This window comes from Ictidomys tridecemlineatus, chromosome 13 (assembly GCF_052094955.1).
Source record: "Ictidomys tridecemlineatus isolate mIctTri1 chromosome 13, mIctTri1.hap1, whole genome shotgun sequence".
Lineage (NCBI taxonomy): Eukaryota > Metazoa > Chordata > Mammalia > Rodentia > Sciuridae > Ictidomys > Ictidomys tridecemlineatus.
The window spans coordinates 56,848,171-57,136,528 of NC_135489.1; the positions used below are offsets into that span (position 1 = coordinate 56,848,171).

General features: G+C 40.6%; 1 protein-coding gene, 1 long non-coding RNA gene and 1 pseudogene across 13 annotated transcripts; 1 reads left to right on the top strand and 2 right to left on the bottom strand.

Annotated features, from left to right (window-relative positions):
* The first annotated feature begins 4,262 nt into the window (after positions 1-4,262).
* On the top strand, positions 4,263-130,694 carry LOC101965481 (microtubule cross-linking factor 1). Of its 12 annotated transcripts, XR_013429708.1 has the most exons (18): positions 4,263-5,434; positions 15,010-15,234; positions 16,883-17,041; positions 76,378-76,437; positions 77,572-77,646; positions 81,184-82,494; positions 83,694-83,849; positions 91,670-91,792; positions 95,059-95,289; positions 96,937-97,134; positions 105,468-105,635; positions 111,526-111,780; positions 116,628-116,924; positions 118,880-118,911; positions 122,003-123,542; positions 126,064-126,120; positions 127,745-127,855; positions 128,727-128,843. XR_013429708.1 is itself a non-coding variant. In XM_078030393.1 (17 exons), exons 1-16 carry the CDS (start codon positions 4,382-4,384, stop codon positions 126,100-126,102), a joined length of 5,922 nt encoding a protein of 1,973 aa, XP_077886519.1. In that variant the 5' UTR covers positions 4,263-4,381; the 3' UTR covers positions 126,103-126,120; positions 128,727-128,860. The 12 variants fall into 12 exon arrangements, 11 of the variants coding, with proteins under 11 accessions (XP_077886519.1, XP_077886514.1, XP_077886515.1 ...); XM_078030393.1 differs by lacking the exon at positions 127,745-127,855 and having other exon boundaries at positions 128,727-128,860; XM_078030388.1 differs by lacking the exons at positions 126,064-126,120; positions 127,745-127,855 and having other exon boundaries at positions 128,727-130,694.
* Positions 69,813-70,256, bottom strand: LOC120886373 (NHP2-like protein 1 pseudogene; annotated as a pseudogene).
* Positions 130,695-243,230: 112,536 nt separating the features above from the next.
* Positions 243,231-260,306, bottom strand: LOC144370133 (uncharacterized). Its single transcript, XR_013430073.1, has 2 exons — positions 260,023-260,306; positions 243,231-243,403 (listed from the first exon to the last, which is right to left on the bottom strand). It is a non-coding gene; the product is annotated as an uncharacterized LOC144370133 (long non-coding RNA).
* Between the last annotated feature and the right edge of the window lie 28,052 nt (positions 260,307-288,358).

The following is a 288,358-nucleotide window of genomic DNA, read 5'->3' on the forward strand; positions in this document are numbered from 1 at the left end:
GCCAAAGTTACCAGAAGGAGCAAGGACAGCCTCAGAGAGCCATTCCACAAAGGAGACTGGACCCTGCCAGAGAAGACACATGAGGCAGAGAGAGAGGGTGATACCCTGGTCTTTCCCTTCCTGTCCATTCTAATCTCCTGACAGCCCACCCTCAGTTAAACTGAGCAAAGCAAGAAGCCTGGAAACCCACCCATGGTGGGTTTTATCCTCTTCCAGTCAGAGCAGAGAGAGGAGAGGCAGGGACCAAGATCTGGGGGTAGAGGAACCACACAGGTATAGTCACACTGAGTCTTGCTGTTGTTTTACAGAATAAGCACCTCAATATTCTTTTAAATAGTAAACCTATTCATGCCTTGAGACTACTTTGATTTAACAACAACAAAAACCTTTTTTAAAAAAATCACAATTGACTTTAAAAACATCTCTTCTACAAGAAGATCTCTTTATACCTGTAACTCCTTGAATATTGGAAAATAAAGAGGCATTAGTGAATTCTCCTTCCCCAGGGCCAGTAGTCATGTTTGCCAGACTAATAATAAGAAGAATGAATTTTGTTCGACTCAGTACCTGAAGGAAAGGGAAGCTAGCTATAAGTTGGTCACCTGACTGATGTTTTTGGAAGACTAACTTACCTTTGGGGTGGCCATTTGTATGACTGTTTGTGGTCTGAGGACCTGGCAAGATTGTGCTACCAGTCCTGGGCATAATTCTTCAGGAATTTGAGGGTGGTGGAGTCTTCTGGGTCTCTGGAGGGAGTTCTACTGCCTTGGACTGTTAGCATTAATTGAAGGGGAGAGTTAGAGCTCCCTCTATGGGAGCTGGCTAGCTCATGGTGTGATAACCTTTTCTGTCTGTGCTCTGTGGTCACTTAGGCCCACAGCAAAGCTAACCAATGTCCTTTTTCTCCAAACACTCCATGAGATATGGCTAAGGTCGTACTAGACATCACATCAAAGAGTATTTCTTGTGTGTCATCTCACATTTGGAAGAATTCTCAGAAAAGCAACTCACAAACATTCAGCAGTTCTTTATATGCAGCAACAGAGCTGGACAGGTTTCAGTGCCCTCAGAGGTCAACTCCTGACAAGGCACTATGTCTTCTGGGAGATCTGACTCTCTGATTTATATAAGTTTTAAAAAATTAGTTTATCCTGCACTTTTTGAAGGTTGTGATTAAGATCACAAACTTTGGAGTCTATTTTTTTTTCTATTAGTTTTACAAGTCTGTCCTCTTTTCTGTATCCCTACTACTACTGTCCTCTCAACCAGAGCTTTTTTTTTTAATTGATTTTATTTTAGTTTTTAAATACACAACAATGGAATGCATTACAATTCTTATTACACATATAAAGCACAATTTTTGTATCTCTGTACATAAAGTATGTTCACCCCAATTTATGCTTTTATACATGTATTTTGTTTTTATGCATTACAATTCTTAATACACATATATATCACGATTTTTCATGTCTCTGTATATAATGTATGTTGACACCCAATTCAAGTCTTCATACATGTACCTTGTATAATGATATCCTTACATTCCACCATCCTTGCTAATCCCTTGCCCCCTCCCTTTCCCTCCCACCCCTCTTCCCTATCTAGAATTAATCTAATCCTCCTGCTCTCCCCCCCACCCCACTATGAATCAGCCTCCTTATATCAGAGAAAACATTCGGCATTTGTTTTTTGGGTATTGGCTAACTTCACTTAGCATTATCTTCTCCAATGCCATCTGCAAATGCCATGATTTTGTTTTTTTTTAATGCTGAGTAAAATTCCATTGTGTATATATGCCACATTTTTTTTTACCCATTCATCCACTGAAGGACATCTAGGTTGGCTTCACAGTTTAGCTATTGATGTGGCTGTGTCCCTGTAGTATGTTGTTTTTAAGTCCTTTGGGTATAGTCTGAGGACAGGAATAGCTGGGTCAAATGGTGGTTCCATTCCCAGATTGCCAAGGAATCTCCATACTGCTTTCCAAATTGGCTGCACCAATTTGCAGTCCCACCAGCAACATATAAGAGTACCTTTCCCTCCACTTTTGTTGTTAATAATAGCTGCCATTCTGACTGGAGTGAGATGATATCTTAGAGTAGTTTTAATTTGCATTTCTCTGATTGCTAGAGATGATGAGCATTTTTTCAAATATTTGTTGATTGATTGTATATCCTCTTTTGAGAAGTATCTGTTCAGGTCCTTGACCCTTTTATTGATTGGGTTATTTGTTTTTTCAGTGTTTAGCTTTTTGAGTTCTTTATATACCTAGAGATTAGTGCTCTATCTGATGTGTGAAGGGCAAAAATTTGCTCCCAGGATATAGGCTTTCTGTTCACCTCACAAATTGTTTCTTTTGCTGATAAAAAACTTTTTAGTTTGAGTTCATCCCATTTATTGATTCTTGATTTTAATTCTTATGCTATAGGATTCTTATTAAGAAGTTGGGCCTAATCCCACAGGATGAAGATTAGGGCCTACTTTTTCTTCTATTAGACACAGAGTCTCTGTCAACCAGAGCTTTTTGCCACCGCCACCAACTGCCCTTTCCTGACCAGCCTCCCTCTGCTCCCCCATGCTGTTGATGGGCTCTTTTCTTTGCAAATATGATCAGTCATGCTCAGAATCCTTCAATGGCTCCTAGCCTCTAGGATAATATCCAAATACCTCTGCCACCCACCTTAGCCCATCTCTAAACCCTTCCTTACTTGTCTTCCCACCTGCTGTCTTAGACCCTAGTCTCTCACCTACAAGACCCCCAATAAAATGCAAACCTCCTCAAGCTCATTGAGGCGCCCATCCTAGCACCTTGTAATTATTGCCTGCCCTCTGCCTCCTTAAAATGCCAAGGCTGGATGACAGGTTGGGCTTTTACCTTGGGTTTTGCCCAACATCCAATGTCTGAGACATAAGTGCATTTAATGATTTGTGAAAAACACTATAGTTCATATGGTGTGTTTTCATATTTGCTCATTTAATCCTCATTCACACTCAGGTGGCAAGTCTTTTCTAAATATATAGGTGAAGGAGGAAACTGAGGCTCAAAAATGTCAAGTGCCTTGCCCTTAGAGCAGAATTCATACTCCAGTAAGAGGGAAGGTGCAGGTCTGAGAGGAAAGTATGGGACTGAGAGTCCTGCTGAACCTAGCTAAATTCCAGCTCAGCCATGGTTAAGACACCTCAACAAGCGACTGCACCACCCTGTGCCCATGTCCTCATCCTTAATCAAGACAGGAATTTCGATTCGGGATTGTTAGGAAAATTAAATAAAACAATGCCTATGAAAGTGTCTAACAGTGCTTGGCTCTCAGCCGGAACTATAAATGTGAGTTCCCTTTTTGACCCCAAGCTTGGCGATCTGCTTCTCCTATTTCTACAGCAGCTCCTCCCTCTCGGAGCTCCCGGAGCCACTGGGGGTGCCAACTGTGGAGCGCTGTGCCCGTCTTTACGCGATAGCTGTTTCGGGTACCAGCGATCCTTAAAGGAGCGCGGGGACTCTGAGCACAGCTTGGAAAGCACAGTGCATGTGGGAGGGGACTGAGGGGCCCAGGGGTTGGGGTTGACTGAAGGGGTCGGGGTGTGGGGGGCGTTGGTCAGCTAATAGAAAATGGACGACCCAAGGCACACACCACAGTGGGGCCCACCGACACCTCCTGGACTTCAATCTTCGTCAAAGTGGCGAGTGCCCGACCCCTTCCCCCTACATCACTCGGCTTTTTCTCTATCTCCCCAGCTGCTGGCAGTGTCTCTATGGTCTCAAAAGACAAGGAGGGTCCCAGGGCTGCTAGAGCGCGTGGACGCTGCCGACTCCGCGCCCCTTGGGAGCTGAGGCCCCGCCCCTCGCGGGCGCCGGCTGGCGGGAGGCGGGGCATGCGCACCCTGCGGCGGGCGCTGGGCGAGGGGCGGCGGGGAGCGCGCGTGCAGTTTCTCTCCGCCCGGAGCTGCGCGGGCGGGCGCGGGCCGGAGCGGGTGGGTGCCGTGGGGCGCGGGCGGGCAGTGGGCGGGGAGCAGGACGCGGGAGCCGGGTGCGCGCCACCGCCAGACGAGTGCGGGTGAGCAAGGCCGCGGCGGCGTACCCACGAGCCCCGAGCGCAGGTTCCAGGGGGATGCGAGGGATCCTGAGCCACCTTGCGGCTGTTCGCAGAGAACTCAAGCGGCATTGACCTCAGCGAGGGGAAAGCGAAGCGGCAGCGGTTGCGAGTCCCGCAGGGACTCACGGGTCGGGTGTGTGTAGTGGGCGGAGGGGGGGACGGCGGGAGCGCGGGGCGCAGACCGGGCGGGGCAGGGGGACAGTGATGAGCGAGCGCGCGGGGAGGCTGCACGCCGCCGCCGCTGCCGCTCGGAGCATCTGCTGCCCAAGCTGCTGCTCACGGCACGGGTTATGGAGACGCTGAATGGCCCCGCGGGCGGCGGCGCCCAGGACGCGAAGCCACAGCCGCCTGGCCAGCACCACCGCCACCACCACCTCCACCCGTTGGCCGAGAGGAGGCGACTGCACCGCGCGCCCTCGCCCGCCAGACCCTTCCTCAAAGATCTGCACACCCGGACCACCATGCCGGGCCCGGCTCCGGCTGCCCCCTCGTCTGGCCGAGCCCCGACACCCGCTGCTCCACGTTCACCTAGCCTAGCGGGCAGGGCACCGCCCTCGCCCGGATCCCTGGCCGCGCCCGGCCGCCTCTCCAGGCGAAGCGGCGGCGTCCCCGGCGCGAAGGACAAGCCGCCGCCGGGCGCTGGGGCCAGAGCGGCAGGCGGCGCCAAGGCCGCCCCAGGAACCAGGAGGGCGGCGCGCACGGTGCCTGCTGAGCCTCTGCCCCGGGCGGGGAAGCCTCCTGTGGCCGAACCCTCATCCGCTGCTGCCAAGGGCCGCAAATCCAAGCGCGGCTTGGGAGCAGCTCCTGGCCGCGCCATCGGCTCCATGCCCCTGACTGCCCCGGTTCCCGCCGTGACCCTTTCTGTGACCTCGGCTGTCGGCGCAGTGCCCCCCGGCTCGCGCATCAGCCACACGGACAGCAGCTCAGATCTCTCCGACTGCCCCTCTGAACCTCTCTCGGATGAGCAGCGTCTGCTCCCCGCAGCCAGCAGCGACGCTGAGTCGGGTACCGGCTCCAGTGACCGTGAACCCCTGCGAGGAGCCCCCACGCCGAGCCCGGCAGCCCGGGGAGCACCGCCTGGCAGCCCCGAGCCTCCAGCGCTCCTCGCCGCGGTCTCCTGTCTCGGTGGCCGAAGCAGTCCAGGCGGGATCCCCCCGGGGTCCCCGGGTCTCGGTGCGGTAGAGGATGCTGGGGCGCGCGTGCTGCCTGAGCGACCTGTCCCTGCGATTCTCAAGGAGCCCAGCCAGCTTGAGCAGCCCCGGCTCCTGTCTGTCCCAGTGGCGGAGGAGGAGGAGCTGCTGCGGGAGATGGAAGAGCTGCGCTCGGAGAACGACTACCTGAAGGTGAGCAGGGGACTGGGCAGCAGGTGTGGAGGCGCTCCTCGGACGGTCCAGCTTTGGGTGGCGCTTCTAGAGCCCTTACTCCCTGAGCTTCACAAGCTCTCTACCCCCTTTGCTCTCCATTTTCCTGACCCAGCATTCATTAGGTCTTGAGAACTTGGGAAAACTTCTGAAAGGAGCGGCAAGACCTGTGGGTCCTTCTCTTCCACTTAGCTTTTCTTGTTTCTACAAGTCTTGCTTGTCTTCACTGATGCCTTTTTAGGGGAGAGCAATCACTGCAAACCCCCCCACCCCCAATCACGTGCTCAGTCTCACCTGCAGGAAAGGGGTGTTCCACTGACACCCAACTCTGCCAGACACATGCAGGTGTGTGTCCATTCCAGAAAATGCATTTGTCCAGGCTGTGAACTTACTGCTCTTCTTGCAATTACAGAAAGAGCTAGGAACACTCATTGCCTCTTTGAGGCTCCAGAGAGCAAGGTATGTGGGGGTGGGGGAGTGGAAGGGGAGTTCCAAAGGTGACCATTTTTAGCAGTAAACTTTAAGTTCAGAGTTGCCTGGGTTCAGCAGCCCTTTATAAGCATCCACCAGTAAGTTCTTATGTGTCAGGAGAGGACACACCAGCTCTTTCCAAGGAATCACAGCCTCTGCTACACTGCCAGCAGGGCTGCAGGCAGTGGCCTCTTCATCCTGTTAGCCTTGGAGTGCTTAATCCCACTTCATCTTTTCTCCGTGGAGGAGGACTGGTTGTGGAAGCCAGGGTTTAGACCATGTTGGGGTCAATACAATTTAGGTGACTAGAGAGAAATGAAGGGGGGCTATGCTGAGGGCAACTTTTAATTTTTCATAATCCTCAGGTTAGCAAATAGCTTCAGGGGTATAAATTTGTTTGTGTATCTGTTAAGGTTTTAGTGAACATCTTCCCAAGATGCAGGAGGGCTCTGCTTTATCAGTGGGTTATGTGATTTGTTTTTTCAACAAATGCTGAACCTGCCTGATTGAGGTCCAGGTTTTGGTGGGTGGGACTGAGACTTGAGTGTTTAAGGTGATGATGGTACAGTGTACAATTCAAGCTGGAATCAGCATCTTAGCCACTGGGTCCTCCTAAACCTCATCAGAAGCTGCTCTAACTAGCTAGGTGCAGTAGTTCTCTTATGCAAAGAATGAGGCGGGTAAGAGGTGAGAAGAGAGCAGATTGGGACTTGGAGCAAGACTTTTCAAATAGTGTCACCTACTCTTATGTAATAGACTACATAGTGAAATTCAAAGATGCTGAAGAGAAAAGGCAACTATATTGTGTGTAGCTGTCTCATGCAAGTGGTACTTTTTCAAATACCCAACAATGTAAGCTCCTGAGAATGGGAATATTGTCTGTCGTTGTAGCCCCAGCTGTTAGTGTAACCCCTGAATACAGTGTTTATGATTGAAAGATGTGATTGCAAATCTATATCATGACTATTAAGCACCAGAAACCCCTGTTGTTATATTTATTACAACCCCAATTCCACAGACAAGAATGCTTAGAACTAGAAACTAATGGGACTTGTCCAAGGTGACCCAGTCATTAAGTGGTGCTGCTTCCATTTTGCTGCTCCCTGAGCCTCTGCTTTTTTCACAGTACGAGGCTGCATCCCTGTTTCCAGCAAGGCTGCTTTTCTCAGTGTTGCTGCTTCAGAGCTGTTTTATTAGCTTACCATGTTGAGCTTTCCTGTGGGACCTCTGTTTTCTTTTCAGGAGAAAGGGCCATAATGAACACCTCTCTGCTAGCCTGTGTACCAAGGGCCATACAAAATCCCATAGGCAGCGTTTGATTTGCTGGAAATGTTCAGTTGCAATTTCCTGGGGAGAAAGTGTTATGACCATCTGTTTACTAAGCCTGAGTCTTTCCCAAAGATTTTACTCTGACAGGAGAGAGAATTGGGTGGAGGGGATCTGAAGGAGGCTGGGAAACCAGAATGATTGCATGTATATGAGTCTTATGTCCATGCTTGGTCATTCAAAAGCTTAAGTAAAAATAGTTCAATTGGAGAAAGATATACCAGAATCCTGGTGGACTTTTCTATGGGTCAGTGACCTTGTCCACTTGTGGAAAAATTGGGCTCCAAGCATTAATGAGCACATGGGGCAGACAGTAGTCATTCCTTTTTTTGCACATGGTGGTTAGAGTATACATATTATATACCGAAAATTCTCTTTTTCTTGTTTATGTTGCTCAGGGGTCCTTTTTTTTTTTTTTTTTTTTTTTTTTTTTTTTAATAGAAAGTAGATAGAAGTGCTGCCTTGACCAAATACTTTCTTAGGGAAGGTTGCACCAAATGTTTGAGATTAGATGTAGCATCCGCCTGTTCAAATAATATCTAACAAGAAGAAACTTGGTTTAGAGATTTGATTTCCATGTATTTTGGAGGGTTGGGACCATATGGAACATTACATTCTTTTCTGAATCAGTGCTGTCCCCAATGCTTTTGGCAATAATATCTGTGGCAATATTGTCACAGTTTCAGAGCTTGATTGACCAAAGTATAATCAAACAGAAAAATAAGGCCATCACTCCTCCTAATGGGAGGATGTCTCAATGATCAGGAAATTCAAATGGAAATCTTCTGGCGTTTAGCCTGCCTTCCCTTGTGCTGGGTGGGATGTGTAGAGTCCCCATTCCTAGTTTCTGTCTCTTCATCAAGAGGGTGACTAAATGAAAAGGGCAAAATTAATCAATCCCAGGGTCTGGCTTTGGCATGAAAATAGGGAGAAACAGGCTTGGATTGTTGTTCAGCTTCTGATGAACTTAAGAGATACCTGGAAGTATTCAGAAATTAATGTTAAGTGGCCCAGTTCAGTTATTCCCAGGCCTTTGCTTCTTCTAAAACAAAATCCGGCACACTTCTTGATGCTGAGGACTGTCTTCCACAGATGCTGGCGTGTTTCCTCCCTGTCAGGCTGCCATGACTGTGTTTTGCTCGAGTGCTCTGGGACATTCAGACAAGCCGTAGTGCTCACTGTCAACATATTAATTATGTCCTCTGTTTCCACAGGCTTTTCAGGAGCATGTAATCACTTCGAGTTTACTGGCCTATTTTGAAAATGCTTTTAGTGACCTTACTGGTGATGTGTTCATAACCCACCCCCAGATAGTGGACCCTAGCTGTGTTGATGTCCTTCAGGGTGAGACAGGATTGGCTATTTGTTTTTGCTCTGCGTTCTTAATTATTTCATAAGAATTATCTTTGGTTAAAAGAAAAGTCAGTGCCAGATCTAAGAGCAGATTACTTTGATTTCTTGGGAGGAATAATTTCCTAAGAGAGATCAGTGTTGGTTTTCCCTCCCTCCCTCCCTCCCTCCCTTCCTTCCTTCCTTCCTTCCTTCCTTCCTTCCTTCCTTCCTTCCTTCCTTCCTTTTTCTTTCTTTCTCTCTCTCTCCCTCCCTCCCTCCCTCCTTCCCTTCCCTTCCCTTTCCCTCCCTCCTTCCCTCTCTCCCTTCCTTCCTTCCTTCCTTCCTTCCTTCCTTCCTTCCTTCCTTCCTTTCTTTCTTTCTTTCTTTCTTTCTTTCTTTCTTTCTTTCTTTCTCTCTTTTTTTCTCTCTCTCCCTCCCTCCCTCCCTCCCTCCTTCCCTTCCCCTCCCTCCCTCCCTCCCTCCCTTCCTTCCTTCCTTCCTTCCTTCCTTCCTTCCTTCCTTCCTTCCTTCCTTGTGGGAGGATCAAACCCAGGGCCTTGTGCATGCCAGGCAAGGACTCTACTGAACTACACCCCTAATCCCTGAGGTTTTGATTTATAGGTTGGGGTGTCCCCCCACTGATTAAGCCTTACCATCCTGTTTCTCACTTGGGGTAATAGATTTTTGAGTTTCAGGTTCTAACAGGGTTTGTTATATTTGGCTGTCTGGATGCCAGGTGCTCAGGGAGTCCTGGAAGGGGGGACATTTGGAGTGGGGAAGCTTCAGGGCAAAAATAAGCAGCTCTGAACAGCTCAAGTAAACACCTTCCTTCCCCTTCCCTATCTTTTGGAAGGGTTAATGTGGATTGCGTTCCCTATATCCTGATATTCCACTTTCTACACCCCTTTCTTATTCAGCCTATGGAAGCATGGCTATAATAATCTTAGGTGGCAAGATAATGTTGACTTAGGGCAACTAGCCTGTCAGCTTCTGGCCAGACTGTCACTTGGTAAACAATGGCAGTGGGTCCCGTGCCTCTTTAGCTGTTGCTTGACTCTGCAGAGAACATTTCCATTATCCAGGGGGAAATGAGGTGGATTGTTTGCATATTACAATAGACAAGATTTTCTGTCTGCAACTCCTAGAAGATGGGAGTTATTGCAACAGTATACACAGGGCTTCTGCTACTGTCTAAATTAGGTCTATTTAAAGAGGAGTTATTAAAATAGAAATAGTTATAGATTTGGGGTTGTTTAAAAGACGTTGAGATACAAATATAATCAGTATGATCAAAAGGTTTTCTTATCACTTACACTAAGAAATCATGAATTTAGTCTTTATATTTGTGGATAAAACTAGCCTAGAGGTTTTCATTAAAATAGTTATTTTTAATCTTGGTTTATTCATTTGTAAACACGGTACCTCATTAGTTCTCTACCATGACAGATGTGTATATATACATGTGTGTATAATAAAGCTTGACTTGTTCTCTGTATGTAAAAAGGGAATAGTTGGACAGCTTTCCGCTTCTTCGAGAATCCATTATATATAAAATATTTGAAAAATACAATTAAATTAGATTAGATTAGCTTTTTCAGTGGGATAATAATACAACATATAAATATCCAATAGATCTGTTGTTGATTCAGCATAAAACTATTGTTTAAGAACAATTTTATCCTTATTAATTTCTACATATAAAAAGACAACAGCAGTTTCCCACTTTTATTTACTGTCTCTAAATTATTATCTGCCAAAACACTATATGACTATATGTTCTGTTTGATTTGATTTTCTTGAACATGTAAGTGGCTGGCCTCATCAAGGTTCTGGGGTATAACATTTTCTAAATTAGAGCATGCCCTCAGAAAATTAATGTAATGTTAGTTTGAAAATCACTATTCATCATGACCCTAATCCAAATAATCACACTTTTTGCTTTTCAAGTGACTGCTGCCAGCTTACATGGTTTATAATTTCTATCTCTCATAACTTCCTTTCACCGAACCTGAAAATTGCTTTTTTCCAGATGCCACAGAAAGAATTGAAATAGTGGCTTCAGTTCTATCTCTGTAATGGACATGTGTTGGAGGGGAAGCATTTAAACTTTGTGATTCTCAATTTCCTCATGTTTGAAATGAGTGTATTAGTATTTTTGCTGCACATTGCAGTGATTTCCTGAAGACCAATTGCTCTAATGGATGTACTTATACATCGATCATTTTCAAGCTCTAAGTGCTAGGCTGCTTTTAGTAGTTTACACTGATGGTGGGGTTTTAAAAGTACAATCGAAAGTCTGTTATTGTTTCATCTGTCCCAGTTGTAGCAAATAATTTGTAGTATTTAGTGGAAAGTGCATGCTCATGTTTGGAAGCAGATAGCCATGGATGCAGTCTGGCTTCCATACACATTAACCAACCTCAGCTTGGTTTCCTTATCTCTAAAATGGGGGTAGTGTGTTCCTGGCAGGGTTATGGTAGGGTTGATAATGAAGTTAAAGTGCTTAATAAAGGATGTCTTCGGTTTTAAAAATTTAGATAAAATGTAAGTTATAAAAGTAGTGGTTCAAATATGTGCAATTATGGTCCCTCCCTAATTTTCTTTTCTGGGCAACTAATGTTGGTGGTTATTTATGCCAAAAAAATATTAGCTGTTTATGTTGAGCATAGCCTGCTCAATGATTTGAAGGCATGGGTGTGTCTAGCCCTTAAACTTTTTTTTTTTTTTTTAAAGCCTAGGATGGTTGTTTATACATCTATAGACCAGTCTAGCATTTAACATTAGGGCGGATGGGGGTCCACCCTAATTGCAAAGTCTGAAGGCTGCAGAACATTTTTATATCTGGAAGCTGTATTTTGCATCTTCTTTTGGTTATTTCAAATTTTAAAAACTTTTGCTTGAGTAACAGGTAATTTCAGGTTTTAATGATTTTGATTTTTTAAAACATGTTTATTTTAGGAGGAATAGCAATCACAAACAATTCCTTCCATTAACAGAGGAGCTGAATCACTATGTATTTATATGTCTATATACATGTTGATTTATTGGTATAAGTTCAGGTATTATTGCTTGTATTGATCTATTTCCTATTAGCTACTTCTAATATTCAGAAACAAGCATTGCAGTTAGGCTCTTTCTCAAAATCTAATCTGTCCGATCGATAGGGCAGCAATGAAACTTGGCCTTGATTTTTGAAGATTCAGGAATAACTCTCTCTTTATGAAAGAACAACAACCATAAACCCATTTTAAAGCCTTTGGTCTGTGGTTAGCCTCCTCTAGCGTGGGGTAGGCTGGGGATACAGTTTCCATCATCACAGCCTCAGTGTAGGGATCAGGCATCTGTGACAGCCTCCTCTTGGTGAGGCGTGGCAAGCACTTTCCTGAAAGAGCACTTTCCTAAGGAGCCCGGCCATTTGACCACTGGGGAGTTGACAAAGCAATCTTCTTTAACTTGGGTTCTCCTTGATAGTCCACTGAAACAGCTTTCATTTTGAGTTATGGTCACTTGTGTAGGACATTCTCTTATTCAGGAAGTGTGACCAGAGTGGAGAGAAGCTGCAAGCTGGGGTCAGGGGAATGAGCTGCCATATTTGTGCTCTTTTGGAGACCATTGCATACACTTGAGGATGACTGGAGAATCATCTTCCCCCCATTTTGTTCCAACTCATATTTTCCCATAGGATTCCAAGTTTATTTGTTGTGTTTCCTTAACTTAATATTATCCAGGATAAACTCATCTTTAAGAGATTTCTTTTGCCAGGCATGGTGGCACCCAACTGTAATCCCAGAAGCTGGGGAGGCTGAGACAGGAGGATTCTGAGTTTGAAGCCAGCCTCAGCAATGGCAAGAGCCTCTAAGCAACTCAGTGAGGCTCTGTCTCTAAATAAAATACAAAACAGGGCTGGTGATGTGGCTCAGTGGTTGAGTACCCCTGAGTTCAATCCCCAGGACCAAAAAAAAAAAAAAAAAAGAAAAAAAAAAGAGAGATTTCTTTCTGTTCAGTATCTTGTCTACCTGAGCCTTTGATGTTGGGAAAGAACTTGTGTTCTTTACATAAATTTCTAGGTTTAGAACAAATGTAGGACTAGCAAGAATAGTAAGAATCAGGGGTGAATAGTAGGGCAAGAGTTGACAATTTGGGGTGTCTGAGAGAGTTTTTTTCTGGAGCCTCGATATTAATTAAATAAATAAATAGAAACTGAAAGCATCTTATTCTGGAGGCATTCAAATAATTAATTATTGAACAAATTAAGAAAATTTCTAAAATGCTTTTCTTTTTGTTTTTAAAAAAATATTTTTTAGTTGGAGATGGACACAATATCTTTCTTTATTTTTATGTGGTGCTGAGGATAGACCCCAGTGCCTCACACATGCAAGGCAAGCACTCTACCACTGAGCTATAGCCCCAGCCCTAAAATGCTTTTCTTCATCTCTTCCAAATTGCCCCTCATTAAATCATAAAAGGTTACTTCAGTAGAATGTATATCCTGTATACTGCTGCTTTATTTATGGGTTGGGGAAGTTTTCACAATTAGGCTGCAAGACCAAAATAAAGCAAAGGTGTAGGAAGTCCAATTTAGTCATTTTGTTGATATGGTCTGTGTGTGTGTTGACTGTTAGTGTGTATTCATTTCACAAATACTTTTTGAGAGGCAGATGTGTCCCTTATGTTGCTCTGGGTGCAAAGAAGATGCTAGAGGCAAGGTTTTGATCCTTGGAAGCTTTTAGTGTAGATAACAAAACAGTAAATAGGAAAAAAAGCACAAATAATGTTAGATGATGATCATAAGTGGGAAGAAAACCGATTAAAGCCGGAGGTTAAAGACAGTGGGGTTCCAGGCCTGGGGTCAGGGGAAGTATGGACTACGTGACTTCCCACATTATATGACAGAATGAGCTCCCGGAGACCTGCAAGGGGACAGCAGGTGAGACCTTGTGTCCTCTGCAGGCAGTCTTCAACTGGAGAGGCCCAGTGCCTTAGGGAGGGAGTTGGGGGTAGACTTGAAAGAAAGAAGCCCTGGCCGGTTAGGGCAGGGGGCGGGGTGGTCTGATTTACATATTAAAGGATGACTGCTGGATGGAGCTGGGAGGATTAGAGGGCCTGAGGGGAAGCTGGAGCCACAGCGTGTCTGTATGGCTGAGGGGCTGGAAGCCTGGGTCAGGATCCCAGAACTGGGGCCTTGGTGTTTAAGCTGGGGGAAGAGTGCAGGCCCTTTGGGAAGAAAACAGCACTCGCTAATGGTGTGGCTCTAGAGGGCAGAGGGCTTTAGGGGGGTTCTCCTTGTCAACAGTTTATAAAGATTTTAATTGGCTTTATTTGCACTTTTTCAATTAGGCAGCACTTAGTTCCATAAAATCCAATGAGTGTTCCCATGTGCTAGGCAGAGATTTGTTTTATAGAGGGAGAAGGGCAGAAGAAAGCAGAAACAAAAGAACAAAGAGCAGATGGTGGTTTCAATGTTACTTTCCTTGTAAGGCAGGGACAGGGAGTCAGAACCATAGACAAATAGCTGATTAGTTAACATCAGGTTACTTTAGGCTACTTTCCCACCCCTAAGGATTAAAGCCCAGGGAACTTCATTATTATTGAAACTGACCTGTTGATGGGGGGCATTCTGTTATTATCTCTCTCCTGATTGCTTAGAAGGTCACAGAATAACTTAGTTTTTATTTGGTGACATGGAATTTAATATGAATGATATCATTTTAATTTTTAGCCTGGTCTGTTGGGGCCTAGTGTGGGAACTTAGTCCAAAACAACATTTATAATTTTTTTTCATCATCCGGTGTTCAGATTGTTTTCGTGTTGGTGACAAAGAATAGAGATATGGGAAATAAAAGAGAGAAGAATGGGAAAAATATAAACTCCATGTATATTTGAAGGATATGAACTCAATGTGTATTTGAAATAATGAAAAAATAATGAAAATGTTTCATTGTTCAATAGAGTCATGTAATCAAAGCTGAGATTTGTATTGTGGAAAGAGTTTTAGAGACATTTGCAAGTATGCTATATTTCCAGGGTAGTTAAGATATTATCTTATTAAAGTTTATGTTCTTTGAAGGTAGAGTTTGTCTGAGTCATCTTAGTACCTAACTTGTGCCTTAGAGATACAGGTTTAGGTCAGTGTTGAGTTTCACTCTAAAGATTTAGTTATCTGCAAAGTTGATTTCATTTTTGATGGTGTCAAGAACAAACTGGGAGTGGAATAGGTTCCAAAAGGCTACAAAGAATAATACAGGCTGGATTTTAGTTTCTTTGTCTATGAGATTTGAGCAGACATTTGGTAATATTATTTCATGTGAGAAGTATTATATCACACAGACATTTCATGAGCTGATGGGATAGGATGGTGGATGAAGGAGAGAGGTGCCATCCTTTCTAGATGGGCGTCACTCATAAATATGCTCTGTCTGGTTTCTTAGGATGAGTTGGATGAACTCCGTGCTGAGATGGAAGAGATGAGAGATAGTTATTTAGAGGAAGATGTTTACCAGGTGCAGGAACTTCGGCGAGAACTGGACCGTGCTAACAAAAACTGCCGAATCCTGCAGTACCGTCTCAGGAAAGCAGAGCAGAAAAGCCTGAAAGTGGCAGAGACTGGGCAGGTGGATGGTGAGCTTATCCGAAGCCTGGAGCAGGACTTGAAGGTGAGTAGGAGGGGTTGATGGAGTGGGCATTCCCAAGGGGCTGCTGTGTGCTGCATCATTTGTCTGAAAATGTAACTTCCAAGACCTCTCATGTAAGGGCTCTACCACTAGTTTGCTAGGGATGGGGTTGGTTACCCCGCAACCCCATCCCTAGCAAACTAGTACACATGTTCCTGATGTTCTTTTCCTGCTTATATCTTTCTCAATAGATGTCAGCGTACTTGATTTACTTTATGCTTTAAAAGGTATGTGTAGTTGTATGACTTTGAATGGACCAAGATTTATATCTGTCATAAAAGGGACTGAACTAAACCTTAAAAAACATCATAATAATGAATCTACAATGAAAAATAATTAATACCCGTCATTTGGCCTGACAGTTGGATAGAAATTGTACAGAGAGCTGGGCACGGTTGGCACATGCCTGTATTCCTAGTGGTTTGGGAGGCTGAGACAGGAGAATCAGCCTCAGAAACCTCGAGGCGCTAAGCAACTCAGTGAGACCCTGTCTCTAAATAGGGATGGGGATGTGGCTGAGTTCAATCCCCCGTACCAAAAAATTAATAAATAAATAAATAAAAATAAAATAAAGAAAATAAATTGTACAGAGATTTCCTAAAGATCAGAAATATTTTTTTAAAAAAATCTATTGATCATCAAGACAGTCAAGAGCCATTCTTCAAAGCTGACCATCTCCCTTAATTATTTTTATGGTTATTTAGGTTTCTGGGATTCAGAAAGCCTGAGATTGTCATATTAAAGTGAGACTTTTACAGTGGTGATTTAACTGAAGGAGTAATAGGATAGTAACTAATTGTTCAAGTGTCTATGAAAATCAATGACAGGAATGGGAATGAGGTGAAGAAACCCCAGACTTTGTACCCTCTGCTCACCGTACAGACAGCAAAGCTTCTGCCATGACCTGGTTATCAAATCATTTATCTAGATTGAATTATGCATAACGTCCTCCTCCTAATGGAAGTACTTGTGAAATCTCATCTAGCCTTTTATTACAACAGGAAAAGAATCTTTATAATTCCTTTGCTTTTAGAAAATAGAAATGTGTACTTGCTTTGAACATTCCAATGTTTCAGCCAAGCTAGAGCCATAGTAGAAAATTTGAAACTTCACTACATTGAACATTTACTGTAACAGAATTACTTGATTTGTTTCTTTCAGCAGACAGGCTTAGGAGTACTTTAGGGAAAAGAAGTATTGATTTGTTTATTAATATTTTTAATTTATCATTTAAAAGCATTGAGCCTGGGTGGGATTAGCATTCTTGGTGCTTTTCTATGAGGAAATGGTGCTATTCAAAGTGGCCTTTCAGTCCACATAAAAGTCTTATTCTTCCTCATGATATTAACTTCATATTTTAAATTATAGACTAAATATCCCTATGTGAAGTGCTTGGACCAGAAGTGGTTCAGATTTTGGAGCATTTCAGATGTTGGAATTTTGGATTAGAGATGTTCAACCTGTAATACCTTCTTTGGTTGAACTTATGTCTGTTAAATATTGCCAGGGCCTTTGCTATTTGGTAGGATATCACTGGACTTAATGATTCTGTCTCTGAAGTTGTCTGAGTATACCCTTAGCACATAAAAAGCTTCACATTGTGATGATGATCTCTGTGTGGTTGATGCAGGTAGCCAAAGATGTATCTGTTAGATTGCACCATGAACTTGAGACTGTAGAGGAAAAGCGTTCGAAAGCTGAAGATGAAAATGAAACTCTCCGACAGCAGATGATTGAAGTGGAAATATCCAAACAGGCCCTCCAGAATGAGCTGGAGAGATTGAAAGAGGTAATACAGAAATACGTGGGCATTCCCCCTAGGGTTTAATCGTTAGGAACTTGGGACTCTGTATCTCTGTTGTGCTAGAAAGCAGGAGTACATAAGCTGCAGAGGCCTGTTTGTCTGGCTCAGGGGCTAAGAATGGATTTTACATTTTTTCTAGCATTGTAAACCAATAAACAAAAACCCACACAAAATAAACCTGCCAAGAGCAAGGAATGGAATAAAGATATGGTGGTTTTTGGTGCTTGCAAAGCCTAAAATATTTATTTATTTATTTTTAATAATTTTTGTTTAGATGAGCTGATCATTAAACCCTTCAATGTGTCGGTAGGGTCTCTTTTTACTGGAATACAGAATTAAGCAGTAGCTTTTTACTTGAGTATTTTCTTTCAATGAGCTGAAAAGTTGTTTTGGCTGCCTGTTAAAGTTCTATAAACAGATAATAAATTGCTACCTACATATATAACTATTATTCAGTCAATATGATTTACTTATTGGCATTTTTTAATTTTAGGGAATGATTATTTTAGCAATGTGGTCTAGAAAATAGTATATGTGTATTTTTCATTTGTATACAATAATGTAAATCCTAATTTGTTGATGATTTCTGTTATACAATTGAAGCTGAGTGTTTTCTTGGAAAACATCCTGCATATTGATGAAGCTAAATATTATTGATGAAGGCTTGAAGATGCTGGTTCAAGCTGGCATGTTACCTGCTGACAGCTTCACTTGGCAGTTTTATTTTTTTGGTGTGGGGGAATATGTTTCCTGATTTACCCAGTCATTCCCCATCCATCCAAATGTCCTCTACAACACTTTGTTCAGGCCTGACACTGCGCTCTGCAGAAGAATATGTGCACGTGCGGTACAGGTCTTGCTCTTGGGGTGTCTATGCTTTAATCCGGCACAAAGAGCAAAATACAAATAATAGCAGATAAGTGAGTGCTGCTGCCTCTTGGATTCTCCCTCACTGCCTCTGCTCTCAGCAATGCACAGCCATCTCAACATGCTTTTTCAGGTATCCCATCTGCCCCTAATGCCCTCTGGAATGCAAGCTCTGTGGGACAGGGATGCAGCTTTGTCTGTCTGATTCACTGGGGGTTCCTTGTGCCTAGAAGGTGCTGAAGAGATGAATAAAGGGGGAAGATCACAGCTTCCTGGGGCACCTGGCAAGCTTCTGAGAGCTGGCTTTCATCATGGGTGACCCTTGCTCTCAACTTACACATGAATTTGCTCCCTGATGAGAGGGACTTTGTTCTTTAATTGTGGATCTTTTTCTTCCGAACTTATAGTTCCTGGTACTTTTACTCTCTCCTTTTTTTTTGGTCTAAATTTTCTTGATGGTATGCTGTAAACTGTTTTCCTTCTTTTTTTTTTTAATTTTAATTTTTTATTTTTTTTCCTTGTTCATTATATATCAAAAGCACAAAGAATTCCTTACTTATCATTTCCAATTTGAGTCTGATGTTGCAGGTATAGAAAACAATTTAGAAGTATATTTTATAAGTTGATTTGTTTGCGCATGTTTTTTGTGTTAATATATAAATATACATATGAAAATGTATATACAAACATATATAAAATATATAGTCATCCTTTAGTATCTGTAGATTTATTCCAGGACCTCTATAGATAGCAAAATTTGTAATGCTCAAGGCTCGTTTATCAAATGGCATATTTGCATGTAACTTATGCATAATCTACCTTTATACGTAAAATTATCTCTAGGTCACTTATAATACCTAATACAATATAAATGTCCTGCAAATAGTTGTTATGTTGTATTGTTCATGGAATAATGACAAAGAGTCTGTAATATTCAGTACAGATGCAGTATATTTTTCTAGAATAGTTTCAACCCATGGTTTAGTTGCCTCTAGGTATGGAACGCCCTGGACACAGAGGGCTGACTGCTTGTATTTTTCAAGCAAGCAAAGATTCTTTTTCATACATTTAAATCAATATGTGTAGGATTTGACATTACTTTGAAGAAAACATTGAAAGCAAGGCCAAAGTGAGGCAAGGATCTTTCAATAGCCTGATGTTGGCTCAGGGTGGATATGAGAAGTGGAGAGATCAGCCCCTCCCTGTATGGGTTAAAATTACTCAGAGGGATTGCTCAATTGGATGAAATAAGTATTTTATCTCCAGATTTGCAGTCAGACCAGTGGGACTGCATATTTATATCAAACTTCTAAATGAGTTGTAAAACTGACAGGAGTTTCAGGAGGGTTAGAATGCTGATAGATTTTGCTGGAAGCAGAGAGTGATGACACCTACTGATACCAGATTCAGAGGTTTTGTGGGAGATATTTATTGCCAATTGTTTGTCTCTGTGGATGGGATATTTTCAGACAAACTAGAACAAATGTACTATGAGTTTTTCTGTAGCATAAGCATAAGATTTTTCTGATCCCAAACTTTGCTGCTACTCATTCACCTCAGAAGTTTTGTAAATGAATGTGGGACATCCTTAAATAGGCAAGGACAGTTCATGTTTTGTCTGTGTCTGAGTAACAGAAGTTATTGCAGATGTACAGATCCTAATTTGTTGATGATTTCTGTTATACAGTTAAAGCTGAGGTCAGTGAAACAAAGCAGCTCCATGCAACTTCATCTCTGCAGCTGTCCCTGGGCCTTCTCCCTAAAGCTCCAGACAATTTTCAGTGGCCTGGTGGATATCTCTAATATGAACTTTTCCTAGCACTTCTGACTCGGCATGTCCAGATCAAATTTACCGCCCCTCGTGCTAACCTGTGCCACCTCCTGCCTCTCGTGTATGTGTGATGGTGCCACTATCCTTTTAGTCACTGAGGCATATGATGGCAGTGATCACCAACTTTCTGGTTCTCTATCTTCATTTGCTTGCTAAGTGCTTTAGGTTCTGCTCTTCTGCTTTTGTAGTTTTAGGAATTTTCTTTCTCACTGACATATGATATAATGTGGATGGACTTTGAAAATTTGCTAAGTCAAAGAAGCCAGACATAGTGTATGATTCAATTATAGTAAGCACCCAGAATAGATAAATTCACATGGATGGGAAACATTAGTAGTTTCGGGGCTGAGGTTGTGGTTCAGTGGTAAAGTGCTTGCCTAGCTTGTGTGAGGCATTGGGTTCGATTCTCAGCCTTCATATGAATAAAGTCATTAAATAAAGGTCCATTGACAACTAAAAAAGTATAAAAAAAATACAACAACAAAAAACATTAGTAGTTTCTAGGGGTCAAGGAGAGGGAAGAAGGGTGACTAACTGTGTAATGGGTTTGGGTTTTGTTGGGGGGGGTCATGAAAATGTTTTAGAATTAGATAAGGTGGTGGCTGCATTACATTGTGAATGTACTAAATGCAATTGAATTGTTCACTTGAAAATAGTTAATTTTATATTATGTGAATTTTTAAAAAAATATTTATTTTTTAGTTGTAGTTATCAATACCTTTATTTTATTTATTTATTTTTATGTGGTGCTGAAGATTGAACCCAGGGCCTCGCCTGTGCTAGGCAAGCATTCTACCACTGAGCCACAACCCCAGCCCCATATTATGTGAATTTTAACTTCAAAAATTTTTGTCTCTATTGTAGCCATATTTTCATCTGTCTCACCTCAGACAAATTTGAAGGCTGACAGTGTACATTAATGCTACACAGTATTTCTAGTTTTTCTCTTCTACATCCCAGAAGTGTTCCTCTGTGCTTAAACAAACTTGCCTTGGACCCAAGTTGTTAACTCTTAAGAATGACATAGGGGACCATTACTACTTGACCCATCTTCTTTCCCTATTGGGTTTCTTATTACTTGGCTATAAATCCTGGAGTAAAAGAAAAGAGCATTTCAGAAGGATGACAAGGGACTGTATCCTCTGGTCCTCATGGAACTAATAGAAGTATATTATGGAAAAGTTACCTTCTCCATTGATGGATAAGGAGACAAGAGGGCTGACCTTTCTAGAATTATCCCTTCTGGCTAGCCAGATTGCCTGCTTGCACTCTGTTGCCTGTTCACGTAGGTGCCTACACATCATTCCACTTGTGCAAAGCTCAAATAATTGCTTCCTTCCCCTGATACATTTATTATTGCACTCAACTCTGGGGGAATATCTCAAAAATTGAAAGTGGTTAACCTTATCTTAATTTCCACATCTTAAAGATTGATGATATGCTTTCTTTCAATACCATTTCATTCTGTCTTCAGTTTATTGAGTGCCTATTATAAAGTAGACCCAAATAATAAGTAGCTATGTTAGTTAGTTGGCACTTGCAAGGGAGAGAGACATGTGATAGATCATGCCAGTGAAGCAGGATTGTTGAAAAGGAGTGTCAAAAGGCAAATTTAGTGATGTATCTCATTGACTTGTATTTACCATTCATAAATTGTGACAGCTTCCATTCTGCAAGATAGAATGAGAGCTCTTGCTGGTAGAACAGTGGATTTTGTAAAGTGGCCACTGAGAAAGAGAATTCTAGGAAAAGAACCTGATGGGTCAACTTCAGGTTGCTTCTCTGTTTTTTCTATAAGCAGAGGGGCTTTCATATCATGTTGGCTAAAACTGGCTTTTTGGAGGTTTGAGTTTCGTTGGGTGCTATTGCCTCTCTCCTGTTTTCTAGTAAGATCAGATAGACATTTTAGTTTTGATGTGGTGGTGTGGAGCTTCATCATGAGTATTCCATTTTGTTCTGGTCTGGTGTGGTCAGTTAGCTTAATACAGGAACTCAGTCCAAACCCATGATCCTTTGGATTTTTTAACTGTAACCCATACAAGAAATGCATTTTATATCATTATTCAATATACAAACACAAACAAAGATTTTACAGAGAGATGCTTATCTTTGTCATGGAGTGGAGTCTGATACTTTAAGTTATACTCAGTTTAATTCATTTTTTAAGGGTGGTTATAACATTGACTTAGTTCATCAGTGGATTGTTGCAGTTTGGAAAAGTTTGAAAAAAATCGTTTGTTAATTGAGTTGTTCACATTTTCTGTATCCATAATCCTCCATTTTAATTGTGAGCTTTAATTTTCTTCTCATAATTTGTCGAATTTTGCTTTATTTATTTTGAGACCATATTTTTATTAAAACATTTTAGTTGTATATGGACAATAATGTCTTTGTTTATTTCATGTGGTGATGAGAATTGAACCCAGTGCCTCATACGTGCTAGGCAGGTGCTCTACCACTGAGCTACAACTCCAGCCCCGAGACCATATTTTTAAATGTAAACAGTTGAGACTATTCTTTGTGATAAATTATTGTCTTTTAATTTGGTAATGACCTCTTTGTTTCAATTTTGCTGAATAGCTACTTTTTCTGCTTTAATCGTCTACACCAAATTTCTTTTGATTATATTTGCCTAGGGTAGCTTTTCTGTGATGCCTTTGGTTTCTGTTTTTCTGGCACTATCTTTTAGGTGTATTTAAAAAATTTTTTTTCGGTAGGGGCTGGGGATATAGCTCAGTTGGTAGAGTGCTTGGGTTCAATTCCTAACACCTCAAAAAAAATTGTATGTATGGATAGAATGCCTTTATTTTATTTGTTTATGTAGTGCTGAGGATCGAACTTAGTGCCTCACACATGCTAGGCAAGCGCTCTGCCACTGAGCTATAGCCCCAGCTGTGTTTTAGGTATATTTTTCATGAATAGAATATAGCTATGTTTTGAAAAAATGGAATCTGAGAATCTCTAAACTGATGGATTTGATCCATTTATATTTATTGTGATTATTGATATAGGCAAATTTGTCCCTATCATTGTATTTTCTCTTCTTTATTTTCCATGATTTTTTCTTCCTTTCTTTCTTTCTTTCTTTTTTTTAAGCGTTGATTTCCTTTTTAATTAACTTTGTAATCCTTATGTTTTCTCTCTCTGGGTTGGGAAGTTACACATTCTATCTAAGAAAGCTTCAACTCCAATCAACTCCTGTCTTTCATATTATTATTATTTGGTAACATTTTCTTTAGAATTATCAGTTAGTCTTAGGTGGGGCCTTCTTATGTCAGCTGTTCTTATTTATTTAATCCTCCATGTCACTTAAATGTTCTCAGTGTTTTTAAAAAAATCTTTTTATCTCCCTTTGCTACATTCTGGTTGACTTCTGCAGGTCTTATCCACACTACTAATTCTTTTTTGTAAAAAAGACAATTACTGTTTTATTCTCCATGAAGTTTTTCCTTTCAGTGAATTTACCTTGCATTTAAGAATTTAAAAATAATTTTGCTTGTTCTTTTTCACAGAATTTTCTCTTTTCCTCATTGTTGCTGTTTGTTATTTTAAGACTTCAGCAGCTTTAAGTCTTAGTCTTTCAGTCTGTTCTGTTATTTCAGGAGTTCTTGGTGTTATTAATCCTTCTGTTTGTCAGAGATCCGACATTCCCTCACTCACAGTGGGTTTTATTGCAAGCTCATCATAGTGGGAATCCTGTGGGGTCTGCTGATTGTTCTAGTGAGATTTTTCCATTGGTCTTTCCTAGAGGCCTCAGTTTGTTTGATTGGTTCAGACACAACTTTTAATTTCTGGCTTGAGGAGTTTTGTATCAAATGGGTGATGCCAGTGTGGCCATCACACCTGTGTGTGGCATAGGCCTAGGGCATTTTTACACTTCAAAAGAGATTGTTTCTATTCATTGGGTTCCTGAGGGGGGTGGGGCTTATCCTCTGCCTCCCTTAGTGATTTTTAGTTCTTCCTCATTGGGTGCACCTCTCAGCCAGTTGTCTGGGTGCATTACCTAAAGCCTCTTCCTATGCCTCTGGCTGGTGACTTGTACCGTTTCCACACACATCCCCTGATACTCTTGTGTGCTAACTGCTCCGTTTTTCAATCTCTATTCAATGGTGAGGAATTTCCCCCCAAGTTAAGCTGTGTATACGTTTTTGTTATTTACATTTATCTAGCATTTCTAACTATACATTGGGAGGAGGGCTTAGGATAACTTAATGTGCTCTATTACCCAAACTGGATTTGATCTTAGGGTTCAGCAGAAACCTCCCAATAGCAGCTCTGGAGCCTCGGGGGTAAGCATGCTAACTTCTAATCACAGCTTGGCCCTGTCTCTTCCTCCTGCTTTACTCTCTGCCTCAATTTCCTCAACCCCCACTGAACTCCAAGCTGCTTTGTACACATGGGTTTTGCTGTGTCATGGCTTCTACGCACTTCTCTTCTCTCTGGACATCTTTCTTCTGTTTTCTCAAGCAGTGGGCAAGGACTTTCTGTGTGTGTCATTATATAGAAACTGTCAGAGCCAGAAAGTTTGGACATTTAGTTGCACAGACATAATGGTTTGCTGCTCTTTTGCTTCAGTGCAGTAAAATAATGTCTGTGCTTCCAGATTTATGGTTTCCCTCTTAAGCAGAGATTAGCTTGGGTGAGCCAGCAGAAGCCTCTTTGGGCAAAGTCTTGTCAGGGCACCTCCTAGGACACTGACCATGCTGTAGGGTCAGTAGGTCATGAGGTTTTTCCTGGGCAGGTGTTTTGTGTGTTAGCTCAGGAAGGAATAGAGCAGCACCTGGTTTCATTTGCTAGTCACTGAGTGTGTGTGTGTGTGTGTGTGTGTGTGTGTGTGTGTGTGTGTGTGAGAGAGGGGTGGGGTGGGGTGGGGAAATTCTAGCAGGAGATCAGGAAGGAGGGAAAATTTGGTGTCTTAAATGATATCCCAGTTATGCGGCCTGCTAGGTTAATAATGAGTTACAATGAATTGCAGAGTGGAAGAAGAATTGGGAGCGTCTGGTTAAGCCTTTTCCCAAACACTGAAACTTGAGAAGAGTCTGGTGTGTGATATATATGTATGTGTGTGTGTGTGTGTGTTTGCATGTGTCCCCACAGGTGTATCTTTGTATTTGTGTGTAAGTATCCCAGTGTCTCGGTGTGCATACATTGCTGTGTCTGTTTCTGTGTGTGTGTGTGTGTGTGTGTGTGTGTGTGTGTGAGTGTGTGTCTGTGTGTATGTGTGTATCTGTACGTTTGGGTGTTCAGTGTCTGAACCACTTTTGCCACTGCTCCTGTGAGCCTTTTGTGTCTTTTCTTGCAGAACAGGAGGGCAGGGGTGACCAGCCTGGAAATGCAGAGTGCAGAGGCCCATGGAGTGTTAGGAACAGGGCAGCAAATGCAGAAAGACTTGGCATAAATATTTTCAAATGCTTAAGCTGTAATGGAACAGTTTTGGCGGCTGGAAAGAAAGGGTGTGTGTGTTCGTTAAACAACCATAAATAGTACTAATGGCTGATTCATGCTGCTGCTGGGAGGATGAGACAGAGCATATCACAGTTAGTTCTGGTCAGTAGGAATCCATGTCCTGGGAGCCAGTTCTTGTCAAAAATCAAGACAAAATCCTACTGAGGTCTTCTGTTACTCTAGGAAAAGTCCCAAAGCTCTCTTCTTAGTGCTCACCTCAGGCATCTCATCCATCTGGCTTCACAGTGACCTTGTGAGATGAGCAGGGTTTTCCTCATGAGGAGCTGTGGTTGAGACCTCAGGAGGAAAGGCAATTGTCTGGTTCAAGTGTGTTCTAGTTTATTGGGTTATGCTAGTTAATTGAGTTCAAGGGTCAAAGAACTATCCTACCAATTTGTGTGACTTCTGTTATGCTGGAAAAAAGAGAAAATGGTGGCGATGGGAAAGGAGTAGGGAAAGGCAGGAGTGAGTGTGTGTTTGTCAGATGGAGTAAGTGGGTGTATTAGTCCTATCTATACCAGGACCTCAGGTAGTCAGCTTTCCATCACTGTGTCAAAATGCCTGAGATAACCAGTTTATAAAGAGGAAAGGTTTATTTTGGCTTAAGGTTTCAGAGATTATAGTCCATAGTCACTTGGCCCTGCTGCCTTTGAGGTAGTACATCGTGGTGAGGCAGAGAGTGTGTAGTGGAGCAAAGCTCCATGGTAGCGGGGAGGCAAAGTGAGAGAGAAGAAATGGAACATCCCAATATTCCCTTCAAAGGCATGTTCTCAGTCACCTAATGCCCTTCCAGTAGGCCCCACCTCTTGAAGGTTCCACCACCTCCCACTAGCACAACAGGCTGGGGACCAAATCACATGGGCCTTTGGGGAATGTTTAAGATCCAAACCATCACATCAGGTTGACTGGGTGTTGGAGCCTGGAGGGTGGTGAGGTGCTTGCCCCACCCTCTCAGGGCCTGGTGAGGACGTTGAGGTCTGGGAAGGCTGAGTGAGTTGTAGTTAGGCAGCTGCCCGGGATACAGCAGGGTTCTCACCCAGGCCTCTCCACTCCCAGCAACCCTCCTCTTTTTGCTCTTTCCTCCAGATCTTCCCTCTGGAGTCACCTCCTACATTTTGTTTGTAGATTTAGAAAGAGGCTAATTATTAGACCAGAACTGGAGGGGAGCCCTGTGGAGTCTGCTTGGAGCAGGGTCTTTCACAGGGTGCTCCTGTGTCTGATGTGGGGACAAAGAGCAATGGGCAGCTCAGGTTCAGTCCTCAAGGGTAGGCAGGGAAGGATGCCTGCATCCTTCTTTGACCCATGAATGTTTCTATATAAAATTAATTTCTACTTGTCGTAGTATTTATTATGCCTTTGCTTTCATCTCGACATTATAGGAGGAAGAAGGAAGGTCAGGTTGACAGGAGGGAGCGTAGCCCCCTCAGCCTCCCACGCCACCCTGCTCTCCCTGACAGGTTTCATCCAGCGTCATGGTCTGTACCTCTATTCCCCAGGATTCCTCCCTGATTCCCACCTCTGCCAACGATGTCTTGCTCATTCTTTAGCATTCTCTTGGAGATGCCACCTCCTCATGGAAGGGTTCCATAACTCTTTTCCAAACTCTGAATAGGCCTTTCCATGTGATGAACTGCTGCATGGTTATTGTGGAAAACCTGAAAGATAAAACTAGTGGGAAAAAGTGCTGGTAATTTGAATAATCCCACGATATATCTTTTTTGCTTTTTTTCATATGAAACTGGAAACTATAGGGCAGAAATAAGAAAATGATCAAAGTATGATTTCACAAATCACAGCATTCACTGTGGTAGAAGAGATTTTCTTTCTTCCTTTTGGTTCACAGTAGAAGGGGGGTAGAATAACAAGAACAAGCTTACAGAGAGACGACATTTGACAGACAAGGTACCTTAACCACAATAGTGAGAGGGTTCCAGTATAGTTGTATAGTAATCCCACCTTATCTGCTGTTTTACTTTCCCAGGTTTCTGTTACATGAGTCCATCTGTAGCAGATAATATAAAATGTAAATTTCTAGAAATAATGCACAAGTTTTAAATAATTTTTATTATAATATGTTTCTATGTTTGGTGCCTTTTATTATTTGTTATTGCTGTTAATCTCTTACTATGCCTAATGTATAAATTAAACTTTATCATAGGTGTGTATTATATAAGAAGAAACATAGTGTATTTGTGTATTATTAAAATAGAATTTCTGAGAAATGAATCCTTAGGTGATTTTGTTGTTGTGCAGACACAACATAAACTAGATGGCTACAAGGTCACTGTGTGATTACAGTTTTAAGGGACCACCATCATATGTGTTGTATATGCAGTATTCTGAGACCCAAATGAGCACAAATAAATATGTTTTCTCCATCTTTATCCCTTTTTCTGTCTCAAACCTCACCTAGCCTAAAACCCTTGGAATCTCTAAAGTGATAAGTGTCTTGTGTGCTAATGAGACGGCTGGTGGCTGGGGCTCTGGGATAGCCTCAGGATGGTTGGACAGAAGAACTTTTAGCTCAGTCCCCTACCTCCAGGATGAGAGAGGAGGAGAGAGGGGAGAGGCTAAAGGTTGAGCTAATCATCAGTGGCCAATCATGTGATACCCCACATCTTTTTCTTTTTCAGGGTACTGGAGAGTGAACTCGGGCAGTTTACCACTGAGCTACTTTCCAAACCCTTCTTATTTTTTATTTGAGACAGGATCTCCCCATATTGCTCAGGCTGGCCTCAAACTTGCACCCCTCCTGCCCCAGCCTCCTGAGTACCCGGGCTTACAGGTGTCTGCCACATTGTTCCATGCATGTCCTCCGTAGTAGTATCCTTTTATAATAAATGGCTAAATATAAGCAAAGTTATTGAGTTCTGTGGGCCATTCTAGCAAATGATTGAACCCTAGGGTAGGGTTATGGGGCTTCTGATTTTAGCCAAGTTGAACAGAAGTTATGGGTAACCTGGGACCCACCACTTACAATTGGCATCTGAAGTACATATAGTTTTTGTAGATCTGAGTTGCTCATCTCTAGGGTCTGATGCTGACTTTGGGTAGATAGTGTCCAAATTGGATTTTACTGTAGGTCACCCAGCCAGTGTGTAGGAAAGTTGTTTGGTAGGAGAAACCTTCACATGTTTGCTCATAAAAGGGTACAGATTGAGAAAGCAGAGGAAAAAGGAAAGCATCCCCACCCCCATCTCACAGGCTATTACAAATAAAATTGCTGTGAAAATTCACATGAGTGTTTTTGTGGGAAAACAAGTTTTCATTTCTTTGGGATAATTCCTGGGTCATATAACAATTGCATGTTGAGTTTTTAAAAGAAAGTTTCAAACTGTCTTCTGGAGTGACTGTAGCATTTCATGTTCTGCTGGTAAGGAATGAGCACTCATTTCTCTGCATCCTCACAAGTATTTGGTGTCATCACTGATTTTTACTTAAACCATTCTGATAAAGGATATCTCAGTGTGGCTTTAAATTGCATTTCTCTAATGGCTAATGATGTTGGAGATATTTTCATAAGCTGTTTGCCATCTGGACCTCCTTTTTTGGTAAAATGTCTCTTCATGTCTTTTTTGAACATTTTATAATTGAACGGCTTGTTTATTTAACTTTTTTTAAAAAAACTACTGAGTTTTGAGAATTCTTTGTACATTCTATATACTAGTCCATTGTCATATAAATGAATTTGCAAATATTTTTTCCCCCTTCTGTAGCTTGTCCTTTAAACAAGGTTTTCACTTAGGGCAAAAGTTCTTTATTTTGAAGAAGGTCCAATTTATGGATATTTCTCTTAGGGCATTGATTTTAAGAGTTCTCTGCCTTATGCCTTAGACTATGAATGTTTTCTCTTATTTTTTTTTCTTAAAGTTTTATATACTTTACAGTTAAGTCCGCAATACATTTTGAATTCATTTTTGTGTTAAGATGTGAGACTAAATTGAGGTTCTGTTTTCTTCTTCCCCCTCCCCCCCCTTTTTTTTTTTTTTGCTCCAGCATTATTTGTGGACCAGGCTATCTTTCTTTCATTGTGTTGTTTTTGTACCCTTATTAAAAATCAGTTGGGCACATTTGCATGGTTTTTTTTTTTTTTGAGTTCTCTCTCAAACCACACAGTCTTGATTACTTAGCTATACAAAGAGTGGAAAGAGCTTTCTTAGGAGTTGTCTGTGTCAGACAGCAATTTGAACAGCTCCGTGGTCTTTTGGAGCACTCACATCTTTGCCTGTTGGTATATAAGAGTCTGTACATCCCTGCCCTTATTAAACACTCCCTATATGTTTTTTTGAATGAGTAAAGGTTTTGTCATTTTTATTTTCCCTTGAGAAAGAGCAGTACCATTATCTAAAAATCTCTTGGTAAGGAATTTTTGATTCTGTAAATGATTACCCCAGGGCAGTTAATACAAATCAGTGATTCTACTGTAGGTCAAGTTTTGTTGTTTTTTTTTTTTTTTTTTTTTTTGACAATGAGTCATAAAATCTCCCTGTTTGGTTAGTGATAAGCAAAGCCACTTCTGCTGTCAACTTCCTGAACATTCAGCCAGGTTCATCACTAGGGTCATGCAGCACCAGGTGGTTTCCTGTGAGCTGAATGACCTCTTGTTTCTGGAGGAGTCTCACCACAGCACTGTGGTGCCCAAGTGGCCTCTCTGGGCAGAAGAGGGTGCCTTTGGGATGCCCACATTAGAGGTAGTGATGAGGCTTAAAGACTTTTCCAAGGGATTTAAGACCCTGCCATTTCTCTCCTTCTACTAACAAAACATTTTAGGAATATGGGACACTCTGGAAGGTAATATTTCAACATTTTATCTACTGATATTTGAGCACTAGGATAGAACTTGTGAATTTGAGTGAAATGAACAGTGTTCAAGCTTTTTTCCCTAAAAATAGTTAAAAATATAGACAAAGCAGATATATTTCTGAATAATTTAGACTTTCCCTAGATGACTAACTGCAGCAAGTTTGTACACTGTTGGTGCTATGGGAATAAATAGAAAATCTTCTATTTTCACAATTTACATTTGATTCTTGGAGGTCTATTGTATTTATGTCTTACATGTCATGTTATGGTGTAATGTCATTTGGGTAACTTTTATTCCCAAGTTCAGAATCAAAAATCAAAGAAACAGAAATTTTGGAGAATGGTCCATGATGTTCTCTCTTTTCTGAGAGTGCTTGTTCGGAGTTTCTCTGACTCAAGTGAGCCATCATACACTGGGTGGTATGGTTATGAGCCAAATAAGCAATTTTTTTTTTTCTACCTTGTCATCAAAATTTATTCAGCGTTGAAAAAACACCAAGTTCCATGTATAGTTATACAACCAAATAGAACATCTTACTGTTAAGCAGTTAGTCAGGCAGCATTTGAATTTCTACTGACCTAAAGATGAACCTCAGAGAAAAGAGAGACCCTAAGCTCTCCCAGGGCCCCTTTCCTTGTGGTTTATTTGTACAGGTTTTACTGAAAGAATGTCGGTGTGGCATGGTTGGGTTCTCAATTGTTCCATCATATCATAGAGGTACTTTTTTTGTGACCCAGAACAGTTCTACTGGGACAAAGGACTGTAGAAAGCATGGGTCACGTTCATCAGACAGTTGGCATTAGAATATAGACACTATTCATCTTTGGGTGCTAATGTGAGTTGGTTACCCAGGCAAGGCAATGTGTATTTATCAGACCCATGTTTGTGTTTATTACTTAATTCGAACAGTATGGGTAGATCCTTGCCAGTTGTTTCCCCATCCCACTTGGCTTCCTCTCTTCTGGTGGGAGGAGTGGGAATGAGTGGACTGGGAGAGCCTTGAGAAGGATCGGTTGTAGGGAGCCAGTGCAGGGGTGCAGGGTATCCAGCATTCCTCTTGGGTTACGGGGATGTGACCAGGCTTGTGAAGGCTCAGTCCTCTGCATTTATTCACAAGGCAAGCAACAGTTTTTTTTTTTTTTTTCATTCATGAGAGAAGCAAATATCATTATATCATTGCTGAAAAATCCTCCCTGTATTAGTTATTTTAAATAGAGAAAACAAGAAAATTTAAAGATTGTGTAATCTTACGCTACACTTGCTGGTTTTGAACCAATACGTGTGTTTAATACAATCTGAATGATAAATGGCTTCACATGTTCCTACTTCAGAATTGCGGGGACTGTCTGTCTAGTGACTACTGAGTCAGCAAGGGGCTTGGTCAGGCTCTTCTTCTACTTTTGAATTTTGTAGTAATGTCAGGAGTTTCTTGTCCATTTTCAAGAGTTCTCATGTGTAGGAATTTTGGCTGGTGGTTGGATTTATTGGTAAACAAAGGTTACTCATGGGGTCACTGAAGTATTGAGGCCAAGATGTCGTCTAATCCTCATGGAAAAAAAAAACAACAACACTGGATTGCTGGAGCAATCAGTTTTGAGTAATCTGCTTAAGCAGGTTTCTTAGCCTCTGCATTACTGATATTTTGGCTAGATAATTCTTTGTGGTGGGGGCTGTCCTGGGCATCATAGTTTGCTGAACAGCACTCCTGTATTTTCTTGGGGGTGGGCTGGCCTGATTTTCTGACTCTGCATTGATGAGTAGCAGGTGGTATTATATGTTCACCTTTGCTCTCAACCTGTTACAAAACACCTAGGATGCCCTTTAAAATGATTTTGTAGTTGTTTGGATCTTTCTCTGCAGGAGGATTAGAGAACAGTAGTGCAAGAGGCATTCTTGGACGAGTTGCCTCTTGTAACACTGGTTTACTGACAGGAGGAAAAGGGGTGTGTAAATGCCTGCCAAGGATCAAACCCTTTAGCCCAGGGGCTGCTCAACCCTGGCTTCACATCCGAATCCCTGGGGAGCTTTGAAGACACCTGACGTTCATACCACACCCAGGCCATTACCTCAGGACTTCCTGGGTGGGACCCTGGCTTCTGTGGCTTTCACAGCTCCCAGGGTTGAGTTGAGTTCAACAGGAGATGATCCCTTCTGCCAGTTTCCCTCACGGTAGATAAATGTGTCCCACCCAGGAGAGGTGCTGAGGGTTGGGTTAGACTCACGAAGGGTAAACCAAGAGTTTTCCAAACTGTTGTTTTATGAAGATGAGGCTTTGGAGTGACTTGTTTGGACAAGTGATCTTTTTCCATCAAAGTGGAGGCCCCGGACAACTCAGTTACAATATGTAATTATTCTAGTGAGTTAGTGCAATCTTAAGTTTTATATTTTTGTGACTCCAGAAGTTGAAAAGGAACAATAACTATAACTGGCTTCCTACCCAGTAATTACAGTTTTTACAGAACAAATCAGAAGCCAGATATTAGAAAATGCATAGAGGTGGCCTTTGTCCACATCATTTGAACCTAAAACTCATTAAATTCAGCCACCTCAGTTCCTCCTCCTGCTTCTGCTCATTTCCCTTTGGCTTGTCTGAAGAGCTCAATCTTGTAGCTGTTGTGAGTTTGTGCTGATTACACGTGGCCTGTTATTCCAGGTCACTGGCAGATGGAATCTGATGGGACAGGAACCCTTGTTAGAGTGTGGTCAGTCTCGGACCCATTGCCCTGCCTTCCTCTTTCAAGTTGTCCAGCCAGGTGGTAGAACACATTTTCAGTAAAAGACAGAGGTAAAGGGTAGTTTTCTAGCTTGGGGGATCTTCCTCTGCAGTGATTTCTGGGAATTCCTCCTGTGAGGGCTGGTGCAGGGGTTGGGTAGTAATGACTAGAAGTAGCAGGTAAGACTAGGTAACTAGAAGGAAGGGCCCACTCAAAGCCTCCTCCTGTGTGGTACCAGGGGTGGTTCCTGTAAATATCTTTTCCTTTGTTATCCTCCAAGAAACCTAGTGAGCTGGGGGAGAGGGGCATTTCCAGTCGAGAAGGTGAACCTCAGGGAGAGTATATAATGTGCCCCAGGCCACACAACTTGTCAGCCTCAGACAGGATTTCACACCACTGGGAAACAGAGACTGCAGGGGAAAGGGCAAGCACAATTTTTAAATTCAAATACCTTTCCCCTTCCCAAAGAAAAACTCGGGGGAAATGAAGGGGTGTATGTGTGAAATGTGTAACTATTCCTACTAGGAAGGCTAGTAGGAGCAAGGCTGTGTGTGTGCATAATAAAAAAAAAAAATAAGGAAGGTGAAGACTCCTAGAATCTTTTGGCATATATATATATATATATTTTTTAATATTTATTTTTTAGTTCTCAGTGAACACAACATCTTTGTTTGTATGTGGTGCTGAGGATCGAACCCGGGCCGTAGGCATGCCAGGCGAGCGCGCTACCGCTTGAACCACATCCCCAGCCCCTTTTGGCATATTTTTAAGTCCTGTGTCATATAAGCAGTCCAGGAGTTGTTGTTTATGTGGACAAACCATTTTCATGGGCTGTGCCATTGATTAAAAGATCTACCATTGAGAAAATAAAACAAGCTGTCAGTGATCATGACGTGCAGTAGGTATGACCTGCAATCTGAGTTCAGAGATGTTAAAATATGATGGTGTATCTTTAAAGAAAAATGGCATGCATACATGTTTAAAGTCCCCTTAGTTAAACCATATTATATCTTTTACCCAAAATACTCTCTGCCTGAATTAGAAATCTGAGGAAGCATCGGGAGCTTTCCCAGAACTGTTTGTTGCCATGGAAGATTAAAGAAGACAGCATTAGTTCCAAGACTGACCATACTCTAATAAGGATTCCTGTCCTGTTAGATTCCATCTGCCAGTGATGTGGAATAATAGGCCACATGTAATCAGCATAAACTCCCACAACAGCTGCAAGCCGAAGCATCTTGGTGGAGTATTCCTAGGAATGCACTTTGTATGCTCTTCATTGAGGTATGGAAGTCCTGGAGGGCAGACTGTCCTATACTTTTATCTTACAAATTAAACATAGAGTGGCTGATACTCATTATGAATATTTCTGCACTGCTCTTGGCACTAGGGCCTATTTGAGCATCTAGTAAAGAGCTTAAACAGAGACAAGAAAGGTTAAAATTGTGAGAATTTTATGGATGAGGTTAGAGAAAGCGGTAAGAAGTGTCCCATGATAATGCCATTTCATGTTGATGTTTGAAGTTTGGAGGAGCTAGGTGTATAGCTCAGTGGTAGTGCATGTGCTTAGCATGTGTGAGGTCCTGGATTTGATCCCCAGCACCGTCTGCTCCCAAAGAAAAAGTGATTGGGGCTGATATAAATGGCTTCTAGAATGTTAATGAACACCTGCCTGGCAAATGAGCGGAATGTCTGGCCATGCGCCTGGGCTGCCTGTAGGGAAGGGGGCAGGAGTACTTGAAGCTCTCTTTGGAATGTGATGGGCAGCAGGTGACATGAACAGAAACCATTAAAGATGACAAGCAGGGGACTAATGTGAGGAGAGTTGGGTTTCTGGGGTATTTCTCCCAGTTTCTTCAGAGCTGAGAAGATGACCGTGGGGATTCAAGTGCTAAATGATGCAGGTCATGTGTTCAGCCCTAAATCTGAGTCTCAGGACACACACAGAGGGGAAAGTCAAGAATGGGACCTTGCAGGCTCTATAACCCATGGCAAGAGAGAAACCGCTACTAAATCGAGGTCACATCCATCTGACCCATGATTCCTGTTGACCAATAGGCTGGCTTTCTTATGAGTGTTATTTTTTGAGGCCGTTTGGCACTATAGAGAAAAAATGGTTTGAGAGCCATCATGTAAATCTTACTGGAGTAAGTTGACATAAATGCTGATCCCTGGTGTTGGAAAAAATAAAAGAATAAACATTTTTAATTTTTCTTATTTATCCTTCAGGTACTATTCAAGAAACAACAGCTTAATCACTAATTGTATAGCCAACATTATTTCCCTACAGAAATGTGTGGGTCTCTTTCTACACTAGCTAGCCTTTCCCTTCTCTAGGTTTACTATAGTGGCTTGGGTGGGCATCTCACTGAAAAGCTGAGGAACCCAGTTTCCTACCAGGCTCTGAGCTCACTAGTGCAGTTTTTGAGCAAAATTTTATGCATTAACCATCTCCCATGAGATAATATCATTGTCCTAGTTAAGTTATTCTGTATGCTAGTAGCAGTTCTTTGGATTCATGGGTGTTATAGATGTGTTTTAATTCTGAGAGGTGATTTCCATCTTCTCTTGAAAAATCATTTTTTATAAGTGCTTTTAATGTACCTATCAACTTGTGAGTTTATTGCATGATTTTTGAGGTGGTGTCTTTTGATATATTGAGAGTTGCCAATAAACAAATAATTTAAAAACCACCTTAGGGGAGAGGTAGAGATCTAGTTGACTTCATGATTAGCAGAGAAAAAAGGCATGTCATTGCTTTTACATTCAGAAATGAAAATAGAGGTGCCACTATTGAGAATCCCCTGTTTTTCCTTCACATAACACACAGTTTTACCCAAGAACTTCCATTTATTTATTTACTTATTTATGTATTTTTGTGCTGGGGATTGAACCCAGGGCCGGCTTGGCAAGTGCTGTACCACTGAGCTTCATCCCCCAGCCTTAAGAGAACTGCCTTTTAAAGTCAGATAAGACTTCCCTGGAGCATTTATAATAAGGTCAAAATGCACTGCTTTGAGGTTGGAAGGGAGGCTTACAGAGACCTTGGCTAACTTCCACCCTGCAGCATCCATCACATATCTGCAAACCAGGCTCAACAGAGTGAACACCACAAAATAAAACTTGGAGCAGCAAATACTATATTGAAGTGAATCCACTTTATCCATAGAAGTTGGCATAGAGGCCTGGAGCTAAGATATTTTGGTACATATACATATTCATCTCAAAATGCATCTGAGCCAGGTAAGGTGGTGCACACCTGTAATCCCTGTGGCTTGGGAGGGTGAGACAGGAGGATTGGGAGTTCAAAGCCAGCTTCAGCAATGGCAAGGCGGCTAAGCAACTCAGTGAGACTCTGTCTCTAAATAAAATAGAGCTGCAAATGTGGCTCATGGTTAAATGGCCCCAAGTTCAATCCCCAGTACGTCCCCCCATAAAATGCATCTGAGATACGGGGAGCCTAAGAGTGAGGACATGAGAGGGGAAAAGTGAGGGAGCTGCTCCGCCAGGAGGCACATCCTTCAAGCATGATTGAGATGTGTGTGCATGTGTGTGCCTGCACATGTGTGGTTGGAGAGAGGCAGTACAGAAGGTATTCTGCTATAAATGCAAATGTGCGTACCCCTAACATTGCCTAGGATAACCTGTGGTGTTTACGTTTTCCCTCATCTTATTAAGAATGTGTGTTTTAGAGATAGACATCAATATTCTGCCTTGTGTTTGTTCAGAGAAGTCAGAGTAGAGGAGTAACTGCAGTTGCAGTTACCTCTGGTCAACTGTGGCCTGAAAATATTAAATAAAAAAATCTTGATAATTTACAAGTTTTAAATAGCTTATTATATTGATACAATTGTCCTATTTTGTTGTTGTTCTTGTTAATCTCTTGCTATGTCTAATGGATAAGCTAAACTTGATCATAGGTGTGTGTATATATAGTAAAAACATGACATATGTAGGGTTTGGAATTCTCTCTGATTTCAGGCATCTGTGGGATGTTTTGGGACATCTGGGGGCATTATCCCCATAGGTAAGGGTAGACTACTATAGTTCAACAACTGACAAGTTCAGGGAGAACTTGCATTTTGTGAAAGGGCACCAACTGTTCATCAGCCCTGGGCTCAGGGTGGGGGGTCTGTATCTGTGGGTGCCAGAACATCAAGGGTTGCCGTGAAGATCCAGCTGCAGAGTCTGTGAAGAGGAAAGGAGAGCTACATTTCTTTTCTCATAGCAATTAAAACAATTGCTATCTCCTTATAAAACATGTGAATGTCTCCTCCAGTTCCTTCTGGGAGTGAGTTTGGAGGCGAATGTCTTATTAATTGGTTAGTAAAGAAATAGTTGTATATTATTCTTTTTACTCACTTGGTTGTTCTGGGTTGTTCTTCCAGTAACCAAAATACAGCCCCCCTTTTCCCCCAAACAAAACAGTATTTATTTTTTAAACTTTGAAATCTCTCGACACTCCTTGTCCTGTATTCCTTTTTAAAAATTGACGTAGGTAATATTTGTACATATTTATTGGGTACAGTGTTATAATTTGATACATGTCTATAGTGCAGTAATAAGCATTTCTATTTCTTAAATGTTGTCACTTCTTTGTGCTGGAAATCTTCAAACTCTTCTCTAGTTATAGCCTTCTTTTGGCAGGGGGTGGGTACGGGAATTTAACTCACGGACATTGAACCACTGAGCCACATCTCCAGACCTATTTTGTATTTTATTTAGAGACAGGGTCTCACTGAGTTGCTTAGTGCCTTGCTTTTGCTGAGACTGGCTTTGAACTCCTTATCCTCTTATTTCAGCCTCTTGAGCTGCTGGCATTACAGGCGTGTGCCGCTGTACCCAGAATTCCTAATATGGTTAGGGAAGCAAGAACCCCCCAACTTAAGCATCCAGAAATCTTTGAGAAACAAGACAGTGGATAAGCATTGGTTTTATTTGCACTTAATAGCCCTGTGAGACAAGCTGATTGATTATTTTACCATCCTGATCAGTAAGGTACCCTGAGGCCCAAGGAGATTAAGGAACTTAATCTTAGATAATTCATTTAGGAAATGATGTTTCTGAAAGAAGTAGGCTTTCTTTCTTTCTTTCTTTCTTTTTCTTTTTTTTCTTTTTTGGTGCTGAGGATTGAACCCATGGCCTTGTGCATGCGAAGCAAGCAACCTACCAACTGAGCTATAAGTTAATACCAAACCGAATTTTCGCCTATTATATCTTCTCACCGCAGATTCAATATTCTTTCCATAAAACTATCCTGAATGAAATCCTTTTACAAAGGACACTACAGGAGGTAGTCAGGTGGCCAGTGCCAGTTAAACATTGTTACTGTGCAGCTTCCTGCATGCAGATGCTTGATGAGGGTGACCAGTTTGAAGTGGCATGAGTGGGGTATGTTTGAGGTCTGTCTGTGTGGAGTCAAAGGTGTGGACCTCAGGACCCTGGTTAATTACAGTGGTGTTAATTACCCGGGAATAATTGTGTCTGGCTGTCCCATTCCCTGCTCTCCATGTAGAATTAATGAGGACACTCTGGTTTTAGTCATTCATCAATGTCCTTTGTTGGGGCTTCTGCTTTCCTAACTGCAGATAAGTTGCTTAGAATAGCAAGTACCTTTTATTCCATTGTTAACATTGGAGAATATTTAAAGGATGGGTTTCAATTGGATTCATTAATAAAAGGAACTGGCTGCTTTTCCAGGACAAAAATTATATGGCTGGCAACAGCAAACTGTGCAACTATGTAAAAGACTATGGATGGGGGGAAAATAAGTGGAATAGCAGCTAAAGAGAAAACTGCAACTAAGCACCAATGAATGCAGCATGAACCAGGAAGGATGTGAGGGAAAAGAAGAAAAAAAAATGATTTACATTGGTGCTAAACAGTACAGACTCACATACGGGTTAATGGATATGGTTAAATCGTGATGTGCTTGCTGTTTGGGAGTTTATTTCTCAGTGCGCTTGGTGGCCATCCAGGAACTCATCAAATCAAGTTAATGGAGAGTTAAATGGCTTTTGAAACAAGCTGGCTTGGGGCAGCTGGAAGCCAGGGCTGTGTTCTCTTGGCTTGGCTTGGCTTGGGCCATGAGGTGGGCATTCTCTGGCAGGCGAGCTCATTTTGCAGGGAAGATGAGGTCTCAAGGGAAGCTGTTGAAAAGTAGTTATCAATGACTTCAGCAAGACTCCTACTTTCTTTGACCCTGTTCAGAACTGTCTCAGGAGTTTTAACACTGTGCAGAAAACTCCCATCTGTTACTGAACTGAGTCTGATCCTGATCTTCAGAGAGGCAAAAGCCACTTGTAACAGGACCAACAATCCCAGTGTGGTGGGAATATTTAGGCAGGTGGGAAACATACCTAATTTCTTTTTTAAATGGAGAATTTCAAACATATATAGAATTTTTTGGGGGGTGTACTAGAGATTGAACTTGGGGGCACTCAACCACTGAGCCACATTTGCAGCCATATTTTGTATTTTATTTAGAGATAGGGTCTCACTGAATTGCTTAGTGCCTCACTGTTGCTGAGGCTGACTTTGAACTCAGAGCATTAGAGGTATGCACCACTGTGCACAGCTTTATATATAGCATTTGAGAGAATAGTATAATGAATCTGCAAATACCCATCACCCGGCTCAGCCAATATCAACACTTTGCTAGTCTTTTTAAAATCTGTTCCCTCTCTCATTCACTCTCCCTTCCTCTCTCCTTTCCTGTATGTTATCTTTTGTAAACATCAAATATATACACATATGATATTTAGTACTTTTGCATTTCTTATTTTTCAAACAAAATGTTGAAGCTTATAAAAACAAACCAAAGGAGTCTGTAATTTATGAAATTTTCCCTTAATGAAGTACCCAAAACCTCAACTTTACAGGGAAGTGTGACAACAATAAAACCATGAATTTTCAAAATGCGTATGCTTCTCACCTTCATGTCTCCTACTTTTACGCTGCGACTGACAAGAGGTTATTAGCATTATTTTCTGCTTATCACAATTAAAACTATACTGACTTATTAAGTTTTCCTTTAGGACATTTGAATGAGTTTCTTCAATGATTTGAGAAAATTGAGTTACTTTAAGGTGGAGGAGCTGGAGGAGGTACTCTAGATGCATTGATAGTTTCCTGTTCTTTACTTCAGAAGATTATTCCAGCTATTTAGTAAAGGTTAAACAACTTTTAAAATTATTTATCCATATGCAACTCTATAAGTTACATAAATGCAGTGATAAATGTAATTGTATGCTTTAGAGTACTCTCTCCTTTTTGGTGGTGGTGATAGTGGTGCATAGTTTTCTCTTCTTCAGTGCATTCTATAAGTTCAGCCCTAAACATAGTAGGTCTTAGTACTATAGGAAGGTATATTAGTTTTCTATGGATGCTATAATAAATTACCACAAACTTAACTAGCTTAAAAAAAAAAACAAATTAATTGTCTCAGAGCTCAGTAGTTCAAAGTCTGAAATGGGTCTTATTGACTAAGTGAGGTTTCTGCAGGACTGCACTCCTCCCAGGAGGCCACAATGAAGGATCCTTTTCCTTGTCCTTTCCAGTTTCTGCAGGTGCCCACATTCTTTGGCTAAAGCCCTCTTCCACCATCTTCTTCCATCTTAAAAGGCAGCACAGTTGACTGAGATATTTGCCATTTCTCTGTTTCTCCCTTCTGATACTCTCCTGTTTTGTTTTCAAAGAACCCTGTTGTCAGTTTTTTAGCCCCCTGTTCCCTCCTGACCTGCAGGAGAGATTGGGGGAGCACGCCCCGACCAGGACAAACCAACTGGCCGCCCGCACCCTGCCCTCCATTGCAGGAGGACAATCAGACGCGCCAGGGAGAACAGTCAAAGCAGGATCTCGTTTAATGAGAAAACATACACAGCCAATATAATGTACAGGAACCACTCAGGGTAAAGGTCAGCAGGGTGGGGAGAAGTTACCTCTACACCCATCCTACAGGCAGTAATGGGAGACAGAAGGGTTCTGAGTCTATCCTAGAGGTGGTCTGATTCTTCATCACAACCCAGAGCAATGCCTTCTGGCTAATCGCTAGGTGCCCTCTTAGCCACATGTGTCCCCAGGACTGGGAAGCAGGTAGCAGCTAGCAAGTTAAGTTTCCTCTTTTCTGATGCATCATGCCCTACACCCTGTGATAACATTGGGTCCATGTTGGTAACACATCATAACCTCCTTGTCTTAAGGTGGATTAGCCTCTGATTCCCTCTGCCATATAGCATATTATAGTCACATGTCATGTGGATTAAGAGTGTGGACATTTGGGGTTGGGGGTATTATTCTACTTATTGCAGTAGGGAAACAAAGTTTTAGAACTAGTGAAGTTAGACTTCATGTATTTCTTCTTCTATATGCATAGTTGAGAAATGGGCATAGAATTTGTTGTGCTCCACAGGGTGCTTCCAGTTCTTTATCTAGTCTTCCTGAAAGCACTTGGAGTTGGGCATTTTAATATTTATTCTATCAAGAAAACTGAGGTTTGGCGTGCCTAACAAACCTTCCCTAGGTCTCCTAGCTAGTTATGTGGCAGACAGAGCCTGTTTCATGTGCAGGATTGGCAGAGGCCCAAGCTTGCTTTCCACCGCTTGCTGGGTGTGTGTTGTTAGCTCTCGGGTCTCTGGTTTCTTGTCTGGTATTCTTTTTTCTGTTCTACCATTCTGCCAGCTCACATTTTCCTCCATTGGTGTAATAATGCATTTTCCAGAAGTTCCCTTTTGAAAGAGGATTTATGTATTGATTTTTTTTTAACCTTTGAAATTTTTGTAGCTGCCGATTTCCTCCTTTAAAGGACACTGTTTTTTCATTCCCTTGGAATATGATTTTTATTGCCAGTTCCTCAGTTCAAACACATTAGGAGATGGATGTGGAAATTCTTAAATGACTTCACCTGGTTTTCATCTCTTGCCCTGCCTCCTGCCACTTAATACTGAATCCCAGATTTCTTTCCCTTTTCATCTTCATTCCTTCTTAGTTTTTTCCTTTAACAAGTTCGGATACTTTTTTAAGAGTGTATGCACCTGATTTGTAACTGTTCCATTTGAAATCTGGTGTGGTAAATGATAGGTTTTGTGAGTAGACCTGACACCCCGTTTCTTAAAGATAAGAGCATTTACCTATTGTTTTCTTCTGTTCCTTGCATTTCTTGCAAGGATCTGGGCCACACTGGACTTCTGTAAAAGAATCCTAATGTCTCCAGTACTCCATGAGAGACCTGTGCAGGGAATGTTGAGCTGGGCGGTCCAGAGCAGGACAGCCACTCCACCCCCCAGGTTGCTCAGTTGTGGCCTCCAGATCTATAAGATCCACAAAGAGATAATAGGTAGGGGATGACGTAGGCTGCTGTTGAGACAGCCGCAAACAGGGAACCAGAAGAATAAGCTCACCTGTTTCCTCCTAATGTTTGAGAGTTTTGAGATTTGAGGACTCTCAGTTGTAAACAAAGTGTGAGACCTTAATACATATTATTACTTTTAAATAAATTATGAACTAAATTATATTTATATATGTGTGTATATTTGTATATATATATATATATATGCATATATATGTGCATACACACACACACACACACACACACACACACACACACACTTGTTTGTTTATTTATGGTGCTAAGGATTGAACCCAGTGCCTCACACATGCTGGGCAAGAGTTCTACCATTGAGCCACAATCTCAGTTCTACATATATAATTTAAATGAGAGTAGTAAGAAGAATATATATCTTAGAAACAGAACTGAGAAAACCCATGTATGACTTCATGTCATTGTTAACCTGAAAGGTTTTGATTTTTTCATGCTTTTGGCAGTTTGCCAATTAGGTATGTACCTGTAAAGCGGATATTGTTTACTTTTTTTTTTTTTTGAATAAACAAAGAAATGGAGTTATACTGAAGATATTCTGTGGTGGACCTCTATCATTTAATAACATTCTCTGCCCCCTGACGTTTTGTAGTACTGGAAATTGAACCCAGGGCCTTGTACATGCTAAGTAAGAGCTCTGCTCCTGAATTTATTGGCTTATTTTATTTATCATAATGTCCTAATCAACACTCAATCCATGCGGTAGCATATACTAGTATTTATATACTTTTTAAAGCTGAATGACATTCTGTAGTATGTATGCCACATTTTGTTTATCCATTCATCCGTTGATGGGTACTTGAATTGCATCTACCTTTTGACTACTGGGAATAATGCTGCTATGAACATAGATGTACAAACAAATCCCACTTTTAGTTCTTTTGGGCGTATGCCCAGAAGTGGGCTTGCTGGATCTCATGGTAGCTTTGCTTTTAATTTTTGAGAAACTGCCATATTGTTTTCCATAGTGGCTGTACCATTTTTTTTCATTTCCACCAGCAATGCACAAGGGTTCCAATTCTATATCCTTGCCAAAACTCATTTTCTGTCATTTCGGATAGTAGCCATTTTAGCGAGTGTGAAGTGGTATCTCCTAGGGATTTTTGACTTGCAGTTCCCTTGTGACTGCTGATTTTGAGCATCTTTTCCTATGCTTATTGGCCATTTGTGTATCTTTGAAGAAATATTTATTCAAGTTGTTTATATGTGTTTAGTTTTATTAGGTAATATCAAACCCGTTTTCACAGTGGTTGTAACAGCTTATATGGAATCAGTATTTTATGAGAATTTTGTTTATTTCATATCCATGTCAATCCTGATATGGTCAGATTTTTAAATTGTTATCATTTGGCTGAATGGAATGATATACCCTTATGGTTTTAGTTTGCTTTTCCCTGCTGGCTTGTGAAGTTGGGAGCATCTTTTCATTTATTTATGTATAATTATGTTTCTCTTGTGAAGTGCCTGTTGGTATATTTTGCCTACTTCCTTAAAAAAAAAATGGGATACTTACCTTGTTCGTGTGAACAAGTTCAGCATACTTATCCTGTGCCCTATTACATATGTTACAAAATCTCCTTCCATGTTGTAGCTTATCTTTTTCACATTTTCGTGATAATCTTTGATGAACAGAGATTTAAATGTTTTTAAAAAATATTTTTTAGTTGTTGATAGACCTTTTTATTTATTTATTTATATGTGGTGCTGAGAATCGAATCCTGTGCCTCACACATCTAGGCAAGTACTCTCCCACTGAGCTACAACCCCAGCCCGAGATTTAAATTTTAATGTGCTTAAATCCATGTCTTTTCCTTTATGAAATATGCCTCAAGCTTAAGACCATATTCTCATATAAATCGAGTATATTCATTCATCTCTCAGGATTACATTTCTGAACCAATGAGGATTTGTCTTTATGATCAGTGTGAGTAGAGAGCCTTTTCTGTTCTTTTCCCCATGTGGATGACCAGTTGTTCTAGTGCCTTTCATTGATCAAGTCTCAGAGAAACCACTCTGAGCTGGGAGTCGGATGTGCCTAGGAAGACTTACACGCAGACCACTGCAGCAAAGGATGTTTTATGTATTTTTAGTGTGCAAAGGACTGTCATAGCATATTGTTCTATTAGTCAGAACTCTTCCTAGTGCTGCTCAGAGCCAGCGGCCACCTCTTTCAAGGTTAGATCTGGCCACCTAATCTTGTATTATGTACTTCTTACCTATTTCTGCTCTGAAGAAACAAGGAGAAGTAGTTAGTGAGTGTGTTATAGGTGATATGAGTTGGATGTAATGAAGCAGTCTGCCTGTGTACCTAAGTGGGGCACGTTGTTTTCCCCACCTGCCTAGTGTTTTCTTGACTTGTTCAACCCACCCCCTGCCACCATTCTGATCAGAGATGCTCTTTGCCAGGAGCCCTGCATTTTTTTTTTTAATTTATTTTTTGCTAATTGGGGTCATCAATGCCTCCCTGGCTAGGTTGTCCTGAGGACTTTAAGTGAAATATCTGAAGTATGTTATATGTAAACTGGGTTGTTACTGCTCTTACCTAGGTGTTTCTTCTTTGGGGGTGGGGACCCCATATAATTTCCACCCAGAAGACCCTGGTTATGTTAAAGAGGGTACTCTCCTTGTCATATTTGGGGATAAAAATAAAGGTCGGGGATAAATTGGTAGTTTGCTTTCTTGTGGGGAGAGCTTTCCTCTTGAGGTCTGTTTTTGGGTCTGCAGAGATGGAAAGGGTCACATCTTCCAGCTTTACCTCTTCCTGTGTTGATGCAGGGGAGTGGCAGTGTCCACCGTGTGAGAAAGCCCTGGGTGCTTGCTGTGATGGGTGTGGGTTATTGATGTGGGATTAGTAAACAGATAATTACCCCACTATATCGAATAGTAATGAGTCAATACTTGAGGATTGGGTGTAACTATAATGAGATTTTCTTTTTTAATTGGGCTGATTTCCTCTAGGCTTCTCATTGGAAAACTCTGTCCTTAGGTGACTTAAAATGCTGAGTTCTGTGTAAAAGTGGTGGTGCTGATGGAGATTCTGTTCTCAGGGAAGGAGACAAAAGCTAAGTGGAACAGAGGAGCCTGTTTTAAGAGTCAGCTTGAGAATCCGGATTTGCCAGTTCCCTTCTCTCTGCTCACACTGGGCACTGTCGCCAGGGGCCCGTCTCTAATCACAGTGGGCATTCTTCCCCGGAGTCCTATATTGGCCTGGCCCTACCAGATGGAAATCTGAGAAGATGGTCGGCCTTTTGGAGTAGCAGGTTGACACCTTCCGTGGTGTGGTCTATGGATGCTGCTGGCCTACGCAGGTACTAGAATTATTATTTTCCTAGGGCTGCTATAACAAAGTGCCACAAACTTGAATGGCTTCAGCATCAAAAACTCAACTCTTCCACAATTCTGAGGACTAGGGTTCCGACATCAAGGTGGCATTAGGGCTGCACTGCCCCGAAAGGCTCTAGGGGAGGATCTGTTCCAGGCCATTTTCCTGGCTTCTGGCATTGCCAGCAGTCCTGGGTGTTCCCAGGCTGGCAGTGGTATCTCTCCAATGGCCACCTCTGTCGCTACACGGCTTTCTTCCCTCTGAGTCCACGTCTTCCTGTGGACTTCTCTTTGTGTGTCTTCTTTGTTAATAAGACACCCCAGTCATATTGGATTAGGCCCATCCTACTCAGTGTGACTGACCTCCTCTTGACTTGATTGTATCTGTAAAGACCCTGTTTTCTAATAAGGTCACATACTGTAGTTTGGACCTGACCATATTTTTGGGATAGGACACAGTTTAACTCATAATACTGAGGTAAGCCCCTAGGGATTCTTAGAGGACTTTGACAGTGCTGTGGCATTCAAGCACAGATCAGTGGGCTGGTGTTTCCTGATTTTTTTTTTTTTTATTCATTTGTTTTGAGTTTTTCTCATATGGCTCCCAACAGTATCCCTGGGGCCCCTTTCTCTCTCCCTCTCCATGTGTATCCTGTGCCCCAGCCCTACTGGTGGGTGGTGATGAGCTGGTTGGACCTCACCAAAACCAACTCCCCCTCCCCACTTCTGAGTTGTGCTGGTGGTACCCTGGTTTCTGGCACCCCAGACCAGACCCCTTCACTCCTGCTATTGGATGTTTCTCCCTGGGTTCTGCCCACGCTTCAGCTGCTCCATTGCAGAGTTCCTTGGTTCTCCCTTGTCTGTCCATTCTGTCTGTCTCAATGGAGCTGAGGCTCCCAGAACCTCACACCCAGCCTATGGCACATCCCTGCCTCAGTCCCTCCTTTTCAGTCAGTTCTACAGAGAGCTGCTGGGTGAGTCTTCTGAAAGGCCCCATGACAGTCTTTCCCAGGCTCAGTGTTCCTCAGAACTCACATTCTGGTGAATGAAACTAAATGTCACCGGGTGTTAGGCCCCTGCCACCTTGGCCTCAGCTCTCTTTTCACCCTGTCTTATGTCTTTTTTTTTTTTTCCCTAAGCAAGACCCTAGTGATTACCCTTGGCCCTCGGGCAAGCATGCTGTGCCCACACTGGGCTCAGGGCTGCAGCCCATGTGGTAGGCCTCATGGGTAATACTATTTCCCTTTCACTCCCTACCTGCTGAGGCTCCCAGGTCTCTGGAAGAGCACAGCCAAAAGTGAGTACTCTCTTCTGGAAGCTCAGGTTTCTCATCTCTTTCTATCTTGCTTCATTCTTATATAGCAGATGGCTTTAACTTCTCTGCTGAACCCTGGGCTCAGTGAAGACAGGTGCTGTTTTATTTATTTTGATCTCTGTTACACTGGAGTGTTATTTAACACTGAGTAGAACTCTAATGAACGTTTATTGGATGCATGAATGGATGAGTGGCAAGCCACATGCAGACTAGAGCTAGACAGCGGAGACCAGTGACAAAGAAGGTGAGATCTTGGCATACACATCCCCATGGGACAGGCCAGCTGAGCCCCCGCCTCCTCAACAGATAACCCTGGAATTTCATGGCATCACAAGTAGATTGGCCATTGGCCCAATCACATGAGGTTGATTAAGAATTCTTTAGAGAACTATAAACATTTCTACTGTAGATCTCTTTAAGGTTTTGCCATGGTTTCTGATCACTTTTTATTGACAGTGAAATATTGTATGACTCTGTACAATGTATGTGATAAGCAAGGTGAACTCCCATTTGGAGAAAATATTAAAGAAAAAATCCCAACAGACTTTATAAAAGTCAGACATTCATAATTAAGAGAGAGAAAACTGAAATAGGTGACGAAAATGTATTTTATAATTGAGGAAGAATGAAAATTCAGAGCTGTAGAAAAAGTACACTTGGTTCATGTTTTCAGAAGCTCAGGTACAGGTTGTAGTGACCTATTTCTGTGAGAGGTAGGGGAATTTATTGGGGCATTAGTAGGTTCTTTGGGATTATTATTTTATGGTAGTTCTGGAGGTCAGCTAATCTTTTGGGGTAGAGGCACTGGATTGAGGAAAGACTTCATGGAGGGAAGCCACATGGCTTGTACAATGGGACTGACTAGGTGACCCTACTTGCATACTGTAGCCAGGTGGTCATGCTCCTTTTCAGGGGTCCTCACAGTCACCCAATGCTTAATGCTTTCACAGCCTTTCCTCATGTGCAAGGACAAATGGGGTATCCTCTGTGGGTGCTGCTAGCATGATGCCTCCTTCTAAATGGGTTGCATCATCTCTACTTTTAGGACTGTTATAAATGGAGACCCTGGACTTGCCTCAGATGACCTCATGCGATATTTGGCCACTTACTGTATCTGTTTGGCAGCTGTGAAAGGTGGAGCTTTCCGTCAACTGGCAGCATTTCAGTTCCTAGGACATTCTTCTTTATGTAGTATGTCTAAGCTTGTTTCATGAACACTTAGGAGAGCAATTAGAAAATAGCAGATGTACCACAGTGTGCCTACATGCACTTGCCCACACTGCTCAGGTCTCATCAGGAATTACGTTATATCAGGATTGGGGAGGGTTGTGGTCAGATAGTGTCACAGAGCAAGGAACCTGGGCTGTGGAGTGGTCAGAGGGAAAACTGGAGAGACCAAGCTGGACAGGCACAGGCCACATGAATCTAGTGTCTGGGCTCAGGTGTTGGATGCATTCTGAAGGCAGTGGGTGCCCCAGCAGAATTTTAAAAGGGGAATGACACAGTCCAAATTGTGTTTTGGAAGATAACTGGCACTAGAGTGGAGTGAGGGAAGAGGACTATTTGTAGGCTCTGGCAGTAATCTACCTGGGAAGAAAACAATTTGAGTGAAGGCAGATACAGCAGCAATAGGCCTGTAGTGGGTCAAGAGAGAACATCAAGGGTTTTGCTGCTTGTTCAATACCTGGAAGGACAGCATTTTTCCCTCATAGTAGCCCTGGGATGTAGTGAATAGTACCCAAAGTGGGAGCCACGAGCTTCACATTGCTCAGATGTGGGTCCTGTTTGTCATTTAGTAACATTGTGACTTTGGCTAAGTTATTTAATGACTTGAACTTCAGCACCTTCAGCTAGAGAAAGGTAATGAACCTGAGCTTGTTACAGTGTCTCAATGAGTTAAAGCTTTGCTCTATGAGTAACATAGCTATTCTAAGATGAACATAAAATTATACTTGGAAATTGCTTCTGTGACTCCATAGGGAATAGTAAATTTGTTAGCTTAATGACAATGTCATTTTATATCTCCCTGTCTGGCTATCAGAGCCAAAGGGTTCTGGAGAGATCCCAGACCTGGAGTGCATTGTCTAGGGCACCCCACTGCTGCTCTTTATGTCCCCAGCATCCTACAGAAGTCTAGGCATCTATTACCAGGGCATTGTGTTCACTGCCTTCTTAGCTAGATGTGCAAAGAAAGGAAGGAAGGAAGGGAAGTTTCTATCTTGTCATCAGGTAGAAGGCAGGGAGGAACTATTGAATGCTACCTGCTGTTCCCTAGGGTCATACACTCAAACCCCAAATACTGACATCTAAAGAACATAGAGGGCTTGAGAACATTTTTTCTAGTCACAGGAGGAGTTGTAACAAAATTATTAATATAGGCTACAGTGATACTCAAGATGATCCATCAGACTTAAGAAGGTCTTGGCTTATGAGAATACTTTGTCTTCGTGACTGGCTGGTAAAACTGAACTTTTTTCAAGGATCATGAGATAGTCCCCTTTGGCTTTGCTGGATTGGGGTTTACAGAGTTCCTTTCTGTTTACATGTTGATAAAGTTGCCAGTGAGCCAAGGTAGTGCTGGAGTGGGGCAGATGTCTGTATAATTACAGAGTGTCTATCATGACCAGGTCACTGTACCAGGGCCCCTCTGCTTTCATGTACTCTGAGGAAGAAGAAGGCTAACCATCAGAGCCTCTATGCACAGGCCTGCAGTAGGACAAGGGGGTATGCACATATGACTGCATGTGTTTATGATCTGTGTGCGTGTCTTTCTGTCAACACAGGGACTGTATGTTTCTGCTTTCTATGAGTAACATAGAATAACATTCTATGAAGAAGAAAATATTTATGCAGAAAAGAGATTTGTAAGGCTTGGGTTGCTGCTGACTCTATACTTTCACTTGAATGTTTATACAGATTTTTGACGTGTTTGGACATAGCTTGTGTGTACTCAGTCAAAAGAATTTTTTAGAAGGGTATTATTGCACCAGGCGCTTGCTTCTTTGTTTTAAGTTTTGTATGCATAGACATTAAACATGTCTCTTCCAGTGACCACCTGGGGTGTAACATGATATTTTATCTATGCTGTTACTACTGCTCTGGGCTGTGCTCAACGGTTGGCCATGTAAATCCTTTCAGAATGGATTGGTGCTGTTTAGGAAACTTAAATTCTGTGCTATGATTTCTCCCTGGGATGTTCTCATTTACCATATATTAACACCCTGAAAACAATTGCTTTTTTGTATAGAGGGTTTTGGCCCCGTGCCCTTCTACAGTCAAGGAAATAGAGGGTGAACTCTCACATTCTGAATCCCACTGTACCAGTGCAGAAGCCCATAGATAGAGTGAGGACAGGGGAGGTGCAGTTGAAGTAGGATTGGTGCTGTTGTGGAAGAGGAGGGTGTTGCAGTAAAAAGTAATTCTTTTCATTGTCATTACAAAGACTAGATTGTTAGAAATGTTCTGAATTGGGGCAGATAGAGTCCATGTGATTCTCCTTTGAAAGATTTGTTAACCTGGGCATGAAGTGTTGAAAAGTCACCAGTCTGAAGAGGGGGAGGCAGGAGGGTGGAGTCAGAGGATGGAGAGGACCTTGATGTTCTGGGACATCCTGGGTCCCAGAGGGCAGATGTGCAGAGGGATGATTTAGGGAGAAGGGGATGCGGTCAGGGTTGTCTTGCTAACTGTGAGGTAAAATTAAGTGAGAACATTGAATAGTTTATTTTGAATAAAATATATAAATATTGTGGGACTGTTTGTAAAGGTCATCTGCATATAGAAGTCCTGAATTATAGTTTTGAAAAATCTGCTTTAAATTTTTTTTTAATATTTAAATGTCCACAGACTATCTGCTCAAGAACACTGACAGATAACTGATAGTTATCAACATAACTTTTAATTCAATTTTTCTTGTTTTATGGCTTTTTAAAACAATTTTATTTTTTAGCAACTCTGACTTGATTTGGAGAAAGGCCTGGCCTGGCTCTTTGTCTCAGAGGAAAGCATATGGAACGGCAAGTTAACAAAGAGTGAAAGCATTTTCAGTCCTAACCTATAATAGTTTTTATTCCACAGATACATGGAGTACTTCCAAGGGTCTTGGGGGATAACTTTTCAGAAATTTTATTCCAGATGTTAATTCCAAAAGAATAATACTGAAAAACGTTATCACAAATAAGGTCTAGAAGTGATGATGAATGAAGTGTCCATGTATGGGGTATTATGGAGATGCTGCTGGTGGGTGTGTAGGTACCCTATTGCTGGAACCAAGTTTTATTCTAAAACATGGCCCCTCCCCTCCAGAAGGGGTGGGTTGAAGGGGCTCCGGAATTTTGTGCAGTTCACAGGAAGCCATAGGTGGGGCCTCAGTACGGTGCCATAGAGAACTGAACGTGAGAAAGGTCAGCGAATGTTGTAGGCCAACTTCCAAATGTGTGTACAGGTCACCATTTCTAATGATGTTCTTCTGACCTGCTACTGTAAAGAGAAAGGATGGAACTGAGCCAAAGACAGGTGTTTTATTGTCTTGTTTTGTTTTTTAACTACTGATGTCAACTTTCATGGTTGGCTTCGGCAGAGCTACAGAAACCCCCCAAAAGGGATGAGAGTAGAACAAATAAGCCAAATTCTTGGATATTAGGGTTGCCTGGCAGGGTGTATATGTGGCACAAATAAAATTCTTCATACACAGGCACAACTGGGCATAGAAGAGTCCAACATGGGCAAGAAAGCTTTCATGAAATTTAAGATCATTTTAAAAAGTATCGTGTGGTAAATGCTATCATTAGAAGCATGGTTTTCTAATATAGGTTTTTTAAAATTCAACTATAAAGCCATTTCTTTCTATTTTTTGGATTAGAGATAATCATTATTTAAAATAAAAATATTGCTAGATCTGGGATTTGATTTTATGCTACTTACAAACTAACAAGCTAGCTTTCTGCTACTTCCTGGAAGTGGACAGAAGGCATGAGGCTCCTAGATCAGAGACAAGGAGTCTCATGACTCAGGACGGCAGGCAAGATCAGCACAGTCAATTCCTCAAGTCCAGCAAGTATGACCTATGGTCCTAGAGGAATGCACACAGTGGGCTGGTGTCACAGCTTAGGAGCCCTGATCTTGGGGAATCCCCTATCAATAGCCATCTTTTTTTTTTTTTTTTTTTTTTTTTTTTTAGAGAGAGAATTTTTTAATATTTATTTTTTTAGTTTTCGTTGGACACAACATTTTTGTTTGTATGTGGTGCTGAGGATCGAACCCGGGCCGCACGCATGCCAGGCGAGCGCACTACCACTTGAGCCACACCCCCAGCCCTCAATAGCCATCTTATACCATTTTCTGTTAAGTAAATCCTCAGCCCTTTGTTGCAGAGGACATCATCCCTCAGGGACTACTACAAGTAGTCCTGAGAAATGTGTTCATGCCCTGCCCAGCAGGATGTAGGAGTGTGGGATCCATGGAGGTTGTCTCCTAATTACACAAAAATATGAAAAACACAATATTATAAATAGGTAAAAATCTGAGAGGATTCTTATTATTTGTGACTATTTTAATATAGAGCCATTTCACCACATATACTTTGGGTATATAATTTACGTTTCAAATATGTGTTAGTTCTTTTATTTTTTGTATTGGGACTTGAACCCAGGGGGACTTAACCACTAAGCCACATCCTATCTCTTTTTATTTTTTATTTTGAGCCCTTGTTCAGGGCCTTTCTAAATTGCTGAGGCTAGCTTTGAACATGTGATCCTCCTGCCTTGGCTTCCCAAGCCTCGAAGATTACAGTATGTTAGTTTTCTTATTTCAAACTATTTTAAAATCCTGTTGCTGGGCTGGGGATTTGGCTCAAGCGGTAGCACGCTCGCCTGGCATGCGTGCAGCCCGGGTTCGATCCTCAGCACCACATACAAACAAAGATGTTGTGTCTGCCGAAAACTAAAAAATAAACATTCCTACAGACTTGTGTGATAAGCAACTATTAACATTTTTTTCTCCCCTACTTCCTTGGTCTCTCTCTTATTTTTGAACAAGCATCTATAAAATAACACCTATGTGTGTAATATTATACCAGGCACAAGTAAATAATGTAGTCGTCCTTGATTTTGGCTTTTTTTAGAGAGAGGAGAGAGAGAGAGAATTTTTTAATATCAATTTTTCAGTTTTCGGTGGACTCAACATCTTTATTTTATTTTTTATGTGGTGCTGAGGATTGAACCCAGCGCCCCGTGCATGCCAGACGAGCACGTTACTGCTTGAGCCACATCCCCAGCCCAACTTTGGCTTTTTAATATACAAATGATGAGATACCCAATGTGAAACAACAAAAATTAGCCAGCAAGTGCTCAATAATGATATACTGGTGTTAGAGAAAAATGTGAACCAAGTCACCTCATAATATTTCTATCAAGAACAATGGCATATGATTTGATTTGTCTGTATTTTGATAACCATAACTTCCTGGTTCCTAAGAGCTATAGCATAGAATGGGTATAGTTGTTCCTGATACCCATGTTATCTCTTTCTCCTTTCCCTGTCTTGTGTTCTTCCTTGCTCTCCATCTCTTGGCCTCTGTCTCTGTGAGGTGTGAAGTGTAGGAGTATTCATGGAAAGAAGGCTTAACTCTTCAGGCTTTTTGTTGGGAAGGAAATAGCTTGAAAGTGGAATCCATGGGAAACTCTGCCCCAACTCTTTGATCCATTCTACTTGACAGCATCAAAGAGCTCCCTTGGCTGTAAGCAGTCTGGCCCTTCACCAGCTCAGATGTGCTCTTGTGGGAGTGTGGAGTGGAACTTAACCGAAATCACAAAAACATCACTTTGGAGTTCCTGGGCAACTTTTTTGTGAAGATGGCTGCATTGATGATATAACACACTTGAGTGATGCCCTGTGTTCCCCGGATATTTCCATGCCATGGTGACTGCAAACCTCTTCTCCAAGTCAGTTGTCCACTTTTCCATGAAGGGGGCTGTTGTGCCTCAGGGTCACCAAAGGACTTGTATGAGATCATGCAAGTGGCAGGGCGGGGTTCAAGACACATGCCTTCTGATGCTAAGGTTGCAAGTACCCTTTTGGATTTTGTTTGCTTGTTGTTACATTTGAAATGAAAATGACCACATCAGTATAGAACACTAGTGTTGAGTCCTTAGTTCTCTCTCCTCAACCATAGGAAGGGATGGGGGTGTGGGGAGGTTGTTCTCTAGCCCTGGCCCCCCAGCGAACACTTGTTACTCTTCATGAAGGAGTGATAAGCCAGGCCAGCCTGCCTTTCTGCCAGGAACACTTCAAGGACAATTGAACCCTGTTTTGCTTGTTTTCCCTGGAACCAACTCTGCCCCAGAAAACCTTCGTGAGCCAGTACAGCTTTTGAGAGTTCCAGGACATCTCTTGGGGCCCCCAGGATAACCTGACCTATTTTGTGATAGTTCATGACTATTTTTACTGCATAAACCACCTAAAGACTAAGCTTCATCCTCTTTGAGGCAATACAGTCCTGCTTGCAACAGGATTTGCTTATGGATATTGTGCCGTAATAGAACACACAGCACTCATATATTTTCATCTACGTTGTTAGGTTTGTTTTCAGTAGGAAAATTACCGTGCATGAGGTAAGGCAGGTTAACACCCCTGTCTTGGGTGTCAGGTGCCTGAGCTTTTGGCATATGCATGTTGAGGTCTCTTTCATATGATACTGGGCCTTCCTCAGGTCTCTGGTGACTTGCCCTTGTCATGTCTGCTACAGAACCTTGTGAGATTTCAGCCTTAGCCATAAAACAAAGAATCATTTATATCAAGACAAGAGATGAAATTCTCATGTAGGTGGAGTTTCAGGAATATTGAAGGTTAGAGGCAAAGTTTTGGGAAAAAGGAGAAATTTAGAGACTTTTTATAGGGAAAGGAGAAAGGACAAGTGTGAAAGATGAGAGTGTGTCTTTGTCTCTTTATGTGGTGGAGTCCCACTTATTCAGAATTCGTGTCTTATCACCTTGAAGCATTTGGAATATGGTCACAAATCCCAGAGCAATTAAAAAAAAGAAAGCAGTCCCTGAATCCCCAAAGGAGCTGTATGTAGTGAATCCCAAGGGATGTGCGTGGTGGGTGAGATATCCTTGCAAAAAGCCTTTACACATGAAACCTCGCTGGATTTTTATCTACTACTGCTACTTCCTTTTTTTTTTTTAAAAAATAACTTTATTTTATTTTTTTAATGTAATTCTGAGGATCAAACCAGTGCCTCACATGTGCTAGGCAAGTGCTCTACCACTGAGCCACCACCCCAGCCCTTTTTATCTACTTCTAATGGTTATGGTTTCCTAGTATCCCAACCCCTGATCATTTTGACAGTAGCAGGGCTAAGAGGAAGCACCACTGACCCCTAAAGATGAGTGAGGGGGAACAGCATTAGCACCATGGAATAGTCATCCAGAGAGCCCCATGGTAAAGTCTCCAAGGGCTGATAAACAGAGCCCTAGACATGAGGAAGAGGTCGACCTATATCCTATAAACTCCACATAAGAATGCAGGAAACAGCACAATGGTTTTTCTAAAAGAGTAATTGTGAGTTAAAAATACAGGTTGAGCATCCATAATCCAAATATCCAAACTCTGAAGTGCTCCAAAATTCAAAGCTTTTTGAGCACTGATATGACACTACAAGTGGAGAATTCCACACCATGAAAATTTGTTTCGTGCACAAAACTATTAAAAAACATGTATGGAATTATCTTCAGACCTACATATAATATATATATGAAAATATTAATAAATTTTTTGTTCTGATTTGGATCCTACCCCCCAAATTTCATTACCTATATGCAGATATTCTAGAATTAGAAAAATATCTGAAATAACAATATACTTTTTACTTTTCTGGTCCTAGACACTTCAGATAAAGAATACTATTATGGTTTGGATATGAGGTATTCCCTGAAAAGCTCATGTTAGGCAATTGTTATGGTTTATATATTAAGTGTTCCCCAAAAGCTCATATGTGGGACCATGCAAGAATATTTAGAGGTGAAATGATTAGGTTATGAAAACCTGAATCCAATCAGTAATAAATACCCTGATGGAACTGAGTGGTAACTCAAGGCAGGTAGCTGTGCCTGGAGAAGGTGGGTCACTGGTGGTGTGCCTTTGGGTATATATTTTGTATCTTGTGAGTGGAGTCTCTCTCTCTTGTGCTTGCTCTTGCTCTCTCTGCTTCCTGATCAAAATGTGAACCGCTTCCCTTTGCTGCACTCTTCCACCATGATGTTCTGCCTTACCTTGAGCCCTAAGGAATGGAGCCAGCTGTCTATGGACAGCTGAAATAAACTAAATAAACTTTTCCTCCTCTAAAATTGTTCTTGTCAGGTGTTTTAATCACAGCAATTGAAGAGTTGACTAAAACAACAATTGTTCAGAAGTAAAATGATTTGATTATGAGAGCTGTAACACTGGGCAGATTAATAATTTGAATGGATTACTGTGTGGTAACTATAGATAGATCATTTTGACTTAAGTAGGTCACTGAGGGTGTGTTCCTAGAGATTATATTTTGTCCTTGGCTTCTCCCTCTCTGCTTTCTGGCTGTGATGAGCTGAGCAGCTTTCTTTTACCATGCCCTTTCACCATGATGTTCTGCCTTACCTCAGGCCCAGAGTAACGCAGTCAGCTGACCGTGAATGGAACCGAAATAAACTTTCCTTCCTCTAAGTAGTTCTTGTCACGTATTTGGTCACAGTGATGAAATGTTGTCTAACATAAATACCCAACCTGTACTGGTTCTTCCAATGTTGTGCCTGGGTTCACAATTTTCAGGAGTCTAGAATATGATAACTCTCTATGGTAGTTGACTCTTTTGTTTGTATTGTTTCAAGTTATATTTTCTACAGAGTAAAGGTTTATTACCCTGTGAATTTGGTGTGGAATTCAGCTTTCCTTGGGGATGCTGGATCAGTATGCATTCCCTGTATGAACTAAAGATGTGTGTTCTGGCAATCAAGAAGCTTCCAGCAAACTTTGTAATGAAGATTCACCTACAGAAGGGGTCTTTTAAGAAAATTCCCATAATACGTTTTATAGAAAATGCAGGTTAAACACAAAAGTAGGAAAGGCTGTAGAGCCCATTGACCATCATTCAGAAGCTACAAGCTAGCTCTTGCAGCTCCTGTAGGAATCTAGATTAGGAATGAGGTGTGTTTACCCCTCTGACCCTTGTCATCTTTTAAAAGCATATCTAAAGCAAGTGCAAAGATCCATTTGGAGATGCACATAAAAGAAGATCACTTACATTTTCAAAATTTTAAAGGAATGTTGCCTTCTAATAAAAGCAGTCTGATAAAGGTTCATAGTTCTTTAAGAGCAATAGGGTTTTTAAAAAACTCTGTATGTTAAATGCTATCATTGTCTTTTATTGTTGTTGTTATTCAGCAACAATATATATGTATTCTTTTGACATAGATACATTTTTCTTCCTTTAACTGGTTTTAGGACTATGGATTTGGCTAAAAAAAAGTTTTGAAAGGCTGGTTGTTTGCTTTTTATCCATGAAAGATAAAACAATATTGGGCAAGCTGCTCTTTTGAGAAGTGTTGTTGGTAATGACTCATACAGTTGATGGATAGCATCCACTTCCAAGCCCTCAGGAATTATGCCAGACATACCACTGTGAAGCTTTTCTACTTTTTGAACTATGGCTCACTGCACATTTCCTAGGTGTACATAAATTTATGGGACACTTTCTTCTATATATTAGTGCTGTTCGTCACCTAGGGCTTCCTTTATCCATAGGATTTGGGGTAACTGAAGACAGCAGATACATTTTCCAGGTTGATTAATCTCATCTGGGATAAACATGATGCTTCTGTTTGAGGATTCCAGCTCTTAGGACTTGATACATCTATAAGAGCCTGGACTTGCATAAGTTAGTACTGTGGTGCTTTGAGCAGTTGAAGTTTTCCTGAAATTGTTCATGCTTATGACATATTTGTACACTCTTATCTCTTACGGGACAGGGGACCTAATTCAATTGGGAATTCTTGGCTACCAGGTATTTGTGCTTAGACATTAGTCAGACAATAACAGATAACACAAGGGAACAAAATTATTTTGTTGCACACCATGGTATACCTGGGAAAACGTGACAAGGTTTTCAGAAACCAGATGAGGAGGACTGAATAAACCAATCTTGTGTATTTTTCTCAAAAATGCCTCCCGTTTTCCTACATTCATTGCAGTTAGTAAAATTCAGTTGAAGTACCTCCTCTAAGATTAGCCCATTCTGGTCTACAGTTAAGGAACAGAAAATAAAAGGATGACAAGGGGTAAGGAGTGGGTTGCAGGAATCATCATTGTTTTAAATTCATATTTGGGATTGTATTTGAGGAAAATTGCCTTTGAGTGGAAAAACTTAAGTAAAAGTAGATCATACACACAGATGCTTCTGGATGCTTTTGAACTCACCGCTAATGTTCTGACAGGCCACCACACAAGCCCCTCTGCAAAGTGCAGCTGGGTGGCTTAGTGTCCACAAGTAAATGCTTATTCTTCTCAAAGTAGAAAAAAAATTGTGAAGTCATTTCAAGATCTTTCTTGGAGCTCAGCCTTGTATTTGTTTTTAAACCTTACCTGGTGTTGAGTCATATGGCCAAACCAAGTTTGGGAGGAATTCAGAAAGCTACTGATTTCAAAGATTGGGCTGGAACACTGGCTCTTTGAGGTTGAAGAGTTGCTTATTTCTTCCACACAGCTAGGAATACCACTTCCCCCTAAGAGCACTCAAGGGGTTGTCAGTTGTCACAAACAACAGGAAAATAATCTCGTGGGAAGAAAACACATTTAAAAAAGCAGAGTACCCCATAATGAGGCCCTTATTAAGAGGGAGTTGACCTCCCAAGCTCAGGATTTTGGAGAAGCATGTAATTGGCATAAGTTTCTGTTGAAAAGTACAATGGCCCCTGAATGGCCAACTATTGCTATAACAGGTTTTTCTGTTTCTACTTGTAACCAGAAAACACTAGACGTGGATTTACAGGGCTCCCAGAGCTTGAAGAAGGTAGAGCACAAGACTGGTACATATGAGTGACTGAGGAAGGTCAATATGGTTTGGGATTCTGAGTTGCTACTGAATAGACCTTAGTGTCCTGGGCTATCCACCCCAATACTGTAGCCTGGGTTCCATCCTTGAGGCATGGAATCCTTTCTTTTACTATAAGAAACAGGTAAATGTGAAATGCCTCTGGTTGTGTGAGAAGTATTTATAGTCCTATTTTTCTACTTTAGAGGCCCCCAAATACCAATGCCATAGTATTCTTCCTTGTCACATACTTTTCTGGAATGTGTGCTGACCTCACACGTCATCTGACTCATGAGAGCCGTCAGCATGGAGGTGAATGGCCCTGTTGTGTCTCTGACCTGCTTTCCTCTCAGGCTCCCTCCTCTGAGAGGCAGGACCAAGCTGTGGAGAAACTGGAGCTGAAAGAGACCAGGTCCAGATTCCGGCTTTGGGATGGGAGAATTACTTTCTTAGAGGCTGTTCCCTGATATGTGAGGAGAAAGTAACAACTTATACCTCCTGAGGTGCTGTTGGGAGGAGAGATCTTGAATACAAGTGTTTGGCTAGTTATTAGACACACAAGGAAAACAAAATGTTTGTTAATGTACCGGAGATACAGAGGCTGAGGGAGATTGTTAGCTAGAACTGTACCCAGGAATCAAATGTAATATTTGAAGTTGGTCTTGTCTTCCTTCCCTTTTTACCTCCATTCTTTACAACTTCCTTTACTTCATTTTTTCTTTCTGTATTTCCATGAGAAACAGTAGTGTGTGTGTGCGCGCGCGCATGTGCGCGCACGCAAAGTGTGCACATATAAAGTATTGTAAAAGGTATTCTTGCAAGTGCACAACTTGTACTTACAAGAAGTCTTAAGATTTTATAATTCTATCAACAATCAAAATTTCTCTCACTAGTATTTTTTGGTAAATTTTGGGAACATTTTTTATAGAAATAAATCAGGGGATGAGAAATTTAGTTTTTATGAAGAAACCGTACATGGAATAGTTGACCAAAGTTTTATGGCCTTGAAATGTCAATGGAGGAGAAACTACCTTGAGAGAGGTGTAAGAAAGTAAATTTTTAAAATGTGTATTATCATTAAAAAAAAATAACAGTAAGATTGAAAATAAAACTTGCTAAGTTTTGGTCTCTGTTTAAAAGTTGCTAGTTCAAAATATTTTATAAACAGTTACGAGTCCGTCTGAGTGTGTATTTTACAGATTAAAAACAGTACTAGCTAATCTTAGCTTCTTTGGCCATAAAAGGAGGGAAAGAAGAACGTATAGTACTATATGCATGGAAAGTGCAGTAAATCATGGGATTGCCAGTGACACTTAAAATGTAAGCTGTAGCAATCCATATGTAGAGTTTTTGTGGAAAGTGTTCTTTACAATTCTTAAAATAGACTATTATGGATGTAATTAGTGTTTTTTTTTACTGTGCTAAGTATGCATAAAAGTTTTAACCCTTTTAAGCATTTAGTTGGGTGGCATTAAATATACTCAACAGTTTGGCAACCACCACTACTATTTCAAGGATATTTTCATCATCCCCCAAAGCCATTTGAAGCACCCAATAAACAATAACTATCCCCACTGCCCACTGCCAGCCCATTGTAACTTTGATTCTGTCTTCTGTTTTAATGAACTTGTTAAGGTATATCATATAAATATCTGTATGGGTGTAGTAATACAGCATTTGTCCTTGTTTTGTCTGTTTTTTTAACCTAACACAGTATTCTCAAAGTTAATCCACATTACAGAATTTTATTATTTTTTATGACTGAATATAATTCCATTTTGTTTATCCATTCATCTGGTGATAGACACTTGGATTGCTGTCATCTTTTGGCTATTGTAAATAATGCATTTGTGGATATTGCTGTACCAGTATCTATTTGAGTTTCTGATGGTTAGTGTTTTAAAGGGGTATCTTTCTGTGGGTTGAGATTTTTTTAGAGGGCAGATGAATGGTATCCACATGTCACTGAAAATGAGTACCTTGCATTGCATTATGACCTCCATATGTAACACTGACCACGGACCTACAAATCCTGTACAGCACAGAACATGTATGTCAGCCAGAGAAGCAGCCACAGTGCAAGTACAGGGTGACATTTAAACTAGATGGAGTTGTCTCTGTGGCTTCCTCCACTCTCCCCAACATCATTAAATAGTTGAGGATTGATTGAGAAGAGTCACCCTCTGGTGGCACCGCCACTTGGGAGGTTCAATAGAAGGATCAAGATGATAAGGTCTTCCTTTGACTGTGGGAGGAGAAGGAAGATCTAAAAGATGATGTTCAATGGTGGCAGGTTATGAATGTGGAATGAGGAGAGGGGGGAGTTGATGATGACCTTGTGGCTTTGTCCTTGAGAGCAGAGAGTGAGCTCCTGGGAACTCCCACAGGGATGGAACAATAGTGATAGTGGCCAAAGGAACAAGGAGGAACAAGGAGACATTGGCATGTGAAGTACAAGGTATAGCAGGAAGGATAGTCTGTGGGTGACAGAGAAAAAGCATGAGACTTGAGGTTCTACAGGAGACAGGTGAGAAGAAATTGGTTGAAAGAGTTGATTAGGAAGGATGGGGAAATCGGCCTCTTCTCCCTTGGGCCCCTTTGCAGAGGATGAGAGATATGTCTCTGTCCACTTGTCATCATAGTAGCTCCTTCTGTGCTGGTCCCATGATCAGCTCCCTCCCCTCACTCCATATTGTTTTTCGGTTTTTGTATATTCTTTCTCTTCCTATCAATTTCTTTATTGATTCTTTTTTGGTACCTAGAAAGTCTGCTATACATCTGATAGAATAAAGTTACCTGCCAAGTGCGCAAAGAAAGTCTCCACCCTGGAATGCTGACTCACAGCCAAGTCCATTCAAAATGCCCTCTTTTAGAACAAAACGCCCAGTGTCTGTCCCCGGTGAAGGAGGCCTTGTGACAGTGTGTGCTGAGTTGTTCTGCCTGGTTTTCAGTTGTGTGGAAGAAAACAGAACTGAAACCCAGAAATGATGGGAGGATTAGAAATAGAGGAAGAGAAAAAATGCCTAAGAAAGGAGCAGGCTATTGAGGGGACATCCTGGGCCAGATGAGAGGCAGGTTGATCGGGGGCTCCTGCCGTGGCACCAACCTGGAACATGAAGATTTAACTTGTCGTGAAACCCCGCAGGATGTTATCTAAGACTTTCCTCATTTTTCTGACTGGAAGTTGGTTCATGTCAAGGGAAGATTTTGTGTATTTGAGTAGCTGGCTGATGTCACAGACCATAAAGGAGACTGTCCATGTCACACTGTGTGTCTCAATGTCCACCTAAAGCCAGAGGCAGGAGCTGTTCTATGGAAGAGGTTTCCTCATCTCTTTGTTTTTCCCTTTCTTCCCCTTAGTGCTTTTATGTGTCCTGCAGTTCAACCAATCTCTCTCAGCCTTATTGTTCATTTTATTTTAATATGCTGAAGGAAAAAACCTAAACCTCTCAGTCATCAAGAAGAGACTCTCTTCTTTAACAATTAGGACCTAATAGTGAGGGGAGAATGTACATCATCATTTTTCTCCTAGTGGTTTGACTCATCCCATAAATCCAGAGTGAAACCATTTCTGTGATTGACTTTTGATATACTTAATTGTATTGTGGAAAACATTTCTCAGATAGAAATAATACCTGTTTTACTATGAATTATTAACAGATAAGGGTAAGGCATTTTTTAAAATTTATTTTTTAGTTGTAGTTGGACACAATACCTTTATTTTTATTTATTTATTTTTTTGTGGTGCTGAGGATTGAACTCAGGGCCTCATACATGTGAGGTGAGCAGCACCCAACCGCTGAACCATAACCCCAGCCCCAATGGTAAGGCATTTTTACAGTAGAAATTATATGACCTGTGATGTGAAGTTAGGGTTCTAGATTATATAAATTCTGTTCCAAATACAAAAAAAAAAAAAACATGCAGAAACCACACAGTTGAAAAAATTTATACTCCAAATACTCATTTTCCACGTAGACTAAAAAAAGCTTTCCTCCCAAACATTTAGAAAACGTTGGTTTTCTAAAGAGAAAAGAAAGCTAGAATGATTAATAATGGATTTTTTTCTATATTTTTCCAAAATAAAAAAGGATAGGATGATTAACATTAATTTGTTGGTTTTTCTTTTTTTTTTTTTTTGGGCAGGGGATAGTGCCAGGGGTGCTTAACCACTGAGCCACATCTCCAATCCTTTTTATTTTTTATTTTGAGAGAGGGCCTCACAAACTTGTTGATTCTCCTGCTTCAGTCTCCTGAGTCACTGGGATAATAGGTGTGCACCATAGTGCCCAGCTAAGTTGTTATTATTTTTAAGATACAGGGTCTTGCTATGTTGCCCTATCCTGGTCCTGAACTCCTGGGCTCAAGTGACCTCCTGCTTCAGCCTGCTGAGTAGCTGGGACTGTCACCCCTGTGTTCTTTTTTTTTTTTTAATTGCTTTTATTTTTTAAATATATGACAGCAGAATGCATCACAATTCTTATTACTCATATAGAACACAATTTTTCGTATTTTTGTTTGTATATAAAGTATGTTTATATCAATTCATGTCTTCATTCATGTACTTTGGATACTGTACTCAGCTAGCACTTGAAAATATTAACCAAGAAAAGAATCATAATTGCTTGACAGGCTAATATTTGTTTTTTATGATTATGACTTATTGAGTGTCATATTTCATTTAATCCTTGTAAGAACACTTTATATTTGGCAGTTTGTACTATTATTTCCACTCATAAATAAGGACATTGAAACATCAGGAGCTCAGAAAGTAGCCCCAAGATACAGAAAGAGTGATCTGCCTAGATCTGGACAGGAAGCCCCTGGATTGGTTTTTGTTTTTGAAGTGCTGAGGTTCGAACCTAGGATCCTGTGCTTGCCTACGCAGGCATTCTACCACTGAGCTGCACCCCCAGCCTAAATCCTGTGTTCTTGTGCACTTTTCCCTTTTACCCACATAGCTTACATGCTTTCACAGGATTGCTGGAAAAGTGAAAATTTCTTGAAGATATTGGGCCAATTTCAGAATGAAGTTGATCATCTAATACAAAACAAACTATAATTTCAATTTTCAAAGTTTTTCTGAAGGCATACTGTGGAGGCTTCAGCAACCAGTTGAAATTACACTTTCAACTCATAAGAAATCAGAGGTACTATTATACTCTAGGTAATAAAAAGAGAACACATAAAATACCCAAGAGAATAGTTAAAAGTCAGATAATGGGATCCAGAGGTATGTGACCAAAAAATGCTATATTGCTGACTCAAAACTTAAGCAGCATGGCTGGCCCAAGAGAAGTCAACTGATATCCACTGGGACGTGTTAAAAAGAAAGCCTTTCTCACCTGGCATTTTCCTGTCTGCAGTCCATTTGTCACTTAAATCTCCAGAGCCCTCCCTCTGAACACCAGTTAGTGTTTTGGAGCATGTTTGCCTCCCTAACAAACACTGAAGTGGTTAAGCAGGTATACTGAGAAAGGTTGCACAGAAATGGTAGGAGTTGGATCTATGTCTGGCATTGCTTCTGGCTGCCAATGAAAGGGGCAGAGGCATGAGAAAGATGGACACACAGTGTGACTGCACAAAGACATCATGCTGTGCTGTGCTTTCGGAAGGGGAGAAGGATGACTGAACAGATGACTGATTGGCAAAGCAGAGACATCTCAATGCCATGTCTCAGCACTGTTAGTGGGCATATGTGCTTAAGAAACATGTGTGACATTGTAGAGCGGAGTGCCCCAGAGAAAGGATCCACTCCTCCTCCACAGATCTTTGGGCAAAGCAGTTAACCTTTGTGAGCCTCAGTTTCCTCCTGGGTTACTGAGGGAGGGGCCATGATTCACACTGTCCATCCTCAAGAGAATGAGTGCCCTAAGCAGCACAAAGTGTGCGAAGACCAATGATGAGGTAATGTGTGTGCATGGGACATAACCTTCTCCCACATCCTCCTCCTACCTCCTCCAGGGAAGCCTCACTCTCTGTTTTGGGTGGGAGTGATTTTATTGAAGAGCAAAAACAGAGGATGTAAGTGTAAAGAGGACCTAGAACATGTGCTGTAGTCCTTGGCTGGGTGATAGCTCAGAGGTAGGCATGCAGACTCAATCCTGTCTGTCCCAGCAGACAGCCACGTCAGCCACTTCTGAGAAGGAAGCTTGATGGGCTTTCAGTCAGACAGTACTTCCTGATGAGCCTCTTCCTCCTGTCAACTCAAAAACCTTTAGAATCCAGCTTGGTCGCACAAATGGACTCACATCTAGCCCCAGGAGGAGCCATCCTAAGAAATTGCTGCCTCAAGGCACAATAGTGCCTACTCTTGCTCTTCTATCCCTACACAAGACCCTCCAGGATTTTATAGATTGTAGATAAAGATCTGGTAATTCATGGACTTTCTGAGAACAGAATTTCATATGAGAATCCAGTTATAGATTTGGGATCAACTAGATGACAAGAAATTAGATAAAAGCACAAAGCAGATTCCATATGTGAGCAAGGTACAGCTCTTGAGCACACCAACCCTGCATTTCCGCAGGAGCACACAGTATGATGTCTAATGAGGTCCCCTCCATCATTGTTTCTGTTCTGTGAGTCAGTCTACCATGTTCTGTCCTCAGTGGACATGAGTTATTGGAACCATGCTGCTGGAAGGATTCTCTGTAGTTTCTGTGTTGTTGTCACCATTCTGTATCAGAGGTACGGACTTGGGTCCTGAAGCAGGGACTGGAGTCGGTGGTGGCTGTCTGCTTTAGCTGTTGAAGGGCCGCAGTGGAAACACCTAGTCTGGCGCCTGAACATGCTTTTAAACTGTATGTGATGTTCTGTCTCATAAATATCATAATGTTATTAGAAATATTTAGTTTGGGATATCAGCCTTCTTAGCCTGCATGTTCACTGAAAGAAGGCAGCCCTGCAGATAATAAAATTGCCTTGTTTGATTTTCATCGTGTGAAGCTAGGATTGTTTGTGTTATTCTGCAGAATGCCTGTTCCCAGCTGTATCCCCACCCTGCAGGCTTTTTCCTTGGCATATCCGAAGCAGGACAGAGCTGAGAGTGAGCAGGTGCCAGCCAGGGCAGCCCCTCCCTCTGCTCTGTGCCCATCCTTAACCCCAGGGCAGGTATTGTTCTTGGATGATGTTCCTGTGCTCCAGGTTACCTTCTTTTGGAAGCATGTTTATTTCAAGCCCTCACCAACTGACCCAGCTTAGAAGGCCAGCATTGGCCAACCCCTTCTGCAGCCTCAGAACAGCACTTTGGCCTGGGCGGTGGGGTGGGGTGGGGTTCCTTATGCTCTGTGAGCAGGTAGCATCCTTCTCCTCCCCTGCAGCTCAGTTACAGCTCTTGCCTAATTGAATCATCAATTCCCAAGATATGTAGAGGCTAATGGAGAAGGGGGCGGGGGAACACTTTTACTCCATAAGAATCATGAAACTGGGGGGCAAAAATTTTGCTCCTAAAGAGTCACTTAAATAGTGTGTCCTGATAGATGTTTAAAGGTAGGAATCAAAGGAGCCTCTGCTTGAAGATGAGAATTTACCCAAGGGACAGGAGTGGCTTTTATGCAGGATGCCAGCCAGGGACATGTTTGATATTTCTGAACACTTTGGTGCGTAGTTAATGGAACCTAGCAGTGGCTGCAGATAATAAGGATCTTAGGCGGATCCGGGTCAGTAAGTCAGACAGGATATTATTAGGCCTCGCCTGGTAGGAGAGCTTCTCAGATGGGAAGACTTCAGCCTGGAAGGCAATTAGTGTTTCAGAGTTCCATTTGCTATCCCCAAACGTCCATTAGTCCCTACTTTGTCCTCTGTGCCAAGATGTACGTGATGATCCCCAGTAGCATGGACCTAATCCTGCCTGGGGGTTAATCCTCTGGTTTAATTTCCTGCTTATTTCTGTCTGGTACGAGTCCATCAGTCTTATGCATCCCTGCCAGGTGAGGCAGGGCAAAGGTTTAATGGAGGTGTTGGAGTGTTTGCTTTATAGATATGTTCCATTGTTTTTAAGAAATAACATTATTTCTGATTTGAAAGTGTAATATAGATGGTCCCTGACTTACAATGGTTTGACTTAGGATCATTCGACTTAACAGAAGTGCAAAAGAAACCAAACATATTCAATAAAAACCAAACTTGGAATTTTGAGTTTGATCTTATCCCAGGCTGATGTGCAGTATGATCCTCTCTGGTGTTTCTGGGCAGTGGCAGTGCTGTGCCCAAACACCTGTGCAATCATGAGGGGAAATGACTGTCCCTCTACAATGTCCCGTGTTACTCATCTATGATGCTCAGTAGGTTAGGTGTACTATGTGCATTTTCAATTTTTGACATTCTAAATCTATGAACAGGGCATAACCCTACCAAAATGTCTAGGAGCATCTAATAATTTTGACTGCTGGAGAATTATAAATAAATAAATAAAATCAGCCAGCCATAATTCTGTTACTTATTGATAACACCTACTAGTATTTTAACTACCAGCTACCAAACATTTCCAAGAGAAAAAAATTTAATCCTGTTGAGATTATATTAAGTATGCTTTTATCCATTTTATTTAAAATGCTGATGTTTCATAAAAAATTTCCCAGGTTTTTAGTAAATTTTAGTAAAATTTTTTAGTAATTGTAATTTTTAATGGCTGCACAATGTTAATGGTTTTCAGGGATTGAAAACATCTGCCTAATATTTTCTTTACAATATTTTATTAAATTTTCAAACATATAGCAAACTTTAATTTTATAGTGAAAACCCATGTACCTACCCTCTACATTCTATATTAACATTTACTGTACTTGATTTATCACACATTTATTCATCTAGCTATCTATATCTATTAACCCATCTTTTGGAGCATCTGAAAATAAATTATTTATTCACTTTTTCCTCGTATACATTGTTAGAGCTCAACTTTTGCTTAAACTTTTTTGAGTTAATTCATATATACTGAAGTGAACAGATATTAAATTTATATTTGTTGAGTTTTGACAAATGTGCACACGAAGTTTTACTAGTATAACAGCATCCTCTGTTATTTAGAAGGATGCCCAGAGTCAAATTAAACTGTACATAGGATGTGATGGTAGATTATTATAAAATAGTATCAGACTTAACAAAGGACTTTTTCATGTGTAAATTTGTTTGAAAGTTAAAGAAAGGTACTTTTTTTTTTTTTTTTTTTACATCTCACACTTCTGGAAAAAAAAATGAATGATGAGTTTTCCTTGAAAAGGGGACAACATTTTAATATTTGTTTGCATTATTTTTTGGCTTGGTTTTGTTTTCAAAGTGCTGCTCTTTTGTAGTGCTTCATTTGACTAGGAAAGAATTTGCCTCTCTTGATAGATTGGTGTATTTCCTTCCAGTAGACCAGAGGGAAGACAGATTATGTTTTTAAAATTACACAGCCTTATCATCAGTTCTGACAGGCAAATGGCATGCATCTCTGTAGATTCAATTTTCTTGACTGTGCAAGAGCCACTTATTGGTTCCCTCTTCAGGAAGTCAGTAGGGGCTTCTGAACTGCAGATTCTAAATGATGTCATGCTTGGTGGTGCTGTTGAGTGCCTACGCGTGTGTGTGTGCATTCAGGGCTGGGGTTCTTCAAGTTTGGAGGAAGATACCTTGGTATCCTTATGGTTTTATAATGGCCATGACTTTTGATTTTAATCTTTGTATATTATTTATAATTTACAGTTTTACTTTATCATCTTCACTTTATTTTATTTTTCGAAATATATGTCTCCAGGGTTTAAAATGAGTCAGTGGATCAGCCCACAGTGTGAGGCAAATGTGTGTTTTATTCCCCAAATTTTCACAATTGATCTGTCATTTTTATCATCTGTCATTTTTACCAAGAGAAAGTAATGTTCGATAGGTTGAGTGTGCTGGGGGTCTCTGACCCTGTAGGCATCATGGTGTTGGACACTGTGGCTTGCTGGTCAAGCTGTTGCCTCTGTGACCTTGGCCACTGAATCCACAGCCACGTGCTTTTATTGCTGTACTTTCTTCAGCCAAAGTGTCTCAACATAATTTTCTTCACTGACTTTGTGGTATTTTGCCCACTGTTGATAGTTTTCTGTCTTACTTTTCCAAATAAGGACTTCTGTCTGCAGCCTCAGATCCCTTCAGAAGTAACCAGAGTGCCAGCAAATTCTATTTCATAGCCATGCCTGAGGTACCCTATGAACATAACAATTTGCAATTCTTCCTACAATAGTTCTTCAGACTCTTTTACTAAACAAAGGCAGAGATTTTGGTTTATATTTTTATTTATTTTTTTTTTATGAGAAAACTCAGCAACTGGGGGCTCAGAAACCTGGAGAAAACAAAAAGAAAAACAACCCAAATTTGGGAGAGTGGGCTACTAGAGCCCTGGAAGGCTGGTGTGAGTATCCGTGGGCCGCTACCAAGACCACAGGCTTGGAGTTGGCCTCAGGTTGGTGTCCCATCTCCAAATTTGGGGGACCTTGAAATATTACCTGACTGCTGACCAAGTTTGAGTTTTATTGTCTGTTAATAATATATACCTCTTGTAAGACTTAGGTTAGATATTGTCTTAGTCAGTCTGGGTTACTATAACAAAATACTATAGACTGAGTGGATTAAGCACAGAGATTTATTTCTCACTGTTTGGGAGGCTGCAGAGTGAAAGATGGTAGTTTTGGTGTGGTTGGGTTCTGGTGAGGGCTCCTTCCTGACCTGTAGACAATTGATGAAATCTCCCTTGGTACAGAGAGGAAGCTTTGGTGTCTCTTCCTCTTCTTATGAGCACATTAATCCCATCATGTGGATCTCACTCTCAGGACATCAGCCAAATCTAATTATCTCCCAAAGGCCTCCCTCATAATACTATCACGTTGGGTATTAGAGCTTCTGCATATGAATTGTGGAGATATCAACATTTTAGTCCATAACTGATGGGTAAATAAGGAGTTTGGCATTGCCCTTGGCATAAGTGCCAGACAGATGGTGATGGTTGATATCATCATCTTTTTTTAAAATACGATATTTTATAATAGAAAGCTAATGACTTCAGGCTAAGACAGACAGTATGGTACATAACCTGGTGGGTGGCAGATTGGCGAGGAAAAGAGGGCAGAGGCCACAGGCTTACACTGAGAGCCTTTCAGTAGACTGCTGAGTGGACTGGATCTGCTGTTTCAGTTGAGAGCCTTTTTGGATGGTGACAGAACGGGCAATGACAGGCCTGGAGACCCCACAGATCCCAGCGCCTGCTTGGAGTGCACGAACACTTAGGGCACATTCTTGTCTTCATATAGTTTCGGGAGGTGCAGCATGATCTTCAGGGGTTCAGCATTGGCTGCCACCAAGATGAACTCAGAGATGCCTCCGCTGAGGATTTTGGTGGCCTCTCTGGCTCCTTTCTGAAGCTTCTTGCTGAATGAGGTCCTATCATTTCTTGGTAAGGCGGGCAAGGGACAGGTAGGCCTTCGGATTTACATCAGCCTCAGTCATGACTGAAGTTCTGATGGCTCACCACTTTATCATGGGCTTCTTAACAGGATCTAGGAAAAAGGGTTTCCTTTGCGCTATGGCTTGGCAGGATTTTCCACTGAACCCAAGAGTAGATTTGTGTGTCTTGGATCCTGCAAAGGAACTGCAGCGCAAGGTGCAGTGAGCCCCCAGCAGGAGGGGAACTTGTTTCCCTGATAAGACAAGCGAGGAGGAAAGGGAAGGAGGCATCTCCCAGCCAGACCTAGTATTTCCAGCTGTAGAAGAAGCTGATCACTCTCATCCTGCACTTCTCATAGCATTTACATGAGAATTTTATTATGAGTTACAGAATCTTGATAACCTCATCCGAATGGGGGGAGGGAAAAAGACATCACCATCATTTTCTCAATCTGATTTTATTCCTCTGTGTGCTATAACCCAGCCAAAAAACAACGGGCTTTCTAAATAATTAGAATCTGTAAGAATTCTAAAAATCATCAGCCTACATCTGTGCTCTCTCTCCCACACTGACTCATCCTGTATAGTTTCCTGATTTTATTTGCCTCCTTTTATTACCAATCTAAATCTTAAGCCTCAAGTCTGTCTCTGAGACACTTTAGCAATTGAGTGCTTGTCAGTTTTTCTGAAATTACTTGGAAGACATTGGCTTAAAATAGGAAGCATTAAGAATTGACATGAAAGTCCAAATAGTTGCCTAACTTCATATTTCATTTAATCATATTCAATATTCAGCAAATCCATCACCCTTAGAAGGATTCATTTCAGATTCACAAACTTTAGGGCTTTCCCCACCCCCTTTTCAAAAGGAATGTAGAGCCAATTTGCTGGCAGTTGACCAGACTCAAAAGAAACTGTAGAATTAATCAACAAGCAGGTCCTTATTCTGGGTTGTGCTTTTTTGATTGTCTGAATTTTCCCTTTCCTTTCCTTTCCTTTCATCATTCTTGGAAGAGACTCCAGTGGATCACTGAGTTATCCAAATAAATAAACTGGGTACATTGAATAATGCTCACACAAATTATCCAGGGTCCCTAAACCCAGGATCTATATCCCCCTCCACCCAGTCCTTGGCTGTCAGTGCTCTGTGCTGGACAGGACTTTGGATGACTCTGGGCATGTGGACCTTGCTGGAGGCATGGCAGTTGTCACTCATGACCACCTGGCTCTTGGCCAGGGGACCATATGCTTGGAGACCTGCAACGCAGAGGGGTACCTGGCCCATTTGCTCAGCCCTCAGGGCACTTCCTGGTCTTTTTCCTCCCTTTTTTTTAAAAAAAATATTTATTTATTTATTCTAGTTAATTATATATGACAGCAGAATGCATTTTTTAAAAAATTAATTAATTTACATATTCTAATTAGGTATATATGACAGCAGACTTTCTAACCAACCATAGACATATAGGATATACCTGAAGGACCAGGCTAATAACACAGGAGATCAATGATCGTTTCTATTTTCTGTTATCTTCAAGATAAAAATTGTATTAATTTTAAGACCCCTCCCCCCATTTATTTAGGTGCTGGGGATTGAGCCAGGGCCTTTGCATATTGCTTAGCACGTGCTGTACCCTCTATCTGTACTTCCAACCCCACTTCTCTGTTGTCTTAAAGGAAATATCACACACTGTAGATAATTTGGGGACTTTGAAAATCCATCAAAAAAAGAATTAAAATTCCCCATAATTCTGTCACTTGAAGATGATCCTTACTTAATATTTTGGTGCATTTTCCTCCAGCTCAGTTTCCTAACATACACCTGTAAGACATTTTATCCTTATTAAGATAAAAATATGTGCTATTTGTCACCAACATTTTCTTTTTAATGTATTGTGAGCATTTCTCATAACCTTTCAATATTCTTTGGAAGCATCATTGTGTGTAGAGACCTAACTTGTGACATGAGGACTGGGGTTAACAATGCTGTATTGTGTCTTGGTAATTTTCCAAGAGATGATGATGGGTACATTGACTTGCTTGGTAATAATCACTTCAATGTACATTCGTGTCAAGATAAGAGAATCAAGACATCGTGTGGTCTGCCCTAAATATACACAAGAAGAGGAAAAAAGATCCTTGTAACACCCCAGCGTCTTCACTCACTGTCACAGCAGGTGCTGTTGAAAAGCATTCTAACCTGTAAATCTTGCATGGGATCCTGCACGTGTCCTCAGGGTGCCTTCCAGAGGTGGGATTACTGTGTTAAGACATGTCCTCTGTAAGGTAGGATTGCTTCAGAACCCTGCCTACCTTCCCACACCTGTTCATCTGCATGGAAATGCCACCTCTGAGGGTGCTTGCTTACCCTTGGTACCCTACTTTGTTGATTCTGTAAATCTCTAAGTGAAAAAAAAACAACAACATAGTATCTTGTTTGAATTACTAATAGTTGTATTTGGGGGGCTATTTGTTTATTTTCCCATGAAGATGGGTCTCCTGTTGCTTGTAAAATATTACTCTTTTGTCTGTTGTGGGTTAGAGAATTCTTTTTCCAGTTTGCCTTTAAATATTCATAGTGTTTTCTTTTGGTATATAAAGAAAGTTAAAAATGTTTAACAATCTATTAGTCTTTTTCCATGGATGTTTTGTTTTTATGTTTGTAAAGGCCATGCCTCAAGAATAAATAGAAATTCATTTTTTCCTGGTTCTTTTATAATTTTTTTACATCTAAATTTGTAATTGAATTAATTTTGATATGTAGTATGAGTATTTTCTTATCTCAAGTTTTGTATCATTATTCTACCAACATACCCCATTCTTTTAAAAGAATAGTGTAAAATGCTGGTTTAAAATGCTACCTGTTTGGATTGTTAAAATCTCATATCCTCTTAAAGCTATTTCTGAGCTTTTTGTTTTATTCCATTAATCTGTGTATCTTTGTTCCAGCACCAGACTATGATATTTTATTTCTGTGTTGACTAGTATAAGCCAACTGTCATTATTCTTCCTTTTCAAAGTATCCTTGGCTATTTTCACCAATTTATTTTTCTATATCAGCTTCAGCAAGCTTTCTCTGCAAAGGGCTAGGTGGTAAACATTTTAGACTTTGCAGGCCATAATGGGCTGACACTAGTACTCAGCTCTGGTGCAGAGCAGCCGTGGACAATAATAAAGGAGGCTGTCTTCTATTAAAATATTGTTTACAAAACAGGCTGTGGGTTAATTTATCCCCAGGGCTACGGTTTGCAAACCCTTGTTCTAGATGAATTTTTGAATCATTTTGACAAGTTCTTCCAAACTCTTACCACCCTCACAAACACATTTTGTTTTAAAAGGCACATATTCATATTTGTATAAAGATGTTTCTTATTACACACATACATATTATATATGTGAACATATGTGTGACAGAGTACATATTATATGCATTCATCTTACATACTGGGAGACAGTGGAATTTGGTTAAAATGACAACATCCTTTTAAAATGATTTGGAAGAAAAATATACTATCTTTATAACATAAAGTCTTCCCATTGCAAACATTACTTTCTATCAATCACAAAGTTGTTTTTTTTTTTCTTTTATTTCCTTCCTAGGGTTCCTGAAAATTCCTGGTGAACTTAAATTCTTGCAATTTCTTCCACTCTACTTACTGTTGTGAATGGGATGTGTGTCAGGGGTCTCACGACTCCCAGTGTATTCTGTGGTTTACTAGAAAGGACTCAGGGTTATAGTTTACAGCCCATCTACAAAGGAGCAAGACACATCAGGAGGGGCTGGAGGAACCCACACTCGGTCTCCCTTTCTTCATTCCCTCCCCCACAGATGCCTCACCCAGAATGTGATCCTGTCTCTAGCATCAAATGTGGCAACCCATTTGATGCTAAATCTTTTGTCTCCATTTTTAGCTTTTACTTCATGTGCATATCTTTGGTTTTCTTTCAGTGCGTACAGAGCCTCTCTTCTGTTCATTGGGAGAATGTTGTGAAACAGGGTGGCTCGTGGACAGCACATACTGAGGGCCTTGATTGTCATTACAGACCCAGATTTAAATCGCTCATGTGAAACCCTAGGGAACAGTTTTTTTCCCTGCTTCTTTTTTCTAACTCTTCTCTGTCTTCAGTCATCAGAAATATTCTTCTCCCTCAGCTCATTCAAAGAAAAGCTGATCTTAACTTCAGTGTGAAGATGAAAATCTTGGAAAGCCCACTTAATAAGTGGGATGGGATAATCTCTGGTCTGTCTTAAGGCAGGATTAAACTACCTTTTGCAGGAGACTGATTCTCTTTGAAGTTTGACCCTGCTTTTACCAAAAAGACAAAAGGAAATATTTCAAACCTATTCTGCAGCCAGGATTTAAAGATGGTTCCTCCATCCCCCTTGGTAACCAGGGAGAGCCTGCCAGGCAACCCAGACTGATTCCATGGCCTTCTCCCCTTCCTGCAGGTCCTTCTCTCAGTTACCTTTTTCTTCTCTAGGTCTCTAGCTTCCTGGAGGTTAGGGGACAGCTAGAATTTTAATTGCTTCTTAATCTAAAATCCCTCCAATGAGTGGCCTAGCATTCTGAGAGTGAGACATATGATGTAAATAGCACTGATGAAGGAATTTGAGAGTTTTTTGTTTGTTTGTTTGTTTCGGTGGTGCCTGGGGATTGAACCCAGAGCCTTGTGCATGCGAGGCAAGCTTTCTACCAACTGAGCTATGTCCCCAGCCCATGAATCTGAGTTCTAACCACAATGTAAGTGACTTACATCAGAGCCTCCTTTCAAACTTGAGATGTGGTATGACAGAAAAGATACAAAATCAAAAGTCATGCTCAGAGCTCATCTTCAGTTGGGGTTCAAAAGAACCCAGGTGGTGCTTCAGGGTTGGAGCTAAGCTAAGAGGGAAGTGAAGGGGGATGGGGATGAGCTCTCTGAGAGGCTTGCTGGGATCTGAGTGCTGGTGAGCAGGGCTTCCCTTCCCCAGCTGATTGTCTTCAACTTTCCTTGGGATCAACTTAATCTCTTCAAATTAAGAGACCACAAATCATCTTGTATTCCTCTAGGATGCTTTTCTTCCTCCATTTGTTCTTTTTGTCTTCATGCCTCATCTTAGCAAGAAGAGTGCTAGCTCCCTGTTGGTCCTTTTCAGGCATCCCTTAGTCCTTTTATTCAAACTCATGTTTGTATTTCATACTTGTTTGCAATTTCCTGCTTGGCATGGGCAAAGGTGCACCTGTAGTGGCACCAAACAGCCATGACTTTGGTGCTTTCACTAGACATTCAGCCCTCTGTGTGTGAGAATTCAGCACCCTTGGATTCAACCGACCCTGAGTTGAAAACATTGAAAAAAAAATTGCATCAGTACCAAATACATACAGACATTTCTCTTGTCATTACCACCTGATACTATCAAACAGCTATTTACATAGCATTTTCATTGTTTAGGTATTATAAGTCTTTTAGAGGTGATGTAAAATATATGGAGGCTATGCATAGATTATATATGGGGACTACATCATTCTGTTAAGGACTTGAGCATCTAAGTCTTTTGGTATCCTTGAATGGGGGAGGGGGTACTGGAACCAATGCCATTAGATTCTTGATGCAAGAAGCTACTATATGGAAAACTAGCCAGGGACCCATACCATTGAAGGACACAGTTAAGGTTACTTTAACATAGGAATAAATTATGAGCTGTATAGGATCTTTACGATGTTGGTTTAATCATGAATTGGAGTGGGTTTTTCAAGAAGTTTGCAATGTAGAATAGGTTTTCTTTATAGCAAGAGCCAATCTTCTTTCTCTTCCTGCCACATTTTATCTGTCCACTCAGGAAACATCAGTTAATTTTGATAGCAGCCCAAAGAAAATATAATTGGGTATTAAAGTTTCTCTCGATATCTATGTATCTAGCCCTGAAACTTTTACCTTTTTCCTCTTCTTGCCTTCTCTCCACTGTTACAAATTGTCCAAAACACCACCTTTCTCATAAAGCTAAATGATTGAGGAGTGCATTTCCAAATATAATAATTAGGATGTAAAGCACCTTAACAAATGTATTCAACTGCATTTTAAATGTTAATTTTGAGTTGTTTCCTGATTCTAGAGGAAATAGTTCTATGCATGTATGTCCCCACCAGTGCTGGCTGTGCTGGGTGACCCCTCAGTAACAGAATGTTGCTTGGATCTGTTTCAGAGTTCCCTAAAGAGAAGAGGCAGTCGGGAAATGTTCAAAGAGAAGAAAACCTTTAACCAGGTAAGCTGAGGCTTTTGTTCTAATGTCACATTTCCTACAGAGGAAGCCACCTCATTTTGAATATTCTCACAGACATCAGCTTTGCCTTTAAAACCTCCAAAGAAACATCACCCGCCAAAACTCTTGGACTCATTCAAAATCTCTGTGGAGTGAACATTTTCTTTCCAAGGCTGTAGCTAATTCCTTTTGTTTCTCTCTTGCACTGATAAGCTGCAGCTTTCTTTAGGAAAGAGAACAAACTGGCTTTATGTGAAGCATAACTAGGTGTAGTCTGTGGTCTGGCAGTACTGTCTCGAAGGTATTTTGTTCTTCAGAGTCATTCACATAGTAAAATAACATAGCCACTGGAGGGTTGGGTCATTCATAAGCCATTGTTTTGTGTGTGAGTGCTTTTTTTTTTTTTTTTAAAACAACGTGCAGGCTGAACGATGTCTTAAATTGTCCTAATGGAAAGTAAAATCTTCTAACTGGGAAAACAGTAAAACCTCAGCCCTTTCTGTGTACACAGTATGTGTTCTTTAAAGCCGCCTTAGCTTTTCTGAAGTGTTGTCTTACTGGGTTCCTTTCTTCTTCTTTTAAAATTGCTGCTATAGTATTAGATGTTGGAGAAAGAAGAGTTTCTGGGGTATCAGTCTGCTGAACTCTGAGAGCAAGGGGTAATTAGAGAGATGCAATAAGTTGGCGTAACTAAGAGCCTTGGTGCAGCCCTGACCCTGGAAGCTCCCCTCTTCATGATTCCTTCTGATTTCTGTGTCCTCCTAACTCACAGATCCCATTGGTGTTATTTGAGGAGGGCCCAGCCAAGTGAGCAGCAGGAATGCCAAAGATTAACTTTTTCGACCCTCTCTCATTCCCCAAATCTCAACTTGAAATCCACTCATCCAGGAAAATTAAAAAGGTGCTCTGTTGCTGTGTGCTTACACCTTCCTGGGCTCAGAGTATGTTTTCAGTTTCCTGGCCCTTGTCTATCAAAGGGCTTTTCCTGCAGAGGGTGATTGGCCTGTGGGTAAAGCAGGTCAACCACAGGAGCTAGTAGCTCCTTGGATATGTGTCAGTGACCCTGGGGTCTGGGGATGTGTCGAGTTGCCCCACTCAGCCTGCGGGATGATTGAGCAAGGAGTTTCTGTTCAGCAGAATGGTGGAATGGAGCGCCTTGGGAACTGCAGGTCGGCCACCAAAACTCAAAGGAAGCTGGCACCCCGGCGCAAGGTAGGCACGTGGGCAGTCAGCTGCTGGGGTGCTGGCCGGATGGCAGACTTGCAAGCCAAAGAATATATACTGACAGCGATATATTTCTGTTGCTTGACAAGCCCTTTCCAGCTGGTGGCGACGGTGCTGGTCCCTGTATGTCTGACCCCGCCTGCCACGCTTGCCTTCTCTGCCCGCAGCGGGAGTAGTTTTATGTGGAAAGTTGGACTCCACCTGGTACTTTTCATGCTGCATTTCTGGAGTTATCCAAAGGGCTCTTGAAACCAGAGCCTGAATTATTAAGTTTAGGATTCAGCCTTGACTCCTCCACCAGTCGTGGCAGAGTTTCAGTCACAAAGTAAGATGGGTATCCCGCCTCCCATCTTATTAGGAGTGGATTCCCCCACCCAGAACAGGCCAGCCAAGCTCAGCTTCCCTGGGGGCTGGGGGATCCTCTCCTACATGCAGACCTCCCCAGCAGGCCCTCGGAGAGGAAGCCTGACCTTCCAACTACCACACTCACTCCCTTGGCTTGTCTTTCTTTATAACTCTGCTTTTGTCCTGGTGGCAGGCCTCCTAGTGCATGCCTGGGTGTTGACAGCATGTTTATCATCTGTTAGAGTTCCTGCTGTGAATAGTTCCTCTCTTTAGGAAATGAGAAGACTTTGTGGACATTTAATCAACCCTCAGGTAATCTATAACAAATCGAACACTGAGTAGGGCATCCTGCTGCTTTAACTGACCTGGGTTTAGGCTGGTGGTGGGCCAGGGATTGTGCTGCTGATAGTCAGACTTGCCACGGGTTGGCAGATGGAGAAGGTCCCAGATTGGAGGTGGACAGAGGATGAAGCGGAGGGTCCCTATAGCTGGAAGACACTCTTCTTCTCTTCAATGATCCCTGCTGCCCAGATTTCCTGAAGTGGAGATGGGAGTCATTGAGGCAATTTTGGACTGTGGATAAATGCCATCTCTCCAGATAAGAATGGGCTGAGAACCTCTCCTGTCTTCCCGTCCTTGCATTTAATTCCCAAAGGAATTCATCTATAAAGTATTTACAGTCAGCCTCCATTTTCATGGATGTATTTTAGCCTTCCGTAAACTCAACTCCTTCAAGTAAACAGCAGAGACCTGTCACCTGTTGGTGTATTTGGGTTCCTCGAACATCTTGTCTGACAAAAAATTGGAAAGGTGCTTTTGATGGTTCTACTATAGAAAGTTCTAAGAAACTGGGGTTGCATAAAAATAGCCTGCTGATTTCAGGTACAGAAAAATAAATATTTAAGAGTGGATGAATGAACAAATAAGCAGCCATGCTTTTCTATCAGTATTGATATGAAACACAATGAATGTCTTTTATAGCCCATGTGGTGATCTATGTAGGCCTTTAAAAAAAAATAAAAGATCAGTGATAATCCATTTTACTCAGTGGTTTTGAGAGGGCAGCAGCCTTATTCCCAGTTAGTCACAGAAACTCTGTATATGAGCCTAACCAAAACCAAATCAAGTCCTTAGTATAAACCAAATCAGAATTCAAAGACTATGTAACATTTATAGATCATTCTTTTAATGAGAAAAAAAAGTAGAGTCACTAGCTTCTTTCCCAATATTAATTGCATTTCAGACAAAGAAAAAAGTGGGTAGGGTCAGGTGAATGCCATTTACAATTTGTTGTATATTATTTTGGTGACCTTTACAGTGACCTTGTAGTTTGAAAATTCTGCTTTAGACATAAGGAGACAGGTTCACCAGGACTCTGCAATTGACCCAGGTCCCCAGATGGCAGGGGCCAGAGTTAGTATCCTGGGCAGCATATTTAACCCCAAGACCAGCTGTGCTGGTTTTATTATTGGTCCTGAGGAAGACACTAGGAGTGTCATCATCCACACGGCACAGGGGAGAACTCCTGGTCATACCCTCCACATTGCACTGGCTAAAGGCCTGGTCATGGGTTTTTCCTGAGTCTTCTTGGCACATCATTTTCCCCATTTCTGTGGGTTTGTGATGAAGGAGAAGAGATCAGGGCAGGAGGCAAAGGTATGCCTTTGTCTTTCTGCCACGTGGCTAGTGGCTGCCAGGATCTGGCAGAGTGAGCCGTTATTCTCTGAGCATGAAAGCAATGCAGGTGAAATGCAGGTGAAGCTCTGCAAGAGTTAATTCTTCTCTCCCAGAGGGTTGACTTGTTCCCAATCCTGGTTAGCAGCCAGGACAGCAGATGAGTCTCCGAGCTGCTGACAGTTTATCTAAGTGATGGGGAAGCCTTTGCTGCTGTGTCCTCTCTGTCCCATCAGCGATTTGGAATTTCTGTTAGTGAAAGAGGAATGAATCATGGAATGGGTCATTGTTCCCTTGGTCATTGTGCCTATTCATCAAATGTGATTAATATAAAATTTTTCTAAGACTAAAATGGAGAGTTCATACTGCTTCAAAGTACAGGGATCCACATTGGAAAGGTAGAGTTGATGTTGCACTTGGTCCAGAAAGTGCCCTCTTGACCTCCACCATACACTGTACGCCTTCAGTGGTAGAGGCTCCTTTGGAGGCCCTCCAGAATCCTCTGATATTCTGCTGTGCTATTCTTCCATGAACTACTACTCTGATTTGAAAACACTTCACTCTGTCCAACATTTAGCTCCTTCCCTCAGGTCTCTGGACTTGATTTCCTGCTGTGTCACAGCAGCGGACGGGAGGGGAATGGAACCAAAGGCCTTGAAGTGACCCTTGTGTGGTGAGAGCTTGGGAGTAGTGGGGGTGTCTAGGTGTGTAGTAGTCATTGTGTTCTCCCTGCTGGTGCTTGGCACTGAAGTAGCACCAAAACTTTCAAAGCCCCCTCTTGCCCATCATCCCATTGTTTCATCCTCATGTTATTCTGAGGTACCTTGAGGAAGAGGAGGCAGCAGGGTAGACAGGTGAATTGCCCTCTTTCAGGTATATAACCCATCAGTAGAAAGTTGGGCTCTTATTTGGGGTTGCTTGCTTTCCCCATCCTGGTAGTACCTTGTAGAGGTACTACCTTGCAAGGAATGAAGAGGTCTGCACTATAGATGAAGTGAGAAGCTACAGGCTGGATGTGGCCCCTGAATCCTGTTGGCCATAATAGGCTCTTATGAGAGATTCTGATGTCTCTCTGGTGGTTGCTGGGGGGGATGAACCAGGTTCAACTCACCGTCATGAGGGGTCACTGTATTACCAATGAGTGTTGGTTTATTTTTATTTTCTTTCTTCATTTATAACTTATATGATGTTCTTCATGTGCATGTTTTTTTTTTTTTTCCCCAACACTAATTCTTTAGTTCTTATTTGGTTGACAAAGCAACATTCTGTGGGCCTTTCCTAGGTACCTTCCACAAAGCCCTGGGCTCACCACTGCTTTGTCTTGGCTCCTTCTCCATGTAACTTGACAGCACCGACAGCAAGATCGGCGTGTGTGTGTGTGTGTGTGTGTGTGTGTGTGTGTGTGTGTGTGTGTGTGTTGGGGGCGAGGTGCGAGGGGAATCATCAAAAACACGAACATTTGGTATTTTCAAATAACCCTTCTCTCGGGCTGTTCTTTGCTGGCAGGATGACAGTGCCGATTTGAAGTGCCAACTCCAGTTTGCCAAAGAGGAAGCTTCCCTGATGCGCAAAAAGATGGCCAAACTTGGGAGGGAGAAGGATGAGCTGGAGCAGGAGCTCCAGAAGTATAAGTCCCTGTACGGTGATGTGGATAGTCCCCTCCCCACGGGGGAAGCCGGGGGGCCTCCCAGCACCAGAGAGGCAGAGCTGAAGCTGCGGCTGAAGTTGGTGGAGGAGGAAGCCAATATCTTGGGCCGGAAGATCGTGGAGCTGGAGGTGGAGAACCGAGGCCTCAAGGCAGAGATGGAAGACATGCGGGTCCAGCATGAGCGGGAGGGAATGGGCCGGGACCACGTGCCAAGCATTCCTACCTCACCCTTTGGCGACTCCCTGGAGTCCTCCACGGAGCTCCGCCGTCACCTGCAGTTTGTGGAAGAGGAAGCCGAGCTGCTGAGGAGGTCCATATCTGAAATCGAAGACCACAACAGACAATTGACCCATGAGCTGAGCAAGTTCAAGTTTGAGCCTCGCCAGGAGCCAGGGTGGCTTGGGGACAGCTCATGTAAGGGTGCTGGGGCTGGGGCTCCCTTGCAGGAGGAGCTGAAGTCAGCCAGGCTGCAGATCAATGAGCTGAGTGGGAAGGTGCTGAAGTTGCAGTATGAGAACCGGGTGCTGCTGTCCAATGTCCAGCGCTGCGACCTGGCTGCCCACCTGGGGCTGCATGCTCCCAGCCCCCGGGACAGTGATGCTGAGAGCGACACTGGCAAGAAGGAGAGCGATGGGGAAGAGGGCCGCCTGCCCCAGCCTAAGCGGGAAGGCCCAGTTGGCGGTGAGAGTGACTCAGAAGACATGTTCGAGAAGACTTCAGGCTTCGGGAGTGGGAAACCATCAGAGGCTAGTGAGCCATGTCCAGCAGAGCTCCTGAGGGCCCGGGAGGACACCGAGTGCCTGGCAACCATAAAGCACGAGGCCCAGCGGCTTGAGCGATCCGTGGAGCGCCTCATCACAGACACTGATGGCTTCATCCATGACTCAGGGCTGCAGGGCAGCAGCTTGGCCTCACATGGTGTCCAGGGTGAGGGCGAGAGGGGTGAGGGGGCCCAGAGTGAACCCCACCTTCTGGGGACCATCAATGTGAAGATGAAGGCTTTCAGGAAAGAGCTGCAGGCCTTTCTGGAACAGGTGACCCGGATTGGGGACGGCCTGTCACCCTTGCCCCACCTCACAGAGTCTTCCAGCTTCCTCTCCACCATGACCTCCGTGTCCCGGGACTCCCCCATCGGGAACCTGGGGAAGGAGCTAGTCCCAGAATTGCAGGTAAGGGGGCTCCTGGCTTCGCCTCCCTGCTCCGTCTTGCTCTTCCTCCTTCTCGCTGGCATTGCTGCTCTCGGGCTGGCGCTGCTCACGGCTGCTTGGTTATGATTTCAGACCTGCATTGTACTAAAGCCTCCGGCGTCAACCAAATCCTGTCTCTTGGTTGGGTTTCTTTCTTTTTTTTTTTTTGTTTTTATTTTCCTTTGTTATTTTTTTGTTTTGTTTTATTTCCTTGTTTTCCTCTTTGATTTTTTTTTTTAACTGCGCCACCACTTGTGGTTTAGAGGCCCTCTCATGACACAAAGGCTAAGCCCAGAGGAGGCGCTAGGGATCGACGCAGCCCATCCTTGTTCCTTTCTCGGTGTTTCAAAACCAACCCGCCACCCTGCTGAAGAAGCAATGAGGAGTTTAAGACCAAAGTACCAACTCCTGTCACAGTCAGGATGAGTAGCAGACTCGCTAACGAGCGCCCGAATCCCTCCTTGGGTTTACTACCAAAGGGACACAGTGCAGTTCTGAGAGGCCCTAGGCAGCCCAGACCCACCCACTCCCACTGGAAGATAAGCCAGGATGGGGGAGAGGAGCCCAGTTCTGAGAGAAGGCTGTTTTTGATGGAAAAAAAAAATCTCGCTGCCGGCTCGCTCCCGCCACCCTCCCGCACCGCCGAGGGCCAGGGGCAGAGTGGAGCAGCCTTACGAGGACCGCTTTCCCAGGCATCGCCCTGGGGTGCATGGCCCCGCTGCCGCCCCGGATTGTGGCTTTTGCTGCTCGACCCACACGTAAGGAAGGAAGAGCCTTGTCCTCTGTGTCCTTCATGGGTAGTGTGCTTGCAGTCGACTTGTGGTTCACGCATCCCCATTGCATGCGCCTCATAACCAGTGTTCTGCATCCCCCACGCATTCTTTGCTTTCCAGATGTTTCGGCCCATGCTGTTGCTCATTCGCATTCTTTGTTCTGTTCTCTTCACTCTCCTCTGCCACTGTGTTGAAGCTGTTTTTTCTGCTCATGCTTTTCTTTGGTAGTTTTTTTTCAGTTGTCTATCTTACCTGTTTTTGTTTTCTTTGCCCCTCCCACCCCTTTGTCCTGTTTTTTTTTTTTTTTTTTTTTTTTTTGTTAAAAATAAAAACTTAACCTCCTCCTGGAAAAACAAAAAACAAAAAAACAAACAAAAAAAAAATGAATCCTTCCCATGCACCTAACAGTCCAAACTGAGAGACCAGCTGGAGTGGCAGCTTGGTCAGGAACGAGGGGATGACCGAGAAAGCCTTCGCCTCCGAGCCACACGGGAGCTGCACCGTCGGGCTGACGGCGATGCAGGGAGCCACCGGGCAGGAGGCCAGAGCTGCTTCAACCTAGAGGTCAGTCCCTACCTTGCCCTCCCCATCCCACTTTCCTCTCTTGCCATGTGGCTGGCTGTGCAGTTTCTCATCTGGGACAGGTCCCTTAGGGAACATGGCAGGAGGACATGGGACCAGGTAGAACTTATACGTCATGGTGCATAATGACAACTGGACCTGCCACCCTCGTTGTCAGATGGAAGTGATGGCTCACTGTAGTATTGTTCCCCCATGGACCTGCAATTCCTGGCCCCAGGAGTGCCTGGAGGTGTGACCGGGCATGGCTGGCCCTATTTATGAGTGTTCAATGGCTTCTTATTCTACAGCAGGGAAACTTGGGGTGGAACCCAAGCTGGCTTTTTCTTAGGGAAGAAACTCTCCTGAGGGTTTTCTTTTTCAGTCCTTCGTTGCCTATGCGTCATATGACTCCTCCATGGTCCCTGAGGACAGTGTCTCAGCCAGTGGGGAATTAGGGATGTCTACTCCCAACCTGTGTGGTATCCACAGCTGTCTCTGTTGCCATGACAAACCCACGTGCACAAACCTGCAGCCACCTGTACAGACACCTGCATTGTTGTTGAGCCATCACAGTCATCTGCAGTCCCGTGAGAGGGAAGCTCCGAGACAAAAATAGCCCAGCCAGAACAGAAAGATGTTCCTGAGGAGTGAGCCTGGGCTGTTACTTTGCTGATCACTCAGGTTTTGGGCAGGGCTAGAACAGCAGGTTGTCTATTAGAAAAGGACCATAACTCTGGAGATACTGATAAAGATTTTTAATTTCTCAGTCCCTAGAGGGATGCTAACACTTAGCTCAGAGGCATGGGAGCATCTCCTCCCAGGCAGGAGTGAGGGCGAGGTGGGAACAGCTGAGTAACAGAGGTGGGTAAGAGGTGAGGCTCGGTTGCTGGGAAAGGCAGGCTGTTTGGTTAGGAAATAGGCAGAGGTGCTGCTGATGAGGTGGGGGGTACTGCTGGCACCATTATCAGAGGTGGGCATGGTGGGGGAGGGCTGCCTCACCCAGAAGAATACAAACAGCTCTAGCCCTGGCTCTGAAAAAAGGAGTGTGTCACATCTCTGCCCTTGTGATTAGACACATGAGAATTTGAAAATCACCTCTAAATAAGTAAAATTTAAAAAGTGTTCAGAAACAGTCTATATAGTGTCACCGTTCTTACGTTATCTGGAGAGGCCAGACCCAACCTAAGAAGTTGGCACCCAGGTTCACATCCTAGAGGGAGGTACACATGCCCCTGAAGGTGTTACAAAAGCACACAGTGGTACCAGCCTCCTTGGGAACAGCCAGAAGCTCAGCATGTCCTGCAGATCTCTACAGTCTGTCCAGGGATGCCTGGTGCCTCCCCGTCAAAGTACCCAGAACCTGTCATTTTGTTTAACATTTCCTGAACACAGTCTTCAGGCACAGAGTTAGACATACATAAGGTACATCAATTTCACAGTGTTCTTGTTCCAAAATGGCAAGTACGATGTGCCTAGATTTTATACCAAAAGTTAAACAGAATAGCCAAATATTTGCAGAACTCATTTGGCTTTTGGGAATTAGTGCCTCAGAACACTGTGGAACTTTCCCAGGAAACGCCTTTGTTAGCTCGTATTGCACACAGGGTCTTCATCTGAGAATGCTGGTTGCTTAGGCAGTCACAAACTCACAATTATGCACATTTCAGATGTCCTGAGTGATCCGTCTTCAGCATGGATACCTCTGGAAAACTCATTTCCCAACCTTCAGTTAACGCTGTACAACTAAGTTATTTCTAGCAGGGACATCTTGAGCCCTGGGGCTCTAACCTTAATGTGTCCATCACTGACTCAATTTCTCAGGCGAACCTCTGGGCCTCTGTTTTCTCTGGGCCTCTGTCAAATGGGAATAAAGATGCCTTGTCCTCCTCACATGGTTATAGGTGGATAATTCTTAGAACAAATGAGCTATTGAATGAGGAAGTACTTTTAAAAGTACCGAATGCTGTGCCAGTGTAAAGTAGGATTAAAATTAAAGACAGGGCAGTATGTCCCAGCATTGCAGAATGCCAGATGCTCCCCTGGTCATGGTACCAGTTTCTCTGCCCACTGTAGCACTTTCCCCTGTTCTACTGGCTGTTTTCCTTCCTGGGCCAGAATCAGAGCTCAGGCTGCCTCAGCAGCCTCTTCCCACTGAAGGACTAATTATGAGAACTGTGGCTTCCTTCTTAGGTGCCCCGTCATTCAAGGTCTGTCACATAGCCTTAGTTACGTAAGCTCTGTGAGTTGTCAGAAAGCTCATCCCGTCCTGGGCTCCTGCTGGGTGCTTATTATTTAATGCTGGTGCAGTAATAAGGTGCCACATGCACACACGCAATGCAGAGCTTTACAAACCAGCAGTGATTTTGGAAAGAGAAAAGTACTCAGTTGAGTCAAACTGAATATTGAGGGACAGTAAACCTGCATAAGAAGTAGATGAACGGAGCTGGGTGGTACCATTTGGTGGGCATAGGATCACCAATCAGTGTAGTTCAGATAGGAACATCTGATCTTCAAACTAATTCTCTCATTCTTTGAAGGAAAAAAACTCGGTCTTCAGAGTGAAGTGGCTTGCCGGTAACTGCCCACGAGGGTGGGTGGCAGAACTGGGTCTAGAACAGTGTTCTTAAGACTGCTTTAGAGCTCTCTGTGACTGTGGGCACCTGTCAGCACGGAGCCTACTACCTCCACTGGGCTGCGTTTCTGGCCATCCTCAGGTGACATATGGCTACCTTGCCATGGCATGGTTCTTTTAAAAACCCATCTAGTTTCCTTTAATTTTAAATATTTCAATTATAAAATAAAAACCCAATAGTGGTAGGTCAGGCAAATAAATAAATAAATAAATAAACAAACAAACAAATAAATAAATTTAAAAAAAAACAAACAAACCCAAAACATCATTTCCTAGCAGGGGTAATGGAGGTAATCTGGAGTTATGTGTCTTTTGTTCTTATGTCTTTATTCAAAAAGGCATTTTGCTCAGAAGACAGAACTCAAGTATGCAAACACATTCTATTTTTAAAATTTCTTAATGAAACGTGTTCTGAAATCCCTTTGATACTATTATAGTGTTTCCTTTTATTAGAGGAGCTGAGCAGGGATCCCTCATCAAGCCTGGGTGGCAGAGGCTGCCTGTCCCTGGTGTGGTTATCACTCTGACAGACTTGTTTGGTCCTTGAATATTGCATTGTGTTAAGGAATTGTACAATGGGCAGTTCCAGGAAGCAGAAAAAGCCTTTTAGTGAAAACATCCCTAAGTTCACTGCCAACAGTTGCCCTCCTATGAGGCTGTCGTGGACATGGCAAACAAAGCTCCCATCCGTTAGCAGCACAGCCCAATGAGAGAAGCCACTCTGTGTTAGACTCACAGGGATTCCAGAGTCATTGGGGAAAAGACAAACATGGGCACCCTCCACCCCTGTACCCCACCCTTTGGAGATCAAACTCAGGATCTTGCACATGCTCATGCTAGGAAGCGCTCTTCCACGGAGCTACAACTTCAGCTGCAAACATGGACACTTTCATCCAGAATGAGGCTAACATGAAGCTGGGTGACATACTGCTAGCAGTTGTCTTTGCTCCCTGTTAGGTTGCCCTTTAAAAAAAAAACACTAATTTTATCCTCAAGCCAATTACTTCTATCCCTGGGTGAACCTCCTTCAGAGCTCCTGGAAGGTTTAAGAGAGAAGTCCCATAGGACACCCAGCTTCAATGGTGTAAAAGAAACAACTTTTTGAATTTAAACAGAATATTTTTAAAAGAATCAGTTTTTCAACTCCCATTTGTGAAATGGCTCTCTTCTGATTTTGGCCTTATGCATTTTCATATCTGAGGACAGGGGAAAGAAGACATGTTATTTTTGGAAGGTTGGGGGTATTTAGCCAGGTTAGCAGTGATAACACCAGGAAGAAGAAGAAGGAAAAGTCCATTCTTATACATTAGGCCTTTTCAGTGGATAACAAATTGGTGTTAAAGGCTGGCTGTTCAGATGCCACCCTTCACTAGACCTAGGAAAGAAGAGGTGTATTCAAGGCCAGCATTCTTCAAAGCAGCCACAGTCAGAGAAAACTGAAGTCAGAATTCACAAACACTAACCCACCCACTATTGTAATTGTGCAGAAGTTAACTGGTAAAAAACCATACCTAACCTAAACAACAGCAAAACAACTTCAGAAGCACAAGTACTCCTGTGCTTCAGAAGCACAAGCTCATCTCAGTAGATATTGGCAAGATGGTCCCACTGTGTCCTGAACTCTTCCCTGTCTTCACCCCATGGTTCCCATTAGGTCTTCTGTGAGAGAAACATTTGTTAAGAGTACGCAGTATTTAGAATGTTTCATATGGAATGTGCTAGGAGCCTTAAAAATAGTTCTGAATGAGAAGTGGCCAAGCATGGACACTGGTCAGATTTCACATATAAATGAAACCAAGCCTGTGCCCAGAGGATTGAGTTTCTGGGTCAGAAATCTCAAAGAGCTCTTCTCCCTAGCTCTCCCTTTTATCCTTTAATCAACCAAGCACATGGAACATCTGCGATCCCTTATGTCTCAGCTGTGAAATACCAGCCGCAGTGAAACTACGTGGGGTTTATGCCAAGTATTTGTACACATGTATTGACCTCATATACTGCTTTTGAAAGAGGTGGTACCAAAATTGGCCAGGACAAAATGGAACTCTCACTAGAAACAAAGTTGTGGTAATGGAGATCTTGTAGACTTATAACATACAAGTAGCATTGGTGGTTATTATAGCATTCCTCTTTTTGTTTATTGAGATGGTGACATTATCTTCTTAAGGGTGGAAAGATTTTATAAGTTACTTTTTCTGGGGACGTTCAGGAAATTAACAATACGAATCATTCTGGGATTCAACCCCTATGGGCAGAAGGATGGCATTGGATCTCAGGATGCTGGCTCAGGGTGAAGGGTGGTTATGATGTCAAGATTAATGTCTAGACAGCCTTGGAAACAAGTGTGAATGGCACTCATTTAAGTAAACTACCATATAGATCAAGGTGAATTTGTTTTATAACCAGAATCTTAGGTAAGTGAGCAAAGGATGACTTTTAGAATAAAACTTTTGGGGAATTGATAGTAAAGGGAAGTATATTTTTTCCTAGAGGAAATGTATGTCATGTGAAAATGTTCCCCACTTGTATGTAATTATATGCAGTCATGTGGCAATGGGAGTCATTCTAGACCAGAACTCTTGCCTTGGCATGTTTGTATTTTGTTTTTGTAACACTGGAGTGACATTGGCATCCCAGCCAGGAGCAGCTACCCACAGGAGTTTTAATATTTTATTAGCAAAAATGGACCATACCGGATAATGAAACTTCTGATTGATCAATAAGTTTCTGTTGTTAACCAGGCAACAGTCTACATGTGGATCTCAATGGTACTCTTCAAAGGTGTGTTTTAATCAGAAGAGCATGTTTTTAATCAAATGATGTTGAAGTATGAGGCTATCTCTCTGTTTGAAATAAAAATAATTTAAATATTTATTATGATTGAAGCCAACCTAATACAGGGTTAGCATCCCTAATCTGAAATATGAAATGCTCCCAAATCCAAAACTTTCTGAGCATCCATGTGACTCTAAAAGTGAAAAATTCCATACCATGAAGTCTTTGTTTCATGGACAAATTTATTAAAAACATTGAACAAAGTTACTTTCCATCTGTGTTTATAAGGTAACAAAACATAAATAAATTTCATGCCTAGATTTGGGTCCCATTCCCAAGATATTTTATTATTCATATGCAAATATTCCATAGTCCATCCCCCCCCCCCCCAAAAAAAATCCAAAACACTTCTGGTTCCAAGCATTGTGGATGAAGGATTACTCAACGTATATAGAAACTAAATTAAACAAAAAGCTTGATTAGGATATCTGTTTTAATGTGAAATAGTTCAAAACTTTGGCTGGCACCTAATGCATTAAAATATGGACAGTCTTTGCATCTTAAATTTATGGAATAATTTGTAACTAAAAAGTAAAGCCAGCAGCTGAGCAGCCCAGGCTGCCTGAAAACATTCTTGCAGAAAACAACTGAGTGGTAGAAGAGAAGACCCCTGAGGGTAGGGTTTGGGCAACTTCATCTATTATCATAACCCCAATGCTTTGAACAGTGCCTGTATTACAAGTGCATAGTGTTTGCTGAATAAAATGCTGCATAAAATATAAAACTCCTCTTATTTACATAGCTGAATTCCAAGAATAGGGAGTCTTCAAGGGTTGGAATTTATTTCAGAATTGAAAACAAGAGCAATATCTGGGTTAGGTGCGTGGATGGAAACAAGGGACAGAGCCTTAGGCCCAACACAAGCAGGGAAAGAAATTCACAAGAGAAATATTTGCCTCCTGGTTGCTGGGCAGGAGAGAGGTAGCAGAGGACACTTGTTTACACAGCGTGGGCTCTGGTTGGGAGTGGGAGCCACAGCTGGCTCTCACATGGGATCAAGCTTTGAACTGATGTTACCACTTTGGTCCAGGAATCCTCAAGGAGAGGGACTTAAGTCTTACTGCTGGCTTCTGCAAGTGCAAAGCCAGTCTGGAGGCACATTCTTAACCAAGTGGCATGTGAGACCCATAGATAACTGCCCATTGAAGATGAACTCACGGTGCAAAACTTCAAACACACAAAGATACCCTCCAGCAGCAAGAGCTGGCAAGAATTCTAAGACCTTTAGATTGTAGGATTGTCAGACACCATATAAAAAGTGGGTTCAGAACTATTCAATTATGCAGGTATATAGAAAAAAGGGAAAATTGCTATTATAAGATCACACATTTAAAAATAAGAAAATATAACTTTTAGGAATGAAAAATTAGTTGAGATGAATTCAGTGGAATAAATTCCATATGTAGAGAAATGCCTCTTTTCAAAGAGAATCCACATATAAAAGACTGCAATAACAACTAGTAAATCAAGAAGCAGTTAATTCAGAAGTTCTTGAATTTCTTAGGGTTGGATGAGTTTAGATATCTTACTTGCAAATTTTTATCCCAAATTTGATGAAACCCCAGTGGGTCTGATTTTCTTTTCTTCCTTTCTTCTTTCTGCAAGAGCATCCCCCGCTACCCCCGCATTATCCCTTGTGCTAAGCGATCGGCTCTGCTGTTTTATTTTCTGCATTTCTTGTTCTTGGGGTATGATTTTTACTCATGACAGATTAGGAGAAGCAATGTCCTCAGTGACAAGTAACAGATTAATTAAAGGTCAACAAAACAAGCCAGTAAAATGGCATGTGTTTTTATTGCAACAATCCACTCTCATTCCCAGTTTTGTACATCATCTGCCTCCAAGTGTAGCACAAAGCAGTGGGTAAAATGTCTTGCTTACATTTTAATGATGCCTGAGATTTTTAGTGACAGTGTTTCCGTCTCTGTAAAACACATTTCATTTCAAATTAGTGACTGACCACTTTCTCATGCCTATTTGGACTTTGAAGGTAGACTTTAGCAATAAAAATAACAATAAATGAATCCACAGATTTATTGGCCTGTTTGTAACCTGAAGTGTAATAAGTAGATCTTTGTGTGGTTCCTCTTGGGCAGCGTGTGCCACTGAAGCAGGGCAGGTGGAGGAGAGTCATCCATCACCAGGTGGTGCAGATAGCTGTAAAGCCCCACACACCAGCTCCTCCCCATCCCCCCATCCCCAAAGTCCCAGGAAAGTTGCCTCAGAGTCACTCCACTGCTGCAACCCCGTGTGCCATGTCTCTCTGTGTTTGTCTCGAGCTTGTGCAGATGTCTGTCCTGCATTGTCACCTGAGGCAGAGTTCTTGTTTCTAAACCCCTTCCTTTATCCCACCAATCAGCTCAGGGGCCCCCCTGTTTTACCTGAGCAGAGTGTATCGATAGAAGAGCTACAGGGTCAGCTCGCGCAGGCGGCCAGACTGCATCAAGAGGACACAGAGACATTTACAAACAAGATCCGTAAGGTAAATATTAACTCGAATTTCAGCATGACCGCTTCTTGGTCTGCAGAGCCCCTCAGGAGATATGCCATGATGCATTTTAAAAGAATGCTGCCTGTCCTGTACAGACCCACAGGCAAATAGAAAGGTTACCCAATTGAGCTACCCCCTCTCAGATGTGCCAAAAAGACAACTATCCACCATTTTGTGCTGGAAGACACATTTCAGCACTTTGGTTTCCCCTGTCTAAGTATTGTGAGGATGCCTGAATCCACAAATAGTACCAAATCCCAAATATATTACTTTTTCCTATACAGTACATATATACCTATCATGAAGTTTAACTTATAAGTTATGCACTGAACAGGATTAACAATAATATGTGATAAAAATAGAATTATTATAACACTATACTATAATAAATGTTACTTAAAATTTAAGAATTGGCTATTTCTGGGGTTTTCTAGGTCATATTTTTGGAGTATGACTGTGGGTAACTAAAACCTAAGAAAACAAAACCACGGATAAGGGACAATGGTTGTGTTTTACATGAAAGGACCAGGAAAGTTTTCTGCATATCTGATCTAAACTTTCCTGTAGCAGTACCAACCAGGCAACTGACATAAAACAAGAACCTTAAATGCAAGGAGAAAAGGAAGTGTGTCTATCACCTTGGTCAATGTTAAGTGAATCTTCTGATAGGAATATCAACTCATCCTAAACTGTCAGTCTTCAAAAATACTGCCACTAATTGAGCTGTGGCCTGATTAACTTCTAGTTATTTTAGAATAACCTATTACAGGCTAATTATTCTTTATCCACTAAATCCTTTCCCAGAGCTCTTAGTAGAAGGGATTCACAGGTAACAGGCACTCTGGCTCTAGGCCTCCCGAGGATAGTCCAGTCCCTGACACCCTGCATCTAATTAAGCTATAAACAGATATGTAAGTTCAGAATTGCTATCACTGCTCTTTTCCCCTTGCATTTGCTGTCGAAAGATAGCTGTCATTTAAAATGAAACAAAGCAGTTGATATTGAATAGTGGACCTTGATATTTTATCATGCAATATACTATGCAAAGTAAGGTTCCTGGTATATCCAAGAATTTATTTTGGCAAGGAATATATGCTGTATGTATATGCCTCCAGGGTGACTCAGGCCAAGAGGATCTAAATGGGTCACAAACTGATTAAAGGATCGCCTGCTGCACTTTGCAGCTTAGGGAGGTTAGAGTTGAACAGCAGGGAATGAATATTTTCTGCTATCCTCTCCCCCAAGAGGCATACCCCTTTTCAAATGTTTTGCTTGTAAATCAAGTTTCACTATCATTACCAAAGGAAAACAATTCCATATTGTACAAACGACCAATTCCTAACTAATTAAAAAGATTTTTTTTTTAAAGCATTGTACCAAAAATAGTTTGAAAAGGGAGTTTATCCCTGGAGGCTGATAGTGCAATGGTAGAATCTCAGGTGTGTCTAGTACTTGGATTAATGAGAAAGGAGTATTTTGAAGCAGAGACTTAAGAAATGAAGAGATATTGTCCTTCAGGTTTGTTCAAAAGTTAAAGGAAGTTGTCCCCTAACATGGTCGTAGGGCAGAAGGTCAGATCTGAGATTTGGGAAGCACTTTGAAGCATGGAACAGAAGGAGTCAGAAAGGGCAGTATGTTTGTGTGTGCGGGGCAGTGTCAGAGTGAGCCAGGACAGGGTGCTGCAGATAGAGGGGCATGAGAATGGCCCTTTGAGATGTAGCACCCCTCAAAATGATATCTTGAGATCTTTCTATAGCATCTCAGGGAAAGAGCTGTGTTGGCTTCGTGTGACCCCCGAGGAAGCTGGATTTTTCCCTCAGTGAGGCAGGTGGCTGAGACAACAGCAAGTGAGAGATTTTGGTGTGCCAGGCTGCCCCCACTTTATCTGAGCTTGTATCCACAGGGTGATAGCCAGCGGTGGAACTCCCAGACTGCTGAGGTTCTGGATAAAATTGCCACTTTCAGCCTGAAGTACAGTAGATAACCATTGTCACCACAGTAGCCACAGAGACAATTGCATAGATCCACAGACCTTCCCACAGCCACTTCTGTCTTCCCCTGGCCTTTATTTAGCACATTAGCCGAATTGGTGTCATCTTTAGCATATTGGTGTCACCTGTAGGCAGCCATTGTCCTAGCCTCAGGTTCCTCAGAAATAATGTAGTTCTTTAGGATAAAAGAAATCACTCCCTTTTTGGCACAAGGCGGAATGTTAAATTAAGAGAGGACAGCTGATAATGACCAGGCTGCCATTCTAATCTTTGTTTGGGAGATGGGGTGGGTCTATGGAATAGAAACCTTTAATCTCATGTATCACTTTAGCTAATATAAATATTATTCTTGTGCCCTTATCTACAAAATACAATTTTACTTACACCCTCACTATTGACACATAATAATCATTTGTCTCTTGGAAGAGTGCCACCACACATGGTGGCGGGCACCTGTAGTCCCAGCTTCTTGGGTGGCTGAGGCAGGAGGAGTGCTTGAGCCCAAGAGTTTGAGTCCAGCCTGGGTGGTGTAGAGAGAAACTCTCTCAAACTGAAGAAAGACAACAAAACAGGAACTTAGAGCTCAGGTGGAAGAATCTTCTTTTTCAGCAATGCTTTTATTTCCCTAAGAAAATCTGCTATACATATCTAATAGGTAGGTTCAGCCTTCAGTGTGGAAGTAGGTACTTACTTTCTTGTTTGCTGATCATTGTATGCAGCTAAAAAAAAAAAAAATTCCTTCTGGCTTTAACTGCTGTGCTCTCTGGCTCTTGGTGGGCCTTCTCTTGGCTAGGTATTCTCTTTCTATGAGGGGTTTTGGGGAACTAGGGGTCTCAGGAAATAAAAGAAAAGGCTTTCCATTTTCTTTCTTCTTTATAATTACAGTGCACCCTTATGTGCCAACTCAGGCACAGTGGGATCTACTTAAATGGCATTTGAATCAGCTGCAAGCCATTCATCAAAGAAACAGTTTTTTTTCTGAAGGGGTTTAGAGACATCTAGAAACACCATGAGAGACTGGCAGGGAAAAAAAATGGTTCTAATACCTTTCTTTGAAATAGCACCTGCTTCTGAATCTTAAAGCTCATGAGATTTTATACATCATATGCACCTCAAGTTGTTCATCACTCTAAACTTATGGGGGTCCTGTGTTTCTCATCTCCTTTGTACGATGGTCTAAATTGAATGGCAGTTTGCAGTTGGTTGGGTTTAGGTGGCAAATTGGAATGAGCCTTGTGTCAGTCTTTCCCTTTGATTTCATTCAAGATGGAGGAGGAGCACCTCTATGCCTTGAGGTGGAAGGAGCTGGAAATGCACAGCCTGGCCTTGCAGAACACCCTCCATGAACGAAACTGGAGTGATGAGAAGAACCTGCTGCAGCAGGAGCTCCGGTCCTTGAAGCAGAACATCTTCCTCTTCTATGTCAAACTCAGGTGGTTGCTGAAACACTGGCGGCAAGGGGAGCAGATGGAGGAGGGAGGAGAGGATTTTACGGAGGTAAGGCCATCCATAGAGTTCATTTTATTTGCATCTGTTTTGTTCTTGACCCTAGACACTGCTGTCCCTTCCCCTACACATAAAGCCGTGTCCTGTTATTTTTAATTATTTTGTCAATTTCAGTCCAAGCCATGGAAATGCAATGGCTTATCCTGTTATATATGAAACCAAGAATTCCATGCTGTACTTGGAACTAGTTTTGTGAGTATCCTGGTCTATAACTCCTTTCTGGAATGAAGTTTTGAGGTCATCTCCTTTGTTCTTGATTTATTAATTCATTGAAGTTATCACCATGAGGTTTTTTGCCATCTCATTCACCTTTGGTGGTTTATATAAGCTGGTTCTAGAATATCTGCTCTCCTTTCTGTTATAGTTTGCGTTTCCAGATGCTAGAGCCTGTGACACCCATAAGGGTCTCTTCTAAGTCTCACATGGGTCACTTTGTCACCTCTGAAATTCATATATATTCTTCCCTTTATGTCTTAATTCCTGAATTCAAAACAGCAATGGAACAGAGTTATTTGCTTTCTGATTGATTTTTTTGTTGTTGTTGTTGATGAAATTAGAGTGACCTCTAGCTCCACAGGCTCTGTCCTGGCTTTGCTTTTTGGTAAGCATAGGCCTGGAACTGCTGACCTGTGCATTCTGTCCATCCACACCCAGACTACTTAACCCGTTTAAGGCATTGTAAATAGCTGGTTTCCTTTGAACCTACAAAGACCTTTTGTCTGCTTCCCACTCTAGTGAACAGGGTATATAATTTAAAGTTGTCCTGTGAATGGTGATTCTCTTTCCTCAGGGTAAAAAAGTTTTAAAAAATTAATTCACCCAGCTTCCAAGTGTTCATGACAGGGAAAACCTTTGCTAGGAAAGGCTAGAAGTAAAGTTTCTTGTTGGCCAATACTATAGAATTCCTCTAATTTATAAAGTTATAGCTAGAAGCAATACTAATTTATAAGAAGTAAAATGTCTCATTAACCTTTTCTAATAAATGGGTCACCCACATTATGCCATTTAAATGGAAGAAGGGTCAATGAGAGAAATAGCCAAATTGAGCATCTTAGGGAAAATAGGCAAAGGAGGAAAGAACTTAATCCATTAAGCCGATGGTTAGCCTCAAACAATAGTTTCAATAGTCCCAACCACTTCAGGAGGCTGAGGCAGAATGATCCCTTGAAACCAGAAATTCAAGGTCAGGCTGGGCAATACAGTGAGACTCCATTAAAAAAGAATCAGGCTAGGATTGTAGCTCAGTGGTATAGGGCTTGCCTAGAATATGTGAGGCACTGGGTTTGATCCTCAGTACCACATAAAAATAAAATAAAGGTATTGTGTTCATCTACAACTAAAAAATAAATTAGCCAGGTGCAGTGGCTCACATCTGTAATCCCAGTGGCTCAGGAGGCTGAGGCGGGAGAATCTCAAGTTCAAAGCCAGCCTCAGCAACTTAGCAATGCCCTAAGCAACTTAGTGAGACACTTTCTCAAAATTTAAAAAAAAAAAATAAATAAAACAGGCTGACGATGTGGCTCAGTGTTAAAGCACCTCTGGGTTCATTCCCTGATTACATACATACACACACAAAATCAGACTGTATTGCAAAAGGATGAGGGCAAAGCTATGATCATCATATGCTACTCATTTCAGGGTGAGCATCCAGAGACCCTCTCTGAGCTTGGTGAGCTTGGAGTCAAGGGGAATCACCAAGTGGATGGACCAGACCAAGATGATGGTGACCAAGGCTCTGGCTTTCCAGTGGGGGAGTGTTCCCCACATGTCCCCGTGCAGCTTGGTGATCATGGATCACGGCTACAGGCTGTGGATGGGGGACCACTCCACAGGCAGGTGGGTGTCTAGATCAAACCCATCCTTCTGTCTACCCCTGGGAAAGGAGACTCCCCAAGCCACATTTGTGCCATCTTTTTACAAGTTCCCAAGTCTGGTGTTCCTGGTAGTAGGAAAGTCCTCTGACTCTGGCCCCCTGCTGCTGCTTGTGATGCTGGATTTTTGCTATGAATCATATTGTTCAGCCTTTTATCTTAGTATCAGCCCATTAATTCATCTGTCTTACCCATATAAATAAGGGTAGTAGTCAGATCAGAGCAATAGAATCCAGCAAATATATCATGGGAGGAAAAACTTTATAGAATCATCTTGGACTTTTAAAATTGACCATTCTTGCAAGGAATTGAGAACACTGAATACAATGCTTCTATCACAGAGAAAGAACTTCCAGGGCTTTTTTACTGTCATTAGCTAAACAGCAATTGCCAACATCACTGAATTGACAACATAATTTGTAAGGAAAAAAAGAACAGTGTTTTTAAATTTAAATTCTCAACTTATATAAAGTCTTTCAAGTTCTCTTTGGCCACTCGAAACATAATGTTCCAAATAAAAATATTTGATGAACTCTTGAAAAAAATGAAAGCATATACCAAAAGAGGTGGTATCACAGTATTATTCAGTAATTATAAAGTGTTTCTGAGCCCCACAGAAATAGACCCTGTTTTATAAACCAAAAGATACTACTGATAACATATAATGTTTTTTTTTTTTTCATTTTTCTACCAAATGGCAGCTATAGTAGATTTGGAAGATTAAGGTCTTGACAGGAATTGAGAGACCCTGTAGTAAAGCTATCTCACTCTTGGACTTTGAGTCCCTCTGACCCAACTTTTCTTCTTAGAGGGCTTGGACAGCCAAGCCAGAGCTCCTGTGCCACCCCCCCAGCCCCCCAGGGTGTCTGTGTCCTGGGGTGAGGACACAGCCTATTGGACACTGGGCATTGGGTGCGGCCTCAGCCTCAGGCATTTCTGAGCACTCCCTCTATGCTGAGTTCTGTAGCTGCTGCTCCTCTCGTTCAAGCCTCCTCCGCCCAGAGCCACTGTGGGTCAAGTGGGAGGAGGTTGTCATCAGGACTTTGGCCCAGATCCAGATGAGGAAAGCTGTGATGTTCTGAGTCCAGATAGGGGGAATTTGGGGTTTTCTCCTCAACTGCTCTCTCTCCATATATAAATCATATTTCATACCAAAACAGCTGTTTCCCTTGTACACCTATTCACCTCTCATTCTCCCCGAATAATGTGACTCAAGAAATGGAACAGACTTTCAAGGGAACCTTTACCCATCATCTCAGGAGGTGGATCATTATGAGGGTGTCTGTGGGGAGGTTTTAGATCATGGAAGAAGTTTTCCAGCAATGATCTAGTTAGAAACTAAAATCTTACTTTGCAAATAATGCTTTCAAATCTAGTAATTTTATTATTTTTAAAAGATGTCAATCAGTTCGTAAAAAATATCTGTGATTAACTCAGATGGTATTCCTTGATGGCCAGTTATACATAACCTGCTGCATCTAAGACCACTTGGTGGGTGTTTCCCACACATGCATCCAAATGCTTTGGAAAAGGAAAACAATGTAACACATCTGGTTTTGTAAACAACAGTCATGGAAAATGTTACCCTTGGGGTGGAAAATAATGTAAAGTCACTCAGTTGGAACCGCCCATTCAGTATATTTTAATGTTGTTTCCCTTTGCCTCCTGTTCTTTCCAACACTAATTTTTCGTGATTGCCCTTAAAAGTGAGGCAGACATATGAGTTTCCATTACATATAGCATGCAGTAGAAGCACCCATATGGGCTAACTGTGTAGCATCCAGATAGTCAAAATCAGGTTTGTTTTTCACTGGATTCATCTGTCCACAGTAGTGAAAGCAAAGCTCTGTGTGCACAATGCCATATGTCCAAGGACAGAAGATTAATGAGCTCTACTGTAAGCGACAGCTGGTTTACTGAGAGTGAACATTCTTGATTAGAAGATTTGCCTCTCTGCTAGTGGCATGGGTATTAGCCAGGAAGCCTGGATGCAAGAGCCAGCCCACGTGCTTACAGACCTGCTGTGCAGAGCTGGGGCCTCTTCAGAAGCATGAGAACCTCATAAAGCATTAAACAGCTTGGGAAACAGGGCCAAATCACTTTCTCAAGGATAAATGAGCAAGTAACAAAATTTCTCAGGCCTTGGTTTTTGATTTGTGTCATACCACACATTCTCATTGTTGAATATAGTAGATGGCAACATTTATCATGTCCAGAGAGATAAAAAATAAAATTACATGTACCAGTGTACCTTGGGAACAATTCAGGGAAGATCATCAGGTTGGCAAACATTTGGCTCTGTTCCTTGCTTCCCAGTCTTCAGTTACACGATCTTGTGGCAGCGACCTGGTTATTCTTGAGCACAATAAGCACTTTGAGTTTGCCTCTCTACCTGAAAGAACAGAAGCCAAGAATGCACAAGAGCCATGTGGATGGTTCTCACTGTACTCCAACACACTTGCTGCTTTTTTGTTGGGCATATAAGGTCAACATTCCTAAGGCTGTTTATGCATTTTTTTACTTCTTAGTAATTCCTGAAGGTTAGGGTTTTTAACTCAGGTGATTCATGGTGCTGGAATTGTGACCCTATGGTTCTGACAACTAGTCTTCCTGGCATTAGGTTAATTAGAAGATAATTTACTTTTTCATTCAAGAATGTGACATACATAATGAGCTGAGGTTGTGGCTCAGGGGTAGAACACTTGCCTAACATGTGTGAGGCACTGGGTTCAATTCTCAGCACTACATATAAATAAATAAAATAAAGGTTCATTGACAACTGAAAAAATTTTAAAAAGAATGTGACATACTATTCTTAATTAAAACGAAGAACCTAACATAAAATTCATAGCCTGGGCTAAAGGAATGATGTTTCATATCTGTCTCTAAGGGTTCATCTGCTACTGGTCACTGAAGCATCTCATCCAGCCCAATCTCAGGGCTGAGTAGAATCTTGTCCCTAACCTAGGGCTCGGCTGCAGTGTTGGTACCTGGAGGGGCTGCCCTGAAAGTCAGCCCTGTCCTCCGGCCACAGAACCTTTGGTTTCCTGGTCCTGGACTTTGCCCAGCTCCAGTACAAGCAGTGTGACTTTCTGGCTGTCTTCCTCCCCTCTTTCTGTGTTACAGAAGATTTAAAAAACAACTTCCTTAAAGATCTCTTCTATCAAATGAGGCCTGTATGTCAGAACTGTGAACTTCCCTGATTTTTTTTTTTTTTAAATAAGAAAGCTCTCCTCTCGAGTCTAGATAGCATTTGCATTTTCATTTTGCATGGTATACCGTTGTTAATTCTTTGGACTCCTCAGCTTTACAGCCTCACCTAGGAGACATGCCAGGGAACCAGACCAGAGCTCATAATTGTGAAACACACGACTTAAAGATTTTTTTCTTCTTCCATATTTTTTATTGGTACATTATAGATGTACATAATACAATACTTGATTTTGCTATGAATTTATTAATATTTCTATGACTCTGCAAATTGCACAAGCATAGATAAAAATTCATATGTACCTTAGGGTACTCTCTTTGCCCTTCATCCTGCCTTCCAGAGTTAACCACAGCTGGCTGTTTACAATATACTTTCTAAAGTGGTAAAGCTTTAAGTCTTGCTAAGAATTAATTTTTTCCCAAAGGGCCACCTGATTTTCATCAGACCTTCCCTGATTTCTTAGGCCTGTGAGCTGACGACTCAATGTTTATAAAGTATTTAACATGTACTACACTAATTCTTTCACATACCATATTTGTTCTTGGTGAAAATTATGAAGAACGCAGGAACAGAGCCCTCCTGAATGGTACCCTGGGCACATTCTTGCCTAGAGGGTAAAGGACTTTTGTACATAAATGAAACTATCATTCCTGAAAACTTCCATCACAGATTATATTTTCAGGGTCAGTCTTAAATGGCCCATTCTCTTTTATCTGTAGGGGGAATATTGGTTTTAGAAAAGAATCTTAAAATTAGTCTGAATGTAACAGTGAAGGTAAGAAGGACAAATTGCTTATTTATAAAAATGTTGCTGGATGTGTGAATGTTTCTGCTAATCTCAAGGTAAAAGTCTTGGGTAAAGGTCTTGTCTCAGCTTCCTGCTCATGAGGAGTTGTCTTTACTGAATGCTGCATAAAATCCCCCTCTTTTGTGTATCAAGTAGAACTATGCATGCATGGTTGGGGGTCAGGGCAGCTACTGTAGCATTGCAGAATTCCCCTGCCTGTGTGGGATAACATAAGTAAGTAGGAGGCTGAGGCCATTAACTCTATTTTGTGACTGGCTTTTTGTGGGTCAACCATAGCAGCAGGTCAATATGTCTATTTTAACTTTAGATTAAACCTGCCTCCAAAGTTAATGGATCTGAGGCAAGCCAAGTAGAGCTAATGGTGGTATGATTCCATCTGATGCACATCTTAGAAATCTATGAGTCTGAAAAATAGCTGGCATTGTATCACAAATATATGGGCATATTACCTTATCTAATACTCCCCTTTTACTTTCTATGAATAATTTTTACTGTAGACTTGAATAGCAGTCTGATTGTTTGAAAGCCAGTTTTGAACTTGTTATAAAGTGTGACACATTATAGTGCAGCAAAGCTCCTGATCTCAATTTTAGGATTACTTTAAGCCTTACCCAAGAGAGATGAGCCACTAAGGGCAGAAATGCCTTTAGAGAAGGAAATGGTGAAGCCTTTGCTAGAAAACCAATCAGCTGATATGTGAAGAGATTGGAAAGTTGTGTTTTTGAGTTGAACCTTACCTGTACTTCACAAATGTACAAGCCAAAAGGTTGCACAGCTGGGCCTCTGGCACAGAAGGTTCTGAAAGCTCCATATCCAAGATGATTTTCAGTATTAAAAAAAAATCTAAGTGGGCCTGAGTCTTAATTTGATTCCTGACTTGATTTTGGTCATCATTTTACCCATTGCCTGGCCCAGCAAGGGGCACCATCAGGGGAAAAAATGAATAAAGTGACCTTTCAACATTTTTTCAAGATAGCTTACTATTATTTCCCTTGATATAGGAAATGAAATTAGTTTCATAGAGATTAGATGGCTTTTCTAAGGCAAAGTTAAAAGAAAAACCTTGGCAAGGTATAATGTCAGAATTTGAATATTCCAGGGTTGGTTTGTCTGGCCTTAGTGGAGACGGGCCTAAATTGTGGTCTAGGCTCTTATCTCCTTAACAGAGACCTTGGTAATCCCTCAGTGAATAGAAATAGTTTTTCTTTTGCAAAACAGGGAGCATGACAGTTTGCACCCCATATTGAGGTGAATTGTAAATAAGGTCCTATAGGTAAATAACTGAGCAAAATTCCTGGCACATAGGAAATAATATTAGTGATCCTGGTTACTGTTTACATATATAATATAAATCTTTTAGAAGAATTGTGCTCACCCATGGCTCATTATGGTCTCTAGAACTATTGACCCAAACATCGATTCTGACTGTTGTGCATTCACAGTAGAAGTTGCCCTGGATTCCTGCCATGTCACACACTGCTCCTGGGTGATTATGATAACAAATACCAATAGCGTGGATGCTCTGGGCTCTTATTCTATTTGGCATCTTTCCTCAAAGCAATTTTGGAGCTCATTCTATGTAGATTAATATTGTCCTGGGATCTTAGGATACTCTGACTTAAATGTGCATAAATTTTATTGAATCTGATATCTACTAATACCAAAAATGTATTCAATAAAATTTATGACCTAAATGTGCATAAATTTTATTGAATCTGATATCTGTTAATACCAAAAAGTACTTGCTTTGCATCCAGAGAAACCAAAATTTTAATTTGCCAAAGGACTATAAAGTTCTGATTCTAATGTTATTAGCAGTCACATGATATAGGGAGTAAGAATAGCACATATTGAACCATATATGGATTGGGATTCATAGAAAGTTATTGATTATATGTAAGAATGTATTATGTGTGGTTCTCTACTTTCTCTTTGGTGAAAATTAGATGACAGCCCCAAAGACTGGATCAAATTTATTTTCATTATTTTATGTTTTAAATTCTTTTGATGCAAAAAGTATTGATTTTTATGATGGAAATATTAAGAAAATATCATATAATGCAAGTTTTTTTATCAAATTCTCTGAGAAGATGTACATTTCTAAGAAGAGTGTCAAAACACCTCTTCATCAGTTGCTTTTATATAATTTTGGTTTTTTTATACTTTTATGTTTTCCGATATTCTTGGTGTGGAATTCTGAAAAACTGTTCTGCATTTAGGTTTCACAGAGTTCATGAGCCTCTATCTTCTTGAGTGTAGTGGTAACTTATTTATACTCAGATGGTTGGAAGGATTATAGGATCCTTAGAAGGTTCTCTGTCTGATGAAGTTTTCAAATGATAACTTATTTGTGCTCTTACTGCCTTTTGTTCTGAGTAAAAATTTTTGTTCAAGATGAGAAAAACTCAAGAGCAATGAATACTAACAAATAGGCTTTTCTTCTCCATCACAGGTCTAGTCTATCTGATATTATTTTTTAAAGAAAGAGAGGAGAGAGAGAGAGAGAGAGAGAGAAAGAGAGAGAGAGAGAGAGAGAGAGAGAGAGAGAGGGAGGGAGGGAGGGAGGGGAGAGAGAGAAGAGAATTTTTTTAACTATTTATTTTTTAGTTATTGGCTGACACAACATCTTTGTTTGTATGTGTTGCTTAGGATCAAACCCGGGCCTCACGCGTGCCAGGCGAGCGCACTACTGTTTGAGCCACATCCCTAGCCCTCTATCTGATATTATAACTTCTTAAATTACAAGGACAACTACAGAGTTTTCAGTTAATTTGCTTATATTAAGTAATTTTCTAGTCTACCTGTATTTAAATCTAAACATATCCCAGATATCATAAATTCGTCTCATATTTGTATAGCCTTTTTTGTGTGTGTGTTGAGGGGATCAGCTAGATTGTTTTAGAAGGATGACTAAGAAGACATGTGAGCATGCAGGATCTGAGCTGGACCCCGTGCCCTTGCTAAATGGGGCAGTGAGGTTCACTGAGGATGGGGTTCTGCCTGAGAGTGTGTGCTCTGTGTTGTTGAAATTGAGCTTGTCTGCATGCAACCGGACTTAGAGAGCTTTTATTCCTCCTGCTTCATAAGTGATCCAAACAAGAATGTCCTGGGAGCCCAGGACGCACTCTGGTGCTTTCTGCTTGAGACAAGAGGCCCACATGGTCTGTATTAACAGGGAATCATAATTGACTCAGTGTATTTAATTCATTTGGATAAACCTTTCTGATATAATGCCTATGCTGGCACAAATTAAGATAGAAATCATGGTTTTGAAATTTACCTTCAAAGGGCTGGACAGGTCTTAGGAAATATGTCTTTTATGTGAGATAAACAGGTCGATAATAAAAACCCATTCTCCATTGACCAGACATGTCTGCATGCTTAACCTGAGCCAAGGATTGTGCAGAACACTGGAGATGTGGGGGTGTGTCAGGGCTGCCTCTCCCTCAGATACATACAGAAGTGGTAATGGTGGTGAGACAGGAACAAGATGAGCAAGTAGAGGTGGTTCTCATTCATGAGATTAGTGAGACCAGTGCAGAGTACTGAGGCAGAAAGGGGAAGGCTAGTAGTTCAGTCTCAGGGGACCACAACAAAGCCTGCAGAAAGCAGGGTAAGCATTTTACTGTTGGTTCTAATTGTAATCCATCCAAAGAACCCTCCCAACCTCATGCCATGCTTGTCACTGATAAAACAGTTTGGTGACCACAGTCCAAGTATGGCCACCCTATAAATTTAGGAGTAACTAGGCCTTCATGATTTCACTTCTAGTCTGACAGCCGTCACTAGAGTGAAAGCATGTAAGGAGGAGAGTATGGATCTTGTATGGATGGATCTTCTCATGTCCGCAATCCCATGGCAGAGCAGCAGGCACAACTCAGTTCTAGATGTCTGAAGACTCATAGGGTGTCCTGGCAACCCTGGATTTAGAGCCACCTGTGATTTTCTGCCGTTTCCTCATTTCTGCCGCTTGGGGCCCTGGGTACCTCTCTGCTTCAGGTGCCCACAGCATTGGCCTAAGTTTCAGCCCCTAAATGCAGCATGGTACAGACGAAGCCTTCCCTCAGCCTCTTCTGATCCAGCAGTCCCCAGGAGACCAATGGCCAGCAGTGAGATCCTTTGCTCTCACCTAAGTGTAGACCACCCACCCACCCTGCACTCTCTGCCAGCAGCACCTGGGAAGCAGCCCCAGGGCCCATTGGCTGCGAGAGCCTCTCTTTTTCTAACATAATGGATGCTCTTCACTGAGGCAACTGAGCTTGATGTGCTGTTCCCACAGGTGGTGGAAAACCAGCAGCTGTTCAGCGCCCTCAAGGCCTTGCTAGAGGACTTTCGTTCGGAGCTGCGGGAAGATGAGCATGCCCGGCTGCGGCTGCAGCAGCAGTATGCCAGCGACAAGGCCGCCTGGGACATGGAGTGGGCCATGCTCAAGTGCCGCTTGGAACAGGTACCCATCCCACTTGGGTCTCCCTGCTCCTGACCACCATGTTTCCCCTGTCCTGTTAAGGATGGGTGGGGAAGAAGCACAGATTGAGCTCCCATGATAGCCCTAATCCAGGAGAAAGGAGAGGAATGGCTACTTGTGGCCTCCTTAAATTTAGTACCCAACCTTTCCCAGGCCCCTCATGTTTCTTAATATCCCCATCCTCAAGCATGAAACACAGCCTCCACTAAGGAGCATTTATCATAGCTTTATTCATCCATTCTGCACTCAACAAGGTTGTAGGGCTCACCATAGGAGGATGACCAGCTTGAAGTTGTCATCATGCTGAGCTGACATAAATCTAGACGGGAGAAAGCAGGAGCAGACTGTGGTTTAGTGATCTCTGAGAAAGGTGAACAAATCCTAGTCCTTTAGATTTTCCAAAATATTGGAAAGAGCTTGTAGACCTTCCATTGCATGCCCTTGGAAGCCCCATCAGTTCCTATCTCCTTTTTACATCAAAGGAAACCGAGGCCCAGAAGAAACAACTTGCCTCAGATCTCAGAGCCATATAGTACTGCAGGAGCCCAAGTGTCCTGCAACCTCTGAGATTTCATACCCCAGCCTATAGAGTTAAGATCAAACAACAAGAGACAGCCTTTCTTAAGTGTTTCTTCCCTGGAAATCCTTTAAAATTAGATGTTTCCTATAGTGTGCTGCTCATAGTCTCATTCAGCTCCTTGAATATGAGGAGGGAAGGAAGAATTGTATATCTGTGATCATCTATTTCCTAGGCTCTGTTTGGAGGCAAACCATAAAATCATTAAAATTTTATAGGAATTGGCTCAGTCATGAAAGGAAAAAAAAAAAAAAAGGAGACATCTTTTGTTCAGTCTTGATAAAAGACTGAAAGGGTCTTTCATGTCCCCAACTCTCTTGGTCCCTACATGTTCACCTGCACTGCCACCTGGCCCCAGGTACCCACAGTTCACCTACATTGTCACCTGACCCCAGCAACAGTGAGGTTGGGCTAATAGCCCTGTGTGGAGCCAGGGACACAATATTCCAGGTCAGACCCATCAGGTGTTAGAGCCATGAGCTGGTGTGGCTACTGTCTACTGCTGGTAGGGGATGCTCACTGGATGCTCTATTTATCTTAGTACACAGCATGCAGAGTCAGCCACGAGGAGAAATGAGTAAGCATGCTCTCTGATTAGCTGCCTTTAAACCTATTTAAAGATATATGCTGGGGGTAAAGGGTGCTAAATATTTTCAGTGTAGCTAAAGAAGGGAGATATAATCTTTGATGCAAGCCAGTTTCAAAACATTTCATCTTTGTTTTAGAGCAACCTGGTATCCGCCCACGTGTTTGCTACAAACAAAGCCTCAGGGAGAGTCACCACACACCAAGAAACAAAGCTAGGGCTTCAAACCTAGAAGGCAGTGGTACTAGGTAGAGCTCTTCTTCTGTCCAAATTGTTTAGGAAGTTTCTTCAACATGTGAAGCCCAAGAAGCAATGCATGTAGGCTAGGGCTAGTCCATATGTAATCATCCCATCTTGACCCACTTCTGCTTACATGCAAAACAGTTTAATTCTAAAATTTAATATATTCTTTCCGTGGAGCCCATCTTATGTCAGTTCCCAAATTGGTGATTGTTTTAACTGACATCTAAGTCAGACCTTGTTCCAGCTGCTGAGGATTCAGCAATAATACCACATTCCTCAAAGGGGCTTCCAGCAGTGAGGCTATTGTTCATAGTGGTACAGAAAGTATTTGCTTGCTTGTGCATGGCCCATGGGGAACTGGAGCAAGCAGGCCACACACCTCAGCTTGAGGCTCAAGGAACGTCACTAGTGTAGGTGCTGAGAATGAATCAGAAAGGATGGCTGGCAGTTGCTGCATGCAGAAGTAGAATGAGGTGGGTTTTTTTAAATTATTATTATTATTATTACAAGCAAAAAAGGGACAACATGAAGACGGGAATGTGGCTCATTTGAGGAGCTCAGATATGAGGAGGAAAGAAGAGTGTTGAAAGAATTGATAACTGAAATCTCAGTTTTGTCATGGAAGTTTAGATTTCTTTTTTAAAAAGATTACTGCAGCCTCAAGGTAGATCGTGAATTGGAAACCATTAGAGTTGGATGGATTAACCGGGGGTCTGTACATTGAGATCAGGGAACTGCTGAACTAGAACAAGAAAAAGGTTTTTGTTTTGTTTTGTTTTGTTTTTTAATGGTGCTGAGGATTGAACCCACAGTCTCCTGTATGCTCTGTCACTGAGCTACACCCCTAACTTTTTGATGCATCTTTACATTCACTAAACCGTCACTAAAATTTAGTGTGCTCTCTGAATATAAATGTAGGCAACAGGCCTGTAGACATCACAGGTCTTTTCATTTCATATTTCAGTTATTGTGGTAATGCGAAGGAGACCTTTGGCTTCAAAGGTCTAGGAACAGTAGAACAGGTGAGAAATGGTGTTACTTTAAAGAAAACAGTAACCATAAAAGTGGAAATGAGGATTCGATTAAAAGGAAAAAAAATAAATAAAAAATAGAAAGTAGCAGGACCTGATGACCCATTAAGTAGATGCTGTGGAGTGGCAAGCAGCTAGCAGGCTCTTGGGTTTCTAGTGTGGGTACCTGGGTGATAGTGCTCTTCACCAAGACAAGGACCAGGGAGAGAAGACAGTTGAGCTGGAGAAGGAAGAGACTGGATTTGAAGGGTCTACCTTGATAAGTAAAGGGAAATAGCAGGCCAGGCTAAAGATATATGTATGGTCATGGATCATTAAACAACAGGAACACATACCGAGAAATTTATCATTATGAGATGTCCTCGTATGAATATCATAGAATATTCTTAGACAAACTAAGATGTCTGTTCTTCATTGGCAATATAATCTCACAAGAACACTGTAGTTCTTGTACTCTGTTGTTGACTGAAATGTCTTTATGTGATTCATGGCTGCACCTGAGAATAAATAGGTGGTAGCTGAAATCATGGCTGTGAGTGGAATCCCCAGAACCATGCAGAATAAGAGAGGCTCAAAGAAGGAACTTGAAATAGCAGCCAGAAAAATGAGCAACCAGAGAAATCTATGGAAATCCAGGAACAAATGTTGTCCCAGAACCCAAGAGAAGAGAGGCCACAGAATTCGATGGAGTTCGACACAGATGCTTTGGAGAGGTCGGGATGGATAAGAGCTAAGAGACTTTTGTTGAACTGATAATTAGGATGTCACTGGAAAAGTTAACAGCAGTCCTCACTGGACTCTGGGACTGATGCATGTTATAATGCAAGGGGAGTAAAGAAGAAAGAGGGCAGCCTCTTAAATGAAAGGAGATGGTCATGGGAGTATGCCGTCTTATTTTTAGAAGTCAAGGGGGACTTTATTGTGTGGGGTTATCAAAGACAATAGGATTCATAAGTCGGCTGCTGGATTGGGATCTGAGCAGAGACGAGCAGGGAAATGAGGAGTTCTGATACAGAGGAGTTTGCTGTCACCGTGTCTGTGAACAGGTTAGCAGAAGTCATTTGCTGTTGTGGAACGGTAACTGCTTGAGGAGATGCCAAGAGGAAGAGCTGATTGCTAGAGAGCACTTGGGATCTGTCTGCAAAAGCATCAGCACCACGTCTTTCACTTTGGCTTATATGGATTGCTCAGAGAGAGCTGTAGTAAATTGAAATTCTATGGAAGTGCATGCTTCCTAATTATCTTCTGGCTAATTGTGAATGTTTGGCCCCTGTTTTGTTTCTGTATTATCTTTCTACTGGAAAGAAAAGTATCATCACCACCACTACCACCACCACCCCACCACCTGCACATTCACATTTTATAACCAACTGATCAAGAGCATCCATTGGTTCTGCTCTTCACCTCCATCTGTCACTATCCCAGCCTGTCACTGTCCCACTGTTATTGTCCTCCTCAGGAGTTTGCCTGCCCCACCCAGCCCCAGGCCTCAGACTCCCTCTGTTCCTCTTTACACAGGCCAGAGTCCCACTCAGATTCAAAGGGAAAGCAGCATGAAGTTCTTGCCTTTATTACAGAGTTGAGGCTCTTTGTTTGTTCTCTCCCCACACATCCCTTGTGGGCAAGAACTTGCTGTTAAACTGACCAAATCCTTAGCAACCTGATACCAGCAGATGGGCTTTCTGAATAATACTGGCTAGCTGAAGTCTTTGAGCAACTGATTTCAAAATAGTTGAAAGTATCTGTTTAGACATAGATAATAAGCTATTAAGTGGTTTTAGTAGGGCTTTGAATAGCTTCATGTATGAATAATGAAAGGAAGTCGATTTAATTTGCAGCATTTACTGGTGACATTAACTCATAGCTAAAATTAAAGAAAACCCACCCCGTTTCTAGTTTCAACTCTGTTAATAACTGACCACGTCTTTAGGAAAGTCCTTTAAGACCTTTTGGCTTCTATTTCTTTATTAGTGAATTGGGAATAAGGTCATCCTACAGGATTGCTGTAGAACCAAATGGGGAAATATATGGAAATATATGTAAAAAGCCCTTTATTTAGAAAGCATAAAACTATAATATTTTAAAATTTTGCATTTAACAAATATAAGAGGTAGTTTTTATTAGTATAAAAACAAGGCACACAACAGGAGGCCCAGGTCCTTCCTCCTGTCCTTTATGCTGTTACCATCATAATTTACTTCTACCTATTCTTTGAACACACTGTGCATTACAACTATTTTTGTTTCAGTTAGTGATGTTTAAAAGCAATTACAAAGAAGGAGAAAATGAGTTTTATACTTATATCTATTTATGCCAATTCCATTGCCTGTTCTTTGGGTAAATCAAAGCATCTGTTGATATCATATTCCTTCTGTCTAAGGAATTTCCTCTGCCATTTCTTGGAGTGCAGGTCTTCTGACAAGTATTTTTTCCCCCATTTTTGTTTGTTTGGAAGTATTTTTCCTTTCTTTTTGAAGTATGTTATATCTGGGTATAGAATTCTATCTAGTTTGACCAGCAGTAAAGGATGTCACTCCATCATCCTCTGACTTGCATAATTTCTGATGAGAAGTCTTTTGTAATTCTCCTTTGAGAACAGGCAGAGTATAGACTGTTTAGTGGTCATGGAAATCAAAAGTATTCAGATAAAAAGAAAATTGGGCTATTTAAAAAAAAATTTTGTTTAGATGTTGATGGACCTTTATTTTATTCATTTATTTATATGCGGTGCTGAGAATCAAACCCAGTGTCTCACACATGCTAGGCAAGTACTCTACCACTGAGCCAAAACCCCAGCCCCAAATTGGGCTATTTTATGATTCTTGTTACATCATGATGTTTCATGGGTATCCAGGGAAAGAAGGACAAATACTAGACTCTCTACCATTAGAGACCTATACCTATGCCCTAAGCTCTATTTCCTTTCTACGTAACGTGTCTTTTTCTCTGTCAGCCTTTAAAAGTTTCTCTTTATTTTTCACCAGTTTAAATACATAAGATGTAAAAAGACATTTTGTTTGTTTCTGGTATTTAGCGTCCTGGGTGTTTGACAAATACTATTTGAAGACTACTAGGTTCCATTGCTGTCCCATCCCTAGGTTCCATCTAGGGATTAAGGAGATAGGGACAGACATGATACTTGCTGTTATAGATCTGTACAGACAAGAGATGGTGGTGACTTAGGCTGGGAAGGGAGCTGAGAAGGCAACCATAGGAAGGTACATGGGCTGGCTGATCAACATTCTGTGTGATTCTCTGTGTCAGAGGTTCTTAATTCAGACTTTAAAAACAGTATTTGTTTCTTCCATGGGTTTTGGTCCAGTATTGGTTTAAGCATGTTTCCAGGGATCATATGTAAATATGCTGAACCTCTTTTCACCCTTTAATGCCAGACTGGTCAGGGAAATGAGTTCCTGAGCCTTTTCTCTTTGACAGCTGGAAGAAAAGACTGAGAAGAACTTAGGAGAGCTTGACTCCTCCACCGAGAGCAAAGGGGCCTTGAAGAAGGAGAGGGAGGTGCACCAGAAGCTTCTGGCTGACAGCCATGGCCTGGTTATGGACCTGCGCTGGCAGATTCATCACAGTGAGAAGAACTGGAACCGAGAGAAGGTAGAACTTCTCGAACGCCTGGACAGGGACCGTCAAGAATGGGAGCGGCAGAAGAAGGATCTCTTGTGGAAGATAGAACAGGTAAGCACAAACCCCAGATACCAAGGAACAGGCAGGGTGTGGACGGCTCTTTGGTCCTGGAAATCAAGAGTACTCAGAGGAAAAAAAAGAAAATCAGGTTACTTTATGCTCCTCATTGCATCAGGATTTCATGAGTGTACAGAAGAAGAGGGAGAAATATCAGAATCTCTAATAGTGAAGACCTACTCCTATGCCTAGCATTGTATAGATTTTTTTTGTTGCAAATTTTATAGGCATCTTTCCTGTGTATGCAGGGGTAGAGGGTAACTTTTTAAAGGAATCTGAAAGCAAAATTTCCAACAAGGAGGTTATTTCAGGTCGTATTCAGTGATTTCTGCCAAAAAGCAAACTAATGTTTAAGTTAGCCACTAAAAATGTGGTCACAGTGACTGCTCCAGCTCAAATGGAATTGTAGTCATTAGGTAAAGAAATTGCCGAGTTAAGTTGAAAGTTAGGCTATTTGCTGTGATTGTACCTGCTGTGATTATTGCTAAGCTGTGATTAGGTAGGAGTTGAGTCAATGGAGTTAGCTGGTAGCTCATCATCTTCAGCTAAACAAACAATTGGGGCACTCAGATGAATGTGGAGGAGATGGGGAGTTGTTTTTCTACTGCCTAGATAATCAGTCCCTGCATTGCATCAGACAGAACAGTTTGCATAGTTGCGATAGTTCACAGGTGATGCACAGATTTGGTTTTCACATTACACTGATGAATATTTGGAATTTCTCCATGGCTGGATTTTTACCTAGCAAATGATTTTTTTTTTTAGCCTATCATATTTATAAATTCACAAGGCTTCAAGGAGATGTATTAATCAATCAGAAACTGAGATCAGGAAAAATAACTTCATTACTCCATTATAAATACACATACTGCTTGCATCTAAGTGGGACCCTTTTGAAAAGTGTGCTCTTTATATGGATAAGAGATAGTGCCTGTTACACAGGAACAATGACAAAGATAGGTTTAAACATAATGTCAGCTAGGAAGGGAAGAAGAATAGATTAAGTGGTTTTAAAAAATAAGTCCAGGAGGAAGAAAGTGCACTGCAGATAGATAGAAGCAGTTCTTCCTAGATCTGACCACTCACACTAATGAGTCACGTTGCTAATATTTGATATGGCGCCATTTCAAAATCCCCCAAATCCTACCAAGAGAAAAGTTGGCATTTTCTGTTTGGCTCAGAAATGCAGCACCTGTGAAGAGTTTTCCATATAAAATCCCAAGTGTCTGTGATCTGCTGAGTGAATTGGTCAGTTAGGTGAAAATTTCAGGGGTAGAAGTAGCATGTATTTTTACAGATATGGTCACCAATATATCATATCTAGTTTTAGTTGGCTAGTGTTGCAGTAACCCCAGATAGCTTATTACCTGGGACCTTCCCTCTTGACCTCTGCTCTAGGATCACTTGCCTTGTATGTCCCTCCTCTCTACTCCAGTGAAGAACATCATGTTTCTGCCATAGCCCTCTCAGTGTCCCCTTTAAGCAAGTCTTTTAGATACTTATTCCACTTTTAGGAATGCAAATGAGACCCACCTGATGATACTGAGCTTTTGAAGTGTCAGAGACCTTAGGATGAGCTGTTCCCTTGTTTTGAGACTATAGTCTGGAGAGATAAGGATGGTCAGGAGCTGAACTCCATTTCTATAACGTCGGTATTGCAACAATTCTGTTAAAGAGACAGCCTCAGAACTTCTATCTGGGTTAATACCTTGGAATATCCCGGATCTGAGCCTGTGAGTTTCGGGCATTTACCAGCTGCTCAGACTCAGGTGACGGATCCCATTTTGTTTTAGAAGAGGATTGATTTAACACTGAGTAGAGGCTTCAGGTTCACCATGGTGGCTTTCACAAATAAGTTGAACCTTTCTTCCCAGATAGTCAACATTTTAAAAGAAGATTTTATAAATCTTGGTGCCTAGTCCCAAGAGTTGGGTATAGCACGTATAGGAATTCTCTGTAAAAGAGGACATTGGATCAAGTATGTATGGGTGTGTATATACATGTGCAAGTGTGTGCAGATTTTGTTTATCACTTACTGGGTTGTTAGTTCCCTTGACTTTGAGCTACACATTCCATAGTTAAGGAAGAAATGTAACTGAGCATCTATCACAATGACTACTCTCGATATTTGACTCCTTGGTAAGCCATGTAACCTTGGCTATGATAACCTAGTACAGATGGTGAGAGAAGTCACTCTAAATCCATTTTCCACTTCTAGAACACATGTTTCATACTTGTCCGGTGTCATTAAATTCCTACATAATTTCTGCACCACATGAGGCATTTTATATGACAAATGAGTGTGGGAATGTGGTTCAGGTCTTACAATGTATTGCATCTATCTTATCCACGTCTCTTGTCTCAATCCACATTTGATTGGGGGGTAGTTAACTTTGATGGAGTCACACTATATTTCTCCTTAGAATTGCTAAGTTTCCAGTTAGACATGCACATAATGTCACTTGCTGCTGTACTTGCTGTACTTACTGAGCTAAAAAGGAAAGCTCATGTGTCATCCATTCGCCTTCCAGTGATTTTCTTAAATCAGCTGCCTTTACAATGTGAAAGGCCCTTTTTTTAAAACCAGTTAACAAAGCAACCTTTTTTCTTTCAACTAGTCTGGGTAAGGTGATACTCTTGAAGGCTTATTGTGCCTCACATTATTTGAAATGCAAATCTGTTAAATTTTCTATTTGTATTAAACATTTTCTGCTGCAAGATTGCAAGTACAGGGTGCTGCCGCCTGGTTTGAAATGACTGCCCTAGGAAACCCTATCTTTTAAGGACCCATTATTCTATTACCACACTGCAGAGGCATCTTAGCCACAGATACCTCTAGCTACAACCACTCCAGTTCATTTTTAGGAAACCTAACACTTAGCAGCTTTAGTGCAAGCTGTTCCTGGCTGCCTGGGTTTATTTTTGAAATCCCACTTTACTGAGTTAGAACGCGCTTGTTCATAGCTCTCCTCTTTAGTCATTCTTTCTCCCTCTTCGCACACACCCTCAGAGCACATTTAGGCTTCCAATGTGATTCTTGCATTTTAATTCCTTGCCCAAAATAGCTTGGAGATGATCATGTGTTAAAATGAAATTGCGCTGACATGCATTAAATGAACATAATTAAAAGCTTTCCTTTTTATTTATTTTTTTTTAAGAAAAGCATTTAGCATATTTAAGAGAACTGCAAAGAACTGTGTCATTGGGGAGGGGGATGAGAGGAAAGAAGGGGCTGAGCTAAAACCTAGAGTGATTTGCTTGTTCCCTAATTTGACTGTGAACCTGCGTCAAAACCCTAACATTTATGCCCTGCATGCAGAATCTCCTTCTTTCTCATAAAATAAAAAGAAAACCTCAGAAATTACTAAAAACAGTGAATGTTCTTTTGTCCCCATTATCTCTCTTGGCTTTCTTCCTGATGGCTTATAGGGCATAATTATGTCCAGCTTGTGGATAAAGGCTTGAATTAGGACTCTTAAGATGCAGTGTGTACAGATGCTTTCTTAAAAATTCATTGATCCACATTCAGAGGAGTTTTAGAATATCCTGGCACCATCTTAGCACTTTAGGACTGCAAATATTTGCTTGGTCCCCTCTCAGGTCAAATCCAAATGTCACTTTCATTATTCAGACTATTCAAAAGATCAGGCAATCCAGGAGAGTATGTGAGCTCCTCATCCAGTAAAGACCTCAATTAGATATTCATAGGTGGAAATAGCTTCAGGTCCCAATAGTGCTTTCTATACGTGTTTAGTAACAGAGGCAGTGAGGCAAGACTGGAGAAAGGAAGGGAGACTGGTCAGGGTTTTTCTGGGAAGTATTTGCCTGTCTGCCTCAATAGTCTCCTGTAATTTTAAGTAGCTTCCTTTCTGAACTGCTCCTAGGAGATCTCCCAATGCTGTTAAAAAAAAAAAAAAGGCAGGAAAATCATTTACCTTTATGCCCCTGGCCTTTACTTGAGCTTTATAGGTGTCCGGCCCCTTTGGGCTGCACCTTGCTTGCTAACCCCTGTCTGCCTATCCCCATTTTACGGATTAGGAAACTGAGCTAAGCAGAGTTGGAACTTCACCCTGTCACCAAACAAGCAAAGCCATAAATTCATGGCTCTAGTTCACATCTTCTAAATCCTGACTTTCCTGTGCTTGCCCATTACTGCTTAAATTTATCAAGTCAGGCAAAGAAGTGTAACAAGAACATATGTGGCAGTTTTCTTCTGCATCATACCAGATCTTAAGTTGCCTTTACAGCAGAGCTTTAATCCTCTCCGGCAAAGTGGAAAGTATTTTTAATGCCAAATGATTATAACCCACATTATAAACCTCATTCAGGTTTTACATAGGACCTTGTACCAAATGCTTTGGGAAAAGGTTAGGAAAGTTAGGAAAATCAGATGCGCCATCAGAAGTTTTTATATCAGTGATACTATTCTATCAAGTGTGCCTTAATCGCTGAAGGTAATTCCGAGAGAGATCTAAACATATTTAATTTTCAAAGGACAAGTATGTAAGTCTCATGAGCATGGTGCTTAAAAGGTATGGAAAAAACCCATGTATTTTAAAATTAAGATGAAGAAAAAAAATCAAATATTTGCATCAGAGTTGGCAAAAATACTTGTATGTGGTAACTGCAGACTTTTCTAGTTTTGTACTTTGTTGAAAACATGTATGGCATTGTGTTACATTTTGAACTTAAGGTCAGAACTGTAAGAACATTTCTTTCTTCCCCAGTCTTTCAGATGGACCCACAGGTAATCTTACATTGTGTAGAAAGGATGGACTTAGGAGGACCATCAGACTGAAAAGCAAGGCTAATTATTATCTCCATTTTTTAAAACTCTCAAGTTGCAGAAAGAGAACAGTCCTCGGAGAGGTGGCAATTTCCTATGTGATCAAAAAGAAGGAAACGTCCGTTCCTTTCCCCATCAAGGAGGGCTCCGCATGCCCCGTCCCATGGCGATATGGCCCTGTGCAGACACTGACTCTATACCGTTTGAAGACCGGCCGCTGTCCAAGCTGAAGGAGTCGGATAGGTGCTCTGCCAGTGAGAACCTCTATTTGGACGCCTTGTCCCTGGATGATGAGCCAGAGGAGCTGCTACCCCACAGGCCTGAGAGGGACTTCAGGAACTGCCTCCCCGAGGTCAGCCTGGCTTTCATTTACTCTCGTTAACTGCTGCAGAATGAGGGAGTTGTCCTTAGACCCAGCAGGAACCTGCCAGAGTCCCCTCCTGGCAGGCTCCAATGACAACCTATGACCTGAGTGAAAATGAAATCTTTGCAGTGCTGAGGGTTTTGCTTGGTGGCCCTGATCCAAACTCCTATTGTCATCTGTGGCCAGTTTAATTTTGCCACCTTGTTTCAGGTTGAGAAACACAGAGTGTCTTATGCAAAATGAAGGTCTGGAGAATAACCATGTTCCACAGAACCCAAGAGAAAGTAAAAAAATACTGGGGAAATATGTGTTTTCAACTTTTTTTTGAAATCATGGTTTTCTGATTCTAGAAAACTAATAACTGAAGAAATTCTGCATTAGAGAAATTTCCTGATGTTTGGAAATAGAAAATATCACTAAACAATAGCATACTATAAATATCTCATTCTGGACAAAGTGGGGAAAATTCTAAAACTTAGAACCCACATGTAAATTAGATTACCAAATGGGTGATTAAAGCTGCATACTGAAAGTTTCATAGCATGATGTAGTTTTTTCTGGTTTTGTCATCTTTAAAACCTCATTTAAAACATTTGTACTAGGAGTTATTTCCTGTGAATTAAGTTAATAGTCACTATCCATCATTTGATCTCCAAAACATTTAATACTTGGAACAATTCATGTGCAATAATATTGTTGAAATATGGGGAAATTATACAGGTTGTGTAACCCTTATTCAAAAAGCTGAGATCTAGAATTTTTCGGGATTTTTTTGAAGATTCTGAAATATTTTGCATTTATATGTTGAGATATATCGGGGATAGGACCTAAGCCAAACACAAAAATCATTTATGCTTCACATATACTCTATACGTGCAGGCTGAAGATAATTTTTGTAGCATGTGAATGATTATGTGCTTGAAACAAAGTTTCATGATAAGGAAGCTTCCACTTGTGGTGTCATGTCAGCACTCAAAAAGTTGCAGATTTGGGAGCATTTCGGGTTTTAGATTTTCTGGATTAGGGAGGTTGGACCTGTTTTTCAGTCCTTGCCAATGAGTTAAGTGCGGTATCCTCATTCGCGTGTATCAGGTTGGGAGGACATCACCACAGGTCCACCCTGGTGGATCTAGAGGCAGTGTTGTATAGTCCAATTTCACTGCAGAGAGAATGTGGGACCGGGGTGCAAACCCTGGGTGGTAGTTCTAGCTGTGTTGTGGCTGGAACTGCCATGCTCTTCTGAACAGCAGAGACAAGGGCTGAGGGGGAAGTGCCCTCTGGTGTTTACTGTTCTGAAGAATATGTTTCATTACCATGAAAGGCTTGCTTCTTCAAAGCCACATCAGCATGGGAATATTCTCTCAATAGACAGCTGGGTCTCTACTAGCACAGCTTTCGGTCTTCTTAAGGGGAAGTCACTGTAAATTCATTTCTGATCCTGAGAATGTTTAAAACCAAGCAAGTGACCAAGCCTAAGAATGTTACACCAATTGCCATAGCAAGATAGGAGCTGGATGTCCTATCTCATTGTGTCATCCTCTGTCTTTCCCCTCTCCTCCCCGCTCCTCCACCCCTTCTCTCATACTGAGACTTATTCAGGTCATTCCAAGAGCTGACTTTGAAGTTTATGCAGTTGGGGAGGTCTTCTGAGGAGGCATAGGAGCAAGCCACTTCCTTCATGATGGGTTTATAGCCAGTTTTTCAAGCTCACATGGGCTCCTCCCTGCACTGTGGACGCTCCAACCCTCTCATCATGCTGTCGACTCTGCTTTTATTACTTCAAAGGACTTAGGGCAGTAGTGCTCCTGACCAGAGTTTGGCCCCAGTGTGTTTTAAATGGTGCCTCCCCAAGGGAGCGGAGCAAAACAAGTCACTTAAGCACAGTTGAGGAACTGAAGCAACCAAAATTAACTGATTCAGATGAACTTATTTCTTCTTTACAGGAAGAAGAAAATCACAAGGGAAATCTTCAAAGGTAAGTAAGATTGATAGAAATAATAGATTGCCGAAATAAAAATCTCTCGGGCTCCAGATTCTATCTTGTTGATGTAGTCTGTTACCAATCTTCAAAAGGACTCCACATTTAAGTCGTTGATTTTGTATTATTTGTTTCATGAATATGTGATTTTTGAGGATGAGCAACAAAAAAGGCTAGATATGCCATCTTCACACGTGTATTCTTTTTATGGTAAGGACTTTCCAGTTATAGCTGTATTGCATATAAAAAGAAGTGTGTGTGTGTTCAGTGGTTTTGAAAAATCCATGGAAAACTCTCCTTGTGAGAAGTTTGGAAAGCCTCCTCTTGATATATGAGACATTTTATACACTATATATTTAGAGTTCCAGGAGGGCTTGTTAAAAATGTTCTCCTGGCAATAATCCCCGAAGAAAATATATAGTGGTTGATGTTGTTGGTGTTAGTTATATACCAGTTTTCCCCCCTCCCTGTTTTTATTTGCTCTGGTTTTTCTTTATAGATGAATACATATTGTTTCCACTACATAAATTTTGTTCTCAGGCAATTTGCCATTTTGGGTTCTTCCCATCCTTGATTTTCTCATGAACTTGGAGTCTGTGGATGACTGTCTTCTTTCTTTTTGCACTGTCAGATCCATGCAGCACACAAGAGTTGCCCAGGGCATGTTTCTGTCCTTCACTATCTTGTCTTGTCTTCCTTGGGCAGTACAGGGCAGCATTTGAGAGTTTAGGCACTAGTGCCATTGCTACTGGCAGATGGCAAGCTACTGCCTTCACTAGCCCTGTAATCTTGGGTAGGTTTCCTAACTCTGTGTGCCTCAGTTTCCTTATTTGTGAATAAGAGTTCTTTAGATTTTGCAGCTTACTTGTGTTAATACACATGAAACAAAGCAGTGCACAGGAGAAGCAGTGGTCGAAGTTTAGCTGTCATTGTACCTACCTACTTTACCTATTCATGGCAGCATCCTTGTCAGTGCCCAGGTCAGGGCTAGAGCCACTCTCTTTTACCCACCAAGCCACTGATCTTTCTGTTTACTCTCTGTGCTATACAGTTGTTTCAAAAAAACTTATTTTTACTGGGAAGCTGAATTAGGAGGATTTTAAGTTCAAAGCCAGCCTGGGCAATTTAGCAAGACCCCCCCCCCCAAAAAAAAATAATAAGGGTTAGGGTGTATCCCAGAGGTAGAGCAATTGCCTAGCGTGTGTAAGGACCTGGGTTCAATCCCCAGGACTGCAAAATAATTAATAATCATTATCATCATCATCTTGCTTGTTTCTGTGAGTTTCAAAAACAATTCATGCTTGTGGTAAATTAAACAGTATCAAAATGTCCAAAGTTAAAAAGACAAATGTGAAGGGAGGGAGAAGGGGAATAGCTAGGAAGGTGGAAGGAGACTATACAAAATACATGTATGAAGATGTGAATTTGGTATCAACATACCTTATATACAAACAGAGATATGATAAATTGTGGTATAAAGGTGTATTAAGAATTGTATGCAAAAAATGAGAGCTCATGTATAATGGCATAATTTGGCATGAATATACTTTATATACAGAGTTACGAAAAATTGTCATGTATGTAAGAAATAAATAAAAATAAATAAATAAATAACAAATGTGCCCTCCCTCCACCCACTTTTACCTCTTGCTGCTAACCATGTGGTGGTCTCCTCCATTCTTTCTTCTATGTGCCTGCAAATGCCTACACATGTTCCAAGTACATCCTGGTTTTATAGTTATTTTGTGTGTTTGGCCACTGCTAAATTCAGTGCCACTTCTTTCTCTTTATCATTTCTGTTTCACTGCATTTGGCTAAGACCCAGAGGCATCAAGCCACCACCCCCATAGGTGACATTGATGGTACTGTGCACTAGTCATACAGTACACAACTTGCTCAAAGCGCAACTCAGTTCTGGCCTTGTCCTGTAGAGGCGTAACCTATGCACTCAATCTAGGACCCCTGCATCAGGACCTGTGCTGATCTAGAAGTGAGATAAGAGCCTCTATTTGAGGAGGTGAGGGGACCCAAGAGAAGCAGGTCCAGTTGTATAGACAATGATTCTTCATTTGCCTCACCTCCTCCCCTCACCCCAACTGGAGGATTTCCAGGCCACAGAGATCCTGTTGCCTGCATAGGTAAATGTAGCCAGCCCCCCAGCCTCCTTCCTGACCTGATGGGTGAGCAAGCTGCCCAATCTCCTGGCATCCCAGCACCTCTGCCTATCGGAGGCAGTCTGTGAATTCATGTCAGGTTGAAATATGTGGAATGGAAGTGCCAACATATCCAGGAGTCTACACCCAAGCCACATCTGTCAGCCAACCACTTGCCAAAAACTCATGTATCTGAGGGAGATTTTCTCTTATTTAGGATATAAAGGGGGAGCACAAACACATACCCAAAAAAGACTGGCCATAAAGAAGGGAGCGCAGAGAGAAGGGGAGAATTGAGCCCTGCTGGGTGAATTTGGGCAGGGCCAGGTGAATCCTTGTTTGAAATAGTACTTGGACACTGTGTGGCAATCCTATGGTTTCTACTTCCCTCCCTTTTCCTATGTCTTCCAAGTGGCCTTTGGAGATTGTTGGTCCTTGCAGCCAATAGAGGACAAGGCTGGTTAGTTGAAGAGAGACTTCAGAATGTAATGATTCTGTTGTGGTCTCTCTCCACCATGTACCTTTAGCTTATTGAAGATAGAGAACATGAGGTGCTCATCTTCACAGGATGAGTGTCTGCTGATGCTGGACCTTAGTAAGTCGCAGTAGGGGTGTCACTCAAGGCACTTCCCCATGAAAAGAGAGGCCAAGCAGCAGTCTGGAGTTCAGCTGTGATTGTGGTAATTGAGGGTTGGCTGTATTAAATTCTGACCAACGTGAAGTTAAAGGAATGATTCCAGAGCCACAAAAAAAGTCCAGAAAACCCTCAAAGGATGAGTTCAGGAGCAGAATCCGCCAAGCAGCAAATGTGTTCTGTGTAGGTGGAGGCGGATGCCTTCATGAGCACAGCTCACGTAGCCAGAGCACAGCTGCTGTGGGACATCAGGGCCTCTCTGGTGGGTTTCTGACATCCTCTGCTTTCCTACCTTTCCCAGGGCGGTATCTGTGTCCTCCATGTCTGAATTCCAGCGCCTGATGGATGTCTCCCCTTTCCTGCCTGAGAAGGGCCTGCCATCTGCCAGTAGCAAAGAAGATGTCACCCCACCCCTGTCTCCTGATGATTTCCGCTACATTGAAGAGTTCAACAGCAAGAGCTGGGACTACACACCCTCCAGGACTGGGACAGAGAGGCCTCCGGACCTCTGGACAGACAGGACCGAGGGGGTGCGGGCAGGGCATGAGGCCAATGCAGAGCCTTTCTCTGATTCCTCCTGGTACCTGACCACGAGTGTCACCATGACCACAGATACCATGACCAGCCCAGAGCACTGCCAGAAGCAACCACTGCGGAGCCACATCCTCACTGAACAAGCAGGGGTGCGCGTGCTTCACAGCCCACCTGCTGTCCGCAGGGTTGAGAGCATCATGACAGGCGGAGAAAGCAGGAGCCGACTGGAACCCGAGGGCCCCTTTCCCACGAGCAGAGTCAGAGGGGGCCTGGGAGATGTCAAGGGGGGTCATCCAGAATCTGTGCTCAGCAGGTGGCCCTGTGCCTCCTCTAGACACACCCGAGACTATGTGGAGGGGGCTCTCTGCACCTCCCTGGGGTTTGCCTCCCCATTGCACAGCCTGGATATGTCCAAGAACATGAGTGATGACATGAAGGAGGTAGCCTTCTCTGTCAGGAATGCCATCTGCTCTGGTCCCACTGAGCCACAAGTCAAGGACATGGCCTGCCAGACCAATGGGTCCCGGACAACAGGGACACAGACTGTCCAGACCATTAGTGTGGGCCTACAGACTGAAGCCCTTCGTAATAGCGGTGTCACCAGCAGTCCCCATAAGTGTCTCACACCAAAGGCTGGGGGTGGTGCCACACCTGTGTCCTCTCCTTCCCGTAGCCTGAGGAACAGGCAGGTGGCCCCCGCCATAGAGAAGGTACAGGCCAAGTTTGAGCGTACCTGCTGCTCTCCAAAGTATGGTTCTCCCAAGCTGCAGAGGAAGCCCCTTCCCAAAGCCGACCAGCCAAATAGCAGGAACTCACCAGGGGTGGCCCAGAAAGGGTACAGTGAGTCAGCGTGGGCCCGTTCCACCACCACTAGGGAGAGCCCCGTGCACACCACCATCAACGATGGTCTCTCCAGCCTCTTCAACATCATCGACCACAGCCCTGTGGTACAGGACCCCTTCCAGAAGGGGGCACGGGCTGGGAGTAGGTCTCGCTCTGCAGAACCCAGACCAGAGCTGGGCCCAGGCCAAGAAACAGGAACCAGTTCCCGAGGAAGGTCACCCAGCCCCCTTGGGACAGGCACAGAGACGTGCAGGGAAGAAGGGGGAGAGGGCACACCGGTGAGGCAGGACTTATCCGCTCCCCCTGGCTATACGCTCGCTGAGAGTGTGGCCCGGATCCTCAACAAGAAGCTGTTGGAGCATGCCTTAAAGGAAGAAAGGAGGCAGGCCACTCACGGCCCCCCAAGTCTGACCAGCGACAACCACGTAGGAGAAGCAGTCACGGCTGAACCAGGGTCCATGGAGGTAAAGAATGAAGTGTTTCCTGCTCTTCCATTTAGCTGCCAGGCACATGGGAATCTGGGATGGATTTGGGACAGTGATTTCAGGAATCAATGTCAATGATTGTGAACTGGGGAAATGGGTTGAGGGTTAAGGAGTATGAAAACACAGACCCCAAGCAATTTCTTAAAGAAAATCTCATCTTACTCTTTTCAAAATCATCAAGGACATAGTTTGGTTCCGATTTCATCCTTTAAGTGATTTTTCTTACCTGTTTACCTGGGCTTTGCACCCGGGTCATAGTTTGCCCTCTTTGTGCATGTCATGGGTGAAAATTGAATTGTGTGTGTGTATCTGTGTCTCAGAACTTTTACATGCTACAGATATTTGTATGTGGCAATGTGAAAGGTGAATTGGAGGGCTTTTGAGCCACGTGGACATGAGCACATCTTCTATCAGGAACTACAAGAACAATATTTGGATTCCCTGGCTGACTCCAGTACAGAACAGCAGTCTGGCATCTCACAAATCACCCCTTTGTGTCTGTGAACCCCTCTAGCAATAAAATCAGGATAAGATCAAAATATCTGCCTTAGTACAATATGATGATGATGATTGTCCCCCCTCAAAATCACTTAGAAATCAATCAACCCCGAATTCTGTTCTGATACATGTGCCCAGGTGGTATTTTTGCATCATATCACTATAAAAAATAATTCCCATTTCCATACCAAGAATGAGCAAAATGAAGCAAATAATATGATAATGCTGATGGTGACTATAGTGTTGATGCTGATTTTATGGTTTATGCAGACTGAAAGGACAGTGCTGCCCCGCAGGTGGCCATGTGTATGTGTGATACTTGCCAGTGTTCCTAAGTCACCAGGAGCCAAGCTACGCACATGCCATACTAGCCTTCTCTAGGCCCCTGTCTCTCACAACAGTAAGAGGGGTTAGGGAGGACAGCCATATGCTCCTGGGCCGCCCCACTGCTTTCTGGCCACCACCAGGCAGCCTGGCTTCATGGGAGAGAATAGAAGGAAGGTTTGTTTCTGGGATCGCCTGCCTTACATTTCCCCTGGGGAAAAAAATGGGTAGATCCCAGCCCAACCCACCAAGGAATATTAACACAAAATATAGAGTTTAAATCTAAAATAGGACCAAACCTGTACAATTGCCAATGACCTACAGAAATGGTTCAGCCTTATACAGCTAGTAATAGTATGTGGCCTACTGGTCCAAAGGTTTGAGTCTTGGGATAAAGTTGTTTACACCCTCTGTTTGACTGTTCTTGGGTGACAAATAATGTCTTCTTTGATCTTCTCTTTCCTCAAACCTTCAGGAGCCCTCAGGTAAGCACTTGAGGCTTGGGAGGGTCATTATATGTGAATACCTTGCCTTCTCAGGGCTCCGGAGAAATGGGCTCAAAGCATTGTTAACTGGCTTTGTCTGTAGTTTCTACTTGTATTAGAAAATAAACAGAAATTAATTTTCAGGCACCAAAAAAAAAAATGCTTTGATTTACTAACACTGAATGCTGCAAGCAATCTGTGGTAACATAAAGAGGTTTAAAGACAGAATCACAGCATTGTGGCATGCAAGTGGTTATGTCAGTGCAAAATTGTCCTCCTTTGTCCCCTGTGAACCCTGCAACTAGATTTTCTCTTCCTTAGTGTGTTTGCCACCAACCAAGGTGATTTAATGGGAGCATTTCAGCATTTCCAGGACTCAGAACCTGTGTGGAGACTGGGCAGCACTTTGATGCCCTGGGCTTTTTTTTCCTTTTCTGTTACAAGTTTGCTTGGTTCTAGATTCTGGTAGAATTTTTCTGTTTGAATTGACGTAACATATTAGGAGCAGTGGCAATCCCTTCCCTTCTCTCCATGGATTATGTAGTAGCTCTAGGTTTTCATTCTGATTTCCCAGCCCACTCTGAGCACCCTGCTATGGAATCTTTCCTGAACACACACTCAGACATCTAGACACAGGGGTGACTCGGGCAGCAGGATGTGTCCGTTCTTGCTTCCCACTCATCCCACAGGTGACATAGTCTTCTTCTTCTCTTGAAGCCATGGCCATCAGCTCAACAATGCAAAGAGAAGCTGGGAGGGGGAGTTCCGGTGTGAAGAGAACCAATGATCTTGGAGTAGAAAATGGGAGGGACATGACTTAGCACAGTTGTGACCAGAACAGACCCAACTGTGTAGTGGCCTCTATCATTTCCAGCACAACAGCCGGGCCACTTCCACTTCTGTTTGCCAAATGCTCATGGGTCGCTCAGGGAGCCTGGAAACCAGAAGGGAGGTCCAAGGCTCTTTGGTGGGTTCTTCTCTCCGTAGCACTTGGCAGGGGACAGCCTGTGTCGAAGTGCTGCTGCTACTTCCCCAACCCCATCTCTGAGTGAATGTGGGGGACCTCAATTCCATCCTGGTGGCTGTCCACAGGCAGGAACTTTGCCCCTCTTCCACTGTGCTCATTGACTTTTACTGTTCTGTTTGAAACGTACTTTCAAACCTACTTGCCTTTCTCTTCTTTGTCTGTCTAGAACCAAACTGTCTTACTAACTGCCCCATGGGGACTCTAGCCCTGCCTGCCTCACGCTGTAAGTGCCTTCTTCCTCAGTTCCCAACTGTCTCCAGAGAGTCGTGTGTGTAATTTGTGTAACACGTGGTTGATGTCTGACACTCATCATCATGGGGTGGGGGGCATCTGCTCCATGCTAACCCCAGGATCATGTGGGCCAGCTCATTTCCAGGCACAGCCTAGGAATCTCAGATGCCCCATTCACCCCGTTCTAGGGTTGACTGCTTAATGTCAAGAGAGGTTGTTGAGTTATAGAGGTTCTGCTGAGACTTCTCCTCTCTTTGTGTAGCCAACATGCTTTCATAGGAGAGAGCCACTGGTCAGGAGGGGACATCTCAGCCACAAGACTCTTGCCTGAGGAGATCTTTGAATCCAGCCTCTGTTAGTTCTGTAGCCCTGACCACCAGCTCCTGCCCTCCCTGCTCACTGGTGTTTTGGTTGAGCATGTGTGTTACCATATGCTGGAATGAGGTGGGACCATAATGTGCTGGGACTTTTCTTTTATTTTCAAACAGTCCTACCAGAAGGAATAACCTCAAATGTATTTTGTCCTTCAGATGAGATAATGGGTGACAGAGTAAGTGCTTGATAAATACTTGTTGAATAAATAAAACAACCAAGCTATCCCTGCTCTACCTGTCTCAAAATGGCCTTTGAGACCTGAATTAAGCAAAGCATGTGAGAAAACATACTCTGATTTTACTTGAGCATATGGATACCCACCTACCTCATCCACTGGCCTAAATCTAAACTGTGGAGTACCAAACTATAGTCAGCTATCAGAGGTAAAAACTAGTCCCTGGGGAAAAAAAATGACAAAGTACATGAGAAAGTCATTTACAAGATGGATGCTTCTAGGGCAGCATCACAGGACAGAGGTCTATGTGGCCATCATGGTGGCTTTGGAGGAAAAGGAAACATTGCTTGCTTGTAAGTGCTGGTGTGTAAGTAAGGAAGACCTCATGGTCACACACATTTCTTCCTTTATAAGCAGATGCCACTGAAGAGGTGGTGCATCATGGTCTAAGAAGAGCCCATTTTTGTTCAGCAACAGTCAGATGGGAAAAGGGGCTAAATACAGCTACAGCAGCAGCTTTACCAACATGCAGCACACACAACAGATGTATGCACAGTATACAACGACACAACACTCACTACTCTCAGAACCGTGCAAGCAGAGAAGAACTGCAGCAGATTTTCCAAACCATGTGTCCCCCAGTATCAAGCATGTGGGCCCAGGTGGGCTCGGTAAGCACATGGCATCCTGGCTTACTTTTTATCTCAGAGGCACCAGTGGTGTGCCAGCAGAGAGGACAGTCTGCTTGTCATGGTCCCATTGTCATAAGTGCGTTGCCCATGAAGGCCCTTTCTATGTCTTATAAGGTGCCAGCCACATAGTAGGCAGGGACCCTGAAGAAGTGATCTCCGGTGTTAATGTTCCTTTTGTGCTGATCCCACCAGGGAATCTGTGGGTCCCACACTGTCCTTGGGCCGAGCCATCCTCACTGGCCAACTCCACACATCCTCCACGTGTTCCGTCTTCTCCCGAGTGGCATTGCCTACCCATTCAGCACAACCATCTGTCTTTCCCCTGTTGCTGTTCCCCTACTCCCATGGCTAATCTGTCATTCTGGTCTTTTTAGTTGCTTGTCACGTCTTTAAATCCAAGTCCCTTGCTGACTTTCTTTGTGGATCCTTGTTCTGTGTCATCCTTCCTGTGCCTTCCATTGAAGTAATTCACCTCTCGGCTTGCTGTGAGTGTCACTTGGGTTCCCTGCTGTATCACTGTTTCCTCATACCATAGCTGTTTACATTTCTGTATTTCAGCAACTTCCAAGATTGGGTATCCTTTTTCTTTAACATTGCACGCTACAGACAAGTAGCTCAACATTCTTTAAAAACAAACAAAAAGTACCTTGAGAATAAGGTTTAGAGGTGATTTGCATCAAGGTTGAGCGTGTCTTGTATGATCAGTTCTCAGAACATCAGGGTGCCTGGAACACAAAATCACAAGTGCACTCTGATACCAATTTGTAAAAATGCTGCTACATTTAAGAGTCATTAAAGACAACGAGAACTCAATTAAAATTTCTGCCGGCAGCATTTTTTCCATGTCGTGGGAGTTTGTTTTGCCCACTGCCAATCAACTTGGAATAAACAGTAGCAGAGCTTGTTTCAAGACAAGTCTTACTGTTAATCTGGTGGGCTGAAAGCATAGTTCTCTTCCTGGGCCCCCAGTAGATCTATACCTAAATCGTTCATTAAAGAAGGCCAATGGTGGGGTCAGCTTAGTGGGATTCTGCCGGGGTATGTACAGTTGCTCTCCTTGGTCTTCTGCATGTCCTAGCCCAATTCTGGAGGGGCTCTGAAAACAGGCCCATCTCACAGCTTTGCCATTTCATTCCTAATCTGGTATCTTCCCATTCACATCACTGATTTCCCCTGCTTGAGTTCTTTCACCGATCATTTCAAATTATTTTCCATGAGCAGAATATTCATTCCTGTTCAGAAGTCGTCCATGGTCTCTTCCATGTAGCTTAAGACTGTTGGGAAGAGGGGGGGGGAATTATCCACTATGAAACTGCTGACCTCAGTAATGCTGTCTCCCCTTTCTCGGTTCTGAAGGAACTGCCTTGCCCTGTGCTAGCGCCATCCCTAGAGCCCTGCTTCTCCAGGCCCGAGAGACCAGCAAACCGTCGTCCTCCATCCCGTTGGGCAACACCTTCTCCCACTGCCTCACAGTCTCAGCCATCCGGAGACCAGACCTCCTTGGAGGAACACGGTGATGAGGATCCCCTGGAGGAAATGCCACACCCGTGATGCAAGCTTGCATGGATTATCACAGAATAATTCACTGTAATTTGCATAGCCACACCATCTTCACAACCAAACTCTGCCCCAAAGGAGAGATCTAGTTTTCTCAAGGTCAAAGAATGTTTTTTTTTTTTTTTAAAAAAAAAAAAACACACAGCTGCTGAATGTCCAAACCTGTGAAACTGAGATGTTTCTAGAATGAAACAGCAAATGTGCCTGTAATAACTTAATTTTTTTCATAGCTCAGAAAACTATTTTTGTCTCCATCTTTTTTACACACAGTATATTAAAAAAAAGAAAAACAGGTAAATATGGTATAAATAGATATAAAAATATAAAAGTTTTAAAAAAAAAATGTACATTTTAAGAGATTCTGAACACCCTTGCTCTCAATCCTGACTGCCTCTCTGTTAAATTTGCACTGTTCTGTTTTGGTTGGGTTTATCTCCATGTTGAACTTAGAGTGTTTTAAGTTAATTTTATTTTGTCAATGTTAACAATTTTTTAGGAATTTTTAAAAATGCTTCAGACTGTCTGATTCAGTGAACTTTTTGTAGTGAAAAAAGCCATGGAACCAGTAGACAAGACAGATGTTCCGGAAACTGGAGGGATGCAGGTCAATGTTTTTGAGAAGGCACAGAATCCTCAGACGGGCGTAGAAAATTCTCTGTATAGTCCACATATTAGTCTGCCCGAGTGCACGTCTTCGGGTGCATGTACATATGCTGCTGTCCTCTCCCTCACCTAAGTGTGTGTCTGTCTGGCCCACTGTAATTGTGAAGTTCCTTGTACTGTACTATTATTGTTGGTCCCCTTGCATTGATGAGATAACAGCACCATTTTAAAATTATTGTTAAAAGATTAACCGGCAATGTACAGAGTTCACTCAGAATTTTCTTGTTTAAGGAAAACACTGCAAAATCATGAGGATACCAAATTGAGACAAATGGTGGTGCCTCTGTGTCTGTCTGAGACCATGATGAAGTAGAAATAAAAGCCTTTTTGAGATGGCAGTGTGCTCTCAGGTCTCAGGTTTCACATGCCCTCCATGTCTTCCTGAGAACTCCAATGGAAAGTTTTCTGTAGCCAGGGGGATGGTGGGGAGGGGCTTGTGCAAAGAGGAAACAGCTGGTCATACATCTTACTGGGATGCACCCTTGCACATGATCACATTGCAGTTATGCAGGACTCTGGGAGGGTCCCTAGGTAAAGGAATGTCTTTATTCTCATTGCAAAAGCCAAAACTGGGAAGAGGATGGGAATTTGAGGAAAAGGTTACCTGCAAGTCAAGTGTGGCAGGCCTCTGTCCCCTCCACTCAGGAAAGACGGTGTGCCAGTAGCTCCAGGAGAGGCAGTTCCCTCTCTGGCAGTGAGACGTAGCCCAAGCTGGTGGTATCAGTTAGAGGTTAGCACAGGGGATTACAAAGGAGTGTGCTGCCTGTAAGTCCAAAGAGAACTATTCCAGCCACAGCTTCTGACTTCAACGTTTCATTAACCCAACAGTTTCCTTATGTACATGAACAAGTGGAGTAAGTCCTATTCCCAGCATGTCTACAGTTCCACCTTTAAGCATATACTTTCAAAAAACAAATGTTTGAGCATATTGGAGAAATGGGAGCCCTCCTGTACTGTTGGTGCGAAAGTAAATGGTCCAGCCACTGCACAAGGCAGATGGCAGCTTCTCACCAAACCAGAATGACCAGATGATCCAGCTATTCCCCTACTGAGTGTATACCCCACCCCCACAAATTGAAATAAACTCAGATACTTGTACATCAATGTTCATTGCAGCATTATTCATGAAGATTATGAATAAGGTGGAAACAGCCCATCATTAGGTGAATGGACAAATAAAATGTAGTTATATATACACAGTGGAATATTATTCAACCTTGGAAAGGAAGGAAATTCTGGCACCTGCTACAGCATTAATGAACCCTGAAAACATAATGCCAAGTGAAGTAAGCCAAGTCACAAAGATTTTGACAATTCTTGTATGATTCCACTTATATGAGTTCCTAGAGTATAGTCAGATTCATAGAGAAGAAAATAGAATAGTGGATACTAGGGGTTGAGAGCAGGAGGGAATGGGGGGTTTGTGTGTAATAGGTATAGAATTTCAGTTTGGGATGACAAAAAAGTACTGGAAATGATAGTGGTGAATGTTGCCCAGCAATGTGAATATACTTGATGCCACTGAGTTGTACTTTTGAAAATGGTTCCATTGGTAAATGTTACACATTTTACCACTTTTAATGCAAAAGACATATTTCACTTAATCATTCTAGACATAGCTACAAACCACCTATTAAAAATTGGTTAGTTTTGTAGGGACAGAGGATATAGTTTAGTAGAGCACTTACTTGCTTATCATGAGGTCCTAGATTTGATCCCCACCATGTGTGTGGGGTGGGGAGGGGAGAGGTGCCCGTGGTAAATGCTCCAGATGCATCAACCTTCTTTTAGTTGGAAGAACCAACCAACTAGGAAGGAAGTTATTGGTTCTCATAACCGAGCCTCAAACTATGCCACCAGGATTCTAGTCAGTCTTCTGACTCTGCTGTGTGATTTTTATTGTTAGAGAAGCATTCCAACAATAGTGAACCCTAACAGCTCCTATTCATCTGGGAATTTCTGGGGAAAGGAGATCTCTTACAGGAGCTCTAGCAAAAGCCCAAGGCTGATGATCCTCATTGGTCTAGAGAAAGTCACATGTCTGGCTTTGATTCAATTACAGTGTCAGGTTGACCCAGTGAAGGAAAGTGAGATGCTATCTGAATAGAGGGGAGAACATGCCTGGAAGGTAGTGGGAACCCTTCAAATTTGATTTTTGATCCCCACCATGTGTGGGATCAAACTATAGCCACCAGATCTTGCCATCTGGTTGGAGGAGATAAAATTCCCAGGCAAAACAAAAGAAATGCAAAAATGGTATGGTAGAAATTTCAAGTACAGTAGGGTTTGGATAAGCAGCATTTCAACTTGGAGGGAGGCATTAATAAGCACGGTCACATGAGGCAGTGACACACACACTAATTGGGCTGGTTGCAGAACTTTGTGTGACCAGAGCCACAACAGGCACACAGTACCTTGAGAACTGCTTTGGAATTTCTAATTATTGGACAAGAATTCTTGAGTCTGTATTGTGAAGCCACTCCAACTTTCTAAAGCAAGGCAAGACAGTAAGATGAAATCATTTTCCACTGCCCCGTCCAGATAAATGCTGAGACAGCTCCTTGGGTCCTACGTGGCTGCAAAGGCAGAGCAGCTGCCTACAGGGAACAGCCCACAGGAAGTGTCTGTTCCTGTCTCCAGGAGCTGCTATTCATGGGCCAGTTGCTTTTATGTCCTAAGGAAAGGTGCAGCAGATTCCTCAAACAGCCACAGCCCTGAAACTTCAGTCATTGGGTGTGTGTGGGGGGGTGTCACATTCCATTCTCTCCTTGCTTCTGCTTACCAGAAGGTAATTTGTTATACTAAGGTTTTGAGTATTATGAGTCTATTTTAAAAAAATATTTTTGTATATCATAATTCTAATTATTAGTAAATCTATTTGTTTCACCTTTTTTTTCTTTCTGTGGAACAACCTATGAGATTTTAAAATACCTAATTTTATTTTTAAAATTAATCTATGTTTAAAGTAACTTAACATATCCATCATCTCACATAGTTACTCCCTTTCTTTTGTGGCAAGAGCACCTAAAATCTACTCTTAGCAAACATTCTAAATGCAACACAGTACTATTGTTTTTGTGTTGTACATTAGATCCCTAGACAGGCTTGACAGAGTTCTACATATTTATCAAAAAGTGGCTGAAAAGCAGAACTACCATTTTCCTATTCCTCATTCATTGCTTTCAATTGTGGTACCATACACATGATATAAAACTGACTATTTTGATCACTTGACAGAGTGCCATTCGGGAACAGTTCTTTCACGGTGTTGTGCAACCACCACCACTGTCCTCTCCCAGAGCACTGTCATCACCCTAAGGGAAACCCCAGAGGCACTAAGCCGTCACTCCCCCTAGCTCCTGGCACCTATTAATCTACTTCCTGCCTCCATGGATTTGCCTATTTAGGAAATTTCCTATTAGTGGCTATTTCATATGCCATGTAGCCCTTTGTGTCTGGCTTCTTTCACTTACCATGAAGTTTTCAAGGCTGTTCACTGTTGCAGTGAGTATTGACTTCATTCCTCCCTATGTTGGATAATATCCCAATGGGTAGCTGGGCTGCATTTTGTTTATCCAGTCAGAAGTTGATGGTGTGTGTCTAGTTTTAAAACAAAAGAAACCCTTTGGTAAGCTTACTTTACACAGCCTTATGCTTCTCCCCTAAAAAGGTGACTCACCATGAATAATCCCTTTACATCATTGAGCACTTTAGAGTCCTTAATCCTCCTTGGTTCAAGAGCCCACCATACATATCCTTGTCATGTTTTTCTCTGATTGCAATAGGCCTGTCAGCACCACTCTTTTAATACAGCGTGCATCAGAATCCTGTAAAGCAGACAGCAGGCTCCGAGTCAAAGACAGTTTGCTTGAATGAATTTGATGACACTGAGTTTTTAGCACACTCCAGGCCCCTAGAATATGTGTGCCTCTGCAACTCAAAAATCTGTATTGGAATAGTGGTTCAGACCCTGAAAGAAATACAACCTCAAGTCCTCTCTTTAAGACCGGGGTTAAAAAATAGCAACAGTAACACATGCTTCCTGGGGTTAGAATTAAGGTACTTTGTATACCTACTGTGGAGGGGACATTCTGATAAGAATTGCAAACACTGGAGGTGAACAGAAAAGACAGGCTCCTTCTTTGATGGAACCTGTGTTCTAGCTATGGGAAACATGGTACAAACAGGAAAGTGGCAGAGAGCAAGAGACTCTTTCTGAGCCAGGCTCATTTGCCTGTCGCCCAGTATGCCAATCCCTGAAGCTGCGAATTTTGCAAGAGTTTACTCATGAAGCAACCAAATAGGAGGATGGGTACCCCAGACTCAATTCCACCTTCTAGAGGATAGGATTTCAGGATAGTTTATAGGATGAAGAAACAGGGTGGTGTGGGGAAAGGTAATTGGAGGTAAGGATCAGTGGTCTGCAAATGTGTAGTTGAACTTCATGGCTCTTCACAGGATGTATATTCAGAAAAATGGCAGTCTTAGCATGACCTGAGGGTGGAGGTTTTGGCTCTCTGATGTCAAAAGATTGCCCATCAGATATTATACAGGCCCAAGTGAAAGGGTTGATGGCTTCAACTAATTTGAGCTACTTTTTAGGGATTTTAGCTCCAAATCCCTAAAAACAAAAGCATTACCAAGCTGACCACCCATCAGAGCTGTAAGACTAGCAGGGCTCTATTACCTTACTGTTTAATTAAGCAACTTCTAAAACTGTGATAAAAGCAGGTAACTAAGCTCAAGTGAAAATAGAGAGTTTAATCAGTTTTTTTTTTGTTGTTGTTGTTGTTGCTTTTTTTTTTTAATTTCAGAAGAAACAACATGCTCTTTGGTTTTTAAATTTAAGGAGGGAAAAATCTAAATTTTTCTCTTTCTTGTAAGAGAAAAAAATTATAATTTTCATAATGGGGACTCTGTTACGTGACTAAGAGACTTCACTGGGGAGATGCCATTTGCCTGGAGGCTTGAACAAAAAGACACTGTCAACCAGGCAGAAGAAATAGCCCAGGCAAATATGCTGGAGAGGTGGATGTGAGCTTGGTGTGTTCCAAGAAGTGAAAGAAGGCCACTGTGGCCAGAGCAAGGTGGGCAAGGGCTCTAGAGAGGGACAGGAGAGGTCAGGGGACTTGGAAGGCTAGGGGTCCACAGAAAGAGGTTTGGGTTTTGTTCTAGGTGGTAAAACGAAGCCAGTGGCAGACAACAAGCTAAAGAGTTCCAGAAAGTGATTTGCATTTTTCCAAGACTTGCAGTGTTGTGAGGATCAGTAAAGGGCAGGCCTGGGAGGAAGGCTTGCAGATCTAAGTCTGTGGTGCTGACACAGGGAAGCTCTGCTGGGGCTTGGGCTGCCTCCGTCACTGTAGCCTCCCCGCCATCATGCGCACTGTGAGCCGCTCTGCAGGCAGAACAGGGCTATCAGTCTGCTGGGAAGCATCCCCAGTTTCCCACAAAGTTAGGAACTCCAAAAATCCACCCCAGTTGTTCAATTAAAACCTGCAGGAGGCCCTTACTTATTCTTTGGCTGCCTCTTAGGCTGGGCCAGCCTTCTTGCCAATGGCCTTGTGCCAAGAATTGACTGCTTTTTAAGCTTTATTTACTTCAAGGTGCAAGATTATAGTCAGGTTCTCAGGCCTTGTTTGCTTTTTTTTTTTTTTTTTTTTTTTTTTAAGGTTAGATCCTTCATTAGGCACTTCTAAGTTATTATTTAATCATTTGAACTTTAGTAAAAGTGATTACCTGCTCTTTAAGATTTTTTTTTTTTTTAATAAAGGGACACCTGGGGTCTCTGAGGATGGGCCTGGCCATGAGTGGGCCTGGAGAGAGACAGTCCTCCATGCTACATACATAATCTGAGAGAATGGACTGGGAATACAAGGACTGCCAGCTCTTTATTCTTCCTAGGCCTAGTTTGCTCTATTGGATTGAAATAACTCACCCCATTGCAAATACATATGCTTCTCTAACTTCCCAGCAAATGAATAAACCTCAGCAGAGCTCCAGGATTCCAAATAAAACTTTGTCATTCTCATGGTCATCCTGGAATGAATTCATCGCTTCTTCATGGCTACAGGCCTATGGGCCAATCGTGGCCTAACTTGGTCCCCTACAAATATTTTAAGTTTGACTAAATAAGAAAGTACTGAGGATAAGAAATAGGTGCCTGAAAATAGCTTTTGAAATTTGAAATTCTAGATTTCTGGAGAGTGATTAAGGAATAAGCAATTATCTAAAATGTTGCTTATACATGTTGAGTCATTTAATGGAGGGGAGTTTATCCCCAAATAACCCCAGTGAAACTGAAGTAATTTGTGAAACAGATCTGTAGCAGTGAGATCTGGGGACAGTCTAATCAAATGATGATTAAGCCATAAATTTGACTGTTGTGCTCACTCATCCGTAAACATTCCTGATGACCAGGCACTGAGCTAGACCTGTGGGAATGCAAAGACAAATGCTGACCTGCTCCCCAGAGGCTCCTCACCTTGTCAAGGGAGTCCTGCTAACTTCTCCTGCCTCAGAGCTTTCTCACTGAAAAACCTTGGGGAAAGTACCTATCCTCTCTGAGCCTGAGTGTCCCATATGCAAAACAGAATAATAGTGGTCACCTCATAGGCAAGGTAATGCTGGTTATACACTAAGCATACTGCCTGGTACTAAGGTTGTTAAACAGAATGATTGTGTACAAGGCAATAAGTAATAAACATGACAAGTTATAATAAACGTGACAAATTATAATAAATGTGACAAGTGTTGTAATAATGTATGTAAGTGTAAAATGAGCCCCTAAAGGGATTCATTCTGTCTGGGGTTAACACAGACTCACTGCCACCAGGCCGACCTGTTTGTTAAGTCTCCAAGAATGCATAAGATTTTTCCAGGAAGAAATGGGGAGAGAATAGAGAAAAAAAAATAAGAGAACTCAAAAAGTATTGCATAGGTTATGCAGGTAATACTACTTTGGGGTTTTCCAAGATGGATTCAAAATTATTACTTTTGGCTGTTGTGCTTTTTATTGACTGCGACATGGTGCTAAGTTTTATTGCAGAGAAAAACAAAGCAGGGGAAAGGAATTTGTCCAGGCTGGCTCCAGGGACCCTGCCTCTGTCCTACCATAGTCATCCCTTAAGAGTGGCTGATGGGGACTGGGGGTGTGGCTCAAGCAGTAGCACACTTGCCTGGCATGCGTTCAGCCCGGGTTCCATCCTCAGCACCACATACAAACAAACAAACAAACAAAAAAAAACCAAAGATTGTGTCCGCCGAAAACTACAAAATAAATATTAAAATTCTCTCTCTCTAAAAAAAAACAAAACCAAAAAACAAGTGGCTGATGGCATGCAGTGGAAGCAATGTCTGGACACTTGTTTCTCCTTCCTGGGCACATTGTCTTCTGTGGCATTTAGAAAAGTCACTTTTCATGTATTCCCAAAAAAGACTCTTGTCCCCCATCAATTCATGTTAGCTTCCTTTAGTTCGCTGCCAGTATGTTTCCAAGTGATGCAGACAGCCACATTTATACTCTCTTATGCTGGTTTTAAGCCTGTTTACTTATGAGTTACACTCTGGACAGGTGCCAAAGCTCTCTAGATGGTGCTAATAAAAATGAGATCTAGTAGGCCAGGGGCTCACTCCTGCAATTCCAGTGGTTTAGTCATCTTTTTCATCACTGTGACCAAAGGACCTGACAAGAACAATGTAGGGGAAAAAAAGATTATTTTGGCTCACAGTTTCAAGAGGCTCAGTTCATGATGGGGCCCAAGGTGAGGTAGAACATCACAGTGGAAGGGTAGAAAAAAGCAGTTCGGGACATGGCAATAAGGAAGCAGAGAGAGCGCTTCACTCCCCAGGGACAAATATAAACCCCAAAGGCATGCTCCCAGTGACAGAATTCCTCCATCCACACCCCATCTGCTTGCAGTTACCATCCAGTTAATCCATTCAAGTGGATTAGTCCACTGATTAATTCACTTAGATAGCTCTCATGATCTGATTAATTCATCTTGGAACATTTTTCCTTTGTCACTACATAAGCTTTTGGGGGACACCTCATATCTAAACCATAACAACCAGCTAACTGGGAAACAGCACCCTATGTACAAGGCCAGTCTGGGCACCCTGTCTCAAAATAAAAATTTAAAAATATCTGTGAATATAGCTCAGTGGCAGAGGGCTTGCCTAGCATAAGTGAGGTCCTGGGTTCAATTCCCAGAATTTCAAAAAAGCCTTTTAAAAAAAGAGATATACAGCTGGTCCTGTAATCCCAGCGGCTCACGAGGCTGAGACAGGAGAATCTCAAGTTCAAAGCCAGCCTCAGCAATTCGAGGTGCTAAGCAACTCAGTGAGACTGTCTCTAAATAAAATACAAATTAGACCTGGGGATGTAGCTCCGTGGCTGAGTGCCCCTGAGTTCAATCCCTGGTGCTCTCCCAAAATAAATAAAAATAAAGAAGAGATATATATGGCTTTTATTGTTTTAGTCATTAGAGCTATTTACAAATATTTATTAATATCTTCATTTTTATATTTATCAATATCTTTATTTATCTGTAGATTTATTAATATCTTTATTATTCTCCCTCTGAGAATAAATAAGATATAAAATCATAATTTACATAGTAAAATCACACTTCTTTTGAAGGACAGTGCCACTCTTTGGCCAATGAAATGTGAACAAATTCTAAGTGTGTCACTTCCTGCTAGAAATTTTGAGAGCTAATGCCCATTTGCCAGTTTCCTTTTTCTGCTTAGCAATTATACAAGCATCTCAGCAGCCTGGGTCTCTGAGTAACTGAATACACAGACCCATGTTAATATGAGCATGAATAAAGCATAAGCCCTTTGTTAAACCACTAAGATTTACAAATAGTTATTAATGCAGCATACCATAGCCTATCCTGACTGGAATGATCATCCCCCAAAATGGAAATATGTGTACAAATAATGGCAAGGAAATAAACCAAATCAGAAGATAAAATTTTCATGGCTTATAAAAATGCCTCCTCATAGCCAAATGTGTTAGCACATGCCTATAATCCCAGCAGGAGATCTACCTGTGAAACTTAGTGAGACCCTGCCTTAAAATAAAATTTAAAAAGGTCTCGGGGTGTAGCTCAGTGGTAGAGTGCTTGCCTAGCATGCCCAAGCTCCTGGGTGGAATGCCCAGTACTGAAAAAAAACAAAATCCAATTTAAGGGGCTAGAGGTATATCTTAGTACTTGCCTCGCATGCAAGAGGCCCTGGGTTCCAACCCCAGCACCAAAAAGAATTCTAGTTCTTTTAGTTCGGAGTGCACATCGTCATAGTACTGAGCTCATTGTACAAAGCACAAGGACTGAGTTTATATTTCCTCAAGGCTGCTCCTCACCATCCGGCCTCCTCAGTACACTTGTAGAAGTACAGTTTGAGTGCTTCCCTTAGGTTGGCAAACAGACCCAGGTGAATTGCAAGTTTTCCTAGGGAGACAGAAATGCAAGTTGTAAAAGCCCTTGAGAACATCCTTAGCAAACCCTCATTTTATGCATGATTTCAAGAATGGCCACCAGTGCCTGGATGTTTACTCAGGGCAATTTCCCTATAACTGCACAACCATCTTCACCTGGCTGTGTCTTACAATCACTAGGAATGACTTAAAGCCCACTTCGGGTCACATAAATCAGAATCTCTTGGGAGTAGCCATTAGCATATTGTAAATGTTTCCCTTGGTGATTCTAAGGGAGTCAGAACTCAGGATGAGAACCACATAATTTCTTAGGCTAGAGGATGTGTGGCTTTTACCCCAGATCTTCTGATGTCATTGCCTGGAGTGAGACCTGGACATTGGAATTTTTATGTTCCCTAGATCATTTTATTTTGCAGCAATATTTGGGAGCCATGGTCACAAAACTTAAGAGCTGAGGTCTGGTTCGACAGGCATGGATGCAAATCCCTACTACCAGGCCTTGTCATATTAGATATGATCTTTATCCTCACTAGAGCTTAGTTTTCTAAGGGTAAACAAAATAGGTAAACATAACTACCTACTTCAGAGGGTGTCTGTGAAGATTGATTTATTATATAATTGCTCAATATATTTAAGTTATTATCATCTCATTTAATTCGCCTAATTATTCTGTCAATCAAGGTGATCTTCCTAATTTTAAAGCTGAAGGAACTAAGGATCAAGAAAGGTTATGGGCTGTCTCAAGAGGTAACACAATAAGAATTGGCAGAGCAGCGATCCATACCATCTAACCAGACACTTTAACTCTCCCTGAACCAACTCCATCCATTGCCTCATGGGGAGCCAAGTGTAGTCAGACCATAAGTTGCTGAATTAGCCCCACTAAGGGACACCTTTAGGCTGTCATGGCAGACTTTGCCCCAACTCAGCTCACCCGCTTCCACCCTAGAGATTAACAGACTAAAGTGGGTCTTAAATTTCATTGACTTCATGTCAGCTCCTTTAAGGGTGGTAAAATAGCCTCAAGTGACCTATTTGACCAGAATCCTTTTATCAATGGGTTCTATAAAAGCAACAGCTACAAACAATCTTTTATTAATATGGTACAATTTCTCAAGGGATCATGGCCTATTAAATCCATCCATAACTTCTGAAGGATGAACTCAGGTTGTGGTGACACATTATTTATACTCGCTGATCGGGTTGTGAAGAAGAGAGGGAATTTACCTAAGTTACCGTATTAGTCAGATTTCTGTTGCTATGACAAAATCCCTGAGATAATCTACTTATAAGGAGGAAAGATTTATTTTGATTGATGGTTTCAGAGCTTTCTGACCATAGTCACTTTGGGTCTGGGGCAGCATAGTACATCAGAACAGGAAAATATGGTGGAGAAGTTCTGTCAGGAAGCAAAGAGAGAGAAGGAGAGGAAGGAGCTAGGGTTCTCATATTCTCATTACCTAACTTGCTTCTGCTAGATCCCATCTCCTAAAGATTCCATCACCTCCCCAAAGTGCCATAGCCAAGGGACTACGCTTTTAATACACGGGCCTTTGAGGGGCATGCCAAATTCAAACGACAGCATGTAACTTGAAGTCTAATACTTTTGATTCAAGATGTGAAAAAAAAGTATATGACCATAGGACAGGAGACGGCCCTGACACCCTCAGACAGGATCACGGGTTTACTTTGTTTACTTAATTGTGTGTTCATCACGAAGGCAAGGTCAGTGCAACTCACCCAAGGACCCTCCTCACTCCCAACCTGGTGTGAGACCTGAAACCCTCACTTTGGTGATGGGAGCGGCACCAGGGTCAGCAGGGCAGCTGCAAAGGGGGAGATAGGCATTTAGCTCATGGCCTGGCCATGATCCTCCCTCTCCTATATTTGGATTGGAACAATGGACTTTCCATTGTTGTGTAAAGTGACATAACCATTGTCAGAAGTTTCCTAATCCCCATTCAAGTAGAATGAAGCCCTTAAACTGCTCCTATAGAGGGAACTTTAAAGCACCCACTACCTTGCCAAGGCAGCAGCTCCCCTGCAGAGGCAATGCCTGGGCTGCAGGGTTGTAAAGCCTATTGCCTAGGCTGGCAATTTCGATGCCTCTGAGAATACAAAAGGGATTCCTGCAAGTGAAAAGTCACCATTCTCCCGGTCACAGAAGAGACCTTGCCAGTCATTTCTTGTTTTGTTGACTCCACCTAGAAATTGAACGAGGTCATCCTCAGATCATGACTGGTTAAGGCAAAAGCTCAAAATAACAAGGCAGGAGCATCTCCCCCCCACCCTTGCCACCCGAGAACACTGCGTCCTTAAAGTCAGGTCTAAATTGAATTGAATTCTCAAAGCCTCTAACGATTTTATCTAAATTTACCCTGACCCACTTAGGGGAGGAGTCAGAATCAAGCACATCTTTCAAAAATGAAATTTGGGACATTATATTCAAAGCACAGACAACCCATAAAGCAGCCAGTGATCAATTTCAAGGTTCAGTTGATATTAACTCTCTACAGGTGAGGTTAGATGGGCAGTCAAGTGCGTCCCTTGCAGTTGAGACAAGGCTACTGAGGGCACCTGATAGCCCCATTAGCACAAGGAGCACTGCAGGAAGGGCGGAGATGCTCTGTGAGACCCAGCAATGCACAGGGGGGCCGGCGCCTCATTGCCTAGCAACACTGATGCGGACGTCACTCTTAGGAGCATCAGTAGCAGCAACCAGTTAGCACAGTACTCTGGCATTTCAAGGAAGGTAAAATGGGTTTTAAATCACTGCTCCAGGTGGGAGATAAAATGCAGTGGATGGAGCATGTGCGTCAGAAGGCAGACCGCCTACCTCTGCCTTAGCACTTAAAATGACAGCATCTCCTTTCCCCTGGGCAGAAGCAGGGTATATGTGTGTGTCAGAGCAGGTGGTGTCCCCAGCAGGCTGCTGCTCACTAGCCAGGGGAGGCCGGTTTCTATTTCTATCTTCCACCAGCCTAATGCTATGCCAGGACAGTGAGAAGAAGGTTAAGGCTGCTGGCTGGTCTCGTTGGGACCATGAATGAATGAATTATGGCATTACAGGAACACTGGGTTGTGAGCCTCAGGAACTCAGGGGTTCTCTTCCTGGTACCTTCACAGTACCTGCAAAAATTTAGAAGACCCTCAATAAATGCTGGCCTCGTCCAATACTCCTGTTTCCACTGTTTCTTTTCTTTCTTAGGTAGGGGCACATTAAAATCAAAAAAATATATATGTAAAAAAAGGAGGAAATCTTACAATTTTTGACAACATGGTAAACATTAAATGAACTAAGTGAAATAAGCCAGGCACAGAAAAACAAATACCACATGGTTGGGGCCTGGGTTGTGGCTCAGTGGTACAGCGCTTGCCTGGCATGCTTGAGGCACTGGGTTCTATCCCCAGCACTATGTAAAAATAAAATAAAGGTATTGTGTCCATCTACAACTAAAATATATATATATATATATTTTTTTTTTAAAAAAAGTTGAACACATAGAAACAGAGAATAGAATGATAGACTGGGGGATGGGGGAGGTGAGGGCAGGCAATGTGGGTCAAAGGATAGTTTCAGTGAGGAGGGATAAGTTCAGGAGATCTGCTGTACAATATAGTGATTATAGTTAATAACAACGTATTGTATAGTTGAAAATTGCTGAGAGCAGGTTTCAAATGTTCTCTCCACCCAAAACAAACAATGATAAGCATCTGAGGTAATGGCTATGTTAATTAGCTGGAGTTAGTCATTCTAAAATGAATGCATATAGCAAAACATCATGCTGTACAACATAAATATATATAATTTTATTTACCAATATAAAAAAAAGTTAAAAAAAAACTGATACAATTTAAGGATATAGCCTAAGCCATGTAATCTGAAAGCCCTTGTTGCCTGATAAGCAGGCACGGAGCTCGGAGCACATCATACTATGGCTCAGTTCCTAAACTAATGGACCAATGGATGCTTCCCAATGGGCTTTTACACATATCATTCCTGTATGAGATTTAGGGCTCAGGGACTTGAATGTAGTGCTTTTAACCCTGTCTACAACTCTCTCCTGCACAGGACTTCCAGTTACTTGGTTGCTGCCAAGACACTAACTGCTTTCCCTAGGAGGCTCTCAGGACCCCCTTTCCCCTTGAGGGGTCTCCAGGAGATACCAAGGCAGATCCTGAGCTATTTCCTGGGTGACAGGAAAAGGGAGCTATCAGAAAACCTCATCTCTCCCCTCTGCTTTTGGTAAACCTCTCTACCTAGGCCTCCAGGATTACTGGCCTACTGTGACTACGTCCTTCAATGACACAGTTGAATACAATCATGAGCACTTGATCGTGTGCAAAATACTATCTCATTTAATATGGCAATCTAGATAGCTTACAAATGAGGATCAGGGGGCTCTAAGCAGCAAGATCAAGTGTAGGCAGTAAGAGGCAAACCAGCCTTTCTGACCCTGGATCACCTGACCCAGGAGTTCTTGCTTTCAATCAGTAGCCAGTCTGCACCATTCCTGCATGATCTCACCTGTCTTTCCAGACTCTATGCAGAAGCCACCAGTGGCTGCACACTTATATAAATGACTTAGCCTGTGCAATTAACAGAAGAATATATACTGGAGGATTGTGATGTGGAACAAGAGTGAGGTGTGTGTATATTCCCAGGAAGCTTTTGGAGATGTGGGTTTATTCACATGGATCATCAATTTTTTTTTAAACAAAATATCACCTTACAGAAGAGAAGCATACCATGTCCAACATGAGCACACCAAGGCCCGTGGCCTTGGACCACTGCAGACACTGGCCGTGCCTTTGATGTCATGACATCCACAGCACTGGTCCAACTGCTCTGGTTACACCAGCACTGCTTGCAGCCAGGGGTTGTGACAGCATTTAAAGACCAAATCACAATAAATCCCAGACAGAGTCAATGTGCTAGCCTAGGTCTGACTGGGTAGTTTTTGGTGTGTGACAGGTCTGGTGATGAGGCTGTGGCTTCATGAGGCCAGGAACCTGGTCTCTTCTGGTTCTTGCAGAATGCCCAGCACCTAGTGCAGAACCATACACAGGGTAGTGCTCAAATATTTGCCAAGTAACTGAATGACAGGGGCCACTATGGAGGGACTAGGGAAGGATTTTTTTCTCTCTAGGACTAAAGGAGATGTCTCTTTATAAGGTCTATGGTCATGAACCCCTGGCATGCCACCACTGGAATTTACTCAGTCTCATTTGGAGAGGACAACAGGGTTTGACTGCTTCATCTCCTCTGTGATGTCATTGCTGAGACACCAGTCGAACAACTGTACCTTCTCTCCCCAAGTCCCATATCCCTGGGGCCATCTCTTGTCTAATATACTATTCTGAATATATTTGCTTGTGTGTGTGTGTGTGTGTGTGTGTGTGTGTGTGTGTGTGTGTGTCTTTTGGGGGAAGAGCCAGGCTTCATTTGGTTCAATGCCCAGAGTATAGAAGATCAGCCAGGGGTAACTGGATACTCAAATGTGTTTGCTGAGTGGATAGACAAATGGATACAAAATCTCACAGTGTCTGCAGTGGTCCTGGGCCATGAGCCTTAGTGTGCTCATGTTCAACATAGTATGCTTCTCTTCTGTAAGATGATATTTTGTTTAAAAAATTGAAGGTCCATGTGAATAAACCCATTTCTCAAAATCTTCCTGGGAATATACTCTACACATACTTCACTCCTGTCTCACATCACAATCTTCCAATACCCATTCTTCTGTTAATCACACAGGCTAAAACATGTATGTATGTGTTTATGGTAATCAGATAACAAATGGGAGGGGCATGGACTAAGGTGTTCTCACAACCCCAACTGGATTGTACTTTAGTGACACTTGCCAAAGGAGAAGGGGATGTTTGACATCTTGGCCTCAATTCCTGGCTAAATTTTTTTCTTATGATTATTCATTTTTACCCATTTGTCCAATCCTCTCTCTATCCTTTCCCTCCTCCACCCACCCATCCGTGCATCCTCCACTCATTCCATTTTCTTATTTATACCAGACACTGGGAATGAGGAGAAGCTTCCTGCATCCTCCCAGCTCAGACTAAGAGATGATTCTAAAGAGAAAGATAGAAAGTTGGAGGGAGGAAGACTGTAGGAACCATCAAAAAATCATGATGTGGCTCATGAGAAGATGCTTTCCCGAAATCCCGGTCTGACAATGGATCCAAGGTTCCACAAGGAAAGGGACATTTGGTAAAACTCCACTGGGTATTAGCAGCTTCCCCCTATCGCGTGTGTCCCCCAGAGATCACATAACCCCCGAAGCCACACTTCCCCTCTGAGTAGGCCAGCTCCATCTCTGAGGGAGTCCTGGCTCTGGGCTAGGTGACTACCCTATAGCAACTGGCCAGAGAAGTGCTTCCTCCTTCCTCCAAAGCAGGTCCTTGAGCTGCACTCCAAGAGCTCCTGGGGCAGAAGTGATCTGATTTTTTTTTTGCACTTGCTCTGTCTCATATGCACGCAGTGCAGGAGATAGAGCCATGAGCCTCTTGCACCATTGTATTAGTCACGGTGCTATTTTCCAGGAACACAGATCAACTCTAATCCCACTTCCCTTTCATCTTCCAAGCCCATGCTGTGGCAAGATCACTCCCAGGAAGTTTGCATCCATCCTGTGTATGTGTGACATCTTTTTTTTTAAATTTAGTGTAGTAAACTATAGCATTACCTGGCCATGTTTTCAGTGTGAAGTCCAATCACATATCCATAGTATAGTCAAGATTCTGTCACTCAGTCAGCTAATTAGCAAATATTAATAGCCATCTACCACATCCTATTCTTAGTTTCAGGGATATAGAATTGAGCAAAATTCTCAGAAACCAGTGGAAAAGAATGACATGAACTCCCTTCACTGTAGCTGAGGGTGCTATGGGTTCATGAGAAGGTTTTGATTCTACTGTAAGGGTGGCAAACTCAAACTGAACCCCAGGATGACATTATTTTCTTAGGGATATTAACTAGTTTAGTCCACTTTGGGGATGAGACACTTGATTCAGGTTGTACCTGTTCTTCTCATTCATTTTTTCTATGTCTACATAGTTTCTTTAATCCAGAACTTTATCATGGTGATGAAAGGATTCATCAAGATTCATTGAACTTTTATCTAAATCAAGGACTATTACAGAGTCACATCTGTATCAGAGTCAACAACTGCATTGTAAACCCTGGCTATAGACGGGGAGGATGCCTCCTGACCAGTGTGGCTGGGGGGGCAACATGAAGTCTCATCTCCTTTTCTGCAGTGCCCCCCTGAGTCTTCTGATGACACAACCACTTAAAGAACCTTGTCCACTGGCCTCTGTGAACACATGTATGTCCCTTCATGGGCTCTACTAGGTACGTCTACAAACTCACTGTCTCTCAGTGTTCTGCTTGGTGCCATCGCTCCTTCTCTAGTTGGTAGTCCTGGCCAATTGGTGTCCTCTGGCCTGTGCTGTAACAATGAGAGAAGCAGTACTTCCCTTGGGAATCCAGCCTGCAGACAGACCCTCCAGTACTCAGACACAAGGACAGAGAAACCCTGGGGAACTCTAAATCACTTCACAATGTATATTGCATGGGATATAGAGGCTGGAAAGAATGTTTGGATAAATAAGAAAATAAAGAAAAGAACACCATGAAAGAATCTAGAAGAGGGATGGAGGTCCTAATGAGAGAATTTGATACAAGTTGCAGCTATAAATATTAGGATTTAAATTGACTTGAGGGACAGAAAACCCAAAGAATAGTGCCTTAACAAGACTGAGGTCTTATTTTTCTGTCATAGAAATGTAGAGAATCCAGATTCCTTTTATATTCTAGCTCTATTGCCCTGAGTGTTTTGGGGGCTGCTCAAGCCCTAGTAATCACATCCTTATTCCATTTAGCAAGGAAGAAGGAGTAAAGAATGAATTACTCTCTTCCTATAGGGACAGTTCTTAGAAGTTGTGTACCACTCTGCTTACAATATCTCATTGTGCTAGAACTTAGTCGTGACACCACACCCAGCTAGAAGTGAGACTGGAAAATATAGGCTTTATTCTGAATAACTTAAATTGAAGATTTTCTAGCAGTTTCTTAAAGTGGTCTGAGTAAAACATTGATGGTTAAGACTTCAGATATGGAACACTTCTAGGTAATCACACAGTGAAGAACATGACCCCAGGTATAGGCGTTTGAAAGACTATCGAAGTGAAGGTCTTTGTCTTTACCAGGCTTGGTGGCATGTTCCTGTAGTCCCAGCTATTTGAGAGACTGAGGCAAAAAGATTGCTTGAGCCCTGGAAATTGAGGCCAGCCTGGGCAACATAGCAGTTTCCTCTTTCTTTTTAAAGTGAAAGTTATTGACACACTGAAGTCAAGGGACATCGAGGCTTGTCTCCTGGATCAACCATTAATAATGTAAAATATGAAGCCTTCCAGGCTGACTGATGGGTTAGGGTGGGGACGAAGATTCAAAGGCCACTGATGAAATGTAAGCTGCATGGCAGACCTTGTAGCCATGTGGACCACTACCTCAAGTTTATTCTATAGTTATTTCAACTTAAGAAATCAACAGACTTCTCTGCTGTCTTCCTTTTGATTTCCCACAGCACTAGAGACAGGAAAACACTTAATAACTACTTATTAAATGAATAAGTCACCAACACCACACCGGATCCCTGAAGATGACTGAATATGTTCTTTTTCCCCAAAGCTCTTGCTGATTCAACATTAGGAGAATAACAAATATTGTTTATATTGTGCTACAGCATTTTGGTTAACTTCCTAGCTTCAGACAGTCTGTTTGAAATGTGTCTTTGAAAAAGTCTAGGGGAATACACACACACACACACACACACACACACACATACACACACATACAAACAATAAAGAAGTTTTGTGTGCACTATGTTGCAAGAGTAGACTGCGTAAGCCCAAGAAATAGAGTGCAAGGTCTGTTCCCAAAATAGCCAGATGGAAGGGGATTCTCTCTATACCATTACTAAATGCTAGAAAGAATCTCTGGATTTGAAGAGAGAGGGACAGAGTAACTTCTTTCTCTGGACTGTGATGACAAAAGGCAGACTTGTTGGCTTCCCTGGCACTTAGAAGGTAGCCTTCAGCTGAGAGGCACTGAGGTCCCTCATCTGATTGCCCCCTGACAGGTTGGGGGTGGCACAAATCCATCAGCCTGTCTTGGATGCACAAAAGAAGGCAGCTGGCTCCAACTGGCTTCTATCTGCTCAGTGTTAGGGTCAGAAAGCCAAGCAGGTGAGGACTGGCAAGCTGAGAAAGTCAGAATCCAGAAATGGCTTCAGGAGAATCTGTACACAGAATATACAGCAAGTGAGGTAAAGGTCTGTTGGGCTAAGGCGGGGATCGAGAACCAGCCTTTGGATGTTCACGCAGTGCCGAGAGCAACTGTGCTGGCAATCTTCTCCCTGAAAACTTTATTAGGAAGCTCCTGCTCCCTCTTTTTGTGTGCTTGAAAGTGGTAAGAATACAAGTAATGCCACTTTATCCTCAGGAGATACAGCCCAACTGAACCCTATGCACGTACCATGTTCCTTTCCACATACATACATACACACACACACACACACACACACACACATCTATAATAAAGTTAATTTACAAATTGGGCACCGTAAGAGATTAACATCAATGAGCAAGACTAAAATAGAAAAATTTGTAACAATGTTTCATGAATTACTTATTTCTTGAATTTTCCATGCAAAATTTTGGACTGTACTCGGCCACAGATGACTGAAATTGTGGAAAGTGAAACTGCAGATGTAGAGAGACTGCTAGTATCCATAGCAAGACAGAAAAACCATTCTTAAGTTATCCTAAGTTTATATGCCAAAGTGAAGGTTATTTCTTTCCTTTTTCAACAAAAAAACACATAATAAATAAGAACGTGTCCACCATTGAAAATGAAACATTTGTTAACATGCATATGCTATAGAAATTTTAGTTGATTCTCATTAAGTGTGGTATTTATGTTCTGTAGAGTTGTTGCGAATATTGAATTAGCAAATAGTGAATCATCACTCCTAAAGGAAGTAGAGAGCTTTCTGGGAACCTCTAGTTTGTGCATCCCTTAAAGGATTGTGGTACAGTTCTGTAGTGTTTAATAAATGTTTTACACAAACAATAGCATCCTGTTGCAATGGTGTATAACTTGCTTTATCCACTTGATTGTGTGTCATTTATAACTTAGTTAAATCAAAACATGTAGGCTTAATTCATTGCCTGAGACTTTGGTACATAATTCCAGTCTCAGCAGTTAGATGATTATCACTCACGGAGGATTTTAGGCACTTCCAGAGAAAAGCAACTCTTCAACCTACCTCAGACAAGTTGTCCTAAACAAACCTGATTGTATTGCTTTTTGACTGAATAGAATATGATATAGAATGTAATCAGAATCTCTCAATACATCAGTGCCATCATCCCAAGCAGGAAGCCCTCTGAGTTCCCACAACACTTTCTTCTTCTTCTTCTTCTTTTTTTTAAATATCAGATTGCCCACAGTTCTTTTTTTTTTTTTTTTGAGAGAGAGAGAGAGAGAACTTTTTTAAAAAAATATTTATTTGTTAGTTTTCGGCGGACACAACATCTTTGTTTGTATGTGGTGCTGAGGATCCAACCCCAGCCGCACACATGCCGGGTGAGCGTGCTACTGCTTGAGCATCCCCAGCCCCAACACTTTATTCTTACATCTAATACTTAGTATGGCTTTTCAGATTAAGTACAATTTGCAGATTTTAGAGAATTTATGTTCACATATCTGGCTCTATAGCAGGTATTCCACAAACATCTGATAAATGTGCATTGGGGATGAAAATACAAACAGATGTTTGCATTCATTTGCTAATTATTTCATTATTTTCAGGCCCTGCCACTTCTCTCTTCTTAAGGAGGCTTCCAACAGCTCATTGCTGTACACCAGCAGGCAGGGAGGGAACAGAAGTAGCCAGATGACAGCAAGGGAGGAAAAAGGACTTTAGGAGGGTGGTGGGGAGGGATGTGAAGTGAAATCACAAAAGAAAGGAGACTGGGAGTTTAAATAGGAAAGGAGACAATTACATGGCCCCATAATTTGGAAAGAGTTCCTATATTAGGTAGCAGGGTAGTTTCATTTATAATAAAGGGGAGAATAGAGGGTACATAATAAGGAGATATAAAGAAAATGGGTACTTAATTATAATTGGATGGATTATATTAGAGGCACCAGATGACCTGTTCCCTAGCATTTGCTGGTTTTTCTGCTGAAAAGTCTTTCCCTATCAGCTTTCACGCATCCTGCAAGAACCAGTTCTGCCATGATTCCTCTGAAGCCATTTTGGAAATCTTCCCTCCCAAATGCTGAGATTCCATGTCTCTGCAGCTCTGCAACCAAAGCTATAAACATCTCCACAAGTGTGTGTTGTTTTATTTACTTTGAACATCAGAGTCATTACTGAACTATGCATATATAAACTATTCTTCCTATTTTCTTCTGATAACCCTAACTTTCCCACAATTGACTAGTAGATAGAAAATGTTAACTGTTTTATATTTCAAGTCATCCTTTTATCCCATGTATTTCCAAGATGGAGCTCTGTTCCGGAAAAAAAATATGACATTGTTCTGTTGGTGAGAGGCAAGGAGGCAGGCAAAAGCAAAAGGCAAAACCAAAGCACATTTGAATGCACTTCCCATGGGAAAGAATGTCACATTTGAAAACAGATGCCTCCGTTGTTTCCTCAGTTTCAGCGGAAATTACTTGCTCTGAAAAATTACAGTAGAAAACAGTGTTGCAGAGCTAGCGATTCTTTATCCTCCTGTTGCAGTTATTACTATGTCCCAGGAAGGCTCAAATAGAATCTGAGATCATTCAAAATTTAAAGAGGGAATGCGGCAATCAAAATGTCACTAGAGGAATGAATGAATAATTTAGTTCACTAAAAGTTAACATTTAGAAAAGACTAGACTTGTAAATTCTAGTGACTGTTTGGAATAAAATGGTCCCCTCTCTTGAATTAAAAATGAACTGCCCACAGAATCTACATTTTATCTCTCAGACACTCCAGTTTTTTTTGGCATGAGTATATTCACACCTGAGGGGGAGCAGGCAGAGAGTGGTCTAGCCAGCCTGGCAGGACATATGGGAATATCATCTGATTTTATCTCTTCCTCAGTTTACTGAGTTCCTACCAAGCCAGCCATGGGGCTAGGTTCTAGGAATGCCAGGATGCACCAAACCATCACCACTCTTGAGGAGTTTGGAGACTGTGGGATTGATGAGAAAGACTTGGAGCTGGGTGTGGTGGTGCATGTCAATAATTCCAATGACTCTGGAGGCTGAGGCAGGAGGATTGCAATTTCAAAACTAGCCTCAGCAACTTAGTGAGATCCTCAGCTTAGTGAGACCCTGTCTCAAAATAAAAATATAAAAAGGGATGAGGATGTAGCTCAGTGGTAGAGCACCCCTGGGTTCAATCCACAGTGCTGAAAGAAAGAAAGAAATACAGACTCAGGAATAGTGCATCATGGGAGTGTGTAAATACAGCTGTGATAGGGACAGTGAGCTGGGAAGCCTGCTTGCCTAGGCTTGTATTTGTGGGGGGAGTTGTCCAGTAGAAAATATAGACTCCTGCATCCTTGAGAAGCCTTCAGCTCTGAGGTACCTGGTGACTGTCAAGGACTCTCTGTCTCTCATGTGCTCACCTCCTTGGTCTGCCTGGAAATCTCTATTCACTGGCAAGAAATATGCTCCAGCTTTACCTCCCTTGATTGCCCCAGACAGACTTATGTGCCCAACTGTCATTTGTAAACAGCAATGACCACACTTCACTGTGATTACTCCTTGTCTGATTCACTAGATGCTCAGCGGGCAGATAGAAAAGACCCTTTTATCTTCTCTGTGTGTACAGAGCTACCAACAGGGCATTCAGCAAATATTTGTTGAAATGAGCAAGACAGAGTTCTGCTTCACTTAGCAAGAGAACATGGCTTTTACCCTAACAACAAGAAAAAAGCTTGATGCTCTAATAAATCATAACTCTTCTTGAGCCCATTCGAAGTGACACCATGAGACAATGGAGTGAACGTAAAGATGAAACACACAGTTTCCTTTTTGGCAGAGTTGGAGAAAGACATAGGTACACAAAAAAGGAGGTAGGAAAAAAATGGCAAAAATCTTAGTAAGTTCTTAAATGTGGCCAAAGCACAATAATTTGGAGTAACCAGAAGCCCCAGAAATAAGGGTAAGAGGTATCTGAACACACACTTAGCTAACTGGAGGCTACTGGCCTCCTTGGGGAGCTCATGAAAAGATTGGGGCCAAGCAGGAGGACTGTGTGACCTCAAAACAGGACAAGAAGAATGAGAATCCCCATGCCCCACCATAAGCCTAACAGTGTAGCTGGTGACATGGATGGAAAGAGGCTTCTCCAAAGTGGGTGTGTTTGGCAAAATGGGGAAGAAACAGAGAACACCCCTCCAACAGTGCAGGCCCCACAAGAAGCACTGGGAACAGCAGTCCAAGCTGGAGATAAAAATCCACAGGGTGTCTTGAAGATAACCACAGTAAAAATTCAAACCAAATCAAATCTGACCAAATGGACTCCATGCCTCATGTCCAGTCTGACAGAAGTGGAGCATCCACTTCCAGGTCACTTCTGGGTCCCTAGGCAGCTATCTCTTCTTGAGTTTGGTCTTCGAAATTCTAGCTGCTTGGCCTCCTGAAGCTTCCACTTGGACTCCTTAGCTCAGGGAGACCCAGGCTCTGTGAGGGTCTTCTCTCCCCATGCTGTAGCTTGGAGACTCTGCAGAAGGTCAGCTGGGGGCCACTGTAGGGCTCTCTTCTCTTGGCTGTTCTGTCAAAGGGATGGCTTTCCTGTGTTGCCTCTTGTCCCTTGTTGAAAACCAGTGTTTCATAGATTTTTCTTCAGATTTTTAGTGCTTTAAGGATCAGTAATAAATCTGATCCCTGTTAGAACATCTTGCCAGAAGCAAAAGTTCATTTGATTTTCAACAGAAGTGCTAGAATGAGGCAATAAAGAAAGGAAAGGCTTTTCAACCAATGTTGTAGAGACAAGAAACAACTTGATTCTCAAGGAAAAAAAAAACAACAACAACAATACCTACCTCCCATCATACAGAAAATGTTACTTGAGATGAGGCATGAATTCAAACACAACAGTTAATATAAATGTAATAAAGCTCTTAAGGAAAAACACATGTCCTTATAACTCCAGAGCAGGAACATATTTTTAAACAAGAAACATAAAATATCTGTAAGAGAAAAAATTGATAAATTTAATCAAAATTAATAATATTTGTTCAACTGTGACTGTTAAAAAATGAATAGGCAAGCCACAGATTTATATAAAACATTCATGAAACTGAAGACTAATATCTAAGATGAATAAAAACTACCATAACTCAATACTAAAAAGATAACCCAAAAGGATGCAGATACTTGATAATGAAAATATGCAAATAGATACATGAAAAATTGCTTAATACCATTGGTCATCAGGGAGATGCAAATAATTAAAACCAAAAGATATAATACTACTGCATAGCCACCAGAATGGTTGAAGTTAAAAATACTGACACACCAAATCCTGGGAAAGAAATGGAGCAACTGGATCTCATATTTGTGGTGGGCATACGGGAATATTTAGTAATTTCTTGTAAGACTAAATATATACCTATCCTATGGCCCAGCAATTCCACTCTAGGCATTTATCCACATGAAATTAGATGTATACCAAACAAATAGAATGTTCATATTTATAATATCCCAAACTAGAAATTCCCAGATGTTCATCAATAGGTAAATGCATATAAAAACTTCAGTATAAATTTAATATTTCAGTATTAAAATATGTTTCTCAGTAATGAAAAGAACGAAATTGCTAATACACAAAACAACATAAATGAATTTCAAAAACATGCCAAATAAAAGAAACCAGACAAAGACAGTATTCACTACTATATATTCTATGATACAGTCTAATTACATTTGTTTGAAATTCTAGAATGAGAAAAATGAATGTATGGAAAAAAGAGAAGTATCCATCCAAAAAAGAGAAGAAAAGAAAACTTATCTATGATTGAAAGTAAAATAAAATTGGTAGTGCACCTGGAGAGGAACGAGTTATGGGAATTAACTGGGAAAAGTCATAAGGAAAATCTGTGAGATTCAAGTAACATTCTCTTACTTGATAGAGGTTTGGGTCACACAGATTTAATCAATTATCAAAATCTAACAAATCATAGCCTTAAAAATTTGAACATTAAAAAAAAATTTGAATATTGCATTGATTATAAATTTTTCTAAAAAAAGAATCCAAGGGATCAAAAATTTAAATGTATTGATGAATGAATAAAGGGATGGATAAATAAATATGTGATTAAACAAAGATAGTAAAATACTAATAGTAAAGTGATTGGTGTATGGGAATTTATTATATAAGTCCTTTAATTTTTCTTTATGACTGAAAATTTCATGATATAAATTGATAGGAAATTTTTCTTAAATGAGGAAGGCAAGATGGCAGTCTTAGACAGGCCAGAGTACTGGGCGAGAGATGCAAGCCTCCGGGATATAGGACAGGACCAGTTAAACACACATAGGGGATAAGAGCAACTATTTATTTATTGAACACTCACTATGCTAGGCCCTGAGTGGGCACTTTTCAAAATTTTGGTCACTAAAACCTTTAGTATTTTACAGATAAAATACTAAAATTTAGAGAACTTATGTAACTCATCCTAAGTCATACTCTACAGCTAGTAAGTTGATGAGCCAAGGTCCACGCCCAGGCCTATCAGATCCCAGGAGAATTATCCACCATGTTCTTCCTTCTTTGCAGTGCTCCACAGGGAAGACAGGAGGCTGCTTCCTTAAACCAGCATTTGAACTAGGAGCAGGACTCAAATGATGAGTCATTAAAATATAAGAATATTTTAAATTCCTTCTGATTGGGCAAAGGATGGATTCCAGAGTTTAAGAAAGGAATATAGGAACTGAAGCTCCACATGATAAACTCCACTTGCCAGAGTCTTTTTATCTCTCGTGCTTCTGTTGAAACTCCACAGGCTCCAGAAAGCAGGAAGCACTCCATAATTATGTACTGAATGAATGAATGAATGAATGAGAACACAGAAACAGGAAACCAGGCAGAGCATTATCAATTCACAAGCAAGAGTGTGACTACATGTGTGGGAATTCTCTAACTGTACTTTGGGAGATTTCCACAAAAGAATGTAACATCTTTTGAGTGACTGATGCTTCGACAGGTTTATTAGTATTCTTATTATTTTGCTGACACTGGAGATATTCTTTGCATATTCTAATGTATACCAGGAAATCTGTAAGAGTTCTAAAGCAGTCTCAGAATCTTGACTTTTTGGAATATCTTTGGAGGTTTTTCAGACCAAATATTGGGTAGAAAAGATACTTGTCTCCCTCCTTGCTGGGAAATAGCAGAGATTTTTGACAGGAATAACACAAATGAGGATCACAAAAGACACTTGAAGGTGAGGAGAAATCTGCTGATGGCCTGGCTCTGGCTCTGGGTTCTGAGCATCTGGTGGAGGCAGGTTGGCCTGAGCCAACTCCAGGTTTGACTTTTTTAGTCCCCTGCAGACACTGCTATTTGACAGGTATCATAGAAAGGAATCCCACCCTTAAAGGTATACTCAGGATAAATTAAGTCCATTTCTGTTCTTGATTCAGTTCTCTTGATGAGATGGGAATCTGTTTTCTTCTTGGTGTAAGGAAAATAGTGTTCCTTAAATTATATTTAAATTCCTCAGTAGGTCCTGTTGTTAATGTCATGGTCCTGCTTCAGTGTTTCTACTACATCTGGATGATGCCGTGCTGTTTTTATCCACATTGTGCAAATGTGGAATTAAGCCTTAAATAGATTACATAACTCATCAAAGTCATTTATCTGGTACAAGAAGGGACAGGAGGAGGCAGGACTGATCTCAAAGTCAGGTTGCCCATTTGGGTGTCCTGACTGTCAGCCTTGTCCTCACAACAGTATTTGGGTTTCTTTTTTACCCAGGTGCCAGCCAAAGAAGCACTCCTCCTAATAATGCTCATCAGAAGAACAGACCTGAAGTCTGTGCTCAGCATTGTAGGTTGTGGCTATTTAAGTTCATGGCTCCTTGTGGAACTGTCAGGCATTCCCTGAGACTTGATGTCAGATTTGTGGTTAGGGAGAATCATGATCTACCTCCTGAATATTCCCTGGGAGTAGGGGTGGCTTAGAAGTTAAAGATTCCTACATCTTCACTGATTCCTTAGCATTATTTGGAAGGGCCCACCGTTAATATCCTTTCCTGCCATTTCTCCTTCACTTTTTGGGGAGGGTGATGCAAGATTCTCAATGAAGCTGAGCCACTGGGAAGGGGATATACAGGAGGTGGTCTTTGAGTGATATGGGCCAATGTTTTCCTTGCCTCTGGCTTCTTCGTCCTTAACAAGTTAGAATTATGGTGCTGACTGAAAGGAGATCCAAAGCAGGAGAATTCACAGAGAGTTCAGACAAAAGTAGCTTTTGAAATTTTTTTTTTAAACTCTAATTATCTTGACAAAGCCTGGCAAAACATATGGAGAGCTACCCTAAAAAGGAGCCAGGAAAGGATAGAAAAAGACTAAAACCTTTTAAAGAACTCAATAGTCATTGGCAAATCTTCAGTTTCTAAGGCTGAGGGATGATAAATTATTCAGATGAAATAATCTTGGCTTCCACTTACTGTGCTACAAGAGGATCGATTCTACCATTACTAACCCATAGAGGCCTTCCTTGTAAGACGCCAATGTGAAATGGAACAGCATTTCTTCTTGGATTATTTTTTTTTACCCCTTCCTTACCCTGAGATGTTGTTGTTGCTCTTCTGCAGACCTCTAGGATGAGCTGTTTATCCAGTCAGGTCAAATGGACATCTCCATAGCTTTCTTGTGGTGCTTACACAGATTAGCACCTTTGGTCACAAAGGATTAATTTAGAACCCTTGGCATATACAGAAGATGATCATCTAACTTTTAGACTAGTGATTTTTAAACTTTGACATTTATAAGAATTACCCGATGATCTTGTTAAGATGCAGATTCTGATGAGCTAAGTATGAATAATTAGATCCTCCACCTTCCTAATAAGTTCCCAATGCCAACATGAATCACTCTTTGAGTGGCAAAGACATGGCTATAGAAGCCATTCACCTTCGTGACTCTCCCCTATTCACTTGACAATCATAAAATCCAGGATCTTCTGCCTGACATCCGAGATCTTTTCCAAGCTCACCTTACTGGCTTTCTAATATATGTTTTTTTCCATTGCTTTCTGCTAATGATCTGCATCTCAACCAAATTGAACTATTGGCTGCTTTCAGTCTTACCACCACTCTGTCTTTTATTCTGCTGCTGCTGCTTCTCATAATGTTCTTGCTCAGCTTTTCTAAATCCAACTCTCTCCTCTATGAAGCTCATTAGTTCTTCCAGCCAGAAATCATCTTCCTTTCTTGGACCTCTAACATCATTATACCTACCTTTTTTTATGGAAATCATCACTATCTATCTTGATCTATGACTTGGGGACCTGGTCTTTTATTTTGTCTATACTATTATACTTTCTGTATTTCCTTAAGGCAGGATCTGGTTTGATTTATCATTCCCCCAAGTTGTCCCTTGGAATCTATGGAGGATTGGTTCCAGGACTCCCTGTAGATACCAAAATCCATATATACTCAAGTCCTTTATATAAAATCTCATAGCACTTGCACATAACCTACATAATCCTTTTGCATACTTTAAATCATCTCTAGATTATCTATAATACCTAATTCAATGCAAATACTATGTAAATAGGCTTTATTCTGCATTGTTTTGGTAAAGAAGATAAGGAAAAAGTCTGTACTTATTCATTACAGATGCAATTTTTTTTTCCCAAAATATTTTCAAATCACAGTTGGATGAGTCCACAGATGCAGAACTCATGGATACAGAGAGAAAACTAATCATAGCAGGCTCTTAGAAGTGTGTGTGTGTGTGTGTGTGTGTATGTGTGTGTGTGTGTGAAAGAGAGAGAGTATGTGTGCATATGTGTGTGTGTGTGTGTCTGTGTGTGAAAGAGAGAGAGTGTGTGTGCATGTGTGTGTGTGTGTGTGTGTGTGTGTATTTCTAACTGAAATCACTGAATGCATAGATTTTAAGTGTATTATTTTATACCCAGACAACCACCACCTAATCAAGATAGAAAATATTTCATCACCCCCAGAACGCTCTCTATTTTCTTTTCCAGCCAATACCCCACATAGTTCCCCTTCGTAGCCAGAAAACAACTGTTCACATTTCTACCATCAAAGACTAGTTTTGTCACTTCTTGAACTTTATATGAGTAGATTTATACAGAATGAACTTTTTTGTCTGATTTCTTTCACTCAACATAAAGTCTATGTTGCCATAAGCTGGACATAACTTCTTTTCTTTTTAAATTTTTTTTGGGGGGCACCAGGGATTGAACTCAGGGGCACTCAACCACTGAGCCACATCCCCAACTCTATTTTTTGTATTTTGTTTAGAGACAGGGTCTCACTGAGATGCTTAGCTCCTCACTTTTGCTGAAGCTGGCTTTGAACTTGCAATCCTCCTGCCTCAGCCTCCTGAGCCTCTGGGATTACAGGTGTGTGCCACTGCACCCAGCTGGACATAATTTCTTGAAGAACTCAATGAGTTCCTCAGGTTCAAGCCCTGGGTTACTGCAGTCACCCATGGCCCAGTGCCTTCCTAGAATCAAAGGTGTCCTGGACTTTCTGTACTTACTTTCTGTCTGTTATCAGGCTGTTCATGAAATCAGTGATGTTCCTTGAAGCCTTACTGCTCTTGCTCTATGGGTGTTTCTGCCTCCTCCACAGTGCTGCCGTGTGCCTTTCTGCTATTGTCCACAAGGAACTGTCTCCTGACTTCTTTCCCCACCATCTCCCTGAGTCCCTGCTATTGGGCTTTAAGCTTCTGTGGTCACAGGTATGGGCTCCATCTGTCAGGAGATGTGGTCTTCACTTTCCTTTGCAAATCAGCTTTTCTTCTTTAAGGATGGGCATGGCTCATCCATTGAGACTCAACCAGTGGCCTCCATTCCTCTGTCCTGCTTTGGCTCATGTCAGTTCCCTGGAACCAGGCAAGTGTCCATGAAGCTGCCAAAGAGGAGAGACTGGAGTCCTGGAGTGGTGTTGTGCCAACTAATTCTCAGTAATTCTCACCTGACCCCACCGGATGATGATGGCTCATGTCATTTTCCTGTCACGTGGCCCAGCAGTGGCAGCAGTAGCCTGTTTTTGCTAACAGACCTGTGCTGTTTCTGGGCCGAGGTGTACATTTGGACTGACAAGAACAGGCCCACCACTAAGGCCTGCCTCTTTTGACTGTCAGTGTCTGCCAGTCACTTCTTAGGCCCTTGGTGTGATAGTCCAAGACTGATCCAACCCTAAATTGCTGCTTTGGAAAAGAGATCCAGGCCTAAGCCTCCCAGCCTTGACTGTGTGGCTGAGATGTCAGGAAAGGTGCCAGGTGCCACCCATGGTGAATTATTACCTTCGTCTAGGAAGAACAAGAAAAGGCAGCCAGAGGGTCAGCATCATGTCATTTTGCACCTTTAGAGTTGTCACTTTCTCAGTGTTCCTCAGAAACCTATGTCATTAGTAGTTCGAGGCAGCCCTGGGAGGTAGACGTTATTCCTGTCTCATGAAGTCACAACCCAGAGAGGGTGATGGGTTGCTTGTGGGTGAATCAAACAGGTGGCAGGTTTTGGATTTAAATACTCAGGACTTCAAGCTGTTTCTAACCTCATCTCCCTGCCTTTCTGTCTGGCTCCTTGAAGGTGATTTCAATGTCTCTGATCTCATATGTCCCACCACAAGGCTTAGAGTGCTGACCACAAAGCACTTGCCGGCTCATTATAGCACTTACAGAGAGGGGGCCAGGAAGGAGATGGTGCCACTCCCCTCCCCTTGTGGCCTTGTGGTCCCCTCCCAATGCATTGGCCTCTGTTGTGTGATTGTGATTTGCAGCTTACTGACAAGGCCTATTGCATTGGTTTGCTAGGGATTTCATAATAAAGAACCACAGACTGGGCGACTTACACAATGGAAATTTTCTTTCTCACAGTTCTGGAGGGAAGAAATTCAAGATCAAAGCCTCAGAGGGTTGGTTCCTCCTGAGAGGTCTGTCTCTTTGGCTTGTAGATGGCTGCCTACTCCCTGTGTTCTCACATTGTCTCCCATCTTTACTAGGCTGTGTCCTAATCTCCATTTCTTATAAGGCTCATAATAAAGGCTTTTGTTTTAACTTAACTATCTCTTGAAATGCAAATACTTCCACATTCTGAGATGCTGGGGGTTAAGACTTCAACATATGAAATTTAAGGGGACACAATTCTGACCATAACATCTTCCCAAAAATGTTTTCTCTTCCAGGGAAACAAATCTCTATCATTGGTCACTGTAGTCAAGGTAGCTACGGTTCCATTGAAGTGCAGATAGTTTAATAAAAGGGAAGACATATGGAGTCATTATCTCCTATTAACGCTGCAGCCATTTTGCCTTGTGAATTACCCAACCCAGTGTGCCAAGCCTGCCCATATGGTTCCAGGGCAAATTATTTGAGAATAATTAAGGAAAAATTAAGGAATAAACTATAGTTTAGGATTCTGCCCAAGAACTTGGGACAAAATACTGTACTATAGTGAATTGTGGCTTCATAAACAATCAATGCTGAAAGCAAACGATGAGCTCTAACTACTTTAGAAATTTGCTGTGCACTTGTATTGAACACAGATTTTAGAATTAGGCAGAACAGGGTCTGCAAGTTACTATGGTTTGGGTATGGGTTGAACGTATCCCCCAGAGTTTTATGTTCTGGAAATTTGGTCCCCAGTGTAGTAATATTGAGAGGGTAGAAACTTTAAGAGGTAGGTTCGAGTGGAAGGTAACTAGGTCATTTGGGGTGCTACTCCTGGAAAGAAATAATGTTTTCTAGGGACCCCAGTTAGTTCCTTGTTATGAGTGAGCATGACACTTTTATGAAATCTCTCTTATCCCATCATATGATCTCTTCCTCACGCACATGATCCTGCCATGATGCAGTAATCTGTTATATTGTGATGGAGCCAGAAGGCCTTCACCAGAACTAAGCAGATAACTGCCTTAATGTTAGTCCTCCCAAACTGTAAGCTAAATAAACCTCTTTTCTGTCTAAGTTATCAGCCTCAAGTATTTTGTTATAGCAGCCAAAACAGACTTGACTCACTAGTCACCAGCTGTATAACCCTGGGAAAGCTGCTTGAGCTAGCTGGATCTGTTTCTGCTGACCACAGAAGGGAGATTTCAATGCTTACCCTATAGGGATTGGGAAGACAAACCACTCTCCATTGTCTAGTTAAGGTATTGAACACAGTGATCATGGTGCACGTTACTCAAGAAATGGTACATCATACTGTTAAAGAACTCCATCAGGAGGTTTATGGGCACTGGAGAACAGGGCAGGATAACAGTTGTCCTGATTGTCTCTAGAGGCCCAGTGTGTGGGAGTTTGTTTCACTCAATTGTGCATTTGGCTTCTCCACCAGCTCTAGAAGTAGACAATATATGTGATAGAAGGCCAAGTCTCTTAGCACTGGTAGATGTTATTAAGATCTCTCAGGGAGAAAAATATTGTCATCATTCATTTTTGTTTGGATTTGTTTCATTTGGTTACCTACTATAAACTAGAGATGATCGTTTTTTGGAAAAATCTCTTCCTACAAGTTGCCTGAGCAATGACCCCATCAAGAGAACCTCAAAGAAATGTCCAGAGCTGGGAAGGGCTAATCATTCATTGGGTGCAGGACCCATAAATCTTCCTGATGAGCCAATTTCAATTTTTATCTAGTGTAAGTGCTGGGGGTAAAATAAATAACAAGGGAAATATGAATTAAGAACACATTTTTTTAGAGACCCAGAATGAGGGAGTATCGAGAATAGTGAAGGGGTCCACACATCACAACCCAGATCCCAGAAGATATTTCAAAAATGGTGTGAAAATTTCCTTACTCACTCAAGAAGGATGAGGATGACTCAGAGAAAGAGAAGCCCAGCCCAGCCCTGAGATTTCAAGCAATATCAAGACCAAACTAGAAAGTAGATTCCAGAAGAATGGATCTTTGGTGGCTGATCTTACCTACAACAGAGATGGTAAGGGTGGGTAATAAAATCCCCTGTGAGGAGGTGACCTGGCCCATGCAGGGGAATGGGTGGGAGACGTGCAGCCACTTCAATTCTGAACCTGTGTCTATAGGTAGTAGAAACTTAGAAGATGACCCCAAATCCACTAAAGCCTTAAAAGATAACAGTGCAAGAACTAAAGCATTCCAACAGTCCAGAAGCCAAATGACTGGGCTCAGTTAACCCAGGAGTAGCACCAGCACCAAGACTGAAAAGTCACACTGAAGTCATAAAGTCAAGGACTTCAGTGGGCCCAAAGAAGTGCAAGGCAGAGTTAGACCAGGAGTGATTCTGAACCAGCAAGAAAACCAGGTGCCTGGCTGTCTGTGCTTAGAGTGGATCTACACTACATTCCTTTGACATATGCAAGTTAAACTACTGAACTCCCAAATTACAAGAATAACATGTCCTCCACCCACCTCATGTACCCATGCTCCTTGGAATGAGCAGGGAGCAGAGATGGGACCCTGCTGTTTCCTAGAACAATCTCAATACTGGAGATTGAGGCAGCACACCTTGCAAGCATCTTTCCATCTGAAATTGCTTTGTTGATATAAATTTATACTTTTCATTTTTTTCACAAGTCACCCTATTTATTGTACAATTTTGTTTTGTAAGCACAAATAGTGATGTAAACAACAAACAATAAAACACAAGATACATAATTAAAAAAAAAAAACACAGAATACTTCCATCACCTCTCAAAGTTTCCCAGTTGCACCCTCTGGTATCAATTATTTCCCTCTGCTTAATACTTAGCAACTGATGATCTGTTTTCTGTCTCTGCTATGATTTGAATGTGTTTCCTCAAATTGATGTGTTGGAGACTTAATCTCCCTTCCAGCAGTGAGGAGATGAGGCCTAGTGGGAGATGTTTAAGTCATCAGGACCCCTCTTCTATGAATGGATTCATGCAGATTATAAATAGGCTGCACTCTACAAATTTGTTTTTTTTAAACTTTAAAATATAATATTTAATTTTGCTCTGACCTGTATCACATTTTTTAAAACCAGTAACTACATTTTTTTTGTCATTATCAAGTATTATGTCCAGGGATGGTTCAATATATGGAAATCAATAAATGTTATTCACCACATCAATAGACTTAAAGATAAGAACCATATGATCATCTCAATAGACACAGAAAAAGCATTCGACAAAAGTACAGCATCCCTTTATGTTCAAAACAGTAGAAAAACTAGGGATAACAGGAACTTACCTCGACATTGTAAAAGCTATCTATGCCAAGCCTCAGGCTAGCATCATTCTGAATGGAGAAAAATTGAAGGCATTCCCCCTAAAATCTGGAACAAGACAGGGATGCCCTCTATCACCACTTCTATTCAATATAGTTCTCGAAACACTGGCCAGAGCAATTAGACAGACGAAAGAAATTAAAGGCATAAAAATAGGAAAAGAAGAACTTAAATTATCACTATTTGCAGATGACATGATTCTATACCTAGAAGACCCAATAGGGTCTACAAAAAAACTACTAGAACTAATAAATGAATTCAGCAAAGTGGCAGGATATAAAATCAACACGCATAAATCAAAGGCATTTCTGTATATCAGCGACAAAACTTCTGAAATGGAAATGAGGAAAAACACCCCATTTACAATATCCTCAAAAAAAAATAAAATATTTGGGAATCAACCTAACAAAAGAGGTGAAAGATTTATACAATGAAAACTACAAAACCCTAAAAAGAGAAATAGAAGAAGAACTTAGAAGATGAAAAAATATAAACTGTTCATGGATAGGCAGAACTAACATCATCAAAATGGCGATATTACCAAAAGTTCTCTATAGGTTTAATGCAATGCCAATCAAAATCCCAATGGCATTTCTTGTAGAAATAGATAAAGCAATCATGAAATTCATATGGAAAAATAAAAGACCCAGAATAGCAAAAGCAATTCTAAGCAGGAAGCGTGAATCAGGCGGTATAGCGATACCAGATTTCAAACTATATTACAGAGCAATAGTAACAAAGACAGCATGGTACTTGTACCAAAACAGGCGGGTGGACCAATGGTACAGAATAGAGGACACAGAGACTAATCCACAAAGCTACAACTATCTTATATTTGATAAAGGAGCTAAAAGCATGCAATGGAGGAAGGATAGCATCTTCAACAAATGGTGCTGGGAAAACTGGAAATCCATATGCAACAAAATGAAACTGAATCCCCTCCTCTCGCCATGCACAAAAGTTAACTCAAAATGGAGCAAGGAGCTAGATATCAAATCAGAGACTCTGTGTCTGATAGAAGAAAAAGTTGGCTCCGATCTACATATTGTGGGGTCGGGCTCCAAATTCCTTAATAGGTCACCCATAGCACAAGAGTTAATAACAAGAATCAACAAATGGGACTTACTTAAACTGAAGTTTTTTCTCAGCAAGAGAAACAATAAAGAGAGGTAAATAGGGAGCCTACATCCTGGGAACAAATTTTTACTCCTCACACTTCAGATAGAGCCCTAATATCCAGAGTATACAAAGAACTCAAAAAATTGAACAATAAGAATACAAATAACCCAATCAACAAATGGGCCAAAGACCTGAACAGACACTTTTCAGAGGAGGACATACAATCAGTCAACAAGTACATGAAAAAAGGCTCACCATCTCTAGCAGTCAGAGAAATGCAAATCAAAACCACCCTAAGATACCATCTCACTCCAGTAAGATTGGCAGCCATTATGAACTCAAACAACAAGTGCTGGCGAGGATGTGGGGAAAAGGGTACTCTTGCACATTGCTGGTGGGGCTGCAAACTGGTGCGGCCAATTTGGAAAGCAGTATGGAGATTCCTGGGAAAGCTGGGAATGGAACCACCATTCGACCCAGCTATTGCCCTTCTCGGACTATTCCCTGAAGACCTTAAAAGAGCGTACTACAGGGATACTGCCACATTGATGTTCATAGCAGCACAATTCACAATTGCTAGACTGTGGAACTAACCCAGATGCCCTTCAATAGATGAATGGATAAAAAAAAAATGTGGCATTTATACACCATGGAATATTACGCAGCACTAAAAAATGACAAAATCATGGAATTTGCAGGGAAATGGATGGCACTAGAGCAGATTATGCTTAGTGAAGCTAGCCAATCCCTAAAAAACAAATACCAAATGTCTTCTTTGATATAATGAGAACAACTAAGAACAGAGCAGGGAGGAAGAGCAGGAAGAAAAGATCAACATTAAATAGATACATTAGGTGGGAGGGAAAGGGAGAGAAAAGGGAAATTCCATGGTAATGGAGGGAGACCCTCATTGTTATACAAAATTACACATAAGAGGTTGTGAGGGGAACAGGAAAATAAACAAGGAGAGAAATGAATTACAGTAGATGGGGTAGAGAGAGAAGATGGGAGGGGAGAGGAGGGGGGATAGTAGAGGATAAGAAAGGTAGCAGAATACAACAGTTACTAATATGACATTATGTAAAAATGTGGATGTGTAACCGATGTGATTCTGCAATCTGTATATGGGGTAAAATTGGGAGTTCATAACCAACTTGAATCTAATGTGTGAAATATGATATGTCAAGAGCTTTGTAATGTTTTAAACAACCAATTAAAAAAATTAAAAAATATATATATACTTTTCATTTAAAATGGTCCCTACAAGCCAGCCACCACTGCATCTAATGCTAAACTTTGGAAAAAGAAGAAACAGCACACAGGTGGGGAAAGTGGTGGTGATTGACTAAGTGAGAGGTGTCACTCAATGTAAATCAAGGGTAATTTAAGGAATTTCAAGGGTAATTTTGGCTGTGCAATTTTTTTTTTTTTACCATATGCACTGAACAGATAACCTAAATCCGTATAAATCTACTCTACAATTGGATCTTATGAACAGAGGTGGGGAGGCAGATCCCAAAGGTTGAAAGTACAATTACACCTGGGGTAAGGCACAATTAAATCAACTTTGTACTACATGGGATCTGAAGGGTTTGGGGAAGTAAAATCTGCCAAAGTCAAAAAAACGATGAGAACTACCACTCAGTGGGAGAAAGGACAATCTCTTCCACAAATGTTGCTTGGTAAATTGGATTTTCATATACAAAAGAATAAAATTAGAACCTTGCTTTACATCGTTTACATCAAAAATGAAAATTGACTCAAAGATCTAAATATAAGAACCCAAATCATGCAACTTTTAGAAGGTAACATAGGGAGAGGCTTCATAATATTGGTTTTGGCAATGTTTTATTGAATATGCCATCAAAAGTATTGGTAGCAAAAGCAAAAACAAATTTGACTCATCAAAATAACAAATTTCTTCTTCAGTGAGAGAAAAGAAAGGAAAGGAAAAAAAGAGAGAAAGGGAAGAAAATAACCAGTATTGGCAAAGATGTGGAAAAACTGGAGCCTGTGTGAAGTCTTGGTTGGAATATAATACGGTGCATCTGCTGTAGAAAACAGTTTTAAGGTCCTTCACAAAACTAAACAGAATTACCACATGGTCCAGCCATGCCACTCTGGGTACATACCCAAAAAATTTGAAAGCAAGTTCTCAAAGAGATATTCGTACACCCATGTTGTTAGCAGCAATATTCACAGTAGCCCCAAAGTGGAAACAACATAAATGCCCATCACTGGATGAAGAGATAAGCAAAATGAAGCATATAGATACAATGAGATGATATTCAGTCTTAAAAAGAAGTGAATTTCTGGTATGTGCTACAACAAAGATGAACCTGAGGACATTATGCTAAGTGAAATGTTCAAGTTATAAAGGATAGATACTATAGGATTTATATGATATTATGAACTGCATTTTTGTGTCCCTTAAAATATATATATTGAAGCCCTAATCACCAATGTGATGGTACTTGGAGGTGAAGCAGTTAGAATATCATTAGATTTAGATAAGGTCATGCAAATGGAGCTCCCATGTTAGGAAAAGTGTTCTATAAGAAGTCAGAGACTAGGGCTGGGGATGTGGCTTAGGCGGTAGCGCGTGTGGCCCAGGTTCAATCTTCAGCACAACATACAAACAAAGATAATAATAATAATAATAATAATAATAATAAATAAAAAAATTCTCTCTCTCTCTTTCTCTCTCTAAAAAAATAAAATTTAAAAAAAGAAGTCAGAGACTAGAGCTCTCTCTGCCATGTGAAGATACAACAAAATGTCTGTAAACCATAGAATTAGGCTCTTATTGGAATTTACAGACTTCAGAAATGTGGTAAATAAACATTTGTTGTTTAAGCCACCCAGTCAATGGCATTTTTATTATAGCAGCATAACCTGAACATTAAATGAACAGGCCTCCTCTAACCCCCATGATGTACTGAGACACCACAGACTCAAAACAATAGGACGAGCAACCATAGCCTGAAACCTTTGAAACCATGAACCAAAATAAATCTTTCCTTCTTAAAAGTTGATAACCTCAGGTATTACCTCACAGTGGTGAAAAGCTGACTAACACAGGCGCCTTAATGACTTTTGCCAAATCCTTCCCCTTGCCATGCCGTGTAAGCTAGTCATGGGTGTGACATTCCTCATGGGAAGAGGTGATCCAGGGCTTGCACAAGAGGGGTAGAAATTTAGGGGCCCAGACTAGAACTCTACATGCCATAGATAGGAAAGAGGGAGATGAGAACTCTATGATTAGGTGCTAATCAGAGTCAGGTAGATGAGTAGCATCAAGGACATTTGTCAAGAGCCAGGCCTCAGGCCTGGAATAGGACTGCTTCTGGGAGAAGGATCAGCAATAACAACTGTCTGGTCATGTTCTCGGCATAGCTAGCCAGCTGGAAGCCCTTGTAAAGGTCCAGTTATGTTAACAGGGCAGAGGATGGGGGTAAGAGAAGGGGTGACCAGAATACTTGTATTCCAAAAGCCTGGGCCAGCACTACTTGAATCACTGTGGCTTGAGGTCTACTTGGTACTCAGATCTGAAGTGAGACAGAGACAAAAATACCCAGACTGAGAACCAGCTGGCCTTCTGGCAGTGACTTCAGAAAATCAACTTGTTCTCCTCTACCAGGCCCAGATAAAGTCACCTAGAACTGCATTCCCAAAGGGTATAAATATCTTTGTTGAAGACAAAGATTCTGTTGAGCCTGAAGAAGTCTTGGGTTTGGAGATGCAGGGAGCTTAGTTATCCAGGGCCATTGATGGAACAATCTGCAGAAACAGACCTATGGGCCTATCGCAAAACCAGACCTCAGAGGGGCTGCAGAGCAGTAAGAAGCTGATGTGCCCCATGGCTCTGTAAGCTCAGGGCTTCCAGCATTGCAGGTGATTGTCTGTAGGTACAATTTTCCTGGCAGCTAAAAATTCCATGTGTGATCAAATCAGGAAACCAGGAGGGGTAACAATCACCATTTACCACAACCACCCCTACCTCTGGCTACCAGGGACCTATAGAAAACTGACACCTGGGGAAGAAAAGGTGTTAAGAGAGAGCAGGTTGCAAACTCCCACTTGGGTAGGATTTAGAGGTTCGAGGTAGTGTTATGGAACTTGGAGGTGGGCCTTTGGGAGGCAATTGGGATTAGATGAGATCATGAGGATGTGGCCCCATGATGGTGGTTAGTGGCCTTATAAGAAGAGGAAGACACAGCTAGAGTGTTTGCTGTGTCTCACCATGTGATACTCTCAGCCATGTAGTGATGCAGCAAGAAGGCCCTCTCCAGATGTCAGTGCCACATTTTTGGTCTTCCCAGCCCCTAGAACCAAGAGCTACTTAAACCTCTGTTATGCATATATTCTCTTGAGTACTTGGTTACAGCAACAAAAAACAGACTAAGACAGGTGACATAACAAGGCGGAAGATTAGGAGATGGCACAGGTAATGGATGGGGCCAGTTCAGCAGTACAGAGCACACTTCTGCCAGAACTCAACTGGCTGGCATCCAGAACCCAGGATTTTAGCGCAGGAGCATCACAGCCATGAGAAGAGGGAGCCAGCCAGGGCCGTAGGGGCCCAATCACTGTGACAAGCCCTTTGCGTCATCCCAAGTCAGTGACTTAATTTTAAAGCCCTTGGGTCAGAGGCTGAAATGTTATCTGTTCAGTGATTATTGGAACTCCATGGGGCTGATTTGAAGGTGATAGGCAAGTCCTCATCTCTAAGGGGCAGGAAAGACAGGGCCCACAGGAAGACTGTCAGCTTTTACTCCCCAGTACTGACTTCCCAGAGATGAACTGTTCAACTGAACAATTGCTGCTCAGTGGCTCTCATCCTACCAGCCTTGTTTGGCTCAACCTCCAAGGCTGTTTTTCCAGGTAGGCTGCCTCAGACTGTCCACTGATGCTAAATTGTCTGTCTTAACTTCTTCCCTGCCCTTAACTTCTTCCCTGAAAAGGTCCTGTTGAGAGGATCCAGCCATAGCCTGGACCACACCCTACGAGCCAGCCTGCGGTTACTCCTGTCTCAGCACCTTCTCGTAAATCATCCCAGAAGGGGCTCAGCCTGCATCCTGGCCAGAGATCAATGGTGCTAATGGCTTCTGTCCATTAGAGGTGGAAGGATTCCAGCTTGTGGAAGTCAGCAGCAAATTGCTTACCATTCTGCCAGGCAGAGATTCTGGGAATGGTCCTTGGTTGTTCCCTGATCATGCACGGCAGGGCATAGTGGGCAGAAAATGGCTGATTTTTTTCCTCTGATAAATGGTTCTGCCCCCTGCCACAGTTCTTGTCCTTCTTAGTCCTAAGGACAGAAACCCTTGCATAGAGTCACCCCCATGAAGTGACTCTCTTGGCTGCTGCTGTAGAAGAGCTGTCTGTGTCAACAGTTGTCCTTTTCCCAAAAACTGTAGGCCACTCTGAATATCTTTACAGAGCACTGTATGCTGGACCACTCTGAGGATAAGGATCTGGAGGAAACTCAGAGGTAGAAACATTCTGTGCTGTGCTGCATGTGACAGGGTCATCCCAGTTATTCTGGGATTGTGGCTCTTGGAAATCCCAGGAAGGATGTCTTTTTCTGGAAAATAAGCTCTATTGAGTTGTGAAGATAAATTTTCTATTTGTTAATGAATACTACTGGAAGACTATGATTCCCTGGACCTACTCCCTGGGTCATTTCCATAATGAGGCTCTAGCCACTCATCTGTTTCACTCAGGGCACCTCATAGTATTCCTGCAGCAAGATCCTATTTACTAAGCTGTGCTCACTTAAGCCCATCTTTTAGCAGCTGCAATTTATTTATGCAAACATTCATCTCTAATGGTTTTAAAATCCAAGATTTCAAATGTGGGTAATGAGTGGGAATTTTCCTACCCTGTAGGCAGCAACTTTGGGGAACAATGACAGAACAAACAGGAAAGGGACAGGATTCTGTTTGCCTGATTTCCCATTTTGATATGCTACAAGATTTGAATCATGCTGGCACATGTCCCATCTGTCAGGTGTAATAATGGAGCTTTGAATGGTTTGATTGTAGGTCCAGGATTAAATACCAGCTGAGTAACTTGGTGTTGAGTTAAGGCATGCCCCAAAGAAAGAAACCACTTTTCTGTACTACATAAGCATGGAGAGAATCCCTTTTGCTCATGGCGACTCCTATCTGTAGATCTGTTGCTGGAAGGGAAACAAGTCCTTCTCCTCTTTGCTCTTTAATAGCCTCATCTTTAATAAAGTGGCCTTCCCACCTCCAAGAACTCTACATTAATGTGAGATCACTGAAATTTGCCATAAATAATGCACATTTGTTTTCAAAATAATCTGTATTATAAGTAGGGTAATGGAGTAAAAATAACTGCCCCTTCCAATACTAACTAAGTATAGTTGAAATAGCTTTTCTACCTTTTCATTCCAGGGTGTCTTGTTCTGCCTACTTGAAATGTAAAGCAGAATTCTTAGGACTTGGAACTTTAGAGTTGGATATACCTGGATTCAGTCCCAGCTCTGAACATTACTATAGGGTGTGGCAGTTATAAAACATAACATAAAAAATTATGTCATCATAATTTTAACATTCCTACCATCAAGAGTTGGGGTCTATGCTCCTTACTATTGAATATGGGCTTTGTGACTGCTTGACTGATAGAATGCAACAGAAATAATGGTATCAGTGTCCAGATCTAGACTCACAGAAATTAGTGGAAGAAAATATCTTGGGGTGCCCCTTCTCCTTCTCAGAACCCAGTCACCATGCTGCGAGGAAGCTCAATAGCTCATGGGGAGGAAAAAACCAAGGTCTCAGTCCAACAGCACCATTTGTGCTTCCAACCAATAGGCAGCAGCAAGGTGCCAGCCCTGCAAATGAACAAACTTAGAAATGTTCATCTGTGCCCCAGACTATCATGAGTGATCCTGCTGTGAACATTCATGTAGAAGTTTTTATGTAGGCATATATTCTTGGGCATCTTCCTAGCAATGGACTTGCTGAGTCAAATGATAACTATGACCATTTGAGAAACTGCCAACTGCCTCCTAGTGGCTGTACTATTGTACATTCCTACTAACAATGTATGAGAGTTTTCATTTGACTAGACTCTAGCCAACGCTTTTTGTCATCTGCCTTTGTGACTACAGTTAGCCTTGTGTGTGTGAAGTGGTATCTCATTCTGGTTTTGATTTGAATTTCCCTGTTGGCTAATGATGTTAAATCTTTTTTCATAGCTCATTGCTCATTTGTTTATTTTCTTTATAAAATATCTCTTCAAATCCTTTATCCAGATTTTAATTGGGTTACACGTCTTTTTACTGATTGTAAGTGTTCTTTATATATTCTGGATATAAATCCCTTTTAAGATGCATAAGATTTGCTAATATTTTCTACCATTCTGTGACTTGTATAATTTAAAAATTTTTTTCTTGTCCATATTTTTTATGCATTATAATTGTACATATTATGGGATTTGTTGATACATATTCATAGATGCACACAGGATAACAAGATAATTTGACCAATACTACTCCCCAGCACTTCCTTCCACCCCCTGGTTCCTTTTCTCTACTGCTCTCCCTCTGATTTTCTTTTTTTTATTGGTTCTTTTTAGTTTTATATGACAGCACAATCTATTTTGATATAATTATACAAATATGGAATACATCTTATTCTAGTTAGTCCCATTCTTATGGATGTACATGGTGGTGGGATTCACTGTTTTCATATATGTGAGAAAACTATATCAGATTCATTCCACTGTCTTTCCTCTGCTTATCATTCCTCCCTTCTCTCAATTTTCCATTGTCTAATCTACTGCATTTCTGTTCTCCCCCTCGCCCCCAATACCCCTCAGCTTCCACCTATCAAAGAAAACATTTAACCTTTGGTTGTTTGGGACTGGCTTACTTCACTTAGCATGATAGACTTCAGATCCATCCATTTGCAGGAAATGTCATAAAGTCATTTTTTATGGTTTAGTAATACTCCATTGAGTATATATACCACATTTTCTTTACCCAGTCATCTATTGAGGGCACTTAAGTTGGTTCCATAGTTTAGCTATCATGAATTGAGCCACTATAAACATTGATGTTGTTGCATTGCTATAGTATGCTGATTTCAACTCCTTAGTATATATACTGAGGAGTGGGATATATTTTTATTTTTATTTTTTGCTTTTGATGATGTACTTTGAATTACAAAAGTTTTAAAATCCAATTTATCTATAGGTTTTTTGGTTGCCTGTGCTTTAGATATCATGTCTAAGAAACTATTGACTAATTCAAGGTCATGAACATTTACATCTGGTTTTTATGTTTTTCTAAGAACATCAAAGTTTTTAGCTTATACAATCAGGTCTTTGATACTTTTTGCATATAATGTGATGTAGAGCACCCAATTTCATTATTTTACTGTGGATATCCACTTGTCCCAGAATAATTTGGTTGAAAAGTTTATTCTTTCCCCCACTGAATGATCTAGGCGTCCTTGTTGAAAATCAATTGACTGCAATTGTGAAGGTTTATTTCTGGAATCTCAATTGTATTCCATTGATCTATATTTCTATCTTCATGCCAGTAACACATTGTCTTGATTACTATTGTTTATTGTAAGTTTTAATGTCAGAAAATTGAGTCCTCCAACTTTGTCCTTCTGTTTCAAGATGATTTTGACTGTTCTGAGTCTCTTGCATTTCCATTAAGTATTTTAGGATGATCTTGTCAATGTTTGTAAAGAACTCAGCAAAAATTTTGATGGTAATTGCGCAAAATATCTGTAAATTGCTTTCGGGAATGTTGGCATATTCATGATAAGAGGTCTTCTAATTTTTGAACACAAGATGTCTTTTCCACTTATTTAGGTCTTTAATTTCTTTCAACAACGTTTTATAGCTTTTAGGGTATAATTTTTTTTTGTAGTTTTAAGAGTATAAGTTTTTTGTAGCTTTAAGAGTATAAGTTTTATACTTCATTAAATTTATAACCATTTACTTATTTATTTATCTATCTATTTATCTATCTATCTGTGATGCTGTCATAATGTGTTTGTTAAGAGTTCTGCCTTACACAAGTATCTCACTTACCTGAAATGTTTGGGCGTCTCTGGTTAAAACCTACCTATTTCACCATTAGTCAACTGGGAAGAAAACCTCATAATGAAGATATTTCTTTGCCCTGTTCTAATAAGGTTTAGCAAATTAATAAAAATTAAATCATAAATTAAATTTATGATTTCAAGGGGTTTATTTTTCATTTTAGAAAAATGCCTTTTTTACTTCTGTTTCTTAGCTCACATGCAATTAACAGGAAAATAAAATGTGGTTCACTATGCTTTCCTCAGACCTATTTAAATAACCTTATTTTAAGGAAAACTAGGCAGAAATCCTTCCCCAGCTGCTTTCCTCGGGAAGAATTTCTCCCCAGGCTATTTCTGCAAGGCCTTTCAGCAACAAGGTTTTCAGCTGCACCATATGAGAATTTTAAGTTTTTTCTTTCTTGGGAATAATTAGAAAAAGCATGAAAATGGAGTTCAGAAATAGAAAAGAGAGATGATATAAAAGAAGAGCACTGGGTATTTTTGCCAAGAAAACTTGAGAGGAATGAAGGGAGCTGAGAAAAAGACGTTTTTATACCTTTGAGTAGCACTTCGCTTGGTGGGGAGGGGCCCTGCAGAGGAGCCCTGGTACCCAGCAGGGCTTGGCCTGCTGGACCTTTGTCATCAAGGAAAGGAATCAAGATGGATTTTCTTTTTAATGATGAAATTTAAATATACAAGATTGAAAAGAATGCGTATTTGTCATAATGAGCAATGTAATGAGCCTCCATGTATCCACCAACCTAGATTCAACAATTATTAACTCACGGCCTACTAATCCTCCACCCCCATATCATATTACAGGAAGCAAATTTTAGACATTATTGTGCTCATAAACCTTCCATTACACTCATACATATTTATAATCTATCCCTCAATATCCATGAGGGATTTGTTCCCAGAAGCCCTCACAAACACCAAATCCACAGAAGCTCAAGTGGCCCACTATTTACATATTACCTATGCACATCCTCCTGTATACTTTAAATCATCTCTGGATGACTTATAATACCTAAGACAATGTAAATGCTATGTAATAGCTATTGTACTGCATTGTTTAGGGAATAATAGCAAAGAAAATAGTCTGTTCATGTACAGATGATTTTTTTAAAAATATGCTCAACTTGCAGTTGATTGGATCCATGCATGGGACCTCAGGGATGTCAAGGGTCAAATGTATAAGAAAATGACCAATAACTCTTTAAACATTATAAAGTTCAAATTTCCACATTGTTTCATAATTTTTTCCTTGACAGTGTGTTTGAGTTAGAATCCCTACAAAGTTCATGTGTTGCAACTGGTGGATGTTTCTCTTAGAATCGTTTAATCCATGTTTCATTGAAGATACAGGCACAGGGGGAAATGCATGTGGATCATCAGCAACAACACAAAATAAAAGTATCATTGTCCTGTGAAAACTGTAGGGTAAGAACATTCTTAAGTACTTTTAGCAACCAAATGAAAATAACTGAGTATAAATTCCATAGCTCATACACTCAGAAATATAAAAATATACTTTCATTTTACTAATTTTTAACTTGAGACCTCCTTTCTGTCTCTTGTTGAATACTCTAATCTCCTTCAGGTAAACCTAATCAAATCCAGCGAGTTTCAGTTTTAATCACATTCAGAACACATCTTTCCCCATTCTGCCTGGCACTGATGCTGTCAAAGGGACACACTTGAATGCAGCTTGCCTTGTTGAGTGGGGGAATCTTGTCTGAGCCCCTCCTATTTCATTCTCCCCTCTCCATTAGTTTTCCACTGCTGCCTAACAAACTACCACCAACTTAGCAGCCCAAAGCACCACCACTCACTTAGCACACAGTTCTATATGTTGGAAGTCAGCAAGGCCTGGCTGGATTCCCTACTCAGAGGTCTGAAATCAAAGTGTCATCTAGGCGAAGTTCTCATCTGGAGGCTCTGGGGAAAATGCCACTTTCAAGCTCATTCTTGTTGTTGGCAGAAGTCAATTCCTTTTGGTTGTAGGACAGAGGTCCTGGTTTTTCTTGCTTGTGGTTAGTGGGCATCACTTCTCAGCATCTAGAGGTTAATTGGATCCTTGCCACAACATGGTCCCTTCTGTCTTCAAGTCTGCAAGGTGCACCCTCTATGTGCCTCAATTTCCAATTTTCTCATCAATATTCAGATGGAGAAAACTCTGCTTTTAAAGGGCTCATATGATCAGATTAGTCCCCCTTCTCACCAGATGATCTCTCTATCTTCATACCAACTGATTTGGAAACTTGTTGACATCTGCAAAATGCCATCTTAGCAGTTTCCAGAGGAGTGTTGGATTGAAGAACTGAAAGAATGTGCATGTACACCAGGAATTTGGAATTGGGACAGGTGGCAGAGTATCTCAGAATTCTCCTACCACACCCTCCATGAGTTGTAGCTGAATCCTCAACAGTTCCTGCCATATGTTCAGATGGTGGGTCCCTCATTCTATCTTAAGGTCTGGGCAGGTCCTTGGCCTTGGTACAGGATCACAGAATCAATCCAAATCAATCTCTCTTTTCCTCTCATTAACCTCCAAAAATGAGGAAGGCAAGACTGATTGCTGAAAGAGAAGCTGTCCCCCAGCGAATCTCAACTTGAACTAAGGAGGAACTGGGATGACCCCTCAGAGTTAGCCCAACTGAGGTGAGGATATCAGGCTTCTATATACTCACATCAGCCAATCATTGGCCATAAGCCCCTTCCTGGGAGAAGGGGTGATGCCTAATCTTAGGGGAGGCAGTTCCCTGTGACTGAGAGCAGCTACAAAGCATCTTCTGTACCCAGCTTCTAGGAGCTGGATGCCTTGGCCCAGGAGAGGGGACTGGGAGAGCTCTGCAACAATATGCCCCCACCCAACTTGTATCCTTTCCACTCTTTTCTACAGTACCTCTGGGCCTTTCATTTTGAATTTATAAGCCAAGAACATTGACAAATTCATTCTATAGTTTTGTGATGATTGCTCAAGCAAAAAGACTTCATTTTTTATGAATAATTCTGCTATAGCAAGATGGGTATTCAAATGTGTAATAGCCATTTTTACTATTTAATATATAATGACATCTGATTGATATTTTCATTTGCAAATATAGTACTTTACTATGAATTATTTGTGAGTTTATGTGTGTGTTTGTGTATGTGTGTGTGTGTGTGTGAAGTTTTTAAGCCATCTCAAATCCTTTTTTGAACAGAGTGAAAAAAAAAAAGAACAACAAGTGTTTATGGGTCCTCATGGTTTCACTCATAGCCTAAGTTCTGCCAATTCAGTTCTTTCTGCCAAATGTTACAAAGGTTCTTTTCTAAATGCCTGGACCCAACTTCATGAAGCCTGAGGTCTTAGGTGTCTCATTTCCATTCTGTCTCCAGTACATACTGTCTGACTTGGAGTAGGTACTTGGCAGTGAATGAACCTTACTCTTATGTCATATAAATGCATACCTAAAATACATACACAAGACAGACGAACACCATAGTTTTCAAGTGAAGAACAAATTCCATGGCCTTCAAATCTTGATGGATATATAAAGATAGATGTTTAAGGTGATAAGATATGCTCATTGGCCTGATCTGATCATTATACATTATATTCATGCATTTAAATATCACAGTGTACCCCCTAGACATGTACAACTATTATGTGTCAATTAAAATATGTTTAGGGGATGTATCTTTGTGGTAGAATGCTTGCCTAGTATGTGTGAAGCCCTAGATTTGATCCCCAGCCCTGCAAAAAATAAACAAAAAAATTTTAAAAACTCTTAATAAGAGAAATAAGTTTGGTATTACATCACATTATAGCAGTGAATATAGATAACAATAATTTACTGTATATTTCAATAAAAATTAGAAGAAAGGATTTTAAATGTTATTGCTACCAAAAATGATAAATGTTTGAGGAAGTAGACATGCTGATCCTGATTTAAACATTACACAATATTTACACCTACCAGAACATCTCATGTACAATTAATAAATATGTACAATTTTATGCATCAATTAAAAAATTTTAAGTTCTAAATATTAGTGAATATAAAAAAATTAGAAGACATAGATAGGGTAAGGTAGTTATTTTGACACTGTTATTGAGGAAAGGAGGCTACTAAGCTCACCCAGATAGACAGAGCCAATGAATAGCTCAGAGTGGAAATGCATGCTCTGTTCACAGACAAGCTTTCAAAGCAACTTTTTTTTTTTTAACCTTTGAGAATCACAAACATAGGTTTTAGTCCACAATGTTCCCAGTCTGAAAGAAAAGTCCAGTATGAAGATGGCAATTCCTGAGATTAGGGCTGCAGCTCAGTGGTAGAACACTTGCCTCACATGTGTGAGACACTGGGTTCAATCCTCAGCACCACATAAAAATAAAGAAAGAAATAAAAATATTATGTCCATCTACAACTAAAATAATATTTTTTAGAAAAAAAGATGGCAATTCCTTTCATTCTTCCTATAATTACCAAACCTGGACCCAGGTTGAACTGGGTGACTTGGGCCTATCTGGTGACATTGACTCTGTTGGAGAAGGTGAGTGACTGGTTCCAAGATAAAATGAACAGAGGATGGTCCGTCCCCAAGGGAAATGTATGCCCCAACTCAATCAACAACTGACTGTTGGAAGACATCTAAAATACACCTTTAGTGGTATTATGCTTTGAATATGAGGTATCTCCCCAATATTCCTGTGGATTAATGTAGGAATATTCAGAAGTGAAATGATTAGATTACAAGAGCTGTAACCCTGCTTGGTCCATCCCAGTTTGAATGGACTAACTGGATGGTAATTATAGGAAGGTGCGTCATGGCTGGAGGAGGTGGCTCCCTGAAGACATGCCCTGAAGGGATTTGTTTTTTGTATAGAGCTCCTTCTCTCTCTCTCTCTCTCTCTCTCTCTCTCTCTCTCTCTCTCTCTCTCTCTCTCTCTCTCTCTCTCTCTCCTTCTTGGCCACCATGAGCTAAGCAGCAGCTTCCCTCCACTATGCCCTCCTGCCATGATGTTCTTTCTTACTTGTGGCCAGAGCAATGGAATGATCCAACCAAGAACTGAACATCTGAAATCATGAGCTAAAATAAACTTTTCCTCCTCTTAGTTGCTCTTGTTGGGTATTTTGGTCACAGCAACAAAAACTGACTAACACAAGTAGGCTGGGCTATTTCCAAGGAAGTTAAAAATTTCCATTTGATTTGGAACAATTTCATATTGTTTTTGTAAAATAACAAATCTGCTTTTTTTTTTAAAAAAAGAAGATACTTATTTTGAGCCACATATGAGTGACCATGGCCTAAGAACATGGATTCAAGTTACCCTGAAGGACATGTTCCACCATGGAAGAATTTATAAGAACTTTTATAATCATAGAACAAAAAGTTGTAAATCAACATACGTACCAATAACCTGAGTGGGAGCATCAGGAAGGTGGGCTACAGCAAAGTGGAAAAATATCTTCTATAGGTTTCAGATGGTGTAACATAGGATCGGTGGAGGCTAGAGGTCTGCTAAGCTGATCCATACGTTCTGAGAAGTTGTAGTCACAAGATGTTAGGTCAGATATAAAGTTTAAGAAATGGCTATAAAAGGGTCTGAGATAGCCCAAGATAATTTTGATATTCTAGGCAGCCAAATTCAATCAGTCAGCAGGATCTTTAATATAGACTCAGTGTTTTTAGAACCCTTTAGTTCATAGTCTAAAAGAAAAAGGTGTGGAGCACAGTTTTCTGAGTTCCTTTCAATTCTGGCATGTGAAATACAGATGCTACTTGACGTATGATGGGACTATGTCCTGAAAATTCCACTGTAAGGTGAAGATACCACAAATAAAAAAATGCATATAATACACCTAACCTATTGAATATTGTGGCTTAGCAACTCAAGATACTGTAGAATGTTGGTTGCTTCTCCTTGTGACCGTGAGGTTGACTGGGAGTTGTGGATTACTGTTGTTGCCCAGCATTCCAGAGAGGATCATCAGTTTGGGAAAAGATCAACATTTGAATCTTGAAGTATAGTTTCTACTGAATTTGTATAATTTTCACACCATGGTAACATCTAAACAATCATAAATTCAATCATGTGTAAGTTAATTTATAGGAAATAATTCCTACTTTTAGCTGCTTATCATAAGGATCTACAGAATGCTGTTTACTTATCTGGCAGCTATATCTTACCTCTAATTGGTGTCTTACTTCTAATTAGTACTTGATTTTAAATCTAGTTCAAAAGAATGATGTTTTTAAATGTTTTTTTTAATTTGCTGGTATTTATTTGAAAAAATAAATTATAAAATTACAATAATTAACACATGAAAACAGATTGATGGAACACACTAAGAAGTTTAGAAATAGACCCATATACATGCAAGAATTTAGTGTATGATAAAGTTGGCATGATGTTTATTCAATAAGTGATGTGGAGATATCTACCTAGAAAAATAAAACAATAAAGTTGAATGTGTTTCCATTTTAAATTATAAGAAGTTCCAATTGGATTGAAAGTGTATGTTGGAAATAAAATGGAATCAATCAGCTACTAGAGGAATTCAAGGGCAAATTGTTTTTGTAGTGATGTTATAAAAGGAAATATGTTTCTATGTACAATTCAAAAACCAGAGTCTACATCCTGTGAAATAAAGAATATGTCTGGCTTTTGTTTGGTTCCTTGGAGGTAACATCAAATCTTTAGAATTTCCTGGGTAACAGGAATATCTGTGTCAACCCTGGTGGGTCCTGACAGCTTATGCTAATCAGGTGACTCATGGTGGGCTCCAAAATAATTTATACTAAGGAGATGACTCAAGATGGGAGCGTTCTAGACAGATAGACCAACTCTGTAAGTAGAAAGTTGGAGCTTCAAGCCAAGGGATATCAACCTGAACTCTAAGGAAACAGGGAGAGAGGGTCATGGAGACTTTGTTCAACAAACAACCAATTTTTCAATTATTCAAACTCATGTAACAAAACCCAATAAAATCTCTGCACATCCAAGCTCACATGTTCATCCTTGTCTGTAAGTAGTATGCTGCATATTATTGCACACTAATATATGAGGAGGAGGATGAATCCTAACTCTGTAGAAAGAGGACACCAGAAGTTTTGCGTTTAAGACTTTATTGTCCTCACCCCTTGTGTCTCTTCTTTTGCTTGGCTCTGATTTGTGTCTTTTTGTGATAATAAAGATAAACATTTAGAAACTATGTAACTACTTCCTGAATTGTTTGTTGTGCTAGTGAATTATTGAACAAGAGTGGGTTGGGAAACCCCTATACCTGAAACTAGTTGGTCAGAAGTTCAGGAGGCCTGGGGGACCACTGAACTTGCAGCTGGTATCTGCAGTGGGGGAGTCTTGTGGAGGGTTGTATCTTCACCTGTGAAGTTTAGCCTAACTCAAGGTAGATAGCATCAGAAGCCATTGCACTGTTCTAAAATATCTGTGAGAAGCTGGGTATGGTGACACACACCTGTAATTCCAGCTGGGTCCGAAAGACCACAAATTTGAGGCCAGCCTGGGCAATTTAGCAAGATTCTGTCTCAAGAACAAAATAGAAAGAGCTGGGGATATAAGCCAGAGGTAGAATGCTACTGAGTTTAATCTCAGTAACCCCCACCCCAAACACACATAGGACCAATAATCTGATAACATTAAACTCAAAAATTTCTACTCAGCCTCTACAAAGACAATGTAGAATGACCAATATAAACTAGGGGAAATGTGTATAACTCTCACCATTGAAAACGACCATGTTTTCTAATAATCTAAGAACATCCAAGAAAAAGAAGCTCAACCAAAAAATGAAATACAAATGTCTTTTAACTTTATGGCAAGTTCAACATCGCTCATAACAGGAGAAATGCAAAATAGAACTTTTCAAGACACAATATTTTTCTCAACCTATTGGTAAAAATCAGAAGCTTTGAAGACAAACTTGTGTGTGGAGGAAGTGGGAATTAAGTGCTCTCTTTCCATATGGTGGAAGAATAAATCTGTCTAACCTCCAAGAGGAGCAATTTGGCAATGACTATCAAATTTTACTGCATATTCCCTGAAGCCTACGGACACCACTTTTAGAAGTTGATCCTATAGGTATACTTTCCTCTGTGTAAAATTATTTATATATAAGATTACATCTTTATAATGAATTTGTTTTTAATAGAAAAATATTAGAAATAATTTAGATATTTACCAATAAAATAGTGCTCAAGTAATTGTGCCTCATCATAAAATAAAAAGAATCCATAACAATAAAGCAAAGTAGAAAGTTTGTAGGTACTTCTTTCAAACTTAGTAAGTGAGATGGGGAGTCAGGTCCAGAGAAATGAGTGTTATATGTCATTGATTTGTAAAAAGGAGAGAATGCATTAGTGTAAGCTTCAGCTGCCATAACAAAGACCACAGTTGTTCCTTTATGCATGTCTGTTCTCTTAGTCTTCTCTTCTTATAAGGACATGCACATTATGCACTAAGCCCACCCATATGACCTCATTTTATCTTAACTACCTCTTTCAAGGCCCTGTTTCTAAATGCAGTAACTACTGAAGTACTAAGGGAGAGGACATCAGCATACAAGTTGGGGGAGAGAGAATGGGCAAAAAAAAAAAAAGTCAGTCCATAAAAGATGGCATAAAGGAATATATGCATAGATACAGATGTATGTGTGTGTGTACATAAAATATCTGTAAGAGCTACACAAGAAACTGTTGGCACCATTTGCTTCCGAGAAGGAAAACTGATGGCTGGAGGATAGGGAAGCAAGTGGAATATGTTATGGGTGGTATTTTTTATATACCCATTTGGATCATCTGAACTTTATATTATTCTTTAAATTATGAATTTGTGTTAGTCAGCTTTCCATTATTGAATGAGATAAATCAACTTCAAAAGAGGAAAGGTTGATTTTGGCTGACAGTTTGGGAGGTTTCAGACCATGATGGATTGACCTCATTGCTTTTGTTCCTGTGGGGAGGCAGCACATCATGGCAGAAGCACATGACAGAGGAATCTGCTCACCTCATGACAGCCAGGAAACAAAAAGAGAAAGAGAAGGGGCCAGGATTCCAGTATGGCCTTCGAGAACACACTCCCATGTAACTGGAAGACTTCCAACTAAATCCTACCTCTTACAGGTTCTGCTACTTCCCCATAGTGCCACAGGCTGGGAACAAGCTCTTAACACATGGACTTGTAGGGGACGTTTATCCAAGCCTCGGCAGTATTTAAAAACTTTATAAATCAAGAAATTGAATTTAAGTTCAAGACTTCAGATTATATCTGGCATTTAATGAGGTGAACTGTTTATCTGCTGATGAAGTAACCAGTCCTCACATTGTTCAAGAATGGTAATTGCCTGCCTGGCACTTATGTAATAGAAATAAAGCTACTGGCAGCCAATGCTGTCACAAGACAAATGCTTCTTATTTTGAAAATAAGCATATGTTCATTTATCTATTTTCAGAATCCAATTTTCTGTGACAACAGCATTTCCCCCCATCACTAACCTCAATGCATGGGATAATGTGTTTGCAGCTGACAAATAGTAAATAATGTAGCACAATGACATATGTTCGCTTAGGCTAAGACATGTGTAATTGGACATTGTTATAAGTTAGCTATAGCTTAAATAATATATCCTTTATTGACAAAAGATGGGGGAAAATAATAGATGTGCTTTAATAAATCTCAGTCTTAAGAATGAATTTCCCAATGCCTCTTGAAAAGCTGAAAAGTATAGAGTACATAGACAATAGGACTGGCAATATTGCACCCCAGGATATTTTGAAGGATGATAGTAGTAACTAGTTAAATAGTGCAATTGTTTTGTGCTCTATATTTGCAAAGAGCTTTTACACAATTTATTCATTGCATCTACTGTCAGAAGCATAATTTTTTTTACTCATATTTTATAGATTAAAAATATGAGAGTGTAGCAGGAAAATGGCCAGCATCAATTCTGAGTCCTCATGCAATTCAAAAGCTGTGTGTGTAGTATTTGTATCCAGAAATACTGAAAAGTTACCAAAATTGAACCATGTTCAAATTGGTCAGTGGAGCTGCTCAAGTACCAAGGAAATGTGATTCGGGGACCAAAGCTGGAATTGAATAACACACAAGGGAAAACAAGACCTCCCACACAGTACGTGGTCACATACATATTGAGTGATTTTTAGTGATGATTACAGTATGCAAAAAAATTTCATGTACCTTATCTCATTTTATTCTTACTAACAAAAGTATGCAAATTAATTATTATTATCAGAAATTCCTAAAAACATTACATTAACAATATAATTAATGCCTTTAATAGTATAAAGCCTGTGTCACTTTCTGTCTCTGCGATAGAGTACTTCAATACAAACTCACAGATCACCCTCTACGAAGCATAAAACCAAAGTGTGTGATGGAACTTCAGTGGCAGATAGTAACTGAATGTGAAGGGATGCTTTTCCCTGAAAAATAACTCTTTGGAGATAACTCATAGAGTACTGGGTGTCAGGAGAGCCTCTCAAGGTACTGAGCACCTGATAGGGTCTCAGCCCACACTCCCAACATGGTGTAATGGATGGATTTGCAAAATGAGAATATTCACTCCTCTTCTTCCATTCCAGTTTAGAGATTTGATTGCTTCTTATTTTGAAAATAAGCATATGGAAATTTATCACTTGAGTTGCCTATGGGCTAGACTGGGATGAAAGAGTCTGTTCAGGAGATAATTAAACTAACCAAAACAATACTTCTTCCAAGCTTAGTTTGGACAAAAGCTCTGAAATAGTTGGTGGTTTCTATCTTTTCTCTGAGAACAGCTGTGTGGACACCAAATCTATGAGAATCAGTCAAAGAGACTCTAGATCACACTCATTTGGAAAATTTTATTTTTCGTGAGAGAAAGTCTGATTAATACTCAGACACCATGTCACTTTTCTGAATACCAGGAAATGGAAGGGGCAGGGGGTTAGCAGGGATGGTAGAATGCGATAGACCTCATTATCCAAAGTACATGTATGAAGACATGAATTGGTGACAACATACTTTATATACAACCAGAGATATGAAAAAATGTGCTGTATATGGGTAATAAGAATTGTAATGCATTCCACTGTCATTTATTTCTTTAAAAATATTGACATGTATATTCATTTTTTTGTCCTCAAACTATGGCTCACTTTGCCTATGAATGACAAATGTTGCATCATGGTAAATTATTTTGGCAATGTCATTGATGAACTCACTTGTTGATGAAAGGATCTGAAGGATTTAATAAACATTTATTCATTTATTCATTCAAATCTTTCAAATCTTCCACATACATAATCACAACTGATGACAGTCATTACATGGCAAGGCAGTGAGATGATAGTGAAAGCTCTACCTCCAGAGTCAGACTGATACATCATGTATGTCATATGTGATTCTGAGAAAATTACTTTGCCTTTCCATGCCTCAGTTTCTTCATCAGTAAAATGGTAACATAAAGTCATCTATTCCTGTAGCATTGATACAGTACTCCATGAAATCATACATTTAAAACTTTTGTCTAATAGTCTCAGGCTCTTTCTTTCTCTTTCTCTAGTCCTTTCTTTTTCTTTTTTTTTGGGGGGGGGTACCAGCGATTGAACTCGGGGCGCTCAACTTTTGAGCCACATCCTCAGCCCTTTTTTGTATTTTTTAAATTTACAGACAGGGTCTCACTGAGTTGCTTAGTGCCTCGCTTTTTGCTAAGGCTGGCTTTGAACTCACAATCCTCCTGTCTAAGCCTCTCAAGTCACTGGGATTACAGGTATGTGCCACCATGCCTGGCTCTGTAGTCCATTTTTTTTATTAGTATAAAGCAGTATCTGAGTGAGGATAACTTTATAAAGAAAAGGGTTTTATTCTGTTCATAGTTCTAGAGATTCAAAAACATAATGCTTGAATCAGCTTGGCTCTGATGAGGACCTCGTGGTATTATGGCAGGAGCACATGTGCAAAAAGAAATCACATTCAAAATAGGAAGCCAGAGAGAGGTTGGGGTCCCACAATTCCTTCTAAGGAAACTCTCCCAAATGACCTAGGCTTTACCTCTTAAGGGTCCCACCACCTCTATATCACCACACTGAGGACCAAGCCTCTAATACATGGATCCTTGGGGTCAACCTTTAAAAATATCCAAACTTTATCACTTTCCTCTTTGTATATGTGAACATGTGTATACATACAATATATAGTATGTATTTATGTATGTACACATACATATTATAACTCATTCCACATTTTCTGGAGATTGACATTGAATCTAGGCTGGCTTGAACTTGTATCAACCAAAAGAATGTAGTGGAAATGACACTGGGCTGATTCTGAGCCCACCTTAAAGGGGCTTGACAGAGTCTGCTTCTTATTTCTTGGATCATATGCCTTTTAGCCATAAGCTAGAACATAAGAAGTCTGGCTACCTTATTGAAAAGCTCATGTGGAGACACTATGTTGTGACACCATGTGGAAAGAGAGAAGTTCCAAGACCAGAAGGAGAGGGAGGGGCTGGTTAGGCATCCCAGCTGAGTTCAGAATCCCAGACCTCCTCTAAAGCTGGTATGTGAGTGCATCACCTTGGACCTTTCTAGCCCAAAGAAGGCCTTGATTGCTACTACCCCAGCAGACCAACTCACATGAAGCAGAAGAACCACTCTGCTAAGCTCAGTCAGGATTGTAAGAGATAATCACATGGTTTTTGTTTTAAGCCACTGAGTTGTGGGGCAGTTTGCTACTCAGATAACTGAGATACTGGTCCAGACCAATTCTATCAAAAATGTACCAGGCATATATGCCCTATTGCCCACTAACACTAACTACATATTCAGCTTGTCTACAATAGAACTGATCATTTCCCCCAAGCCCTCCGTAGCTACTGCTGTGTTCCCTGTAGCCATGACTGTACCATTATCTCTGAGTTTCCCAATGGCCTCATGAATGGCAAGGGGGACAACTCACTGAGGGGGCTTTGCATCCTTATTAAGGCATTCTCCTCCATGTGCCCATTCATGATACAAAGAGGTTGCTACAGCATGATAAAAACATAAAGTCAGGATGAAAATTCAGTCTCTGCTGTATGTCACCAGGGTAATTGTGTCTTTAAAAGTTCTTCTTAATGTTTCTTTTCCTCATTGCTAGTAAGGTTTTTTTCCTCCTGGAACCTTTCCACTATTAAAACTCAGCTGAGAGAGTTTTCACCTAAATAAGAAAAATGACCCAGTTACACCATTCCTTGGTATTTATCTAAAGGATTAAAGTCATAGACGAACTCTAGACAGGGCAGAGGGGTGGGAGGGGACAGGACAGAGGGCTAAGAGGGGAAGGGAGGGGGAAGGAGGTTAGAAATGATGGAGGAATGAGATGAACATCATTATCCAAAGTACATATATGAAGACATGAATTGGTGTGAATATACTTTATATACAACCCAAGAAAAAATGTGCTCTATATGTGTAGTATGAATTGTAATGCATTCTGCTGTCATATATAAAATAAATAAATAAGAATTAGAGTCATCATATTATAGTGATACACGCACACCCATGTTTATAGCAGCTGAATTCATAATACCCAGACTATGGAACCCCCCCTAGATATCTATCAATGGATGAACGGACAAAGAAAAGTGGTACATATACACAATGAAGTTTTATTCAACCATAAAGGAAAATTAAATTATGGCATTTGCAGGAAAATGAGTGGAACTTGAGACCATTATGTTAAGTGAAATAAGCTAAACTCAGAAGATCAAGGATCATATGTTTTCTCTCATATCTGGAAAGTAGAGAAGAAAAAAAGAGAAAGATTTGGGTGTCTCATGAAAATTAAAGGGAGATCAGTAGAGTAGAGGAAAGGAACCAGGAGGAGGGAAAGAGAAGGAGAGAAAAAGGGAAAATACTAAGGAGTGATATTGGCCTAATTATATTTTGTGCATGTATGAATTTGTAACAGCAAATCCCACCATTATGTATAACTATCATGCACCAATAAAAAAAAAACATAGAAAAGAGAAGCAGTACTGCCAATAACAAAGAAGTCCTTGATCTGATTTGAACTTCCAAAAGTGACTTTAGGGAGTTTGTCATGAGATAATCAACAATTCAGACTTGTGGAGAGAGAAAGGGTTTTTCTACAACCCCCAAACTCCCTTTACAGAAAAATAACCAGATTTGGCTGACTTGAACTAGAGAGTTTGAGGTCCAGATAGTTTTAGTGATTTGTAGGGAGTATCACAGGGAGTTGGGGTTGGGAGTCATGTGACTCCCTGGGAAGGGGTAGCTGACCTGGAGCAGGAGAGCAGGACGGTCACCACTCTCAGGATCAGAAGACATCTGGGCTGGGGTACCTGGTGACCTACAGGTCCTCAGAGCTGACAAGAGATAAAGCTAATAGTATGGGGGTGATCTGTAGAGGCCTTGGACTCTGCTAAGAAACTAGACCCTGAGCAGATTCCAAAATAACTAGGTGAGACACCCATATCCAGGCAGAGACCATCACCCTACTGCCAGCGCCAGTAGAAACCAACAAAGAAGAGTGGGCCAGGAGGAAATAAGCATTTCCTTGAGCTCAAATGCTTCTTAGGAAGCATAAAGATGAAGAAAATAGCCTAGGTAGGGAGTTGCACTTTCAATTAATTATTTTAAACTGCATAGGGTTGAAAGAGTAGAGATATAGTCATGTGCTCCTTAACAATGGGAGTATGTTCTTCCACAAGCTTTGTAACATGTTTTGTCATTGTGCAAATATTATAGAGTGTGCTTCTACAAACCAAAGTGGACACAGCATCACTAGGTAATATCATCTTATGGGACTCTTGTTGTATTGTAAATGTAGTCTGTCATTGATGAAGATGTTGTTATGCTATTGACTGTACATTTAAGGGACATGTTTACATTTGTACTACTGTCAGCAGGAATCTCATTCAATCTCAGATGAATCTGGATATATATAATAAAGGTATGTTGGTTTTGTACATCTGAGTGCCGTAAATTTTGATTCCTAGTACATATATTCAAGCTGGGTGATCTGGATCCAGTAGTTAGCCTCTCCAGGCCTTAGGTTCCCCATCTGTAAAGTCAGAGTGCTGGCATCTACATCAGAGCCATGTGCAGAGGGTCTAGGAACAGTGCTGGAAGTGGAATCAGTCCTGAAAATGTGGTGGATGTTCCTGATCCCACTATGAAATTATCATTGAATTTCCATCAGCAATATCTTTTCTGTCTTGCTGTCTAGGCTTTCAGTTCACTAGACTATGAGTACCTCAAGGACAGGGACTATGCTTTTCAGTTTGTGTTTTTTGTGCTGACCATAGTGATGGGCATGTAGCAGGTGCTCAAACATATTTGTTGAATGATTTTGTCCTGAAAGATAAAGACAAGGCAGTCAAGTTTGGGAGTCCTCCAGAAGAGTTGACGGTCAGTTTGGAGAACAAGAAGCCAACATGGGCCCTGCTGCCAGAAGCCTTCTCGCTTCTTAGTGGACCCAATTATGGTGCAGGTGCTGCTAACAGAAATCCTGGATTTGATGCTATGGGTCATGCTAAGACAGGACAAACCTGCTGGCATTCACAAAGGCAATCAGATGTTAACGGCATGAGGACGCTGGCCATCTGCCTTCAAAACTTGAACAGCTGCCCAGCAGGGAGAGGCTTGCCATCTATCCACTGAGAACCTGGAGAGGATGCTTCAGGGCTAAGAAATAATGGGTATAAACTTGGGCAGGAAGGACCAAAGGGGATTTGCTTCATTAGTGAGAATAACTAATGTGTCTGCATATTTATTCAGTGCCAGGCAGTGGGTCTGGATTTTGTACGTGTTTCCTCTTTGAGTCTTCAAACCAACCCTCCAAAGAAGATCTCAATTTATAGTTGAGAAAATGAAAGAGAATTAAAGTAATTTTTCCAGAGCCACAGCTAGCAAGTGGTAGACTGAGGACTTAGACTTGGGCAATCATATTCCTCATTATGGACACTGGAATCTGTCACCCCAAAATATGAAGAACGGTTGATCTGTAAACAATTAAGACAGCAGATGCAAGAAAGCTTCCTGCCACTCCTCTATTTGCCTTAAAGCAGGATATATATTCAAAAAGACAAAAGGAGTCCCTTTGTCAGGAAGAACAAAGTTTAAACACTGTGGACAGCTTTGGACCCTCATGGACTTGGAAATAGCACCAGATGAAAGTGCATTAACAAATTTTACCCACTTGCCTTCATCTGCCATTAATCTGTCTTCCTCCAAACTGACACCTATAGAGACTCAAAGTTCTTTTCCTTTGCCTTGTCATTTCTCTAAAAACTACTGTTCTTTGTTGAAAATGCTGCATCAGCTGCAGTCCAAAACGAAAACTTCTTTGAGAGCTGCTGATCCTCTAGGCATCTGCTTCCCAAAGATGAAATGCTCATGTTAATACACTTTGTTGTCTCTCCCTTGTTAATCTGTGTTTTGTAGCAGGTGTCTGTTCCAACTGATAACCTATAAAGGTTATGACTGGTCCCTGACAGTGTCATATGACACCCATAGAGGTAGGAAACCACATGCTGGTGCACCTGCCTTTCAGTAGCCTCAGGAGGCTCCCCAGTTGGGGCAAAATCCTGTTTCTCATTTCTCTTAGGACAGAAGTTGTCACATCTTCTGTTGTTGTTTTTTTTAATTCATCTTCAAATACTATACAAGTGAAATAATTCTAACCCAGTTAGTCTCTTGAGGACTTTGAGAGAGAGATGAACCAGAACTCTACTCCAAACATCATCCTAAAAAAGTGTCCTAAGAAATAAGCATGTATAACAAATGGCAGGGTCTGGCTGTCAGCTGTGGAGCTATTATAATCAACATGGATACATGGCTGGTATACAGCCCAGTGGTGGAATGCTTGCCTAACATGGATACATGGGGATCAGGAATCTCAAAGTTGTCTACAACCATCACAAAGCTCAGAAATCAAGCCAACAGGGTCTAACTGGCAGCCCTGGAGGCTGTGGTTTATATAAACAGGGGCAGGTGTGGCTTCAAAGCCTGTGTTTCCTATTAGCAACCTCTCGATCCTATCAACTCAGCCTCCACCCAGAAATTTCAAGAAACTTCAAATGATATCAACTCTATTCATTATATAAATACTCCAGATCACAGGGCAACAAAATATAGGGAAGATATATCAAAGGAAAAAAAATCCAAAAACTATAGACTTACGCATGGGCAAATCAAACCCTTTTCTCAACATTTTATTTCTTCTAAAACACTTCCTTGTGCCAGTTCCCAAATTCCTAATGCCATTGTGGACATTCTGTGCAGGTAGCTCAGTTTGCAGGCTCTGGGCCCTCTGGAGAAATGGTCTTGTTGACAACAGGTCACATATTGACTCCCAAATCCATGTTTTTAATATCTAGCTCCAAAATGAACAGGACCTGAAGGAAAACCAATAGCTCAGTTTCTAATTCTTCAATTGTGGACTAGAAGCAAATCAGACACAGTGGCTAAAATTTTTAGCAAAGCAACAAGAATTTTGATACTTTGTAAGTTTTAAAGAACCCATGAGAATTACTCAACAACCAGGACATAGAGGGTTAGGATTAGAGTTTGGGTTAGGGTTAGGGTTAGGGTTAGGGTTAGGGTTAGGGCCTAGCAAGTACTTTTCCTCCTGGCAGGCCAAGAATCTGCTTATCATAAAGCCAGCTCCATCCATCAGCACACAGGTGTTGTCCCTGTCATCAGAGTTGTCAGCCCCTTGACAGCACCTGTCTGGTGATCTGCACTGATGTGCCAGCTGCTCTCCTGTCCTTCTTGCTGAGCGCAGGGACAGCTTTCCTCCAGCCCCTACTCCTCCCGGCCCACACTCTCCTCCTCATACCCCAACACACACACAGTCACAACTGCAGGTGACAAAGGAGCAGTCAATTTGATTTCACTTCACCCAGTGAGAGCAGGCAGCAGATGGAAGGCCACAGACAGCACCAAACGCTTTTGGCAGGACAGAGGGGGTCCGTTGGGGGTGCTGTCACCATAACAACCGGGAAAGCATTGCTGAAGTTTCTATTCTGGTGCTGCCACTAATTACTATGAGTGTTTCATTCGGCCCTGTGATCAGTCCTCCCCAAAGCAGCCTGTTACCGGCGGACGGGCTTGTTTTCGTCTCTCCAGAAAGTTGGCCAAAGACCACAGTTGTGTTTGTTTCATTTTTTTTTTTTTAAAAAACACTGTCGGGGTTAAGAATGTTTTGTCTTACATTTTATTGTAAGAGCTCAGATGCCCCTACTTTCCTTCCAAACACTGTGTTGGGAAATAAAAGGCAAGCCAGTAGCATTAACACATTTAGTATTTAAACGAGTATGGGGGGTAGGGGGGAAGTCCTCTTACAATTGAAATATGTTATAGGTCTCTATTGGCCCCTCTGACAGACAGACCAATATGAGGTTATTTTTGGAAGTTCAGCTTTCCCTGTTTCTATATTAAAAGTTTCATCCCAGAGAAGCTTAGGTTCACATTCAGCCAGCTTTCAAATGGACCCAGGGTGGGATGAGTTAGGTATGGCACTGAAGGGTAGAATTGAGACCAAGTTTCAAGGAGGGTAACAACTCAATTTGTTTTTTTAAAATTTATTTATATTAATTGTTCTAAAAATGTGTGAGTTAGCCTACCAAAATATATAATAGTGATTTATTGTATACTTATTATATTATATATTTATTTATTATATATTTATCATGTATATAGTGTATTTATCACTAGAAAATTGGTCTCAGAAAAAAACATGGGTAAGGAAAAAAAATCTATGGTAAGAAGAACACAAATAAACACATCCCATATAGTTACGCACATTTACTAAAGGAAAAAAAAATGCCACACTTCAGGACATTCAAATCTTCTAGAAGCAGGAGCAAAGAAGCACAACCTCTTGATGCTGGGAGGCGTCCAGGGAGCCTTGGACTTGGACTTGGTGCAGTCTCTGGCCAGCCTCTTTTGTGGATCACTGAGTCAGAATCAAAGGGGCATCATTTTAAAAAGCCTGTCTGTTATTATGTTTTTCTATTTAAAAATCAGAAAGAAGATTTTCAAGATAGAAATAAAGGAAAGGGGTTGAGGTTGTGGCTCAGGGGTAGAGTGCTTGCCTAGCACACGTGAGGCCTTGGGTTCGATCCTCAGCACCACATAAAAATTAAAAAAAATAAAATAAATTTATTGTGTCCAACTACAACTAAAAACTAAATATTTTTAAAAAATAAAGGAAAAAGTTTACAAAAATCTTCTAAGCTCTAGAGATGGACAAAAAAATTATCATTCTCAATCAGGAGAGTATAATATAACCTTTGAGGTATTAAAAGACAAAATTACAACAATTCTAGTTTCCCAGATCTTAATTGGCTTTATTTGCAATTATAGAATCTTGAAGAAGCCAAGACCCAAAATGGTTCAGAATGCCTACCCACCATATGAGCATTTCCATTTATAACTAGAGAAAAGGAAGTGACATGTATAAAATGGAAGTGAGAAAGAGCCTGATTGGTTACTGCTCAGTATGTCTTTTGTGGTTTGAACAGTTGGCTGCTTCTGATCAGCTGAGACTCAGCTACTTGTTATAAGAGTATGTTACAGACTATCTATATCTCCAGTTAGGTTACAGTTTTAGGCTAATCTTAATTCAGTTTAACAGGAGTGTGTGAAATTTCTTCATTAGTCAAAAGGATGAGAGTAATCAAAAGGAATGAAGTAGTCTTCCAAGTAACTTTACCCACCACAAGTCATGTCTGACACTCTTAGAACCAGAGAGTTCAACAAAAGAAAAACATATCAAAGTTATTTATGAAGTTTTACAACAGTAAATACTTAAGCAATGAAGACCTAAAGACCCAGAGAAAAACATGTATTTTTTATAATTTCTTTTGTATAAAATGATACATAAAAACATAAAAATGGTACATATTTATGGAGTACCATCTGATGTTTTAATACATTATGTAATCAGTTTAAACATATGTATCTCCTCAAATTTTTATTATTTATAGTTAAAAAAGTAAGAAATCCTTTTTTTTCCCCTAAAACTGTGTATTTTGATGCTAGACTCAATGAAGAATGAATAGTCATGTAGAAATGTGATTGGACAAAATGAGGGTCTGTCCTATTGGTAATAAGCTTGGGGAAACAGAGCAAGACCTATTTCTTCAGAATTTTTGGGCTCTTTGTGATTTCATGCCTTTCTTTCCCATATAGGGCAGGACATCTGTCACATTAGGATTTTAATTTCAGGAAAGTAGGTGAGATAATTTCTTATGGCATGTTTTTACAGAGAAACGTGGAAAAGAGTAATTGTCTTGCTTCTGAGGCCCTTATGATCTTCTTTAGTTCTAAGCATTTTAGTTCGTAGCATTTTATGAGACCTGATAAGATGTGGCAAAGACAAAGTATCAAGCTAAACTTCTGAATACTGGAATACCCTAGGAATAATACCATTAAAACCAGTAGTGACACCCTTCCTAAAATTCATACCAAATTTCAAGGGACCTCAAAGAGCTGAAACAATCTTGTAAAAGTTGAGGATTTATTTCAAAACTCACTACAAAGCTACAGTAATTAAAACAGGTTGGTTCTGGCACAAGGACAGACATATAGACAAATGGAGTAGAATAGAGTCTCCAGAAATAGCCAATCAATGTGGCACATGCTTGTAAGTCCAGCAACTCAGGAAGCTGAAGCAGGAGGATCACATGTTTAAGGCCATCCTGGACAACTTAGTGAGACCCTGTGTCAAAATAAAAAATAAAAAAGGGTAGGGATGTAACTCAGTGGTCAAGCAACAACCAAACTTCCTTAGTCCCAGTTTTAATCCCACTTTACACGTCCAAGTTTTTCAAATCTTTCTGCTCTGCTTTCTGCTCCTGATTACCACAAAAAAACTTGCCAGCAATACCCATGTCACTGTCTGAATGCTATGCTGCCTAAAAAATTTTTTCCATTGGATTAACTAGTTCATCACCTTTAAATTCAGCCTTACAAAAAGTCTCAGGACATGAGCAAAATGTAGGCAACTTATTTGTCAGAACACAACATGAATGGCCATTAGTCCAATTTCTAAGAGAGTCCACCTTTCCTCTGAAACATCATGAGCCCAATCTTTACTGTCCACATTGCTATTAGCATTCTGGTCTTTAGACACACCACCAGAATTGCTCATTAAGCCTTTTTTTTTTTACAATAATCTAAAACTTTTCCAAAATCTTCTGAACCACATGGTTAGGTTAGTCACAGAAATGGCCCCATTTCTTGGTACCCATTTCTGTTTTAGTCATCTTTTTTACCACTGTGACCAAAAGACTTGAGCAGAACAATTAGAGGAGGAAAAGTTTATTTGGGAGCTCACAGTTAGAGGTCTCAGTCCATAGACAGCTGACTTCATTCCTCAGGGCCTGAGGTAAAACAGAACATCATGGTGAATGAGTGGAGTAGAGGAAAGTGGCTAAGAACACAGCACCGGCCAGCACAGAGAGAGCTCTGCTCAACAAGGACTAAATATACATCCCAAAGGTATGCCCCCAGTGACCTACCTCCTCTAGCCACAACCTACCTGCTTAGAGTTATCATCTGGTTAGTCTCTATCAGAGGATTAATATACTGTCTAGGTGTTTAGGCTCTCATAATCCAATCATTTTACCTCTAAACTTTCTTGCATTGTCTTACACATGAGCTTTTGGGGGACACCTCACATCTAAACTAAAACACTAGGGTTTGATCTCAGGTACTAAAAAAATAAAACAAAAGCAAGCCCAGAAATAAACCCATGCACACATGGTCACTAATGCTAAAATCAAGTGATTCTGAGAAAATTGGACATTTAAGGGTACGGGAATAGGATGCCTTTGGGGCATATGGATTATTTTGAGCCAGGGTCATTTAGAAAACAGCAGACATAGAAAAGCTAAAGAAAAGAAAAAAAAAGAAAAAAGAAAAAAGGGGTACGAGCTTTTCTGATTATAAAGAAAAGTTCCATTTAGGTAGACGTCTTCCTCTTTAACTCTTATCATCTGCATAACCAGGCTTATAAAAGAATCTTTCTTTATCATACTTTCCCTATCACCTTTTCTCCCCCCACCACAAGTCCCGAATTCCTTTTCCTTTTTAAAACCTAAGATTATGCAAAACCACTCTAAGATTTCATCTGACTCCTGTCAGAATGGCAGCTATTATGCCTACAAACAACAATAAGTGTTGGCGAGGATGTGGGGAAAAGGTACACTCATACACTGCTGGTGGGACCGCAAATTGGTGCAGCCAACATGGAAAGCAGTATGAAGATTTCTTGGAAAATTGGGAATGGAACCACCATTTGACCTAGCTGTCCCTCTCCTTGGTCTACACCCAAAGGACTTAAAAACAGCATTCTACGGGGACACAGCCATATCAATGTTTATAGCAGCACAATTCACAATAAGCTAAACTGTGGAACCATCCTAGATGCCTTCAATAGATAAATGGGTTAAAAAATGTGTAGCATATACACATAATGGAATACTACTCAGCAATAAGAGAGAATCAAATCACGGCATTTGCAGGTAAATGGATGGAGTTAGAGAAGATAATGTTAAGTGAAGTTAGCCAATCCCAAAAAACCAGATGCCGAATGTTTTCTTTGATATAAGGAGGCTCATTCATAGTGGGATAGGGAGAGGGAGCATGGGAGGAATGGACGAACTCTAGATAGAGCAGAGGGTTGGCGGGGAAGGAAGGGGGCATGGGGTTATTAAGGACATGGAATGTGATGATCATTATTACCCAAAGTGCAGGTATGAAGACACGAATTGGTGTGAATATACTATGTATAGAACCAGAGTATGAAAAGTTGTGCTCTATGTATGTAATAAGAATTGTATTGCATTCTGCTGTCATATATAAATAAATAAGTAAATGAACAAACAAATAAATAAATAAAACTAAAAAAAACCCCTAAGATTATGTTCTAACAATTTCTTTAGTTCATTCATCCCTGGGTCCTCCCATGAGTACAGGCGTGATGAATGAAGTTCTGTTTGTTTTTCTTCTGTTAATCTATCTTTGGCCAATATAGTTTGCAGGGCCACATCTGGAGAACTTAAAATGGGTAGACAAAAATATTTTTTCCCTCTCCTACAGTATACACATGCAAAAGAATAGCACCAGGCTTTACCTTACTCCATATATGAAAATTATTAAAAATGGATTAGAGACTTAAATGTGAGAACTAAAACTATAACTTTAAAAAAATTGAGTAAAAGACTAAAGACATTAAATTTGACATTTGTTTTATGGACATGACACCAAAAGCACAGGCAACAATAGAAAAAGAAATTGGACTACATCAAATTCAGTTTTGCACAACAAAGGATACTCTCATAAGAGTGAAAAGACAACCTGAAGAATGAGGGGGAAATATTCACAAATCATCTACCTAAGATCTAGAACATATAAAGTACTCCTACAACTTAATAACAACAACAAAATAAACAACCTGATTTTTAAAATAGGCAAAGGACTTGAGAAGACATTTCTCCAAAGATATACACATAGCCAATAAGCACATGAAAAGTTGTTCAATGTCACTGTTAATTCAAGAAATGCAAATCAAAACTATAATGAGGTATCTATTATTAAAAAAATAAAAAGGAAAAAAGAAAACGTGTGTTGGCGAGAATGTACAGAAACTGGAATCCAAGTGCATTACTGGTGGGAATGTAAAATGCTGCAGCTGCTGTGGAAAGCAGTTTGGTAGTTTTTCAAAAACCTGAATTTAGAATTGCTTTATGATTTAAAAATTTCACTTTTGGCATAAACCCCAAAGAATTGAGACCAGGGATTCAAACATATATTTGTACATCATTGTTCATCGCAGCATTATTTACAAGGGCCCTATCCCATTATTGGGAACTTTGAGTTATACAACTTATACATAAAATGGAGGAGGATAGGAAATAGACTTTTAAATGACCAAAAAAAAAAAAAGCTCCAAAAAAGGTGAAGCCTAATTTTAAATTCATGATGCAAGATCCTTGAGTCCATTGAGGTGCCCATAAATGTTTGATGAATGAGTGTAAGTGTGCAATTACTCATGCTCCCAGACCCTGCTCAAAGCACCTCCTTTGAGAAGCCATCCTCTCTTAGCCTGAGTGCCTGTGCTTCAACATACAGCTGTGTATTTATCCCTGCACTTAGCAGAAGGTGGGGTAGGAAGAATGTGATCTTTATAGAGGACTAAGCACAAGCAGGAATCCAGTCCCTCCCCTGCCACAAGCTGTGAGTCTTTGGGCAAGTTACTAGACCCTCCCAAGTTTCCTCATTTGGAAAGCAGAACAATCATTGCTACCTCTCAGAATTATTATTGGTTCAGTATAAAAAGCACAAAGCACCCAATAAATAGATGCTATTATCATGACTATGGTGACCTGTCTCCATTCTACTAGTGAAATGAATTCTCCCTGAAAGGAATGTGTCTTAGCATCTCTTCACCTAACTCTCCTCACCAATGACACAGAGCTCCTGACCCATAGTGAAGGACCAGTGAATGAATGAATGATCAAGTGAGTGAATGAATGAATGTTAGACTTATTTATTGTCCACGGGGCCCTCTTAGAGTAGGAATGGCTATAGGCAGAGCAGCTCATACAAATCAACCACCTCAGGTCCTCAAAGCAAACACTCACCTTCTTTTGACAACCATTGGCCTCCCCCAGATAGATTCTCAGGACCTCAGGGTGCTGGAACCTCCCAAGTTGCCCTGAAACCAAAGGCTTTCTGCCAAGAATGTCATCTCTTGACTTCTGTTTTGGATTTCAGTGATGTTTGTTTTTCCCAAAGCAGTCATGACCTTTCAGAATGTCTGAAATGTGATATTCCCAGAAGATTTGCTCATCCGTCCTACTTTTTAGAAAATATAAAAAGAAAATAATGTGCTACTTCTACAGTAACTGTGCTTTCTCTGTCAGTTCAGTAGTGATAAGACACAAGTTCTCTCCTTAATTCACTGTAAACTAATGGTTCACAACTGGGTGCTGAGAGGACAATTTGACCCTTCCCACCAGGGGATATTTAACAATGTCTGAGACATTTTTGGTTGTCATGACTTGTGGGCTTATAGGGGGTGGTAGTACTATGAGCAACTATTGGTTAGAGGCCAAGGTTGCTGCGAAGCATTCTACAATGCACAGGATAGCCTCACATAGCAAATGTCTATCTTGTTCCAAATGTTAGTAATGCTGAGGTTGAGAAACGCTTCTCTGTCCCATCTTCAGAAATATCAGTTCATCCGTTGTTTAGAGAGGACTTTCTCAAGTTTCAATATGCATTTGATCATCTGGGAACTTGTTAAGGTGCAAATTCTGATTTGGTAATTGTGGGGTTTAGTTTGAGTCTTGGCATTTCTAACAAGTGCTGCGGGGTGGGGGCAGACAATACTGCCGATTTATGGATTCACTTTGAACAACAAGGGTTAAAGGCAAGAAATGTCTGTATTATAAGGTGAGGAAACCAAAGACACAAGTGCTAAAATTGGTGTGGTTACAGATCTTACTAGTTCTTGAACTGAGAAATAAGCCTTTGAAATTCTGCAAACATGTGAAGCATCAGAATTTGCAGGATCTAGTATCAGACCAGGACTCTGAGACTTCTATCAATATAGAAGGTGAGTTTTACTGGGGAAAGTGGGTGAGAGTTGAAAATAGGGAAGTAGGGGTGAGTGGTGGGTGAATGGATACACATTCTGTTGGAAATAGGAAAGTCTTCAAGGAAAAATACTTCAGAAAGAATATTAGCGGATGGGAAGACGAAGTATGCTCCTAAAGGGAGGTATAGGCAGTACAGGCCCATCCTAGGGAGTCTCCCTCCTCTTTGCAGAGTGTGGGAATGTGAAGCTAGAGCAGAAACAGACTGTAACTTTGGGACAATGACCTAACTTCCTCAAGCAACAAGTGTGGGCCTTCTTTGGGAAATATTGATGTGAGTTCAGACCCAGTGGCGGAAAATCTCATTCCCCATCACTAAGGCATTGTCAAGGGCCTGCAGGTGTTTGAGTGTTTCTACCTGCTGACTCGGAAGCTCCAACCCTTCTTCCCTCGGTGACTTCTCAACTCTTAAGTCACCTCTGGAAAGTAGGGAGGAAGCTGCCTCAAATCCTGTGTTAAGAGAGAAAATTGTAAGAAATCTAATTTTGCAGAATCTTCATCAGCTTTATTTACAATTCTAGAAAATTTGCAGCACTTAGGACCTGACATGCTTCAACCCCACTACATGAGCAAAATTTTAGTTATAGCCAGGAAGTGATGAGATGGAAGTGAGGAAGAAAGACAGTCTGATGGTTTACTGCTTGTGTCTTATTTGAACATGGCTTGAATAGTTGGCTGCTTTTGGTGAGCTGAGACTCAGCAACTTTCTGCAAGATAGGTTACAGTCTACTCATACATTAAGTTGGGTTATAATTCACCAAGTATGAAGAAACCATTAGGCCAAACTTTAAACATGTTTAAAGCCAGCTGTAGGGCAAATTTAATTGAATTTAACAATCCTGGCCCCTATCAATTTGGGCATTGGTATCACTTTGTCATCATCATGCAGGGACTTTCTTGGTCTCAGATTGTTTTGAAAAATAGGGAAACAGTGGGTTTTTTAGGAATAGGGAATAGGGAAAATAGGGAATTTGGTAGGAATAGGGAAACAGAACAACAAAGAAATGCAAACAAACCAACCTAAAGGCTGGGGATATGGATGTATTTATAGCCCTGCAAAAATACATACACACACACACACACACACACACACACACACACACACACAACTAGTCACTATCAAATTATTTTAGAATATTTTTAAAATAAGGGTTAAAGCGCAGGGGACTTCTTTATGATGCTGACTCAGGTATATTAGAATCTCCCATCTTCACAAAAAAGCCATCTGTTTGGGGATCTACTTGTTCCCTAAAAGCTTCATTTTGATTATGTGGCATTTAGCAAGAGTGATTCTCTTTTGGTTTGCTCTGTCCTATTGGGTCTTAGTGCAAGAGCTCAGTGCAACACAAAGGTTTCCCATACTTTTTTTTTTTTAATACTTGGTTGCTCCTGCAGCCATAGGTGTGAGCCTAAGGCAGTTTGAGTAAAAGACTGAAAAGCAATCATAAGAGGAGTGTGGGATTGTATTCTCCATCTGCTACATCAGCCGTCAGATCAGAAGCTCCACACTGGACCTGGACATAAACCATAGAATCCATTCTTCTTGCAATGCATTTTATTTTGGATCAGCAATGTGCAATCGTTTTTTTTTTTTTTACTTTAATGTAGAGTTAAACATGATTTATAGTTAGCACAATTACTCATGTGTAAAAGACTATTTCTGTCATGTATGAAAATAACTTCACATCTTAGGGAGACATCTTGTTCTGCAATCACTTGCTTAGGCAACCCCTTGACCCACACATAGTTCAAATATAAACATTTCTCCTAGATCAGAACATACTTCAAATTAGTGAGATGTAGGTTGATGAATTTTTACATATTGCTATCGATGTTGAATTGATGATAGAGACCATTATAGAGACAAAGGGAATTTTCCTTTTACCCTCTGACAATTCAGTGATTTGAATCTCTGTAATAAACAAACAGTAAACAAATCAACAGGAGAAAGGCATTTAATGTATTATGTGCATATATACGGAAGCCTCACAACATATGAAACTTGAAGAAAGGCCAATTGGTTGAGGTTTATATAACAACCTAAGCTACAGAAAGGCTTGGGATTTCTGAGAGGAGATGTCAACAGTTATGAAAGGGGAAGGGAAGGATATGCCTGGTGAACAAATGCTGTCTTGTTATGCAGATAAATTCTCCTTGGTAGTAGCCCTCAGGAAAATAGGTGATAGGCTATATGTTAGTCAGCTCTCCATTACTATGTCAAATATCCAAGATAACTAACTTATAAAGAAAAAAGGTCTATAATCAGTTGGCTCCATTGCTTTGGATGAGACACGCATCATGGTAGAAGCATAGGATGCAACAAATCTTTCACTTCATAGCTAGAAAGCAAATGACAGAGAGAGAAAGAAAATAATGAAGGTTCTTCAATTTCCTATGAGGACACACCTCCAAGATCCAAAGACCTCCTTCTAACCTCCTTCTAAACTCCGCCTCTTAAAGGATCCACCACTTTCCAATAGGGTCCACCCATCTAGTGTCCACAGGAAAATCTACTATAGAATTGATTGTTTGATTGCTATGACTTTAACACCTGGGCCTCTAGGTGAATATTCAATATTCAAACTACAGTACTCTGCCAAAGTCTCTCTAGGCAAGACAGACACTGACATTTGGTCTCCTTTCCTGTGATGCAAGTTGATCTTCTCCAGTTGATGGAATCTTGGGAAGGGAGTTCATGAGAGTTTCGTTTTGCTGTAGAAATGCCTTGGCAAAGGTCCATATTTTGAGATACTGTTTTCTGAGGCCCAACATCAGCCTTTTTCAACCTGAGCACTTGAAATAAGGACAGTAAGTCTAAAGTAGCAAAATTATGCCTGTTCACAACATGACTGTGAGCATGTCAAAACTTATGAGCTTTTATCAACTCAATAACTTGACAGTTAAGCATGCAAAGCATATTTTTATTTGAGCACCTTCAGGAAGAGCAGAGGCAGTAGAATTATTTAAGCTGTAATAATTGTGTTTGCAATGGTCAGGATGTTATTATGAAATGTATATTTTGATTTTCATTGTCAGTTCCTAACTCATAGCCCCTATAACCCTTATAATTTCCTAAGTGATTAGAGCAATAAGAGTATTTTTTGTTAAAATAATTGGCCTTCTGTTCTTAGTTCCTGAAACAGGTCCAGAGCTCTCAAGGTGAAAGACAATCTTGTTATTCATTAAAAAAAATGTCCCTTTCAACTACACCTGAGTTTATGTTAATGAGGTGGTTATGCAAAGTCCCTAGATAACCATAGGATTAGAAACTGGTTACCAGAAAAACCAACTACAACTCAGAGGGTTGAAATTAACAGCACCATATCCCATCTCCAGGGAGGGAAGAGAAGCTGAAGGTTAACTGGATCACCAATTGCCAATGATTTGAACCATCATGCTCATGTGATAAAGCTTCTGCAAATTTCACCAAAGCCTGGATTTGTAAGTTCTAAATAGCTGAATATGGTGAGTTCCTGTAGGTCAATGTGCCCAGAGGAGGCATGGAATTCACACACCTCCTACCACAAACCAGCCCTATACATCTCTTCCATGTCTTTCATAGAAAACATGTGAGTTGCAGGTAGATATTTTCTTGAGTCCTAGAAAATTCATCCAATGCAAGTTCAGAGTAGTGGTCAGAAGTGGTCAAAAGCACAGGTGAGGACTTATTTTGATTGGCATGTGGAGTGGGGGCAGTCTTGTGGAATTGAGGCCTTCACCTAAGGGAATCTGATGCTATCACCAGGTGCATAGTGTCAGAATTAAATTGAACTAGGGTCCACCCATCTAGTGTCCACAGGAAAATCTACTACAGAATTGATTGTTTGATTGCTATGTGAGGAAAATCCCACAATTGCCTAGCCAAAGAACATTCTGTATTGTGTGTGAGAATATAGTAGGAGAAAGAAGTATAGTTGTATGTTTTGTTGTTGTTGTTGCTGTTTTGTTTTAATTTTTTTTCAAACCCAGAGTATAACAATAACTTGCAGGTCTGAGAAAGACTGAAAATGCCAGTTCATGCTCACCCGATCATTCAGCATGATAAGCCCTGTGGCTATGGTGCAATCCTCATTTGGGGGTATTGGGTATGATATTCTATAATATGATACCTTGGGATGCTGAGTATTTTAAGCTGAAGGACACTGAGATATCATTCTCTGACCTTCTCCTGCTTTCCATTCCCCTGAAGCAGGTCATAAAAAAGTCCCCTGACCTATCTCCTCTGAACATTGTTTTTAAGACCCATTCCAGAGGGATCCTGCTCTCTGCCTGGAGGGCAGCAGCTATTTTATTTATTAATAAGATTTTCTCTTATTAATCTTTATTTTGAAATAGGAACCTCATTCATGAACTTTGCAATGAGTGAAGAAAAGATAGGACTTTTCTTCTCTACAGAAATTCTGAAAAAATTCACTTTCCTCAAGCAGGTCTGGGAATCTTTTATCAGACATTGTCAATAGATGGCAAGTGGGCATGTCTATATTGTTTTAATTTTAATCAGTTGTCAGAGTTTAAACTCTGGAGTTTCCCCTAAAGATATGGATTCCCCACTTTTCTGGAAGACTGAGAAGATCTGGCTACATGGGGCCAGCATTCTTGAGGGCTGTACATGTGAGCACAGATGACTCTTTAGACACATCCCTGCCCTCACCTACATCAGAGAAGATCTGAACAGCATGGTCTCTCCAGCATGAGGTACAGTTAATTTTCCATCTTTGTGCTTCTTCATAAATGGTAGGTTATCAGGAAAATGAGATCATTTTTTTGTACCCAAACTTGTAGGAAAACTGAAAGTAGACTAAGACCTCCGAAACAGGCAGGGGGGAAGGTGAGGAGTGATATTTCTTTAAAATGAAATACCTGAGTGCTGTGGAGGATTGATTGGTTGTAGGGCCTCCCTTTGGTTACCAAAATCCACAGATGCACAAGTCCCTTATAATGAATGGCAGAGTCTTTGCATATAACTAACTCACATTTGCCCCTATACTTCAAATAATTTCTAGAATATGTAATATTTCTAGATTATTTAATATATATTAAACTTCATACAATGTAAATGCTATGTAAATAGTTGTTATATTGTATTGTGTAGGGGATAATGATATGAAAAAGTCTGTACATGTTCAGTAAGAAGCAAAATTTTCCTAACATGTTTGGACTTTAGTTGATTGAATCTGGATACAGAATCAGCAGATTCAGAAATCATGTTGAATACTGCATATTCCTAGCTGTTTAATATGCAAACTTTGCCCTTATTGTTAGTTATTATGTGTCTTACAATATTTAAGTTTCTATCCTGAGTGTTGACCTAACATAAGAAAATGTTTCTTTGATTCAAAAGGGTGGGCCCATTGACATGTCAACTAAATGCAAAGTGGGGATATTGTTTGACATGTGATTCAAATAAACCAGCCCTAGTAATACAATTTTGAGACAATCTGTGTAATATAAACACACACTGAGATTTAGAAGTTTAAGGAATCATTGAGCATTTTGCCATGATAACAGGAGTTTTAGTTTTATTTTAAAAGTATTCATCTGCCAAAGACATACAATGAAATATTTATAGGTGAAAAGACATGGCTTCTGGTATTTGCTCTAAAATATTCTGAAGAATGTGTACTATTGAATGTTTTCCATAATAAATGATTTATTAAAGAGTGCATATCTCAACCTAAGAGTAAATGATTCCATTATCTCATGCAAAGGAGTGTTTGGTTTCTTTCACCCTCTTTTTTCTTTCTTTCTTTTTTTTTATTTTAGTTATCCCTCAAAACTTCTGTGGATCAACCCTCCTATAGTGCCACTCACTTCTTTATTCTGAGAAACATCTTTTAACAGCACAGTTCATTGCAGTATATTACTAGATTAGCTGATAGCATTTTTATTTAAACCACATTTTAAAATTATATATTATGAATCATGCGTTTATTTATATTTTACATATAAAAGTTAAATTATAATTTAAAAGGACATTTATTTTAAAAGAAGATTTTTCATATTTCCAGAGGTGTTTTATCTCCAGGCCTTAGTACAAGCCAGACCAGGTCAAAGTTGCCAGCAGAGGCCTGACTGTCCAAGGCACATTCGTGAAGAGCTAACTCTGCAGGTCCCAGAGGACCTCTTCCCTCAGCACCTTTTGTGTTCCTTGCTGAGCCCCATAACATAACCTGGGGATGGGCTCAGTGATGTGGTTTACACAGGGGACTCATTCCACAGGTTTTACAGAATAGCTACTTCCATTTTGAGTCCCAAGGACTGAGACTTTCAATGTATTAAGGTATTTGTGTTTCAAACAACCTAATTCCAGATAAGAACTTCCTGGAGAAATTACTTAAAGATAAAAATGATCCTTTCCTAGGTCCAGAAATTCTAGTTTTCTGCTCCCGTGCCTGACACAATTCTCTTCCTGAAAGACATGTGGGTTCAACATGCCCCTTGTGTCAGCCAGCTCAAGTTTTAGAAAGATAAAGAGTTCAGTGCAGTGAGTTTCTCTGTACCCTCCTCCTACACCAAGAGTAAACAAAAGCAAACTCACTTGTCAAGGGAAGGTGTAGCTTTTCATAAGAGTGGGACCATATTATTAACCTCAACTCAACTTTTATTTTGTAGTCACTCCTCAGCTTCCTTAAGAGTACTGTAAAGGACCCTCAACCCTTGGTTCACAAATTATAGAACTTTATCATTTGTATCATAGGCCTTCGAAGTGACTAGGAGTGGATGGTAGAGTAAATTATTCATTACTAGATTGAAGTCCCAGACTGGTCCTTAACAAGCCCTGTGAATTTGGACAAGTCTCTTAGCATTCCTGGATCCCCTTTCCTATACATATTCACATCTCATTCATGCGAAAGACTGAACATACAACTGGATAACAGCCAGTTAAACCATATTTAAAAACAGAACTCTAACCCAGACTCTGTAGCAACCAATATAGAAAACCAATTCCTTATCTATACTAACCAGCCCAAGAAACCAAACATACCAACTGTAACTCAGACTTACAGGCAATCAGACCACTTTCTCTAGCAAACAATCCAGGAAGGCAAATATACTCTGCCATAATAGGCTCAAATGTCCAAAACTAGATTCATAACCAACTGCTTTCCTGATTTTTGTTTCTGCTTCCCATTTGGGACTAATCAGAAAATGCCAAATATGCCCTCCTCCAGCCAATCATATAGAACACCCCATTTCTGGTTATCCTGCCTTTACTTTGCCATTGAGACAGCCTCCAGTCAGGTTATACCTGAAGCCTCTCTTTTTTTTCCAAGTAGAAGGTTTTTTTTACCTCTCTTCTTGACTTTGAGTCTCTGCCAAATGTAAGCAATGGTGGCCAACTCTCTTGTAAGTTCTGGCTAAAAAGCCTTTGCTAGTTCCTTTTTTGGGCTGTCTTTATTTATTTCTAGATGAGAACAGAGTAGACTAGGTGATTCATATATGGTCTTAATATTTTTGAATTCTACAAGAACTTGCTTTTTTAAAATAATTTACCGAGCAACTGATTAATGCCAATTACTCTGCTAGATGTTGGAGATATATGGTAAGTTCCTGGTCTAGTGAGAGAATGTCTAAATCAGATATTTTTCTATTTTGCAGAAACAAATATAAAATCATAACTGTGACAAGAAGCAGTGTACTGTGCTCTGTGAGCCTAAAGCAGTTGGCCTAGTCAAGGAGGCCAGGAGAATTTCTCTGAGAAGGTGGCACTAACAGAGATTTGAAAAGTGATGAGCATTTGGCAAGTGAAGAAGAGAAAAGAGAAGTAAGGTCCAAGCTAAGGTCATGGGCGAGAGGAAGCACAGAGTATGAGGCCCTGGCAGAAGGTGAGCCCAGATGGAGCCCACAGAGCAAGGGAGACAATGCCAGAGGAAGTGTGAGAGAGCAAGGGGCCAGGTCACATAGGAAGGATCTCATGGTCATTGTTAAGGAACTTTGCCTCAATCAGAAACCATCAGCAACAGAAGTATAGTAGTCAACACTTATGGAAAGCTAATTTTCAGTAAGTGCATATCAACACACTTCCAAATGCTTTAGGAATGTGATATAATTAAAGTAACATCTATTATTTATTCCAAGTCAAAATCCTAATCAGAGGTGAATAAGAAGTTCAAGAGACCATAGGCAGGTATAAAATGTAAGAGGTAAAAATGAAAGGACTAGACAATGGATAGAGTATAGCAAGAAGGACAGGGGGAGCTTTCAAAGACCACTGGAGGTTTTGATTTTTAAAGAGGATAAATTATATTTTTCACCAGGATGATGAACCACAGAAGAAGCTCTTGAATCAGAAGAGCTTGAGGCTCCCAAAGGAGGTATCAAGAATTCAGCTAGTTTTTGCAGAATGGTCCCCTCAAAGATTCCACATTCTCATTCCAGGATCCTGTGAATATGTTTCTGTTACTGAACACAGATTTGGAATCTCATCCCATGGAAAAACCAATGACTGAGAGATGAGTGTTGAGGAGAAGGAAAGGCTCTATTTGGTGGCCAACGAATGAAGAAGAGGGAGGTTTGCTCACGAATCTCAACTTCAGGGAGTTGAGGGGTTACGACATAGGATAAGGATAATGAGGGAGAGGAATAGGTTATTAAAGGGAAGGGATATTGATGCCTTTTCTGGGAGTAAGTGGCTATCTTCTAGGAACTTCAATGTCACCTATTTTTCATTCCTTTCATGGTCTGATATTTCCAATAATGGAGGCTGGTAGGTGTCTTTGGCCTTGAAGTGGGGGGAGTAGGAAATGACTAGGCAAGTCTAGGTCAAATTAATCCTTTATTGTAGTTTTATTGTAGTTTCAGATAAAACATTTCTCAAATGGTCAACAAGTCTACTTGCAGAGCTGAGTAGAATCTGACCCAAAGGTTAAGGAACAAAAAAGACAGACATAATATGAAGCCAGATGCCAAGCTTTTTCATCTCATTCTAGTTACCTAATGGAAATATGTAGGCCCAAGTGAAGAGCCACTCTTTTCAGCAAGGGTGGTCTTTAGGTTCCTGAAGAGCAACCATTGTTATCATTGTATGTCAGAGGTGTTATGTACACCAAAGCTAGTGGGAGACTAGTAATGTGTTGCCCAGCTGTGTGACCTCCAAAATTTACATTTTTTAAGTCAACCAAGAGAAAGTTTATTTGGGTTTTCCCCCCATCAATATTACCTTACACGGACTTTGTGATTAAAGTTAGGAATCTTAACAAATATTCCTGGATTACCTTAGTGGGCCCTGTAAAATCTCATAAGACCTTAAAAGGAGAGAGCTGTGCAAAGCAACCAAATCTGAAAAAAAATTATACAAATGTTAATTTTAAAACTTTTGTGCATTATAAGACTCTAATATGAAAGTGATACAATACTCCACAATGTGGGAGAAAACATTTGCAGATCATATATCTGACAAGGATCTACTATCCTGGAAATATGAAGAACTCTTAACAACTCAACAATAAAAAACACTAAAAAAAAGGACAAAGGCTTGAATTTTCCAAACATAAATAAAGAAAGAATAGTTAAAAATGAAATAGTTTATGAAATAGTTAATGAAAATATGTTCAATGTTATTGGTTATTAGGGAATTGTAAATTAAAACCTCAGTGACATATCATATGCTTACTACCACAATGAGATGGCACTAGAATGGCTATAATATGAATAAATAAACAGATAAGGGAAATAGCAGGTGTTGGTGAGACTGTGGTGAAATTGGAAACCTCATACCTCACAGTAGGAATGAAAAGTGGTGCAATTGCTGGGGAAAGGTTTGATAGTTTCTCAGGAAGTCAAACATGGGGTTATATGAGCCTGAAATTTCCTCCTAAGTTGTGTTAGTCAACTTTGTGTTGCCGAGACTAAGTACCTGAATAATACCTAAAAAAAAAACAAAACAAAACAAAAAAAAACAATGTAAAGGTTTCAGCCATGTTTGGCTGGCTCCGAGGCAGAAATATCATGGTAGAAGAGTGTGGCAGAGGAAAGATGCTTACCTCATGGTAGCCATGAAGCAGAGAGAGGGAAAGAGAAAGAAAGGAGAGGGTCAGGGATAAGATAGATATACCCATCCAGGGCATGCCCTCAGTAACCTACTTCCTCCAACTAGTCTCTGCCTCCTACACTTTCCACCATCTCCAAATAATGCTATCAAATTATTAATCCACCAACAAAATCAGAGCTTTCATGATCCAATCACTTCCCCCAAAGCCCCACCTCTGATCACTGCTGCATTTGGGACCAAATATTCATCACATGAGTCTTAGGAAGACATTCCAAATCAAAACTGTAATATGAAATACACACTCCAAAGAATTGAAAACATACATTCATACAAAAATCTGTGCACAAATGTTTATTAGTATCATTCACAATAGCAAGAGGTGTAAACTACCCCAATGTCCATCAGCTGATGAATGAAATAACAAAATATAGCACTCCCATACAGTGGTTATTATTCAGCCACACAAGGGAATGAGGTGCTGATTAAATATGGATGAACCTCAAAAACATTATGCAGAGTGAAAGAAGCCAGACACAAAAGATCTCATGCCATATGATTCTATTTATATGAAATGTCCAAAATAGGCAAATCCATAGAGATAGAAAATAGGTTAGTGGTTGCCAGGGAACAGGGAAAGGAGAGAATGGGAGGTGACTTCTAACAAGTACCTGGTTGCCTGGTAGAGGCAGGGAACAGCTACCTCAGTCCTTCAGGCACAGGAATGGGATTCCACCAAGGACCTGAATGAGCTTGAAAACAGATTTATCCCGAGCCTACGGATGAAATCTTAACTGTACTGATACCTTGATTTCCGCCTTAGGAGGACCTGGATGAGCCACACTGTACCCACTCTTATTAATGAATATTATTTTAAGCCACTACATTTATGATGGTTTACAGCTATAGAAAACTGATGTATTGGATATATACAGAAGGGCAGTTTGGCTGGATCTATCATGGACCTACTGCAGCCATACACATGATAAAAGTGCCAAGAGAGGGGGAAGAGGCAAGAAGATGAAGTTTAGGACTGAGCAGGGAAGGCTGCTTCATTTCATGGCTTGAAGGAAAGCCACCGGGGGAAACAAGAGAAGAAAGCACGAAGACGAATATTGGTGTCAGGAAAGCATATTAGGGTCATTGTTCTGGTCAGTGTTCTTGGTCTCAGACAACAGAATCCACTTTAGGTAATTTAAATAAAAGAGATTTGTTGTCATTAGCAATTTATAGAATTGTTGAAAGGCAAGGAAACAGATCTAGGCTGAGCTTCCAGGACTAATTCTCAGAGGAGCTGCTGCCTCGGTCATTATCAGGGAGTAGTGGGACCGGGAGCTAATGCCCAGCCATGGGTTAGAACATTTTACCACCACTGCAATGCATGAGAGCAAAACCCTGCCCTGTCTCACTTCTCAGTGTCTCAGTTTTGAATGACAGTCCTGGAGAGGGTGTCAGATGGATGAAATAGAAATCTCATTCGGAAGCAGTGGCAAGAGAATATGGAAACTGTTGTTTTTCGCTTTCACCCCTCTGCCAAGAAGGTATATGAAGAGGGGAGTGGAATGAATGCTGAAGGAGCCAACCCCCAGTATCTTTCACAGACAGCCACGAGGGCCAGCATTTCAAAGAGGGAGTGGTTAGGTTAGCAGTGTCGCATGATGTTGAGACAGAACTGTTACAATAAAAACTGAAAAGTACCTCTTGAAATTCCTGATCCCATAGTACTTAAAGCTGAACCAAGACATTCTCAGAATCAGAGGATTTGAAGAGCGAGTATAAATCAGAAAGGGAATCAGCAAGTATAATCAAGTATTTTGAGAAATTTGGTTGTAAAGAGATGGAAAGAGACAAGGCATCCGCTTTGAAGGGGTGGGAGAGGTGCAGTAGAAGAGCTAAGAGTTATTTTCCCTTTTTTTTTTTTAACTTAGATTGGTTTGGTTTCCAGGTATAAACAAATGAGAAAACGCTTTGAGAGGCATGGGTTGAATATAAAAAAATAAAATAGGTAATTCACAGGGGGAAAAAGCAGGGTGACGCACAGTGTAAGGTTTATGAGGCGGTATCAAGGTTGGGGACAGGCAGCACCCAGAGCATTGTAAGGAGTGGAGCCTGCCTTGGAGGGAGGCAGTTTCTCCCTAGAGGAAGGTAAGGATGGAGAAGGTTAAAGTGGGCTCACAGATGCAGTAGGAGAAAGACAAGGGCATATCCATCTGGTGGCTTCTATTTTCTCTGTAAAGTGGGAAGCTCAGTCATCTGCTGAAAGGGGGAAGAAGAGGAGGTGGAGGAGGAGGAGGCATCTGAGACAGAGGAGTGTTGTAATGTTTGAAATGCAGTGAGAGGGCAGGGTGATCAGAGACACTGGAGGAGCAGGAGGCAGCATGGGTTGAACCCAGGGCTCCCAGGGAACTTGATGGAACTGGAGCATGACAAAACCAGTGAGCTCTGATGTAGAATTCTTCTTGAGCAGAGAGAAAGTGTGTGTGTGTGTGTGTGTGTGTTTGTGTGTATGTGTGTGTGTGTGTGTGTGTGTGTGTGTGTACGGTGTGTGTGTGTTATAGCTATATATTTCTTATCTATGATTGAGGTTTTGTCAGATAGCTAAGATGAAAAGAAAAACGATATAGGGAGTTTATTCTGAGAAAGCCTACATAGTCTGAGAGGAAGTAAGGAAAGGAGAAAGCTGATGGGTAGGAGAAACAGGCCACTGCATCTAGAGGCAGCCGCGCTGGCAGAGGCGTCATGATGGGGAACAGATGGTATGAGCAAACCAACTTCAGACGGTAAAGTCATGCTCCGAGTGCTTCTGCCGATTTAGTGGTAATGCAATATTTTTAAATGACTGCTATTTCCCAGGCCATGTAACCAACTTGAAGATAAACCACCCCAGTGAAAGTCAAATAATGTCAACAGGGAGCAGATTTACCATAAAGCCTTGAAACCTAAATTCTAGGATCCTCATTTGCAGGCCCTGGGAAGGGCTCTAGAAATGTTTGCATTTATGTCCAAACTTCAGGGCCCATAAAACTTGGATAAACCTGTGAGTTCCTCCGGAGGTTTTGGACAAAAAATAAGAAACTCAAAAGTTGAAGTTTTCTTAGTACCACAGTGTCCCCATCCCTTCACGTCATCTGACCATAAGGGGGGAAAATAAAAGAAGATCGTGTCATAGCGAGAAGGTGACTATGGGGTTTTGTTAGAACAGGACAGAATTTTAGCATCTGCCTCTTACTATATCTATCCCAGTATGGCTGGTTTAAGTTTTTCTACCTTTATGATCCCTTGACTTATTACCAAGCAACAGAATAGGACAAAGGTGATGGTATGTCACTTCTGTGATGACAAGTTATATAATACTTGATCTTGTTAGTAGGCTCTATGTAGAGTCTTGCCCCTCTTAAGTTTGAAGAATCCAGCTAATCACAAGTTCCATATCTATAGGTGTTATGTTTCGTAGCTGGAATGTTTCCCAACAGTTCACATTAGGCAATGTAGCAGTGTTCAGAGGTGAAATGATTAGATCATGAAGACTGGGACCTCATCAGTGGATTAATCCATTGGACAGAGTTATAATTTGAATGGACTACTGAGAGGTGGTAAAAACTGTGGGCATATGCATGGCTGAAGGGAATAAGTCACTGGGAGCCTGGTCTTGGGGACAGACTATACTTATCCCTGACCCCTTTCTCTCTCCCTCTCTTTCTTCCTCTCTCTCTGTTTTCCCTTTCTGGTTGCCATGAGCTGAGCAGTTTTTCTCTGCCATGTCCTTTCCTCCTTAGGTACAAAGCAATGGAACTGACCAATCATGGACTGAATCTTCTGAGATCATAAGCCCAAATATAATACACTTTTCTCCTCTAAGTTATTCCCGTCAGATGTTGTGGGTCACATTTCAATAAGGAAATACATTCTTCCAACAGCCTTACCTTGGATGCAAACTCCAGCTCATTGGAGTCTCCAGATGAGGCCTCAGCCCTGGTCAAGACCTGATTGCAGTTTTGTTGAGGACTCAATGATGCTATGCCTGGATGCCTAACAGAAACTGAGATAATAAATGTGTATTGTCTTAAGCCACCGTGTGTGGTAATTGTTTATGCAGTATGAAAACTAACACAGTGTGTCAATATATGGATAATAGATTCATTTTGCTGGGTTGTACAAGATACATGAAAGGGAAGGCTACGGTATGAATATACATGTTTCTCCAAAATTTATATGTTGGAAATCCAATACTCAATGTGATATTATTAAGAGCAAGAGTCTTTTGGAAAATGATTAAGTCAAGAGAGTTCCATCCTTATGAATGCTCTTTTAAAAGTGTTCTTTTAAAAGAGGTTGAAGGGAACCACCACTTTTTTTTTTTTTTTTTTTTTTTTGCCCTTCTAGCATGTGAGGACACGGTAGCAGGGCACTATCTTGAAGCAGATTGCAAGTCCTCACTGTACCAAATCTGTTTGTGCCTTGCTCTTAGATGTCAAGCTTCCAGAACAATGAGAAATAAATGTGTGTTTTTTATAAATTACTCAGTCTCAGGTATTTTTTATAGCAGCATGAACAAACTAAGAGTGGCCAACACAGTTCCTTATATCCCAAAGTATCCAGAGGATGTTTCCTGTTATGTCCTTCCTGAGATGCTTACTGTCCTAGTAAGAAGTGACTCATTCCAACTCAGTGGTCACAGAAACATGAAAGTAGTACTCCGTCCAGATACTGAATTATTAATGGGATGTTGGTTTTCAGGGAACAAAGGGGAAAGGAATTGCACACAGAACGAATAGCAAAACAAAGGTAAAGAATCACAGAAATAAATAACAGGTTCAGTACCACCAGGGTGATTGTGTAGACAGTGTGAAGGTCTCACTTAGAAATGTTATGAGAAAACTACAATGCAGTCATAAAGACCCTTGAACATTAAGCTAAGGAAATTTTATTGTTTTAAATTAATCATCTGCACATTTTTTCCAAATTAAAAGTGAAACTATGAGATTTATTCATGTTTAAATACCAATTTAGCAACATAGAGTAGTTCTTATGTCAGCTTAAATCTGATGCTCTTTACTCAGGTGAAAATACTTAAATTATAGTAAGAAGCCAGAAAAGCCTGGTGTAGTGGCACACACTTGTATTCCTAGCAACTTAGGAGACTGAGGCAAGAGGATCTCAAGTTCAAGGTCAGCCTGGGCAACTTAGCAAGCCCTGTCTCAAAAATAAAAATTTAAAAAGGGTTGGTGGTATAGCTCAGAGGTAGAGCACCCTAGGATTCAATCCCCAGTTTAAAAAAAGAAAAAGAAATCAAAAGAAAAATTTACCTAACCAACCATCCATTGCAGGACTGTGCATGTGGTGTGTGGTATCTGTGTGTCTGTGTGCGCTCTCTGTGTGTTTCTATGTATGATGTGCAAGTGTGTGGTATCTGTATGAGTCTGCATATGGGGGTACATCTGTGTCTATGGGTGGTGTGTGGTGTGCATATGTAGGGGGTATCTGTGTGTGCCTGTGACAGCTGCAGGAAGGTGGGCCTCACACCTCCACTGTAGGGAAAATGGCTGAGCAGGGACCCAGAGGCTGCATTTGAAACCCATGGTTCTAAGAACCTGCTTTTCAAGATCTAGGCAAGTCTTTCCTAGGAGACCAATGAGCAACCCTTGCTCAAGAATTTAGTTACAGCCTTGCCAATCCTCCCTGACCACCTCTGAAGGCTTCCATTTAAACTTCCTCTCCTTCCTCCCTCCCAATCCTCCTTCCCTCCTCACTGTGGTCAGACTCGCCTTTCAATCTGATGACTCTTCCTTTCTCCCCCAGGTCCCTCCCCTCTCACAGGTCTTTCCCCTAATAAATTTCTTGTACTATTAATCCTGTATTGAAATCTGCTTCTTGGAGTACCCAAGAATTCTTTGAAAGCAGGAAAGGTTTGAGAAAACAGTAAGCTGAGGATCCAGGAAACTGGCCCAACCACCTCCCCACAGGTGAAGAGGTAGCCAATCTGGTTGGTACCTGGGGAGAGTCTCTGACAGAAGGCAAGGTTTCAGTTGCTTAAACTTTCATAAAGAATGACCTGGAAAATATTCTGGTGGCATGAAAGGATGTGGCAAGTGCTATGATGCAGGCATTTTGAGAACACAGGTAGAAAAATTCCTGCAAAAACAGCAGAGGAGGTTGGACATTACTAATTGTTTTACTATCCAGCAAAAGAAGGATGAGGGGTTGAGGCTGCTCAATTAATGCAGGGCTCTGTGATAGCTTACAGAGGGACTCTTATTTCCTGCAGAAGACATGGCACTGATGCAGGTTCAAGACCTAATTGTTAGAATCTTTGAGCTCCAGAGGGGTTGAAATGCTCCATAAAGGCAGATTTATTATGAAAAGGTCAAGGTTCATGTGGGGGAAATCTGGGACCTTAGTATGGAATATGAACATGTAGATGTTTGCCCCTGAGAACATTGACTCTACAATGTTCTCAGGCCCTCTGTGCTTGCAGAGGTGGCCCACCCTTCCCTAGAAAGGTCTAGTGCTTCTTCTAAGCTGGCAGATGCTATAGAGTTCTCCAACGCACACAAGGCAACAGGTGCTCCCTAAGGGGCTGGCCCTCCTCTCCTCTGGACTTCAAGGGAGGTTGGTGATGAGTAACGAGAACTGCCCAGTTAGATATAGTGGGAGAAATTCTTAGCCACCGGCTCCTGGAAGCTGATTGTGAACCCGTCAAAGTAGCTTACTTACAAAAATAACAGCTTGCTTCCCAAGGCCCTCACCTCCCTGAGCTCACCACTTCAAATCTATTATGTCTTAACTTTGCCCAATCTCATCCCATTTCTTGCTTTGCAAGACATACTTAACATCACCAAGCTCAGGACATAAACCCTCCACATATACCTGTGATTTGAAATACTTGTAAGGCTCTGACAAGGTGGTATTCTCCCTGACTGCTGTGGGTCTAATATACTTATATGTTTTTCTGGTGGGCTTTTTGGAAAAGCAGCAATCAACACAAAATAGGCATGATAATAGTAATATGGAATAAATTTAGCATATTGGACTTCTTATTATGATGCTGACTTTTTATTTTTTTGCTTTATTCACTTATGATTTGTCTTCCCTGAGTCAGTTCCAACACATTTCCTTTTCATCAGAGAAAATGTAATAAATATTCAAGAAGATAGTATTAGTCTGAGGATAGACTCTAATTGGGAACAATACAAATGAATGTTCTTCACATTTCAGGTTCAAGAAAATAATTGTTGCCTCCCCTTAGAGAGGAACCAATGGCTCTTATTAATGACTTTTACTCCTGTAGAAGTTCCTAGTTGAAAGGAGGGGGCAGGGGATTAGCAAAGATGGTGGAATGTGATGGACATCATTATCCAAAGTACATGTATGAAGACAGGAATTGGTTGTCAACCTACTTTATATACAAAGAGAGATGGGAAAAATTGTGGTCTATATGTGTAATAAAATTTGTAATGCAAAAACAAAACCACAAAGTAAATGTATAAAGACATGAATTGGCGTGAACACACTTTATATACAAAGATATGAAAAATTGTGCTCTATATGTATAATAAGAACTATAATGCATTCCACTGTTGTGTATTTAAAAAATAAAATCAATAAAATAAAATAAAAATAAAACCCAGATAAGATGATCATTGAAACCCTCTCCCCCAAAAAATAAGTTCCTAGTTGATTTTACCCTGTTAATTTTGCTTAAAGTATTGTATACTTTGTCTGCATTTATTCAGTTAAGATTTATCTTGGTTAGTTAATGGCAAACTTTTGACTGGCTTTTCCAGGTCCTCAAATAGTTGCCATATTTGTAATGCATGTGTTGGAGATATGAGGAGCAATGTCTAGTACACCTGGGCTATTTGGCCTTAAAGGAAGGATCAGATGTTGATAAGAATGTACCTTTTAGTGAATATAGACTCTAGCCCATTAACAAGTCTTCTTTGTTCAAGTTGGTCATTTGGGAATTATTGTAATTATTTTGGCAAATAAAGAAGATAAATATGTCAAAAGGTTTATGTATTTGCTATTGTTCTTATTCATGATCAGGTTTTTAAGTATATTTTCATGGATTTAAAATATACTTATAGCTGGGCACAGTGGCACATGCCTATAATCCCAGTGGCTCAGGAGGCTAAGGCAGGAGGAACACAAGTACAAAGCCAGCCTCAGCAACTTAGCAAGGACCTAAGCAACTCAGTCAGATCCTCTAAATAAGATACAAAGAAAGGCTAGGGACGTGGCTCTGTGGTTAAGTGCCCCTGGGTTCAATACCAGGTGCCAAATATATGTATATTTATAATATGTATATGTTTATAATAGATGTTAAAATAAATAGACATAGCTTTTTATGCATTCTGCTTCTGTCTCAAATACAAAGTCTTGGGCTGTGATTATGGCTCAGCAGTAGAGCGCTTGCCTAGCATATGTGAGGTCCTGGGCTCAATCCTCAGCACCACATACAAATAAATAAATAAATAAAATAAAGGTATTGTGTCCAACTACAACTAAAAAATAAACATTTTTTTTACAAAAATACAAATTCTTCACAAATATATATAAATTATTCACTAATTCTACTTCTTATTCTATAGATGCTTCCTTAATATTGAGTTCCAAACAAAGATTCGCAAATCTTGTTTGTTTCCCTTTGGATTCATTCTAGTTTAATTATACTTTGAATGTATTTCCCCAAGGATTCATGTGCTAGAAGCTTGGTTCCACGTGCAGCAGTGTGGAAAGGCGGTGGACCTTTAAGAGGTGGGGCCTAATGGGAGGTATTTAAATCCTTGAGAGCACTGCCCTCAGAAGAGATTAAGAGTTCTGTGGGGGTCTGAGTTAGTTCTTGAGAGAATGAGTTGCTATAGAAGAGTGAGCCTGATCCTCCCTATCCTCTCACCATATGATCTGCCCCTTACATATGTTCCCGCATGATGCCATCTACCAAGAGGTGATGCAGCCAGGATGACCCTCATAAGAGCTGGCACCATGCTATTTGAACTTTCAGCCTCCAAAATTGTAGCCTTTAAAAAGTACTCAGGTTTGGGTATTTCACCATAGCAATTGAAATAGACTAATACAGTTTCCATCGTAATTTCTAGTCTTGTCATTATTACTAATAAGAAATATGCCTTGAACATCTACTATTCATTATGCACTGACTCAATCCCAGAGAGTCTGTAATCTTATTATCTGATCATAGTTCTTAGTACACATGAGATGGTCATTATAGTTCAAGAGACCAGGTTATCAATGCCAAGTGAGCAGCAGTCCATAAGGGTCCAAGTAGTAGTTTCTAACCCTTAAGCTTGTCCTTACTGACCTTAAGAATTTCTGCCAAGTACTTAATTTGTAAATAAATGCTTAAATTTACTGAGGGTGTTCCTATTCTTAAAGTACTATTTTGATTGTAGTACTCTCGTAATCAAAACCTTCCATTGACTACTGAAAAAAGTCCAAAGTCTGCAAAGCTGAAATATCAGGTTTTCTAAAGTTAGATCCCTATTCATCCTTTCAGCCTTATGTTCCATTCTTTTCTGTAATACATAAACTCCAATCAAATTAAGCCAGTTAACCCTCCCACCATGTGTACAGAATTTTTCTGTATTCAGGCCTTCAGTTATTTCTTTAAAATGGTTCAGCACTATCTTCCCTGCCCTGAAAGTCACATGTAACATTTTGGAAAAACCAACCAGAAGTGAGATAAGAACAGGATGGGGACTGGGTCCTACACTTCAGTTGGAGGGGTAATTTACCTACAAATGCTTCATTCTCTAAGATCTCTTTCTTTGCTTGTCTCACCTCCCTCCTTTTTTTACAATTTCTGTTCATATATTTTAATCATGGTTTTAACAATGGCCATGTGAGCTTACCTTCACACTATCTGAATGTGCTTAGGGAGAATAACTGCTCCTCTTGATTCCCTCCTTGAAGACCACCTGATGTTCAGCCTGCTCCACTGCAGCCCACTGATCGCCAACTCCTTCAACTCCAGCCCCTGTCCCACTGGATTCCCTGAACTTCCTGAAATTAGTAATAAGTTAATGTGGTCTTTCCACACCATACAAATATTGTATAGGTATTTTTGTACCACCTTCTCCTGTTCTTTGAGAATTGGGATTCTGTCTCATAAGCATCTCTGCCCATACTGCTTAGCAGGAGACTTTGTCTATAGTATATAACATTGAATGGACTAACAAAAATAAACAAGAAAAAATAGTTTTGCAATCTGGAGTATCCATTTCTAATGAAAACCATCATTGGTTGTTATCTGTAGCACATAATAGACACTGTTGAAGCAGAGCTACACATATGACTGGTCACATTATTTTCGTGTTTGTTCACTATCTCTCTCAATTTTCACCTAAAGTTAGATAAAGGCAATTGTCCTGTTTGGGCCCATTTCATTCAAGTGGTAGAAATGGTCTATAATATATGCAATAGGTTGTTTCACCTGAATAGTGCCAAACAATTGGTATAATTTGTGTCTTTGTTTAATTATTGAATTGACATAAACAAACTAATTTGGATATCTCGAAACAGCCTGAACCTGGTCAAAGATAAAATGTTAAAGAAAAACCAAGAAATTTACTGTGGTATTCAATTTCTTATCTTTGAAAAAAAGGTTCCAAGACTTTAAGGTGAAAGCACTAAAGCATAAGTGTAGTAATGTCAGCAGCAATAAACTTATCCTTATTCAGCCCCAAACTTCTTAGATGTTGGTGAAAGGAGTCCTTCACCAAGTCTCTTCTTTGTACAGACAGTTGCTAACAGAGGCAGTGACCTTTTTTGCCCTTGAAATAATGATCTTATAGGCCACATGATGATGATGAGATCCTCTTGAGGAACACAGCATGTTGATATTAAATGGTTTATTTGCTTCCTGCACCTGTTATTGTTACCTTCCAAAACCCTGGAGAACCAAGGGCAGCTTTTCTGCAGCTCTGAGAGATTATTCTGCCTGGAATATTTGATCACACACTAGAGCAGGTGCTAAGTGGAATATAGTATGCCAGATGACCATCTGGACATCAGGAAACTGGCCAGAACACTACATCTAATTTAAAAGATTCCAAACTTCAGGTTAATCATGAACTGATTTTTTTTTCACTCCTACTGTTCATGGATCACAACATTTTAGCCAACTGAGAAAACTTTGAAATCATGAAGTTCATTTTACTTATTTTTCAGACTGAGATTCTGAATGTCTGAGACCCAGACAGGTTAAATGATGTCCTCATCAACTGATAGCTGACTCGTAGCAGATCCGGTTCTAGAAGGAACCCAAGGGGACTGAGGAATTCTACCTGCAAACTATAACAAGAAAAAGCTATCCCTATTCATTATAATATTATGTTCTTACATGGCCTATGATGGAGACAGTTCATTTCAAAAACCACAACCCACTCCCCACTGATTTCAGCAGATAACATGGAGAAGACTTGAACCAGATAAATGTATTATAGAGAAAAAAAATGTATTTGTCAAACCCAAGAAAGCGAAAATTACAGTACTCATTAGACACCATTATTTTTCACTGCAAGAAGTCAATTCAGAATAGTCACTTTTACAGTTATGTGTCACAGAATTTATTATTAAAATAATACCTTAAGATTACTTGAGTATCTTTGAAGAGGTTGATTATAGGAGCAGGCTCCCAGGATCAGGTGGATATTTTCCCCGAAATCCTTCTTCTGTAAGCAAGCTTGTACTTTTTCTGTAGAAAAGTGTACCTTTTACCATAAAAAACCTATCAACTATAGAATGGAAAATTCTGAGCTGGCCAATCGGGATCCACTGGACCACAAGGTCAGACAATGATGATCCATATTGGCTTGTCCTGAATCCTCTCTGGACACCAGGAAGCCCACTACGTGGGGAAGTCAATGGCCAGGTGAAAGATGGCATCATGGAAAGAGAATGCACTTTTAATCCCATCCGTAAGCCTTGCCAACCCTGTTATGAACTGTCTGTTCAACCAAAAATTGAAATCCTAACCTCTATCTGATGGTCTTAGAAGGTCATGAGGGAGGAGCCTTCCTAAATGAGATTATTGCCTGCTATTGGTTGCATCTGGAACGGCCCTGAAAGGTCTATGTGTTAAAAATTTGGTCCCCAGTTTAGTGCTGTTGGGAAGTAGAGGAAATTTTAAGAGGTGGGGCCTAGTAAGAAGAAGATCTTCTGATAATTGGAGACATGATCTTGAAGGGAATTGTGTGACCCCTCTTCTTTCATCCTTTTGCTTTCCAACCATGTGGTTTTACCATGTTTCTGCTTTGATGTGCTGCCACAGGCCCAAATCAACAAAGCCAACCAATCATGGACTAAAACCTCCATAGGTATGAGCCTACATAAACCTTTTCTCTTTAAAAACGGATTATCAGGGCATGTGTTACATACAGTATCTGAAAGCTATCTAACACAACACTCTTATGAGAAGAATCACAAGAGCTTGCTCACTTTCTCTGGTTTCTGCCTTGTGAAGATACAACACATGCCCCATCTGCAAATCGTAAAGAGGGCCCTCCCCAAATACCAGTTCTGTCAGCACCTTGATCTTGATTTTCCCAGCTTCTAAAATAAATGAGAAATAAATGTTTGTTGTTTAAGCCACCTAAGCTATATGATATCTTTCAAAGATGGCATCTTAGCTGCCCAAACTGAGCCCAAGTTCCAGGGCTTGGAACAGATTTTTCAACACCTCTGAACATCTACTGACTCTCCTATAAATTGATAGGAGATAATAAGAACTAATGCATAAGGCTGCCGTGAGGATAAAGTGAGTTGGATGTATGAGAACTTCTGGTATAGTGCCAAGCACTTAGCTGTTCTCCTGAGCCTCCCCGCTTCCGAGGTACAAACTCTGTCCTAAATAACACTCTCAATAAACTCTTCTTGTATTAGTACGTTTATTTCTCCGGTCCCCAGTCTACCCTAGTGGTGTCCTAAACTCTTCACTGGAACACACTAACTAGTCTTGCTATCCTCTGGTCTCAACAGAACCCCATGGCCCAAGTTCAGCTAAGCATTAGAAATAAATAATGCCAGGCATGGTGGCACATGCCTATATTCTCAGCTACTTGGGAAGCTAAGGCAGGAGGATCATAAGTTTGAGGCCAGCCTGAACAGCTTAGTGAGACCCTATCTTAAAATAAAAAATAAAAAGGATGGGGGTATGGCTCAGTGATAGAGTGCCCCCATGTTCAAGCCCCAGTACTAAAAAAAAATCTGATTGAATGGGTCCATACTCAATGACTACTCATTGGTAGTCATTGGACAGTGTGTAAATCTTTGAAAGAAGATGCTAAATAATCAATATGAATCTCAACACAGTTGAATTTCAGACACAATATCAAAATCAAAAGGCCCTTCAAAGAAGCCATCCTGAAGAGCAAACTGAGCCCTGCCTCAAGCCTGCTATGAATTACCAACCACAGTATTCTTGCTTTTCTTCCTCTTCTTCTATTCTAACACTTTTCTGAACATTATTTTCCCCACTCAACCTTGATTTCCAGGGCATAAGAGTGGAGCTCTGGCAGTTATAGTAAAAGGGTGGTTAGTAGGTCTTTGATGGTAGATGTCATTCATAATTCTTGCTTTTGTATATCAGACAGTATTGATTTGCCTTTCCACAGGGTCATAATTGTCTCTTAAAGAGAGATATTCCAATAATGTAATTGTTTGAATATGTGTTGTGAAAACCTCAGATCCCATTTTTTCCAGCCAGAGATATGATGTCTTTCTATTTTGAAATCAGCAGTGTACTTTATATGTGTATATATGTACCACAAGGCCTAGTATTGCATTTAGTACAGCCTTATTATGTGAAAGAATGAATGAATGAATGAATGAATGAAAAGTACAATAGACATTACTAGTACTCACCTCTCCTAGTGAAAACCTCTCTGCTATTAAATGGAGCCATGTAACCAGCCATTGCCAATAAAACTTTATGTGGCACTTCTGATCTGAACTAGAGACATGAGCTCTCCAAACAGGATCTTTTCTGGCTTAGATCATCAACCTTACTACAAATAGCTAATACAAAACTTATATTAGCCTGGGTTCCTGAGTGACTGTGTGGAACATATTACTCCACCATACCTGCTGACCTGTATTAGTATATACCATGAACAATGAACACACCATTGTTGAAAGATTTCTGGGTGTCTTTGTTCTGCAGTGTAACCTCACCTGTCCTGACTAATACTGCCCATTGTCACTTCAAGAGGAAAACAAAGAGGTTGCATATTTTATAAAAATTGTAAATGCTCTTGAGGATATTCTCAAATCCAACATTTGGTTAGTGTGTGGCTTTACTCTTTTAGAAGGAAAAATCTAAAGTTTAAAAGCCACCTGAGACAGGAATGGTGGTACATATGTGTGGTCTCAACTACTCAGAAGTCTGAGACAGGAGGATTACTTGAACCCATGAGTTTGAGATCAGCCTGGGCAACATAGTGAGTCCCTGTCTCTAAGTAAAGAAATCAATAAGTCTGCTCCTTCCATAATCTTGCTTGCATGTGAGCTGAAAGGCGTGATGCCTTTCAATGACAGTTATCAGTTCCTTTGCTGTCAGAACAAGGCTGAATTATCAGGGGGATATTCAAGACACACTTTGACAACAGATTCATGGCATCATATTCATGTGCTTGAACCATATTCTCTATTGATCTGGGCATAAATGTTTAAAAAGCACTTTATTTCATTTTTAGGTTTTGAAATGAGGAGTGACATTTGCAGGAATGAGTACCATATGTGCTTTGTCATGTCTGCTCAGTAGGGCCTGCTCAGCCCTGCTGCATGGTGCCATCACCTTGGCAACCTCCTGGGATATCTTGCACTTCACCTATGGTGAGCATTTGGCCAGAGATTGCAGGCAGTGGGATTGGGGATAAGAAGAGTCCACTTATTGGCAGTGTCTTTGTATTTACCTCACCAAAAATTCCAATTGGTTTTGGATCCAGCGTTGGCAGGAAATTTCACTAAGATGTGTGCCATATGGTCTAACATTTCTGAAACCATTCCAGTTCCTAATATTTCACTTGTCTTTGTGATACACAAAATGCCCAGAAATTCCAATATTTTAGTATACAAAATATATCTATCAGACAAGTTTTCACACTAGGGAGCAATACAAAAATTTATTTTGAGAGTCTCTGCTTCAATTTTTGGCTAAAACAAATTCACTTCACCTTCACATACTAGCAAATTAGATAATGATAAGGTTTATTTCTGCTCCAGGAAATTCTGGCTAAGAGTGCAGCTGATGAGTCACTGTAGTCTGGAGTATCAATTTCAGAACATGGTCTCCCTGGGTCACTTAGTGGTGTCATCTTTTCTTTAGCATAAAGGTTTTGGTCCAGCTTACCATTAATTAGCATCATCCAGGGGTTTTGTGAGATGGACATTTCAAGCATGCAAATATTGCTTGACCTCTGAACACTTTCATCAGAAATGTGTGCCGCCTCTCAGTTTTTGCCAGTTGAGTGGACAATGTCAACATATTCAGTGTTTCAGGCTGACTGTGCTGTCCACGCTAGCACTATTATGAGCTCAGAAAAAGTAGGCAGTGGGGCTCAGAACAGGATGTAGAAGGCATAGTGAAGGCTAACCTGCTTAATCATTACCTCCAAGATCTATCCAAAAAGTCTGAACCAATGTCATTAAAGATCCATTCTTAGGTTAAAAGACTGAGCCCCAATAAAAAAGCCAAATGCCTCAGGGAGTTTCACATTCTAAATTATGAACTATTAACCCCTTGGCTGGAGTGTTTTTCCAGTTGGCATCTGCTGAGAAGGAGCCTGGAAAGAATGGCAATGGGCCAATGCAAGAGGGTTTTCCAGAGAAGAGCATGAAAGGACAGATTTTACGGAGGGAGAGAGGGAGAGGAGAAAGGATTTCCAGATGAAGAGGAAGCAGTCATGTAATGCAAAGGATTAAGGGCACTATCCTTTTGTCAAGTCCTTATTCAATGCTTTGCACTACACAAATGCTTTCTGGATGTTTTTTTATCTTTTTTTTAATTCCCTCAATAATTCAGGAAAGTTAAGCATCATGCTTACTTGACAGGTGAAAAAGCACCCATCCATGTGGTTAAGTGACTTCCCAGGATCATACAGATGGGATGGAACAGAGCCATGATCTTAACCCAAGTCCACTTCTAAAACACTTATAGTTCAAATATTTATGTGGCCTGGATCTCTAAGTCAATTTTAATAGTGGCCCAACAACTCCAATGTCCAAACATCTTTAGTCCAGAGTATGAGAGATACAGTTTTAAAAATTAAGATCCAGGAACACCGTTCGTTACTTTCTAAAAAAAAAATCAAACCCACAAGTTGCCATATAATCCAGCAAATTCACTTTGTTAGTTTTCTTTTTGCTTTCTCTCATTGTTATAACAAAATACTCCTCCCAAGAAAAATCAATTTAGGGAAGGAAAAATTTATTTTGGCTCATGGTTTCAGAGGTTTCAATCCATAGTCATCTGTGTCCAAGGCAGAAACAACATGGCAGAAGGGCATGGCAAGGATACCCCTGTCCTCTGAAGGTCACTCTCCCAGACCAGTGTGACAGGACTGTTGTGCTTGAAGTTTCATCCCCAGACCCTCCAAAGTTCTATCCACCAGTGTCCCTGCACATGACTGTTTGACTATGACAGCAGTTACAGTGTCTCCTTTACCAACTAGAGATTGCCTCCTTCTCCAATATCAGCCCCACCAGCACAGGTTTTGTCTGTGGCAAGCTGCTCAGAGGTCCTATTAGTGGTGTCCTGAAGAACCCTCCTTTATGACTATCTGTCTCTTCTTTCATTAAGTGCTGCTTAATAGGATCCTGCATCAGGTGAAGAGCATTTGGAATGGACCAGGGCTTCAAGCCACACCCCTCCTTACCAGTTAAGCTGATATTATCAAATACCTGAATATATAGGAGTCATCAGGGGCACTTATAAAAATCCTGAGGTGGGTCCTGGTGACCACATTTGTAAAACCAACTTCCTAAGAGATTCTGATTTAGGTGATTATGTTAGTTAGTTTTCTGACACTATACCAAGATGCATGAGATAATCAATTTATGAAGAGAAAAGGCTTATTGTGGCTCATAGTTTCAGATGTTCCAGTCTATGATCAGTTATGGTTCTGGGCTTCTGATGAGGCAGCACATCATAGCCAAAGAGCATGGGAGGAGCAGAACCACTCCCTCATGGCCAGGAAGCAAAAGAATTAAAGAAGAGGCTGGAATCCCATAATCTCTTTCAAGGATATAACCCAAGTGACTAGGCCCCCCCTCTTAAAGGTTCTACCTCCCAATAGCACCACCATGGGGAAAGGCTTTATTTTATTTACCACATGGACCTTTGAGGAACATTCAAGATTCAAACTAGTCATGTTTTGAAGAATAACAAAATTGGATCTCATTCTCCTCTCTTATAAATGAGAATAACCTTTTAATGAGCAAATTCCTTGAGATAATATATAAAATAGCACCTAGCATAGTGCTTGCCCACAGCAGACATTCAGGAGGCTTGCTTAAATTTGTGATAGAATTCTAGAAAAAAAAATAGTGTACTCTTGTTAAGAGGATTAAGTTCAAAACCGAGCTTCCAAAGTAGAGGATTTGATACCACTGGTTCTGCTAAAATATGAATATAGATGAATTTGATTTTCAAATTCATTTTCTGAGAATAGAGCATCTAGCTTTTATCCAAGATCCACTGTGTGAACAGCTGCAAGTTGTCATGCCTCACCCAATGATTAACAATTCAGGAAATGATCAGTGTATGACTAGGAAGTTTGTTCTAGCAAATATGAAAACCGGAAGCTACAACCAATATGAAATGGATATGGAGAAGGCCTCTTCAGTGGGGCACCAAGCTCCAGAGAGCTACAGTTTGCATGGCTTTGACTTCCCAGCTTTCTTGTATCTTTAAAATGTAGAAATATCACAGAATTAAAAGAGGAAAAACTGACTTTATACCCATTGGAATGTCTATGATTAAAAAAAACCAGGAAAACTAGGGTTGGTGAAGACATGGAGAAACTAGGATTGTCATACATTAATGGGGAATATAAAATAGTCCCACCCTGTGGAAAACAGCATGGGAATTCCTTAAAAAATTAAACACAGAATTTACCAGGTGAGCCATCAATCCAACTCTGGGTACATACCTAAGAGAACTGAAAATAGGGACTCAAACAGATAAACAGATCCACTCATGTTTATAGTAGCATTATTCACATTAGCCACTAGGGACTGCAGCTCAGGTATCCATCAGCAGATGAATGGATAAACAACACGCAGCACACACGCAATGGAAAATCATTTAGCCTCAGAAAGGATGGGAATTCTGACATGGGTTGCAGCATAGTTGAACCTTAAAGACATGATGCTAAGTGAAACAAAGAGACAAATACTGCATGATTCCACTCATAGGAGGCACCTACAATACTCAAATTCATAAGGACTGAAAGTAGAGTGGCTATGCCAGGTCTGAGGAACTGAGAAATGGAGGATTCGTATTTAGGCATAGAGTTTCTGTTTGAGATGATGAAAGATGTTCTAGAGGTGGATAGTAGTAACAGCTGCACAAGAATGTGGACTTAATGACACTGAACTATACTCTTAAAAATGATTAGAATGATAAATTTAATGCTGTCTTTATTTTTAACCACAACAAAAAGGAAAACTCACAAGAAAAGACATTTGGATTTTGCCCTTAAATATGTTCTTTATTCATAAGCACAAAATATTTTACGCACATTATATTATTTTGTTAGGTGGTCATGAGATGGGCAAGGTTGGCAGGTAGAAAAACCCATCCTGAAAAAATAAATATAAACTTTCTGATAGCATAATGAGGCAGTTTCCAGCCACTTTGGAAATCTACTTGTTAATTTTTCAGAAGGGTATACTAAGAGTGGAAGTTATCTGAGTCCACACAGCAAGCGAAGTCAGGCCTCAGTGGCCCAAGATGCCTAAATCTGTGGCTTCCCTGTCTAGGTTTGTACTCTCTAATACACTTATAAAATGGAGAGAATAAAATTGAAGAAATAGTGTATGCCTGTGTGCATTTATTACCCAAAGGTAAAAGCTTGGGAATGATTTGTTCATGAGATTCTAGTACAATAAAAAGTTTTAAACCATTTTAGTTTGATGAAAGACTAGAACCAAATGCTTACTTCTTCCCATGATTTCTGCACATTGACCTTTTACATCCTGTGTGTGCCAAGAAATGAGCTTATTTTCTAGTTCCTAATAGTCAAAAACAAATTCCTACTGAATATGGGAAAAGTGATTCAATGAAAAATGATTCAATGAAACATTTCATGTTTCATGCCTCAAATATTTATTGAGCATCTATTATATTCTAGGAACTATGTTAGTCTGGGGACTACAGATGAGAACAAGCCAAACTTAGTTCCTGTCTTCATGAAATGCTGTCCTCAAACAAATAAATAAAGATGTTGCACTAAGAGAAGGTTAAAGAGCTAGGGGAACATTTGGAAATTACAGGAAATTTCAGCCAATATTGTAAAGGATATATAAGGAAATTTTGGAGAGCGGAGGGAGCTATTTGGGTGCTATATCAGGATTTAATCAGAGAAGGAAAACCATTGGAATATAGATAGAAAGATAGGTTGATAGGTGGTATACATGGTTTGGATGGATGGATGGATAGGCAGATAGGTTTAGATAGATTTGTCATAGGGATTGGCTTTATGCAATTGTTGGAGCTGATTAAGCAGTCTTTGTGAGGCTGTTATATTCATGATTGAGGTTGCAGCCTGACATTAACAGTAATCAGGGAAGAAAAGATAAATAACAAACTGGACCCCCACAACACCAACTGGAACTTACAGGATATACTGACACTCATATCTAACTGTCTTAACGCCCTCAGTGTGGGTGTTGGGTATAAACTAAGTTCCTTTGTCATGGACTGAATTCATATACCTGGCCCTGGAGCAGCTGTAGGAGGATTCTGGGGACAGTGGATCAGCCTGTGCCTGATGCCAACAAGCAGAGCTGCAGGTGAGAGACCACACCGGTCAGCCTCATAAAGTTGCTGCTTCATCTCCACCACCTGGTCTCCCACCAGAATCTCACATGGCTCAAAGTGCCTGCAAACCAGCAGGGATGGGAATTCTGGAGATATGACCTACCTGGTCACCCTGACACATTGTAAAGCTACCCCGGATAACAGCTTTAGCTAGACTTGGGAGTTGAGGTCTCAGGAGAAGGTGATAGCGATGCCAAGGTGCTGTGGATGGTCAGAAATCAGCTGGAGTAGAGGAGGATCCTCCCAGAGCATTGGAGTCATGCTAAGCAAACAAACATACTGCCTGGGAAAGTCTTGTATTTAAAAAAATAAATGAGAATAAAAAGGGAACCATGTATCTCCATGAAATCTACTTACTCAAAAACAAGAATAGAATGGTTTTGTTTGGCATCTATGTGAATTGAAATTGGTAAGCTTGTGGAGATGCTAGTTTCCAGACTTGCTCAGTAGTTTACAACTTACTCTCTCCTCCCTAACTTCCATTTTTTTTTCTTTCTATCTCCTTCCCAATCCATATCCTTACTCTGCTCCTTGTTGGCCAAGAAAATGGCTGGGTTAAAGCCTGAGCACACAGATACCTTGTTTATTGTTGTTGTTGTTGTTTTAGATCCTACCCAGGAGTGAAATCAAACATGGAATAAAAATCCCATAGCTCATGGACACAGGTTAGTTCTCACGTCATCTCGGTACAAGTTACCCAAACATCTTTAGCATAAGAGTCTATGATCTCTCTTTGTGACTGTACAGTCAGAATCAGGCTTCTCCTGCAAAGAGCAGGGAAATAAATACTGTGTTTGCAACCCTGGGTCAGGTTTTGATTCAATGATCAAATATAATATGTCCTCCAGATTCAATTTAGTCCATTTCCTGAAATAAACTAAATATGCTGGAAGATATGCAGGCCTCCTGTCTCTCCCAGCACCACCCAATACCTTTTAAAAAATGATCAATCGTAGCAAGGCCACTAATAGGGTTGCTTCTCAGACCGAATGTTTCTAGCCTGACCTTGGGACCTCGACATGGCAGGGAGAGGCAGATGAGGAAGCCACTAACAAAGGAAGCAAGTGGCTCCATTAGAAAGGCAGTGTCCAGGTGCCAGGTCTTTCCTACCCATAATGAGCAGCAGATTCTTGGTTTTCCACTATCTGGGGTCCCTGCCTAAAGACCAACCTCAGATTCAATTATTCACTAGGAAGACTCCCAGAACTCAGAGAAGCTGTCATACTCACAGTCGTGGTTTAGTACAGTGAAAAGATACAGATGAAAACCCTCAAAGTTTGAAAAAGGGCAACGAGGAAAGAGCCCAGTGGGGTCCCAGGAATCCGTTTCCTACCTTCTCCTCCCAGTGGAGTCCTGCAGTAGTACTTAATTCTTCCAGGAACTATGTGTGACAATATGCACAAAGTAGTACCAACCAGGGAAGCTCACACAGGCCGTGGTATGAGAGATTTCATTGAGGTTAGTCATGTAGGCAACGGTGCCCTTGTGACTGACCTTGGTTACTTACTAGGTCAAACTGAGACAGCATAGCCCAAAGCTGTTGCCATACATGACACTGTTAGAATAGGCTATAAATACTGTGTTTGCAACCCTGGGTCAGGTTTTGATTCAACAATCAAGTGTACTGAGGCAGGATATTTCAGGAGTTCAGAGGTTATCTCCCAGGAACCAGTCAAAGGCCACCTTCCTTTCGAATGTGTAGGGCTTGGACAATCCAAGCCTGCTGAATCAGTTCAACTGCTTATCCACACCTTTTATTTCATTAGTTTTCCAGTCTGTAGTTTTGATGCGGAGTCTGAGAGTGAAGTTCCATGGGCTCAAATGGATGACATTGGGCAAGAGATTCCTGCGACTAACTAGCTGTGTCCATAAGGTCTCATTGTCTTAGTTTCCTCATTGTCTGATGATGGTGTTAATGCCTACTCTGAATTTCCCAACAAGTAGTGTGGGAATCAAATGGCGGCGCTTCTGAGGGTCATGCACTTGATAAGTGTTAGGAGTAGCAAGACATAAAAACTAAACAACCACTCTGGGGATTTCTTTTTATTTAACAGCTATTCCCTGCCACCGCCGCCCCACTCAACATTTACAAAATGCTTACTAGGTTCCAGACACTGGGTCTGGTGCTTCCGTGGATCCTTTTATTTAATCCTCAAACAATTCTCTTCAGAAGTCATTATTATTATTGTCTCTATTTGAGAGTACTGAGGCTCAGTGAGGTCACGTAGCTAGCTCAATAGTGGAGGCAACTCTTAAACTGAACCCAGACAACCCAAACTAGAAAAGCAAATGTAGGTTGATGTTTGCAGGAAAGGGGAAAAGTGCTTCACTCCCTCAAAGGTATGTCCAACAAGTCTCCCTGAGTTTTAAAAAAGAAGGGCTGGCTATAAGCTCAAAAGAAAATATTTTGCTCCAATAAGGTGACATTCTGAAGGGTACCATTTGACTGTTTGAGGAGACAATTATAAGTCTCCTTTGGAAGTCTATTTGTTGTCACAAAACTACTATTGACAGACAGGTCCGAATGGGCTGCACTTAATTAAGGCTGAGAAGCTCAGGTCACACCAAAGGAAAGAATTGGATGCACTTTGGGATTGGGGGTGTGTTAGTTATCTTTCCATTACTGTGACAAATAACTGAGAAAAATAAATTAGAGAAGAAAAGATGATGATGATGATAGAGATGATGATGATGATGATTTGATTTGATTTGATTTTTTTGGCTCATGGTTACAGAGGTTTCAGTCTATGGCTGGATGATTCCATTGCTTTGAGCCTGAGTGAGGCAGAACATTATGGCAGAAGACCCCTGTAATCCCAGTGACTCTGGAGGCTGAGGCAGGAAGATCATAAGTCAAAGCTAACCTCAGCAACTAAGTGAGACCCTGTCTCAAAATAAAAAATAAAAAGGACTGAGGATGTTGCTTAGTGGTAAAGTGCCCCTGGGTTCAATCCCCAGTATTAAAAAAAAAAAAGAAAGAAAAAAAGGCAGGGGTGATGAAGGAAAGCTGTTCAGCTCATGGCAGGAAGAAAAAGAGAGAGAGAGAAAGGGGAGAGGGACATAGATCGACAGAAAGAAAGAGGGAGAAGGAAGAGAACAAAAGGATAAAGAAGAAGAAGCTAGCACCACCACCAGGGACAAGATACTGTCCTCAAGATCACACCCTGCAGGAACCAACCATGCACCTTCAGCCATTCCCCACTTGCCTATAGTTTCTTCCTCTTCCCAATAGTCCATTCAAATTATTATACATCAAATGGATTAACCATGAATTTAGAGCCATCACAATCCAATCACTTTCCCAAAGCCCCATCTCCTACCTCTGGACACTGCTGCATGGAGGACCAAGTCTTCAACACATGAGCTTTTGGGGGACATTCAGATCCAAACCATAATAGGGAGTGTGTGTGTGTGTGTGTGTGTGTGTGTGTGTGTGTGTGTGTGTGTTGTGTGTGTGTGTGTGTGTGTGTGTGTTTGGTGCTGGAGAATGAGATCAAGTCCAGGGCATAAGCACATGCTCTGTCACTGAGCTATAACCTCATTCTGCAGACGTTCTTCTGAGTAGAACTGAAGTATCTGTCTCCAGGGATAGAGATCAGGCGCCTTCTATCTGACCTCCCCCATCTCTATCCTCCATGACTAAATAAAGGGTCAAGGAACTTGGATTTCATTTGGAATGCACATTCTTTCTGTTTTTTAGAAACATCACAGTCTTCAAGGAAAGCCTCCCTTTTATTAGAGAACTGCAGACATTAGTACCACCACTTGGCAGAGATTTCTTCTTCTTACACATAGGCTCATGCTACACCTCTCCTCCAAAAAAAAAAAAAAAATCTGTAAGAGGAAACTGTTCGGTTGCTACAAATCATGAGAACAGTCTGTGAAGAAAAATCTCTCAAAAGACTTCAGGAAAGACATATTTCATTGGGCAGAATTTAGAGGAAAGACAGAAGAATTGGCATAAAAGCAGCAGCAGACAGAAAGGAGGACTATGGGGGATGGCAGGAAGCTGCAGAGAGCAGATCTGAAGCTCTGCAGAAAGAGTAAATGAAGGGAAAGGACACAAGGTGGGAGAGACAGGCTGCCTGGTGTCCACCTGATTCTGACACAAAGTCAAGTAGAACCGAAGGAAAGGGCAAGGTCTAAAAGGAGCCATGACTAGAAAACAGCACAAGACGTATTGGAAGGCACCCATAAGGTGGGGATTATCATCCATAAGAGATTCTCCTTTTGAGATAAGAGAGTTTAGAAGGACCCTAAATACCCACGAAAAATAAAGCATGTTCAAAAAAGAGCCAATTTTCAATAAGCTACTTTGAGGGTTATCACTTTTAATATTATTATTCCAGAAAAAAATGATATATCCTTAGAGTATTATATTACATCCAAACTTGGAAAATTAAACTGGGATGCAGTTTTGCATTTGTTGTTCCTTATCGCCCCTCTGCCCCACCCTCTCGCTTTTTTACTCATGAAATGTCTGAGACATGTTTGAGTCCAAAGAAGACTGAAGCCCCTATGCTGTGGAATTTGAGTTTGGAACTAAAACATGACCTATTTTCCTGCCCCCATGACTTCGAGCCTAGTCCTCAGGAGGGTGTTTCTTTTTCTATGACAATCCAGGTCCTCTTGTCAGTCAGTGAAACCTTGCCCAGTGACAATGGGCAATACTGAAGTTCAAGTCTAATACTAGCCACCTGGTGTTTGTGCACATGCCTTTAGAGAAGGGCACAGTCACCACCAAGCTGCCTTTACTGCAGGCCCATTGTGGGGGTCTCCAGGCTATTTGCACCTCTGACCAACTGGCTACAAGTTCAGGATTTACAGGATACAATCAGTTTCAATAACTCACAGAACTCGGGAAAGTGCTGTATATAAGATTACACTTTAATTATAAAGGATGCAAATCAGAACCAGCCTAATGAAGAGACAAGAATAGGTGTGGGAGGATCTCAGATGCAAAGTTTCCATGCCCTCTCCCCAGGAAATCAGAAAATGTCACCTTCCTGGCACACTGATTTTTTTTTTTTACCCACCCTAGGGGAGCATTGAGTGTCTAGAGTTTTAATCAGGGTTTCATTATGTTGTCATGATTGACCGAATCATTGGCCACATGACTGAATTAAGTCTCTGCTGTCCTCCCAGGGGTTGGTAGATTGGGCTTAACACCGGAACCCTGTAATTGCATGGCTGGCTTTTCCATATGATTGGCCCCCACCCTGAGTCACCATACTCAGTTGTGGTCCAAAGATCCACCAGACACGCTTAGGAAATTCCAAGAGCTTAGGGAGAAAAAAAAAATCTTAATTATATAACACAATGACAACAACTGATACTTTTTGAGGATTTTAAATATGCATTTCATTTGATTCTCAAAACAATCCTATGTATTAGATACATTATTATACCTATTTACAGATGATGAAATTAAGGCACAGGGAAAGGAAATAACTTGCTTAAATTCACATAGCCATTAAGTGTCACAGCAGGGATTTTGACTCATATCTGTGACTTCTAAGGCTATCTTCCCAGAATTTACTATCAAAATGGAGAAATGAAGAGGACAGCCATATTTACTATAGGAGAACAATGTAAATATAACTCAAGGACCCAGACATTTTTTGTGCATGTGGAGTGGGGGTAGGTGGGGAATAGGGCAAGGATAGACTAGGTTCTAGTCTATCCTTGAAAGAATCTAGTCTGCCCTTGAAAGAATTCAGTCTTGGGGCTGGGGTTGTGGCTCAGCTTGGAGCGCCCACTTGGCACATGCGGGGCACTGGGTTCCATCCTCAGCACCACATAAAAAAAATAAAATGACGATATTGTGACAAATACAAGTAGAACAAAATATTAAAAAAGAAAGAAAGAGAGAGAGAAAGAAAGAAAGAAAGAAAGAGAAAGAAAGAAAGAAATTCTTGCATTGGAGGTTTAACTCAGTAGTAGAGCACTTGCCTAGTATGCACAAGGCCCTGGGTTCCATGTGCAGCACTGAAGAAAAAAAAATTCAGTCTTTAGAGTCAGAAGCCCTGCTTTAAATCTGGCTCTACCAATTACTAATTGAATGATATTAGAAGGAAAAAAAATTAACAAAAAAAGTGTTAGGGTTTAGATATGAAGTATCCTCCAAAAGCTTATGTGTGAGACAATGTAAGAAGGTGAAATGATTTATGAGAGCCTTAACCTAATCAGTGAATTAATCCCTGATAGGGATTAGCTAGGTAGTAACTGTAGGCAGATAGGGTGTGGCTGGAGGCTGGGTCATTGGGGGCATGCTTTTGGGGTATTTATTGTTCTCAGTGAGCTGAGCTCTCTATTCTCTGTGCAAGGTTCTGAGCTGTTTTCCACTGCCACGCCCTTCTTTATGTTCTGCCTCACCTTGAGAAGCCCAGAGCCATGGAGCTGGCCATCTATGAATTGAGTCCTCTGAAACCTTGAGCCCCAAAATAACTTTTCCTCCTCTAATTGTTCTTGTCAGGTCTTTTGGTCACAGCCATGGAATGTTGACTAAAATAGCACCTAACTCTGATATACAAAATCTTTCTCAATTACATGGAGACTTTATAAACTTTTAAAAGTTTGGTTTGAGGAATAAGGAGATAATTTATTTTAAAGCAAAAGACATAACCGTGTAAGACTGCTTCTGCTGCTGGTCCTTCTCCTCCTCCTCTTCCTCTTACTTCTTTCTTCTTTTTTTCTTTTCTTTTCTATACAGTTTGTCCCTGATCTTTCATGCTCAGAATTTATCTTCTCTCCACTGATCTACTATTTATTCCTCATTTTCCACATGATACCCTTTCTGATTGCCTTGGATTATATTTTTGTTCCCTTGGCTAGATTATTTTTATACTGTTTACATGGATCATTACTTCAGCCATGGAAACCGCAGCTTTACAAAGCATTTATTAAGTACCTAATTGTGCATGACACTTCAGTTAAAACCTAGCCGAAGGGAGTCCAGGCCTTCCAAGAGCCAGGACGGCCTAGTGGGGAAGGTCAGAGCCTGACCTCAGAAGAATTGAGTTATGATCCCGATTCTGCCTTGAACCAGCTTTGTAACTTTAGAAAGGACACTCAGCGTCCCAGAATATCAGACCACCCACTTGTAAACTATCCTCCATAATTATACCTGTCTTGCCATCCCCACTGACAGGTGAGAAGATGGTATGAGAACGGTATGTGGAATTTTTTGAAATCAACCATCTGAATAGAGGAAATAATTATGCAGGCAGCAGTGAAGCAGATATCGATTCTCACTTGCAGAAATCCAGAAACAATCTAACCCCATTTTTCTGCATGCAGAAAAGATGTGAACAGAAATAAACACCTGCTCATATCATAGTTAGGTTTGTTTTGAAAGGCTGTTGGCAGGGAGGGCTGGAGAAGAGGTAAGAGATGTGTCCTTTTGTTTATAAATGTGGCAAGGAAACAGAAGTATACACAAAGTCAGTGACTACAAAAAAGGATGCAATTTTCTTGAAAATCATAACAGGGTGACTCTTAAGGTGGCCATAAAATACACCATTATAGTGTTTGAGAAGCCCAACTCTTGTCATCAGTGTGGACTTCTGCAGTCATAAGCAATTGAAAATCCTTCTCCATGTAAGGTGGATAGAAAGAAATCCCAAGCTGCCCAGTGAGTTGGTTCAGATGAAGGCTACATGTGTTGATTCAACTGTATAAAATCTCCAACACCATTTCCTCTTGGGACACAAAAGAGATGAACTGTATGTCTTTCTCAAAAACTAAAGAAATAAATTGAGAGCTTTGAATAATATCTAAATTAATTCTAAAGTTGGGTGAGCACCTGCTTTAAAATTTTACCTTGGTTATTGTTGTTCATTCACTTAACAAATGTTTATTCAGCATCCATTGTGGGCTGGATACTATTCTATGCCATTAGGATATAACAGGGAGCTAATAAAAGTCCCTACCTCTGTAGAGCAGGTAGATTCTTGTTCAGGAGTAGGAAGGGGGTACAGAGACAGACAGGATGCAATAAACCTAATCAATATAGAAGAAATGAGAAGGTGACCAATGTTACACAGAATAGAAAAGCCCAACTTGGGCTGGGGCTGGGGCTCAGTGGTAGAACATTCACCAGGCATGCGCGAGGCACTGGGTTCAATCCTCAGCACCACATCAAAAATAAATAAATAAGTAAAATAAAAAAAAATATATATATATATAAAAAGAAGGCTCAATTTAAAGGGAATTATAAGGACAAGGGTGACGATTATGATTTTTCAATACCTGGGGTCATTTGTGAGCCCATTACTTAAAACTTGCTAGGCCTTGCTTCTTTTTCCACACAGGGTCACAGCCATAATGGAATGAAGTCATGCTGCCCACCATACACAGGATAACATCAAATTCAAACAGCCACAAAGCAATCAGCATCACTATTACCTGAGACTGTCTATTGGGCCCTGTATATATATAGAAAGAGAGAGAGATTCACCATGTGATTCCTAGAGCTTTACTATCTCTTCTATCCACACTGAGTCTAAACCTATCTTAACAAAGGGCAAAGGACATTTTGATCCATGGCAACAGAAAAAGTTTTCAAAGAAAATACCCTTGAGATAGAAAAAAGAGAGACTTTATTCTTTGTTCTTTTACTCATTGCAGTGGGAGTCAGTGGAGGAGGGCAAAGATGAGATGAGAGAGAAAGAGCACAGGCGGCCCAAGGGCAAGAGGAGAAGGCAGATCCAACAGGGGATGGAAAGAGGGAAAGAAAAGGCCCAAAGTTTTAGCTGACTTCCTGAATTTATTTCCAAATTGCACTGCCCAGGATGTGCTCAAGTAGCAGTTTGTTTGAACAAAATGCCTCACCAAATGCCAAGTCTACCCAATAAACTAGGGAAGAGAACAGAACCGAGGGAACTTCAGACAAGGTCAAGAGGCTGCTAGGTATCATGGGCCACAGGGGGAGCAGGAGAAACGGCTTGAATCGAAGATGGGAGCAGAAATATTAAGGAATTAAACATTCATGCTCGGTCTTCAGTGGAAGAAAACAATTGTTTATCCATGGTCCAAACTATCTATTGTACGGCTCTGGACTATTCCTCAAGGCCCACATGTGACAGACTCTGTCTGCAGCCTGTGGCACTATTGGAAAGTGGTGGGACATCCCACCCATGAAGTGAGCAGCTTTATTCTTCTACAAGCTCCCCACCATGATGTGCTGCCTCACTATAGAGCCAAAAAGCTATGGATGGAAACCTCCAAAACTGTGAGCCAAAATAAACTCTTATTTTTTTTTCTCTTTCTTCTTCTTCTTTTTAAAAAATCTTTCTTGTTTCTCTCTTTCTTTCTTAGTGCTTGGGATTAATACTAGGAGCACTTTGCTACTATGATATATCTCCAGCCCTTTTTATTTTTGCATTTTGAGACAGAATCTCACTGAGTTACTAAGGCTGATCTCAAACTTAAGATCCTCCTGCCTCAGCCTCCCAAACTGCTGGGATTATAGGCATACACCATGCCTGGCTAAACTCTTTTTTTCTTTCTAATTTGATTATCTCAGGTATTTTGTTACAGTAATGAAAAGTTGACTGACACACCAGTCCAGTTTACAGCTCACAGAACTCTACCTGGTACAGGCTGACATTGGTTTAATTCCAATAGTTAGGCGGTCTCAAAGTTAATGTGTTTTTTGTTGCTTTGTGGTAGCTATTAATTTCTTGCAAGTATGGTAGGGATGTAATTGAGTATTAATAAAAAGATTTCTACTTGTATAATAAAAATCTTATAAATCCAGTCTTTAAAAATTATACTTTTCGTAGCTTGCTTTAATAATTCCACACCCTGGGAGATGGACCAGATAAATGCCACTATGCAGGTTGCTAAGGAAATTCAAGGGCCAGTTTTCTGTGACCTAACAATAGGCTGTTAGCAGCTCCTTCTGGTTCCAGGAGCCTCCCAACTTGACTTTAAGGGCATGACTCTCTCTTTCTCAAATATGAGATGGATTATAACATCAAACATTTCTTAGGTCCCATTTATTTTAAGACAGTCATTGACAAGAAGCTACAATTCATTCAATACATTTTAAAGTTAATTTTGGTTTAATGGATGGCAGCAGGATCCTTATACCCTGTGTACAATTCAGTCTATAGATAGTGCTTTGTGAGCACCACAGAATTTGTTAAGAATAACATGTGAATTGTTTTAAAAGAACTATTGGAATAAATAAACTGCCACTTGCCAACCATTAAACACAAATGTACATGGAAAACTCAAGTAATATTCATTGTCTGTTAGATTTTGACCTTCACTCTGTCCTAAGGCTGTGCTTGAACTTTCTTCTTCTTGTTGAGTTCTTTCTTTCTTTCTTTATTTTTTTCCTTTTGTTTCCAATCTGAACTATTCTGCTCTCTTCCCCCTATTCAACATGAAGGAACATAAATACTGTTGTGCTCCCCAAAGAGAATACCCAATTGCTTTGCATTTCTTAAAAGTTCCTTTCTCAAGCCCAGGTTTTCTGCCCCAGCTGAACAGAACACAACAACATTTCAATTGTCACTCTTGCTCTCTCCCTGTGCCTTCTTGTCAGATGCATAAAGCCAGCATTCACAGCGGGTGACCCTCCACATGGAGCCCTGGGGTGCTTGCTGTGGATCCTGCTGAGGTGCAGGAGGAGGTGGTGTGGTGTGTAAACTTCTTGGCTGCCAGATTTCCTGCTGCCTAGATAATCCTCCTCATTCTCCACTGCCATTTCCCTGGGGGCTTGTTTCCTGTTCTCACTACAAAGAGCCAAACCCTGGTGAAACACCAGGCCATGCTTAAGAGCTTGGTATCTCACTGTGAAGGCAGGACATGGCGGCCTAAGATAGGCTTCCCTGCTGTGAAGGCACATCACACAGGTGACCCGCACAGACAGGGCTATTTCTTAGGGCAGAGGGAACTTCCCAGAGGTTCAGGCTATTCTCCCAGTCTGACTGAGGTTCTGAGATGCCTGACAAGGAAAAAAGTAGAATTCTGATTAAAAGGGAGCTAAAAACTCTTGGGAACCATTTCAACACCTAAAAGAGAGCCCTTGAGATAGTAGTCAGGATCTCTGAAAAGACAGAATGTGTAGGATCATCTCAAAGGACTTCAGCTGCAACAGTAGATGATAGAAGAGACTTAATATTTCTTTCTTTAGCATGAGGGTGTGGCTCAGAGGTAGAGAACTTGACTATCAAGGGTGATTCTCTGAGTTCAGCACCTCCCCCCAAACTTTTCTCTTCAAATCTGCATGGAGAAAGGAAAATGGTATGTAAAGAGTTTTGCATCTTCAATAAGAGAACCCCCAAATTGGTTTCCTGAACAGGTAAAATTTGGTTTCTCATTCATTTCTTCCATCCACAACTTTATTGGTCCTTAAAATCAAAGACAGAGCAGGAGCCCAGATCTAACAGAGCCACCAGTGAGAGGGCTGGAGGGAGGGAATTCTTGACTGGACCTGATTATCATTATGAATTTCTGGCCTAAGCAGCTTCAGGAAGCCATCTAATTATTTAAAATGGAAAGAAGTTAAAGGTGACAGCTGGCCAGCTCTGTGTCCAAATCCCAACTCCATCACTTCCTGGTTGCCAACCTAAGCAAACCCCTGAACCTTGTAAGGTCTCAGTTTTCTCATGTTATAAAATGTAGCAGCATCTCTTTATCGGGTTGTTATGGAAAATAGGCTTACAATGACCCTGGGTATAACTTTAGAGCAATTCAAGGGCTGCAGTTTAACTAACTTGGTTACAAATGTAGCACAGAGTAGGCACTGGATAGTCATTGAATGAATTACCATCAACAATAGATTCTTCAGGAGAAATACTAGAAAAACTGTCCATGATTGATCAGCTGGGTGCAGGGAGTTTTATAAGAGAGGGGTGATCCTTTGTGAGTTGAGAGATACTGAATGGAGGACACAATTCAGAAAAGAAATAAATATATTTCTACAGTAGTGTCCTTGTATCATGATCCTGAAATTCTGCTCCCAATTTTGCTATTTCTTTGCTTTGTGGCTTTGAGCAACCCTTCTTCAGACTCTAAAGCTAAAGAAGGGCTGGGGCTGGAGCTCAGAGGCAGCGTACTTGCCCAGCATGTGTGAAGCACTGGGTTTGATTCTCAGCACCACATATAAAAAATTAAATAAAGGTCTATCAACAACCAAAAAAAAAAAAATTTAAAAAAAGAAAGCTAAAGAAGCTGGGCCAGATTATATCTAAATTCACTTCTACAAGGACAGTGGAAAATTCAGAAATGGTCTCAGGCACTTCTGCAAGAAAAGCTACTTATAAAGCAAGTCAAACGTGGTTTGAAGGGGGGAAAAAAAGAACAATGTCCATTGAGGCACATGCCTAAGTTTTACAAGGATAAAAACCACCGCCAATGTTGTCATTGTGGTCGTCGTCGTCATCATCATCATCACCATCATCATCTTATCATTTGATGTTTCCTGTGTGTGAAACTTTGTACCAGTGCATGTGAAACGTGATTACATCCAGTCCTCTCAACAAGTCTTAGCACTTCACAAGATTTGTTCAAAGAAGAGGGAATTTGCGTTCCCTGAAAAAGAATGGGATAATTATGTTCTATATTGTCTCCTACATGCCGGGTGCTTTACATATATTTTTTTTCCTAATCTTCATAACAACTCTGCTGAGAGGTAGTAGAGGTGCTATGTTAGTTTTCTGTGCAGTGTAACAAATTGCCACTAATTTAGTGGCTCCAAATGATACCTGTTTGTTATCTCCTGGGCTCCATGGTTAGGAGTCCAGCACACCTTGGGTGGTTCTCTACTCATGGTCTCACAGGACCCTGATACAAGGCAGGCAAGGGGTCAACTCAGCTCAGCTCCTCTCACCTAAGTCTTCTTTCAAACCCACCAGCTATTGGCCACAAGACAGTCTGCCCCTAAACTGACAGCCAATGTCTATCACAATTGTAGGACTGAGGTTCTCGGTTTCTTGCTGGCTGTCGGCTGGGGCTGCACTCAGCTCCTGGAGGCCACCTGACATTCTTTGACATGTGACCCTCTCCACAACACAGCAGTTTGCTTATTCAAGGCCATTAAGAGAATATTTCTTATTCTAATTTCTGACCTCTGAATCCTCTTTCCAGCCACCCAGTATCCTCTCACTTTTATTAATTCAAGATCAACTGATTGAGTACCTTAATTAATTCTGCAGATCCTGCCTTTGCCATACTATGTGAGATTGTGAAGGTTGGGGCATCCCACCATAGGCACAGGTCTTACCACACTCAGGGCATGAAGCTGTGTGGGGCATGTACACCAGATGATAGGAAACTTGGAGGCCAGCCTAGAACTCTGTCTACCACCAGCCCTGTTTTAGATATGACATACTTGCCTAAAGTCCTTAGGCAATGAAGAGTAATGCTAGACTTGTAATCATGAGTGAGTGGCCTGAGCCAAAGCCCCTTCTTACACATCACATTCTTACTTTTTAAGTTATATAATTATTTTTCATTTGTTCTTTTTAGATATGCATGACAATAGAGTATATTTTAACATATTATACATACATGGAGTATAAGTTATTCTAATTAGGATTTCATTTTTTGCACATGATGTGGAGTTTCACTGGTCATGCATTCATATATGAATATAGGAAAGTTATGTCTGATTCATTCTCCTGTCTTTTCTAGTCCCATGTCCCCTCCTTTCCCATCATTCCTCTTTGTCTAATCCACTGAACTTCTATCTTCCCCCACCCCTCAGTTTATTCTGTGTTAGCATCCACACATCAGAAAGAACATTCAGCCTCTGGATTTTTGGGGATTGGTTTATTTCACTTAGCACCATAGTCTGAGATCCATCCATTTACTGGTAAAAGTCATGAAGTCATTCTTTTTTATGCACATAAAAAAATGCTTGTCCTAAAAGCATATTTTACAATCCTCCCCCCAAAAAACTCCTTATTGAAGTCTTCTGCAGCACCTGTAAAATAAAATACATTATTACATGTAAAATCCAAATCCAAATTTCCCTGGGAACTTCTCAAACATACATGTCAATTAATACCAAAAGTGAGCATCAAACCCCAAAACCCAGAAACCAGGCAACATAAATTATTAATAAAACCACACAATGCAAAGGAAAGAGACATCCTTACTCAATTCTCTCTTTTCTCTCTCCCTTCCCCAAGCTCTCCAGTGGTTTTACACAGGTATCACAATATTGCTCATAAAGCTTCCTCACTGAGACAGTGATCATTCTCCCACCTGGCCTGGTGACTCTCAGATTCCATATTCAAAGAATAGCTATTAGATTGAACTCTTCTCCTCATCTCATAATAAACATCTCTCAGATTATCTTTACCTTCTCCCCTAAAGTTTCACAGGTTGGGGGATGTTTGAGTTAATTGGTCCCTGTGCACAGAGCTCTCTGTGTTAGTATAGAAATATCTTCATTGGCAGCTCCTCAGATGAGATTGTGGAACACATTGCCACACATTGGCTCAGGTACTTCTCCCCCTTTTTTTTTGCACAGGTAGCAGGATGCTGTACTTTTTCTACCCCAGAGAACAGATTGTAAGGAACACATATAAGTTGGGCATCTTCTAAATGTCATATATCTCTCACCATTTATACTTGTGGGACCTACAGCTCAGAAAAAAATAAATTTCTTGTGTGAGGCCATGTGATTGTTAAGTGTTACAGCTAGAAGTTGAACCAAGGACCATGTGACAGCAAAGCCATACTCTTTCTCTACTGCACTGTTGAACTATTTCTTTTTTTCCCAAATAAAGTACAGTCCTAGGAGCTTTGAACAGCATTTAGGTAGTTATAAGTTTTCTGGGGATCTTCAAGAGTCCTAAAGGGATTTAACAGGTGTGTATTCCTTGAATGTCACAACCTAATATTCATCTGATCTATAAGATTTGGCATTTTTATAGACTTTCCCATGCATCCTGAGGCATATTAGTCTTTCAGGAAATATCTGAAGAGAGAAAAATGCAGGAAGGGACAAGAGGATGGCCTGTGGGGTGTTTGTGGGTGGGGGATGCATACTACAGTGAGCAAAGCAGACCCCTGGAACAGCCCTGAGCTGAAGATCACATTGGACCGGCACATTCTCACTGCTTCAGCGTGCTTCTATCGCCACCTAGCTTCTCAGGAAGAAATGTCCCTCTGGGCAAGGCTGTCCTTCCCTCAATGGATGTTGTTTGCCCACCTACAGGTGGATATCTTTAAACCCAGTGTTCACTGACAGACTTTCCCACAATACATACCCATTTTGCTTTGCCTTTTTTTCATTATCACCTTTCTGTGGTAGTTGTTTCCAAGGTCTATAATGTTTAATGATGAAGTTTGGCATCATTAAGTCTTTATTAAGAAATAAATTTCTTTAGAAATTCCTTTCTGTCCAGAATGATACCTCTTGCACCCCCAAGTCCCTGACGCTGCTGTGGACACTCTCAACACATGTGTCCATATTCCATTCTGGATTTAGGGCCTAGGTCAAATATGTCAGGGCTCTGTGAAACTTGCAAAACTCTGGCTTCCAGGTATTCCACATTTAACTCAGGCCAGAGGCTTTATTAACATCATCTCATGTATTTCTAATGACCAATGAGGTAGGTATGATTATTTACATCTTGAAATTAAGCGCAGTGAGGTCACACAGCTGGTCCTCAGGTGTTCAACCTTCCATTCATCAAATGTCCCTTGATTTCCCCAAAGTGATCTTTCTTCTCTGCAGGAATTTATCTCTATCTCCTAATGCTATATATTACTCCCCTATTCAGATTATAGTCTCTCTTTTTCTTTTTTTAATATTTAGTTTCTAATTATAAGGTGGACATAATATCTTTATTTTATGTGGTGCTGAGGATCGAACCCAGTGCCTCATGCATGCTAGGCGAGCGCTCCACCTCTGAGCCTCAACCCCAGCCCTAGTCTCTCTTTTTCTAAGTCAAGAACTCAAACTCTCTGAGGGACATGATCTCCCATTGCTATTTGTCCCATATTTGTACATACAGATGCTCACATATGGGGGCTACCCAATAAAGATGGTTAATTATTAATCATTCTTTTTGTGGCATTGCAACTGCTTCAATTCCCCAAAGATTGTTAGTTCCTAAGTGAATGTTTCCAAAAGTGGAAATCCAAGGATTTGGGGAGTCAGAATAACTGAGAACTTTTCTTAGTTATTTGCATACAAATGTGTTCTCCAATGAGGGAGAACAGTCTTTAAAGTGTTTCCAAAGAACAAAGGCAGACACGATTCATTTTGGAGAGGAAATGGGAAAGGAAGAGAAGAAAGAGCTGCCACCAGTCTGAAAGCAGAACTCTCTGGGGACAGTGAGTCCTAGTTGACACTTTTTGGTAAACTGATTAGCAGGCATGGAATAAAGAGGTCAGTCTTCGTCCTTGAGCAGGCTGAAGAGAGGCATCAAGGAAATCAATGTCACTCATGCACTGATTTTCAAAAGCCTGTGGGAACTGGGCCGTGGTGTAAGTGGCAGGCGCTTCAAGTCCCCCACCTTCAATCCTGGCACCATTCCACATTCTGACTCTTCAGAAGGAATGGAGTGCATCTGACCATGGGACAGGGACAAGGGAAGGCAGGGCTGTCAGTGTCAGTGCAGGCACTGTGAAGAGCAAGGCACAAGGCTCTAAAAGTGAAAGGAGTTCTGGCCCACAAGTTGTTTGAGGGGAGCATGGGATTAATGGGGTGTCCCAAAGTAGAGTTTGGCATGAATAAATAGGAGATTAAAGATCACTGGATGAAAGGAAAGAAACACTAGGAATGGGCAGAAGTTTACAATTTATTGAACATCAGTGTGGGACAGACATGAGCCAACCTGACAGATAGGCTCTGGTGAGATGTCCAGCAGCAGTGGACACTTATGGACTTAGGGCCCCTGTCTTTTGACCAGTATAGATTAGCTCAAGATTTTAACAAACCCTGCCCTCATAGCATACACTAGTCAATGTCTGCACTGGGACTAGGAAAGAGGAGCAAGAAACTCAAATATTTGAGGTCATAAAAGGACACTAAAGGGCTGGGGTTATGGTACAGTGGCAGAGCACTTGCTTCATGTGGATGAGGCACTGGGTTCAATTCTCAGAACCACATCTTAAAAAATAATAAAATAAAGGTATTGTGTCATCTATAACTAAATATATATATATATATATATATATATTTTTTTTTTTTAAAGGACATTGAAGCCAGTCGATGATAAAAAAGGACATTGGCACGACATTGAGGAGCTGCCCTTCAGGTCAGATCAGGTTCCCTGTTACAGCAGGTTTGGTGTCCCCAATAGTCGTCACTGTTGACCCTTCCTGCTAGGGAAGGCAGTGCTGGCACCAAGCACCTGTCCAGTTGGTTGAGGAGCAGCCCAAATGTTCAAGGGAGGGTGACCAGCTGGTCACTTGGGCCAGAGCCCAGACTGATGAAACTTGCAGACTGACTTGGCCACCTCTTGTGCCCTCTCATCAGGCCCACTGCCCACAGGTGGCTCTTCCCCACTTGCTGGAGAGAAAAACAAAATTCTGCCAGCTGAGAGGGAGTGGCTTTGGGTTTCACAAAATGTACAATTCTGATCTCATTGTCCTCTCCAGAATGGCTATTAAGAGATCCAGAAAGTCTGGCTTTCCAAGAAGGAACCTAGCACCGATACTTTAGGGGAAATAAACAAGATACCAAAGTTCTCAGGGCAAATTCCTCAATTTCTAAGGATTTCTAAGTTACAATTATAACAATTTCTAAGTTACAAGACCATAACCACCTCCTTAGGTTCCTCTGGATGCTCTGAATGTCATATTCAGCAGTTGTTCCCATAAAGTCTTAAATAAAATTTTAGGGCTGTTTCTAATTATTTCCTGTGCTCGGGGAGTGCACTTTGCATTGCAACATTACTTTGAGCCATCTAAAACTATTTCTGTCTTCCCATATGTGTTTGGCTATCACTAATTGGGGAAAGCTATTTTTAGTTACTTCCTCTTCTTTCCATCTTTGCAAATCTGCCCTATTTAGGAAAAATATCTGGAAAATAACAGTTTTAGGCTTTTTAGAAGCATGCCAGATGCTAGGAGCCACTGCAAAGTATTACATTCATATGGAAATTGGGCTCCTACTGTTCACTTAGGCCCATTTGGGGACTCAAGTTACAAGACTCCTGGAGAGTTCCCATTGGTTGGGGAAGGATGGTAGGAGGGTGTTCCGGGGGAAGTGGAGCCCCCCGGGTCCGGTAGGGATACACGTGTGTGGGTGTGTGGACCGGCTTGTTAGGGGGACGCACACGGCCTCTCACAAAATAAAACTTTGTTTCAGTTCCATCTGGCTTGTGTTTTTGTGCTCAGCCGGATTGCAGCATCGCAAGCCGGCGTGCATTGACAGCGACCCGCGAAAGCGCCCAGCAGGAAGGCAGCAGGTGAAAACAGCAGCGGGCAGAAGCGGAGCCAAGGCTCACGCGGCCCCCGCCGTCCAGCCTGCAGCATTTTGGTGGCCCTTGTACGGGGAACGCCCAAAATTTATAGGTGAGTGATATCGCTCGCCCCTAAGGAAAGGCGACAGAATGGGTATTTTTGTTTTGATTTATTCTGCTTTTATTTCAGGCTCTCTAGCCTTACAATTTTTTCAGGCGAATTGGGAAAAATGGTTGGCTCAAGGTTTTAAGTTATTCGGCCCTGAGAAAGAAAAAATTGATATAATCATTTTTCTCCTCTCCGTTTCTGTTTCATTCTGTTTTGGCTTTCTTCTATCCTACCTTATTGGGTTACGTTACCTTTATAGTAGATTAGAATCTAGTAAAAAACAAACCGAAAGACTGTTAAGTAAATTGTTAGAGGTCCAGGCTATGGCAGAAAACTTATTAGGTCAAGCAAAACAAAAGGTCCCTCAAGCTAGTCAGACAGAAGAAAAATTGAAGAAGGCAAGCTTAGGGAAAAAACGACCCTCAGATAGGGAGGCTAGTACTAACTCCGTTCCATCACCAGAGGGCGTAATTCAACCAACAGCTTCACCTGTAGCTGAGCAGCCCTCAGTTTCCATAGGTGATGAACAGAATCCTGAGGCAGGACCCCAAAAGTTAGCATGCCCTGTAGTTGAGCGGGGAGAAGAAAGGGAACGAGTTTACCGTGCCTTAGATTTCAAAATAGTAAAGCAATTAAAGGAAGCTGTACAAACCTACGGGCCTGCGGCTCCCTTTACTGTCAGAATGGTCGAATCTATTACCAGCTGGGACTTAACACCAGAAGATTGGGCTAGCGTGTGTCACTCTGTGCTAAATGGAGGACAATATTTATTATGGAAAATTGCCAATGAGGAATTTTGCAGGGAGACAGCTAGGCGAAATGCAGCAGCAGGTTATCCTGAAAGAGATTCTCAAATGCTATTGGGGAAAGGACCTTATGAGGGTCAGAGGCAACAGATTAGATATGATCCTGGCGTATACGCTCAGATCACTATGAATGCAATTAAGGCATGGAAAACTTTGAAGGGACAAGGGGATTTACAAGGTCAACTATCTAAGATAACACAAGGAGTTAATGAGCCCTACGCTGACTTTGTAGCTAGACTTATTGAAACAGCCTCTAAGACATTTGAAAATACAGAACAGGCAATGCCATTTATAAAACAACTGGCTTATGACCAAGCAAATCGTTGCTGCAAAGAGGTCATTAGACCGTGGAAACATGGAGATTTAAACACATATATTAAATTATGTAGCGACATTGATGAACAAGGACAAGTCATGGCAGCTGAAGTAAAACAGGCTTTAGATACCAAACCAAAAACATGCTATAATTGCAATCAGAAAGGACATTTTAAAAGAAATTGCCCCATAGGAGGAGGGTTTAACAAAGCTAGGTATCAAAGGAGTAGAATCCCGGGTATTTGCCCACGATGCCATAGAGGGAGACATTGGGCTAATGAATGCCGTTCTCAAACCACCATAGAGGGTATTCCGTTATCAAAAAATGGACAAAGACCAAGTGTCTACCCACAATATCGTGGAGAAAGGTATCAGGCCCCGTTGTCAAAAAACGAATTGGAGGGCCCAATGCCCCGGGGCCCAAAGCCACAAATATACGGGGCAATGGAGGAACCCAGCAGCACCATCAAGGTAGTGCCCAGGACGCACTATCCATCAGATCCCTCATCAGACAAACTAGAGGGAGCGCAGGGTTGGACATCTGTGCCTCTGCCAGAGCAGTATTAACTCCAGAGATGGGAGTTCAAATCATTCCCACAGGAATAAAAGGACCTCTTCCCCAAGGAACAGTAGGCTTATTATTAGGACGCAGTTCTTCTACACTAAAAGGACTTATGATAAGTCCTGGGGTAATTGATCCCGATTATGAGGGTGAAATAAAAATTATAGCCAGTTCTCCAAGAGGTATATCCGTAATTTCATCAGGAGATAGAATAGCACAGTTATTAATAATACCCAGCCTACATGATGAATTTTCCAGTTGTAATGTAGAAAGAGGTTCCAAGGGATTAGGCTCCACAGGTGTAGATTGGGCTATGCTTTCTTTAAATTTAGATTCTCGCCCAATGCTAAAATTAAATATTCAAGGACATGATTTTAATGGGCTGCTGGACACAGGTGCTGACCTCAGCATCATATCTCGTCAGGAATGGCCAAAGCACTGGCCATTGCAACAAGCCACTCAAACGCTTCGAGGCCTAGGAGTGGCAACTAACCCCCATAGAAGTGCTATGGTATTAGATTGGAGGGATCCTGAAGGATGTGAAGGAACTATACAGCCTTATGTATTGGACCATCTTCCCATAAATTTATGGGGACGGGATGTCCTAGATCAATTAGGATTGACATTAACAAATAACGTCAATTCTAACGCGCCCACTAGTAGGGCTAAACAAGGCTTTAGAAAAGAAAAAGGATTAAGGAAACAAGATCAAGATATGATAGCACCAATTCAAATAGATCAAGAAATAAATAAACATGGATTGGGTTTTCAAAAAGGGCCACTGAGACAATCAAAATTACATGGAAATCAGAAAGACCAGTGTGGGTTCCTCAGTGGCCCCTGACTAAAGAAAAGATACAAGTAGCCCACGATCTGGTCAAACAACAATTAGCGGAAGGACATTTACAACCTTCCGTATCTCCCCATAATACTCCCATTTTTGTCATTAAAAAGAAATCTGGTAAATGGAGATTATTACAAGATTTAAGAGCCATTAATAATGAGATGGTTATTATGGGACCTGCTCAATCAGGGATTCCCCAATTGTCTGCTTTACCAAAAACCTGGCATGTGTTAACTATAGATATTAAGGATTGTTTCTTTTCAATTCCAATTCATCCCGAGGATAGTCCACATTTTGCATTTACTATCCCTGCACTAAATCATGAAGGTCCTGATCAGAGATATGAGTGGAAAGTTTTACCCCAGGGGATGGCGAACAGCCCGACTATGTGTCAAATTTATGTTAATAAAGCAATCCAGCCACTTAGAAATCAAAATCCTGAACTACAAATATTTCACTATATGGATGATGTGTTATTAGCACATAAAGATAAGAACACATTGCTAGAATGTTATGCCACACTTACAAACTTACTAAAAAATTATAATCTAGACATAGCAATAGATAAAGTACAATTAAATTTTCCAATTAATTATTTAGGAGTTTTATTATCCTCAACCATGGTCCGTCCACCAAAAATTCAAATACGAGTAGATCAACTCAAATCACTTAATGACTTTCAAAAATTATTGGGAGACATAAACTGGATAAGGCCTTACCTAGGCATACCAACAGGAGAATTAGGACCCTTATTTGATATCCTAAAAGGTCCATCAGATCCAAATTCACCCCGCATGTTAACGCCTGAAGCAAGAAAGGCATTAAAAATCATTGAAACATATATGGAAAATATGCATTTGGATAGAATTGATATAAGTTTGCCTTTATTATTTATTGTACTACCAACAAAAAATATTCCTACAGGAGTATTTTGGCAAGAAGGTCCATTATTGTGGATACATTTATCGTATTCCCCTAATACTATTCTTACTAGATATCCTGAGGCTGTAGGACAATTAATACTCAAAGGGATAAAAGCAGCGAAGGGAGTGTTTGGGATTTCTCCCAATAAAATTATTACTCCATATACTATGGATCAAATTGATGAGTTAGCTAATGAGTTAAATACTTGGGCAATAATCATGTGTAAATCTAGTGTCTCATTTGATAATCACTTGCCATCTAATCCCTTGTTGTCCTTTTGGTCTAAGCATCCTGTAGTTTTTCCTAAAATGACAAAAAAAAACCCTATCATGAATGCTCCAAATATATTCACTGATGGGTCAAACAATGGTACAGCAGCGGTAGTTACCCCTGATCAAACTTTTACATTTTTAGTACCCAAACAATCAGCTCAAAAGGTAGAGCTCAATGCAGTATTACAAGCTTTTATGATGTTCAAAGATTCTGTATTTAATTTATTCTCTGATAGCCAGTATGTAGTTAATGCTATAGCATCCCTTGAAGATGCTGGTAGGATTTCTCCTTCCTCTACTGTTTTCTCTTTGTTTTCTGCTATACAAACTCTAATCTGGGACAGAAAAGATCCATTCTTTATTGGACATATCAGGGCACATACAGGGTTGCCTGGAGCCCTTAGTTTGGGTAATGAACTAGCAGATAAATCTACACATGACATACATATTTTCTCCACAATAGAAGAAGCTATAAATTTTCATAAAAGGTTCCATGTCAATGCTAATACCTTACAAAAACGTTTTAAAATAACTAAGGAACAAGCCAGACATATAATAAAACAATGTCAAAATTGTGTGACATTTTTACCACAAGTTAATCTTGGAGTCAATCCTAGAGGACTGATACCTAACCATATTTGGCAGATGGACGTTACACACTTGCCAGAATTTGGAAAATTAAAATATTTACATGTTACAGTTGATACTTCTTCTGGATTTTTAATGGGCTCCCTTCATGCCGGAGAAAAAACTAAAGATGTTATAGCTCATTGCTTACAAAATTTTGCCACTGTGGGTGTTCCTAAACAGTTAAAAACTGATAACGCTCCTGGTTATACGTCTAACTCTTTTAAACAATTTTGCTCATCATTTGGCATTACTCATATAACAGGAATCCCATACAATCCACAGGGTCAAGGCATAGTTGAAAGAGCTCATCAAACTATTAAAATGTACTTATTAAAACAAAAGGAAGGAATTGGAAAAGGGTATATATCCCCCAAAGATAAACTTAAAATAACCCTTTTTACTCTAAACTTTCTAAATTTGGATTCATCAGGACTTAGTGCTGCGGAAAGACATATGTATCCGAAAAATGTACATAAGCCTAAGGTACTTTGGAAAGATATTCTAACAGGACAATGGAAAGGTCCGGACCCAGTAATAGTCTGGAGTCGGGGCTCCGTCTGTGTTTTTCCACAGGAGGAACAGCAACCAATTTGGATTCCAGAGAGATTAACTAAAACAATTTCTACAGAAAAAGAAGATGATTTGACTCAAATCCATAACAGCTGATATCCAGAGCTCCAGCTTGGCTATTCTTACATCTACAACAGTGATTTACCACGGTGCCTTTTTCAATATCTATTTTATTATTACATTTTTCCCACATCATAAGGTTCTATTTTATTTATTTATTTATTTTCTCTTTCTTTTTGAGCTCATACAAACCTAGGTTAATGTTTTTCTGATCAGTTTTATTTTTTGACTGTGTTTTATTTTTTTTTAACTGTAAAGTTTTTAAACATTGCAATGGAGATTTCACCTAGGTATAGCTACAAGGCCTTTATTTACTATTGTCCTATATGTTCTATGTTATGTATGCACTGTTTTGTGTTGTATGTCTGTATGTGTGTATGTCCATATTTCATTTATAAGGAGCGCTCATGTATAAATAGATATAAATGGATCCAAAAAAAAAAAAAAAAAAAAAAAAAAAAAAAAAAAAATCACGTGACTTATATGGTTTAATTTAAATTAGGTAAACAGCTGTTATAAATTTTGCTTTTAAAGGTGGTTAACAGATCTGTTTGTTTACTTTCACCTTTCCTTTTCATTATATTTAACAATTCTGTTCAAGATAATGTCTCTTTAGCACCATGGCCAGAATTCCCATCTCCATCCCAATGCCGGTGAAGACTAAGATAAAACCAAACTACAACTTCTATGATAGCTATCACAGTAAACTATATAAACTGATACATCAATCAATATAACTCAATAAGTATCCTCAATCAAGGACTTAATTTACTTTGGGAGAAAATGGACATATTGACAGACTCCTCCACTTTGAACTGCTCAATCAAGGACTTAATTTACTTTGGGAGGAAATGGACATATTGATAGACTCCTCCACTTTGAACTGCTTACACAACTTGCCTGGACTATGTATCACCTGTATGCATTGTGCTCTATTTGTTGATACAGTGAATTATGGTAGTGCTGAAATATCTTAGCTGCTGTGTCACCAGTGTTACTGTTCTTCCTAAGGAGCCGTCAATTGGCTTGGTGTCGTGGCATTTCTGTATCTTCCTCCCTTCTACTAGTGATGGTCTAAAACTTGGGGGCCAACAGAGGTGAGGCAAGAACCTCACCCCCCCACTGGCACCAAAGTTAAATTTGGGGGCCAACAGAGGTGAGGCAAGAACCTCACCCCCCCACTGGTGCTTAGGCCTATCCACAAGCATGGCTATGCTAGACCGGTAGTCAGTGACGGGTTGATCTGATTACAGTGGATTCAACCTAAGACAGGAAACTGACGTGTAAAAGTCAGTTCTCCCATGACGGGTAAGAACCACATGTTAAATTGGACAACCTACCAGGCACGGTCCCTAGCCACATTGCCATTGCTTAATTAAACAGAAGGGGGCAGATGCTAGGAGCCACTGCAAAGTATTACATTCATATGGAAATTGGGCTCCTACTGTTCACTTAGGCCCATTTGGGGACTCAAGTTACAAGACTCCTGGAGAGTTCCCATTGGTTGGGGAAGGATGGTAGGAGGGTGTTCCGGGGGAAGTGGAGCCCCCCGGGTCCGGTAGGGATACACGTGTGTGGGTGTGTGGACCGGCTTGTTAGGGGGACGCACACGGCCTCTCACAAAATAAAACTTTGTTTCAGTTCCATCTGGCTTGTGTTTTTGTGCTCAGCCGGATTGCAGCATCGCAAGCCGGCGTGCACTGACAGCGACCCGCGAAAGCGCCCAGCAGGAAGGCAGCAGGTGAAAACAGCAGCGGGCAGAAGCGGAGCCAAGGCTCACGCGGCCCCCGCCGTCCAGCCTGCAGCAGCCAGAGATGTTTTTAAAGTTCTACAAGGAGCATTTTCAGGTTCAACGTGGAGATCAGTAAGGAGATCAAAAATCCAATATCCTGGACTTTATTCTTTACTATCTATGTTGGACTAGAAAGAAAACCAAGGATCCTGTTCATCCTTGAAAGCCCTAGTCAGTGTTGTCTCCTTTAAGAAGTCTTCTCCTGTATCTCCTCTCATTCCACTCTTCTTTATGAAGATCCATGTTGTTTAGAATTTAACAATCATACTAAAACTACACCTTGAATTTTTATTTTATTTTATTTTGACATTTCAGATACTTACTGTACCCCTGAAGGATTCTGCCAAATTTAAGGTATTTTTATAAAATTGCATATTAAGAATCAACTTAGATTAAAAATTAGTTTTAGCTAATCTTTACTAAACACAACAACTACCTAACTGCTTTAGAATCATTTTAGTTCTTTAAAGTAAGTCAGTACATGCCTGTTTATTGGTGTCAAAATTTTAAAAATCATATTTTCTTATTAATTGATTTAATATTTTTTCTTAACAATCATTTACCAAAAATAACAACAACAACAAAAAAAAGCAGAATCACAGAGAAAAAAGAAAATTTTAGTAATCTTAGCCAGGGTAGACCTGATGGTAGTGCTTAGAAGTTAGCTGGTATGGAAGTAGTTTAATTCTTTCAGTTCTTCATTACTCAAAGATTCAAAATTGGCACCCTTTCCAAATATGTGAGCAGAGAGCTTTATAATTAATTAAAAAGAATTAACCCACTATTACATATTGAATGACCCAAATCCAAAATACTGAAAGTACCAAATGCTGATGAGGATGTGGAGCAACAACATTTGGTTGCTTGTGGGAATGCAAAGTGGTATGGCCACTTTGGCAGACCATTAGTCAGTTTCTTTCATAATTAACATTTTTATTACATGATCCAGCCGTCACATTCCTTGGTATTTATACAAAGGAGTTGGAAACTACGTCCTGTAAGAACCTGAACATGGACATTTATAGATGCTTATTCATAACTTCCAGAATTTGGAAGCAACCAACATGTCCTTTGGTAGGTGAATGGACATATCAACTTAGCACTTCCAGACAAAGGAATATTCTCTAGCACTACAAAGAAATGAGCTATCAAGTGATAGAGACATGGAAGAAACTTAAATGCAAATTTCTAAGTGAAAGAAGAGACCATCTGAAAAGCTACAAATGTTATATGTCATTCTAGAAAAAGCAAAACTGTAGAGACAGTCAAAACATCGGTAGTTGTCAGGGACTGTGGGGAGAAAGGGATGAATAGGCCAGAGGAGTTTTAGGACAACATGACTGTCCTATATGATATCATTACAGTAGATACGTGTCATTGTACATACCATATATCCATAAAACATACAATGAAAGAGTGAAGCCCAATATAAAGTATCCACTTTGGATGATGGCAATAAATGTACTTCTCTAATAGGGGATGTTGATAAGAAGGGAGGCTACGATGTGTGGGTAGTGGTATGTGGGAAATCTCTGTACATTCCTTTTAATCGTGCTGTGGGCCTACAATTGCTCTAAGAAATAAAGTCTATTAAATTTATTTTTTAAGTTAAAAGACTTTGTAAGAACCAAGGGCACTGGCATACACCTCAACTTGGGAGTCTGAGGCAGAATTACAAGCTCCAGATCAGCCTCTGCAACTTAGCCAAACCCTTACTCAAAATTTTAAAATGATGAAAGGCTGGGGATGTAGATCAGTGGCAGAGTGTCCCTAGGTTCAAGCCCCAATAACACACACACATACACACACAGTAGGGAACTGAGCTTAAAGAATAATGATCACTGCAGAGAAAGGGGTGGGAAGTTTCTTGTTTTCATAGTCTGGTAAAACATTCTAGTTTTACAATGTTCAAATACAAGTGCTAAAATTAAAATCCAGTGGTGGGAGTTCTATCATTATTAAAAGATAAGTAGATTTATCTTTGTTTTTAAAATAAAAGATGATAAGAAAATTTATAAGTAGGTTCCAAGCAGGACACTAAAGCAGCACATCTTGAATTTGAATGTGTACCTAAATCACCTGGGATCTTGTTAAAGCAGATTATGATGTAGTAGGTCCGGGACAGGGCTGGAAATTCTACATTTCTACCAAACTCCCAGGTGACATCACTGCTGCTGGTCCAGGGACCACACATTGGTGGCAAGGATGTGAGATCCTGTGCCTATTGTCATAATTAGTATTCCTATTTGTCATAATTAGTATTCCTATTATTGGACTTGAGAACTACTTATTCACCTTTCAGACTCCAGCACCTACAATGTGCTCAACATCAGGCTGAGTCAACAAATATTTACAGAGGGATCGAATCTTCACCTGTCTTTCTCTGCCAAACGGTGAGAGCACCTCCCTCAGGAGTGAATGTGATGTTAACTCAAAGAATTCACTCTTTCTGAGAGGTGAAAGGAGAATTAAAGATAGAAAACTTGAAAACCCAGCAGCACAAAAGTGCCTGACATTTAGCTCATATCCACTTAAAAAAATAGAAAGAAATTATAGAAGCAAAAAGAAATCAAACAGCTTGGTGAGACTGGATGGTTAAATTGGAGAATTCCAGAGAAAATATGGTAAGGGCTTGACCAGCAAATTAGAAAAAGGTGTCCTTTTCTTGGTGCCACTTTCCAAATTGTGTTTACAATCAGAGCCAAGACAAGAATCCTTAGACATCGAATCCATGTGCATCAACATAATTTCCTTAAAATTATTTGATTCTAAGGAAACCAATAGAGAGTATGTATGTTCTTTCAACAACATGTTGGGGCACTGTTTGAAGATTATTTAATTCTCTCAGAGAAGGTCCTTGTGCTTGTCTTTGATATTTACTATTTGAATATAGTCCAGACACTGGGAAGTTATGTGTTTCCTTACATATTTCCTTTGCTTACATATTTCTATCAGTAGAAAAAAGTATCTCAAAGGTTATGACCCCATTTCTCTGCATGGTAAGATGCAGTTTTGTACCTAACTTAGCAATCTCATTTGAGCATCATTTTTTTTTCAAAATTCCTATAAATACCTAGTTCCTCAAAATGTCTTTTGAACCAGTTTTTCAACTTATTATTAATGATAAAATATGAGCCAATCAAATCTAAACTAAACCCAATCTAAAAACAGGAGAGTCATGTTTTTCACTTTTTAAAAAAGTTATGCTTTGACAGAATACACACCCAGAAGTAGACCTCAGCTCTGCATTTCACACTTTCAGACAAGAGCAACTATACTCCAGAAGCTGAACTTCCTTGACCATATCTAAGGAACCTCATCTATACCTTGAACTAAATTAACTGTCCATATTCTGGCTTTGACTAGGGGCTGTACAGGGATGAGACTTTTGGGAGATCTTGGCAGGAGCTGAGCATATTTTGTATGGTGGGTGGGAGGGATCAATAATTTGTGGCAAGCTAAGGCAATTTTTATAATTGCCTACAAATTCTTCCATAGTCCTCTCTTCTGTACAGCCTAATTCTTTACCCCTTGACTGTGGGCTGGACTTAGTTACCCATTTCTAATGAAAGCTATGTGGCATAAATGACACAGCAAGACTTCTGAGGGTAGGTCCTAGAAGACAATATGGTTTATATCTTTCTCTTGGATCATTTATTGTAAGGAAAGTCAGCTGCCATGTCTCAATACACTCAAGCAGCCCTACTGGAGGTCTATGTAGCTAAACTTAGCCTCCTGCTGACATCCACTGAGGAACCAAAACCTCTTGACAATAGCCATGAAAGTATGCCATTTTGGAAGCAAACATCTCAGCCTGTGTCAAGTCTGCTGATAACTGGAAACCCTGGCTGGCATCTCGACTGCAACCTCATGAAAGACCTTGAGCTGGAACAACCCAGCTAAATTATTATCAAATTATAAAGGCATCATAAAATAATGCATACTTATTATTGTAAGTGACTAAGTTTTGGGTAATTTTTTATACAATAGATAAACTGATATATCTGGTTTATCAGACACATATATTTTATTAAGACTTCTGTGTATTGCAAAATTGCTTTCCTGGAATGTTATACCAGTTTACACCCCTACCAGTAGTTGTATTAGAGTATTCATTTCCCCAATCCTCACTTTGTTGAGTTCTACTATTTTTGTTTAGTTCTACTATTTTTCATTTCCTTATTGATTGCCTCACTTTACTACTGTAGATAATTGCAAGTGAGGCTGAACAATTTTTCTTATACTTACTGTTTGTTTTATGAATTTCTTGATCAAGTACATTCTTACAATACCGTGAGTGAGTGGTGTGTGTGTGTGTGTGTGTGTGTGTGTGTGTGTGTGTGTGTGTTTTAAATTATGGTATTAATTTATTAGTTCATTGATTCTCTTTGGCTCTTGAGTATCTTAACATTTTGTCTATTATGATGTTGTATTTCCTACAATTTGCTTCTAAGTATATGACATCCCTACAATAGTACCAAGGAAAGGTTTGTGCCAGTTACCAACTGTGTCTTGCCTCAGCTGCAAAGGACTTTCTTGCTCAAGAGTGTGCTCTTCCTGGTGTGATCCAGGTAGAAGATAAAGCTCAGCAGACCAACATGAGACCATTCTGGCAGGCCATTTACACTCTAGATTTCAGAGCAAGGTTAGCATTACTGGTCTTAATTCTAGTAGGACTCTTCTCTAGAAACACTCGGCTTTTTTCACCTCCTTTCCACAGATGCTGATCTCTAATAAATGTTCTACACCCCCCGCCCCCCCCCCAAACTCCAACTCAACATCCATTTCTGGAACACTTGACTTGTGACATCTTGAAATGCAATTGCTTAATTAGTAATTGACATAATGCATATATTCCTCTATATGTCATCCTTGAAAATAGTGTTTTGATTTTATCATAGGGGAAAATTGTTATTTATAGAATGATTGTTGGAATAAAGATACAAAAAGTAGAGTACCATAAAAACACCGTAGTCTGTCCCTAACAGCTATAATGCAAATCCTTATCTATATTATCCCTTTGCATCTGGGATAAATCTCTTGTCACTTACTATCCCCTTTATCTTGCTTTGTTTTTCTTCACAGAATTTTATTTGACTATCTTTTATATCTTTATCTGCCTCCTTAACGCCCAGAACGGTGTGTGACATACAAGAGGTGCTCAAGAAGTATGGCTGAGTGGATAGATGGATAGATGAGTAAGTGACTTTTGGCCAAAGGCAGATAAAGCATCTCTAGACCAATAACATGTCTGGCATCCCTCTTTAAAAACATGAAGTATAACATGAACTTACCTCAAATGGAAGTTGTCAAAAATATTCATTGTATATACACAGATGCACCTAGATAGCGCTGAAAAATATTTTTTCTTTGCTTTCTTTTTTCCCTTAGCATTGTTCCTGTGTTGTAGGATTGTACAGCTTCAAGGAAGCTAACAAGAAGGTTGTGTTCAGGTGGCCAGGAAAGGTAACAGATGGCTGGATGACCTCATTTTACAGATGCTTCTATATCTGTACTGTTTAAAGGCATTTTTACTAGAATAGCTTAAGATGTATATTATCTTTTAATCATAGCCCAAGGCTCTAGAATCCCAGATTAGTGCCCACTTTCCTAAACCTCACAGCTAATCCACTGTGATGGCTGCCAGGCATCTGTTGATGCTGGGTACTTCCAAACGCCAGTGGACTTGGCTTTGTTATATCTTCTTCAGGGATGGATCTTCTTCAAGCTAGTTTTTTTGGGTTGGATTTTATTCGTCATATTTTTTGTTAGACTATTTTCTTGTTTATTTTAAATTAATAAATATTTTTAATTGACAGTAAATTATATACATTTATAGGGTACATTGTAACATTTTAATATATGCACACCAACATTAATGATTAAATCAGGGTGATTTTTGTCAAACTGTTTAAAGACAAGCAAATAAACATCTGGGAAGGTAAGTAAAGGTGACACAGGAGACCTGAGATACAGCTAGGACTTTTGCCATCGATCCTAACCATCAAAAGTAGTCATTAACCTTATCGTTGTTCTGCAGCGAGACGGTAGGACAGCCACGGTCGATTTAGAGGTTTGGTACAATGGGGAACAGTCATTATCTTCAATTCTTTTATGGAAAGAGCTGACCTAAGAATAGAACTTAAGTTCACAGAGAATCATAAAGCACAGTTTTTGTTCATGTTTAAGTTTACTGCAGAATTGTTGTCACTTCTACCTAATTTCAAGGTTGTAGTCTAAGAGCCTTTCACCTAAAAGAAAACGTTGTTTGTTATGCTAACTAATTAACCAGTAGAATCTTTTTTAGTTTCTAAATAAACCTTTTCCCGTTGAAGTAATTTGCAAAGGGAAAGTATCATTTTTAAAAAAAAAATTCCTCAGAAGAAATTGATTAAAACTACTACACAAATCACCAAATGTTGATATCCGCAGGAAATCTTTAAATTGCACAGAACAAAATTTCTTAAAGCATTATTCTATCTGTGTTGCTGAAAATATAGCTGAGAAATCCATTAGCTCTGGGTATCTTTTCCATTTCCATAATTATTGTTATCTCTTCTTCTATTGTGAAGTGACTATTGGCATGAATTCCACTGGGAGCTACTTTTCCATCAGGATCAACTCACAGGTGCTGTCAAGTATAGAACTCCCTAGAGACCTCCCTGAGCATCTGCCCAGAAAAGAAAAGAAATGTGAGTCAGGGAAGCTATGTTAGCAGTGATGGTTGCTGTCCTCATTGCAGCTATGCTTCCCCTAAACATTTCAGTACTCTTTTGACCTACAAAAACATCCCAGACAGAACACCCAGGTTTAGGTGTCTTTTTCATCCTTTCTTTCTCCCCTCTCCCAAAAACATGACCAGTGAGGGAATAAAATTCTTTCCCCTACCGGCAATTATTTTCATTGAGTTTATCAGTTTAAGATAATTGATGTGAAAAAAAAAATGACCCATTTCTCCAAGGAAGATAAGTGAAAGAAAAAAAACAACTGATAAATCTTCTCCAAGAGAAGGGGATAGAATATAAAATTACACCCATAAATAACATGGCTGTTCATCCATCAAGCTAACTAAGATTTAAAGGGTCTCTCAATTAGGAAACAAGAAAATGCAGTTTGAGCTTCCCTTATCCTAAATGCTTTGGACAAGAAGTGTTTCAGATTTTGCATTATTTACATACACATAATAATACACCTTAGGGATAGGACCCATGTGTATACATGAAATTCATTTATGGTTCATATATAGGTAATTTTATACAACATTTTAATGCATTTGCATTTTCACTGTGACCCATCACATGAGGTTAGGTATGGAATTTTCCACTGGTGGTATCAAGTGGACACTCAAAAAGTTTGGGATTTGGGGCTGAGGGTGTAGCTCAGTGATAGAACACTTGCCTAACATGCATTAGGCCCTGGGTTTGATCTCCAACATTGCAAAAAATTTCTTTTTTAAGTTTTGGATTTGGGACTTTGATTTTTCAGATTAGGGATATACAAACACAATGGAGGAAATGAGGTTTGACACTGAAGGACTGCTTCTGTCCATTTCAGGGGACAAGTATTAGGATTTTTGGTCAATATAGTGGACTGAGTACACACAGAAAAGATTGCCTTCTTCCCACTATCTTTTTCTAAACACAAAATCAGGATAAAATGCAAACTTCTAAAAATAAATTTAAATGCATAGTCCAGCTTACAAGTTTGGGAAAGGGGCCTAAAATAAAAAGGAAAGCAATGCCAGAGTAACAATTAAGAGCTGAAGTAGCATGTTTCAGGAGCACCCTACCCAAATGAAGGCCCTATTAGCTGGGACCTGGAGTTTTAATACACACACTGAGACTAGAAACTGAGTGACAGGGTCATGGGAAAGGAAGCTCTTGCATACTATTAGCAGTTTCAAGTTCTAGCTTTGTCATGAATCTCTGAATTGAAAAACTCTCCCTATTTGCCCAGGGAAGAAACAAGAAGATTTCTGTCTACTCCAGTCCCTGCACAAAGGAGCCATTGCAATAAATCAAATTGGAGAGGTGAGGTCTAAATTTACAATTTGGATATAATTTCAAAAAACTCCAAGCTCAGAAATTAATATAAATGTTCTTCTAACTGGCAAAACCACTAGAAATACAGCACAGGTCCATGCAAAATTATTTTATAGACATTTCTTTGTCTTGTTGTGAATTAAATTGTGTCCACTGCCTCCCTACCCAAATTCATATGTTGAAGCCCTATCTCCCAATGTGACTGTATTTGAAGATAGGGCTGTTATGGAGGTAATTAAGGTTGAATGAGGTCATAATGACTGGTGTCCTTATAAGAGGAAGAAGTGACACAAGGGATGTGTGTGCACACAGGAAAGGCCACATGAGGACACAATGAGACGGCTGCAGTCTGCAAGCCAAGGAGTGAGACCTTAGGAGAAACCAACCTTGCTGACACCTTGATGGTAGACTGTCAGCTTCTTGAATTGGGAAAAAAACAAATGTCACTTGTGTAAGCCACCTAGTTCATAATATTTTGTTATGACAGCTCTAGGAAACTAAGACACTCCAGAATATATGTGGTACCTTCCCTGAAGATAAATTTACATACAAAAAAATTAATAGACCTCAAAAAGAAAGGGAGTTTCACAAAGAACAATAGGAGAATCTGCACTCCCCAGAACTAAAATAATAGAATCAACTATAGATTATAAATAACATTGCTTAAAATATTTAAAGAATCAAAGAAGGTAAAGAAACCATAAATAGAGTATAAGGTAATCTGGGTGTGGTGGCAGACACCTGCAATCCCAGTAATTTGGGAGGCTTCAGCAGGAGAATCACAAGTTCAAGGCCAGTCTTAGCAATTTAGCAAGAAAGATTCTGTTTAAGAAAAAAAAAAGGGGGGGGGGTGGGGCAAGGGAAATGGGATTATAGTTCAGTGATACAGCACTTAGGTTCAATCCCTCATACAACTAAAAGAAAAAAAGTATAGGTTAATAAGAGAACAGAGTATGTTTTTGAAAGGGAACTGTATGTAAATCCTGAAGTTAAAAACACATTGGGCCAAGCACGGTGGCAGCGCTCGCCTGTGATCTCAACAACTCCAGAGGCTGAGGCAGGAGACTAAAGAGTTCAAAGCCAACCTCAGCAAAAGTGAGGCACTAAGCAACTCAGTGAGACCCTGTCTCTAAATAAGATACAAAATAGATCAGGGGATGTGGTTCAGTAGTCGGGGGCCCCTGAGTTCAATCCCAGGTACCAAAAAAAAAAAAAACCCTCATATTGGGAAAATAGCATTTTAGTTTAGCATTTAGCCCAGCTGAAAAGAAATTTATTGAATTAAAATATAAATCTAAAAATGTACATAGCATAGAAATGAAAATAGCACAGAAAAGCTAATACACATGAAGAAGAAAATGAGAAATCCTAAAATATGCACAGTAACTATTATAAAAGAAAAAAAATAAAAAGAGGCAATATTTGAAAAGATAAAGGCTGACAATTTCCTGACTAGAAAAAAGAAGCTATTTTCAGATTAAAGAAACATATCAGGACCCGAACAGGAAAAATAAAAACCAAATTACACCTAAGCATATTGTAATGAAATAGCAAATTATCCAAAGCAAAAACAGTCTTAAAAGATACCAGGTTATTTGTCAAAGAATGACAGTTACCCTAGAAGGGTGAAGAAAGTTGTCTCAACACCAATAGAAATCAAATGACAATGAGATGTTATTTCAAAGTTCTGAGGGAAAAAAAATGTCTTCCTAGAATTCTACATCCAGTTACACTATTCTTTTAAAATAAGAACAAAAGGAAGATGTTTCAGTCAGGGAAATGTACTGTTCAAAGAATTCTCTGACACAACTGGTCAAAAATGTACTATAGGAAGCCAGGAGTGGTGGCACGTGGCTATATTCCTAACTATTTGAAAGACTGAGGCAGGAGGATAGCCTGAGCCCAGGAATTCTAGGGGAACACTGTGAGATGCCATCTCAAAAAAAAATGTTTCATAAGAATAAATTTTTGTGTTACACAAGAAGCACATGATAAATATATTGATAAATCTAAATATTTACTATAAAAATAATAATACTGAGTAATGAGATGGGGATTAGGGTAAAAGAAGATGGAATTAAAGTACCAGAAAACAATAATACAGAACTCAGATTTATTTTGAAGAGTCAGATTTATTTTTATTGCTAAAATGAAGGACAGAAATATTAATTGATTTAAAAAATCTAAATAAATATCTGTGTTAAAATTTGAGAATTTGTTACGTAAATGGCAGGGGTAAGGAAAAAATAATGAAAACCCTAATAAAATGAATGGAAGTCAGGAAGTGATTGGGAAAAAAACATGATAAATGAAAAACACAGGGTTACATATTAGGAAAAAACACTCAATATATCTATGAACATCATAAATGTAAATGGATTACATTTGTCTATTAAAATACAGAGACCAGCTGGCATGCTGGGGCATGCCTGTAATCCCAGGGGCTCTGGAGGCTAGGATAGGAGGATCAAGAGTTCAAAGGCAGCCTTAGCAACAGTGAGGCACTAAGCAATTCAGTGAGACCCTGTCTCAAAATACAAAATAGGTCTGAGGATATAGCTCAGTGGTTGAGTGTCTCTGAGTTCAATCCCTAGTTCAATTCCCACCCCACCCTCCAAAAAAAGGTACAGAGACTCTCAGACTTCATTTAGCAAATCCAGTTAGATGTTGATCCAAATGTTTCTGGACTATATTTTTTCTAATGAGAAGGTAGTTGGCTGTCATTTTGGTCTTTGCTACTCTATTCACAATATACCTTTTTCTCTGTTTTGCTTACAAGTTCTTTAAAATTAGTGTTAGGACTTTAAGCAATTTGTTTATGAAATTAAGGTGGGACTTATCCCCCAATCTTAACATAGTCTTATTATATCAGTAGAGATATATACAAATTATTATTAAAAGAACATAAATAAACACAACTTAAAAGAACTTTCTAGGTATTTATAATTTAGATACAGGCATAAATTATTAAAATCACAGAATTCATATAAGAAAAGAGAAGAATTAGGCCAGGAAATGCATGGAAAGCTAAATACTCTTGAGTTATCACCAAGTCTTACCTAGATTTTGGGGTATTTGCAGCTTCGACCCAGGTCAAACTGGTGACCAATTAGTAAGCTTCCAACTTTCACCCAGGTACATTTTTTGGTAAATTGATCCATACATTCCAAAGGCCTTTGTGGATATTAGGACAGATGGTACTGCCACCATACTGTGATGCACACCTCCAAAATGGGTCTTTGTGTCAGTAATGGGCAGTGGTGGATAGAAAGAAGGGTGTAGAGGAAAGGGCTTGATACAGTTCTTTAATTCTCATCTCCTTTAAAAAGAGAAACACAAGAGATGGGGAAAAAAATCTATCTACTCCTTAAACAAATGCCTTAGCAGCACTGCTTTTTCTCCAAAAAGCACATGAAATTAGAACTAAGCATAGTTAACTCCAACAAATGGATAAAGGAAAATGCGTGCCTTCTGCAGTGAGACCTGATATGACTACATTCGGTTATTCCTTTCTCTACTCCAGATATGGAACATAGCATGGAATGCTGACTCTGCTTTTCATGGCACCTCCAGGCTGAAAACGGACCCATGAAACTTCTACTCCTCAATTATGGGTATTCCAAGCCCAGGGGAATTTGATGCCAGAATATCTTGGGCTTCCAGGAGGGCAAGGCAGAGATAAGAAGCAATAAGTAACATCCCAGATATGGAACAGACTCTCATACTTGCCTGGTAAAAAATGAAAGAACATAAGTTACTATAACTTAGAAGATTTTCCTATTCTGGAAGGGACCTACTGCACTGCAGAAGCTCTTCTGGCGAAGAACCTCAGGGGAGTGACATTCAAGCCTGTCTGGGTCAGCTTGCCATGGGAGAACCACCAGAGCTCAAATCCAACAACAGAAGCCTCTCCCCTCAAAGTCTGTATCACATGAGACCCTGTGATCATTGCAGGACTGGAAGAAAGTTGGGGGAAAGAATTATAATGATAACCAGGAGCAAGTTTTTAACAACCTCTAGAGAATGTGAAATTGGGGGGGGTTCATTTACTCTGAATTTTAAAAATGAAATAGTCCATGCATCATGGTTTGAACATGGTAATAGAATTAAATCTATATGAACTATACGCATTTATACAACTACAGAATTATGGGCTATTTAGACTAATGTTTTGCAAACTGTAGGTTGATACCTACTAGTAGCTACAGAAATTGATTTAATGAATCTCCACCAGACACTTTTCATTAAATGGAATGGAAAATAAATGAAACTATTCCAGTGTTGTTTCAGAATTTATTTTTTCAATTATAAATGGTATGTGTGTACAAGTTAGAATGTAAATTATTTTATATTCTGGATCATGATCAAAAACTGAAACTGAGAAGCATTGAATTAGACCACATTGTTTTGAATAAATAATTTCCTCTTTGCCACTTAGAGGCAGCTTTTATCTATAGGAGTAAATATATAGGCTAATAATTCCCAATTTGGATCCTTAAAAGAAGTACAGTCCTTTGTCATCTATCAGTATCCATAGGGGCTTGGTTCCAAGAGGATACCAAAATCCTTGGATACTGAAGTTCCTTATATAAAGTATGTAGTGTATGCATACTCCTGTATATTCTTATATCATTTCTAAATTTATAATATAATGTAATTTCTATGTAAATAGTTATTATACTATATTATTTATTATAGTATATTATATATACTATATACTATAATATACTATAATATACTATATTAATATACTAAATTATTATAGTATATTATATATACTATATAGTTATTATACTATATTATATTATTTAGGGCCTAGTAGCAAGAGAAAAATTTACTTATTCAATAAAGACACATTTTTCCAAATATTTTTGATCTATGGGTGGTCTGATCCATAGATACAGTATCTGTGCATACAAAGGGCCAATTCTAATGAGAATATTAGAAGCTATTTTCAGTAATATTAGCCATCAGTTAAGCACACCTTAGACAAGAGACATATGGGTTATATCATCTCCATTTTTTGCTTAAGTAAAGGTCACTCATTTACTAAGTTGAAGAACTGAATTTTAAATTCAAGTTCTTCTGACTCCAAAAAACAAGGATGAGAATATGCAATAGAACCTGGGATTAATACAGGCCTTTTTCAATATGGCAACTGAAAGTGAAGTAGCCCATTTGTTCTAGTTTGAAGGGTATAGTAGAGCTAAATCTATGTGCACTATGCATATTTATACAACTGCACATATTTATTTAGCACTACACATATTTATGTAACAAGTCTATTTAGATGGGTGTTTTGCAAACTTTGGGTCGAGACCCCCCTAGCTATACACTATATAGCTCATCTTTCAATAATTCATAAAACTTACTAAAATAATAAGTACCTAAATAAGGATTCTCAGTCTCCCCACCAAAAACAAAAACCCAAGTTTGAGAATAGTTTGTAATGTTGGCTAATTCACATTAAAAAATCAAGTAATAAGAATATGTAAAATATTTTACAAGTAGTAAAATAAAAATACAAGGTACTATTGAAGTCAGATGAGACCATTTTGGTATCTTTTTCCTCTACTCTCTCAGCTCCAATAAATTCATCTCCCTTCCACAGCAGGAGAATTAGGATTAGCCTAAAGACACCTGCAACCTCTCTCTGAAACTTTCTGTAGGAACAGGAAACTGCTCTGTGGTCTTTTGCTTCCTCCTGCTTTGCTGCTGTCTGCTTTATTGGTCTTTCCTCTGCTGCCTTCATTTCCTTTGTTTAAAGGCATAGGTCAAAGTCCTTCCCTCTATCTCTGAGTAACTGCACGTTTCTTTTCTAGCAGAAAAAGAAAAGCTAAGAGTCAAGTTCATGGCCTATGTGTGCACATTCCTGTATTAATCCCAGGCTCCGTAGCATATTCTTATCCTTGTTTTTCTTTTTTCTTCCTTTTCCACTTCAATTTTAGAACTCCTTGCTATCTTTATATATATATATAAAGATTATATATATATATAATCTATATATATATTTTATATATATTATTTATATATATATATATATTTTATCCTTTTTGGAACAAGAAAGACTAATAGTTTTATTTATTTTTACTTTTAATACACACATATACTTATGGGGCACAGTTTGAGAAATAAATTTTTTAAATTTATGAATCCACGAAGTTCAGTGTCCCAGGTTTTCTAAATCACGCCTGTCTTTCCCCTGGTGTTTAGTGGTTTCATGGAATAGATCTCTAAGCATGGAAAAATCACTGAGTCATTGTGGCTATTTACAGTCATGTATCCATTACAAGCCTGTTTTATTTTGACAACATTTCATCTTTTTTTTCTTCTGTACCCAGGAACAATTAGAGGTCCAAGAATTAAACTGATAGTTCCTACATGAGCACTCTCTTGCTCACATGACGAATTCCCAGATAGCTTCATTCTCAGAGCAATTTTTTCATTTGCTTCTGACAATGTGCCTTCAAAAGTCCTGAGAACATGTAAGAACAAATCTTATCATTATGTATGGCTATGATGCACCAATTTTAAAAATGGGGACGGGGGGAAGTTCTTAGGACATCAGTAAGATTCTTTCATCACTGAATTTTTATTTTTGTCCTCCTTCTATTGGCTTTGAAGTGTTGCCTCCCTTGATTTTTGTCCTCAGTTTTGAGCCAAAGGATATTTACTTAAGGAAGAAGGAAATCTACATCACTGTTAAAAAGGAAGAGTCCTCAGGAGGACACTTCCTCGGCACTTACTATAGACTCAACATAGTCCTCAGTGAAAAAAAAAAAACAGGACCACCCTGCCTAGCCTCCTGCGGATGTGTCTTCCACTGGGTTCTGCTCACACAGACTTGAGCCTATCTAATACATTTACAGATGCTTGCTAGATGCTAGGGAAATGGCAGGTCCACTTCCTGTTGGACTATGCCTCCCAGTCAAAGTGCAGTTTCCCTTTCATGTAACCAAAGGTGCATACAAAGCAGGTTTCTGCTATAGAAAAGGATAAGGTTAAACATGAAGAGGGGAAGGAGGGCTTCCTTGAGGTCTCTGCTATACACATTTGAGGGCTCAAAGGCCACCTGCCAAACATGAATCTCTTAAGGGAACAGTCATGAAGATACAAAGTCCTTTCCCATCTCACGTTGCCAGCACAGTGGTGCTGTACTATTAAGTTGGCACTCTGTGTTCATTTCCCAAAGTGTCTTCTCTCCAGGTTCCCTCCTAACTGCCAGGACTCATCCACATAGGCAACATTACCTTGGGCAAACTGTCCTTGGTGGAAGGCTTTTCTTCCTGGTCTGTGAGTCGGGGGTGGCTCACACACAGGCACCATGCAGCAGCTTCAGTGCTGTAAGGACATGAGGTTTCATCTTCCCTTCGCCACCCCAGTGTGGGTGGGGAACATAGTTTCTGAAACCTGGGTCAATGCGGTTCAATTTACAGTGCAAGAGGACCGAAATGCAAATCAGCTTAGCATTATGAGGGCATAAGCAGAGAGCAAGAACTGGCTGCAATGTCAAAAAAAATTCAGACACAGAAAACATCTATTCCCAGACAGAAAGAAGTGAGCAGCCTGCATCATATCAAGACCCTGAGTGAATAAAAACTTTGCCTTTAGTCACTGGTTCTCATCGTTTCCTTAGATGAACTGAAGACAGATTCCAGAATTTGCTGTATATATTCAGCTGGCCCTCTGTATTCATGGGTTCCATGTCCACATGCCAACCATCTATCAAAAATATTAAAAAAAATTTTCATCTGTATTGAACATTCACTGACTTCTTTTCATGTCATTATTCCCTAAACAATACAGTGTAACAACTATCTACATAGTATTTCCATTGTCTTAAGTATTATAAGTAATCTAGGAATAATTTAAAGTATAGAGGAGGATGTGTGAAGGTTATATGCCACTACTAAGCCATTTTATATAAGGACTTGAGCATCTTCAGATTTATTAAACTTTTTTGTTTTAAAGATAGAGTGAGAGAGAGAGAGAGAATTTTAATATTTATTTTTTAGTTTTTGGCGGACACAACATCTTTGTTTCTATGTGGTGCTGAGGATCGAACCTGGGCCACACGCATGCCAGGCGAGCGCGCTACCGCTTGAGCCATATCCTCAGCCCATCTTCAGATTTATGTATCCACAAGGGACCCTAGATCAAATCCCCCACAGATACTGAGTAATGACCATAATTTATAGTTCATCATAGATAAGTAAACTCATGATTCTGATACTAGAGAACTGATTCAGCCTTTAAAAAAATTACATCATCTCCATAAAGTTCTGCATCATAAAACTACCAGAGATACCTGAAACTAAATAGGCCCTACCTTTGAAATAATTACTAATAATTTTATTTTATGAATAGATAATACATTCATCTATTCAGGTATCAAGTGCACATAAAATGATTTTCATTAAGAATTTTGACAAATCACCCTGTCCCAAATCTTCTCTGTACCCATAACCAATTTTATTATTACATCATATATCCTTCCAGCATATAAATATATCCTTCTAGCATATAAATATGCAAACATAAATTTAAAAATATACTTATGTGATAGTCAGAATAATGTTCCCCCCCAAAGATATCCATGTCCTAATTCCCAGAACCTGTGAATTTATTTCTTTACATGGCAAAAGGAACTTTGCAGATATAATTAAATTAAGGTTTTTGAGATGCAGAGATTAGTCTAGATTATTCAGGTGAACCTCGCATCATCTCAGGGGTCTTTATAAAAAAGTCAGAGTCAGAGAAGAGACAGAGAAACTAGAAGATGCTAGTTTTGAAGATGGAGGGAGAGGCTATGAGATAAAGAAAGCTGGTTGTCTCAGCCAGAGAAGGGAAGAAATTTTTCCCCAGATTGCCCAGGAATGCAGCCTGCTAACCAACTTTAAACTTTTGAATTCCAGAGCTAGCAGAGAATAAGTTAGTGCTCTTTTAAAGCACTAAGTTTGTGGTAATTGTTTTAAAAACAAAAGGAAACTACTAGCCCTTAACTACACCTTTCTCTTAAAAGATAGTATACCCTGTGTAGGGTGCCCCAAAAGTCTTAGTGCAGTTTTAGGCATAAACAATTTTAGAATTATGAATGCTACAGACTTATAAAGCAAAATCACTTGAAATTTTATTAAATTCTTTTATATTTATTTTGTCACATGAGTTTTAATAATAGATTTTATTTTAAATTTCATTTCAGCACTCATGGTTGAAGATAGCAAACACTGATGAAACAAAACACTAAAATTAAATTTTATTATTCCAAATTTTTCACAAGACTAAATAAGTGAATTAGAAATGTATACAATTAAATTTTCTGACAATACAGAAATTTAAAGCCACACTAAAATTTGGGGAACACTGTATACACCACTGAGTGCTTTGATTTATATCAGTAAAACAATATACCTTAGAGAATTTTCTCTGAAAATACTTAGGGGCTATCATAATTTCTTTCATAGCTGTCTAGTGATGTAGCATGGTTTCTTTAGCCAATCCTCTATTAATGAATACTTGGAAGGGTGTTACAATGAATAATCTTGTACTTCTATCATTTTGTTGGTATGCGGGTAGATCTGTATGTGCATTATCAGAAGTGGGTATGTTTGGTCAAAACTCTTTTTAGAAACAAGAACAGCATGCCAAGGAAGGCTGGTAGATTGTGATAGGGTATGGTAGTCCACTGGCAAAAATAACTATGGATAATTCCTCTCATCTTTGTGTGCACATCCCTTTATAATGTGATTTTGCCACTTTCTTATCAAGAAGTCAAGTTTACTTTCCCATCCTGGAATCAGGGCTGGCTTATGACCTACCTTGGTTGATAGTGTAGCATGAAGAGTGGGGTTGGGTTCTTTGCCTCATGAATCTGAAGAGCAAAATTCACAGACACAAAGGTGAGAGCAAATAACAGAAATTATTAGAGTAAAAGAAAGAAAGCAAAGCTCCAAAGAGGGAGGGGGTCCCAAGAGGGGGATACCAAAGAGTGGCTATTGTCTTGGGGTTTACATAGATCTATAGGTTTAAGGAAGTCAACCCCCTAGCCACTCCTGGGTCAGGCATTGAGTGTCCACGAGGTATTCATGCAGCCTTTAGTTCAATCAAAGTATCAATCAAGCATTTTTTTTTTTCCTTTGGAGAGGCATGGATCCCAGTCACATAGGTCCTGATTTTAAAATAGCCTCCTTGGAAGTTTCTTAGCAAATATCTGCAAGTGCTGTTTGGGCTCTACTGCCCTCTGTTACTCAGAGGCCCATCTTCCTATTCTCCCAGGCTTATCTCTTCCTCCCAACGTCACTAGGATGTGGATGTTGTTGGACTTCCATGACTGAGTCTCTAAAGGCTTTGTAGCTCCTCTCTCTTCAAACCCTGAGTCCTCCATGTGAAGCAGCCTGGGCTAGCCTCAGCAGGATAAAAGAGCTGGAGAGAGAGGCCATCTTGGAACATCCAGCCCCAGTGGAGACAGTAAATAATTACACCTGTGTGAGTGACTCTAGGAGAGATTTCAAAAAGCCCAAATTTATTCCAGCCCAATTACCAGCACACAGGCTGCTGTCGTTTTAATTTACCATGTTTTGAGATAATTTATTATAAATGGATAACTGACACCTCAGGGAATTTGTTTCTCCTAACAAGGCTTATTTCAAAGGATCTACAACATGTCGGCCACAGCAAGCCAATCACCAGCTTTTAGAGAGCCTATGGACTCAGAAGTTTTCGGAACAAGCCTGATCAACTCCACTAGTTTTGTATTTAGTAGTCGAGGTTGTAAATATTGACCTACACTCCAGCCCTGAGCATGCAGGTAAACTGGCTGACCCACCACACCTTTACTTTCATAAAGAGAGAATATGTTTATTGTGTGTCAGAGGTCTGGCCAGGATAGGGGACTCCTCTTCATGGAGCATCTCACTTTCCTGTTGAGGCGCTGCCTCAATATTAAAGAGAAAACCTACACTTTTTATATCATCCTTTCTGACATATAGAATGTGCTACTCTGTTCAAGAAATCAGGGAAATTAAGAGTCTGAGAATGCTCTGATTACTTTAATCTGGCTCAGAGAAAAGACCATATTCTATTATAATTCATGAATTAGCAAACCAGTGTTTTTGAAGGTCAAGAAAATAAACTTAATGTGTCACAATTAGCATTTTTAACAAATAGTATTTATCTTGAACCCATGTTCATAGTAGCCTTATTCACAATAGTCAAAAGGTAGGAGTACTCCCACTGTCCAGTTATGCATGAATAAACAAACTATATCACTGTATATACATATAATGGAATATTCTTTGGCCCTAAAAGGAAGCAAATCTCAATACATGCTACAACATAGAAAATCTTGAAGACATTGTGCTAAGTAAATTAAGCCAGTCACAAAAGAAAACATGATGTATGATTCCACTCATGAGATTCCTAGGATATGTCTTTCTGTCATAGAAACAGAAAATAGAATGATGGTTGTCAGGGATGCAGGAAGAGAAATGTAGAATCCCTGATGAGTTCAGGAAAATGAAAAATGTCCTGGATATGGAAGGTTGTGATGGTTGCACAAAAATATGAATATACTTTTTTTAAAGAGAGAGAAAGACAGAATTTTTTTAATATTTATTATTTTTTAGTTTTCGGCGGACACAACATCTTTTGTTTGTATGTGGTGCTGAGGATCGAACCTGGGCTGCACGCATGCCAGGCGAGTGCACTACCGCTTGAGCCACATCCCCAGCCCATGAATATACTCAATGCCACAGAACTATACATTTGAAAATGGTTAAAATGGGAAATGTTATGTTAAATGTTTTACCATAATAAAATAATAGTAATAAAATATAGGTTATATAGATGCATTTACTGTGTGGAAATTTATTAAGGCCTACACTTATAAACATGTGGTTTGGATATGTGGTGTCCCCCAAAAGCTAATTGTGTGAGACAATGTAAGATTGTTCAGAGGTGAAATGATTAGATTATGAGAGTTCTGACCTAATCAGTAGATTGATAACTTCAGTGGATTAACTGGGTAAAAACTGCAGGGCAGGTAGTGTGTGGCTGGAGGAAGTAGGTCACTATGAAGCACCTTTTGGGTTTACGTTTTGTCCCTGGTGAGCAGAGTTGTCTGCTTCCAGGCTGTCTAGAACTGAGAAGCTTTCATTTACCTCAACATTCCACCATGGTGTTCTGCCTCAGCTCCTCCCCAGAGCTATGGAGTTGGCTGACCATGGACTGAACTCTGAAACCATGAGCCAAAATAAACTTTTTCCCTCTAAGTTTTTCTTGTTGGGTATTTTGATCACAGCAATGCAAAGCTGACTAAAACAATGTACATTTCTGTATATTTGTTATGCTTTTAGTGAAAGAATTAATTGCCACCATTTACACATAATGAAGTTTCAGTAAACAGTGGACTACATATAAATAGTAGCACCATAAGATAATATCACCTAGCGACAAACATTCTTAGTTTGTATAAATGCACACTGCGATATTTGCACAATGACAAGAATCACCTAATGATGTATTTTTCCTAACTGTTGTTAAGTGACATGTGAATGTATTAGAAACTAGAAAAGAATAAAAAATGTCAGAGTATGTGGTGCATAATAAGTGTAAATATTTTTTATGAAACTTTCACTTCAGTAGTGGAGTGATGTATGTGTACTGAATTATGATTTTTCCTTTTTGTTATCATTAATGCATATTAATTTACCAATTGTAAAAATTAATGCGTTGACTGCATATATACACATGCATATCTACCCTCCTCTCTACCTTCTCTTGTCCTCTCCTCTCTTCCCTCTCACTGAATCAAGCTGTTAAATGTATTTTGGATTGTGGTTTATTTAAAAAAATTTTTTGGAAAAAAGCCAGGCACAATGGCACATGCCTCTCTCTACTCAGGAGACTGAGACAGAAGAATCACTTAAGCCCATGAATTCAAGACCAGCCTGGGCAACATAGTGAGACCACAGCTCATATTTTAAAAATTGAAAAATTCTTGTTCTGTGTTTGGTCTCTATTTACCATTGTGCAGCTTCTTTCTTTTTGAATTTGATACGCTTTTCCCAGTGGAAATGATTTAGTTTTGACACTCATTTATTCAAGTAGAAAAAAATCCTTTCCCTATGGTCTTTTCATCATAATCATTTTTCTCCATCTGACTGCTCATGGTAACTAGATTTTTACATGCCAGATTAACCAGTAAATTCATGTACAGACATTCTATCATCTTGCTCCGTGGACTGTTGGTGAAAGCATTAGCATATATCATAATGAGAGACTATGACATGGGGTTTATGCATCAACTCAGAAAAACCACAGCTCATTTAACTCACAGTGTTTGAATCCTGAAATTCCTTGTTGGATAGAGCTTCTTAGGCTCTAACACTCATAGGAATCCTTTCTAAAACATCCAAAATCATAGGTTGTTCATCTGTGTCTGAACACTTCTGAGGACAATAAGCCATCTCAGTTCATTGCTAGAGAGTGTAAAATGGCAAAATTGGGTGATGAATCATTCTGGAACCTGTAGGGATATCTCTGATTAGCTAAGCCTTGGTCAAACTACAAGTGTCTGGAGCATATCTGTTACTGATTTCAGTAGCATCCTTCATGGTGTGTGTGTGTGTGTGTGTGTGTGTACGTGTTTGAAAGAGTGCAATTTAATTTTCCATGTGTTTTAACAGAACTGAACACTTAATGCCAAACACTTCTGAAAGCAGGAAAGCAGGTATTTCTTTGACTATTGTGAACAATGGTCCAATGACTGCCCATTGGTCATTCCACTCTAACCTCATAGTCCTGTTGAGAGAGATGCTCATGGCCTGGGGGAATCTTCCTCCAGGATGGACATGGCCTCTGCTCCTCATTCCCTCACTCTTATAGGGGCTACTTCTGGGGGGGGGCAGTAGAAGGGCTTCAGCAGTGCCTATGGCTGGTGGAGGTGTCTAATTGTGGGGACCAGTATATGAAAGTTCACTTGATGACAGTATAAGCCATATTCTCCAATACTGGTTTTGTCTGTAATGAAAGTTTTACTTTGACACTCCTGCCTTATTTTTTGCTTGGAGGATGTTACTCATTAGGCCTCCTCACATGCCAACAACATAGATTTCTATACCAAAATATCTAACATAACTTATACTACTGTACTGATCAGTGAAACTACAAGTTAGATTCCAACCCTCTGTGGCTACTCCTCAGTCCTTTGGCTGTGGCCAATATAGTTTACCATCCTACACATCATTATTGCAAACCTTCCCCAATATTCAAGCCTCCACTGAACCCCCTTAGCTGCCAGTGCACAATTTCTTCCCTCCAACTTCAAAGGGAAAGTGAGGACATGGCAGACACAGTGCAACTCCATCCTCCCCTCTGCAAAAGCTTCTCCTAGGAAAACAGAGAAAATAGAAATGTCATAGACATTCTGAAATTATTAGACTTATAGGGAGGAGAAGGGGGGAACCTTGTTATCTGAAAATTAAAAGGAATAATAGACAAAATAAAAACTAAAAATTAAGAGAACAAAGAAAAAGAAGACATTTCATAAAAGATGCAGTTAATCAGTATCCCTACAGGGTTAGTTCCAGGACCCTTCGCAGACACCAAAAATTTTTGGATGCTCAAGACTCCTATATAAAATGGCATATATATTCATAAAACCTATACAATCTTCCATATAATTTGAATCATCTTAGATTACTTCAAAACCTAATGCAATGCAAATGCTCTGTAGACAGTTGTTATTCTGTGTTGTTTAGGATTAATGACAAGAAAATTAAGTGTGTACCAGTTCAACACAGGCAGCTTTTGTTCCTGAATATTTTCCATCTGCAGTCAGTTGAATCCTCAGAAGCAGAACTCCCAGATGCAGAGAGCTCACTGTACTTAGTAGCTCTCCTGCACATCACACCACATCTATCTTTAGCACACTTATGCTGATTCAAAGGATGAGGTATCTTTCTACAATAAAAGCAATTTCCTAAACTTATGCTCCTGTCCATCCTTTCAAACCCTCAAACCCTCAAAATGCTATCCCATCAATTATTAGTATTATTATTTTTGCTTCCTGGTTGTCACCACTCTAGTTTATATCTTTTTTCTTTTCTTTTCTTTTTTGGAGGGGGAGGATACTGGAGATTAAATCCAAGGGCACTTGACTACTGAGCCATGTCCCCAGGTGTTTTGTGGGGTTTGGGATTTTTTTCTTTTCTCTTTCTTTCTTTTTTTTCTTTCTTTCTTTCTTTTTTTTTTTTAAGACAGGGTCTCTCGAAGTTGCTTAGAGCTTCACTAAATTGCTAAAGCTGGTTTTGAACATGAGATCCTCTTGTCTCAGCATCCCAAGCTGCCCAATCTGCTGGAATTAAGGGCGTTTGCCATCATCCTGGCTAGTTTTTTATCCCAGGTGTTAACTAAAAGCTTTGTCTCCATCTTGGCACTCTTGGGAGGTAGTGGAGACTTTAAGAGGTGGGGAGTAGTGAAAAGTCTTCCAGTCATTGCATGTGTGCCTTTGAAGGGGGACAGTGGGACCCCAGCCCTTTCCTCTTTTTTGCCTCCAGTTACGAAAATAATGGCTTTTATCTCCCCTTTCCCCACTGCCATATTATGCTGTCTTACCACAGGCCCAAAAGTAACTGGCCTTGGACTGAAACCTCCAAAACTGTGAGCTAAAACAAACCTTTCCTCTTCATAAAGTGATCATCTCAGGTATTTTTTATAGTGACATAAAGCTGACTAATACAGTCACTCTCCTTGACCACTTATGCCTTCAACTTATAAACAAACTCTCCTCCTCTAGAAAGATCACTTGGTCCTGTGTACTTCACAACATTATCCTATGTCTCTTAATATTTATATCCAGATTTTTCAAAACCGTTTATTCACTGCCCCCACATTCCCCCACCATTGTTCTAAAATTATGTTTGCAAAGAGCACCAGTAATAACCCAACTCCCAAAAGTAGTGAGCACAGTCCAGACACAGAAGCAGAACTCTGTGACAATGATACTTCCTTTCCCTTGGATGTTTTTCCTTCTCTCAATAAGGACCATGCTTTAAGCATATCTCTGTATCGGTGCCTGGCATAGCACCATGTTCAGCTTTCAATACAGTTCATTTTTGGATATCTGGGTGAAAATGGAGGCTCCAAGAGAGAGAAATAATTACTTCCTGGCTAGGACAAGATAGCAGGGTTTTTTTTTTCATTTTTTTAATTGGTTGTTCAAAACATTACAAAGCTCTTGACATATTTCATACATTAGATTCAAGTGGGTTATGAACTCCCAAGGATAGCAGTTTTTATAAAGTTAACCATATAAGGCAAATCTGATGTTTGTTGTGAACTTTTTATTTTTATTTATTTTTCTAATTCTTCAAGGATCAAGCAGTATTCATTTAGTTCCTAGAATGCTGCAAAAGGATAACTGTACTAACTCATGCCCATTTCTCATTGCCCATTAAAATATCATGTTCTGTTTCTTGATAACATATACATTTTCAATCAAATGATTAAAAAATCTTAGTGAAATTCTCATCTGGGGCACACTAATGGTGACAGCTGCATTAGATATGATTACAGGATTAATGTTTTGCATAAATGAAAATCCCTATAATGCCTAGTTACAGATACTAGTTTTAAAACACTTCGCTCTTAATCATTCAACTGCATAAGTCTGAGTTCTGTAAGTGTACTTTGAAAATGGTGGATTTTGGTGCAAAGGATATATGATTTTCTTCCTTCTTTGGATACCAAAAGAGAATTGTCAACCTGTGAAACAGGACACAAATAAAAATCAGGCATGAACCATTCCAAGGAATAGGAACAGATGGTAGTGAAAGCTTACCCATGTGCTACTGAGCCATGTCCCCAGGTGTTTTGTGGGGTTTGGGATTTTTTTCTTTTTTCTTTCTTTCTTTTCTTTTTTTTTTTTTTTAAGACAGGGTCTCTCAAAGTTGCTTAGGGCTTCACTAAATTGCTAAAGCTGGTTTTGAACATGGGATCCTCTTGCCTCAGCATCCCATGGTTCTCATGGAATCACAGGAAGTCAGAATTAAAAGAAACAAGTCAAGCCAAGAACCAGAATACCAAGTCATCGATGGGGACCACTGGGAGCTTGGTTACTGATTTTGAGATACAGGCTGAGTCTGGTGGTAAGGCTGGAACCTAAATGGAATGGAAACAGAAGATGGCAACCCCATACTTTACTGCCCATAACAGTGGATAACTAAAAAAGGCTGGGCAGAGATCAGAGTAGCTCATGGGAGCCCACAGGTAGCATGGACATTATTTTCCAGGCTCCTATCCATATTTCAATAGTAGGCAATTTTCTCTGAATTGGAAACCACTTTCTTATAGCCTAGAAATTAGCTTCCATAGTGAAATTAGAGACCTGACAACTTGTCAGACATTATATCTTTGATTTATCTCTGCGATGACAGGAAGTTTGAGAGAGATAAGCCTTCATTAAAAAAAAAAAAAAAGAGGCATGGGCTGGGAGTAGAGCTCAGTGGTAGAGTGCTTGCCTGGCATGCATAAGGAGAAGTACCAGGGATATTTACGTACTGATGATATAGGAAAGGAATGAAAAGAGTTAGATAAAATAATAACCTAAAATGTTTGAAGAAAAAGTTTATTTTTCAGTGATATCCTATAACATACTTCAACAATATTTATTGAAAGACAATGCACACCACAGTAGACACTACCATTGGCCAGAACTGCATAGGGGTTTTAGGTTTTCTGCTACAGCAGTCCCTTGCTATATGTAAGGAATTGGTTCCAGGACCCCCATGAATACCAAACTCCAAGGATGCTCAAGTCCCTTATATAAAATGGGGTAGTATTTGCAAATAACCTATACACATCCTCCTGTACACTTTACGTCATCTCTAGATCATTTATAATATGCAGTACAATGTAAATGGTAGGTAAATAGATGTTACTTATGGAATAACAATAAGAAAAGCTCTACATGTTCAGTACAAATACAAATTATTAATTATTGTTATTATTAGTCTGCAGTTGTTTGACTCTGCAGATGTAGACCCTGAATACAGAGGACTAAATGTATTCTGAGAAATTAAAATACCTTTCTACAGATGTCCTTTTTCTTGGGGGGGTGGTACTAGGGATTAAACTCAGGGGTACTCTACCACGGAACCCCTCCTCAGCCATATTTTGTATTTTATTTAGAGACAGGGTCTCACTGAGTCGCTTAATGCCTCACTTTTGCTGAGGCTGGCTTTGAACTGTTGATCCTCCTGCCTCAGCCTCCTGAGCTGCTGGGATTATAGGCGTGCGCCACTATGCCCAGCTAGATGTCCTTTTATGGCAAGAAGTACACAAAGATCATTATGAGACACAGGTCAGGTCAAGTTTGGTAAAAAATGTGTACAGAAAGAAAAGATGATTACCCTACCATTTGTTTCATACCTTTCAAAGATTCACCCTTAACAGTAAATCCATGGAATTCATTGCCACCTGGACATTGTTCATTCAGAGAGACAATGTAAATTAGTGTTGCTCTTGCAGCCCAAAATGTAGTATGCTGCTCCTGACATCTGTGTAGCTAGTATACATTAATTATGAATCCAAGTTTATGTACTATTGTATTGACCCAACTTGCAATTCCAATGGCAGAGATACCTAGTGTTCCCTATTAGAAAGATGGCAGCTTCTGCCTTAACTATCAAGTGTACTGATGTTCAATCCATTCTTGGTTCTCTGCTCCCTCATTCCCTCATTTCACAAAAAAAGGAAAATTAAATTATAAAGAATTTTCCATAGGAAAAGTATCTTACCAGGAATAGACTTTATAGGGACAAAGAATCTTACCTATTCTAATTCAGTCCCCAAACCATAGTATCTCAGAGAATTGTGTATATGTGATTGAGCAAATATCAAAAGTAGAAAAGAGTAAGTCATGTGGCTCATGTCTGTAATCTCAGTGGCTTGGGAGGCTGAGACAGGAGGATTGTGAGTTCAAAGCCAGCTTCAGCAAAAAGAGAGTGCTAAGCAACTCAGTTAAGACCATGTCTCTAAATAAAATACAAAATAGGCCTAGGGAGGTAGCTCAGTGGCCAAGTACCCCTAAGTTCAATCCCCAGTTTCCACACCACACACACACAAAAGAAAAGACAGAGGTATTAAGACACAAAGATGGAGAAAACAAAGGTCTTAATGAATACAAAATAACTCATCTTCAAATGAATCATTTTAATTCATCATCTGTTTACTCACATCAATTTCTGTCACTAGGATTCTAAGAAGGAACACTTGACTTTGTGAGGTGCTATAACCATGCACTATATTTAAAGCTGGACAACTTTTATTGGTAGCTTGTAATTTTAGTTATACTATCAAGACAGAATGAGACTTTCGAATTCACGTGTCCATTTGTGCTGCTATAATAAAGTCATAGACTGGATAAATTATGAAAGAAGACATTTATTTCTTACATTTCTGAAGGCTGGGAAGTCCAAGATCAAAGCACCCACCGGTTTGGGTTTGGTGAGGGCTTGTTCCTTCCTCATAGATGAGGCCATCTAGATTCCCTCCCAGAAGGGGTGAGAAGGGGCAGACCACTCCATGAAAACCTTCAGTGTTACAAGATGAAAAAGTTCTAGAGATCTTTTACACAACAATAGAAATATACTTAAGATTACTGAACTGTCCACCTAAACGTGGTTAAGATGGCATATTCAAAATATTATCTGTATTATAACAATGAAAATGGCAGTATTCATGGGTTGATATTATTATATGGCAGTATATATCTTGAATAAGAAGACATTTTAAAATATGAAATGCAGGGCTGGAGTTGTGGTTCAGGGGCAGAGCGCTTGTCTCGCACATGTGAGGCATTGGGTTTGATCCCCAGCACCACATAAAAATGAATAAACAAAATAAAGTTATTGCATCCATCTATAATTAAAAAATATTTTTTAAAAAACATGAAATGCATAAAATTTCATTGCTGTTCATCATTAACAAATGGATAATTTCAATAGATCATAGATGATAAAGAACACTTAACTATAAACACTAATTAAGATAGTTTTACACTTCTTTACAAAATAGGAATTTGATTATAATTGTTAGTAGGCCTCTATTACAAAAAATAGTAGTCAATCATTATTATTCTTATTTTTAATTTAATAAAAATGTGTTTTCTATCCCATTATATAAGGACTATTATAAAACATCCTTAATTTTTCCTACCAGCCTACAAAGCCTAAAATATGTGACATCTCTCCCTTTACAGAAAAATTTTCCTAATCCCTAATTTAAGACATTGAAATCAAAGAATTTTGTGTATTTTTATCGAGCAGCAATTTTGTATTTAATTACATATGTTTTAATGATGGAATTTTTAAGCATTCATGTAAAATAGGAAATTAGTGAACTTCATAATCGTCAACTTCAAAACTGTTTTTCACCAAAATATTTACTGCAATGATTTATTTTTTTATTTGTTCAAATTAGTTATAGACGACAGTAGAATGCATTTTTACACATCATACATAAATGGAGTATAACTTCTCATTTTTCTGGTTATACATGATGTAGAATTACAATGGTTGTGTAATCATATATGCATATAGGGCAATAATGTCCGATTTATTCTACTTTCCTTACTCCGATATCCCCTTCTGCCGCAGTCCGGCTGCCGAAAAATAACCGGGGGTGACGAACAACTTGTGTACGTTGATACAGCAGGAGTGGGAGCCGTTTATTGTAGGACAGGAGTGGTATTTATACATTCCACACAGCTTATCTTAATTAACATAAACTAGATACAGCAGTCAACCAATAAGGAATCTCCACACTTAATGGCTCGCTGGCATTACTTCACAAACCACTCCCTCTGGCAATATGCCAGGCGCTATCCAGACTTGTTTACAGACTCCAACACCCTTCCTTCCTTTCACTCCCCTTTGTCTAATCCAAAGTAACTCTATTCTTCCATAGCCCCACCCTTTGTTGTGAATTAGCATTCACATATAAGAGAAATGTTCAGCATTTCATTCTTTGGGATTGATGTATTTCACTTAGCATGATATTCTCCAGTTCCATCCATTTATTGGCAAATGCCATAATTTCATTCCTCTTTAAGGCTGAGTAATATTCCGTGTGTGTGTGTGTGTGTGTGTTTGTATTTTATATATATATATATAATAAATATTATATTATTTTATATATATATAACATACACACATATATATTATATATATATTATATATTATATATATTATATATTATATTATATATATATATTATATATTATATGTTATATATATATATAATATTTTCTTTATCCATTCATCTGTTGCAGGGCACCGTGGTTGGTTCCATAGTTTACCGATTGTGAATTGAGCTGCTATAAACATTGTTGTGGCTGCATCATAAATCAGCACATGGACTATGAAAATATACACAGTAAAAAAGGAAATAAATATGTAAAAATGTTTGGTATATCACTTTATAGTATTTTACTGTTTTTATTATTTATATTTCCAGGAAGTTTTTCATTTTTACCTTTAATAAATATTTGCAGAATATTATTATGATGGGCTGTAAAAAATACAAGTTGTCGTCAAATTATGATAGGTGGTATAATCTCTTTTCATTATTAGGAACTGACGAGTGAAAATTTGCTTGACTTATCATTGCTTTGCAATGTGTTAAAGTGTTAGCAACTGATTTTATAAATACATCATTGATTAAAACACTAGAACCCCTGAAAATCTGGGTAAACATTTACTTTTGGTAGCCCAAATAATATTTTGGTTTTAAATCTTTTTCATATACTCCATTTGAAGTTTATACATTAACTACAATCCATTTTAGCTTCTTTATTCTATAGAATCAACTATTATTTTGTGCTTTAGAGTCCTAAGGGTCAAAGTAACACCTCTCACAGATTCTAAAGCTAAAACAAAAAGAATTAATTGTCTTAATCTCTTTTGTTAAGAAGTTTTCTAACTCTTCTGGAGTAGGAGAGAAAAATTTATGTCCTTTCCTTACCTGTCACATGGTTTTTGGCTGAGACTGCATAACAAATTATATAAGTTTTAAATGATACAAGAAACTTCAGATATTAAGTTCCAAAGACCCAGGGAAACTGTATTTTTTAAAAGTTTTAATTGACATGTAATAATTGTGCGTCCTTTGGGGTATAGTGTGATAATTTGATACAGTATAACATGTATAATGACCAAATTAGGGTAATTAGCATGTCCATCTCCTCAAGTATTTAACATTTCTCTGTGTTAGGAGACTTCAAACTCCTCTCTTCTAGATATCTATAAAATACATAACAATTGTTGACTATACTACCCTTCCATGGTGTAGAATATTATAAAATCTATTCCTCCTATTTAACTGTATTTTAGTACCCTTTATCTAACTTCCCTTTTTACTACCTTTTCTCTTCCCTCTACCTCAATGAGAATTGAACTCAGGTACACTTTACCACTTCCAGCCTACCCTACGGTTTGAAATCACACATCTATAACCCACCATTTTTTTTTAAAGAGAGAGAGAGAGAGAGAGAGAGAGAGAGAGAGAGAGAGAGAGAGAATTTTTAATATTTATTTTTTTAGTTCTCGGCGGACACAACATGTTTGTTGGTATGTGGTGCTGAGGATCGAACCCGGGCCGCATGGATGCCAGGCGAGCGCGCTACCGCTTGAGCCACATCCCCAGCCCCAAACCCACCAATTTTTGACAAAGGTGTCAAAGCAGTGCTCAGTAAATGGTGTGAGAAAACTAGCTATATGCAGATGAATGAAACTAGACCTCTAGGCTCACCATCAACAAACAAAATCAACTCAAAATAGATTGAAGACCTAAATAAGATCTGAAATGTAGAAAATATAGAAGAAACATCTCAATACATTATTATAGCCAATGATTAAAAAAAAAAAAACCTCCAAAGTACAGGGGTTAAAAGCAAAAACAAACAGAATATCAAACCAAGAAGTTTCTGTACAGCAAAGAAAAAGAAAAAAAAAAGCAGAATGAAGACATGATCTATACAATAGAAGAAAATATTTACCAACAATATATCAGATAGGAGATTAAATCCAAAAGAAAAACAACTTAAGATCAAGAAAACAAATAGCTCAATTTAAAATCAGGCGAATGACATGAATAGACATTTCTTAAAAGAGGACTTAAGTATGGCCAACAGGTATTTTAAAAATGTCTGACAACACTAATCATCAGGGATATGCAAATCAAAACCATAATGAGCTATCATTAAAAATGGTTATTAAGGGCTGTGGTTGTGGCTCAGTGGTACAGCGCTTGCCTAGCAAGTGCAAGGCCCTGGGTCCGAGCCTCAACACCACATAAAAATAAATAAACAAAATAAAGGTATTGGGTACAACTAAAAAATAAATAAATAATTTTTTTAAAAAAATAATGGTTATTAAAAGGGGCTTTGGGGAAGGAATGATAGTAGAATGAATCGTACATTATTACCCTGTCTGCATATATGATTACATGACCTGTGTAACTCTACATCAGGTAAAACCAGAAGAATAATAAGTTATACTCCATGTATGTCGATGTGTCAAAATGCATTCTACTGTCATATATAACTAATTAGAACAAATAAATTTTTTTTAAATAGCTATTAAAAATGACTAAAGATAACAAATGTTGATAAGCATATGGGGGAGAAAAAATCCTTTACACATTGTTGATGAGAATGTTAATGAGTGTAGCCATTATGGAAAACAGTAATGGGGGGGTCCCTCAAAAAATTTAAATAGAACTATCATATGATCCAGCAATCCCACTGCTGGGTACATATCTAAAGAAAATAAAACCAGTATGTCAAATATATACCTGCACTTCACGTTTACTGCAGCCCTGTTCACAAAAGCCGAGATTTGAAATCAGCCGAGGTGTCCACGAACAGATGAAAGGGTGAAGAAAATGCGGCGTAAACATACATACTCACAAAGAAGTTTTACTCAACCATAAGGAAAAACGAAACTATGTCATCTGCAACAAAACGGATGGAGCTAGAGATCATAATGTTGAGAGAAATAAGTCAGACTCAGAAAAGTATCAAAGTTTCTCTCCTGTGGAAGTTAGAAGGCATGGAGCACCACCCTTGGCAACAATCATATGCCTAAAATCCCTGGCCAGCAGCCATCTGCCTGGCAGGCCCTTGGAGGCGGTCCCCTCAGAGCAAGGGGACAGGAGCACCTGTCCAGGTTTACCTGTCCTCCGGCATCGATTCTCATCACCCTGACAAGCTTTTGCAGAAGGGAAACCAATGCATGGAAGGGGTAGTCTCCCCATGTTCCCATCGACAATATACGGCAGCCACCAGACCCACACACTCCGAGTTTGCCACCCAGAGCCAGAGTCTTCGTGCCCGGCGAAGCGCAAACCCGGTCCCACCCTCCGTTCATTGGCTGAGCGGGCACTAGCGGGGCGGGGCTCAAGGCAACCCCAGCGGCAGAGGTCAGAATGCTGGGGGCTGCGGAGCTGTGGCCTGACGGGGCTCCCCAAATAGCGCAGCCTGTGAACCGCCACCGAGGTTACCTTAGACTCCGCCACAGGTGGTCGGAAGGATGTGTCCGCGGACTGGGGTGCTGGGATGCGGGGAGACCGAGAGGCCAGGTTTGTGGCCCTACAGGCAGGCCAGGCCCCAAGTCTCCGCGGGGCGTCCAGCTCAGCAATTGGGGACGTGGGTGGCGACGGGTGGGAGGGTTCAGGAGCCACGCACCACCTCTTCCCCAAACTGAGTCCCCCGCAATTAGAGCCCCCCTGCGATTTGCCACAGCTACAACCCACCCCTCTTTTTCACCAGAAGGGTTTTCTCCTCACAAAAAGGATTCTGACCTGAAAGGGTTTCTAGCCTTACGTATGGGGTTAGGAAAGGAGTTCTTCCAGCACCTGGGTTTGATTTTGTTTTATAGAAACCTGTTCATCAGCCACCCCTGATGTTCAGAGGAAGGGCCTGTCACAGAACCCAGGCAGGCTGAGGGCCCCTCTCACTGGTTCTTGTGGTCGCACCACAGAGATTTCAGATGTTGCTCTGAATAGCAGACATGAGTTTATTAGAAGGAATAGTAAAAGGGAAAGGGGGACATTCAGGGGAAAGAGTAGGTCATTTCAGGAGGAGAAGGACCTCTTGGCCTTCCTGTCCTCCAGTTTTATTGGAGGATCCCAGGGAAGTTTCCAGAGTCCTATATAGGCCTCCTCTTGGCTTTTGACTGACCAATCACAGTATGGCATCAGACTTTCAAGTAAATATCTAAGGCCACTCTAAGTCACTTTAGCCCATGCTGGTGGATTCTAATAGAAACTGTTCTTATGGATTTTATGATTGATGGGGATTATCCTTATGCCCCGGAGTTCTGGAAATCAGTGTTTGTAAGGGTCACAGAAGACCCCCTCCTTCAGGGTCCCTAGTGTTCTTATTGGCAGTTCATGGCTGCATTTCTCCTGCAGACAACAGGATGTTTGCTGAGGAATGTAATATAACCTATGGACTTAAGCCAGTCAAAGCTGGAGGTAAATTGCTTTTTAAAGACAGCTGTGAGGGTCAGCACAATGGGCACAGTCT

Excerpts from the sequence above, each read along its gene's own strand:
- LOC101965481 (XM_078030388.1), top strand. The coding sequence starts at position 4,382 with ATGGAGACGCTGAATGGCCCCGCGGGCGGCGGCGCCCAGGACGCGAAG. Across the intron at positions 77,647-81,183 it reads AGCTGGCACCCCGGCGCAAG|GATGACAGTGCCGATTTGAA; the intron begins GTAGGCACGTGG and ends CTTTGCTGGCAG. Across the intron at positions 118,912-122,002 it reads CACAAGGGAAATCTTCAAAG|GGCGGTATCTGTGTCCTCCA; the intron begins GTAAGTAAGATT and ends TACCTTTCCCAG.